The sequence below is a fragment of the Clavelina lepadiformis genome, chromosome 5 (assembly GCF_947623445.1).
Source record: "Clavelina lepadiformis chromosome 5, kaClaLepa1.1, whole genome shotgun sequence".
Lineage (NCBI taxonomy): Eukaryota > Metazoa > Chordata > Ascidiacea > Aplousobranchia > Clavelinidae > Clavelina > Clavelina lepadiformis.
The window spans coordinates 5,972,616-6,246,940 of record NC_135244.1 but is presented as its reverse complement, the minus strand read 5'-3'; the positions used below and the strand labels follow the sequence as shown (position 1 = coordinate 6,246,940).

The 274,325-nt window shown below is 35.7% G+C and overlaps 40 protein-coding genes and 1 long non-coding RNA gene across 66 annotated transcripts in view; 24 read left to right on the top strand and 17 right to left on the bottom strand.

Annotated features, from left to right (window-relative positions):
* The window catches only part of LOC143460553 (putative exonuclease GOR), a 4,572-nt gene extending 3,922 nt beyond the window's left edge, over positions 1 to 650 (top strand). Inside the window, exon 9 of the mRNA XM_076958119.1 lies at positions 1 to 650. This exon is cut by the window's left edge and continues 214 nt beyond it. The gene's annotated coding sequence lies outside the window, so the exon portion shown is untranslated.
* A 3,581-nt stretch (positions 651 to 4,231) lies between these two features.
* On the top strand, positions 4,232 to 10,568 carry LOC143460554 (putative exonuclease GOR). The gene is made up of 8 exons (XM_076958120.1): positions 4,232 to 7,352; positions 7,445 to 7,583; positions 7,765 to 7,870; positions 7,989 to 8,090; positions 8,775 to 8,890; positions 9,018 to 9,156; positions 9,241 to 9,361; positions 9,679 to 10,568. The coding sequence occupies exons 1-8, from the start codon at positions 7,232 to 7,234 to the stop codon at positions 9,753 to 9,755; spliced, it is 921 nt and encodes a 306-aa protein (XP_076814235.1). The 5' UTR covers positions 4,232 to 7,231; the 3' UTR covers positions 9,756 to 10,568.
* A 3,494-nt stretch (positions 10,569 to 14,062) lies between these two features.
* LOC143460688 (cytochrome P450 4F4-like) lies at positions 14,063 to 18,525 on the bottom strand. Its single transcript, XM_076958294.1, has 10 exons — positions 18,329 to 18,525; positions 17,931 to 18,075; positions 17,439 to 17,571; positions 17,133 to 17,294; positions 16,747 to 16,906; positions 16,122 to 16,465; positions 15,477 to 15,630; positions 15,199 to 15,294; positions 14,957 to 15,039; positions 14,063 to 14,837 (listed from the first exon to the last, which is right to left on the bottom strand). The coding sequence occupies exons 1-10, from the start codon at positions 18,485 to 18,487 to the stop codon at positions 14,669 to 14,671; spliced, it is 1,605 nt and encodes a 534-aa protein (XP_076814409.1). The 5' UTR covers positions 18,488 to 18,525; the 3' UTR covers positions 14,063 to 14,668.
* Positions 18,526 to 22,142: 3,617 nt separating this feature from the next.
* On the top strand, positions 22,143 to 35,514 carry LOC143460869 (ras-related protein Rab-3C-like). 3 transcript variants are annotated; one of them, XM_076958530.1, is made up of 6 exons: positions 22,143 to 24,010; positions 29,962 to 30,189; positions 31,268 to 31,386; positions 32,667 to 32,794; positions 33,566 to 33,626; positions 34,297 to 35,514. In XM_076958530.1, exons 2-6 carry the CDS (start codon positions 29,962 to 29,964, stop codon positions 34,424 to 34,426), a joined length of 666 nt encoding a protein of 221 aa, XP_076814645.1. In that variant the 5' UTR covers positions 22,143 to 24,010; the 3' UTR covers positions 34,427 to 35,514. The 3 variants fall into 3 exon arrangements, with proteins under 3 accessions (XP_076814645.1, XP_076814643.1, XP_076814644.1); XM_076958528.1 differs by lacking the exon at positions 22,143 to 24,010 and adding an exon at positions 26,838 to 27,000; XM_076958529.1 differs by lacking the exon at positions 22,143 to 24,010 and adding an exon at positions 27,787 to 27,970.
* Positions 35,515 to 35,939: 425 nt separating this feature from the next.
* Positions 35,940 to 48,684, bottom strand: LOC143460867 (transportin-1-like). Of its 2 annotated transcripts, XM_076958526.1 has the most exons (26): positions 48,495 to 48,684; positions 46,962 to 47,037; positions 46,616 to 46,713; positions 46,344 to 46,502; positions 45,872 to 46,005; positions 45,629 to 45,710; positions 45,291 to 45,413; positions 44,986 to 45,107; positions 44,156 to 44,216; positions 43,838 to 43,942; positions 43,303 to 43,410; positions 42,943 to 43,015; positions 42,707 to 42,859; positions 42,296 to 42,407; positions 41,956 to 42,081; positions 41,638 to 41,768; positions 41,345 to 41,472; positions 40,881 to 40,988; positions 40,357 to 40,515; positions 39,766 to 39,952; positions 38,788 to 38,883; positions 38,577 to 38,652; positions 38,353 to 38,452; positions 38,110 to 38,184; positions 37,764 to 37,903; positions 35,940 to 37,572 (listed from the first exon to the last, which is right to left on the bottom strand). In XM_076958526.1, the coding sequence occupies exons 1-25, from the start codon at positions 48,681 to 48,683 to the stop codon at positions 37,796 to 37,798; spliced, it is 2,889 nt and encodes a 962-aa protein (XP_076814641.1). In that variant the 5' UTR covers position 48,684; the 3' UTR covers positions 35,940 to 37,572; positions 37,764 to 37,795. The 2 variants fall into 2 exon arrangements, with proteins under 2 accessions (XP_076814641.1, XP_076814642.1); XM_076958527.1 differs by lacking the exon at positions 43,303 to 43,410.
* Positions 48,685 to 53,373: 4,689 nt separating this feature from the next.
* LOC143460003 (aprataxin and PNK-like factor) lies at positions 53,374 to 58,707 on the top strand. Of its 2 annotated transcripts, XM_076957352.1 has the most exons (3): positions 53,374 to 53,388; positions 56,433 to 56,490; positions 56,585 to 58,706. In XM_076957352.1, exons 2-3 carry the CDS (start codon positions 56,442 to 56,444, stop codon positions 58,129 to 58,131), a joined length of 1,596 nt encoding a protein of 531 aa, XP_076813467.1. In that variant the 5' UTR covers positions 53,374 to 53,388; positions 56,433 to 56,441; the 3' UTR covers positions 58,132 to 58,706. The 2 variants fall into 2 exon arrangements, with proteins under 2 accessions (XP_076813467.1, XP_076813466.1); XM_076957351.1 differs by lacking the exon at positions 53,374 to 53,388 and having other exon boundaries at positions 55,547 to 56,490; positions 56,585 to 58,707.
* A 5,536-nt stretch (positions 58,708 to 64,243) lies between these two features.
* On the top strand, positions 64,244 to 72,788 carry LOC143461145 (cytochrome P450 4B1-like). Its single transcript, XM_076958955.1, has 11 exons — positions 64,244 to 64,472; positions 67,133 to 67,280; positions 67,470 to 67,602; positions 67,835 to 67,996; positions 69,873 to 70,032; positions 70,271 to 70,420; positions 70,491 to 70,681; positions 71,474 to 71,627; positions 71,743 to 71,838; positions 72,223 to 72,305; positions 72,490 to 72,788. Exons 1-11 carry the CDS (start codon positions 64,308 to 64,310, stop codon positions 72,656 to 72,658), a joined length of 1,611 nt encoding a protein of 536 aa, XP_076815070.1. The 5' UTR covers positions 64,244 to 64,307; the 3' UTR covers positions 72,659 to 72,788.
* Positions 72,789 to 76,878: 4,090 nt separating this feature from the next.
* On the top strand, positions 76,879 to 85,516 carry LOC143461144 (cytochrome P450 4F6-like). Of its 4 annotated transcripts, none has more exons than XM_076958951.1 (12): positions 76,879 to 77,086; positions 77,506 to 77,650; positions 79,849 to 79,981; positions 80,292 to 80,453; positions 80,700 to 80,792; positions 81,760 to 81,919; positions 82,365 to 82,508; positions 82,670 to 82,860; positions 83,551 to 83,704; positions 83,817 to 83,915; positions 83,992 to 84,074; positions 84,454 to 85,516. In XM_076958951.1, exons 1-12 carry the CDS (start codon positions 76,925 to 76,927, stop codon positions 84,626 to 84,628), a joined length of 1,701 nt encoding a protein of 566 aa, XP_076815066.1. In that variant the 5' UTR covers positions 76,879 to 76,924; the 3' UTR covers positions 84,629 to 85,516. The 4 variants fall into 4 exon arrangements, with proteins under 4 accessions (XP_076815066.1, XP_076815067.1, XP_076815069.1 ...); XM_076958953.1 differs by lacking the exon at positions 76,879 to 77,086 and adding an exon at positions 78,080 to 78,163 and having other exon boundaries at positions 77,602 to 77,650; XM_076958952.1 differs by lacking the exon at positions 80,700 to 80,792.
* Positions 85,517 to 86,100: 584 nt separating this feature from the next.
* On the top strand, positions 86,101 to 95,379 carry LOC143461146 (cytochrome P450 4X1-like). The gene is made up of 11 exons (XM_076958956.1): positions 86,101 to 86,800; positions 88,052 to 88,196; positions 90,503 to 90,635; positions 91,031 to 91,192; positions 91,384 to 91,543; positions 91,649 to 91,792; positions 92,177 to 92,367; positions 93,109 to 93,262; positions 93,375 to 93,473; positions 93,550 to 93,632; positions 94,078 to 95,379. The coding sequence occupies exons 1-11, from the start codon at positions 86,639 to 86,641 to the stop codon at positions 94,250 to 94,252; spliced, it is 1,608 nt and encodes a 535-aa protein (XP_076815071.1). The 5' UTR covers positions 86,101 to 86,638; the 3' UTR covers positions 94,253 to 95,379.
* Positions 95,380 to 96,276: 897 nt separating this feature from the next.
* LOC143461143 (uncharacterized) lies at positions 96,277 to 96,744 on the top strand. The gene is made up of 2 exons (XR_013118003.1): positions 96,277 to 96,412; positions 96,500 to 96,744. It is a non-coding gene; the product is annotated as an uncharacterized LOC143461143 (long non-coding RNA).
* A 2,044-nt stretch (positions 96,745 to 98,788) lies between these two features.
* On the top strand, positions 98,789 to 102,365 carry LOC143461142 (cytochrome P450 4F1-like). The gene is made up of 11 exons (XM_076958950.1): positions 98,789 to 99,032; positions 99,118 to 99,262; positions 99,477 to 99,609; positions 99,822 to 99,983; positions 100,196 to 100,355; positions 100,446 to 100,604; positions 100,786 to 100,976; positions 101,085 to 101,238; positions 101,362 to 101,463; positions 101,673 to 101,755; positions 101,964 to 102,365. The coding sequence occupies exons 1-11, from the start codon at positions 98,841 to 98,843 to the stop codon at positions 102,130 to 102,132; spliced, it is 1,650 nt and encodes a 549-aa protein (XP_076815065.1). The 5' UTR covers positions 98,789 to 98,840; the 3' UTR covers positions 102,133 to 102,365.
* Positions 102,366 to 104,696: 2,331 nt separating this feature from the next.
* On the bottom strand, positions 104,697 to 106,487 carry LOC143461141 (uncharacterized). Of its 4 annotated transcripts, XM_076958946.1 has the most exons (3): positions 106,300 to 106,487; positions 106,085 to 106,166; positions 104,697 to 105,955 (listed from the first exon to the last, which is right to left on the bottom strand). In XM_076958946.1, the coding sequence occupies exon 3, from the start codon at positions 105,671 to 105,673 to the stop codon at positions 105,245 to 105,247; it is 429 nt and encodes a 142-aa protein (XP_076815061.1). In that variant the 5' UTR covers positions 105,674 to 105,955; positions 106,085 to 106,166; positions 106,300 to 106,487; the 3' UTR covers positions 104,697 to 105,244. The 4 variants fall into 4 exon arrangements, with proteins under 4 accessions (XP_076815061.1, XP_076815060.1, XP_076815062.1 ...); XM_076958945.1 differs by having other exon boundaries at positions 104,697 to 106,166; XM_076958947.1 differs by lacking the exon at positions 106,085 to 106,166.
* Positions 106,488 to 106,958: 471 nt separating this feature from the next.
* LOC143461135 (uncharacterized) lies at positions 106,959 to 117,719 on the top strand. Of its 5 annotated transcripts, none has more exons than XM_076958936.1 (17): positions 106,959 to 106,995; positions 111,883 to 112,006; positions 112,384 to 112,448; positions 112,522 to 112,634; positions 112,755 to 112,892; positions 113,099 to 113,297; positions 113,384 to 113,501; positions 113,719 to 113,853; positions 113,920 to 114,063; positions 114,228 to 114,468; positions 114,729 to 114,893; positions 115,079 to 115,253; positions 115,767 to 116,032; positions 116,173 to 116,254; positions 116,361 to 116,443; positions 116,736 to 116,814; positions 116,968 to 117,719. In XM_076958936.1, exons 1-17 carry the CDS (start codon positions 106,974 to 106,976, stop codon positions 117,174 to 117,176), a joined length of 2,358 nt encoding a protein of 785 aa, XP_076815051.1. In that variant the 5' UTR covers positions 106,959 to 106,973; the 3' UTR covers positions 117,177 to 117,719. The 5 variants fall into 5 exon arrangements, with proteins under 5 accessions (XP_076815051.1, XP_076815050.1, XP_076815049.1 ...); XM_076958935.1 differs by lacking the exon at positions 106,959 to 106,995 and adding an exon at positions 111,273 to 111,342; XM_076958934.1 differs by lacking the exon at positions 106,959 to 106,995 and adding an exon at positions 111,374 to 111,586 and having other exon boundaries at positions 112,525 to 112,634.
* A 1,418-nt stretch (positions 117,720 to 119,137) lies between these two features.
* Positions 119,138 to 121,714, top strand: LOC143458905 (uncharacterized). The gene is made up of 6 exons (XM_076955811.1): positions 119,138 to 119,244; positions 119,346 to 119,489; positions 119,697 to 119,910; positions 120,048 to 120,118; positions 120,224 to 120,759; positions 120,867 to 121,714. Exons 1-5 carry the CDS (start codon positions 119,138 to 119,140, stop codon positions 120,228 to 120,230), a joined length of 543 nt encoding a protein of 180 aa, XP_076811926.1. The 3' UTR covers positions 120,231 to 120,759; positions 120,867 to 121,714.
* A 377-nt stretch (positions 121,715 to 122,091) lies between these two features.
* LOC143461140 (transmembrane protein 243-like) lies at positions 122,092 to 134,197 on the bottom strand. 2 transcript variants are annotated; one of them, XM_076958944.1, is made up of 4 exons: positions 134,187 to 134,197; positions 124,314 to 124,426; positions 123,874 to 124,032; positions 122,092 to 123,098 (listed from the first exon to the last, which is right to left on the bottom strand). In XM_076958944.1, exons 2-4 carry the CDS (start codon positions 124,374 to 124,376, stop codon positions 122,940 to 122,942), a joined length of 381 nt encoding a protein of 126 aa, XP_076815059.1. In that variant the 5' UTR covers positions 124,377 to 124,426; positions 134,187 to 134,197; the 3' UTR covers positions 122,092 to 122,939. The 2 variants fall into 2 exon arrangements, with proteins under 2 accessions (XP_076815059.1, XP_076815058.1); XM_076958943.1 differs by lacking the exon at positions 134,187 to 134,197 and having other exon boundaries at positions 124,314 to 124,454.
* Positions 124,457 to 129,120, bottom strand: LOC143461133 (DNA polymerase subunit gamma-1-like). The gene has a single exon (XM_076958931.1). The coding sequence runs from the start codon at positions 128,567 to 128,569 to the stop codon at positions 125,114 to 125,116; it is 3,456 nt and encodes a 1,151-aa protein (XP_076815046.1). The 5' UTR covers positions 128,570 to 129,120; the 3' UTR covers positions 124,457 to 125,113.
* Positions 131,774 to 134,020, top strand: LOC143461138 (TELO2-interacting protein 2-like). 2 transcript variants are annotated; one of them, XM_076958941.1, is made up of 6 exons: positions 131,774 to 132,481; positions 132,677 to 132,880; positions 132,998 to 133,222; positions 133,346 to 133,516; positions 133,623 to 133,770; positions 133,867 to 134,020. In XM_076958941.1, the coding sequence occupies exons 1-6, from the start codon at positions 131,898 to 131,900 to the stop codon at positions 134,002 to 134,004; spliced, it is 1,470 nt and encodes a 489-aa protein (XP_076815056.1). In that variant the 5' UTR covers positions 131,774 to 131,897; the 3' UTR covers positions 134,005 to 134,020. The 2 variants fall into 2 exon arrangements, with proteins under 2 accessions (XP_076815056.1, XP_076815054.1); XM_076958939.1 differs by having other exon boundaries at positions 133,623 to 134,020.
* Positions 134,130 to 138,927, bottom strand: LOC143461137 (translation factor Guf1, mitochondrial-like). The gene is made up of 13 exons (XM_076958938.1): positions 138,714 to 138,927; positions 137,221 to 137,375; positions 136,956 to 137,081; positions 136,675 to 136,833; positions 136,211 to 136,484; positions 135,767 to 136,009; positions 135,523 to 135,639; positions 135,158 to 135,330; positions 134,940 to 135,073; positions 134,687 to 134,778; positions 134,485 to 134,614; positions 134,383 to 134,419; positions 134,130 to 134,301 (listed from the first exon to the last, which is right to left on the bottom strand). Exons 1-13 carry the CDS (start codon positions 138,925 to 138,927, stop codon positions 134,173 to 134,175), a joined length of 1,983 nt encoding a protein of 660 aa, XP_076815053.1. The 3' UTR covers positions 134,130 to 134,172.
* A 45-nt stretch (positions 138,928 to 138,972) lies between these two features.
* Positions 138,973 to 149,301, bottom strand: LOC143461134 (two pore channel protein 2-like). Its single transcript, XM_076958932.1, has 15 exons — positions 149,163 to 149,301; positions 148,911 to 149,021; positions 147,482 to 148,763; positions 145,342 to 145,557; positions 145,059 to 145,230; positions 144,715 to 144,872; positions 144,201 to 144,315; positions 144,012 to 144,118; positions 143,628 to 143,818; positions 142,651 to 142,839; positions 141,991 to 142,132; positions 141,467 to 141,723; positions 141,186 to 141,292; positions 140,360 to 140,538; positions 138,973 to 140,267 (listed from the first exon to the last, which is right to left on the bottom strand). Exons 3-15 carry the CDS (start codon positions 147,940 to 147,942, stop codon positions 140,129 to 140,131), a joined length of 2,433 nt encoding a protein of 810 aa, XP_076815047.1. The 5' UTR covers positions 147,943 to 148,763; positions 148,911 to 149,021; positions 149,163 to 149,301; the 3' UTR covers positions 138,973 to 140,128.
* A 142-nt stretch (positions 149,302 to 149,443) lies between these two features.
* Positions 149,444 to 152,841, bottom strand: LOC143461139 (DDB1- and CUL4-associated factor 11-like). The gene is made up of 2 exons (XM_076958942.1): positions 152,350 to 152,841; positions 149,444 to 152,004 (listed from the first exon to the last, which is right to left on the bottom strand). Exon 2 carries the CDS (start codon positions 151,927 to 151,929, stop codon positions 150,373 to 150,375), a length of 1,557 nt encoding a protein of 518 aa, XP_076815057.1. The 5' UTR covers positions 151,930 to 152,004; positions 152,350 to 152,841; the 3' UTR covers positions 149,444 to 150,372.
* Positions 152,842 to 157,735: 4,894 nt separating this feature from the next.
* On the top strand, positions 157,736 to 158,348 carry LOC143458902 (uncharacterized). The gene is made up of 2 exons (XM_076955807.1): positions 157,736 to 157,868; positions 158,001 to 158,348. The coding sequence occupies exons 1-2, from the start codon at positions 157,857 to 157,859 to the stop codon at positions 158,346 to 158,348; spliced, it is 360 nt and encodes a 119-aa protein (XP_076811922.1). The 5' UTR covers positions 157,736 to 157,856.
* Positions 158,349 to 160,885: 2,537 nt separating this feature from the next.
* On the top strand, positions 160,886 to 171,826 carry LOC143460750 (uncharacterized). 3 transcript variants are annotated; one of them, XM_076958363.1, is made up of 13 exons: positions 160,886 to 161,098; positions 162,431 to 162,511; positions 162,785 to 162,937; positions 163,895 to 163,986; positions 164,139 to 164,167; positions 164,675 to 164,716; positions 165,249 to 165,299; positions 166,380 to 166,511; positions 166,666 to 166,782; positions 166,961 to 167,075; positions 167,216 to 167,481; positions 168,124 to 168,347; positions 168,547 to 171,826. In XM_076958363.1, the coding sequence occupies exons 1-13, from the start codon at positions 161,018 to 161,020 to the stop codon at positions 170,362 to 170,364; spliced, it is 3,201 nt and encodes a 1,066-aa protein (XP_076814478.1). In that variant the 5' UTR covers positions 160,886 to 161,017; the 3' UTR covers positions 170,365 to 171,826. The 3 variants fall into 3 exon arrangements, with proteins under 3 accessions (XP_076814478.1, XP_076814479.1, XP_076814480.1); XM_076958364.1 differs by lacking the exon at positions 165,249 to 165,299; XM_076958365.1 differs by lacking the exons at positions 164,675 to 164,716; positions 165,249 to 165,299.
* Positions 171,827 to 172,349: 523 nt separating this feature from the next.
* LOC143460749 (soma ferritin-like) lies at positions 172,350 to 173,928 on the bottom strand. The gene is made up of 5 exons (XM_076958361.1): positions 173,722 to 173,928; positions 173,480 to 173,575; positions 173,096 to 173,242; positions 172,856 to 172,981; positions 172,350 to 172,760 (listed from the first exon to the last, which is right to left on the bottom strand). Exons 1-5 carry the CDS (start codon positions 173,746 to 173,748, stop codon positions 172,617 to 172,619), a joined length of 540 nt encoding a protein of 179 aa, XP_076814476.1. The 5' UTR covers positions 173,749 to 173,928; the 3' UTR covers positions 172,350 to 172,616.
* Positions 173,929 to 180,075: 6,147 nt separating this feature from the next.
* LOC143460747 (soma ferritin-like) lies at positions 180,076 to 181,642 on the bottom strand. The gene is made up of 5 exons (XM_076958359.1): positions 181,438 to 181,642; positions 181,198 to 181,293; positions 180,820 to 180,966; positions 180,587 to 180,712; positions 180,076 to 180,489 (listed from the first exon to the last, which is right to left on the bottom strand). The coding sequence occupies exons 1-5, from the start codon at positions 181,462 to 181,464 to the stop codon at positions 180,346 to 180,348; spliced, it is 540 nt and encodes a 179-aa protein (XP_076814474.1). The 5' UTR covers positions 181,465 to 181,642; the 3' UTR covers positions 180,076 to 180,345.
* A 1,490-nt stretch (positions 181,643 to 183,132) lies between these two features.
* LOC143460748 (ferritin heavy chain B-like) lies at positions 183,133 to 184,577 on the bottom strand. Its single transcript, XM_076958360.1, has 5 exons — positions 184,372 to 184,577; positions 184,051 to 184,143; positions 183,757 to 183,903; positions 183,494 to 183,619; positions 183,133 to 183,309 (listed from the first exon to the last, which is right to left on the bottom strand). The coding sequence occupies exons 1-5, from the start codon at positions 184,393 to 184,395 to the stop codon at positions 183,169 to 183,171; spliced, it is 531 nt and encodes a 176-aa protein (XP_076814475.1). The 5' UTR covers positions 184,396 to 184,577; the 3' UTR covers positions 183,133 to 183,168.
* Positions 184,578 to 185,678: 1,101 nt separating this feature from the next.
* On the top strand, positions 185,679 to 187,287 carry LOC143459232 (soma ferritin-like). 2 transcript variants are annotated; one of them, XM_076956280.1, is made up of 4 exons: positions 185,679 to 186,284; positions 186,371 to 186,517; positions 186,637 to 186,767; positions 187,116 to 187,287. In XM_076956280.1, the coding sequence occupies exons 1-4, from the start codon at positions 186,204 to 186,206 to the stop codon at positions 187,165 to 187,167; spliced, it is 411 nt and encodes a 136-aa protein (XP_076812395.1). In that variant the 5' UTR covers positions 185,679 to 186,203; the 3' UTR covers positions 187,168 to 187,287. The 2 variants fall into 2 exon arrangements, with proteins under 2 accessions (XP_076812395.1, XP_076812394.1); XM_076956279.1 differs by having other exon boundaries at positions 185,688 to 186,284; positions 186,637 to 186,762.
* Positions 187,275 to 195,034, bottom strand: LOC143459230 (solute carrier family 35 member G1-like). Of its 2 annotated transcripts, XM_076956277.1 has the most exons (5): positions 194,955 to 195,034; positions 194,152 to 194,330; positions 193,846 to 193,918; positions 192,688 to 193,592; positions 187,275 to 188,445 (listed from the first exon to the last, which is right to left on the bottom strand). In XM_076956277.1, exons 4-5 carry the CDS (start codon positions 193,588 to 193,590, stop codon positions 188,314 to 188,316), a joined length of 1,035 nt encoding a protein of 344 aa, XP_076812392.1. In that variant the 5' UTR covers positions 193,591 to 193,592; positions 193,846 to 193,918; positions 194,152 to 194,330; positions 194,955 to 195,034; the 3' UTR covers positions 187,275 to 188,313. The 2 variants fall into 2 exon arrangements, with proteins under 2 accessions (XP_076812392.1, XP_076812391.1); XM_076956276.1 differs by lacking the exons at positions 194,152 to 194,330; positions 194,955 to 195,034 and having other exon boundaries at positions 193,846 to 194,084.
* A 91-nt stretch (positions 195,035 to 195,125) lies between these two features.
* Positions 195,126 to 197,996, top strand: LOC143459231 (solute carrier family 35 member G1-like). The gene is made up of 2 exons (XM_076956278.1): positions 195,126 to 196,465; positions 196,662 to 197,996. The coding sequence occupies exons 1-2, from the start codon at positions 195,575 to 195,577 to the stop codon at positions 196,791 to 196,793; spliced, it is 1,023 nt and encodes a 340-aa protein (XP_076812393.1). The 5' UTR covers positions 195,126 to 195,574; the 3' UTR covers positions 196,794 to 197,996.
* A 2,682-nt stretch (positions 197,997 to 200,678) lies between these two features.
* Positions 200,679 to 202,322, top strand: LOC143460814 (3'(2'),5'-bisphosphate nucleotidase 1-like). Its single transcript, XM_076958448.1, has one exon. It carries the CDS (start codon positions 200,745 to 200,747, stop codon positions 201,648 to 201,650), a length of 906 nt encoding a protein of 301 aa, XP_076814563.1. The 5' UTR covers positions 200,679 to 200,744; the 3' UTR covers positions 201,651 to 202,322.
* A 1,920-nt stretch (positions 202,323 to 204,242) lies between these two features.
* LOC143460684 (fatty acid-binding protein, liver-like) lies at positions 204,243 to 206,689 on the top strand. The gene is made up of 4 exons (XM_076958293.1): positions 204,243 to 204,417; positions 205,630 to 205,802; positions 205,927 to 206,031; positions 206,221 to 206,689. The coding sequence occupies exons 1-4, from the start codon at positions 204,345 to 204,347 to the stop codon at positions 206,269 to 206,271; spliced, it is 402 nt and encodes a 133-aa protein (XP_076814408.1). The 5' UTR covers positions 204,243 to 204,344; the 3' UTR covers positions 206,272 to 206,689.
* A 1,515-nt stretch (positions 206,690 to 208,204) lies between these two features.
* On the top strand, positions 208,205 to 209,127 carry LOC143458901 (uncharacterized). The gene is made up of 3 exons (XM_076955806.1): positions 208,205 to 208,321; positions 208,417 to 208,914; positions 209,074 to 209,127. The coding sequence occupies exons 1-3, from the start codon at positions 208,205 to 208,207 to the stop codon at positions 209,125 to 209,127; spliced, it is 669 nt and encodes a 222-aa protein (XP_076811921.1).
* Positions 209,128 to 210,179: 1,052 nt separating this feature from the next.
* LOC143460682 (fatty acid-binding protein, liver-like) lies at positions 210,180 to 212,200 on the top strand. Its single transcript, XM_076958291.1, has 4 exons — positions 210,180 to 210,344; positions 211,405 to 211,577; positions 211,694 to 211,798; positions 211,988 to 212,200. The coding sequence occupies exons 1-4, from the start codon at positions 210,272 to 210,274 to the stop codon at positions 212,042 to 212,044; spliced, it is 408 nt and encodes a 135-aa protein (XP_076814406.1). The 5' UTR covers positions 210,180 to 210,271; the 3' UTR covers positions 212,045 to 212,200.
* A 319-nt stretch (positions 212,201 to 212,519) lies between these two features.
* Positions 212,520 to 214,428, top strand: LOC143460681 (myelin P2 protein-like). Its single transcript, XM_076958290.1, has 4 exons — positions 212,520 to 212,716; positions 213,527 to 213,702; positions 213,844 to 213,948; positions 214,182 to 214,428. The coding sequence occupies exons 1-4, from the start codon at positions 212,644 to 212,646 to the stop codon at positions 214,272 to 214,274; spliced, it is 447 nt and encodes a 148-aa protein (XP_076814405.1). The 5' UTR covers positions 212,520 to 212,643; the 3' UTR covers positions 214,275 to 214,428.
* A 247-nt stretch (positions 214,429 to 214,675) lies between these two features.
* LOC143460683 (fatty acid-binding protein, adipocyte-like) lies at positions 214,676 to 215,764 on the top strand. Its single transcript, XM_076958292.1, has 4 exons — positions 214,676 to 214,883; positions 215,010 to 215,182; positions 215,261 to 215,371; positions 215,573 to 215,764. Exons 1-4 carry the CDS (start codon positions 214,811 to 214,813, stop codon positions 215,621 to 215,623), a joined length of 408 nt encoding a protein of 135 aa, XP_076814407.1. The 5' UTR covers positions 214,676 to 214,810; the 3' UTR covers positions 215,624 to 215,764.
* A 2,087-nt stretch (positions 215,765 to 217,851) lies between these two features.
* Positions 217,852 to 227,811, top strand: LOC143460163 (double-stranded RNA-specific adenosine deaminase-like). 5 transcript variants are annotated; one of them, XM_076957577.1, is made up of 21 exons: positions 217,852 to 217,989; positions 219,259 to 219,320; positions 219,689 to 219,772; positions 220,222 to 220,352; positions 220,619 to 220,737; positions 220,863 to 221,265; positions 221,335 to 221,403; positions 221,670 to 222,050; positions 222,190 to 222,276; positions 222,498 to 222,630; positions 222,726 to 222,879; positions 223,074 to 223,219; positions 223,466 to 223,604; positions 223,814 to 224,012; positions 224,185 to 224,290; positions 224,407 to 224,475; positions 225,271 to 225,452; positions 225,617 to 225,744; positions 226,074 to 226,244; positions 226,386 to 226,583; positions 226,873 to 227,811. In XM_076957577.1, exons 2-21 carry the CDS (start codon positions 219,274 to 219,276, stop codon positions 227,017 to 227,019), a joined length of 3,093 nt encoding a protein of 1,030 aa, XP_076813692.1. In that variant the 5' UTR covers positions 217,852 to 217,989; positions 219,259 to 219,273; the 3' UTR covers positions 227,020 to 227,811. The 5 variants fall into 5 exon arrangements, with proteins under 5 accessions (XP_076813692.1, XP_076813691.1, XP_076813689.1 ...); XM_076957576.1 differs by having other exon boundaries at positions 220,863 to 221,403; positions 222,501 to 222,630; XM_076957574.1 differs by having other exon boundaries at positions 220,863 to 221,403.
* Positions 227,812 to 229,131: 1,320 nt separating this feature from the next.
* LOC143461081 (ATP synthase F(0) complex subunit e, mitochondrial-like) lies at positions 229,132 to 230,835 on the bottom strand. The gene is made up of 4 exons (XM_076958845.1): positions 230,699 to 230,835; positions 230,335 to 230,389; positions 229,580 to 229,672; positions 229,132 to 229,357 (listed from the first exon to the last, which is right to left on the bottom strand). The coding sequence occupies exons 1-4, from the start codon at positions 230,732 to 230,734 to the stop codon at positions 229,299 to 229,301; spliced, it is 243 nt and encodes an 80-aa protein (XP_076814960.1). The 5' UTR covers positions 230,735 to 230,835; the 3' UTR covers positions 229,132 to 229,298.
* A 6,382-nt stretch (positions 230,836 to 237,217) lies between these two features.
* Positions 237,218 to 240,364, top strand: LOC143461261 (aquaporin-like). The gene is made up of 7 exons (XM_076959111.1): positions 237,218 to 237,637; positions 237,968 to 238,250; positions 238,380 to 238,490; positions 238,902 to 239,028; positions 239,318 to 239,511; positions 239,634 to 239,774; positions 240,079 to 240,364. The coding sequence occupies exons 2-7, from the start codon at positions 238,039 to 238,041 to the stop codon at positions 240,200 to 240,202; spliced, it is 909 nt and encodes a 302-aa protein (XP_076815226.1). The 5' UTR covers positions 237,218 to 237,637; positions 237,968 to 238,038; the 3' UTR covers positions 240,203 to 240,364.
* Positions 240,365 to 240,576: 212 nt separating this feature from the next.
* LOC143461259 (reelin-like) lies at positions 240,577 to 266,485 on the bottom strand. Of its 2 annotated transcripts, none has more exons than XM_076959108.1 (67): positions 266,110 to 266,485; positions 265,912 to 265,977; positions 265,571 to 265,685; positions 265,337 to 265,425; positions 265,198 to 265,264; positions 264,914 to 265,065; positions 264,761 to 264,854; positions 264,358 to 264,604; positions 264,068 to 264,198; positions 263,773 to 263,918; positions 263,063 to 263,172; positions 262,786 to 262,988; positions 262,381 to 262,512; positions 262,101 to 262,283; positions 261,302 to 261,413; positions 260,985 to 261,103; positions 260,656 to 260,817; positions 260,199 to 260,408; positions 259,803 to 260,034; positions 259,527 to 259,642; positions 259,286 to 259,426; positions 258,833 to 259,034; positions 258,624 to 258,738; positions 258,334 to 258,494; positions 258,043 to 258,183; positions 257,626 to 257,778; positions 256,313 to 256,590; positions 255,922 to 256,109; positions 255,584 to 255,791; positions 255,230 to 255,362; positions 254,938 to 255,055; positions 254,405 to 254,653; positions 253,910 to 254,083; positions 253,651 to 253,756; positions 252,690 to 252,842; positions 252,505 to 252,602; positions 252,150 to 252,344; positions 251,735 to 251,923; positions 251,333 to 251,513; positions 250,880 to 251,018; positions 250,184 to 250,658; positions 249,875 to 250,043; positions 249,672 to 249,721; positions 249,461 to 249,558; positions 249,222 to 249,382; positions 248,843 to 249,081; positions 248,502 to 248,660; positions 248,104 to 248,251; positions 247,732 to 247,906; positions 247,351 to 247,547; positions 247,037 to 247,171; positions 246,807 to 246,868; positions 246,406 to 246,569; positions 246,001 to 246,215; positions 245,536 to 245,725; positions 245,092 to 245,264; positions 244,865 to 244,971; positions 244,598 to 244,741; positions 244,046 to 244,174; positions 243,380 to 243,558; positions 243,039 to 243,118; positions 242,699 to 242,848; positions 242,467 to 242,624; positions 241,940 to 242,201; positions 241,512 to 241,713; positions 241,030 to 241,124; positions 240,577 to 240,833 (listed from the first exon to the last, which is right to left on the bottom strand). In XM_076959108.1, the coding sequence occupies exons 1-67, from the start codon at positions 266,342 to 266,344 to the stop codon at positions 240,716 to 240,718; spliced, it is 10,677 nt and encodes a 3,558-aa protein (XP_076815223.1). In that variant the 5' UTR covers positions 266,345 to 266,485; the 3' UTR covers positions 240,577 to 240,715. The 2 variants fall into 2 exon arrangements, with proteins under 2 accessions (XP_076815223.1, XP_076815224.1); XM_076959109.1 differs by having other exon boundaries at positions 252,150 to 252,332.
* A 1,319-nt stretch (positions 266,486 to 267,804) lies between these two features.
* Positions 267,805 to 270,687, bottom strand: LOC143461260 (origin recognition complex subunit 5-like). The gene is made up of 10 exons (XM_076959110.1): positions 270,471 to 270,687; positions 270,135 to 270,308; positions 269,941 to 270,015; positions 269,666 to 269,777; positions 269,417 to 269,547; positions 269,144 to 269,283; positions 268,577 to 268,733; positions 268,273 to 268,434; positions 268,088 to 268,200; positions 267,805 to 267,996 (listed from the first exon to the last, which is right to left on the bottom strand). Exons 1-10 carry the CDS (start codon positions 270,633 to 270,635, stop codon positions 267,951 to 267,953), a joined length of 1,275 nt encoding a protein of 424 aa, XP_076815225.1. The 5' UTR covers positions 270,636 to 270,687; the 3' UTR covers positions 267,805 to 267,950.
* Positions 270,688 to 270,690: 3 nt separating this feature from the next.
* LOC143461263 (SNARE-associated protein Snapin-like) lies at positions 270,691 to 272,462 on the bottom strand. Its single transcript, XM_076959114.1, has 3 exons — positions 272,335 to 272,462; positions 272,148 to 272,258; positions 270,691 to 271,933 (listed from the first exon to the last, which is right to left on the bottom strand). The coding sequence occupies exons 2-3, from the start codon at positions 272,256 to 272,258 to the stop codon at positions 271,658 to 271,660; spliced, it is 387 nt and encodes a 128-aa protein (XP_076815229.1). The 5' UTR covers positions 272,335 to 272,462; the 3' UTR covers positions 270,691 to 271,657.
* On the bottom strand, positions 272,258 to 273,717 carry LOC143461262 (3-hydroxyacyl-CoA dehydrogenase type-2-like). The gene has a single exon (XM_076959112.1). It carries the CDS (start codon positions 273,307 to 273,309, stop codon positions 272,533 to 272,535), a length of 777 nt encoding a protein of 258 aa, XP_076815227.1. The 5' UTR covers positions 273,310 to 273,717; the 3' UTR covers positions 272,258 to 272,532.
* Between the last annotated feature and the right edge of the window lie 608 nt (positions 273,718 to 274,325).

The window sequence follows — 274,325 nt, the reverse complement described above, 5'->3', positions numbered from 1 at the left end:
AAGCACTCACACACAAACTGATCATTGTGATTCCACATAAAGTATGAGTAGTAATCTACCGGTATTATATAATATTTCTAGAGGTTGCGTGCTGAATTAGACGGATTTTTCCAGCTGCAAGATAATTTGGCATACTCTATCTTTTTAAAATGTGAATAATAGAAATGATTTAGTGGTGTTTCTTTCATTCCTTTTCACAAAGACGTGCCCATGTATTGCCATGTATGCACATGTATTGCCCTTCTCTTGGGCAATACATCCATCACGTTATAAAAAAATCTAGGCCCAAACCCATTTGAAGATATTTCTATCTTCTTAATGTGTTCGAAACTATTTCGTACTTTATAATGTCGCCTATATGTCACGTACATTTTTTTGTATTTCTGACTAATGTAGTATATTCAAAGATATTAAACTAGTGTATTTTTTTCTGTAGACTGTCGTTTTAAAACTTATCTTCCGTTTACACTACAGCCCTATTTTAAGATTCGTTATAGCCTATCACTCTACGAGATCAGTATTACTGTACTATCTTGTTGTTTTTTTGGTGTGTTATGTGTTGTATATTATTCTGCATGCGCTTTAGGCAAGGACGCCACCTTTTGTATAGCTTATTATGAGGCATATTTTCACAACATTAAAGTTCGATTCATTAATAGTGTATATAGTTGATCTGTCCAGTCTGCCAGTCAAAATATAGAGCGTTTGCTGTAACAACTGCTCCAGTAATCAATTTGAAACACTGTCTAGCTTAATACAGACCACAATAACAGAAAAAATAACTAAAACAAAAATTAGATCGGTGCTTCAGAGTAAAGGCCGGGCTGCCAGAGACCCGAATTGTACACTTAACGCAGAAGTATAAAAACGTTTTATATTCATAAATTAAACGGTTAAAAACAAAACAAATCAGGATTCACTGCTCATCGATGGCACCGATATGTAGAATGATTTTAAAACGACCGTACGGCGCAGTAAAACCGCATGTCGAGGCGCTCGCAATTTTTGTAACAACCTTCCCTGGCAACGAATTCCCGAACTCCAACTCGACGTTTTTACAGTTCGGAAGCCTGGCGAGACGAGAAAACGCATATACTTGTCCTACAGTAGTATACGGCAGTACTACAGTGTACCGAATTACTGTACCGCAGTACTTTTTCAGTATTGATACCGGTAACCTCAGTACATTTGGAAAAAAAGTACCGAATCCCTGTAATGAATTTGTACATTTTTCAAGAAATTTTAGTCGGTTCCAGTATACTCGATACTTCTAAAATGAGTATTTCAAGTTTTTGAGCAATATGTTTTCAAAAGTTTATTTTTTATTAAATCTTAATGTTTTTAGTGTTTGTTGTTCTCTTTTAATCTACAAATATCTATCATAGCTGCAAAAAGTGAGGTTACATAGCCTATGTTTTGATCCAGAGTAAGCTTTAGGCCTATACCTGGGCCCGAATTGGGGCAAAAATCGCACTTGGAGCAGCCAGCAGCATATTTTACACAAAAGGTACGGGTACTGAGTAAGAGAATTGAAAAAGTCCCGAAATACTTTCTTGAAACAGTACCAAATGCAAGCATGAGTTTGAGCCCTTCTCGGGATAGGGCAATCAAAACTAAAAGTGGGTTACAGATTTACGGCAAACAGTAACAACCCATACATTAACAAAAACAAGACTGTTATAAAATCTAAACTCATATAAATTCACGTAAAATAAAATAAATTCAAAAACATAAAAATCGTATTACTTTCAAAAAATTTCTTTAAAAACTATAAATGAAAGTTTAGTATTGAAAGTAGTAGGCTACAATGCTACAGAACAAAACTGAAAAGATATTTTTCTTATAAAATGATTATAAAGTTATGATAACAGTAGGCTGTACAGTGTACCAATATGTTGGATTTTCAATGAATTTATTAAACTTCTAATGAGTTTATTTCAAGCAATTAATCGACCCCTCCCAAAAAATAGGCAAAATATCCGATAACGTCAATTATCGATAACCGATTGCCTGCCGATTAACACACTTCAATTTCAATTAACTGGTTACACAATTGTAATGCCAATAAACATTTTGCTGACTCAACGTCATGAGGACAATAACCGATTTTATGACACATAAAATCGATGCAACCCTATTTTTATACAAAACTTTTCAAATTTAAATGAACTTCCTACGGATTTGTTTGAATTTTTATGAGCTAATATAAATTTTTTCTAGTTTCTTTTTTTAAGTGCTGTTATAAAGCTTTCATGAATTACTTTTTTTTAAAAACGTTATTTGGCTTTATATCAATTAATTAGAAGTTATTCACGTCGGTGATCGGCAAAGCGTACAGCGCAGCATTAAAAAAATCAAGTCCTTTCCAAGTGAAGACAAGAAAACAAAAGTTGCTGCAAAAATCTACTAAGGATTATTATAGATGTAACTTTTAAAATTTGGTTTTATTTCAACAATTTTGAAATTATTGCGCCTTGAAAACTGAAAGTTCTGTATTAAAAGTGTCATTTCAATAGGAATGAATTTGTATTTGATGAAATATTTTGGATTAAACGGAAATATTTTAATAATATATGCTTAATATGGGTTTCTGGTTCAGTGACGGTACTGTATAACAACCATTCGTTTCTGTAACGTTTTATCCATGATCTTGCACATGAACATCAGCCATCAGTGGATGGAAATGTTTCCCTCGTGCTGAGACTTGTTGCACGACTTATATGCTAATGTTACACTTGTTTTTCCCCTGTATCTGTTGCGTTTCTCCCTTGCGGCCGATTGCGCGTTTTCGTAGTTAATTAAATTAAACTAATGTGTCTTTTATCGAGGTGTGTCCGACAAGTAGTTGCACGGACAGTTTGGTATTGGAGCTCCTGAAATGAGCTGTGTGAACGGAAACTTGACTTAACTGCTTTTAAATAAAAGATGTGCCTGTAGTTCTAAGAGTGAGGACAACAAAACGTAACACTACTTTTACCGTATATTGTTATCAGGCAATACGATTTAAAAATCAAAAAACAATAAAACCTATACAAAATGTGAGACCAACGCCGAGAAATTCGTGCAAAGACTTTATCATACCATCATACCATAAAAAAAATTATCATACTATGACAAATAAAATTTCGTTTGTGTAAGTTACTACTTGTGTGAAGTATTACACAACAAACTCATCTGTCATAAAGACCGCGTATGCTGGCGGTAATTGTTTGAATATGAGCGAGGACGATTGAACGTTGATAACTTGTTTTACTTCTGCTTCGATGATATGAGTTCTCATTTCTCAAATTGCGTGACTATGCTGTTAATTGCTTAATTCTGTCTATGTATATTACTAAATGATAAAGTTCCATTTTATTTATTATCGGACACGAAGGCTTTCACCTTCGGGCAAAGCTTACTGAATGTTACATTGCGCTCAGTAACAAGTGAGAACGGTAAAAAGGGAAGATTGCAAACATCACATCGGTATTTATATGTGACACGCCAGTTCAATTGAGGAAATTATCTGACGTCATTAAGAAGAATTTAAGTCTGGTCAACAACTGAATTGCAAGATCTCAAATTAAATTTCAAACATCTCGAAAACAACTCGTGACTCGTGACGTAATCGTCACAATACCAACAGCACCACACCTGGATGATTCGTTACAAGCTCGAACCCAGCTTGTCGAGCATCTTTATGTGAAATCTTAGACTGTTTTTAGTTTACCGATAGAGTATAATAGCTATAGAGTTTCAATTCCGCCCTCCTTATGAAATGGTGAAAATAAATAACACCCTCAGACATCATACTAGGTGAAGAAATCGATTGTTTTTTAGGGAAACTACCGCCTAAGAAACATCAGTTTCAACTCTGCTACGTTCCATGTAAGCTTTGATTGGGAACTAATGCTGATTTTCAGTCGAAGTGATTCGTTACTAGCGCTGTTAAAAATGTTAACAGCTCTATAGATTTTAGATTAATTACAATTTAAAATTAACTTGTTCAACCTAAGCTAATAAACAAAGTGCCAGAGTTAAGAGTAATGTTTTAGGCGGAAAGAACGAACGAGCCAAAGCGATTGTTTTGCATTTTAGGTGTTTAGTTACTCACCCTCTAATACTTGCTCGTATATTTGTCAGGCAACAAACTTAAAAGTAGCCCTCACACTATCTTCAGTGAGTTAACTAGCAATTAAAAATGTTTAAAAAAACTTTAAATTTGGCGCTTTTGATGTGAAAATCTATTGATAATTCACTGCCCAACAAAAAAAAATTTTTTTTGAGGTGCCAGCGATGTTTCAACGGATTTAGGGTCATTTGAGGTCGCTGATTCCGAATTTGGCATTGGTTTTGCTGAATTGGTTCTAGTTTTCGAGATATAGTTATTTTCTTTATTTCAGCATTTTTCACTATTTCTGGCATTAGTGACAGTGTTTTAGCTATCACGTCATTGTTTGCGTTTGGTATGAAACCTCAGAATAGACTCAATTATGATTCTTATTAAATAAACCTGCCTTATTTGTTGATGTACTGATAAAAATGCGCTAATTTCTCCTGATTTCTTGAAATTTTTAATGCACTGAAGGCAAGAATCGCTGACCTTGAACGAGTTTGCTTCTTTCGAGTTGCAGGTGTATAAAGCGTTACTCTTCTTAAAACTAGTTAGTAAGGCGACCGGTTGAGCACTGCAAAAGCATTCCCGTACCTGCGTTTACATCAGTACCAGATTTTCAAGAAACAGATATTGAGGAAAAGCATGAATGGAAACATAGTGAAGCAAATGGTGACAGTTTTATTGATTACGAAGAAAGCTCTTCCACTCCCGAACAGTTCACACAAAAGGAATTTATCAGAGACCTTAACTTATCAAAAGAAGCATCTGAGGTTTCAGCTTCCAGACTGAAGGAGAAGAACTGTCTAAAGGCGGATGCAAAGATAACAGCTTACCGGACTAGAGAAGAGGAACTCTACAAAACTACATCTCTACAAAACTGAAAGAAGAGTATGAAAACATCAAATTAGTTGTACGGAAGATCTGCTATGCTGAGCACCAGTGGTCGATTTGTGTTGACTTAAAGATGGTGAAATTTTTTGCTTGGGCAGCAAAGTGGATAAACTAAGTATCCCCCTGCTTTATGTGCTTGTGGGACAGCAGGGCAAAAATCCAGCACTGGGTAAAAAAGGCATGGTTCACAAGAGAAGACCTGAAAGTAGGTAAAGCAAATGTGATTAAAGAACCTTTGTTTCAAAGAAAGAAGATCATTTTACCACCTCTCCATGTCAGGCAAATGTGATTGTTGTAAAAGTTTTTGTAGACGTTTTCCAAAACTGACAATCGAAAAATTGAAAGCAGGCATTTTTGATGGGCCTCAAATTCGCAAATTAATCAATCATTCAAATTTGGAACAAGCATGAACAATGTGGAATTCAAAGCTTGGTCTTGTTTTGTGTCTGTGGCGAAGAACTTTTTGGAAACCACAAGGCAGAAAACTATCCAGAGCTGGTGGAAAATATGCTCGAGGCCTACCAACAGGTAGGGGCAAATATGAGCATTTAAGTGCACTATCTCCACAGCCATTTGGATAAATTTCCTGACAATTTGGGAGATTTTTCTGAAGAACAAGGGGAGAGATTTCATCAGGACATAAAGGTGCTGGAAGAAAGATACCAGAGCAGATGGGAGAAAAACATGATGGCAGACTAATGTTGGTGTTTTCAGCATTATTGTACTGACGTCCGCCATAAAAGAATGTCATACAAAAAGCGATTCACCAGCAACTATATATAAAAATAGACTTATTACGCACTGATTGATTTAGTATTGTGATATTTATGCATTTGACTATATTACTGGCTTTTGTCCAAGTGTATTACAGTTGGCTGAGACCTGAAACCTAGTATTGCGTTATATGTGATATGAGTGGAATTTCCGAAAGTGAAAAATCTAAATATCTCAAAAACTAGAGCCAATTAAGAAAAATGATTGCCATTTTTGAAATCAGCGACCCCAAATTAGCCTAAAATCGTTGTCAAATCTTTGGCATAAAAAATCGTGTTGACCAGTGATAATAGCTTGCCAGACAAACTACCGTAAGGTAGTTGGAGTTGACACGAGTTTTGTTTACCCAATGCTTCAATTTGGAAATTTTTCTTGACTGCAATATACTGTACAACGACTCACAAATGCGCTTGACGTAGTGGAAATGATAAATGCGGAATCATCAGCAATGATGTCATGATTATTGGAAGCACTGAAAGTTATAAAGTCATCAACAAGCTCTTATGAGAAGATATATTTAATCCATTAAAAGGCTTTTTATTTGGCCTCCCAAATTTAAGGCATTTATTAAATTCTAGTGTGCAGAAATTTATTTAAAATGTATCTTATAGATGAGCAGCTGCCACAAATAGAGACCGGGGTTTTTAGGATAGGAAGTTTCATAAACCACTAATTTCTTTGTATAATGTCGGCTAAGCTCATCACGGTATGCAGTTGTTGAAAGGGATGGGTGGACTGGGACAGGCAAGTAAAGGGGTAAAAGGCAATTTGCAGTGGGAAACTAGTGAAACGTTTAGTGCCACCCAGTCACGCTACATGGCATTATTCCTTTAACGTTTCGGACTTCTCGGTGCATTGCTCACATATAGTTATCATTGGGCGGCCTATATAAATGCTTGTGCTGTACTGTACGACAGAATGTCTTATGTTTCACGAGTTCGTATAAACGTTTTAGTTTGAATTTTATCTCATTGTATGTCTGCTATTAGTGCTGGCAGAGAAGGACACGTCGTCTTCATTAAAGTCAAGTCAGGCGGAGTTTATCGACGCGGACAAGTGATTCATTAACCAGACATCGCTGCCGAAGAAACAAAGGAGTCTAAACGGTTGTTTTACATTTGCGGTGTGCAGTTTGTGTATTATGGTATTGAATTGTACCTATTGCACATCAGCTTATCAATGATTACGAGTTTAATTTGCCAGAATTATATTAGATAATTAACAGAATTAAATAGCATTGGTTGTATAAATATGTTTACCAATGCCTATACATTTTCTCCTGTGCTTACTCGCCCTCAAATATTTGCCGGTTCATATTTGTCAGACAACAAATTTTATAGCAACTTACACAGTATGTTTACAGAGTTAAGTGGGCAACTAAAAAATTTGCAATCACGGTGATAAGTTTTAGTTGCCTTTGTTGTGAAGACATGTGGTAGTATAGTTTGCTGGACAGACTACGAAACAATGGCAAGTGTTTCAGTTAAAAGGAAAAGCAATGACATTGCCGTCGACCAGACAGCGGCACAGGCAACAGATGATGAACCAAACAAAAGTATTAAACTCGAAAAGCCTGAAAACGAAAAAGGTCCGATAAAGTTTGCCTTGTGGAAGAAGTCATATTTAATTATATTTGAAACAAACGTCATGATCTGCGATATACTACTTTTTGTTTTACAGACAGATTGTTTTACGAAAAAGCACAGCGGTTAATGCTCACAGACTTGCAACTGCACTTGAACAATTTTCCAAGATCTTCTGACCAGGATGAATTTTGTGAATTGAGAGGTCAAAGCCATCAGATTAATAACAAATCAAGGTATAATACGTTGATAAACTACAACAAATAAACCTTGCTTAACAAAACGGGAAACTTCAGGCAATCAACGTGTCTAGTCTATGTTTCGTACGAATTATAATATAGGCTAAATCAATAGAGATTTGAAATAGAACTGATACTGTATGTATTATTCATCACAACAATTTTCTTTCTGTTGCAGTAAAACTTGCTATAGATGCAAAAGAAATTTTGTGATGACAAACGGCCAATTCGAACGCTTGAATGATTGTTGCCCCAACGCTGGAAGAAACAGCAATGCTGGAAAGGTGCGGTGCAATGTTTAATAAATTGATGTAATTATCGGATGGTATTTTCAACTCTATAAAAAGCAAGTGTTTTTATGCATAAACATGTCACATTTGCTCAATATCTTACTCTGTATAGAATCACGTTCACCGTGACAATTTTGCTGACTGCAGTGGTTATATCAGACTCACTGAGAAAAACGATTCGTTACCGGTAGTGTACGCCGTGGACTGTGAAATGGTAATTTTTTCTAGCTCTTATTTTCTTCTTTTCAACCATGACAACGTGGTATAGTTTCATAGGGTCGAATTTATGGTGTATAGGCTATTGGTTGGATGCCAACACAAGCAAGCAACCAACATGGGTTTGAAACCGCTTGTAATAGGTTTAGGTGGCGCTGTCCATGATTGGCAATGCCATATCTTTCCCGAAATAATTGCAACATGGCTTAAGTAATTCCATCAAAGATGTAAGTTATCGTTTTCTTATCCACCATTTATGGTATGGTCCTACACCATTTCGTAATGGTTTTATTCTAATAGTTTTTCCCATTGTTATTCTTATTCCTAAGATAAAATATAAACGGGCGTTCTTCATAAGACTCTTCTCGATAAACATGACGACACCATCTCTTCCTGTCACACGGCCATCCTCTGATTTTTTGCGTCACCAATTTCTCCTACTTATAAACTGAACTTAAGCAATATAAAAGATTAATAGTAATTATAATAGTATAGTATAGGGTTGGTTGGAGTTTGGAAATGGCGTAATTAACAAAGTTAAACCATGTAGTCTACTCATTCACTCCTGTATTACGTTAATTATGATGCACAATATCCTTCGTCTTTCGTTTATAAGTGGGCTGCGTGAATTTATACATTAAAGATTACTGTTTATTATATATACATGTTCTGTCCCACACAGGGCTATACTGTTAATGGTTTGGAACTAACGCGTGTAAGTGTCGTCGATCGTGACTGCAGTCTCGTTTACGATTCATTCGTTCAGCCTAACGGAAGAATTGTCGATTATAACACAAAGTACGTATAAAGGTTTATACACTTCGTAGATGTCAACTAATTTTCGACTTTTCAAATTTTTTTCTCCTATTTTTCCTGGTTTGTCATGTTTAGGCTAACTAACCTATTGTTGTTACTTCAAACGCAGATGGAGTGGAATTGAGGAATGGCATCTTCGAGGTGTCACTACCACACTTAAGGACGTGCAAGCTGAATTTAAGAAACGCTTCTCTTCTAAAACAATATTTTTGGGTCACAGCTTGGACAGCGATTTCAAAGCTTTGCGAGTAACATTTTTTACAGTTTTAATGTGATTTTATTTCCGATTAAATTTAATTTCTTCCTTAATCAACCATTATTATAACGACCAGATCATCCATGACAACGTGATTGACACGTCGGTGTTATATCCTCATCGTCGCGGGCCTCCCTACAAACGAGCACTACGTAACCTGGCTTCGGACCACCTTGGCATAGTGATACAGGACGGGGGTATGAGTATTTTCTTACAAAATTATACGACATCATATTCATATTTTACAGCAACTTAGTAAATATTCGTATCAAGACGAGCTACGTTAATTCGTGGTAATTTCCGATGGTACAGCCCAGTGCAAGTACAGAGGAATATAGCTCAACCCTTGCCAAATATCGATTAGAATGTACTGCACATTAGAGTAATTTTATTGCCGTATTGTGTTGTACCACCGATGCAACAAGTCTATACACACTATATATACAGCGGACACTTGTTATCAGGCAGTGTTAAAGTTCATGTCAACATTTCATCACAATCGACTTGCTTTCAGGAGCCAGGGGTCACGACAGTCATGAAGATGCCTCGGCTTGTGTGAAGTTGTTGAAGCGGAAGTTGAATATGAAATAACACGTTAAATCTGTTAGAAAATCCTTAATTAATGTAGTTTTTTCATTACAATATAGTTATCAATATTGATTGCCATATTCCATAATTTTTATTACGATTATTACGTATATTACGATATTTTATTATTAATTTTTTTACGATATAGATACGGTCCTCACCCTATATAATTAATACGTATAAAGCACTCACACACAAACTGGTCATTGTGATTCCACATAAAGTATGAGTAGTAATCTACCGGTATTATATAATATTTCTAGAGGTTGCGTGCTGAATTAGACGGATTTCTCCAGCTTTGAGATAATTTGGAATACTCTTTATCTTTTTAAAGTGTGAATAATTGAAATGATTTAGTGGCGTTTCTTTCATTTCTTTTCACAAAGACGTTACCCTTCTCTTGGGCAATACATCCATCACGTTATAAAAAATCTAGGCCCAAACCCATTTGAAGATATTTCTATCTTCTTAATGTGTTCGAAACTATTTCGTACTTTATAATGTCGCCTATATGGCACTTACGATTTTTGTATTTAAGGCCAATCCAGTATATTCAAAGATATTTAACTAGTGTATTTCTTTCTGTAGACTGTCGTTTTAAAACTTATCTTCCGTTTAGGCTACACTACTTCCCTATTTTAAGATTTTTTATAACCTATCACTCTACGAGATCAGTATTACTGTATTATCCTGTTTTTTTTTATGGTATGTTAGAGTGTTGTATATTATTCTGCATGTACTTTAAGCAAGGACGCTACCTTTTGTATAGCTAATTATGAGGCATATTTTCACAACATTAAAGTTCAATTCATTAAGTGTGTACAGAGTTCATCTGTCCATACCACACACACAAGATGAACTAGTGACACAACTAAAGACTAAGAAAGTCTTCATTTTGACCTGTAAAATCGGCTTTAGTCAGCGCAAGATCTGTGAGTATTACAGCAACTACTTTTAAAGCTGCTGTAGCTAATGATTAGCCGCAAGTTATGGCAAGAAATTGCCGCAGACGCTTTGAACAATTCCGTTCCGTCTTGAAAAGAAGGAACTCGATGTGAGAAGAAATTACATATTTACCAAAAAGATAAACTTTCTGAGTATGTAGAGTGGAGATATTTTTTTCCTTGAATTTATCTTGGATTCAAGGTGGATTTTTAACGAGTTTTGAGGAGGGTGGTTTAAAGAAACTTTATGATTTATTAAAGAAAATAAATTTATTTTGTAGACACAAAGAAAGTTGTAAGTGAGGAATATGTTACACTTGTTTTTGCCCTGTATCTGTTACGTTTCTCCCTTGCGGCCGATTGCGCGTTTCCGTGGTTAATTAAGGACATGTGTCTTTTTATCGACGTGTGTCCGACAAGTAGTGGCGCTGACAGTTTGGTATTGGAGCTCCTGAAATGAGCTGTGTGAACGAAAACTTGACTTAACTGCTTTTAAATAAAACATGTGCCTGTAATTCTAAGAGTGAGAACAGCAAAACGTAACAAATATGATACAAGTTGAAGTTATGAGATTTGTTAGATTACGTTAAGTTTAATTTTTTTAAAGACTTAATTATATAGGGAAGACCGGGGATGAAAACCACACGCGGCGTATTGGTTGTCACAGAGGTTATACCTTAAATATCAATTGTCTGGTCAAACAGCTTTTCATGTCTGCTGTGTCATTGCTATGTCTTTTTAAATATATCCTGTAGTTTGGGGCTTGTTGTTAGTTAAGTGATAAAAATATTCAAATATCTTAATTTAGATTATTAACTTCTTGTTTACTTTGCCACTGCACTGCTTGCAAAAACTCGTTGAAACTTTCAACTTTTTCCAGTCAAAATATAGAGCGTTTGCTGTAACAACTGCTCCAGTAATCAATTTGAAACGCTGTCTAGCTTAATACAGACCACAATAACAGAAAAAATAACTAAAACAAAAATTAGATCGGTGCTTCTGAGTAAATACCAGGCTGCAAGAGACCCGAATCGTACACTTAACGCAGAAGTATAAAAACGTTTTATATTCATAAATTAAACGGTTAAAAACAAAACAAATCAGGATTCACTGCTCATTGATGGCACCGATATGTAGAATGATTTTAAAACGACCGTACGGCGTAGTAGAACCGCATGAGGCGCTCGCAATTTTTGTAACAACCTTCCCTGGCAACGAATTCCCGAACACCAACTCGACGTTTATACAGTTCGGAAGCCTGGCGAGACGAGAAAATCTATATACTTGTCCTACAGAGGTATACGGCAGTACCGCAGTACTATAGCGTACCGAATTACTGTACCGCAGCACTTTTTCAGTATTGATACCGGTACTCTCGGTACTTTTGGAAAAAAGTTCCGATTCCCTGTAATGAATTTTTTACATTTTTCAAGAAATTTTAGTCGGTCTCAGTATACTCGAAACTTTTAAAATGAATATTTCAAGTTTTTGAGAAATAGGCTCTATGTTTTCAAAAGTTTATTTTTTATTAAATCTTAATGTTTTTAGTGTTTGTTGTTCTTTTACAAATACAAATATCTAGCAAAGCTGCAAAAGGTGAGGTCACATATGTTTTGTCACACTGCGTAATTCTAAATCTATTAATTAATGAATAAGTTTAATAATAAGTTTATTAAATAGCGTTGGTCGTATATACCATCCGACGCCCTCATATTTTCCCCTGTTTTTACTCGCCCTCAATTATTTACCTGTATTCTGCATATTTACAAAAAACTTAAAAGTAGCCTACACATTATCTTCAGTGAGTTAACTAGAAGCAGAAGATTCTAGAAACACAGACATGCTGAAGTGGTGTTGGTAGCAACGGTAGTGACGACAAAAGTCTCTGGAAAAACTAGAGGGGTGAAGGTTGTTCAAGCAAACTGCATCTCCTAATGAGATGAGTTGAAACAGTGAAAATGATAAACATAAGAGAGAAGAAAGAAATTTACCAAAAATGAAGGTGACGAAAGACAGAGGAAAACAACAAGATGGTACATGCACATGAAATTAACGGTACATAAAAGCAAATTGATACAAATAATGAAACTTAAATTGTTTGGGTTTCTGCGAAATCATTGCGAGAAGATGAAGCGGGTGGCGCGTCATCAAAAAGTCCAGAAAAAGACGGTTGGTCACGAAAACGTCGAGGCAAAGGCGACATTAAAGTTTATTGTGAATGTGCAACTGGTGCTTGATGTTGGTGTTGTCAAACGCGAATACGGGAGACACTGCAAATGGTGCGGAGATGATCGGATAAACCCGATGGTGTGGAAGATGGTGTACTAAATGATGCCGTTATTCTTAGCTTTATTTAACGTAAATCATTCATCTGCAATAATAGAATAAGTTTAATAGTAAAACAACAATAGTAGAAAAGCAACACAACCTCACAGCTCAAAAGATGTTCGTTTGTGACAATACGAACCGTGAAGTAATCTTAGTCTACGACTAAGGAATGCCCGAAGCAGAAACAAAACACAAGAAGTAATCAAGATAAAACGAGGCAGGTTAACAAAGGAATTTTCATTACAAGAACCCACATCATTGCATGGAGTTGCAGCATGAATATAAGGGCTAAGGGGAATGGATTCACAATCTGCGACAGTGCAAGGAGTAACGATTGTTTCGCGGCATGTGCGAATGTGTCTGCGACGTAGTGACCATTGACCATAGTTTCATTGGTCGTAATAAGGCTTGTTAAGAAATGTCGTATTTTCTCCTTAAGAAGGTTGGCTTCAGACATAGAGCTGAGCATCGATTGAAGATCAGTAAAAGACTGTTGAGAATTTTCTCGTAGACAGGTGCATTGTAGTTGATGTGTATAGGCGACAAAGTTAAGTTGATGCACCTGCGATAAAGTATAGTTGTGTCCCAGAATTCGGAAAGCAAAACTTCTTGCTGGTCGATACGAATCCAGCAGATGTACTTCCGGTAAGACAATGTTGTCTGAAATGAGCTGGCCGTAATGACTGCGGCCGTTTTGATCGCGATACTTGATGAGAGGACGTTGGCTAAATGCGTTTTTGTACGCAAGTGACCGTCACTTTGATAGAATGGCATGCTGCTCTGAACATAAAATCTCCAAGGCTGGAACCCATGGTTTGATGTCCAAGAGTGGTGGTAAGCCTCTCGGTAGGGAAGATCTTCAAAACTGCTTTGTAGAGTGTGCCGATCAGCTTCGCGACCTGGCAATGTAAGAGCTTGTTCTCTTCGTTGAAAGCAGTGAGAACTTCGAAAATAAGATCGTCCTGTTGTGTGTCAAAGGTTACAAGAAGTCGCGAGAATTGAGTGTGGCGTTTCGTTTTTTACAGTGGTCGCTATTATATAATGCAGGCAAATATTTTAAAGCAGCACAACCGTTTATTGCCATGCATTAAGTAGTTCATTGCAAAAACTATCAAAACAAACCATATCCAACCAACAGCAGAAGTTCATGGATATGACAACTGATGTTTTACTGTAATCTCAAATAAATCATAAATATATTTTGCCTACAAATGGCTTCTTCAGTATCTATGAGAAGCAACAGACAAAACAAACAGAGTTGATTAAAAACATAATACAGTTTAAAGCTAAAACCGGTAAATTGTAAAACAGCAAATAGAGGAAGTTTGAACAGAGCAAACACCGTTTCAATCTGACAAAACGACAAGTAACCTTAGTAACAAAGGCGGTGGTATAGTATGAGTAAAGCGAACTGCATACTTTAACAATGAAAATAATAGGTATCTCAACAGTAAACACGATAACTTATTGATTATGTTTTTGATTGGAAATCTAACATGTATAAGTCAAGTAATGCAGCCATAAAATATGTTGGGTTGGTTCATTGGCAAAAAGAAAAGGTACAAACATGGCATTAGTTGCTAAGCAAGTGCAGACTAATTGTAACAAAAAAAAACTTTCAGCACCAATAAGTTAGTAAAGAGCTCATAGTGGGTCCATTTTCACAAAAATTCCATGCCTGGCTTTCAGTACCACAGTAGGGTGGATTTCAGGCTTAGGACATTCGCGATCAATGTAAAATCTAAAACGCTGCAGGGCTTTGCACAAAGTCACCTTCATTTCTGTTATGGCAAAATTCTTTCCAATACAATTCCTATTGGGAAAAACAATATTTTTATAACTGACTGCCATTAAAAAACAAAACTAATTTATCAATGAAGTAATTTCACTTTTGGTCATAAATAGAAAGCTGCACTTGGCTCACTATCTCACCTTGGGCCGGCTGAAAATGGCAAATAAGCATGGGCAGAGCGATCTTTGCTGTTCTCTGCTGAAAATCTCAATGGTTTGAAAACCTGTTTCATTAAAAAAAAGTTTCTAAAAAAGGACATGAATATTTTATCATACTTGGTGGCTGGTGAGATCCTCAATTTTGATCAGTTACGGTACACGTGTTACTTTAATTTCCACTAATTAGTAGTATTACTTACTTGTAATCAAGTTGCATTGCTTACCTTAGGATTTTCCCAAACAGTTGGATTTCTATGCAACATGTATATGGGAATGTTGAGAGCTGTTCCTACATTAAATGTTTGGCTGCTTCCAGTTGGCTAAACCATAAGAATCAATTACACTTTTACAAATGCCACTGCATTTCATACTATCAAACATATTATACCCGAGTTCTGTATTTGTTGAAACACATGTTTCATAACAAAATTCTGAAAATCAAAATCTCACTAATTACTATGTTAATATATTCAAATGACATTGTTAGTCCTTTGTTGCTTACAGCTTGTTTGTCAAAACAAGTTTGATCCTTGCCAAACCCACGTGGAAATGTCAGTGGCCGAGACAACTTTCTCGCAATCGTAAATACTGGAGGATGAAGTCGTAATACCTCTTTTATAAACATAGTCAGATATGAAAGTTTAGCCACATCATCCCTGCAATAAACACATCTAATAAACTTCTGAATTCCTTTTGATTTAGTCCATAATATCTTTTTCATTAATAGTGGAATATTATAGACTTTGATAAATGAAAGGCTTTGAAGTTAAAACATAACCTGTCTGCATTAAACCAGTGTTTCTCAACTTTTTTAATAGGGGACCCTGGGACCATATTAAGCAGATTATCATATGGATTCAAACCATTTGATGACATCATTTCTACATTCTCTATACATGGCATGCCAATATGCAAACAATTTTATTCCCAAACACTGCAATTTTTTGTTATTAAAAAAATTACAATGTGGTATTGTATTAAGAGTTAAGTATCAAGATTAACTGCATTAGGAGTAAAGTTTGATAATGGGAACTGTTATTTGCTCAGTTAAATTTTTTTGTATGTAGATAACATCTTGGTTAATCCCGAAATAAAAGTTCATGAGACAAAGGTTGGAAACCATTGCAGTGAACTAAGCCAAACAAACCATGATATAAATTCTTTGTCACCCAAAACTCTTCTCACTTCTTCCCTGCATTTTTCCTGGTAGTCAGGATAAGTTGCAAGGCAGTAAAAAGCCCAGGATATTCCACTTGCAGTAGTGTCATGCCCTTCAAAGAGGAAGGTGTCTACTTCATCTCGAATTTCTCTATCACTCAAGCCTTTTCCATCTTCATCTTTGGTTAATAACAGAATATCGAGAAAGTCAAGATTTTTCCCAGTAGCTTTTTTGTACAGTTCAACATTTCCACTATCTTCACCATGCATTTTACTATCATTGGTCAGAGATTCTAAACTTGATTTGATAAGAACCTTCCTTTCTTGGATTATCTATTTAAACAAAATAGAATTTGGTTTTAAACTTTGAAGTAGAGGGCACAATAAGAATCGGAAGATGACTTATATGCATCCACGTACACCTAAAAATCTTAGTGTAACTTTTCTAAGCATATAGCAAAGGCAATAATTATGCAAGTATTTCAAAAAAATTTATCAAACTTAACTAATCCCAAAACCACTAATTCCCTCAAAAGTTATTTTAAAATTTCTGGCTGTACTAAACTTAAATCATGCATTTATGTGTATATTTAGGGTAAAAAAGCATAACAAACCTTTTCATCAAATGCATGTACATATTCACAATGTCCTTTAAATCGGCGGCCCATTGGTGTCAAGTAGAAAACAAAATCATTATGAATTAAAGGGTTGAACATTCGATTCATGACAATCTCTCCCAGGTCAAATACTGCTTTTATGTATCTATTCTCCTTGCTGAAATACATTTATGAACCACACAGTTAAACAATGCTGTAAATTGTAGCAAACATATAACCCTAAGGAATACATAATTGCATACATTTTGATATACATTGAATGAAATTTTAATCACGCTTTATTAAAATTTCAAAAATCGGTAACTATTGCTTCTGCATACTAAAATATCGGTATATACATGTAATCTTCAGTTCATATAATTTATGAACACTACAGTTCATACCTGTCAGTTTGACAGTTGGTGGTACATGACATAGTGCACAGTAGCATATTGTCAAGTGTCATTAAACTAACATGCTTAAACATTTCCACTGGAGCTGACTGAGGCATTGTTACCCATTTGTCCAACATCGTTGTTGCACATGAATTAAAGATTTCTGTGTACCTAAAAAGCATATAAATATAATATCAACACAGTTTATGAAAAAGTTTTAATTTTCATGAGAACGAAGTTACAATTTGCAGCAATTATCACATTTATATGGTGCAAAATCTAAATAAAAACTTATTACAGGCTACAACAACATACCCACGAAGAATATCAAAGTGGAAAGCTCTGGTAAGTAAATGCCTGTTTCGATGCCATTTCTTTCCTTTACTAACTAACAACCCATCTCCTATCCATGGCCTTAAAAATCCATATCCCAACTCATCCTTGGGCTCTAAGAACATAATAAAAGACACATATAAGGCTTACAAATAACCAAAAAAAAACAAATTGCACTCGCAGGTATGATGCATCCTTAGAGGTATATTTTTGCTTTCTTACATTTGCCAGCCATTCGTTCTCTAAAAAGAACATGTGGCCAGTTATGTGTCGATGATCATTATTAATTTTGATAGCAGACAAAAGTCTTCACTATTTACTTCACGTATAAGTTCATTTTTCACAAGTTCACGTACAAGTTAGAACATCGCACAATCACATACCATAATTTTGTAAGTTAACGTACAGCTCAATTACATAAAATTAATTATCTAAAAAAAGGTCAGTGAAAAAAGAATGAAATGCGTATCATACCAGCTGTTGCTAAAATTGGTTTTAGTACATGTGGGTGAGTGAGAGTAAGATACCATACAAATGGTCCCATCCACAACTGTCCAATCTTTGGATACAATGGCAACAAACTTTCCATAAAATTAAAGGATTCCTCGGTTACCTGTACCTATACAATACAATGTACATACACCAATTAAACATTCTAAATGCTACATAATGTACACAACATTTATTCATGCAAGGAATCAAAAGCAACGTCAAACAATGGAAATCTGATTGTGGCCAGCCAAGCACGAAGTTTACAGAACCAGAAGTACAACATATAAATAGAAAAATTCCCGTATATACTGTACCAGTATATTACACATATAATATTGTCTTTAACCTACATGAAAAGGTGTAGCAGACTTGTGACTTACTAAATGTAGGGATCCAAGTAACCAGTGAGGTTCTAGTCCTATACCTTTCATTTTGATCTTTCCTTCCTTTCGCCAACGAAGTGTGGTAAGAAGGGGTCTGACAAGATATGTCATCAAAACAACACCAACGGTAAGCAACAAAGCAATTAACAATATCATTGCTATATTTGACCTAATAAAAGCGGTTCATTTAATGCCAAGGTATTTTTGTTCCTCTATTTCAAGACTTTATAGAGGCAATATTAATTAAATTAATAGAGGCAATATTATTCCTTCGTACGAATGGTTTTTAAACACTTCTTAGTGCATAAATAAATGTTTTGTGTTCATTGATTGTGTTGTTTTGTTTGTGTTTATTTTGAAACGCTTCCTTAAACTTCAATTTATGACGTAATGGAGCCGGAGCTGGAACCGAAGCAGTGGTATCAATGAGCTCCGGAGCTAATTTATGATAAAAGAGAGCTCCGAAGCTGGAGCTGGAGCAATTTAACATTTACGCCTGCTCCAAAGCCCTGCTTTTTAGACACATTTTTTGCACCAGATAGCTATGTTGTGCACTGGACACGCTTTCTTTCCATACGGGGGAGCAAGTGTTGTTAATACCTTGCCCAAAGGCATTACAACGGTATGGCGCAGCTGATGGTTATCAAACACAGAACCTGAGGCACATTTATTGTGAGGTCAGCGTTTGAACTTCGAACCACTCGGCTACCAAGCTGACGATATAACATTACTACTGTAAAGCACTATAAGTATAACTTTGCATAAACAAACGCTCTGTTAACGCGACGATAAGAATTGCCGCTATTTTACTGGAAAAAAATAACATGGTAACTTAAACCTAACCTGGACATACCTTTTAATGTAAATCTACCTCTGGAGTTAAATTTAAAGATTTATTGGACATTAAAACTTTAAATAGCTGAAATCAACTTTCGCATAACCATTTTCCTAATCTAAACGCCTTTATAAACAGGCTGCTTGACTTGTACATGGTGAAACATTCACTTTGAATGCAAATGTTTTGCAGAAGGTTGCCTTGTGCAGATTTGTTTTCTTGCAGCCAACGGCAGCATTTGTCATCCGGTCCGCTAGGGAACGGCAGGGCACCGCTGGAGGCACACGCCACCTACTTCAGAGACGTGTATCATCCACGTCAAGGGTTCCACGACATATGGCCGCGGGAAAGTGGCCGCGAACAAACTCACCGGGGTCAACTGAACGTGACGTAAATTGACCGCAGACAAACTGACTGTGACATAAACTGGCCGGCGATCAAATTAACCGTCGATAAATTGGCCGGCGATCAAATTAACCGACGACAAATTGGCCGTCAAAAGGTCAAAATTCTAATTCACTATCTAGTCACTATCCAGTATTTGTATTGCAGTCAAGGTTGCCACTCGTAGAGTTTTTTGGCCCCTTGTACGGTGACCCATATTCATAGATTTCTTATTGTTACATACATTTTCCCAGTCTAGACGAGTTGTTTGATGAGATTATGAAAACAAGATTGAGGCGCTCTGTGCCCAAGGGCCTCCTGCCAAAAGGAGAAAATACAAGGATCTGGATGCGCGACTTCAAACCATCGTTGAAGATTTTGCAAACCGTGACATATTAGATTTTCTCAGAGGCATCGCCCACAACCTACAATTTGCGCAATAAACTTCCTTGTTTGTCAAATAACAGCTTGTGTAAATTTTAGTGCCCATATTATGTAGTGTCATATGTGTTTTGCAGTGAACGTCTTTTAATGTTGTTACTCGTATTTCTCGTATTTCCGGAAATATTTCTGTTTATTTCAATAAACGTTTCAATGTGTATTGAAATAAAAAACAATTTTGTTAAAAACAAAGGAAATAGTTACAAACAAATATTTACTTTACATATCATATACTACCGAGTTTAAAATTTTGACCTTTTGACGGCCAATTTGTCGCCGGTTAATTTGATCGCCGGCCAATTTATCGACGGTTAATTTGATCGCCGGCCAGTTTATGTCACAGTCAGTTTGTCTGCGGTCAATTTACGTCACGTTCAGTTGACCCCGGTGAGTTTGTTCGCGGCCACTTTCCCGCGGCCATATGTCGTGCTCCCCACGTCAAGTTATGTGTGTGCTTCGGCGCATGTTTGTTTGTCAATAAAAAAAGTTTAAGATAGCCTCAATAGAAGTAGGCTACTGTAGGTTGTTATTATATGATAACAAAGTTTATTAGGAAGATTTTGGATTGAAATAGTTCCCGTTAATACTAGTGTATTATTTCCTTCTTTTATTTTACATCTTTGATTAACATGGTTTTAGTAGACGCCATTAAGTACAATGGGCTACGCCAGCACACATCAGAAAAGTTAGGCTAGGTACCCAGTACCGCACTACTTGGGTTACTTGTAAACGCAAGCTGGCTTTCCAAGTGTTCGTCAAGGGTTATATTGTTTGTTTTTACTCTTCAAGGATTGAGCATTATACCATTTTATTGTGAACATTATAAGGCATCACATGCATGAAGGTGCTATTTGCTACGTAGCCATTAACATTTGTAAAATTAATACAAAACATTTTCAGTGTGTTAGCCAAACTGCAAAACTAAGTTTTAAGATTTAGGTCCTTAAAATTTTGGAATTTTTGCCACCAGAGAGAGCCCCTTTTCCTTTTACGTTTTTAACATGCATGGTTTCCATAAAAAGTGCTAAACATTGGCAAGTTGGCAAGCTAAACATTGGTTAGTTATTGGTCTTTGTCTTCATATTAACGTAAAATCTAATTTTGGAAGAAAAGCGTTTCACTTGAAAATTCATGATTTACTGTAATGCTTCTTCTTCTTCGTTTGGAGTAGATGGTTTCTTGAGAGAGTGAGCAAAAAACCTCATATTGTAGGGCAAGTGTTTGTTAGCCAGCTGACCACACTGTAAAAAATCTTTTCTAATTATAAGTCAGTGAGACAATTGAGACTAATAGTTAGTCTTCCAACAAAAAGTATGGCTTATAGTTAGTCTCAATTGTCTCACTGACTTATAATTAGAAAAGATTTTTTACAGTGCAGGTTTTCATCCATTGTTATCAGACCACGGTTCCCATAAGGATGGCGGTATGTCGGACAAGATGTTATGACGTGGTCTGCAGTCTGCTCTTCTGCACCACACTCACATGCCGCAGATGGAGCCATGCCCCATTTGTGCATGATTGAGCGGAAGAGGCCAACGCCAGTTCGAAGGCGATTGAGTTTGGTCCAAGCACACCTGGGAAAATGCATTCCCGGTGGTGATGTACTGGCCTCCGGAATAAAACCATGGAGTCTGGAGGAATTTTCTTGCCACTCCATACTCCATTTGTAATCCGCCCAGCTTGCCACATTGGTGCTTGACTGGTTGAAGTCATCCAGTAAATCTAAAGCAGCAGGGACAAATGGGTGCCTCGACTTAAGCTGCCGATGTCCTCTAAGTGGAGGAGACAGGAGCCGGTCATGCAGAAGATGCCCAGGCTCCAGTGCTCGGCGTGCTAGAGACAGTGTGGCTCTCTTGCGGCGGAGCTCAGATGGGTGGATACCTGCTAGGACAAACAGGTTGTCTGTTGGTGTGGGGCGCAGACATCCAGTCACTAAGCGCAGAGCGTCATTAATCGGCTTGTCTATGATACGAGTGTGAACACTACGACACCAAGCTGGTGTGCAGTACTCGGCGGAAGAGTGGACCAAAGCCAGGGTGGCTGTGCGAAGTGTTGAACATCCAGCACCCCAGCTAGATCCTGCCAGTCGTCTCAAAAGCCCAACGCGTGTTGTTAGTTTTTGGGCGAAGTGACTCCAGGTGTCGACGGAACGTGAGTGCCCTGTCCAACTTTATGCCAAGGTATGTTGGTTCGGCAGTGAAAGGGAGAAGACGTCCATCAACAGTGATGTTGACCTCACGTTTTGCCTCCTTGTTGTAAAGGTGGAAGGCAGCCGTCACCGTTTTGGTTACACTGAGCTTCAGCTTCCATTTCTGAAGATAAGTGGATATAGTTGCCATATCCTGGGTTAGGGACCCCTCCAACTCCTGCCAGTTTTCTGCTCTATGCATAATTGCCAAATCATCAGCGTAAGCAAACTTTTTATATCAGCGTAAGCAAACTGTAATGCTGAATGTGAATGAATGCCCGAATTTTATTACTGGAAACTGTAATCATTTTTTTCTGATTTTGATGTTTTACTAACTGTAGATATCATACATTTTATTTCAGCTCTAATGTCTCACTTCTAATGAACTCTTAATCTTAAACTAAGACATGACGTAAATTTTTTTATCATAATATGTAAATTTTCTTAAACCATTCAGAAACACTGTGGTTCTTTGTGTCTCTTAAGGCTGCTTATGTCAAGCTAAGTAGAGTAAATAACTATTTATAGCATTAATTGTGAGCTGTTATATATTGGTATACCATAGAGCCAAATTTGTAAATTTGACTTCTCCAGATGCTAATATTTTACCAACAAAAATGGGGTCTAATATACAAATGCACAACCAGATGATGTCACAATTTCAGTAGCTGGGGTCTAGTATACAAAAGCACCCTGTGGTTGTGCACTTGTATACTAGACTGCTCTTGTATTGTCCTTGTCTACTTGTCCTTTATAATGCATTTTATAAATTGGATTTTATTTTATTTTTTGTTGATGTACATACAGTATATAAATAACTAATCGAAGTATTGTCGCTCCCACAAAAATGTTTACAACCCCCCTGGAGAAGACAGGAAAGCATTCTCTCATTAAAACTAACTTAGTGAATTGTATTGTAACAGACATTGCCAACGTATTTCTAGATGTTTACTGTCCATTTTTCACAAATCATATGTGTTCTTTTCAGTATTTTAAGTATTATATGTGTAGACTAAAGTTTCCACAGTGTTGTCAGCATAGGCGGGCAGTACCATAGTACTATAGTACCAAATTACTGTACCGCGGTACTTTTTCAGTACCGTTACTTGTTTCAAAAGAACCGAATCTTAATACTGAATTACTTTTTTCAAGAAACTTCAGTCGGCCCCGGTACTCAGTACTTTTCACATGATAATTCAAAATTTTAAACAGCTGTATGTTTTCAAAAATACATGTTTGATACTAATTTTAGCATCTGTTCATCTTTTTTAATCTAGAAATGTCAAGTAAAATTGCAAGCAATGTCGCATATGTTTTGACTGGGAGTAACCTTTACTTGGGGAATAATAACGGAAAGCATTTTGCAGCAGCACCTTGTACACAAAAAGTACAGGTACCAAGTACCGAAAAAGTACTGAAAGACTTTTTTAAAATAATACCGAATACCGGAACTGTCGGTACATTTTTTACCAAGTATTGGTACTGTTAACTACGGTACTTTCAAAGTAATGACTCTCTACCTCTGGTTGTCAGAAAGATTAGCTGAAGCAGTGACACACTGGAAGCGGTATTATTATGGTCACTGGGGTAATGGAAATACTGACTGTTTGCAAACACTTCGTTTGGTAATATTGTTGACTGTCAGTTATTAATTTTCATACGCATTGTATTATCGGTATATATCTACGTTTACTGACTTTTAAATAACCAACTGCATTTGCAGGAAGGTTTAAATTTCATGAATAATATATTTTGTAATTTGTATGTAAAAACTAATTTCTTTAATTCATTCTGATACTTGAAGCACCACATCAAAGTTTGTTGAAGAAATGTAAGTATTGGATGTTTTTGTATTCTGGTCAACTAAATATCAGTAATACTTAGTAACTTATCATAATTATTTAATGGTGTATTGAGAAACTATTACTTCTAGAAATGAGGTGCACGTCGTAAAATAAGTAGGAATGTGCCACAAGGAAGATTATTTGGGTTTGCACAAACCCGAATATCATGAAGGTCAACATGAACGAATCTATTCGTGATTCGAACATGAACCAAACATGAAAATTTAATCCAAAAGTTGTCAAGTCTTATTTGTAACATGACGTAATCGATAAACAAGTCACTTTCTTTCAAAAAAAACTGTGTTAAAAAACGAATGAAAAAGCAAAATCGTTAGGAAAACGACCTTCATTGTAAGTATTGCTGACTCTATTTTAGCTTCGTCGTGAAACTAGATCATCATTTTTTAACAAAGTTAGCAAATTTATAAGTAATGTTGTATTCGGGTTTGGCATTGTTGGTATTCGTGTTCTCCCGAATCTTCTACAAAGACGATATTCGGTGAATCTATTCGGGTTTGGCTTCGTATCGCCCCATCCCTAAAAATAAGTATTACAGTCAACTTGTTTTTGCTCTATACTCTCACTTTAAATTGTAAATTATGCATAAATTTGTTTTAATTATGTTTTTTTTGTTTGTGTTTTAAATATGTAAAATACAGTCGAATCCGCTTAATTCGGACACCGGATAACCCGGACAACCGCTTTATTCGGCCAAAATGCTCAGGAACGGAACAAAAGCAAAAATTGAACATAAAAAAAACTCCTGTTAATTCGGACAATTCTCCGCTTAATTCGGACACAGGTTCGCAATTCCTATCGTTAGGTTATGACACAATAAACAGTACTTTGTTCGTTTTACCACGCAATTGCATTATGAGTGATTATGGTGAAACAATGACGATCGATGCTGTAACAATTGACAATGAACTCATATTACGCCGTGCAGGCTTCATATTCGCATAGTCATAGTGTTACACAGTAATATACAGTATTTGTTGAATCGTTTGGTATCGAAATACTGTAAGCAATACAACTAACCTGAAGGTATAACTCTTGTGCGTTTTATGCGATCAGTGCCAATTACTGCAGTATAGCGCAGCTGCAATTCATTTATTACGCAACATTGCAGTATTTTAAATGCGTTGTTTGCCTTTACGCATGACCATGAAACGAACAATTGATTTTCCGCTTAATTCGGACAAAGCCGTTTCTCCGCTTAATTCGGCCAAAAGTGAGCGGAACCAAAGTGTCCGAATTAAGCGGAGTCGACTGTATCTGATTTCTGGTTTAACTGCTCAAGGTTTTGCAGTTACAAAACTGAAAGTACTTATTGGTTTGATTGATTTCAGAAAATGTCTTAATTACTTGACAATTTTCACTGTGCATTGGTTCTTTACTATAATGTAATGTTACCTGAAATACAAAATACATTCCTTAATACTGTAATGAATTTAATGTGTGTAAATGTAAAATAAGACTTATTGTTGATGTTTATATGGTATGAAAGAAGCTGTATGCTGACATGGTGATTAAAAATGGAGCTGTTTATTAGCATAGGGCGTTTGATATGAAATGACTGTGGTGCATATGCGCTGTCTTTGTCTTCCCTGAATCCCCGTGTTATCTGTAATTCAATACTTTTATTAAGTTTAAAAATTTTGCCACCACTACCATGATTGTACTTTATTAAGTTGATGTAACAGAGATATACATATTTTATGTTGTGCTTTGTAAGTTTATTCACCAGCAGTAGAGCTGTATTGGTTATGAGTTGCGTTTTACAGCATATACATCACAATTAACTTTTTGTTTAGGCTTCAGGATCGAAGCATAGATTAAGTAATATGACAGGTTTTTGTAATGATGCCGTTTAAGTAATTGTTGAAACCAGATAGCAGTTATGCAAACCAGACTACATGATTTACTTTATTTTGTACACTAACCACAGTACTGACAGTGATATACCATACAGCTGGTAATTTGAAAAGAAGGACTTCATGAAATATTAAAACCGACCTTGTTTTGTTCCATTGTATCAGCTTGAATTGGGCAGCTTTCCTTGTTTGATGCCACCGCTGCCATACCCATGAATGGTCTTACTGCTTAGTAGCATGTGGTTTCATTACCGTGATCAGTTTGGTGTGAGGAAAATGGTAATTTGAGAAAGTACTTTAAGCTTCCCGCCTTATTAAGGACGCATTTACGTATGCAAGCAACTTTATTATTTATCAAGTGTTATTTTGTGTTGGCAAGCAAAGCTAACCATACATTAAGATTAACAGCGCTGTGCATCAAGATAACTCTGTTATCTAAAACCTAACCGTTATGGATCATGACCAAGTCCGAAGTATAGTTGCAACAAGTTCGAAAGCAATATCAGAAGTACCCGTTACTTAGCCCTTCGAGATACTACTAGATAATGCACAGTGTCCAGAAAAATGTTCTTATTGATTGACACGCGTTGCCCAATGGTAGATCGTTATATTTAACATAAATACGAACATGCTGTAGATGTTTGGTAGCCTTATGGAGAATCTCACGCGATCTAAGCACAACAGTATTGAATCGTTTCAGGCCGTAAATCTTTTTTCATCGGCTTAAAACGCTCGGTTTGAAATATTGATTGAAGAAATCGATGAGATAATCAGAGCTTGAGTTTTAGACCCACAATGCGCTTCAGAAGCAATTGTTTTCAGGTTTGGATGCAACGTTTTAATTTTCAAAAATTCTACTTTTCACGCTGCTACAGTTAATAACTTCCGTGTTGCACTGATATAGGCCTATTACGTTTATCAACGGAAAACCGAAGCATTTTTCGTTAATGCTTTTGCAGGTTGCTGGAGTTTTTATAAATATTAAGGTATTAGAGCTGTTGTTGTAAACTCAATAAATGGGACAGCGTTGTTGCTTATAAAGTTTTTGACAAATAAGAATTCATATCCTAAACATAGCAATGAAGCATGAAGCTGGTGTCGAGGTATGTGTTGAGCTGAAAAAGATGTTGCGTGCTTGCGTTTGTCCATTCATGCTGTTTGCCAGCATTATCTTGTATTATGGCTGCGCTTTTCTTTGTGGTGAAGCTTTGGGCTGAGTTTCGCTTTTGTTTCCCAGATTCTTTAGCGCAGCGTTTGCACTAGAAAAAGTTCTGACGGTTACAAACACCAGTCTTTTTCCCATGCCCACGCGTTTCTTTATTGGCCAGGCTTGAAACTATTTAGCCAGGTGATTTGATTAAGGCTGGCATATGGCAAACCAACCTTTAGTAACAAAGAGACGCAGTCGGCCTAATCCAAAAAAATTCGTTGCCGTTGCTCAAGTTAAACTACATCCATGAATTTACGCGTGGGATTTCAATTATCACAGACTCATAGAGTATAGAACTAATGAAACTCGTAGGGAAAAGGCTTGCGTGTTATAATGTGATTGCACGGCAAGTGGTATAGTTTTTGTGTTTTAATCAGATCACCATCACAGGTTGTTTATAACTGTGAAAAGAATCATAAAACTAATATTTTCTGTTCAAACTGCGTTACCAAAACAAGATTTTGTAAAATCTGTTAAAATGCAGTTGTTTGTGTGCCAGAGTTTGCAAACCACTTTTGAAAATAGAGGTTTCTTGATTTAAATGGATAACTCTTTTTTTAATCTATTTAAAAGTTCCGATTTTCGTTGGCCACTGTTTAACTAATTCGGCAACGTTCCAACTAATAAGGCAGCAATTTCCCCGAGGTTATTAAAGTAAAAAGGCTCGGCCAAGAGGAAAAAGGAAAGAATGGTCTTTGGCTTGGAGAATCGATCGCTTTTTCGTTACGAAGTTCTCTCGTTTCTTTTCGACCATATCGATAGACCGTTTCACTGTGCCAGTTTATTTGAAGTACTGGACTTATTTGCGGTTAAGTAGTCTTGAGAGATTAGAGTTTCTAGAATCAACCATGGAAAACGGAAACGTAAGTTTTGCAATATCGCTCAACTGACTACTTAAAAAGGATGAATGTCCAGTTCAATTTTGCATTTAAATATATAATCTGTTTGAGGCGGCAAGCACGGTATGTTTGTTTGTCATTTCCTTAGCTTCTGGTTAAAGCTTACAGAACAATATGAATTTTTGTCTTAGCATGTAATGCAGTCGCGTTACTAGTATACAGTATTTCAATATCTGGGTACGAAGTTTAATCAGACAGAACTTCACATTGGTTCAACCAATATTTCATGAATGGCCAAGAGTGCTGTTTTGAAGGCGCGTTCTTAAACCTCTGTTCGTCTTAACGGCCTTCAAACTTAAGGCTTATTGCTAGGGTAACCGGCAGTTAGTGTTTAACGTTTTTGAATCGGTACATATTGGACTATGGCAAGTGCAACGCATAAGTTTGTCATTATAAAGGATTCTTGGATTTGAAACCATCGTTTGTTGGTTTGGCGTATCTTAGATCCGGTATCGGCGCGATGTTAGCGTGGCTTAGATTAGACGAATAATATGAAATATTATTAATACTGTTACAGGAAGTATCATCCATGCTTTTTTGTGATATCATCGAATTAATGAACCAAATAGTTACTTAAATTTACCCTTTTTTACGAGCAGAGCGCTCAGAGTTAAGAGCGAATATAAAAACCTGTTGGAGCCGTTGCTCGAATTCCTTTAAGGATAGCATAGCATCGTATTGTTGTTTTATGTTTGAATAGTTGGAAGATTTTTATGCGGCCGCTTTTGTTAGCATAAGGCGTTACTAAACTGATGTTTTGTTTGAATATCTTACTACGGTTTTGGCTTAAAAGTAAAAGCTTGGTATTCGGTGCCATACTGTGTAATCTGATTAAGACGAGTGTTAATATAATTTGTCAAAACTTTCAAAACCGTTATGCTTTCATCGACTCCGCATTCTTCATTGAATTATTTGCTTTCCGTGTTATGCTTTTTTTTCGATTTTAGTGTTGCGTCAGTGACAAGGAATTTCAATGAGTTTGTTGCAGTTTTGATCCTTAATTTTTAACATTCAAAGTACATTCATTTTTTATGAGAAACTTCGGGATGAAGCTTCTAATAACGTGGCATTAAGTTTCCAGCAAATCGTCACACCAAACTTGTTTTTAGTACGTTCTGCAAATTTTCGCTAAAGGAGCTAAAACTGTGTCCAAACGAGGCGGTTGTGATTACAACTGTTCACGTTCTGTGCGCAAACTTCTAGGATTGGTTTGATGGGAAAAGGGCAAAAAATTTTGATTCGGCTCAAAATTTTCGACGAACATTCCAGCGAGATAGACGAACTACAAAAGCAATTGCCTGACTTACACTGCATTGTATTAGAGGCTGGATGCTATTCAGTGTAGTTTACCATTGTCAAGACAACAATTATGCGTTCTAGCCAGATCACAGCTTATTTTAGAAATGTTGGGACCTCTTTCGAGCGTATTGAAAACCAGTTGGGTGTGACCAAAAGGCACACGTTCTAATTTTAAACTTTTGAAAACTTTACTGCACGAATTGACTACCGGTTCGGTGCCACGTGGCCATAAGTATGGGCACAACTTTTGTAGTGAAAAATCTGCTCTTGTTTAGGACCAAAGTTCACTGAACAAAGGCCGAATTAGCCATTTTGCTTCATAAAAAAAAACAAAATTGGAGTTTATTGCAATATATTTAAACATGATATGATATGATATAAAACATCGCATTTAAAATCAACACAATTAACAACCAGATAAGAAATGAAAGAACTTTCTTAATTTTGCGTTGGCCTGATACGAGAGAGTCTTACAGGTTATAATTTATTTTGTTTTGGATAAAAGTTCCGCAATTCCTTTTTTAAGGCTTCTTTTAAAAAATGAGTGTTTTGTTTCCCGGCCACCTTTTGTGATTGGGAAATGTTTAGATTTTAGTCGTGCGATTGATCATTGCGCGCCTTGACCAAGCTGACGGCAATTTCATATTATATTGCAGATGGCCAACTCAAGTTCTGTACAGCAACAACAAAAGGATGCAGCAGACCAAAACTTTGACTTTATGTTTAAGTTGCTCATAATTGGAAACAGCAGCGTGGGAAAAACTTCTTTCCTCTTCCGGTATGCGGACGATTCTTTCACAAGCGCATTCGTATCAACTGTCGGCATCGATTTCAAAGTTAAGACAGTCTGTAGACAAGATAAGCGACTCAAGCTTCAAATATGGGTCAGTATTGGCTAATTTTTAACATACTTTACTATCAGTCATTGTAAATGTGCAAGTAGTTTAGGGCGTTGCTTTGTTGCTGTAAAAATCTGGTTGCTTCGAACAAGCAAAGAAAATAAATAAACTAATCCAGCCAAAAAATATTTCGTGGTTTCATGTTGTTGGCAAACCGCATTTATGCTCGCAATGAACATCAAAAATATACGATTTTTAACCTAACGTCACGGATCGGGATGTCAAATTTCATGGGTAGAATTTCCGCCTTACGCCTAAACACAGCCTGAGCGCCTGATCTGCACGTTAGTAATTGGATCGATAAACCTTCGAAATTATTTTAATTAACCTTTTTTATTCTCCTGTAAAAGAACAGCTGCCCATGAAAATGACGCAGTGTATGCATTAAAATTTAATATATCTGTTCCTCGCGACATTAAAACGTTAAAAGAAACCAATACGCGCCAATGGATTGCGTCAGGCACTCCACTCTTACCAAAGTATCTCCTCAACGTTATAGATGATACTATCATCGGTTATGCTTTTCACAGAGGAGGTATGTAACCTTTTAATGTCAACAATAGAAAAGAAATCTATTCTTGCGCTGGTATTTGTCTGTGCGATTAACGTCACCGCGGTCACTTCCTTTGCGGCGTAAACATAAAGTATGATGAATTGGAAATTGGCGTATATCTACAGTAGTGTGAGTTGCTTGCTTTGCGTCGCACTGTTCTCAGCTAACAAGCAAGCCATTTATATCATGGCCCGTTAACTACTGTATATCATACCCACACTCTACACACCGTGTCTCAAACTTTTGGTATATGGGAATATTATGGTAGACACCGCCCTTTTTATTTAAAGTTATGTCAAAAATGTCTGTCTTTGCTTGGTGATTTGAAAGTAATCACTTACGTAAATCCTACTTTCCGATTACCTTCTTCAGTTTCGGGATGACGTTGAACATTTTGCGAAAGGTCATAGCTCTTGGCCCGATTAACAAACACTTTCGCGCCTTTTACCGCTGCTAAATACATCTGCTGTGAACAACGCAACATGATCATCAATATTTCTACATCGACAGGATACAGCCGGACAAGAACGTTACAGAACAATCACCACAGCCTATTATAGAGGAGCCATGGGCTTTATACTCATGTACGACATAACAAACCAAGATTCCTTCAACAGTGTACATGATTGGTAAGCAGCGTAAATTCGTTGTATTGATTTCGTGCACATGGGATGTTACTCATTGGTATCGTAAATTTAAAGAGTATTACTGTGCAAATCTATGGCATGTTCGTTTTGATTATAGAAAATAGATAACTTGACACGAAGTGTAAAAACTGTAGTAGAGTAAATGGCGTATTAAAAAAACCGACCGGTAGGTCTGGAAAAAATAATGACCCAGCTTAATCAGTAGATACTAGATACCGCTTTTGCCTTAAGGAAAATGGTAGACCTCTGTTGGTTGAATGGCCATTTTTTCTACCTATGAACACTGTTTCTTCTTACTGCGTTTTCTTGCAGTAATGATTATGCGCACAGTACGTTCCTCATGATGTACAATAAAATTAGAATGCTGTTCAGGGGAAGTGCAATGAACCCGAGATAATGACGTTTCACAAACCGGCTTGTCACAGGGCACGACAAAGTCGACATAAACGTTAATGAATGTCCTTTTCCCAGCATCCTGTGCTCAGTATTGTGTTGCTATAGTGGTAAACAAGATATTGGGCACCTATTTAGACTTTGGTTGGTTATAATTACTCCAGTTTTGTGCTTGGTTGTGTATACTTCTGTTGAAATTCTACAGTAATTTCATCAAAGGAATAACAATGGCACCGAAACAAAATCGAAAGTATTGAAACGTGACCATTACCGGATAGAACAAGAGCAACAACGTAATTAATGTGTGAGAAAAGCATGGAAAAACTTGGGTGGAATTATTCAGGCTAATTTGAACTTGCTCCCATGACGATATTATTTTGTTATTTATGTAAAAACGCGTCCTCGCTGCTTTCCCAGCCTTAATTACAGGATCACGTATCAGTGCATCACCGTTTCGCTTGTGAAACTTTTACCAAAGCTAGCCGTTGCTCGCTGTGAATAAATGTCCTTACCCATTCTTCTGTTTCAGCGTCAGTTGAATTTATTGCTCAGTATCTTCTACTTGCGTCCGCCGTTTGCTGAGAAACTGTCCGCGTTGGTATGTCGCAAAAATCGATTGATTTTATTGGCCAATCGCGGCATATGGCGTGTCACCAATCGAGCCACTTATACCAGCTGGGAAATTGGCTCCACCTTAGCGGCAAATGCTTCACTGAGAATACATCACGTTTTATTGTCACTGATCATAAACAACGCATAGCGCAAAAAAATCAAATCCAGCGCAAATTGAAAAAATATTTGTTCTCGGTTGACAGCATGCACCAGTTGTCCATCCGCACGCTTATTTTACAATCTGTTTCCTTCTCCAGGTCGACTCAGATCAAAACGTACTCTTGGGACAACGCACAGGTAATCATGGTGGGTAACAAGTGTGATATGAACGACGAAGATCGCACTGTAGAAACGGAACAAGGTCAGAAACTCGCCGACCAGTTAGGTAAGTGAACAGCCTGATAACTGCATTATCACCACTGACATAGGTTGCAGGTTGTGTTAACGTATGGCCTGACAGCATTGTCATTTCCTGGTAGGTCTAACAATAGATCATTATCGTACTTCAGCGCTTAAGAGATAATCGATGATTGTAAATAACTCTTTCCCATGTTGTTGTGCGAGATTTTCTTATCACGCACGATGATGTAATGCAGTTCCATATTGATCAAACGCATTTAGTCCTGCCCTTAGCTTGTGTGTTTTGATTCCCACAAACTCATCTTTTATTAACTGCTAAACATTGAAACACAACGTTATTTATGCTACTCCACACCAACTACGTTTTTAAGTTGCCATGCTGATTGTTTGGTTCCGATAAACTATAGACTTTTGCAATGTAATGTGAATATTGCAAGCAGCTGTGCACACTGCTCTGCACTTGCCTAGCTTATTTTATTTTTACCTTGCTTTGGTGAGCACTTCTAAGCTTTCCGGTCGAGTTGTTCATACGAGATTTTCCCCGTTTCGCTATAGTAGATGACTGTTTATTGTAAGTTGTAAACTTTGAGATACTGTAGTAATCAATGCCACAAAGAAGGATTTCCATGAATTACTTACTACTCGGCATTTCTTTCTGCCGTGAACAGATTGAAAGACCATTTTTCGCCTTAGTTTGTAAAACTTTGTAGCATAAACCAGTATACGTCCTATGACCTTGATGATAGGTCAGTTTCAGAATCAATCACTTTTTACCTTATGACTATATCTTTTGCAGGTTTCGAGTTTTTTGAAGCAAGCGCGAAAGATAACATCAACGTGACAGAAGTTTTCGAGAAGTAAGAGTCTTTTACATGTGGCGATTCACATATTTCTAAGTTATCATGAAAATCAATGAAGGAACATAGTCTAATTATGATTAAAATATATATTTTGTATATATTGTTGGAATTGGTTCAAATCTGTATCGATTTGATTCTAATATTAATCGATGTGATTTCATTTCTACAGCATTCGGTCTAGTTTCTGCTTTGAATTCATTGCTATCTTGCTTGTCCCACGTTTACCCATTTCTAAGATTTTACGCTTCGCAAAATTTGTGTAACTAGTTAATATCACATAAATATCGGATTAGACTTACTTTCTTGTAGCTAATTTCATTCGCAATAGTCACTGATAAATGTTTAATACCTGAAACGGCGTTTTCATTAGTGTAGGACATTTTTTCTCAATTGCTCATATATTACAGAGACAAACAATTGTTTTGACCCCATTGTGGTCTTGTCCACTGTTAAGCTATTTCCTATTCTGCAAACATTTCCTTCCACCCAATGTTAATTACGTTTGAACCTTCTTATATAAGTCTTAAGGAATAGTACGAAATAGTTTAGTTATTAGAATATTATCTCTTGCAAATTTTCAACTTATAAAAAAGTTAAAAGTTGAAATAGTGGGTAAAATGTTAACAACTGATAATTTTCCAGCATTCTTTACTTTTTCTGTGTCCAGGCTCGTCGACTTAATTTGCGATAAAATGTCAGAAAGCCAAGATTTTGACCCGAACATCGGCAATGCCAGTAAAGGAACGAGGTTGACGGACGGCAACGCAGACGGGGGCAGTGGAGGTTGTGCCTGTTGAGAGCAAGTCGGGAGCTTATCGTCGTCGACTGTTTAGAAGCTCCTTTCCCTGTCGACGAAAACGACTGTTTTTGAGACTTGTAATTTTATCAGGAGGGATATGTGTACATCTTCAAAAATATTTTTTACTTCGTCACTTTTCTTTCAACAAATTCTTATTGTTTCATTAGATGTCTATTTGTTGTACCAGCGAACTCCGTGTTATTACGTTAGAGAACATACAATGCACCGATTAGGAAGCGTGTGCAATAGCATATAAAGCATCTTTCCGCCCATGCCGCTACTATTCCGAATAGTTTGTCCGTGTTTTATTGTTTAATCATGACTGTCGTCTGTCTTCACTATCGCCCTCGTAGTTGTGACGTCTTTACCTGGCGTGAACCAAACTAACCGTAACCTATGTCGCGCTAAGTAACTCTTACTATGTACATGTATCCTATTGGAAATGTTTGCTTAAGCAATAGCTCATGGAAAACGTGGTACGAGCTGTTACGTTTAGCCTGGTCGTGTCTGGACTCAACATACCCAAAATTGATTGATGTTTGCTCTCCTTCAAGCCAGCGGCTTTTTTGCAATGTTTAGTTTTTACATTTTTTGCACATGCCTGTTTTGTTTCAAATTTAATTTCAATTAAATCGTGTGCTTGTTACAATTTTCCGTGCAATAGAACTTTCAATTCATATGGTATTGGTTGCGTTAAACATAGCTGGTTTTTGCATCGGTCACAAAACGTTTACAGCATGCATTTGCTTCAGGATAATTGGAAACCACCTTAATTTTATCATTGTTTAATGCGAATTTTACCGGTTCTGCTTCTATTTTTTACAGTACTGCCATTGCATTTTTGGTGTTTCGTACCGTAAACATGTGTAGTTGTATTCACGGTTATATTTTTACCCGCATCGGTAGACGTGTGCGTTGATATTTCTGTATTATCTATACATATACTGAAGGCTCTTATCACATGTCTGTTGTAATGTGCCCTGATACTACGTTACTTAAAATGATCTTATTAGATGTTTAGTTTATAGATTGGTTATTGCTACGGTGTGCTCCATTCGTCAATAAAATAGTTTGCCAGGTTGCAAATTGCCGAGAAAGATTTTTAGTTTCAAAAATAAAGGTAAGAGTTGTGGTCAAAAACGTACTTTCAGAGAGGAGATTGTCGACGAAACTCGTCATTTTGCGAAAGGAACAGCTTTGACAACATCAACATATGACATCGCTCTGTTTTCTCAATGTACATGGAATTCCACAATCATTAAAACCAATTTTTATAAAAATCCAGGTTGCTACAGTGCTTTTTTGCTGTTGTTGCTCTTTCTATGCTGTTAAGAATTGTATGCTCGGTATACTAATTTCAAAATTTTCCTTTAAGCTTCACTTAAACTGGAACCATTCCAATATTCTTGATCGAGATACGAGTTAATACACTACCTTGCAAAGTTTTCTGGAGACCCTGAATTGAACCGGAAAGCACAAACCTTTTGCTGCAAGAACTCAAGCTTGGAAGATTGCAGCAACACGTTTTTATTTCTTTCAAAACATTACTTTCATTAGAAATAAAATTAAAATAGGCTCATAGAATGAATAATGAGATTGGGTTTAGTAAGATACAGAGGACTGGGATAGTGGGAATAGGAGGTATGTGGAAAATTAACCTAAATGCAAACCTTTACTACACGAGTACAATAAACAAAGCACGTATGACAGATGCTGGTACAGTTTCCTTAGACATTTTGCACATCGCACTGCGCAACTTGAAAAATTAAAATGTTTACAAGTTATACAGAAATATAACGCATGCAGTCTGACATTTATCAACGGACATATTGTTTACAGGTAACACGATTTGAACAAACGCAACACAGTTAACTGTATTACCAGGGTAAAATAAAAACAGGGCTACCGCGAGCCATTTTACTAGCGAATTTACCAGTCACAGTGAAAAAGCAGAGGGCACACCTCATATCACTCCCTACGATGGGCTAACAAGTTCTTTCAAAACGGTACCTTGCAGTGGCATTCGGGAAATTTTTGCAGTGATAGCAGAAGGGAAGATGCTAACTTAATATAAATGACCGTCCGTTACGCTGAAAACATTTCAAAAGGGCTTGTATGTCAGTTTTTGTCAATGGAAACTGGATATACACAATGTATAGTTAAGCAATTACGTGGCATTTCTCGTTAGCAACGCGTATTCCGCCTTTCTCCATATGCCTGCTGGCAAATTTTACCAAACCAACGTTCAATGCTGCAGGAAAATTGATAATAGAAAGGGACAAAAGAGAGAAAGTTCCGTTTTGTGCAAGAGTCTACGCACAAATTTAATTTCATACAAAATTGATTCCCACGGCTGGTTGAATTAAGGGGATATAATCGGAATTCAAGAGAAGGCAAAAAGACCAGATAGCACTGTACAGAATAACAAAATATAGCGCTTGGTACAAAGAAGGCTTGTACTACAAAATAACAGCAAGAGTTTTACCGGACTGGTACTAAACAGGCATTTCAAGCAAGGTTAGCGGGAGCTTTATCGGTAAACACAAGTGGCAGTTATTAATACACAAACATCTAATGATATAGAACCCAACTAAGATATAGCCAATGTGTTGCACACGAACTGCTATATTAACTGCTTTTAATGCGAAAGCATGTCATCAAGTTGTAGTGCATAATTCGAAGTCACGACATACACAGTAAGAACCCACGAATGTTTAAAACTAACACATAATTGTTTGGGCTGACGTGGAGTTCAGCTTACGTAACAACACGCCATAAATAGACGTACATACAACGACAGACTATATAAAACAATTTATACACAAACATTATTATCTATAAAAAGGAACTCAAAGGTATTGCAGTTTAGACGCCAAGCCCTAGCGTTCAACTTGACCTTGAGAAATTCTACCTAAAATGGCTTGAACTCCCACCTAATAAACTCGCAAATGAGTAATCTCTTCCTAGCAGGTGTGGTCGTCGCGCAAATTGCTGTTCCTAAATCAGCTAACTTGATTAAAATTGTTCGCTTAAAGCTGATCCCTATGATGATGCAGCAGCCCTAGCCTAGATGTCCCTATCCGCCCTAACAGTTTGGGGAGAGTTGCCAACCCTACAGCCCATGATATCAGATAGTTGGCTGGCCTGAAAAAGAAAAAAGAACGACATTTTTGATAACTCTTAGGATCTTGAACACTTAGTTTACATTAGATTCACTAACAATGTCGTTATGCTGATTTCGAAACAATTACTTTAACCATCATTAACCAACTTCTATGGTAATTGGCAAGGTGACATCATCACAGTGGAGTAGTGTCAGGGGAAAATTAACGCACCTATAGCGACCCTTTGAAACCCCAGCAAGATCTTAAACCCCGTAGTTAGCACTAAGACGTTCTTTCAAAGGTTGGGGAAATTGATCGGAAAAGCGGGTCCAAGTTTCATCACCAACCTGGTCCTTGAAACCGTGAAGAATCTGACAAGATTTACAAATTGTAAAAACGGGGGTAGAACTTATAATAATAATGTAACTAATACTTTATCACTCTTGTTAATAATCCTGAGACTACACTTGTTACTAAATTATTACTAAGTTATAACAAGTAGAATGTGGAGACGTATTATTAAAAATTCAACGTTGATGCCAGTGTTTACAGGAAGAAAACGTTGAAATTAATTCACCTTGTAAAACATCTCCTTCAAATCTGGTTTTGGGTGCATCCAAGATGCCACTGCATCACAAAAAAATATGAAGTCCTGGAAAAATATCATAGCCTTATTGTGATGCAAGTCATGTATTAACATTTCTATTTTCAATAGAAAGAACATTTTCAAATTAACCAATAAATTTTTTTCACTGCAGTTACATTAATTAGTGCAGTGGAGTTAGTTTACAATCTTACAACAATTTTTTCTCTTCTTTACCTGAATTACTCCACCAGGATTGACACTTATCATGGCACAAATGCCACGAAATGCTGAATCTTTTTCTTCATTGTCACGAATATTACGAAGGGATGTGCACCTGTTGTAGGAAAAAGGTCAAACAGCAAAGTCACATACGATAAAGGTTTCAACAAAAATCAGCACATAACTGCAGGAGGTAGCTGGGTGCAATCAACTGGCTGGGTAGTACCGTATTTACTTACCAGGGTCTGGTGAACTGGGGCAGCATTGGTGCTACATCATTGGGACACACGTAACCAAGGCGACCAATTGTGATTGCTGTTTAGATAACAGATAAATAGATTTTATATGTAAGCTTAATAGACAGAAGGAAAAATTAATTATAAAATGAGGGCAATGTTTTGTAAAATATCAGGAAAAATAATTTTAATAATATTCCCCACAAATAGTCACCAGTATTTTCTAGCAAGGTCTTTGGCGTGGTTGGCTGGTTTATGATCCTCACCAGCGGAAGTATCATAAGTGAGATAAATGGTTGCATTTCGGAACCTAAGACGAAAACAACCAATTTATAAGCAGCCAACCAATATTACTTATAAAATTAACGATGCATTATCCAGTAAAATTGTTTAGTTTTATACATAAAACAGAACATTGTAATAGGTGCTGTAAATGTTTATCACAGCATTACAGGCTTGTTTACCTGACACTTTGACTAACAATCCAGAAATTTAAAGATATTATTGTCATGTAGTTGGGCTAAATTATCTGTTTGTCAGTGATCTGGTGAGATGCTAATAGTTATAGGGTGCCATGGTAAAGTCTAATTTAATGAAGTGGAGTTATTGTTAACTTGTACAACTATATTAAAAACTGCTCCGATTCTGGGAGTCACGATCCCCAGAGGGACCGAAAAAGTTTTTTGAGGTCACCAAAAAGTTATCAACATACAAGAAATTTTCATTAGCAAACAAAATGACAAAAAAGGTGAAAATGGTGAATACCATCAGAAAAACTTCAAGCTACTTGAAGAATGCAGCGGGTGGCACTCAGTAGATTTGGGAACAAAACCCTCCTGTTTGTATGCCATATAATGATTAATTAAATTGCACAAAGGGCAATTGCTCAATGTGCAGAGTCCATGAAAAAAGAGTAACTACTGATTAACTAAGTGAGAAATTCTGTGCTAATTTAATTGAAACTAACTGCCCAAAAAGGTATTTATCATACCAACTAATTAATACAATATTAAAATTATACCATGTACAACTATAAACTTGAAATAAAAGAGCGGACTATATAGTAGCACTCCAGGGGTTAACTTTTATTTACTCAACACAAGCTTTTGCAAGTATCATTTTGCTTCATCAAGAGTACTGTGAGGTGCATTTGAAGTATTAGTAATTAGGTACTATGCACACTTTTCCTTACCAAGTTGGATAGAAATTTCACCAATTGCCCAAGTTGCGTTGTTACAAACTGAGATGAGTTCAGGGTTGAGATTACGAGCAAGGACCGGCATAAATTCACCGATGCAAGGTTTGACATGCTGAAAGCAAGCCTTTGTAAGATCACCCAACAATGCAAAGGAACTCTGGCGGACTTCAGCCATTTGATCCTGCACAATAGGATAGACAATGCACAGTGTTACAAAACAATACATTGTCATATCTTTGGATGAAAGCTACGGTTTTCAAGATTTCCTAGTTTTCCGCAAGTAATTGTTTAATCAAAAGATGTGAATAAAGTATGACAAACTACAACAGATACAGTTGAAATTGAGTAACCGTAACATTTGTGTTAAGCATAGCAAACAGACGTATTCATTATCTTGCTTTGTATTGTTGTTTAGTGTAAATCATGTATTGATAAAAACAATTAGGGCAAGGAAACAAGTGTCATGATGCGCTTGTACGTTTTACACAAATACACTCTGTTCGCTTACCAGCCGCTCCAAACTTAAGATTTTAGAAAAACTCTACATGTTACTGTTGTTTATTTTCACCTGGATTAGGAATTTACCTGCATGCATTGATACATGAGAGGAAGCAAGCTACTGCTCTGGACCAGTTGCTCAATTCCCGAGCCAAGACCTTCCGCCAATCCGCTCAAGAGGTCAAGAGCAACAATCATGAAATCTTTGTCGGGTGGTTCATATTGCTCTTGGTTTTGCATATAATTCTGAAACACCAAGGTTAGATTTGCAAATAGCATATATTTTGTAGTTTAACATATTTAACAGGAAGATTCTGGCAAAAGTTATTAAACCTGCAAAGAGCAAAACAATGAAAAATGGCTTTGAAGAGAAGTAGGCAAAATTAAAGTGATCCAGATTAACAAAATTTTCTGAAAATCATTTTTTAAAAGCTACAGCATATGTACAAATTTTTTTTTTACATGCTCATTGTTACCCAAAAATATAAATTCAAGCCATTTTAAGCCTTGTTGAAATATTATTTGTTCAAAAAATCCTATCAATAGCAGCAGTTTTCTCAGTATTGCACACATTGTTATAAAGTCTGATGCTTACAAACTTAAGGGCTTACCATGCTTTGGGTAAGTGTGTTTTGGACAAGGTTGACACATCGATGAAAGACTGGTTCACAATAAGGAAGAAAACCACTTTGTAAAGCGGTGGCCACTGACGACAGACACTGCGTAAGAAAAACTTAAATAAGCAAATACAGTGGACGCTCATTAACTCAAAGTTGAAAAAATCGATTAAATTTCTTTAAGTTAACTAAAGCATTGAGCTACTCGAAGATAGTTAAATTGGTTGCAAATAATCATGACAGTGTGACTGGAGGATAATAGATGCACAATCAATCAATCAATTAACGCACATTTTTGTAGATTGTTTTACATAAAGAGTTAAATGTCTAACTGTTATGGTCGTTTAGGCTTAGTGCGACTGTCCTTACAGGGTCGTGTAACTGTAATTGTTGCAAGTAATGTTGTACATGATATTAAGTTGTTTCCAAATAAAAACTAAACCAAGAGGAAAGCTTACTTCCAGCAAAGGGAAAAGATCTTTGTCTTCATCCCTCAGGCTGTTCCACTTTTCAATGAGAGGAGGCATAAGCATGTGGATGAACTCGGCCTTGTTCAAATGGTTCCCAACTGAATCAGCAAGAGTACCTAAAAATTATGATCCAATGTCAATCAAATTATACATCACTTATAAAAATGGTTCATAGTTCAACGTTTATGATTCATAGGTTCATTTTATAAAAACCTATTTGGACAGATTAGCAATTTTGACAGTTTAATTTCAGATAGTTTCTTAAAACGTTTTGCTCTTACCAATTGCATCGTACAGGATGAGCAGATTTTTGTGCTGATACTTGTTGAAGGCATAGACCAATGTTTGAAGAATAAAGTGCAGGTAAGGAACAAGTTCCGTGCAGGCTTCTTCTTCCAAAGTGGCAAAAGCGCTGAAAATTAGAAAGTAAATACCACAGCTTTAATTTACACCCATTTTATGACGTCACAAATTGAATGCTAACAACCTGACACGGTGCTAAAGCACAAATTAACATGCAATGCAACCTATACAACTTGATGGGAGAAATATAATGTTATGTACCATAAAATCTGTAAAAAAATTAATGACAAAGTTACCTGCATGCTGCTTCTTGCACCCTTTTGTTTGAATCTAGAATCCTTTTTAAGAGCTCGTTCATCAATGGTTTCAAATACAAATCATGACCGTTTTGTTGGGATTGGGTGACAATCCAATGAGCATACCTACCAAAAATCAAAGTTCATGCAAATGTGATTTCATTTTCCCAAAGATCATTTTACCTTCCATTTTCTATTTAAAGTTTGCTATGTAAATTAATAACAAATGAGTAATTAAATGTAAGCTTTTGTATGCATTTCGATCAACTTCAATCAAAGAAAATATGTAAAATAACACAAGGCAACAGCAACAAGTCTTCTTGGCTTCCTGGCACACTACCTTGACAAGGTCCAGCATGTTATTGATCTAACCAGTGCCTTTTTGTCATTGAGCGTTTCAGTGAGAAAAGGCACAAGCTTTGGAAGGTGTGGAAGCATGCCATTCATGCAACCTGTTTTAAAAAAATGGATCTATTTGTCACATACAGTTCGAACACAACTTCACATTCATTACGTTCGGATAGGATCAACCCGCCATTGTAGAGGTAAAATTTAAACGATTGAAAACCATATCTACACTTCTATTTTAGAATACGAAGTTCTACAAAGTACATACTACATAGACTATTAAACTTATCCATTTGCTTACAGGTATTTGAAACTCGCCCCAAAACAAACAGCATCCTATTTGCCAAATGACGATTGAGAAATAGAGCATGCAAATCAAACAGAAACACTTGCGAAAAGTTACCTTCTGCAATGGCTCCTAGCACAAGTATGCCGGACTCCCGCAAAACCCATTCTTGGTGAAAAAGAAGGTCGTTGAGCTTTTCGAGGACAAATGGGAGTAGTTCCTCGTGGAAGACATTAGCCAACACGTCCAACCCAGCAGCAGAGCACTTTCCTGTGAAAATATCACAAGTTTTGGTGAAAATTATGGTTATACAATACCTAATAACTTCTGATGAAATAGTTCAACGTCCTCACGTAGATTCCAGTCGGACAAAGCATCATCATCATCTATACCACCATCCTCATCATCTTCATCATGATGGCCATCCTATGGTTTCCAAACAGCAGCAAAATACAATTAAATGGCAAAGAGATTGTTATCATTCAGAAAAACCAATATAATGTGCAAAAGAATCTACTTTGAATTACATATTCGCAATTGAAATATATTTAGAAAAACACCACACAAAAAGCATATAAAATGACAATCCAATCCTCAACCATAAACCACTAAGTAAATAAAAGTCTGATGGATAATAACAGAGATTATCCTGCACTCAGTCAAAAAATGCGTGTCTCAAACTATTGCTCCATATTTGCCTGAAGGTAACTCACTCCTGCTGCCATAATATCACGACCTTTCACCTTACACGGTCTGTGTACTGGGAGGCCTTGCCCTACAACATCACCAGAACTGAAGTCGACCCCATTGTGCACATGACCCTGAAATGCAATACTTCAACCGTAAGACCTTTACTGTCACTTTAAGTCACTTTATACTGTTGTCTAATCTGCCTTGAAATCTCATTACTATGAGAAGTTATACTGACAAAAACGTATGCTAATACAGCCTATACAGAGTTGCAGTTGACTTGCTGGTCATGGGTGGGAGTGCAGTACTATAAATCAAATTTGTCACGTACAGTTTAAAATATGCAAATGGCAAGATACTGCTTAGTTCTGTTTGGTATTGCATCAACCATAGACCATGCAATAAAACATTTTGTGCTGTAAGCGGTATGGCCTTGCTGGCTGTCTTGCAACACTTGATAGCTTTGTTGCCTTAACAATTGATAACGTTAACAACCAGACAGCCTGAAAAATGATTTTGAGTCACAAATTTTGCAGATTGACATAGTGATAAATTTACCTGGTTTGACACGTCGTTGTGCATGCTGTGGACTTTGGATTTGTGAAATCTTGGTTTTATGTCTTCATCTTTGTCAGGTATCATTTCATCCTCTTCTACATCGCCCTTTGGGATAGAAAAATTGAAATCATTACACATCAGTTGAAAATTACCAAAGGTTTATAAAAAGTAGTTGGAAAAGTTCAAACAACATACAAGTTATTGCTTATTTGTGGCAGATTCAAGCTAGAGGTAAATTCTTAAAATCCATTAAAAACACCGACATATATTAAACTGGTAATTACCAGCTGACTCAAAATTAACATATTGATTGCTTACCTTCAGTAAAATGACGTCAATTTCAGAATATTTCATCCCATTTATCAAAACAGGAATTAACCTGAAAAATTTTGCAGTTTAATACAAGCAATAAAATATAGTTTATAGTTATAAATCAAAGGTCAATTGACAAAGATTGCTGCAGATCTCAACTTTTACTTGTGAATTTGGAGAAAAATATATTGCATTATGTTCTAGCCTCTAAAATACGTTTTCAATTTTCAGTCTTGTTCTTAGTTGTGAGTTGGCCTTTTCGTTTCCATTTTAAGTGCGAGTTATTAACATGTTGTTTCACAAATCAAATCTACCGCAAAGTAAAACTAAGAGAGCATCTGCTTTAATTTAAGCACTCCTTAAAGTACATTGGAAAGGGTATACTGTATATTTTATGTTTTTGTACCACTTTATACGAAAAGGTTGTTGTACGACAACAATATAAACGGTGGCATTAGTTAAATGGTTGTAATGTAGATAAAATATCTCAACAAATCTTGATGAAAGTTTTTTGAAATATTTTATTTTATCAAAAACATTATGATAGAATAAGCACAAACAAACAGAGATGGGATACACAATAACATGGTAATCACATAACTCGTAGTTGATTTTATACTATAAACATCCAAGCAACAATACAATTTTGAAAGTCATACACTGGCGTATTTGACGGTCAACATAATGTGTGCAATCATGGCCAACATCGAAAGCTAAAAGGTTATTAAATTTAAGGCATATTTGTATATTATAATAGCGTATTATTTATGGTTACTCTATGAATTACCGCCAACTACTACAATGTTGATTATGACACCTGAAAGTTTAGTTCGTACCTTGGCAGAAAAGGACGAAGAAACTCTGTACAATCTGAGGTTTGTTCGGCGAGGCTCAACCAGAACTCACAAGCTTCAAGCGCAACAGTTTCATCATCATCTTGGGTTCGAACAAGCATATACTGCCAGAAAAAACAAAATTGTGTGAAGCTTGAACATTGTCACACAAATGGAAGAAGTAGCCAAAAAGTAATGTGCAACAACGATGTTAAGTTGAGTTAATGATACCACTTCGCAAAAAACTCAGGCAAAAATTCTTTTGAATATACAATTAATATCACAAGGCCTGTTTGTCGTTTGCTTACTTCAATTATGTTTCCCATTTGCGGGCGTAATTTGTCCATTCTGACTTCCTGCAGCATGACCAACGCTCTACACACGTTTTTCCTCACCTCAACATTTTCATCACTTGCAAGTGAGAAGAGACCCTGAAAACACGTATACAGAATTTAATTCAAAATTATTGAAAATGTTATTGTATACATGCAATGTTTGCAGCCCATAGATTTGCCTATTGCCCATATTAAGGTTTTTGCAAACAAAAATTACAATACGCTAAGTCGCTTATGCAAGAGAAAAGAACATACTAGCGTTACAACATAAAGGCTAGTTTTTTTTAAATTAGCTTTAAAGTGATGCGTACCTGAATAAAGTCATCGATATGGTTCATTAAAGCCTGAGTTCTGCCAATAATGAACTGATTGACACACGATATGGCATGAGATCTAGGTATATAATTTGTAGGATATCTTCATTTGGACAATTATAAAAACTAGTTAAGCATACTCTAGTTATCATGAGTCAAGAAATTTTCCAAATGATGAGGCGACTACCATAATGTTTGCATATTTTTTTGCCAATGAACTACACAAAAAAAGACCAAAACCTTATTTTGGGACTAGAGTGCTTGAAAAACTGGAGAAATTTTGGTATCATAACGTCAAGAGATTGTTGTAACTGTGGAGAGTCCAGCTGGTCAGCACAGTCCTCACAGACCTTTTGCAATGCTCCAAATGCACCCTAAATACAATATTTTTACACATTTTCACATTACAATGACTACTAAGATGATCAATATTTTAAGTAAACATTACATAACACCAGTCAGGGAAAAACCCCCTGTCCTCCCAAGTATGTTTACATTTACCAAGTAAAAGTAGGTAGTAACTGTGGTAGAGTCAACGTCTACAAAGCTTCGAAAATGATAATTTATAATTAATAATTAAACAATCATCGAAAATACAAAACTATCAACATTTTTGCATGAGTATGAGCTGAGTCAAACTTTAGCAAAAAAGTTAAACTGAGCAGTGATTACATTTAAACTGTTTGTATAATATTTTAGCAGCAAAAGGTACCTCACAGGTGTTGTAATCTTCAGAATCGAGTAACTGACAAAGTGCTGGCAACAAGTCCTGCCAGTTGACAAGATCACCTTCTGCAGCAATTGTAGTAATCAAAATACCAACCGTCGCACGGATCAATGCCGATGGGTCACCAACAGCCTTCAAACACTCCTACAACAGAATCGAATGTATGCAAATGAAAACTTTTGTACATAAATATAATTATATATATATGTATACGTATATATTTTGTTCTTATGTTTATTTTTCATTAGACAAGTCACCTGTTTTATAAATTCAGCAACATTCGGTGGTAAGTTGGTGAAATGTGCTCTAACATTGTTCTTCAGTATGAGACCAGACAGGGATCTTGTTGGTTCATCTTTACAACAAAAGAATGATACATACGTGTTTATGTCGTTTACACAACAGTTAAATGTTAGCAATGTTTCTTATTGTTTTGAGATTACGTAACAGATTTACCTGATTACACTGTGTGGGTAATGAATGAATGAAAGAGAGTAGGTAATGAATAATATAATAAACATTACATGTTATTGTACACTGAACTGTGTAATTCTTTTTGCTTTAGATAATGTTGCAAAATTTACCAGACTGTAACATGCTTACCTTCTGTTGTAAGTTTAGTCAAGACATATATCAAATAATTGTTGAAATCAGGATAACCATTTAGTGCTTCCAGTTTCTAAAAAACAGTAAGAATATAACTGAAACACATTCCAACTAAAACACATTACCACACAAAATATTAAGCAATATGTAGATCTCACCTGATCATAATCAAAAAATATTTAAACAAAAAAACACTTGTAAGCATTATACCTTGAGTCTACATTTATTGACTTATACATATCAACATAAAGAAATGTTGCAGTTAAACTACCATAATAAACTGATGTAAATTTATAAAAAAAATGACTACATTGTTGGCAATTGGATTTTCACCTATCAAAATACTAAGGATGAGAATGCAGAGGATTAGATTAGCAAATCCCCATTTAAGCTCACTTACTTTATTGTAATTAAGTCACATGAGCTGATGGTGTCTAGTCTGAGCCCTGAGCAGCAGTAAGGTACCGGTAAGTAACCTACTAGGTAGGCTACTTATGCCCTTAGGTAGGTAGGTTTACTATTGACTTGCCAAAGAATGAAATTTATTCTTACCAACATATCTTGCTAGTAGAAAAAAATGAATACAACACACCGTGTGGGCAGGGAAAGACCTTAATATAGTATTTAGTGTTATTTGACCCAAGGTTAGGTACTTGTCTTGTTTAGGGCTACAAGCAACCTACATTGACTTAGATATCACCAGTCTAAAATTGTTTGGAAGGCAATAGTCAACCAATCTTGTAAGGTACTGCATTGCCCCTTAAGACCTAGTCCTAGACTATAAATGCTAATACTTCATGCGATGTAGTTAAGCCAAGTACTGTATAATCTGTGATTAGCTTCCCTAAGCTTATTCAGACTTTCTTCTATTAACTTCAAACAAACAAAAAAATCAGAAAAAGATAAACAAATCAAAAGACTTGTAAAAGATGTATCTATGTCACAGTAACAGAATTTCGTCAGTCCCTTCTGCCAGGTTCTGGCAGATTAACGGCTTGTCGCTTCAGCCGAACAAAATACACTACAGTTTTCTGTCAACGACTTATGGTAGTCATACAATCACAAAGACAGTAATACAATTCATTCATTCAAATTCACAAACAGCCCAGCTCAGCAAGTGACTGTCCTTCGTGCGGTTCTACTGTCTTTTCAAATGCTCTGTCCTTTGCACAAACATACAACAGCCATCCTTAACTGCTAGCAATCAGCACAAGTCAGGCTCTTGGGTGGAATTAGTGTTTTGGGGTATACAAATAAATACATGCAAAACACACACGCAGTTAAAATATTTCTACCGCCAAACAACAAACTGCCATTTTACCTTTTAATCCACCGTCACTGTCAGCAAAATATTACAAAATCAAACAGTTTTACTTTGATTTCATAACTGAACAATCACTTTACAAGTTTTCTAAATTTGCTGTCATTAAGTCATCATAACTACATAGAATCTTTAGTGGGCTATTAACAACTCTATCAAGGGGTGATTTGTAAGTTAAAATAAACACTCATTTAATAAAACTGAGATACCTGTTGCACTTGTCTTTGAATTTCTGTGTCTGGAGATTGTGATTCTTTCAGAAGCTGGATAATCTGTGCCAGCCCAGATGCATCTGGTTGCCAAGTCATATTATGCAGTCCAGTAAATTCACAGAACCAATTGAATACCAGTACTATTGGTTTAATTGTCTTTAAGTGTGACTTATACCTGCACAACATTAATCAAATAATATACCAATTACCAATAGCATGGTACACAAATATTATGTAAGTAAACTTTAAAATAAACTCACTGCACTATCAAATAAACATTACCATAAACTAAAGGATGGACAAGAAGTCAAAAATGAAAGAATATCTGAAAAGGTTTGTCTCTATAAAATTGACATAGCAACCACATCAAGTGGCTATCATATAAATGGTATGTATTAAAAGATGGGAGTCGCAAGCAAGAGCAACAACAACAGATAATGATCAGGGACATCTCTGTTTTAAAAAAAATTACATTGTGAAGATTAGTTGAACCAAAACACTGATAGAAAAACTTTTTTAACCCCACATGTTATCATTTACAAACTGACGTCATTTATCAAAAGCAGCAACTAGGCCGTATAACATATGTGACTTAATGTAACCTTACTACCAAAAATAAATTTTTGTTAAAAGTTGGAGCATGACAACACTGATGTGCCTGGAAGACGTATTATACCATATTAACGTATGGGAGTATTAAACCTTTTAACCATAACGATACAGTTTTGCTCATACAATGAAACAATTTATTTTGGGTGAACTGATACTAAAACCTATTTTGTGTTGTGTCTGATTGCTCCACATGTAGGTGCAGGTACAATCAGTTCTATCATAATGTCGTGTGTCAGTATAGAAATATTTCAATAATAATACAATATATGCCAAGAATTTTGTATGTTTACCAATTTTTTGAATGAAAAAGCACATTGTTGTGCTGATATGGACCGAAATCACTGAATGCATTATGTGAGCTGTGAACCACCGTGCATGTGGCAGGGATTAACCTAATAACCCATTCAGATCCAGTCAATCGAACACTAGTTTTGTTAATGCCCCTAAATTTATTTCCTTTATTGAATGATATGAATGGAGTGTGTGCTACTTTAGTATAATTATCTATAATAATTAATCAATGCCAGTTTAAGTTCAGGTTGTTCGAATGAATTAGGTGCTCAGTCAGAAGTTAGTGTTATGGTCAATTTGGTCATGTTGAATAGCACAATTCTTCAGTTGCAACACTTGCTAGGTTAGGTACTTTATTGTCCAAGGTCAACCCAAAATGTGCAATTTATCACAACAAATACAGAGTTTTCCGAAGGATATGATTCAGTAAGAAATAAACAAATATGTAGGGATGGGCTGAGTCGAATCCAAGTCCAATTACTCGATCGAGAATTGGCACATTTTCAATCCTCAGGCTTGACAATGTCACCCATAATGGTTTTCGCGTGTAGGTAGACTTCAAGGTGCAAGGCCCTGTCTCGTTGCACGAAAAATAGACTCTATTGTGCAGAGGCACATAATTACAGTTTTTACTAGTATTAGTAGCACGAACATAATTTGTAAGACTATATAGTGGAACTAGTAGCATGAATTCGTAATCCTATTAGATTCAAACTAGAAGTCAATCTATCAGCTTTTGCTGAAATGTGTCAGTTCGGTCCAGACCGGTGTAGAAGTTGAGCTATGCCAATAAATGCGTTTATTTAGTTAGCTTAAATGCATAGTAATCATATTACCAGCACAAGGAAGTAGAACCTATAAGGCATCTTACAGGCAGGTTGAAGTAAATTTTCCAGGTTCTTATCCAGCAGCGCAACGAGCAAAAATCAAAGGGGGTAGGAAACAAGAAAAAGCGAAAACAAAACAAACCAAAGTTTTCAAAAAAAGCAGTAGGTGGCCTAATTTGTAGAAAGCTACTGATTAATGTTGGACTCTTTTTAACCATTGACAGAGCTGGGCAAGAGCAGATGCTTCTTTTTTGTGTCAGCTGTTTTTCTTATTTTCTTGGCACAAAAGAAAGCCGTGAAGGCAAAGAAACTGCTTAAAACTCTTGACTGCTTCGTGGATACTATGAGTATGATTTTAACTATTATTCTTGACCTGGCAAAGTTAGTTGACTTGTTACCTAGCTAGTTCAAAATTAGGCAAATAAAGCTAAACTTGATTTTTTGAGCTTAGTTCTTGTTCAGAATCAATAAATTAATACCAGGTGTTAGTCCTTAACCAGCCTATATTTTACATTACTAACAAAAGTTAGGCTGCTGGTGAAAAAACTTTCATCTTGCGAAAGTTATTTTGTGGTAGTCGTTTATCATTATTTGCATCAGACAATAACTAATTGTTTACTGGTAAAGCTTTGTATAGTTTAATTTCACCAGCCAGTTCAAAAGGTACCATTAGGCGTGACAATCGTGAAATTAGAAAACAGTAAATCATGGTGAAATTTACGTAGGTATCAGTCGACTAGCATTGACTTGAAATCTTAAATAATGGCCACTTGGTTTTGGCCACCATTGAATATACTGAGGCGCATTATACTTTAATTAAAGCCTCATCAAACTTTGGCCCATTGTCACTACCTTCACGGTGCAAAGATGCTTCACAAACGTTGTTGACACTAACAGCGATAGTGATCCAATACTTAACTGTACTATAATACGCGAATGAAATCTTCAAGTATAGTGGAGATCAAATAATAAATCCGTCTATTAAATCCAATTTTCTTTGGGATGGATTTATTCTATTTAAAATACTTCATAAAATTTCAGGCCAACAAATCTAGACCCTGTCTATCTTACCAGTATACAAAGGTCTTTATGTCCACTATTTCCCAATACCCATAGAACACAGTGTAGACAGACGCTGTGACGCACAGTAATTATTATATAAGTATCAGTTTATTTATAGTAACTCGCAGTTTTGCTACGCTAGTTACATCTCGCATGTCTTATAAGTTAATTACGTAAGTTTAGCTGCAATAGCCCTAGTATGCACGTAATGGACAAAACTTTGATAAAAACATAACAGAGCTGCAGTTACAAAAGTTTGGTATAAATTATTAACCTACTTCATGTGTGTATTTTACGCACATAAACCATCACTAATTAGCTTCTTTGCTCACAAGGCAAAGGCAATTAAAAATTTGTGCGATACCTGAGCTCGGCTTTTGGTCCAAACCGTTTTCAAAACAACGATATTGCTCGATCAAAAGTAGAATTGAGTTTTTATTTGCGGTGTGGCTTAATGGACTTGTATTTGGTCACTTCATTAAGTAAAATTTTACGACCATAACCCGAGTATGGAAAGTATGGCAGTGACACTGCTAAACTGTGAAAGTGACATCATATTTCCTGAAGCCTTGGAGGAATATTGTTTGCTTTGCGCAAAAGTAGGTCACGCACTACGTCAATTAATATACGATACATTAATAAAATAATTAGCTAATTAAGTTTGAGGAAAGTTTGTCAGAAAATAAATCCGATTAACAACAATTATAGCAAACAAATTTTATTTACATTTTAACTTTGTTTGTAAGATCAAACTAGAACAAAAGAAATAATGTTTTGTTAAAAAAGACTTTTGGGACACATCTATTGACTGCATTGGAAAAAAACCGCAAATTTGGCAATATTGAAACTCAATACTGCACTAAATAATAACTTGTGATATTAATCTGCATTGCCAGTAAACAACAATGATACCATGGTATTACCATAAAACAAAGCGTGCGGTAGTAGGAAAAATTATGGAATTACTGATGGCCATGTGGAACGCAAATTACGTAATTAAATTTTGAGTTACATTGAACACAAGTCCCGTGCTTCTACTTATAGCCACAGGTCTTGAAGGGACCTGGCATGCCGATCAAACGGATCTTCATCGTTTGCACTGCACAGAATGTTCCGTGGCCTACAGGGGCCTAGCTTAGTAATTTAATCGTGATAAATGAGAGTTTGAGCTAAAAAGGATTAGTTTTAGGTTTATTTACCTTTTGGAAAAATTAGTCTGTCATTTTAAGTAGAAAATTAGCATACATTTCAATTCACAAACTGTAGCCTAACAGACCCTTTCGGAGTTACAGCCACTATTTTGGTTCGACAAGATTTTCAATCACCAGTAGTTAACCATTGAAATCATTGACCCACTTTTATTCTTTTTAAAATTACAAACGTTCTGTGTATTGGATTGCAAAGATTTCGCTTAGGTGAGTTCCTACATATGAATTCCTTTACGCGATAAAAAAAAACGTGGTCAGCAAAGAATGCAACGTAAAATGCGTAAAAGTTTGCAAGTAATTTGCGGCGCGTTACACAGGCTAATTTTGTTTGGCATGTCAAGCTAAGTTCAACTCGACTTCAAAATAATCAACTAGAAGAAAATACAAACCGAATTATTATATTCAAATGTGCCACAAATTACATGCAAACTCTTACACATTTTACGCCGCTTGCTACACTGACCTTGTAATGTGACTTTGTATCGAACTATTCCAGTGCGTTGGACTCAAACCACTGTGAAATAAGAACTAGGCAACATATTTTCAAAACGTATTTTTATTGCATAAAAGAATTCATATGTAACTCACCTGAACGAAAACTTTACAATCCGATGGCCAGAACGCTTGTAATTTAAAAAAAATGAAAGTGGGTCGACATTTTCTATTGTTACGTATATAGGCGATCGAAAAAATCTTGCCACACAGACAGTAAACCGGAAAGGGTCTATCGCCGTTTATAGTATTCGTATTTTCCTACTTTGGTAAACAGTGGCCGGAAAAGTAAGTGTCTATACTTAACCGGCCGGCGATTACCGAAGTAGCAAAGTACCAATTGCGCAACCGACTATAGCCGTTCACTGAAGTTGCTTTTTCCAAACTCGCTAACCGGCAGTCAGTAAAATAGGCTTATGTACGCTTCCAATATCATTCATCACGTGCTTATAGGCCTAAGTTTACGGTATAGACTTAGGCCTAGTCATAGTTTGACAGCCTAATAAACCACAACAAAGATTTAAGCATTTTTTGCACATAGCATTAATTAGGACTTCGCATGGTATCAGCTTTTTAAAACATGCTTTCGATACCTTGAACCGGGGCAGTTCCGCTTGCGCGCTTTCGCCATTACCGAAGGCGATAGCAGCATCTTTTGTCTACACATGGCCCAATGGTCTTTACTTTTGCGACGTGAAGTGATGCGTGAAATGATAATCTTTTTTGGCGCAGGTAGCATTTTGACTTTTGATACCTGCATGGCGTTAACGAGAATTACACCTAACGATTTTCTATGTAAAACGTAGTTTCGGCAATGAAAAAAAAGAGTTTGTTCAGATTTCTTCCTTTCTTACATTTCCCAATCCGATTTGACACAAAATAAGTGAAACCATGAAAAATTTTATCGCGATTTAAACAAGACATCTGCCACAGGAAGATGGCGCGGTTAAAATACTTTTACATGTCCGGTTAAGTTTGCTAAAATAAAAGGATTTTACCTAAAAATCAATTACTTAGAGCAGTGGTTCTCAAACTGTGGTACGCGTACCACTAGTGGTACGCGAGAGCTTTTTAAGTGGTACCGCGTACCGCTGAACATGATTTTCGATGTGCTGTGAGTAATGTGTTGCCCCGGATCAAGGCTGCCACTCGTAGGGATTTTACCCTACGGTAGGGTTTTTTGGCCCCTTGTAGGGTGTAGGGTGACCCTACGGGTTTTTCACCTTTATTCATAGATTTCCTTTTGTTTAAAGTAAAATAAAAATAAATTCAAATAATAAATTTACTGAATAATGACAAAAACATAGTCTAAGCCAGGGGTGGCCAAACTGCGGCTCTTTAATGAATTAGCATTGTTGAATTAGACATGCATTTTCCCGGTCTAGACGAGTTGTTTGATCAGATTATGAAACAATGCGTTCTATCTCATGTAGTAACAATGGACACTTTAGTTAAGTAAATTGTCAGATTGAAGCTGTACGTCAGGGATGACCTAGTTTTAAGTCTTGGTTATGGTTATACTTATAATTGTAAATTGCAAAAAGAGTTGGAGAAGCCCAGCAGGTGGAGACTGGAGAGTGAGACTGTGAGACAGCAGATGAGCAGAATCAGCAGATTGAACAGACAGGATTACAGGAATCAAGTGATCTTGTTTTGATCAAGTCAAGTGATCTTGAATACGATACTTTTATCATTAAATTACAATAATTCTGGTTGTTGACAAGTTGACAACGGTAATGCCCAAAGAGGTGAGATCCAAAAATTCTAGGTTTCGATCGCAAAGCTACAGAAAAGAATGGGAAAAGGAAAACTGGGCACAAGGATGGTTAAAAGTTTCGTCTCAGGGAGCATCAAAAGCATTTTGTCAATTTTGTGACAAGAACATTCTTGCTGGGAAATCAGAACTAATGAGGCATGCAAAAACTGCTCAACATTGTCAAAATGCTGCACAAGTTCTTGGAAGCACATCGATGGAGCAATATGTCACAAGTAGTCAAGGCTGCATCAAAGCTGAATTAAATACTGTGGCCTTAATTGCAAGACGCAATATTTCTTTCAATTTCATGTCATACATGGTACCAACCCTGAAGCATATTGCTAGTGATTCCAAAGCAATAAAAGATATGACCTCTGGTCGGACAAAAACAACATATCTACTAACAGAATGTCTAGCTGTTGATGCTCATGAAAGGTTAATTCAAGAGCTACAAGAAGCTAAAGGCTTTTCAATTCTCTGTGATAAAGCATCAGATATATCAATGAATAAAATCTTTTGTATAAACGTCCGCTACTTATACAATGGATCACCAAGAACACAGTTATACCAACTCATTAGGCTAAAAAGGGAAACACAATTAGTGGAAACACAAACGTCAGTAAATGTTGAACTACTTTAGTTCCGGTGCTTTTGAACTGAAACTAAAGTAGTTATAAAGTGCCATAAAACTGTCAAAATTTCTTTTTTTTTTTGTTCAAACTGCGTAGGGAGATGTAGGGTTTTTTTAGGTGTGCTGGTAGGGTTAATTTCTTTTTTTGAGTGGCAACACTGCCCCGGATAGACAAGCTTGTGCAGAAGAAACAGTTGCTTCTATCAAATTAAATTGTGTTTTCTTGCTATTCATTGGTGTTATGGTATAGTAATAACGGTAATAACTAATAAATACCGGTACATTTGAGTAAAATAAGTCATTCAGGAGCCAGGTGGTACGCAGTGTAGCAAAAAAAACGAATGAGTGGTACGCGATCGCAAAAAGTTTGAGAAACACTGTGTCTTAGAGTGACTAAGGGCTTTGCTCTTTGGCATTCCGCAATAAACGCTTGGAAACGTATTTATAAATTTGGTTGTAAAATTGTGAAAATTGAGCCATACGTGGTTAACTGGTCGTATGCACTAAATAAAAGTTGCTGGGTAGATCGGTTTTCGGACAACAGACAAGTACAGCGCACCACTGGAAAAGTTGTATGATGTGCTAAAATTCCTTCGTCGCAGAAAGTTGGCAATTGCGCCGATTTACAAGCGCGGCATTGCCATTTTGCCACATATTCTATTATATACAATGGACATCAGTGCTGTAACCAAATTATTTTTTTAAGACTCAAGTCATTTGGGAAGTTGACCTAAGTCAAGTCAAGTCAAATTACTAATTAATTCAAGTCAAGTTAAAATATAATGCAAGTCATATCATTGGCTATACCTTTGACTGATCGTTTGCAATGAAATCCCATACGTCTGTAATTCAGTTCGTCAATAAATTAACAGCTAAAATTTAATGAGTTGGTCAAGTTACTTTCCGAGACTCTATAGTCAAGTCATTTCAAGCATTGACTTGAGTCAAGTCAAGTTATTTAAAAACATGACCCGAGTCATTACAACATTGATGGACATTACATTGTTGTGGTGCATTTTATGTTTGGATTTATTGAACTTTTGTTTTTTTTATCAGGTGCTTTCAATGCAAACTTTCCGACAAGGATACGGTGTTGCCTGCTATGGCTGGATGGGTGAGTTGAGCATTTTTTTGCTGAACCATGAAGGCAACTTATGTTGCTCTTGAACAAGAGCAGGACGGTATCAAAAGAGAGATTGAAATTACAGATCAAACCACTTTGCTTGGTCGCGGAAAACTTCTAGAAATCAATAACAAGAAGGTATCTCGGAATCATGCGATTTTAGTACTGGATTCTGATCGCTTATCTCTAAAGTCCACTCATCTAAATCCGTGCTTTGTGAATTTAACTGGTCGCAGTAAAACACTTCTTTTGAAGAAGGGAGGTTCTGTAACACTGCACGATGGAGATAAATTTTCGTTGTTACAAGATTGCTTCTCATTTAAAGTTATTATAAGACCTGCATGTGATGAAAAAATTATTTCCCATCAAAATAAAAACAACCATTCTCAGAGTAATGGTCACCAAGACAGCGTTAAAAATGTGAATGACTTTGCTAAAGCTGAGGATGAAAATATTACTCCTGTCAACAAAAATTTCAATGTTATGTGTGCCAATACTTTGGAAGAAACTTCAACAAAAGAAACAAATTCCCCAAAAAAGCTTGTGAAAATACAACCTGTAAGACAGAAGAGATCAACAGCATCTTCTAGCGAAGAATGTGGAGACTCACCAAAGAAACGACGCATTTTACCCAGTTGGATGTCAGCTACAGGAACTCTACCATCAAAAAAGCTGCTGGAAAAACAGAAATCGCATGCTAGTGGCAATAACGCTGCTGTTCACAAAACACAAAGTACATGTCATTCCAAAAGTGAAAGGACAAAAATCATAAACCAGCAGTCAGATGATGACACTAAAAATAGCGATAACGATCAAAGTGAAAGCAAAGTATCTTCTACTTCGAAAATTAAAGAAGATATTGTTAAATGTGATGGATTGTTAAGTGTTGATAGTCATGTGGATGAATGGTTTTACCCATCATTAGGAGGCAATGTGGTGAATAATTCTGATAATGAAGACAAGGTGTTGATGAAAGATGCAAGCATATCTGTGGCTCAAAAAAACACAAATTTGCCAGAATTGAATTCAGATGGGAGTAACACCAAATCTGATTCTTCACTCACACCTCCCCAAAATGAAGAAGAAGAAAAAGTATCTGAACTTTTGTCACCCATAAAAGAAATTTATTCTCAACATAGTACGTGGAGTTCTGATCCTGCAAGTTCAAAAAGAGAAATATGTGTTTATGGAAAATCGTGCTATCGAAAAAATCCTGTGCATCTTCAGGAGTTTAGTCACCCTGGTGATTCAGATTATATGTCTCCTCCATCTTCTGATGATGAAAACAAGCCGGAGTGTGAATATGGACTTCAATGCTACCGAAAAAACCCATTGCACAGGAAGCAGTTCAAACACACTCGTAGAGTTACACCAAAACGAGCTAATGTTAAAAAGCTTAAAAGGGATGGTGAAAGTAGTGAAGATGACTACGACCTTGAAGACAGTTTTATGGATGATGATGACGAAAGCGAAGAAGATATTGAGAGTGAAGAAAGTGACTGGGAGCCTTCACAAGAAAAAGAAAAAAAAAGTCGAAATCACAATGATGATGATGAAGATGATGACGACATTGATGAATTGTTATCAAATGCCAAAAAATTTACAAAAAATAAAAAACTATGGAAAAATTAAGTTTTTGTTTTCAAGATGCACGGATCACTTGCGACTTTGTATAAGAAAAATGAGGTAAGACTTGTATACAGTATTTACAAATATTTTTTAACCGGCATCATTAACTCCTACCAAGTACCAACCTAGATTTTTAAAGAATGTAGATTTTGTTGTTCATTTGAATTTTTATTTGTTGGTGTTTTATTGCTGTCTTGATTATTTCGTTTGTGAGTGAATTTTGCAACATTTATTGTATTTTTTAACAGTTGTCTTTGTTTGCATTTTCTAAGGTTTTTGTATAGTTAAGTAGCATAATAAATGAATGAAGGATGATTTCATCACAGATTGAAACCTCAAAAGTGCAAAACTGTTCGTCAATGTTTTTTGTGTCAATTTTTTGTCAAACCACTTTTTGTGAATTTTTTCACATTGTGTCTTCAATGAATTTTTCTTTTCATCAACCTGAGTTAGTCAAAGATACTAAGGCTTGTTTACAGTGAACACGATGTAAGAGATTTTACCAAGTTCCTTAAAAATACTTGAAAAATGAAGTTCATTCATTTGTACAACTTGTTTCTAAAAATTACATTATCCAATTTCAAGTAGCTTTCCTAATTTTCTTAGTTTGTGTAAACGAAGCTTAAGTAAAGTATGACTAACAGGCAATAGAAAAATGTTATTACCCTTAGCGGTTGTTGTCAGAGATAGCAAGAAAAAAACATCCAAAGAATAATGAAAAAGTATTGCTGGAATAGATTCGAATCTACTGAATCCACTCAAATATCAACAATGTAGTGCTAGTCTTAGGGAATTGTCGACATTTTGTTGGAATAGTCACAGTATTACTGATAAGAATTTACGTAGTTTGTTAACTTCTTAGTTAAAGAAAGTAAAAGTTAACAAACATAACGTTAACAAATTTTTTTTACCAGTAATAGTTATCCCTAGAAAATGGTTGACAACGCTGTTCAATCTATCTTATTATTGAACTCTAAAGCCAGAAGTGAAAAAATAACACTGAAACAAATGTGACAACGGTGAAATATGGCAAAACATATATAAGGCATAAAAAAGTTAATTTCGAAATAAAATGCTAAACGTATGTATATTCTTCGTTCAAGGTTCTGAGCTATTTCAATAATATAGCCAGTGTGCTCCGAGATCTTCTGTCAAGCGTAGTGCGCGTGTGGTGTTACCAGCGCTGGGCAACGCTCTTTTAAAAAGAGCGTCGTTCACGCTCTTGCTTAAATTAATTATATCAATGAAAAAAAGGCGTCGCTCTTTTTAGCGATTAAAAAATATTTTCACTTCGGTACATTTTCGAAAACCAATCGCATAAATATGTTGTAAATTTGTATACTGTAAAACGTGTGTCTAACTGCAATTGCTTATAATTATTTGTTGTGAATATTATAGGGAATTTGATGGAATTTCAGCATGCTGAAAAATTTGGTTTCAGTTAGACCTGCCACAAATGTTTAATAGACGAGTAGAGTATTACGAATCTTCTACAATTGTATATGCCGACAGTTAACAATTTATTAATCTTTACTTACAAATGACAATTATTATGAAAATCACGTAAAGGAGCTGCTTTTACGAAGGTTAGGTACAAATTACGTTATTACCCAACCTACTTTTTGATATTATTTTATGCATACAAAACATCGATAACTAGCTTTTTATCCGTATACATTCACTGTGTAAACGCAATTGAAATGCCTGCGATATCTGCACTCGGCTCTTGGCCCGCATTGCCATTTTCCGAAGCCGGGCAATAGCAGAAAACAATGTCTGTCATGTGACTTAATAATAGGGATGGGCCGATACGGACCCAAACCCGAATAGATTCGCCAAATATCGCCTTAATGGAAGATTCGGGCGAACACGAACACCAACAATGGCGAACCCGAATACAATATTACTTATAAATTTACTGACTTTCGTAAAAAATGATGATCTAGTTTCCCGACAATGCTAAACTAGAGTCAGCAGTACTTACAATGAAGGTCGTTTTCCTAACGATTTTGCTTTTTCGATCGTTTTTTAAACACTATTTTTTTAAAGAAAGCGATTTGCTTATCGATTACGTCATTTTAGAAGCAAGACTTGACAACTTCTGGAGGACATTTTATTGTTTGGTTCTAATACGAATAGATTCGGGATTCGTTCGTGTCGACCTTCATGATATTCGGGTTCGCACGAACCCGAATAATGTTCCTCGCGGCACATCCCTACTTAATAACCAACCTTTGATAACTATAACTATTATAATATTTGATAACTATTTTATAAATCGAGTATGGAAAGTATGGCAGTGATACCGCAAACTGTTAAAGTGATATCAGACTGCACAAAGCCCACCAGAAATAATGCTTTCGCGTGTCGTGGAAAAGTAGACCACCACACACGACGTCGATAAAGTTACGATAAGCAATTAAGTTTAGGAAAACTTTTGTCGGAAATCAAGTTCGATTAATAATAATTAATAAGCAATTACTTGTCATATAAACCTGCTTTGCCAATGAACAATGATGATATCACAATACTGTATTACCATAAAACAACGCGCGCAGAAGCAGGGAAAGTTACGTAATTACTTACAGCCATGTAAATAACGTAATCAAAATTCTAGTTACGTGTAACACTACTTTCAAAGCACATATCGGTCAAGTTGTTTGGATAACCGCAACGTGAAGCAAATTACGACACCATGATGACAAGTTGACAATTGGGGTCATAGTTGTTAGCTTAAAAAACAAAGCGTTTATATCGAACCGCCATAACAAGGTTCTCACGTGCTGTGCTTAGTATTGCGTGTGATGAGTATTTTTCATCATTAACTTTGCGAAGCAAAAATTACGCTTAAAATTATTCTCAAAGCAGCCATGTTTTTATTCACTGCATAAAATCATAGTCTTACGGCAGTCGGAAAAACTTAAACTTTTTTCAATCCAACCATTTGTGTCCATTTTGTGGGTACAGAGCGTTGTTTGTGCAAAAAAGAGCGACGAGCAAATAAAACTTAAAAAGTAGCGCGCTCATGGTTCCGTTCTCATGTTGAAAAAGCGTCGTTCCTGAAAAAATGGAGCACCACCAAAAACAAGTTATACATACGCTACTATGTACTTACGTTGGTAAAACTGCACGCCACTTTTACACAAGAATCGTGGAACACACGCGCAAGAACCATGGGGTAAACTTGTTGTCAAAAATCATGTCATGTTATGAATTGCCAACATGCATAGACAAGCTCAATAAAAACTTGCGAAAATGTAAAAAATGGTGAATGCGAAATTCGGGAAGCTCTTTGAATCCGACCCTTAACATACAGGCCTACGAAAGTAGCTCATCGTTTTTTTAAATGTTTACAATTGGACTTGCATGTAGCCAGCGCTCTGTGTTATCTGGTAATTATCATTTCCGCCATTACATTCAATACCGAGCTACGTATATGTTACCTTTACACCTCGTTTTATTTTTAATAACGCCAATGCCTTAGCAGCTACTAATATTACTAATTCTATGGTCATGTCGGAGGTTTAAGTTTCGCGTCTTTTTGTATAATTACTCCTCTATGGAGTACGTATAAATACTTACTCACTCTATAATTTATTTTACCACTTTATTGTTCGTATATACTCTGAAGAGAGTCAAATGTTTATGCTCGAAACCTAATGTTAGTTTTATTTCGTTAATGAATATGATTCCTGTGTTTGTTGCAACCTTATGATTTTAAAAATCGACTTCGACTCTTCCGAAATTGAATTCTTTTCGTCTGATAATTTAATTAATTCTAAACTTTTGTAAATTTTGCGAGTTTTTCAGTTAAAACAACTGAGCACGTCAATTGACGAACATACAGTATATACATTCTTTACATTCAATGTACAAAGAGTATGTTTGCAACAGGTATGCAGAATCTCTACGTCAGAGAATAGAGCAATGTTGTTAAGTGAACTTTGTTTGAGTCCAAATCGAACACTGCGCTGTCACATCCATACTGAGATATTGTTCTCCATCATCATTTCAACTTAATTTTAAACGGCCACAGATTAGGAGTAATAAACTAGTGAACTACGGCATGGTATCCTATTCCCACCGCTGCCAGGGTCCGGATGTAACGACTAACGATACTGCACCAAAATTTCATGAACCAATACAACCGAACAGACTTGTGTTTTTGTTTTTATACTAGGGGAATTCCCCAGGTAACAAACCGACCGGTGGTTAGATCACCATTTTTTTATTTCAAGGTCGAACTTAACAACAAGTTGATTGTTAAGTAAAAGATGCACAGGCGGTTAGATTTTAGAGTATAGAATTAGAGTGGTATTAAGATCTGGCTATGTTAATCTTAGTTTATTTGGCAACCACTCCGCTTATTATTTTTTCCTAGGCACCCACTAATGGAATCGTTGTTACATATTTCTTTTTAATTTTTTTATTGTCAATGCTATTAAAATACAGCAGTCCTTACCACCATCGCATTTGACTGTGCACCAAAGAGGTGCGGTATCGTGCTCTTCCCGTGCTACACAAACAATATTTTGGTTCTTAGCTGCTATTCACACATGCGCATTTATAACAGTCAACCAATGTATTATAGTCTGCCAGTAAATTTGATGAAACCTTATTTGGTACCTTTAAGCATGTCCTCAATGTTTTCTTGTTTGCATTTTAGGTTTAGTGGCTTTGCTAACCTCCATTGTTGTAGCACCACTGTAATTTATGCCTTACACGTATTAAGCCCTCAAGGCTTTGCCACCTTTTCTCATTCATTGATTGTTTGTGAGCGTGCTTGTTTGACCAGTGTACAACAAGGTTAGCACCATACTTTTCGTTCCCCAAACTCAATGGTGAAAAATAAATTATACGAAATAATTTTATTCTTTAAAGATTGATTAATCAATGTGTTATTGCTTGTGGACTACTTCTTTGTTGTTACACTTTTCCATTTATTTGTTGTTTATTTACAACATAGTATGAAACCAAAATTCGTGAAGTTTTAATAATGAGACCAACCAACCCACTTAGCAAACAGTTTGTTTTGGGAATAGCACATTGCCATATTGAAAAGGTTGCTTTTCCTGCACCGAATAAGTACACCAACAATTTGTCCACCAACATTTGGAAAACACAAACATAATACCCGTAATATATTGTAGAATATGGAAAAAACGTTAATGTTGTGCTGGTAAATTGGTGCGTGCACCAATGGTGTAAAATTTGCAAAAAGTAACTTTCAGTGTTGCTACAACAGTTGAAGGTTAGCATGGCTACTAAACCCAAACAAGATAAGTTAAAACAACAAAATAAATAAAGAGAAAACAGATGCCAACATTAATACTTACATCAGTATCCATACAAGTAAACGTTAAGTTCATGCTGCAATATGTGTGCGTGAATCTCCAACAGAATATGCAACTTATATCGCAATATATTGGAGTAAAATGCAATACTTGTACTGGGTAGCTTCAACATTTTATCTGATGTTCAATAATAATTGAATTAGAAAGTATAACGATTGAAGTCAGGAAAACAAGAAGGACTATTTGAATATGTGCATGTGCTTTTCACTATAGGCTGTTGTTTTAAAGTTTTCATATCCAGAATTGTCCAAGGTTTAGATATTAGATCTAAACTTTTAAATTTGTAACCAAATCTAGCAAAAGTGACAGTTGATGATATTGTCAAAGTAATAGGCAAAAGATAGCAGTTTCAGGCCACATATTATTTATCAGATATTCTATGATCATTAAACTTGGTATTGATATGTCTCATTAAACATAAAATACTTAAAATTTTTATTGATTCTTTTTATGAAGTTGACCAAAACCTAAAATAATTTAACTTTATTGCATTTTTATTGTTTTCCAAGCAGATAACGTTTTTTGGGCCCAATAATGGTACGAATAGGTTTAATTAATTATTTTATAGCCAAATCCGTGGCTTTTTGGTCCAAAAAAGTGATAAGTGTCAGTTTGGTTAACAAACCTGGAAAAAGTTGAAAGTGTTTGATATTGTTGCTAAACTTTTTTACAGCATTTCTTCATTGATGTTGGCTTGTTAGGGGAATGAATCTTCACTTTTATTTTTCTGTGATTACCTTGGATTCTTTTATTTCAGCAGGAATAGTTCAGTGGCTTATCCAGATATTACGGGTAGGCTTACCCACAGTTGCGTAGGTATCAATCATGATACAGATGAATCCTGCTCTGTATTTATCAGTAGCCCTTGTCAGCATAGTGCTGCTAGTGAAATATTTGACCCCATGGTATCGTTTGAGGAAGCAGGGACAAAAAGCAATGGAAGGAATAATCGGACAAGAGCCTCATTGGCTGTTTGGAACTTTGACACAGGTACTATTGACATTCACAGTATTAAGACTCTATCAATGCTCTGGTCACCAAAATTAACCTTGTTTTTTATTTAAATTAACTCTTTACATTCCTTACATCTATTCTATGCTATTTATTTTCTTCTTGATTTTTATGTTAGTTATTAGCCATTAAAGTGAGGGTCAAGTCCAAAAACAAGTTGACCTTAAATCAAAGAGTAGTTATCGGTAAATGTACTGGAGCAAGGATATGTACTAATATGTAGTGGTTAAGAAGTTATTGCCATAAATAAACGGCAAAAAACGCAAATTTATCACTTAATTATGATGAGGTCACAATAACAGAAACAATAGGGATGACTCAAGTTTTTAGATCAAGTATGAATAGAATGTTTTGTGTGGCCAACAAGTAAGCAGTATTAGGTATAATAAAAGCGTACTTAAGTGTATAACAAGAACATTTTGTGTGAAATAAGCCTAAACTAGCTTACCGTTGGTGTATTTGTACTGGTTAATGTAGTTGCTAACCTACTGTACAGTTCAGTCTTGGCTGTTGGCTTCAGCCTAATCCGGCACTAGTAACTACGGCAAAAAAGAATGCTTTACCAGTTCATGTGCTAGCATTTGTGACATTCCTGTGCTGAAAACAAACATTACCTGCCGCTAATCACCTACCTATGGAGGCGTATTCCATCTAAAACGCTATAGCTAGCCTACCACTCCTATCATATCTAATACATACCCCAGTCATTAAGCATATTGCTTTTACATTGTGACCTCATAATGGCCGCCCTTTTCGTCATAATAGGAGGCTAAATTTACGATATAATTTTGGCAATAACTACATAACCACTGCATATTATTAAAAATTCTTCCATCACTATGTTTACTGGAATCTAATCTTTGATTTAAGGCCAACTTATATTTAGACTTGCCCCTTACTTTAACTATTTGCTATATTCACAAAAATAGTGCTCAGTAATGGCTAAGAGTGAGACGATATGAGCCCAAGCCCAAATATACTTGTCAAATAATGGTCTAAGGTTTTCTGTGAGATACAAGTGAATACTTATCGTATACCAATATAGCATTCCCAATGTAATGTTACTAAAATACTACCAATTTATTGAGTTTTGGTAAAAAATTAAATAGAAATGAAATATCATAAAGAGCTAATAAAACAGGAAGATTGTTGAATTCGTGATATAATATTGTGCTAGGCTTTAAAACTTACAGCGGAAATGTTGAAACGGTGTTGGACTACAACATATATATCTTATTTGTCAGTGCTTGAGATAGGGTAAATGATTTTCCATGCTTTACACTCAATACAGACTAATTGAGCTTGTGCACCACCATCTACCAAAATATAACATCTACCTAATATCTACAAAATACGTTTATATTGTACTAAAATGATACTCAAAGAATTTTAAGAGGCGTCTGTAACACTGAGAGCAAATGTTCCATAGAAGTAGAGTGTCTATGGTGCTAACTATCTTAATCATTCTTAACTGTTTTTTTTTTATAAATTTATTCTAAGTCAATGGTTTAAGTGTGGAAGCAATGATATTTTTAGGATTGTGTTTGGACAAGTTACGTTTTCTCATATAATGCACACTGGGCACATCAATCGTGCAAAAAAATTTTGCGTTAACTTGCAAGAAATGGCGATGAATAAACTATAACCCCTGTTGTTGCTTTCATTTTATTGTTTCATATGAAGTTATTTTTCAATTATAGCATTTACATTTTATTGAGATTATTTTTTTGTAAGAGCTTGCTAACCGCTCTTTTAAAAAGAGCGTCACTCACGCTCTAGCTCATCAATGAAAAATAGAGTATCGCTTGTGCTTTCGTTCTTCTATAAAGAAAAGAGCGTGCTCGTTTTGCCTCCCATACTCCTGCTGTTTTTAGCAATTTTTCACTATGGCTCGTTTTCAAACACCAATCACATTGGTGTGTCTAACTGCAACTGTAATTGCTTAACATTATTTACTGTAAATGTTATCGGAAATTTCATGGAAGTCTATGCTGAAGAGCTTTGTTTTGGTCACACCTTTAACAAACGATTGATAGATGAGTAGAGTATTCGAACTTTCTGGAATTGTCGATGCCGGCATTCAACAAATTAATATTCTTCACTTTCAAAGCACACATTGGTTAAATTATAAAAATAACGGCAACAAGAAGCAAACTATGATAACAACCTGGCTCATTTTTGTCTGATTAAAAAACAGTGTTTATATCTATATAAGTGTTTATATCGAACCATCTTGACATGGTCTAATGTGCTTAGTGTTGCGTTTTGTTTAGTTTTCACCATTAATTTTGCAGAGTGAAAATCGTGTGTGAATTCAGTCTCAAATGCTCAGTCAATTTTTTATTCACTATATAAAATTATAGTTTTACAATAGCCCAAAAACCTAAATTTTTTTTTAATCCACTCATTTGTATCCATTTTGTGCGTTCACAACATTATTTGTGCAAAAAAAGCAACGAGCAAACCTTTAAAACCTTTAAACATTAAAACATTAAAACTTTAAACCAACCTTTAAAAAAAGCGTCGCTCTTAAAAAAAGAGAGTGCTATTGTGCCCACCTCTGTTTTTTCCCATGCTCTATCTTTGGTGTAGTATAGATTTGTATTGAATTTAGTTTAATTTATGCATTTTATCTTTAGCTTCAACTTTCTGAAGCATCTTTTCTTGATGCCTTAAAGCAACTTAATGAGACAGGTCCCAAAATTGTCCCGCTTTGGATGGGACCTTTTCTGTGGTATCTTGTGTTAGTTCATCCCCATGTTGTGAAACCACTTTTGGAAACAGCTGGTGAATAAAGTAATTTAATTAAGTCAATAGAGTTGTTGAAGGTTTTTATGTGCAGTTATGCAATTTTGTTGTACATCCAATTTTTGGACCTAAAGTTTTCATCCACTAAGATTTTCTGTGATTGCTTCCAGTCATTCTTGTTTTGTATGATCCCTGAAGCTAATGTTATGTATTTTTTTCCTTGCAAAGAACCCAAGGATGAAATAGGATATGGGTTTTTACGACCATGGATTGGAGATGGGTTGTTAGTTAGCAAAGGGAAGAAATGGCATCGAAATCGACACCTGCTTACCAGAGCTTTTCATTTCGACATCCTGAAAGGGTAAGTTTGATCATAATGGGAATGGATAAGGTAATATATAAAAGTGAGTGGTCAGTTTCATATCTCCCATCATATGCTATTATATACAAACATTTTTGATATTAGAAAAAATTGTTTTCTTGTATTTAAATTTTAAAGGACTAGATTCAGTTTGAAAGTATCATAATGTTACTTTCAAAATAGCATTTTACTCATATGTGTGCATGATGTGTGAAGTTTATTTGAATCTTAGATACATGCAATCATTTAATTCTTGTGCAACAACTATGCTGGATATATGGGATTCCAAACCTAGGGGACGCACCATTGAAATGTTTAAGCCTGTAAGCCTAATGGCGCTTGACAACATGCTGCAATGTACAATGTCGTTTCAAACAGGTTGCCAAACAGACAGGTAATTGAGCTATTTCAGAAAAAAGATAAAGTAGAAATAGTTTTTTTGCTATAGTTGTGAAAATGCTTCTTTAACTAAAACAACAATATTTCAGACAGCAAAGCAATAGCAACCATAAAGAGTTTTGAATGTTATTATCCCTAAAGGAGTTAATGCACTGTTTATAAATTTATAGTCAGGCTCATAAAATCTGTGAGCTTGTTTGCTGAAGGTTAAATTTTGCTTGTTCAAGCAGTTACATTCAGCCCCATCAAAGCTGTTTTCATAGAATGGCGTTGCCAAGCGGTGATTTCTGCAAATATTTGGTTGCCCACAAAATAATTGGACTTTATTAAGAAAATCAAACAGATTTTTATTTTTCACCTGTATAATCCCCTGAAACTGCTAGCTCAACTAAGACAAGAGTGCCGTGTCGCTTGATGTAGATGAAGCTTTTGACAGTGTTTGACATTATGATAAAATTGTACAAAACTTTTCATTTTGCTATTTTTTTGTCCAACTAATGAAGCAAGTTTTTGAGTTGGTGATTTTTCATCAAAACTAGGCAAAGCATGTCTTAGCTTGTCTTAATTGTATTTCAGTTACATTGGCCACATAAAATTAAACAAAAAATATAGTTAATTTAAATTCCACAACTATTGGCTCAAGTGACTAAGAAGGGGCGCAACCATTTGAATTATTTTTTTTTGCAAAAAGCCTTACATATAAGGTTTGACTGAAGAATTTATATTTAGTTATTTTACCGCTTTTAACCTATTTCACCATTCAGTAATGATGAAACAAAAACTAAAGTAGCACAGAACATTCAACAACTTGTTTTTAACCTCATCGATATTAACTTTTACAATTAGAAACCTCAATTTTGTTACGTCACAAAAATGTAAGTAAATTTACAAAAATTCCTGGTTGTTAGTTTCTACTTTTATGAATAGGTCAACGGCCTTAGAAAAGAAGCTTAGTTTATTTATTTAAGCTGAAAGCTATTTATCAGAGATTCTTGAACCGGGTACACGAAATCAACTTTTAAGCTATGTTTGCAAATTCATCACCCTCTTGTTTTGCAGTTGAATTTAGATATAATTTACATACACTCTTACTTTCTTTGGTACATTTGATCATGTTAGATTAAGCATAATATTAGCCTCACAGTTGCAGACTACTAAGCATGCCTAGCTTCTACTTTAGCTCCAAAATTTGATATGTACGTTTAATTGCGTATAGAGAAAGACATCTAATACAAAAACTTAACATCCACGATGGAGATAATAACTGCCACATTTTATTGATTGCAAGCACAAGTTTTATGCTACATTTTTAAAAGGAGTAAGCTACATACTCAGTTAATGAAATATACTGGGTATAAACAAAATCGTTAATCAAGCTAGCCCAAATTGGCGATTGGGAAATATTCTTTTTACCAACTACAACACATACTGCACTTGTATTTCTACATTTACAGTAATGAAACCAAAGTTCTCACACATTATTTTACAAGTTTATATACTGTAACTATACTGCAGTCCCAATTTTTTCTAAAAAAGTTCAATTTAATATGACAAGACATTAGTTTGCATCTCATGGATCATTGTCATCATCATTTATTAAATCCAACATGATGGACCACGAGATTCACACTGACAAATTTAGTGAGTTAGAAGCTTGAAAGGTTAGCAACCGTGGCAATAGAACAATTGTTCTTTCCGTTTAGAAATACCGTACCCTATTTTTGAGCTGTAGAATTATAGAGAAATGTAATGCTATGATTTAGTTTATTGTTTGTCTATCGTTTTAGTTTACTATACTTGCCTATGACTTTAAACAACATGCATATTTTAAACCACTTATATACTTTTCTGTTTTTATATTTCCTTTTTAGCGGTGAAAACAAATACATCAAAGCAGTATTTGAGATGGGTGAAACTGTCATGAAGCGGGTATTCAATCCTTTGGTGCATCCAGACTTTTTATTTTATCTGACACCTCGTGGCAGACGATTCAAAGCTCACTGCGATTATGTGCATGAATTTGATGAAAAGGTCTGCTGCTGTTATGATATGATTGGTGTGAACAGTAAATTTCAACTTTATATTTGGAACATTCCCCTTTAACAAAGTAACACATCCTTAAATTTTTGAATAAAAAACAAAATTTTTTATAAAGGAGAGAGTGTGAGCTTGCATGTGCATGTTTGATAAATCATTTGTCTGAAAGTGGCAGATACTTATACTCAACATTGTCATTTCATTATTGCATACTAATATGCGTTTTTTACAGATTATTGCAGAAAGAAAGGCATACATTCAGAAAATCACATCAAATTCAGAAAGAATGAAAAATGATGCTGATGAAAATCAAAACCTATCACTTTATATGAAAATGTCCAAAAAGAATCTTGATTTTCTTGATATTCTGTTGTTAACAAAGGTGTAGTGACCAGCATGTGTTTTATTGACAAGCTTCGCAAAGTCAGTAACCTCACAAAACTGTTACTTAGGATGAAGATGGCAAGGGTTTATCTGACAGAGAAATCCGAGATGAGGTTGACACTTTCTTGTTTGAAGGCCACGACACCACAGCAAGTGCACTTTCTTGGGCATTTTACTGCTTTGCAACTTATCCGGAGTGTCAGGAAAAATGCAGAACTGAGGTTCAGAAGGTTCTGGGAAACAAAAAATATATTGAATGGTGAATAAATGATAAAAACATTTGTTTTATTTTGAGTGTATAGACCAGGGGTGGGCAACATACGGCCCGCGGGCCGGATCCGGCCCGCGACGGGATTTTGAGCGGCCCGCAGACAGTTTCCGGTCTTACATGATAATGTGGTCTGCGGTCACATTCTGCCGCAATCCCTGTATTGCGTCACTGAATAAGTCCAAGTTTGCCAACCTGAGAAAGATGGCCATAAATCTACTTGTTCTGTTCGGGTCTACATACATTTATGAGCAAACATTTTCGACCATGAACATTAATAAGACAAAGCTGCGTTCCAATCTATTCAGGAATCCGGCCCGCCAAGTACTTCATTTTCTCATATCAGGCCCGCCGACCGAAGAAGTTGCCCGCCCCTGGTATAGACTTAAAATGAAGTTAATTTAACATTTATAGGGTGTAGTGCTTTCAACCTATATGATGATGTTATACACTAGCGCGCACAGGAAAATCTTTAGTGCAAATGACAAACACAGTGCGGATGAAAATTGCATTTCATTTAATCTCGATTTTTCACGGTAATAATGCTGTAGTTAAAGTTTGTTTTTTTGTTAATAAGACAAATTTTTTTATTGCATTTTTTCGTTTATTTTCATATCACTGTTGTTATTTGGCAACATCGGTTGATCGTAATCATGGTTAATCATGCGGCGTTTTGTGAACCAAAAAAGTGCGAACCAATCTCCTAAAGATTAAAAAGTACTGATACAGTCATGCAGTATAACTGATCATTTAAAGTTCTACTTGTGTTATATTGCTTTTTAGGAATGATCTTGCCAAGCTTTCATACTTGACAATGTTTATCAAAGAGGTTCTCAGGCTTTACCCACCTGTATTTACAATGGCTCGAAAACTTTCAAATCCTCTAACAATCAATCGTGGTTTTGGTGAAGATCAATTTTGTCAAGCTGAATTTCCCGTGAGTACCTGTGCTTATTTGATTTTCTGATTAGTAATCACCAGAAAATAGCATTTAGAGATTTAATAATAGATTACCTAATAGGATTTTAATTTTATCCATTTCATACGCCCAGCCTCCTGCTGCTGGGCGCACTTTAGGTCCGGGATCAAGTTTTAATACACCAATGTTTATGTTGCATCGCAATGCTGCAGTATGGCCGGATCCAGAGGTAATCATTTTTCTTTCATGTTAGGACTGTTAGGTATTGTCATCCTGTTTGTAATGAATGGTACAGCAATACTGTTTATTCAAGGCCCAGGCTTCACTATAAACATTTACACAAACACTTGGTCTGTACTTCAACAGCGGCCGGTAAGATACAGACGACCACTGGTTCGGTAATCCTGCTGCAGCTACTATAAAAAATAAATTGTGCAAGCATCGTACAAATCTACCATAGTTTCATTTTTTTTACAAATTTTTGTAACATTTTTTACAAATACAGTAAGTATCTATCTTGAGGTTGCTTAAATGTCAACAAACATTTAGCATTTTAGGATGCTTTTATGAACTCATTAAAATTGCCTTATTGTTTTCCTTTTTGCTTCATAAGGTATTTGATCCCTTAAGATTTACCCCAGACAACAGCAAAGGACGATCACCATATGCCCACTTGCCCTTTTCAGCTGGACCAAGGTAAACCTGCAACTCTCTTTTTGCGTAGCTTGTTCAGTTTTGCAGAGCGTAGCTTTCAAATTGTATCCTATGGTATGTCAACAGCTATGTTTAGTCGTAAGATCGCTGAGGTGTTTTTAAACTGGCTGCTGGCAGTGGTATCCTGGACATACAGCCGTATCAAACCGAGCCTTGCATGTTTTAGAAATTGTATTGGACAAAAATTCGCCATGGCTGAAATGAAAGTGACTCTGAGCAAAGCCTTGCAGAGATTTCGGTTCTACATTGATGAGGAATGTCCCAAACCCGAAATTCAGTTTAGCATCGTACTAAAAGCTAAGAAGGGCATACACATCAAAGTTGATGCACTCTGAAACCTATAATCTGCCAGTAACGTGCAAGATGCTATCAAGTTTTCGTACAACATCAGTGTCATTGTTATTTTTGTAATAATTGAAATATATAATTTTTCAAATACAATTCTCAACAAACTTCGTAAACTCAGGACGTCGGGTTATATATAGGGCTGTTGTTAGTTGCGTTAGAGTGAGAGCTTACACTGAGTAAACTTGAATGAACCGTGCGTTGCTGCGTGAAGTGTTTGCATTGTAAAAATGATGCAAACAAAAATATTCATTCAAATGGTCTTTCTTGGAGTTGGATCAAACCACCTTATAAGGTTTAATATTTCCACAAGGAATTTTCACTATTACGTTACCTAGTTCTCTGTATTCATTTCTCATTCCGACAGAGTTAACTACATGGTGGTGGGTACCGGTAGTACTGCCGTACTAATTCCATGGTCTCTATATACAATTTCCATAATATATAAAGACACGCTATTTCGGTACCGGTACCGTCGTTACATTTGGAAAAAAGTACAGAATACCTGAACCGAATTAGTTTGTTCAACAAATTGTAGTCGGTCCCAGTACTTTTAAGGTGATTACAGTACTTTAAGTTTTTGAGAAGTAGGCCTATAATTTTCAAAAGTTTATTTTAATTAATAATGCCAACTTTAAACGTGCACTGTTCTTTTTTAATCTATAAACGTCTGATAAAGTCGCAATGAGTGAAGTCACATATGTTTTGACCAAGAGTAACTTGTAGCTGTGCCATAATAAGAGCATAAATTGTTCTTGCAGCAGGAGAAAGTAAACTAAATAACAAAAGTGAAATCAACCAGGGTCGATTTGCACGGTTGAAACAAATATATTTCACCTATGTGTTTCTATAGGCACCATCAGTCTGTCGGAATAAATAAAATAACATAAAAATACGATCATAACCGAAGATCGTGGTCAGTGGTCGTTTGTCTCTATACTGACCGCTGTTTGAAGTGTCAATCCAGATTTGCTATAAATCTTTATCTTAAAAAGTAAAACTCGAATCACGTTAGGGGATATTCCCCATATAGAACATAGGTTACTTTCGAAAATATAAACATAAAGGGTCGTTTGTTTATAACGGTCCGGGTTTACCAGAGATAGATAAAAACTCGCCTAGCTTTTACCTAAGTTGAAATTCAGTTAGGGCAATGCACTGAGGGATGTTAGCAATAAGAATTTTCGTAACCACGGTAAAAGCACGGTTGTTTGCCAGTTCTGGGTAAAATTAACCAATCAATCATTTATTTTTCGTCAAAAGCGCGGTGGGGACAAACAATCAAGCCAGTTGTTACTAGCACGCGCCAATGAACGGGAAAAAGTGACGAAGCCGAAAAGGCCTAAACGTGCTCAAGAGAAATAACGTTAATATTTGCTGGTAACAACTAGCACGGCCACTAAACCTATAATTAGTTAAATCCATAAAACATAAGTTTAAAAAGCAAAAATTAAGCAGACGAGCAGGTGGTGCGTTCAAACAACTGATGAATGAACATTGCTTCAATGCTGTACATCAGTAGATGGGTAAAGAAACCCCATCCTGGGCAAGAGCCCGATTTCTGTTGGCTATTGCACTAAAGAAGGGTGTTGTTGATTAGCCCGAGTTTGTACAGCAAGAATACACACCAATGATGATCTTCGGAATTCTCTAGTACATCGACAATGATGTATGGAAAAGATGCCAATGCTGTCCAATAGATGGTAGTTCTGAAAGGTGACCCCTCTTGGTCCAAAGCTAAAGACTTGAGTGGCGCTGTTGGTGACGTTTCGATCCAGTAAATGGTTCCAGTGTTTTCTCTTGAAAATATGAAAAAGCGATCTGCAGTAAATATCCAAAACAGTTGTGTAATGAGTGTTGAAAATTTACGAGTTAATAACTAAACAGACTGACGTATAAATTTCAAAACCGATTCAAAATTTCGAATACCATCATCTTTTCAAAATGCTTTATCAAAAGGTACTTGTTATGCGCATGCTGGATGCTTACTGTCTATGTCTAGAGCAGCGGTTCCCAAACTTTTCTAAAAATTTTGCCCGGCGGACCCTTTGTATTTATTTCGCGGCCCTATAAAAATCAAAGAATGCTATAGGAAATATGCAAACACCACACCAATGAAAGTAAAAGAAAAAAACTATCAAATACGGTAAGCGTTTAATGGGATGGGTGCACTTGTTTTGCTGCAATTAACTCATCAATGTTTGGCTTGGTTTTGGACAGCGCAACTCTCATGTCACGTACTACATCCAGTCGGTTTCGGTATTTGTTTTTCATATTGAGTAGAGTGGAAAAGGCTGCCTCACACTCATAGGTGGTTACAAAAGGAACAAGGACTTTCAGAGCATCTTGGAAAGATTTGGATATGACTGTCCCATTTCTATCCAAAATAGCAGCTAGTACAGCATAATAGATGCTTTATGATGTCACAAAAGACTAATAATGATGACAGATAGCAAATTATCGGATCACAATCATTGCTGTGCATTGCGGACTCTCTGAAACTGCTTTAAAGCCTTAAAAATTAATTCTCATTGCGGACCTTCTGAAACTGCTGTACGGACCCCAGTTGGTCCGCGGACCCCAGTTTGGGAACCGCTGGTCTAGAGTTTGGCAACCACAAATTTGGTGGCATTGGGTTGAGGAAAGCTTTAACTATTTTGAAGTTAAATGAAAGATACAGCAAGTGAATGTGTTTTAAGAATTCAGTGAAGTCTTGTCCATATGATTACAGTTCCAGTTTTACTAAATGTTGCCTACACTCAATAACAGAACGTGATTTAAAGCCAGTAAACATTCATTAGTGAGAAACAAGTGAAAATATATACATAATAGAGAAGAACAAGCGTATAGTGCAATAAAATATATGAAAGTGCTTGGTGCATGATTCCTTTACACAGTGTATAATTACAATTGTCACATAGTGTCATGCAAGTGTGATGATGAAACAAAATAACGTTTTAATTTTTTATAAATGTCTTATTTTCCAAAAGTTTCAAACAATTAGGCAGAGAATTCCAAATTTTTAGTTCCATATATTGAATAGTTTGTTGAGTTAAGGATTTACTGTAGAAGGGAAGGCAAAAATTGTTTTGATTTCTTAGCGAATTCGCATGCTTCGATGAATTTATTCGGAAAAAATCTGAAAATAATGGAAGAAGCAATTGATGCTTAGCTTTGAACATGGTGGTGCATATTTCAATTTCAAATAAGATATTTATTGATAGAAAATTGCAGTCCTTCAAGGGATTTGAAGAAACTTTGGTTTTATAACCACATATTAGCTTGGCATACTTGTTGCATATTTTCTGAATATGTTTCAAAACCGATTGGTGAAGAAAAATTATTAAACTTTCAAAATCCGCGTGTCCAATGATGAAGTTCAATTACACCAAACCCGTAACTGAATCCAACAAACACAAATAAGCCTAGTGAGTCTTCAGGTCACCTTTTATCATTTTTTTGTAGCCTACTCAATTGTCTTGTGTTCCGCTGTTAAATGAACATAACCTAAGCATGCTCAGTTAAAACATGTTTTATTCTACCATATATCTAACCTCATCTCCAGAAGATCCGGACGTATAGCTTTTATTAACTATCTTATTGTTGGAGTATATAGGTGTTATAAAGTTTCCCTTGTGTTCTTTGTTGTTAAATCACTTTAAAATGGTCGCTTTTAGGTTTACTGTTTCAATTGCAGTTTAGCAAATGTAGACGGTTTATTGTCAATACCAGATCATGCTTTGGTAAGTCCTCAGAAAATGATATGCCATGACAATTATTTGGCTCGGTAGGCTAGCTGAGGGGTTAGAGCACTGGGCTTGTAATCATGCAACCCGCGTTTCATAGACTGTGGCACAACCATTGTAATAGTCTAGTATACAAGTGAGCAACCAGATGATTCACAATTGATGCAATCACAATTTGAGTAGCTGGGTTCTAGTATACAAAGACACTGTGTGGTTGTGCACTTGTATGCTAGACTCCATTGTAATACCCTTTTCCGATTAATTAATCCGGCCTGCCCTAATATTCAGCCTGCCAAAAATGCACCTCTCATATTTTGTCTTGTTATATAGTTAGCGCATACTAACATTTGAGAAACTAACTTACTCAACTTAACTAAAGAACCTAATTAGTCGAAGAGTTTCAAACATATAACAAGAATACAATTTTATATTATAGACCTATCTACGTTTTTATTTACAGACTTGTCAAGTATTTATTTAAGTTTAGAAAATATATGAGCACTTTTTATCATGGATGTGGTTGTGAGAATAATAGTGGCATTGTGCATAATTGCTTTCTTTTATTTGATCAAGTTATTTATGCCTTTATTTGCCATGAGGCGTAAAGGACAAGCTATGCTAAAGGGAATAGACAGTACTAAGCCTCATTGGTTACTTGGACATTTGTTGGAAGTAAGTCAGATTATTTTTCCAAGTTTTATACATACATCATATACATGTAAATTTTTTGTCAAAAGTTTATTTTGCTCTTACAGCAATTTAAATAGAAAGCCATTGTGGAATGTCCAGTCCATGCTTACAATATACATTCATATGTGCATGCTTCATTTTCCTTACACACGCCCACACAACAATTTGCAATAGACATGTAAATAAGAATTTGCTAACTGGATGCAAATTCAAAATAAAGAAAGAAAATGTGTAAAAGGTTGCTTGCATTACAGAATGTTGTATTTTAGCCTGTGCCTGCACCGTTTCTCATGGAAACTGTAGTAATTAAGAAATATAATTGTCGCACTCGGTTTAAGGTAAATAACATGCAATATAACATATAAGATATATAATAAGAGGTGATAATTATACCTTATCAGCGTGCTCTTACTCAAGAAAAATTTTTGGAACTTGCCAAACGTACTCGTCAATATCCAAAACTGAAGCCTTTCTGGTTGGGCCCATTCAAATGGTTCCTTACCTGTATTCATCCAGATGTTATTAAACCAATACTAGAGAGTGCAGGTATTGATTTTTTGTATAATACTATGCATTGGTTATGCACATTACAGTACATGGTCATTGAAAGAACTTTGTTGTGTAAGTGTTAGACTATCGGGTCTTTAAGAACTGAATCTAAAATTTTCTGGTTTTCATTTTCGAAACCAATATTATTTTGATTAGGGGGCCTGCCACCCTCTAGGTTGCAATTTTTTTCTGATAAATAAAATTCGTGTCCTCTTCATGAGTTGACTTTTCAGATTCGTTTAATGTTATTTACCTCCATTTACAATTACTTTACAAATGTTGAATCTTCATCTTTTGGGCTGCGAAGCGTTTTTGCTACGTCCCATTGATCAAATTAATATACAGTATCGCCATAATGTTTTCATGTGATCGCATTGCCTTTTCTTTATTAAAAACAATTAGTGTGTTATATTTTACTTTCATTAGTTCGGCTGTTTGCAATTACTCCACATACTTTGCATCTTCACCCGCTGAGCTGCAAAGTGTCTTTGTTACTTCCCTACGATTAAGGTAATATCACTATTATGTCGTCTCATAATAAACTAAATTGTCCCATTTCATCTTACCATTAAAACATCCTGTTACATGCTAACACTCCATTACATGTTTACTTTTTGACTCTATAAATAAAAGTTTTTCTTTTTATAAGCATGATGCTTACAAGCATACCCAGCCTGATTTGAACATGTTACATTATTTTAATTCTTTTCACCTGGTGTATCTGGTAGCAATTCATTTATTTAAAAGATATATGTATGATTTAATCATGCAAAATTCTTAATGGGGGCCATACGTTTGTGGTAAAACTTTTCGACCAAGTTGTGGGTTTGCTACCCTACTTGTCAATTATAGGTTATTCCAGTTCAAGCCCACAAATAATATCTTAGACAGTTTTTAAAAATACTGATTGTAGAAGAAGCAGTAAGTATTGGGGTTTGTAACCAGCAACATAAATTGCAAATAAGTAACTAGTTTAAAATATTTTAAATTCAGAATTTCAAATTTTATTTTAGAATAGTTCCAATGTAAATGTGTAAAACATGTCCACTGTAGAGGTCGTCTGAGGGCACATCTATTATAAGAGATTAAGTTGAAATTGCAGTTTTCATGTCAAACATCGCTATAGTAGTCACTGACTAAAACAGTTTACATATTAAAGATAACACACCGACATGATATTCAACATGCTCTGATAGCAACAGCAATAAGAAAATATGAAATATTACTTGTATGTTCAGGCTTCCGATCGCGAACTTGTGTTCAGACGAAAATACTGACACAAATAAATGACTCAAGTAATTAAAGTCGTCATAGCCATTTAATTCAAGGTTTCTATGATTCAGTAAAAACAAAAGTTGGATTCAAATCTTTTGAGGTTTGATTTTTGCTGGATTTAGTATTCTGTGATGTACAATGCTACTTGTAACTTTGCAGACATCTTCAGAAACAAATTCGTTAATGAACTAAAGATTTTTTTTTCATGCAACAATCACAGCTGTAGTGTTCGTCCATTATTTTTTATAACTTAACCATAAAATATTATTAAAAAAACTCTTTGCCTGGTATGCTTTTCCTTTTTTAACTGTATATTTTATTTTTATGATTATTTTTTTAGTTTAAGGTTAACACAAATCCAATTTGTTTTAGCTCTCGCTTCTCACTTTTCTATGAACCTGTAGTTTTGAAGCCTGCACGATTATATTTTTCTGATCATACCTACAAAACTTTTTGCAGACCCCTAGGCCAGAACTTTTTCCCAATTATGCAGCTTCATGCTTTTTATTTTGTAAACATTGGCATGAAAGTAATGCATTGGGTTCATTGATATAATTTATGAATGAATAAATGAAATATATTTGTTGATATAAATAATATCTATTGTAAATTGTAAGTCAACTCAAAAGCTAAGTGGTTCAAACACTGGCCTCACACTAATGGACCTTGTGTTCAGTTCTAATTTCGGGCATTATGTTATAAAAAAATACATAAAAAATAAGTGACAATCGGAACTTGCACAAAGGTTAGTTCGGTAACTTGTGTTCACGTAATGAGGACTCTTTACCCTGTTTAGTCTTGCAAAGACTTTCCTCAGCTTATAAGATTATCATGTTATACCAATCAGTGGAAATCTGACAAAGATTGATTTTCTTTGGCCACTACATAGGTTTAAAAAATGTATGGTAAATTTTTGTTAGAGCCAAAGGAAAACATGTCATATGGTTGCTTAAAGGCATGGATTGGTGATGGTCTTTTGGTAAGCAGTGGAAAGAAATGGCACCGGAATCGACACCTTTTGACCAAAGCTTTTCATTTTGACATACTAAAAGGGTTTGTATTTGTATGCATTATCTGTGGGGTATTTGAATCTCATAAACATGCCTACAGTCCACACACATGTACAATTGTACATACACAGTGTTGTTTTTATTCATTGCTCGATTTGGTATCATGGTTTATTAACATTACTATGTCAGCTAGTTTTGACTTTGGTGAAATACACTGTGGTGTTGATACTGTGAATAAATGTGTAGACTGATATAATTTAGCTACTTTGCTTTTGCTTTTAGGCACAGCCATATGTACACATGCTGCTGTATTTACAACACGCGTTTGTTTGAAGTTTATTTCTATGTTGTAGGTATACAAAATTGTTTAATCATTGTGCTGCAACAATGCTTGAAAAATGGAATCAAAAACTGTCAGAAAATCCAACTGAAATAGAAAACGATATAAGTTTGATGACAATGGACAGCATGTTGCAATGTATTATGTCACATAAGACTAATTGTCAAGTGGATAGGTGTGTATGCAAGCAACTTGCTTTTGATACCTGTTTATTATTAATTCCTTGCTATTAGCTTATTACTTTTAGTTTACATAGTATACAAAGCATACATTTTGTATCTAGGATAGGGTTGCCATACGTCAGGATTTTCCCTAACATGTCTGGGAATTTAATGTTGAAATCTGCGTCAGGGAGAAATGCTAAAATGTGCTTAAAAGTCCAGGATTTTTTAAAATTGTATTTTAGTCTAAGTTTTTCTAGGTTGCCACCTTTTATCCAACTTTTTCTTGGTTGCGAACATTCTCACCTCCTCAAAACTGTCTGCTTTAAATCTGTCGGCAACTCGTTTATGACGTAAGTTGTTTACTACCTTTTAAGATAAGATTTAAGATTTTTAAGAAAGAAATAAGATGACCATTGAGACAATGCCAGAAATTTTAACACTTTAGTACAACTTCAAAAGCATGTCTTGTGGGGAATTTTATGTGTTTTTGAAGTCCAACAAGAGCTTGTTCAAAAAAAAATCAGATCTTCGGAAATGTACGATTGGTATGAGGGAGAGTAGAGTATTGTTTATAAACTGCTATACCAGGGGTGGGCAAATGTATTCAATGGAAAAGCTATATGCAGAAAATACAAGTACCAGAGAGCCTCAAAATTAGTTTTAGTTTTAGTTAGTAATAGTTTTCTTCCCACTCTAGATTAAAACCTCTGTTTTCATCTTCACATTTTCGTTTTTTGCTAGCATTAGATGTCATCGTTTTCATTTTGCAGTGTATTTAAGTAGACTAAACTGAGCTAAACCTTACTGTCTTAGCAAAGAAATTGCGTTGACTTGCTGTTAACTAACTCCTCAGATTCTATGTCTAGTGTTACGTCATAAACGAAATGCCGGCGAGGCGCAGTTTGCCCACCACTGTGCTATACGTTCATTACTTATAATTACCTTGGAGCGTATTTTGTAAAAATTCTGTGCTAATTTTCGTTTTCATAAATGTTACTGTTTAGAAGAAAACTTGCATTTGTGTATTGTAATGCAACATTTCTTTGCTGTTTTTGTATTGTTTTTTGTATATCCTTCTGTCACAAAAAAGCAATGGCGGCAATGTACTTTGGTAATATTCTTAAGTTGGTCAATGCAGCTGAGGTAAATTTGTCAGGAATTGCACTTTATCAAATATGGTAACCCTAATCTAGGATATGTTACTAAGGATTCTATAATAACAAGAAATATACAAAATGTTACCAATGAAACTGAATAGCCTACGTTCTATGTCTATTTTTTATTTAAAGTTATTGCTACTTTATATTTTCTATGAAGCAATCGCAATGAGTATGTTGCTGCATTACGTTCTTTGGCGGAACTCTTTGTCAGTCGGATGTACAATCTACTTCTCCACAGTGACTTCATGTATTTTAACTCACCAAGTGGTAAAAAGTTTGCGAAGCTCTGCAAATATGTTCATGATGTTGATGAAAGGGTATAAAACATTAATTCAGATATAAACAGCTTAGAACAAAGGTCTTAAACTTAAGTTGCTCTGAGGGCCAAATAAATACTGCTAATTTAACTTGAGGGCCACAATACACACCAAAAATTGAAAAGATAACGCAATAAGAACACAATGTTGACAAAGGTTTAATACAATCTTGTATTGAATTTAAAAAAAAAGTTAATATGATTTTGTACTGTAGACATTTTAAAACTATAAACAAATATGTGGTGCTTAAAGAGTTATCTGCTGTTTATTGTTTGAAAATTCCAAAATACATGGTGGGCCACATTCGATACTCTTGCCTTAAACAAAATACAACAAACTTGCATACCGTGTTACTACTTATTTTGCAGTATTTTTTACTAGTGCAAGACACAAGCTTTCATTCTTTACATTTCTATTAATACAAGGCATTTCTCTGTACATTAAGATAATAGAGGAAAGAAGAGCTTCAATAAATGCTGCAATTCAACAAGCAGAATGTGACCAACTTACTGATGATGAAAGTGTTGATGTATACAAAAAAATTACTGGAAAGCGACTTGATTTTCTAGACATTCTTTTGCTAACTAAAGTAGGTTTCCCACAACTGCTTTTTTGGGTTATTTTAACTATGTTGTGTTACATTTTAGAGAAAAAATACATTAACTTATAAGAATACGTTTATTTGTAATGTAGAATAATACACTAATTTGCATTGTAAAGATAGCACTTAAATCATAATTTTCAATTTAGGACGAAAATGGCAATGGATTAAGTCAATTGGAAATCCGCAATGAAGTTGACACGTTTTCATTCGCCGGTAGCGATACCACGGCCAGTTCATTGTCTTGGGCTCTTTACTGCCTTGCTCTTCATCCTGATTACCAAGAAAAATGCAGGGAAGATGTAAAACATGTCATTGCCAACAAGAAGACAGTTGATTGGTATGAGAATGACATTTATTAATATTCAGTATAAGCTACTGAGTAACTTAAGCATAAATTTAATTCCTTGTAAATCAAAAAATTGAAGTTTGTAGTTTTAATATATAATATGTGATTCCTGTGTAAAATGTAATTCAAAATTTTAAATTTTGCAATAGAAAATACTGTAGTTTATGAATCTAAACTTTATTTTAAACTTCACGTATGTTTCTGTGAAATACCCCACTTTCTAATTTGAGGAAAACTACCTCTGGTGAAGAGACAAACATGTCCATCTTATTGCTGGTTTCAAATTATTTTGCATCGTAAACAAATAATAAGCATACTTGGTAATAACAGTCTGAATATTGCACCTGTCAAGATCATTTTATGTCTTCACTACAGTCTACTTGATTCCAAGAAAAAATTGTATGTCAGATAAGACATGATTAATAAACACAATTTCTGCAAAATAAATAAATTCAATCTGTATCGTTTATTTTACATTCAGTTGTATTTTTGGTATGCTGATTTATAATTTCACCATTCATTAAACACCATAACAGCTGGGACCAAGTTGATTTTATTTAGCAGAATTTACTGTATTTTCAGCAGCTATTAATTAAACATCTTCCAAAAAGGTTAACAATTTGTTTGTGAATTTGCTTTATGACAGGAATTGCAACAATAAGGATTTTGTGTTTTTTTCAGGGAAGATTTGGGGAATTTTAATTATCTGGTAAAATTTATAAAGGAGGTCATGCGACTGTATCCTCCTGCTTATGGCATGGCTCGTACGTTATCGCAGCCCATGAATTTTCCTCGAGGCTTTGGAAAAGACCAGAAAGATTTGGAAGGGATTGTTGTAAGAATAACTTAAACTTCAATAGAAAGCTTAAAGTTGATGTTTAGTGATAGAGTTGATCATTTTTTATTAGCATTTTGCTCAATGCTAAGCTCTGCATTTATACACGTAGCCAGACGACAGCTGCAGCCGAACCTTGGAGGCAGGTTCATCTTGCGACATAAATATTTTTGCTGTCCATCGGAACCGATCAATCTGGAAAAATCCAGATGTGTGTTTGTACAAATTGTTGTTTTAAAATGTGCACAATTAACTATGGTAGCAAATAACTGAAAATATTTTTAAAGGTGTTTGATCCTGAAAGGTTTACCCAAGAAAACATTAAAACACGTTCACCCTATGCTTATATTCCATTTTCAGCTGGACCCAGGTAAATTGTTCAAATCACTTTTGCTTTTGCTTTCTTGTACTGTGACACATATCTTTGCAGTAGGCAGGTACTTAGCAAAAGTCTCGTTAAATTGGTTGCATAATCATCAATTCAGTATTAATTGTTGGTAACCAGCAAAGCAAAAATGAGTGAGCACAAACAAACCTAGACCAGCTAGGTGACAGGGCATAAGTTGTCAGTAGTTAAAAATTTAAAAGCAGGTATTCAGCCAGATGACTTCCAGCTTTTCAAATATTTACCAAGTTACTGAGCAAATTTTGTTGTTAATTTAGGTTCATGGTAGATTGACTGTCCTTCAGTAGTATTGATCACAAGCGTAAGCTGGGTCAAAAAAGCATTAAAATCTTTCTAAACACAGGAACTGCATTGGTAAAAATTTTGCCATGGCCGAGATCAAAGTTGTTCTGGCAAAAGCTTTGCAGCAGTTTCGCTTTTCGACTGACAGTGAATGCCCTAAGCCTGAGTTTCAGCCGTTGATGACTTTGAAACCAAAGAATGGAATCTTCATCAAGATTGAAAAACTTAATGAATGATATGCACTGTAATTGTAATATATGACCATTAATCTGTAAATTCCTGCACTAATTATTTTGCAAATATGTTTCAAGAAACTTTATATGTTTGTTTTAAATATTACGGTGCTTAATAGTTATTCGACTGTATTTAACAGTTTCATATATAAATTTTCAAATAAGTTCAATTTTTTACTTAATTTACTAATGAATGATATGCACTGTAAATGTAATATGTGACCATTAATCTGTTAATTCCTGCTCTAATTATTTTGCTAATATGTTTTAAGAAGTTTTAGTTGTTATTGTAATCATTATGCTTTCATAACTGATTATTTCATAGCATAGGGCTGTAGCCTATAACATATGGATTTTCAAATAAACTCGTTTTTAGCTTAATTTAGTAATTTTAGTTAACTAACGCCGTTAATTAATTATTTATATCATCCTCTTTCAACTTTCGAAAGTGATAAACGGATAAAGACGCAGCAAGTGACTCCAGTCATGTCGCCATGGAATTGGCGTTTTATTCAATAAGGGTCGGAAGCGGATTCCCGCAAACCGACAATCCTATCAGAATCTGAGTAGCCTATGGTTGAATTTGCTGTGACCAAGCAAATTTTGTAACTTTTATGTTTAAGAGGAGAGTATAGCTTGTTTTGGGTGAAAATATCGCTTGTGCTAAAGAGAAATTGATCTTGTTTCTGCAGATTACGTGCTATATTTGTTTAATATCGTCACGTATATCGAATCGGGTTCGGAGGTTTTCATATACTTTTGTCATTAACCACTGTTTGTTATTTCAATGAAATTTTAATTTTGCTTGTATAAGCTTGGGGTGGTTTGAGCAATGCAAAATTGTATTTGAAAACGCATTGTGAATTGTGAATAAACTGCTTTAAATTTGAACCTGTTTTAGATTACATTTAGTACATCAATGCAATTTGACAAATGTTATTCATCTGATGCAATACCATCTTTATAACGAATCAGTCCTGTTCAATAGGCCAAGTTTTAGATGTAACACAGGCCAAGTCGTCATTAACGATTAACCTTACGGTATTTTAGATATACATAATTATAAGCATTTAATTTATTTATTCACCTGTTCATGGCGGTTTTGAACATCCATTACAATATGTTGCTGTGTGATTATTGAAGAAAGTAGTTCACAAATAACAAACCGATGTTACGACGACTTGGGCTAATTTAGATTGTGGCTCTTATGTCAAATAAATAAGATTTCTTCGTAAGCACATGACAAGTCCTGCAATTAAAAAACATCGGTCAAGTCATTACAAAAAACAATTTTTGGCTAGGGTAAGTCCCGATGAGAATCTACGCCGGCTATTTTCATTGGATTGGTAACTTTGTAAGGTTGCATTTAGGCCGCTGTCGGCTGTTTACCGATTTTGAAAAGCGAGGTTTGGTATACAAGTGTACAACCAAATAATGTCACAGTTTGAGTAGCTGGTGTCTAGTATACTAAGGCAACCTGTGGTAGTGCACATCTGCCTTAGACCCGATAAGTGTAACCTGCGTAAAAAGTTAGCAGGTTACGCAGTTGGTACTGCATTTTCTTAGTTAGGTTACTGGCAAAGGGTAAAATGTGTCTACATGTTGGACAATTACCTTGTAAAGTATGTGAACCTGGACCCTGGTGGATAATTCTAAATTCGGGCAATACTATATAAAAAAAATCACAAAAAAAAATAGAAAATGTATGACTATTGTAATATGCAAAAAGGCTGGCTAGGTAACCAGAGCTTGAGTGATGAAGAATAATCGCCTGGTTTAAGTCCTGTAAAGATTTTACTCACTTTGAGAATAAAGGTTATCATACCATATGTTCTTCACTGACTGGCAGCTGGTATGCCATAGAACGCAGGTACAAAGCGCTAGTTGTCGGTAGTGGTACTGCTAGCTCCACTTATGTACCAAATCCATATGGTTGGTCATTAATTTATTTATATTTTTTGCAGACTAGGAACTCTTTGTTCAAAGTTACATAATTTATATGCACTTCTTATCATGGATGTGGTTGTAAGGATTTTAATAGCAATATGTGTAATTGCTCTCTTTTATTTCATTAAACTAATAATATCCCTATTTTCCATGAGGCGAAAAGGGAAAGTTATGCTTGAAGGAGTAGATGGTACCGAGTCTCATTGGTTACTTGGGCATTTGTTGGAAGTAAGTCAAATTTAGGCAACATCTTACTAGCTAACGTATTTAGCAAATATATTTTTGTGGAAATATTGTTAACAACTTATACAGGCGAAATCGGTTAATCGAATACTGCTTAAACGCATATATTATTTTATTGCATACAGATCTGAAGTTCTGAACCAAATCCTATCTAACATTAGTTAAAAAACAATTAGTTAACCACATACCGCTTAAAGGAATAAGTCGGATTATTGCTGATTATATGTTTTTGTCTCAGTTGCTGCTTTTGTTTGATTAATTGCATATTTTCATGAGCAAAGTCTTCCAAGCAAACATTTGCAGATCATTTGTTGCAATAACTTGGTTCTTTCACATTCGTAGCTGATTTTCTTCCTGCTTAATAAGAGACAGAATAATTGCAATGCTCATTAAGTCGTCATAAACATCAATATCATCATCTTTTATATCGCATCCGGCTTTGTTTCTGCAGATTTACGTCGCTTTTAATGGCATGATAACTTGGCACTGTTGCAAATCTTTATGCTGCACAGTCTTGCATTATATTCAAATTTGTGTTTGATTCGACAAATCCCCACAAACATCTGCCAATTCAGCTGAACACTCCCATGTGGCGCTTGTCCAACTACAGTATTTTTTCACTGCAATGTATTATTTTGTGCGGTTTATACAAGGGTGGTTTGCAATGGTTTGCTTTGTTTTTTCCTGTATAGTTGAAACAAAAACAGCTTACAGTGGCGGCAATGAGCTAGATTGGGCTTTTTTGTTGTGTTAAGTTTTCTGAATACGGCAAAGATTGGTACATGTTTCATCTTTTCACTTAATATTGCATTAGTTTGCATAAATATGAATATATTGTTAATCGGTGTTGTTAACCAAAACTGCCTTGAGCAAACATAAAATGTTTAACAAAGCTTTGAAAATTTTTTTATTTTCTCTCTTTGCTGCCTGTGCTTTTTCGTCCATTTTCTTGTCATAAGTGATCACAAATAGTTTAACACACTTTAAGCCACCTTTTTATTGCTCTTGCATTGAAGGGTTACAAGTGGAAATGACCTGAAGCTGATGTTGAATCTGTAATGAGTATTATATAAATCTGATTAAGCTAAGGTATTCTCAAAATTTGACAAGAATCAGATGGCCAGTTTTTGAGTTATGTAGTTTAAAGACTATATAAGTTATCCATTCATCCTCAAATAAATTTAATGTTAATGAGACATGTCGGTCAAAGTGTAATGGAAATTTTTTTCTTTTCAGCGTGCTCTCACTGAAGAAAATTTCCTTCAATTTGCCAAAAGTACCAGCCGTTATCCAAAACTGAGACCTTTCTGGATGGGCCCGTTTAAATGGTTCCTTACCTGTATTCATCCGGATGTTATTAGGCCAATACTAGAGAGTGCTGGTATTAATATATGATGTTATACATGTATTGACTTCTATACCACTACATATGGGCTACTACCTATTATATCACTACATATACATGTACGTTACCTATTATTCCATACATGTATACTTTTTGAAATGGCCTATTTACCTAAGTATGTTGGGTCATGTAGTGGTCAGTGAAAGTTGGTAGCCAATTCCAATTTATTTACCCAATCACCTAGTAGTACGCAGGTTATACAGGTTGAATTCCAAGTAGCATTACATTGATATTTCATGTTAGGAACAAAGTGTCTCACAACTAAAGTTAAAACATGATCCACACCTTGGCCATTTGCTGCTGCTTTGTATGGTAATTATTCCATCCGCCTTTGACCAATATTACCCATGCAGTTTTGCAGGCACGTTCATAGTGAAAATAATATATGCTCTCTGTTACATATATGAAGTGATTAAGTAATCCTTCATAAGAGATTTCAAGTATTCAGAAATGTTTAATTTAAGTTGTGTGTTGTTTCCAGTTTCAAAGCCTGAAAGTTTCCTAAACATGGAAATGTTGTCTTGATGTTTTTTCCAGGGGTGTACCAAATCGTGTACCAAATTTCTTGGATTTGGTCCGAAACCGAATTATTTGGCCGAAAACCAAACTTGGGCATCTTTACCCGATTCAGCCGAAGTAATTCAGCCTGCCAGAATTTTGGTTCTCGAGTTTTTCCGGCTGCAATTTTGTATCTTATCAATTATGCTACATAGTATATTTTTAAATTGCAGAACAACTGACTAACCAAACTAAACCTAACCAAACAAACTAACCAAAGTTTCAACCAAACTCTCAAAAAAATAAGGAAGGTTTCTTTTTCTTGTAATTCCAAAAGCATCACTGGTGCTTCATTTGTTCATATCCACATCACATAGCTTTTCTTGCTGCAAAAATTCCGTTTCAGTACATGTTTATATACAATTTATTACATCTTAACTTTAGTTTTAAACAGGGTAGAAGACAGATTCTTCTATGACGTATCGGTCAAAAACTAGACATTGTGAGCTCTGATGCATCATTTGTTGACTCGTTGGTTTGAAGGGCAAGCATTGGTGAAACTTTCATTTCATTCACATTCTCTTGTTTTATGTTTCATTCATAAAATTCACCTATTTATCATATCCTTAGACTAAAACTAGCTTCACCCAAAATAAGTTATACCGTTTTTAATGCGCAAGGTATTACAATCAGTTCTCTGAGGTTTTATGTGAGGTTTTTTCTGTTTGGCAATCTGTAACGACACTTCGGAGGAAGCTTCCAAAGCTAGACGATTTTTCTTTAGTAAGTCTCCACTGGCATCAAGTTTTGGTCATTTCAAAGACAATTCTCACCCTTGGAAGAAAGATGAGTGTTTCTCTTTGTGCTCTGGTTTCTTCTGTTGTGGACGTTGCTTGAGCTTTGTCGACTCTATCACTTCATTGCTGGAGACATTGTAGCATATATCACGTTGTTTTTTTTTCGCTGTCACTTTCTGACAATGCTGTTCAAGATAGCTCTCTAAATACTTCCATTATTGGGAATTTTCAACTATATAAGTAGGTTACAGTTATCCTAAAATATGCAAACAAAAAACAGTACCGTAACTGAACGCTTTTGTTAATTACATACTGTGTTACTTTTTAAATCCAGCTAAATCTAAGCCTAGTAGTGTTAAAACAACTCTATAGCTGCTCCATTATTCTAAATGTCACATTCCTAATATGCACATAGAATAAATTGGCACTTTCATTAAAATAGACATTTCCAAGCCTAATTACTTTTCTCAGGTTGAAACTGAAGGCAACATTTTATAGGTAGCTTATTAACCCATTATTGTTACTTAATATTCAAATATTGTAAATGCAATGCCTGGTTGTCAGTGACTGTTAAATATTTATAAACAAAACCGATATAATATGCAAAAAGATCTTGTGACAAAAGGTTTCTACGTAACCCCAAGAATCAAGTCAAGGACATCCGATTGAGAATCACTGATCTAAGACCATAGACCACACTAAATTAATGTAACTAATATTAAATATTAGAAATATTAGATTAAACTTTTGAAATATAATGCACTTTAGTTGTCTGATCAGGCCTGCTTAATTTCATACAGACTCTGCAAAATCCAGAACTTCTTTCTAATCAGCCCAAACCTATGCTTTTCATAGACTTCTTGTTGATTGCATGACAATAATTTGAAATATATTAATTTATGCTGCTTGTTGTAAGATAGTGGAAAGTTGTCAAGGATTTTACTTGGGTCACTATACATAGCATTGCTAAAATTTATTTTTTGTCAGAGCCAAAAGAAGACATGTCCTATGGTTGCTTAAAGCCATGGATTGGTGATGGTCTTTTGGTAAGCAGTGGAAAGAAATGGCACCGGAATCGACACCTTTTGACTAAAGCCTTTCATTTTGACATACTAAAAGGGTTTGTAATTGTATGCATTACATATTTGAACAATACAAACACACATTTTAGCAGTGTTAGTTTTAATCATTGTATCAACATCAGCTGATTTGAACGGCTGAAATGAAATGTGAAATCATGTTTAAATCATCCAACATTGCTGAATTGTCATGTTGCTATATTTTATTTACCTAACATTGATAAACAGCTAAGTGTGCTCAATGTTTATAACGTTTAAGCCAGTTTTGACATGATGAAACACCAGTAGAAATGTTGTTACTGTGGATACACAAATGAAAGATCCAAATATTTTAGTTGTTTTGTTTTATATAAAGACACTCTGATGTTTACACAAGTGGCTGTATCAAAAACATATGTTAAAAAATCGTTTTATTTTATATATTTCTATGTTATAGGTATACAAAATTGTTTAATCATTGTGCTGCAACAATGCTTGAAAAATGGAATAAGAAACTGTCAGAAAATCCAACTGAAATAGAAAACGATATAAATTTGATGACAATGGACAGCATGTTGCAATGTATTATGTCACATAAGACTAATTGTCAAGTGGATAGGTGTGTATGCAAGCAACTTGCTTATGGTACCTATTTATTATTTATCCGTATATTGCTTTTATTTGTATCATGATGATATTTGTTGATTCTGTAAATAAAAAATGCAGTAGCTCTTGAACAAAATTGATATTCTGGAACTAAGTATGTTTTACTTTTTCATAAATTATTGCCACATAATATTTTCGACGAAGTAATCGCAATGAGTACGTTGCTGCATTACGTTCTTTGGCGGAGCTTGCTGTTCGTCGGATGCACAATCCAATATTTCATAATGACTTCATGTATTTCCACTCACCAAGTGGTAAAAAGTTTGCGAAGCTCTGCAAATATGTTCATGATGTTGATGAAAGGGTATAAAACATTAATTCAGAATTATGCATGTATTTCTGGTGGAAGAGTTATATTTCCAGTTATCGCAAAATAAAGCAGTAATAAGGGATTGCTCTTAATATTAAGATAATTGATGAAAGAAGAGCTTCAATAAATGCTGCAATTCAACAAGCAGAAACTGACCAATTCGCTGATGATGAAAGTGTTGATGGATACAAAAAAATTACTGGAAAGCGACTTGATTTTCTAGACATTCTTTTGCTAACTAAAGTAACCCTTCTCCTTATGCATTTCTTTAAATTAGTTTAATAATATTGTGTTGCTTTAGACCAGGGGGGTCAGTCCATGCTGTTTGATAAATAACGAATTTCTTTATTTTATATCTTTAACGTATTTGATAAAAAATACTTATTGAATAGTAAAAATCACATGTTATTTTGGACAAAGATGAAATTGGTAGCTGCATACAGTGATATGCGTTGTAGTCGGTATGTACTTTGTTGTAATTAGAAAGAACTGGCTAGCTGGTACCTATATTTTAAATTCAAACAACAACGCCAAGCACATTGACAGCATCGATAATAATTTTCTTCCTCTTTTCATCCGCCATATTTTTCGTTGATATTTGTCGTAAACATGCTATTTACCATATAGGATGAAAATGGCAATGGATTAAGTCAATTGGAAATCCGCAATGAAGTTGACTCGTTTTCACTCGCCGGTAGTGACACCACCGCTACTTCATTGTCTTGGGCTTTTTACTGCCTTGCTCTTCATCCTGATTACCAAGAAAAATGCAGAGAAGATGTAAAACATGTCATTGGCAACAAGAAGACAGTTGATTGGTATGAGAATGATGTTTATTAATATTCAGTGTAAGCTACTAAGTAACTTATGCAAAAATTTAATTCTAGATGAAATATGAATAAAGTAGAGTCCACTTGATGAATCCACTGAAACAAAACTTTTACATATTGTAGAAAATACCCAAGTTAATAAATTGAAGTACTTTCTTCGAAAATTCCATGTGCATTTCAAATTAGAAAAATATGATCTCGTATTAGGTATTAAGTAAAAATAATCTAAAGTTAAGGAATTTGTTCATGATGATTTTTAATAAATTGTATATTTTGAGCAATCAATATAAATAAGTTATTCATTGTAAACAATGAATACATTTGATACCAACATATTCATTATTGCACCTGTTATTTTCATATAAGTCTGCTTTGGCTTAAGAAGATCTCACCGGTCAGTATATCAGTAACTAACAAAGAGTGTCAACTAACAAACTTGTTAAGTGCATTATGTTCTTTGTTGCAAGATATAAAAATTGAACTGCACTGATTTATTGTAATTCCTCGGTTTAACTGTGCTGGTTTATAAATTCATCGTTCATTTAACCCCAAATTGGCTTGGACTAAGTTGGATATATTAAACAGAATCTACAGTATCTGCAGTGGTTGTTGTTAAAAAAATTCTTAAACGTAAACGAATTTTAAGCGCATGAGACCCTAACATGCATATTGCATATATGTAAGTTTTGTTTTATGACAGGAGTTGCAACAATAAGGATTTTTTTTCAGGGAAGATTTGGGGAATTTTAAATATCTGGTAAAATTTATAAAGGAGGTCATGCGACTATATCCTCCTGCTTATGGCATGGCTCGTACGTTATCGCAGCCCATGAATTTTCCTCGAGGCTTTGGAAAAGACCAGAAAGATTTGGAAGGGATTGTTGTAAGAATAACTTAAACTTCAATGGAAAGCTTAAAGTTGATGTTTAGTGATAGAGTTGATCATTTGTTATTAGCATTTTGCTCAATGCTAAGCTCTGCATTTATACACGTAGCCAGATGACAGCTGCACCCGAACCTTGGAGGCAGGTTCATCTTGCGACATAAATATTTTTGCTGTCCATCGGAACCGATCAATCTGGAAAAATCCAGATGTGTGTTTGTACAAATTGTTGTTTTAAAATGTGCACAATTAACTATGGTAGCAAATAACTGAAAATATTTTTAAAGGTGTTTGATCCTGAGAGATTTACTCAAGAAAACATTAAAACACGTTCACCCTATGCTTATATTCCATTTTCAGCTGGACCCAGGTAAATTAACCATATAACTTTGTCTTTTGCTTACTTGTACTGTGACACATATCTTTGCAGTTGGCAGGTACCTACTAATAACCTTGTTTAACAGGTTTCATGGTTCTAAAACCTTTATTTGTCATTAATTGTTGGTAACAAATAGGATCAGAAAAGATAACCCATTGCCTAGGTTCACAGCTATTGTTATTTGTTACCAGCTAGTCGAAAAGGCATTAGTTATCGCAAGTTAAAAATTTAAAAGCAGAGGTTCAGCTAGATGATTTTCTTGCTTTATCATTGACTCAAATATTTACCAAGTTACTGAACAAATATTGTTGTTGATCTAGATTCTAGGTTGACTGTCCTTCAGTAGTATTCAGTACTCTGCACGTTTACTATGTTCAGTAGTATTGATCACGATCGTATACTGGTTCAAAAAACCTTTAAATCTTTCTAAACACAGGAACTGCATTGGTAAAAATTTTGCCATGGCCGAGATCAAAGTTGTTCTGGCAAAAGCTTTGCAGCAGTTTCGCTTTTCGACTGACAGTGAATGCCCTAAGCCTGAGTTTCAGCCGTTGATGACTTTGAAACCAAAGAATGGAATCTTCATCAAGATTGAAAAACTTAATGAATGATATGCACTGTAATTGTAATATATGACCATTAATCTGTAAATTCCTGCACAAATTATTTTGCTAATATGTTTCAAGAAACTTTATATGTTTGTTTTAAATATTACGGTGCTTAATAGTTATTCGACTGTATTTAACAGTTTCATATATAAATTTTCAAATAAGTTCAATTTTTTACTTAATTTACTAATTATTATTTTACCAATTCTGTTTAAAAGATCGTTTTTCCCGATTCGAGTAGTTTTTTTTGCTGTAGTCTTCTTTCAAATTTTGAAAATGAGAAACCGATTAAAACACGTTCCGCGGGTTCAGTCAAATCGGTTTGTACTGTAGTAGGCGGAATATCTAATGGGGATCGGATTTAACGCAATATCAGTATTTTCATAAGTGTGCTTAAATTTGGTGCTTTCGGCGATATTATCTCAAGTCTTAAACAAAAACTGGCCACAAATATAGTTTTTAAACCTTTTCGCATTGCCTATATGTATATCCTTTTTTTCACACGCTACACATGCAAATCAAATAGGCCGAAGTCTACATTTTCTTTGACAAGCCGCATCACAAACAACAATATTTTGGGGGAAATCTTCACGTCTTACGAATTGTTGGTTTCAGCGGATCGGTTGTTATCTCAGTTTGATGTTATTACTAATACAGCTGGTCAAATTGATTTTGTAGTTTTTCGCTTGGACAATTATTGTGTGCTGTTTGATTTAAGGCTGTCACTATTTCACTGGAAAAAAAGTTTGCTTGAAGCTATTGTTCAGTTTGCTATTAACCTAATATAAAAGGGTCTAACTTTAGTTAAACCCTGAGTAGCTAAAATCAACTTTTTGCATATCTGTTCTCTTAACCAAACCGACTATATATCTTTAACAGTGGGCTGCTTGACCTGCTTACGGTGACATAATTATTTTCTAAATTTAAGTACGGTTAATTTTTTTCTTTTAGTTACTGTTTATTACTTCAATGCAATTTTAAGCTTGTGTTTATTAGTTTGAGCAATGCAAATGTGTGATTTAGAGCATGTCATGCATGTAACATTTTAGTGTAAAGCTGTATCTTTTTACTATTAGCCTAATTATAATAAATCAATGCAATTGAACAATTGCTACTCGTATAAAGGCGAAGCTACTGTCTTCATAGCCAGTTTTAGTCTGCGCAATCTATGTTATAGTTTTGCAAGGTTTTTCCGAATAATTGGTCGTTTTTCCACAAAATTGAATACGATACTAGTGTCAAGTACTTTTCTTGAGAAAAGCAGCTTTGCAAAGAGACTTTTCCGAATCGCGTCTTCTTAGCTTAGCCGTTTGTTTACAGTATGCTAATTGTATGCCAATCAGCATAACAGGTTTATGAAGCGACTTCTTATTTCTGGTACCAATCAAGGTTGTGGTTGCAAGTGGAACGCTGCACTATTTCCACCTTGCTAAGAGAAGGCGTCACTAAGATCATCGATTCTTGATGGGGTGCATCAACTTCGTGTGAGTGTCGTGGAGTTCCATTAACATGGTTTACGGAGTGATAAACTTCCGAGCGCCACAATTTTACAAAATGGGCCAAAAACAAGTGCTTTTGTGGACAAGCATCATCAATTTTGGATGACCAATGCAGCAAAAATTGATTTTCAGTAGCTGGGTATCAACCAGAGAAGTCAAGATGTAGGCTAAAGAGCTGCTCGTTTATTACGTGGCTTATCGTTTGTGGTACATTTCAATAGTTGTGGCGGCAAACGGGACGCTAAACTCTAATTTGTCGGCACCATAGTATTTCCATTTCAGCGCCACTTCTGCCTTGAAGTTTGGAAAAAAGAATTCATTAACAAGTTTCCTGTTGCTACGCAAATATTTTTTTAAATTTTGCATAAGTACAATTTATGTTCTCCCAATGCCACTTGTTGTCTTTATTCAACAACGCCGTAGTATGCGGAACTTCCTTGTACTGTAAGTGATACAAACACTCAAGCTTCACACGACTGCATCATTCATTTATTATCCCACATTATAAACTTAGTTTTATCACAAAGGCTGCTACTGACAATCATATGTGCATGAAGTCTATAGACGTGTAGACTATAGTAGTATAGTAGACTAAGCTACTTGCAAAATAAAGCGTAGCTTTTTGCTACTTTCGAGATCCAAGATCCGCAAACCTATAATTAAGGTAACTATAATAAGATATCTTCAACTTTGATAAAAAACTGTGCGCTAAATTAAAAATAGCTGATCACTTTGTTTATTGCATGTTTAGGCTCTGCGCCCCTCTCCCCCATAGTAAAAATGGGCGGCTCTAGAATATTTTGGAGGGACTATCCGAAGGGCTAGTTGGAAACAAGGAGAGGCTAGTCTACTGTCAGTAAACTGGCCTAAACATGGGCCTAATGCAGAGAGTAAATTAGATTTTTGTCGGCGGTTTGTTAATTAATTTATTAAATGTGCGAAACACAAGGAAAAAGGTGGACATGGAGCTCCTTTACCCCCTTGGTGTCATCATTGCTTGTACATCTTTGTCAGTTTTTTATGCATTAATCAGCGATCAGGGAAATGAAGCTGAAAGTTATGTAATTTTACATACTTTTGTTTATAATAAATGGTAGTTAACCGGTAACAAGATCGAGAAAAACTATATAAAATAATCAAACAAAAAAAAACATCCGATAATTTATCGGAATTTACACAAAGGCTAGCTCGGTAACCGGGGCTTGAGCGATCCGAAATCATCGCCAGGTTTAAGTCGTGCAAAGACTTTCCTTAGTCCGAGGATAAAGATTATTATCATACCATATGGAACTAGTCTTCAATCATGTCATATTATTTTTAAGATTGGATCTTCGGTACCGGACTAAAACCAATCAATAAATCATTATATTTTTTCGCCAAAAGCGCGGTGGGGACGAAAAATTAAGCCAGTTGTTACTAACACGCTCCAATGAACAGGAAAAAGTGACAAAGCCGAGAAGGCATAAAACGTGCTCAAAAGAAATAACGTTGATATTTGCTGGTAACAACTAGCACGGCCACTAAACCTATTAAGTAGTTAAATCCATAAAATATAAGTTGCAAAAGCGAGAATTTAGCAGACGAGCAGGTGATGTGTTCAAGTAACTGATAAATGAAAATTGCTTCAATGCTGTACATCAGAGGATGAGAAAATAAAACCACCGTAAAAGAAACCCCACCCTGGGTAAGAGCCCGGTTTCTGGTAGCCATAGCTCTACGGAAGGGCGTTGTGTAGGCTGTAGGCTTATATTGTTATAACGATTGGGCTCGCCTGCCAGTTTATAATATCCAAAGAAATACGACCGACTCACACCTCAGTAGTTATTGTCAATGGTCGAGTATATACACTAATAAACTGCTTAGACTTTGCTTTTTAGGTGCCTTCTTAAAGTGGCAGAGGCAAGCAATACTTTACATTATATTGCTTCTCACTTGCCGTAGCTACAAGCTACATTGAGGCAAATGTGGCATTAACGCTACTTGTCTCGGTAAATCTGAAATTCTGGCACAAAAGTTCTAAATTACAAGTAGTGCAATTTTCTAGCGGTTCATACACATTGGTTTTGTGCAGCATTCTCTTCTTGGGGCAATTCCCTAGTACATTCTACACAGCTGATAATTTTTGTTGGAAGCGCCCAGTAAACGCAGCAAAACCGTTATTGGCTTGAGGAATGGAAGGGTGCAACCATTTTTTGAGTAACACCTGTGAAGTATTTTCGTTGCCACCAGTAAAACAGTAGAACATGTTTTTGATGTGTTTTAATCCAAAGTTTCTCGTTGTATGCACAAAACAAAATCGATAACAGTGTTGCAGTTCACTTCCTTAGTAATACAGTAGTAATAATTAATTAATGAAAAATTAATTTGTTAGGTCATTTTTTATCTTTTTCCAGTAATGCAAGTGTATTGCAACAGATTACAAATGTAATAACTTTTGTAAAATAAAAATTGTAATTAAGCCAGTTGAAAAAGGTTACTGTAAATCCCTACTGGAAAGTTTAATTTTGGTGCGCGGGATAAATGCGCCAAAAAATGTAATGCCAAAATTTGGACCATACCAACGTAATAAGCTAGGTACTTATAATACATAATATAGAGCAAAACAGCAATTCTACGCCAGAGAATTGGCTGGTGCATTGCTCAAACTTTTAAGTAGGGCCGTAAATCATGCCAATAGGTGCAATTGTGCACTACCATTATCACCCTGATTACTTTAATCTGGAAAGGTATCAAAATCTTTCAGTAAAATCATAAACTAAATATGTATCACTAACAGATTAACCACCTCAAGTTTGTAAGCTTCACCTAATAACCCTATCCATTTGGACTTTTGTAAATGAAAAAGTGTTCACTGAAGTTGCAACAAGCAAACATTTCCTCTTAGTTGGGTTTGTTTACAATTGTCAATTTACGCAATTTAAATGAACATCTACACATTATTGAATCAGAACTGTTTCATTGCAACCTAAATAGAATTTAGTTTTCCTACACAATTGCATAGTTGTACATTTGATGTCAAATTTTTCTCTAAAAAATTGGTACTGAAAAAAGTTATATTTATTAGGAAAAACCTTTTACAATACAACACTAGAATGGTATTTACACTAGAAGATTTGTGTAATACTAAAATTGTCCTCGGTATAGTTACTATTGGTGCTCTGTATGCTGCTTATAATGTTTATAAGTTTATTTCACCACTTATTGAAGAAAGGAAAAAAGGATTAGAAATCCTGAAACGTGTCGCTGGTCCCAGACCACATTGGCTTCTTGGACATTTAGATAAGGTATATAAATGCATATGTCTACTTAACTTGTCTTTGCAATCAACATGCTGATGTAATTTCTTTGTTTAAACACTGATAAATGCAGTTGGAACCTACCCAAGATGTCATTTTGAAAGTAACGCAAGAATGTGCAACTTATCCAAAGATGGGACAACTTTGGTTTGGACCGATTGTGTCTTACCTAATGCTCTATCACCCTCATGTTGTGAAGCCTCTTTTAAAACTGACCGGTATTGACCTTTGTAAAAAATAACACCTATGATAATAATTAATGTTTGCTCTGGTAGTTACAAAAAGTTACGTATTTTTAACTACTACTGTAATTACAAAAAGTATGCTGAATTGAACAGCTAGAATAGTCATATGTTGTGTTCAATCAAGTTGATATACATTGCTTTCTGTTTTTAAATTTGTTTTACCAAATTTATAACTATCTTTATTTAGAACCAAAAGACAATATGGCATATAGGTTTATTCGCCCTTGGATTGGAGATGGGCTTTTGGTTAGTTCTGGAAAGAAATGGCATCGCAACCGTCATTTGCTGACGAGAGCCTTCCATTTTGATATTTTAAAACAGTAAGAAAATAGGAGCTGTTTTGCATAACAGAAGATTATTAATTGTTATGAAGTTGATTTGAAGTTATTAGAGTAATATTGCCATTTCAATGCTCAAGATTTCTTTAAATAACGAATTTGTCGCATAAAAATGCTTTTGTACTTATGTTTACTGGAATCAATGTATCTTGCATAGTTTTTATGAAAAATTGTCATCTTTTTCTCTGTTGTAGATATGCAAAAGTCTTTAATTCATGTATAGAAACCATGCTAAAAAAATGGAGCGCAATCAAAGATGGAACTCCTGTGGAGATGTTTGAACACGTCAGTTTAATGACGCTTGATAACATGTTACAATGTGCTATTTCATGCAAAACCAACTGCCAAAATGTTGGGTAAATATGTTAACCTGGTGTAATAAAAAATAGTTCCAACATTCTTTTTATGCAAGGAAAATGATCATCGTTTTATGTCTTTAATAGGTTTACTGTGTTTACGTTAATATTTGTGATTGGTTGATCTACCTCTGGCTCAATCATGAATATGCTGCATGAATACATAAAATAGTAATGTACACATTTACTGATGTGCACATTTATTTTAATAGTTCAGACCACACATATATCTCCGCTGTATACACCTTGACAACCATTGCAATGAAAAGAGTTTTCAATCCTCTATGTCACAATGACTTTATATTTTCTTTGACACCAAATGGACGAAAATTTAAAAAAGCGTGTGATTACATTCATGAATATGATGAACAAGTATGTAAGTTTCAACATCAAATGTATCTTGAGACAAACGTTGATGCCTTTGGAAGCTTTTCACTCGATTTTATCTTTATTTTCTTTAAGGTTATCAATGAAAGAAAGTCATCTTTGAAGGCATTGCTGAAAGGAAGAAACAACAAGAACGAGAACTGCTTGGAACTTGACGAAGTGCAGTTGATAACTTCATTGTATCAGAAAAATGGAAAATCCTTAGATTTTCTGGATATTCTTCTTCTGACAAGGGTAAAGGGTTAAATTTTGTTCTTTCGGTATTGATGTCTTACGAAAATCTTTAACTTAAGACCTATTAAGGTCTCTCTCAGATAGTTAATTAGATAAAATTGACAGTGCACAGATTTACATAAAAATGCATGCATCTAACGTGCTTTCAATGTACCAAAAAGTAAGATGCTCTGTAAACTAGGATAAAGATGGAAAAGGCTTGAGTGACAGAGAAATTCGAGATGAAGTAGACACCTTCCTCTTTGAAGGGCATGACACTACTGCAAGTGGAATATCCTGGGCTTTTTACTGCCTTGCAACATATCCCAAGTACCAGGAAAAATGTCGAGAAGAAGTCCGAAAAATACTGGAAGATAAAGACCACATTGAATGGTAACTTTTAACAATGGTAACTTGAGGTTGGTGTTTAGAGTGTCTTTGTTTCATCTTTTATCCGTAATATTTGCTTTTTGACTTTTTTGTGTCTTTTTGATTTCAAAGGGATGACTTATCAAAAATGACCTACCTGACTATGTTCATCAAAGAAGTGCTGAGACTTTATCCACCGGTTTTTGCAATTGCTCGACGCACTGAAAACCCAGTTACTTTTCCGCGAGGGTTTGCCGAAGACCAGTTTCACGTTGGAGACAAACCGGTATTAATACGACTAACTTTGACTTTGTGATATCTTCCGCAAAATATCCGAAATCGCGTATTAACGATTACTATGCATTGCTTTATTACGTTTCATCGGTTCATTAATGCTTTTCACATTAAGGTCGACGTTAAACACTGTTCTTACACCGTACAATCACCGTACAATATATCAGTGCCTATCGTGGTACTCCATCGTAATGAGACTGTTTGGAACGACCCGCAGGTAAGCAATAAATTTTTTTAAGTTTGATTGTGTTTGTCTAACGTCGTTGACTGCAGGGTAGCTGGATTTGTCCACAATCAGGTTTTTAATCAATATTTGCCCGTGTAAGTATGACGTGTGGTAAACACAGCGTCCAATGCCTGTATTTGTTCCCGTATCATTAAGGTATATGACCAAAGAAACGATCTAAAATGACGTTTTAATTGAAGGTATTCGATCCATCCCGATTTTCGGTCGAAAATTCTGCTTCACGCTCTCCATACGCTTACCTACCATTCTCAGCTGGTCCGAGGTAAGCTAAATTGACCATAGTATGTTATGTCTGTTGCTTCAAAGTCACGCAATGACATTCAAGTGACTTCACACTCCTGCGTTGCACTTTTACCGAATTTTCGATCATTTGTGGGGAAAAAATTCCGGCACCGATAGGTTTTTGAAAATTGGCAACAGCTTAGTCATATTAGTGCAAGTTTTTAGTATTTTTTTCTTTCCTAATGCAGGAATTGCATTGGTCAAAATTTTGCCATGGGTGAAATGAAAATCGCCATTGCAAAGGTTCTACAAAGTTACAGACTTTACACCGACAAAGAATGTCCCGCTCCAGTCATGATGCCTATGATTGTGCTGAAATCAACTAATGGCATTTTTATCAAGATGGCAAAGCTCTAAAATTTTCTTCAAATTGTGCATTTTCAACATTTGCTTTAATTTATCTAAGCACGATCTACAATTTTCAAATGTTTTGTTTATTGTTGCGATTATTTATTTTGGCTTTGAAATCACTATAAGCCTGCTTGATATAATCGATATTGTTTGTTTGGGTTTGAAAGTTCTTATTCAATGTTTAACTTAACGCATTAACGCTTTGATTACTTTTTGATAAAGTCTTATAATATGTTGAATGTACAGCGTTACGGTAAGCATAAAAAAGTTGTGACCGGTAAAGAGCTTTCAAAGTGAAAAAGCGTTAGAACCATCCCAAATATTTCAGGTCTGTAAAGTCATAACGAATTATAACATATATCCGTTTTCTGTAAGTATTAATCTTGTTTAAAACATCTAAAAAGCAACAAATAACATAATGAGTATCAAACAAAACTTGCGCAAAAGACAAGCTCAGTGATTTTTTCTCAGTCCGGGGTTAAAGTTTGTAGCACCAGACCAACTGTAGAATGGTCTGAGACGACTTTCTTGACAAACGAAAATGCCGAAGTGTACAATACTGCTCGTAAAAAGGAACCGGTCATTTTTAACTTGGACCTTATGGTATCTTTAGCAAAATGTCTTTGATGGCTCGTTGAACGTACAAAGCTACAATAACTTGCATTGCTGGTTGCAACAACGGCTAGTAGCCTATTTGTTTTTTCATGTGGGTCGACTTCAAGAATTGCTTAAAGGAAACAGTATTTAGCTTTGCGCTAAAACTCAGTCGCAACCACGACCGGTCGTTGGTACTTACAACGGTTAATATGCCAACGTAAGCGTCCGGATTGCATGTTAATGATTGATCCCAGCCCAAACAAAAGATCACGAGACATCGTCTCAACAAACTTAGTACGATTTAGTATTGTTTTGCCTTGACGAATGTTTAGTTCACCTCGCTAAGGAACGTACACGGTGTAGGTAACGACGATCCTATATAAACCGATTTTTGTGCATAACTACATATTTGTCTTATCTCTACAAACTTTTTTGCGAATTTTATTTGAAAAATGAAGAAAAAGTCTAAAAAGAAACCGCAAGACAAACAACCAACTGCGATTTTTCTGGCCGTAAGAGTTACCGTATGAATCATATAAATTTGTACTTGGTCACGTAATAGCAAGTTGTATGCTGATGTCTTTTTACAGCTGGGTTTTGTGTTAGTCTGCTTAAAATAAATTTAATATCTCCATAGAAAAAGTGGGCAGTGAAAAGAAGTTTATCCTAAGCCCTAACACTCGAATTTACATTCACATAAGTTTTTAAGACTTTCCTTTTCTTAATCTTCGAATTAGTCTGTTCAAAACCACGAGTTATTAATAAAAATAAATTGTTGCAAATTGCAGTAGGCTATGCCTGATTTCTATGTTAAAAGATGTGTTTAAGTTGCGGTTTTCACTCAACAACTTTTTGCATGCGGTTGTAGTAAAACAACTATGCAGTATATCAAATTACACGGAAGCGACGTACGACGTACACAGAAACTGACTTGAATAGAGAACAAACAATTATTTGTTGGCAAATGCACATAAAACCTCTTTTTTAGAAAAAGTGTTGCTGGCGTCTCAAGGATAAACTGTCTATATAAACTGCGATGTAATTAGCAACTTAGAATGATGCTGCCAAACATTTTTTGTTGCGTTGTAGAATGTAGACAATCCTTATTTAATCGATTTTTCTACATTCTATAGCATGATTTCTGAAATATGATAAGCGCTTGAGGCTTTTCGGATGGAGAAATTGTTCATGTAATATCTCCCATAACAGACAGAACTTTGTGTTTGTTCTATGTAATCCTACAGGCGCTTTGTATTTTTTTGTGATATCATAATAAATTTTGCCAAGTTTGTATTAAACCTGTTACAAATACAAAATTGTTGATCCGTAAACTAAGTCACAAATTATAAAAATATTGAGACATAACGCTAGTTTCCCAAGTCTGGACAATGTGTACCATCTTAACGTAACCGTTACATTGTCATTAAAACATTCCTGAACAACAAACAGCTAAGTCTGCCAATTTTTAAGTTACCACATATTAACTCATGTCTTTTGATTGGTAGGGTAAAAAAGGAAAATCAACTGAAAATCAAAACTAAAACCTAGTTATGAAGCAGCCAAAGCTTAGCAGAATTTAAAATTTTTGGTCCTTTTTTTGGATTAAAATAACTCAATACAGTAAGTACACAAAGTATTTTAGTCAATTGTTAATATGTCAAAAGAAAGATCGCAATGTAAGGGACTTAATAACAAAGTCAGTTTTGTGTCACCTTGTGGCCTAAAGAAGTTATCGCACTGTCCCATCTTGGGCAACGTCCCGTCATGGGTAACTTTCCCTTACACCACAATAATTTGAAACTAAATAAAACGTATGCAGTTCAGGTATGAATAATTATATCAATAGTTCCAATATTTGTGGCATACTGTAATTGTCTAAAATTTAGGTTAGTTTGAGTAATCTAGGATATAGAGTATTGCATCAAATTGAAAGAATAGACAAAATTGAATAACTAAAAATTTTATTACCGGTATACAATTAGAGTTTGTTTCAGTTTATATCAACAAAGAAAATTTGTTGTCAAAGAAAATGTGCAATGATAGAGTTAGCGTAAAAGCTCATTTACACTGAGGCATATCGTGGCGTAGGTGTTTGCTTGTTTTATTGAAGCCGGGTATTTAGCTTATGAACTGAACAGACAATTGTAAATAATTGTATTCTGTAATTATTCAGCTTTAATAAACAAGAACTAAACTAAGCTGCAACACAACAAGTAAATTTAGACAAAAGCATAAAAGGAAACTGGTATTCTTAGAATGGTAAGTCGTAATCACGCAACTGAAAAGAACTGAGGAGCTGAACGGAGAGCATCATTGGCGTGATTGCAAGGTATGCGATAAAGCTGCGAGGGGCGTTGATTAGGGACAGCGAGGAGCGTTGCATTTAATCATTACAGCTTACATCCGGCTAACTTTTGCGCCAGTATACAGAACATCAATTCAATTGTGTCAAACGCTGTGGACAGATCCAAAAACACTCCTATTGTTGTATTCCAGTTTCCAAAAGTAACTTTGATTCTTTTTAATTAGTATAAAAAACTTCTTGACAAGTGGTGGAGCATTTCCAAATCTTTCCATACATTGAAATGCGGGAACGAGAAGCCATGACTTCAAACGCGTTTTCTATCACTTGACGAGACCTGGACAATCTACAAAGAAAAAATATTTTATTGTGACTTAAGTTGCTGCAAGGATAAGATCTCAGTAAATTGCGTCGCGATGGAAATGCCTCGTTCCCGGCAAATACAAAAGTTATTCTGCAAGATGAAACTCCGGGTAATGGCTCTTCTATACAGTGACAGATCAAGATGGACATATTTAAGCATTTGGCAGAGTTTTCCATAACTTTACTCTCATCTTGTCTACCATAGCTCATATAGGAACCGATGTCAACTATAACAAAGTAATACTTAGAGTCAGCAACCGCATTTAGAACGATGCCGTAAACCATTTTGTAGGTAAAATGAAACGACCCTGAATGAACAAGAGCCTGGGTTAAAACCGTGTTTTCCCTCTATACTGCCCAGTGCTCATACAAATAAAGAACAGCCAAAATAAGTTAAAGGCATCCGCAATTTTTTCCATAATTTGTTTGACACTGGCATCACTTCGAGCTGTAGAATTTCTCAAAGCGTTTGGCAAGTTTTTGGAACTATTTTGGAAACTATATATAGACCAACTCAGCCGACACACTGCTGCAATCGAAAAATGAGAGTCACCAATATCCAAGAATCTGCAGATTGTTAAGTAAAGATAAATAATTAATTAATGTATCTTTTTGCTAAGTAGACCTAAGGAAAGCAATAGATAGATAATAATTTAAATTCATCTTGTCAAAAAACGAAAGTATACGTAGACTAACATGTAAAAATTTCTTGTTTGCTAATACACTTAGACTTTACGTGAGCATGACGAATAATCTTTCAGTAGCTGATATAGGTAATCTGAAACGTATATTTCTTTTATGAATTTTTTAATTTTTTTCTTTCGTCGTATGACCTCATATCCGTACTAATTTATGAAAGTCACCTATAAATACTAAAACTTGTTGCTAATGTTAAATTAATTAGCACTCACTTTCTCGATCTTCCTCTTTTTCTACAACATAGAATGAACCCAATGCTGGCGAGGTTTTCGTAACAGGTAAAGATGCGGTAAAATTGCGCTAACTTTACCAGTAGCATAAAGTGAGTGTACTTTTGACGCTTCTTTTTACTGTTTGTTTTTAAAAAACATGTTCAGTGTTTTTGATTAAAACTTACAGTACAACCTAAATTGGCATAGACAGGAATTGTTATCAGTGGAATTTATTTCAAGCTTACACTCTGCGCACGCAGTGGACAGGTTGCGCAAAGCCCGGCAACGCCTCAAAGTAAACACAGCCTTTTGCCCTTCTCAATTGTTCTAGTTGGGTGTTTGCTATCGTGACGTATGCGGTTCTTGTACTGCGTATTGTACAAAAACTACAAATTTTTGTTATGTTTAGAACGTAGTTTTAATTATTCTGCACTTGAAGTCAAAACAGAAACCTATTCACGACAATCGTCTTCTAATGATGATTAATGCATCGCCGAATACCGTAAGTCACCGCTTTCAGAATCGCGTTCTAAAGCAATGGTGTTATAATGATTAACTAGCAGCACGCCTATGTCAAACCTCCAAACAACCCACTGTTAATAAGTAACCCAATAAAGAGCACAAATCGCCGGTATCATCACGCACAGCGCAGCTGAAACAGACGGTGGTGGAAAATGGCGGAAATCGAAAATGGCTGTAACCAATGGTTTAATTTCTGTTATAACTTTTAGAGTTAGTGTTATAGTTTGGGAATTTTTACTGTATTGAATAAAATTAAAGAACTTATCAAAATAAATTAGTTAGGATACTTATTGGTTAGACTATGAAAGTTGGATAATTTCGGGGTAAGGATTATAAGATCAGAATCCATATTGAAAACAGTTGTTTTAATAACAAAAACGGAAACACTGGTTATATAAAGAGCGGGATTTAGATCGTGACGGGCCTAGGACTAAAAGATACCCAGGATCCTACGCGTTATTTTGGTCTTTACCATTTAAAATAAACCAAAATGAATAAAGAATATTCACAAAGAGTATTTCCCTAAACATGTAATAAACATTTCCTGTTTTTTAAATATTTAATCAAAAAAATCCCTATAAATCACTTTAAAAATTTTGATCGTTTAACAGAGCAAATTAGACTATATCGCTATTGTTGGTTTAGGAATTTGAACTGCGACTGCACATGAGAGGAATTACCTGCCAAAGCAATATGTTTTCATTGTTTCTTTGTTAATTGAAATCATCTAATTACATTACTCGACGACATAGACCTAACATAAACTTTTTATAAACCAAAGTGTTTGTTTGCTATGTTGCTCAACAGTCTATATTTTGGAATGAGCGTTTATGCACGAATTCTTTCTACAGTTTAATTCTTGTATTAGCTGTTCTTGTATGGTACAACGTAGCCTAACTTCATCGCGCAGCGCGCGCTACAGATGAAAGCGACGAACTATGTTTGATTCGGTAGTTGATCAACTGAGTGACAGTTCATTTGAGTGACACATTGGTAAGTATTGTTCAAACTACAGTAATGGGTTAGGGTTAGGGTTAGGATGAGGGTTAGGGTTAGGGTTAGGGTTAGGGTTAGGGTTAGGGTGAGGGTTAGGGTTAATTATGTCACTCGAATGAATAATTTATGTCATAATTATGTCACTCAAATACTGTCACTCAAATGAACTGTCACTCAGATGATATACAACCGTTTGATTCAACAGAAAACAGTGATATTAAAAAATTAAGAGCCAAACAAAGTTAATTTTGCAAAACAAACATGTCGTTAGTAAATGCAAGTCAAACGAAGCCTAAACATGATATTTTTTAGTTTATCAACTTCATCGCTATTTATGAGGTTAAACGTGATGTAATACGATATGGGTCCGCCATAGGTTGGTGTTTGTGTCTTTCGTCATTTCAAAGAAATCAACAGAAAGGAAACAGATATAACAAATCGATCAGAATATAAACGCTCTCTAGCAAGGACACGAAAACGTGAGACGGTTCGCTCCCTAGCCTTCAGTGAATTATCGTCGAATTAAGTCTTGCAAAAATTGTTTTCAGCTCAAAAATGACAAAGGTGTAGTCAGGCAGGAATAAATAAATCACAGACATTCCAACACCAGTACAAAGTTTACCACTGTAAAGTTTAAAAAGTCTTCTTTAATTACTGCCACCTTTACTTAGGCTACAAAATTTGTAACTATAAGCTTTAAAAATTGTGGTTTCTTTTTTGCTCAAAGCATTTGCTGTTTTCTGTTTTTTTAAGTTTTGTTGCTGTAAAACTTCATAGCGCTACGTGCAGTAAGTATAAACGCAGCCTTCAACAATCACCACCATAATGGAAGGCTACTGTACACCCACCGCTACACAGATGATACCATTTATCAGATAACTGTCTGAAAAAATTGGCTATTGCAGACCATTAATAAGCTTTTTAGGTTTTCTTTGTTTATGCATTTTAGAAATCTAAAAACTCTTTAGTTTTTACGTATTTTAGTACAGAAATATGTATAAAAAATTAATAAATAATTTGGTAGTCACAAAATAATTTTGGTAGTCACAGTTGCTGGCTCGTAGGCTGCTAACAGTAGTCAGATGTTAACAAAATCAGCCTATAGCTTTTATTGAGTAAACTGAACTCGGGTATGTCCAGAGTCTAGACCAGGGGTGGGCAAACTTGTTCAATGAAAGAGTCACTTGCGGAAAACTATAAACACCAGCGAGCCGCGAAATCAGTAATGATTGTCAATTTGGTTATTATATTTTTAGTAGCTATTTTGGGATATTACTTTTCAGCTAGAAGACCCATAAAAAACATGTCGGCGAGGCGCACTTTGACCACCTTCGCCATAGAGTATAGACTATAGAGCAGAGGCGAGCAACTTCTTCGGTCGGCGGGCCTGATATGAGAAAATGAAGTACTTGGCGGGCCGGATTCCTGAATCGATACATTAATCGTGTATCGTGGCCGACCGACATTAATCGTGTATCGTGGAATCGTATCCTGAATCGATACATTAATTGTGTATCGTGGCCGCAGGCCACGTTATCATGTAAGACCGGAAACTGTCTGCGGGCCGCTCAAAATCCCGTCGCGGGCCGGACCCGGCCCGCGGGCCGTATGTTGCCCACCCCTGCTATAGAGTCTAGAGTCTAGACTCTACTAGACCGTAGAGATAAAAAACGTCGCATACTTATTTACAATTCCCGTAATCAAGTGATGAACGTAAATAAAATCGGCGTAGAGTGTTTTAAGCACAAGTGCACAAATAACACCACATACTTAGCCTAAGGTGTTTCTAATGGTATCTTAAAGTTGAAAAACACTGTCATTTATCGAAAAACTTAAAAAATGCCACAAGTTTATATATATATATCTACGTATTTAAATTTTTCTGGAAGTACAGCACATGCAACAAAAGTTAAGTGATTAAAAGGAAACCAATAAACATCTTGTACAAACGGAAGAATTAAAAAAGAGCAAGTTACCCAGCATCACCACTATCTCACTTTTAGAAATTGTTTGATATTTTTGTATCATTCACGCAACAGCTAACGTTCTGCTTTCAGAATCGCGCCCCTCAGCATTGTGTAGATAGTGACGAACAAGCACCAACAAAACGCCTTTGTCAAGCCTCCAAACAGCCCACTGTTAATAAGTAATCCAATAAAGAGCACAAACTGTCGGCATTATCACGCACAGTGCAGCTGAAATAAATGAACTGCTTATTTTTGACGTAAACCTTGTTGACCTAATCTAGATATTTTCCTGAAAACGTTGCAGACCAGGTTTTTTTCTGCGTAACTTGTTAACTGATCGTTAGCAACGATTGTTGTTTATTGTTGCAATAAAGCTTTGCTGTGTAGGATTGAATTAGTATTCTTTTTAATGTCGTGAATTACTTCTAAACCTTTTTAAAACAATCCATTGGCTTAACTCTAAATAACACGTAAAACGATCAAGCCATCATTAATCCGACTCAGATTAGTGATACGTTTCAGATTCCTTTTCATATACAGTGAGAGTGCAAAAAAGTTTTCTTTTAGTTTTTAAATTCGTATTTCTTTGGGAGAAAGAAGTTTATTTTAAACTCTGTCTATAAGCACCAAATGAATAAATAACTGACTCACAAGTATGACGAAAATATGTTTTAATATCCATTTTATTTACGCAGTGTAAATCGTATTCAAACCCAAGTTGCTTTAGATTCCTACAAAACAACCAAGTATTTGAGCTCCTGCTGTTTAGATCGAGCTTTAAAAATTTTATTCCGTATATCACAGGTAACTCACGTCATGGAAATTTACCAAAAATGAGAGAATAATGTTGGTTGTTCTACATTACAACAACAGGAGAGAATCATACCGCATAAAGAACGTTGTTCGTTTGCTCAAAGATTTCTTCAGAATTTAAACTTACTTGGGAAATTTCCATGACAGAGAGGGACCATATAAAATAAATAAAGATTTTCAAAGAAATTTTTGCAAAGAAAAAATTGATTATATTACAAAAGAATAGAGCACAAGTAAGATGAAACACGGACCGATGTTTGCTGACTTTCAATGCTCGCTTTTTATATTCGTCAACAGTCCAGTTGCATCACGTGACTTTTGTGTTACACAACTTTGCGCTTTTTAGATTTCAATTTAAATTGCGACGTGTAACATTTATTATGTTGGTTTATCGCGAAACGGTTTGTTAATGATGTTTGTTGAGTCTTACGGATACTTAAATTTAATCAAAACGTTTGGTGGTGATAAGTATTTCACAATTTATACACAACTATCTTAAGTTTGACAAACCTTCTATAACGATTGAGTTACTTCTAATCGCGATTCTGTCCACTGTAGTAATCCGATTTTTTGGTTTCAGACTTTGCGCGGTAGATATTAAAGACGCAAGTAAAACCAAGACCGGCCGCTGCGGTTTTCAGCAGCAATAAGATATGCTAAAAGAGAAAAAAAGCACTAAACACTCTTCTAATGTGTTGCGGCATTTATAACACCCTGCTGGAGAGCAATTGGTCACGTTGTCAAAGTAAGCTGTTAATAGTATAGTGCAGCTCCAACTATAGTTGAAGTAAACAGTAAATTCATCTAAGTTCCGTGAAACTCTTGTAGATACATGGTTATTAAATGAACAGTATTCTAGTTATTGATTTCAAGGTTACGTTAACCCAAACGACACTTGTTTATAAAGCAATTGGCATTGAACAAAACCATGTCTAAGTCTGGAGATATTGTGAACATAAAAGACTCGTTTAGGTTTTCTGTAGCGATTTGTAAGTTTTAGTAATATAGTCAAACTAGACATTATATTTAATGCCGTTTGGTTCTTGTACAATAACCTTTGTATACCGTAACTACTAATTTTTTATTGTACATTTGTTTCGGGTTGTGCAAAGACTCTGAACAATAGTGTATGGCAGCTACAGTACATATAGCTAGCACACAAGCCGTACGTATAAAAAGGTAAAAAAGGAAAATTAAGTTGCCGTTGTGCAAATAGCTTTAAAGTCGACAGCTCACCATTTTGTCATATTTTTAACCTGAAGTCGCCTTGTATTCGTTTGTTAAGCATTTTGGTGTTCTTCTGCTTCGTGCCAGTATAAAGGTGCAAGAATGACGAAGCAAGAAGTTTTAACAGGACCTCTAGAGACGTCATCAAAAAAGCCATGTTGTCTTCATACTTGTACAAAAGAGTAGGTTTGTGTTTAGGCTATCTGACGTATTAGGTTTCCGCTTAGCTATTAATCGTGATAGGTGCTAGATATGTTTTGCATTTAACTATAACAAGTGTTGCATAACCCTCAAGTGTTGCATAACAAGTGTTGCATAACATAACCTAAATAATCAGTTTTGATGGTTATCAATAGTTAAACGTTTTTTCGGTACCAAATCTTATAGCATAAAAAGTTGGTATGTCACGTCACGCAATATTACGAATTTCTTCTGCAGAACGCACTTCATAGTGCGAAGGTCATAACCTATAAGTTTGCTTATTACATAATGATTTTACATATGCAACATTAACTTCTGCTTGACAAAAAAAAACATTTATATTGGTTGTAATCTTTAGACAACTTTTGGAGTATTTTGAAAATACTTACACTTTGGACGAATGGCTGTTTTCCTCATTAAAAGGTCTGTATTTTTGTGATAAACCACATAAAAAAGTTTTTAGACCTTTTACAAATATAAAATTATTTTTTTCTAGAAGAAGGTTACTTCTACAAATGCCCGGATCGTTTGCGATTGCCGCTCATATTCTACTACTGCCATCCTGCAGTAGTTTATGTAAACAAGCTGATTTTGGCCGACTTGATTCAGGTAAACATTACGTCAATAATGCCTAGTAAGGCCCGTTAATAGGGCTTATAACTACCGGCTAATAAGTTACACAATACGAGTTTCACTTTATTCCCGTAAAATCCAAGATTGTGGTTCTAGGAAAGAGTGAATGAAAACTTTGAAGCGATGTTTGAGACAGGAGTTGACGAAATGTCTTGGGATGACACAGAAAATTACAGAATGGGCGGATCTTACAAATGGCCCACTGTTGCTGAAGTGGTCGAATACAGACAGAAAGTAATAACCTTGTTGTAACTTCAACTTGGACCTTAATTAAGTTCCTAACTTATCACATATTCAATGGAATGAAAGCATCGCCTGGAAGTGTTTGACTAAGATAAGACACGTTTACTTGAAGTACACAATAGCTTAAACAATTCTACAATGTTAACAAAAGTATTGACAAAACCCCTTTTGTGATGATTAAGCGTTTTTTTCAAAAGGTGCGAGATATCGTTCGATCTGTCATTCAAGAACGGGAACTTACACTTCCGGTCACTCAGGATAGCCCATGGTGGGCTGTCTGGATGGGGATCGAACATGAACGCATCCATCTTGAAACGTCATCTGTCCTAATACGTCAGCTGCCTGTTTCCATGGTGACCAAGCCTGTAGGGTGGAAATACGGACCTTTGAGCACAGGTTGCCTAAACTTACAGTAAATTAAATTAAAACAGAAAAATTTAGCCTGGACTGTTTTTAAAATGATCTATTTTTTGGGTTGTTAGGAGAACCAGTGCTTCGAAATCCCATGTTAAAGCAGCCCCCGACAGAAGTCAGGCTCGGAATGGACGATGACTGGCCTGTTTGGGGCTGGGACAACGAGTATGGCTGTGACGTCGTTAGGTATAAGATTAGTTTTTTTACAAAAACTTCATGAATCTATTTATCGTTAGCCTAAATTACCATTTATTTTCGTGATCATCAATGCATGAATAGAATACGAATCTATTTGTTACAGACCTCCATTTCATTTTTAGCATTTTACAATCAGGTATTTAAAACATTAAATACCACAACACATATCGATCATGCAACTCAACTTAACTCTTTGTACATCCAGTGTCCCAAAATTTGAAGCGTCCAAATACATGGTCACAAACAGGGAGATGTTGGCCTTTATCCGAGCTAATGGTTACCAGCAAAGGAACTATTGGACAGACGAGGGTTGGAAATGGAAGGAATTCAGACAAGCCAAGTACGAAAAAAGTTTATATGAAGTATTGGGGAGCATATTCACATACAATGCATTCCTGTTTTACAGGCACCCAGCCTTTTGGGTATGTAACGAAGAGTGCAAGTCAAATTGTGGGGCAGATCTAGCTTTGTACAGCCATTGCAATACTCAAAATACAAAGAGTGAAAACATGCTAAATGAGGATGATGGTGATAACAATGAAAAATACTGGTAACATTGGAAAAATCAATTCATACGTACCACAAAATCATCTTTTATTTTGAATTATTTACGTTAAATACACGCTTCTTTCATCACTTCAAAAATAAAGGGTTACATTCACTGTGGCGTTGTCTGCCTTTAACGCTTTTCATTAATCGTTTTGTTGGACCCAGGCTTCGCCTCATGTTTGACATCACAACTCTTCCACTCGACTGGCCTGTGGAGGTGAACTTTCACGAAGCGAAAGCCTTTTGTGCTTGGAAAGGAGATGACTATAGGCTTCCGACTGAGGCAGAAGAACATGTTTTGCGAGGTTTACCGGATTTTGACCCAGAAAATGTCAAAACCGATCCAATTTATGCAAAAGAGTTAGCAAAGCTATATAACATCAATTTGGTGTACGGTTCGTCTACGGTAAGCTAAGAAAACTGTTAAGTTATAAAGCTTCAAATTTTACATTCAAATATTCCAGCGATTTACATTGCTTTACAACTATGCTTTTATTGCCCTCGACTTGTGATGTGTGTAATCTTTGTTGCAGTTTGCATATGCAATTTACGAAACCTCTAGATTTACAGCTTTTACATACAAACGAAGGCTACAAACATACAATGTGTAACAAATATACTTTAAGTATATAAACTAACATAAAGTTTGTTTTCCTCTGTCATTAGCCCGTCAATTTTTATCCCAAATCAACCAGTGGATGCTACGATACTTTCGGTAACGTTTGGGAGTGGATTGAAGATCATTTTAATGGTATTCCAGGATTTCATACAAATCAATACTACCACGACTTTTCAACACCATGTTTTGATGGAAAACACAACATGATATTGGTTAGTCTTGAATGTGGCGTTTGTCAACGATATTTTGTGGTAAATCGCGTTAAAATATCGTGATGAATATGTCACACTAATACCTTGACCCGACCAATCACTCTTGCTGACCGAAAACCAGGCTAAAGTAGCTCACAAAAATATTTTCTCTATTGGGTAATTTACTATATAACTTATATACACAGGGTGGTAGTTGGATTTCGACCGGTATCGAAGCATCTCGCTTTGCACGCTTCTCATTTCGAAGGCACTTCATACAACATGCAGGCTTTCGGATTGCAAGGAGCATATCAGACAAAACCATGTCTCCGGCAAATGTCGTCGACACACCGGTGTACATTTTGGATACAAAATCTTTAGGTAATACGTCAAAACTTTACTCGACTGACTTACATTTGCCGACTCGGTAGCCGAGTGATTCGAGCGCTGGCCTCGCTATAATACGACTTGTTTTGCGTGTTCAATACCCAGTGGTGTTACCGTAACGCAAAGCGCAAAACTTGATGACAGTTGCTCTTGTTTAGCGGTCCTGGTGGATTGTTCGAAATTCAGGCAATACCATATAATAAAAAATAAACGGCCATATAACAATTGTGTGACAATAGGAACTTGCTCGAAGTCTGGGTCAGTAACCGGGACTTGAGCAATAAGGAATCATCGCCAGTCTTAAGCTGTGCAAAAACTTTCCTCAGTCCGACGACAAAGATTATTATCATAGCTGACATACTTTGCGTGACTTACGAAGTTACTATGTCACACTAGCATCAAATTAACCAACTACAAAATAAGGGCGTAATTATAATCTTGTCATTTCAATATCATGAAATTTTCAGGTACTGTGTGCGTTATTAAAATTTCATGCATATTTTTAAGATAAACCCGACACTCTATCGCCAACTGGTGTTGTTTTGGTACGCCGGCAGAGCACTAACTCTCACTACGTTAGCGACACAGCAGACAATGTTGCTACGTTCATTGACCAACAGTATGGCAAGCAATGGAACAAAACCCTGGCCATTTTTAAAAGAATTCGCTCACTCACGTGGGAGGCGGCTCAGAGTGGTCACGCCAGCCGTGTGCTTTTGGTTGGCTGTGGACCTGGACGACTTGGGTTTGAGTTGTCGGCATTTTGCGACAAGGTAGATTTGTAAACACTTTTTTTAGAATTTTCTATAGAACATCATCAGACCATCTATAATAAGTTAAATAACTATTTTATGTTTTTTGTGGTGAATTTTGGCGGACTATTTTTTCTAAGTACCACTTTCCATCACTGCAGGTTATTGCTTGCGACACTTCTTCACGTTGCATCTACGTTGCAAACGAGTTAAAAGCAAACGGACGGTATCACTGTAACGCAGGTGAGGTTGACGAGAAGGATCTTTTCTGGTTGCTTGCATGTTCCTTCTCTATACAAAGAAGACTTGAAATTTCGAAACAATTTTACGTTTAATGTTTTTCATTTAGAGGATGGCGTCGTTACTAAAAATGAAATTGATGTCATCACCATTCCGGACGACGCAAAATCAGAACGTATAGAATTCAAACTGGTAAGTTGTCAAAAAATATTGCGTCACACAAAATTAGCAACTCGCTAGCGTGATCATTCAATGGAGCAGCCATTCCATTGGATTGCACTGTTTGTGATAGACAAATGGGCAAGAAGAAATGACGCGCAAAGATTAAATTTAGCTAGTACTCTTATATAAGGTTTCATTTAGTTTAGTTCGTTGATAAGGGACATTTCTATTAATCGTGAATCACATCGTTTTTGCCAACCGTGGTAAATCACGTGTTACTAATATCATCTACAAATTTTTACTAACTTATGCACGAATTTAGCTAACATGGATTCCATTCGAACTCAAAGATTTCAATGTTGTGATCAACACTATGCTCGACAGAGCTCAGAACCCAAGAGGTAAGTTATCGCATGACAACAGCTTTACATTTTATTAAATCCTGTGTGAAATGTACTTGGATAAAATTTTGGAAGTGTTATAAAAAGTTAAGTTCTGGAACTATTTTCTGTTACTATTTGAACTATTTTGTTATTTGTTGAACTATTTGTTAGCCTGGTTACTTCGAATGAAAGAACTGGTAACCAGCGGTAGAAATGGTCGCGCGATTGTTGTCAGCAAACAGTGGAAACCTGAGCATCTGAGAAAAGATTTTGAACCAAGCTTACAACTGCTGATGGATGAAGAACATGAAGCAGACGATGGCATTACATGTTCCTTGTCTGTGTGGGGGAAAGCACCTGTTGATGAAGCTGAAGTTTAGTCGCTAAGGCCAAAGCATTGTTTGGTTGTTTTAGAACTTGTAAATAAACATTTAAGTAGCCTAAGTAGATTGTAATAGCTTCAACTCCTGATATCACTTAAAGTTTAGATTTGCAAATTAACATTGCCTGATTTTTTGTAGATAATGGTTTAAACGGCACGTTCGCAGTGCCAATTGTAATCGTTTGTATACAAGTGAAATTATTTTGCAGAACAAAATGCTGTTACCTGTTTATTTACATCAATTACTTTTGTAATTTTTTCCTTATAGGAAGTAGCAGTTTTTCTGCAATTGCAGATATAGCTTGTGGACATTCTAAACTAAACTATAGGTTATATATATTTGAATTTTTTTTCGGCAAATGTTTCATTAACTGGAAGTTGTGCGCCGGTACTATACTGAAAAACCATTTATTCTATGGTCATTTAAATTTTCAAGAAAAGAAAAATATAATGGTGTAAACACAAACCTTGAGACACTTTATAAAAGTAATTGTATATTGCTTATATATATGTCTTGCTTATATAAATAACTAATTACATACTTGTTAAGTGATAACATGATGAGCTTTGATTTTTAAATTAATAGGCACTTAAAACCAAATATTAATGAGCAAACCGGGTACAATTGAACACACATTATACTTAGAAAATAACATAATGCGCATAAGGGAACCGTAATTGATTTGAAATTTTGTGTTGAACTTTGATAAATTAAATCTAGTCCTACTGCAAGTCTAGTTAAAAATAAGCTTCAGCAGAGCCATTATTTTTCATAGGGACAGGTGCTATCTGGCGAGTAATAAAAAAGCAGGAGCAAGGAGTCTACCAATATCCTGACCAGGAGCAGAGTAAGACTGGGTGGGGCCCAAGACAAAGTTGAGTCAGTGGCCCTTTGGTAAAATCAATCGTTATTTTAGTACATTACTAAGTAACTTGATATTGCCGTATACATACTTAAATTTTACTCAACAATCTCTCGTGATATACTTAATGATACCATGGTAAAGTAAAGCAGAAGTTTCGAAAAACTTTTCGTGGGAAATTGTCACAAAGACACTTAATTCATATCAAAAGCATTTCGTTCTACATCAATTTAATCAATCGATCATATGCAGACAGTGGAATGGTTGCAAATATTTTCAATGATTTTGTCTAGACAAGCAAAAAATAGATTTCTTTAATTTACTAACAACGTGACAAATTACAAGTATGGACGGAAAATTATGTGTCATTTTTGTCGCACCGCTTTAAGAAGTTTTTAAAATCCCTTCGGACTGAGCTTTTATGATCCAGAAAAATGTCTCTTCCGCTTACCCTTTTGGCTTTAAGAGCAAGAGTGAGGAACAGGCTAAAAATAGGTCTTTCAGAATCTAAAAGCTGAGATAACATTTGGCTTCCAACCCTCCCTTCCGGAAGACTTTGAACATCCCTGGGGTAGGTGCCATTTTATAAGTGTTCAGGTCGTACCTCACAAGACTTACAAACATTTTTCGAAGCTCTACAAACACATAAGCCAACCACTCATGATATTGGTTAGTCTTGAATGTGGCGTTTGTCGACGATATTTTGTGGATACTTCTATAACAATTGTTCCAAATCTTTACATCTTGCTTCCTTTAAGCCAGGGGTGGGCAACATACGGCCCGCGACGGGATTTTGAGCGGCCCGCAGACAGTTTCCGGTCTTACATGATAATGTGGCCTGCGGCCACATTCTGCCGCAATCCCTGTATTGCGTCACTGAATAAGTCCAAGTTTGCCAACCTGAGAAAGATGGCCATAAATCTACTTGTTCTGTTCGGGTCTACATACATTTATGAGCAAACATTTTCGACCATGAACATTAATAAGACCAAGCTGCGTTCCAATCTATTCAGGAATCCGGCCCGCCAAGTACTTCATTTTCTCATATCAGGCCCGCCGACCGAAGAAGTTGCCCGCCCCTGCTTTAAGCCAAACAATGGACACAAATTTTACTATTGTAGCTAAAAAGTGCCCAGCCATAGTGATTCAACGTTATATGATAATTGCGTTAAAATATCGTAACAAATCACTCTTGTCTGACCTGTAACCAGGCTAAAATTGTTCACGAACAATACTTTCTCTATTGGGTGATCAACTAACTTAGCATACGTAGGGTGGTAGTTGGATCTCCACCGGTGCTGAAGCATCTCGTTTTGCTCGCTTTTGGTTTCGAAGACATTTTATACAACATGCAGGCTTTCGCCTGGCAAGGAGCATATCAGAGGAAACAATGTCTCCGGCAATTGTCGTCGACACACCGGTGTACAATTTGGATACAAAATCTTTAGGTAATACGTCGTAGATATACCCGACTGTCTTACAGTAATGCAAAGTTACAATAAAACAAGGTCGATTTGCCTTTAGTTCAATGCTGATGGCGCAGTAACAGTTAAACCCAACTTTGCGTGACCCACAACATAACAGCACAAAATTAAGCAACTACAAAATTAGGGCGTAACAATAATCTTGTCGGTTCAATATCATGGAATTTTCAGGTACTGTGTGCGTAACTCTCTTTACGTGAGCGACACAGAAGACAATGTTGCAACGTTTATTAACGAACAGTGTGGCAAGCAATCGAACAAAACCCTAGCGATTTTCAAAAGGATTTGCGCACTCGCGAACCAGAGTTGTTACAAGAGCGGAGTGCTTTTGGTTGGCTGTGGACCTAGACGACTTTGGTTTGAGTTGTCGGCAGTTTGCGACAAGGTAGATTAGTAGAATTTTCCATCGACTATTATCCGACCATCTAATGACCATTTTATGTTTTGTGGTGAATACTTTCGGAATGGGTTTTCTAAGCTCCTTGCTGCATCTATCGACCTTACTCCTATCTATCACTGCAGGTTATCGCTTGTGACACTTCTTCACGTTGCAAACGAGTTAAAAGCAAACGGACTGTATCACGGCAATGCAGGTGAGGCCGACGAGAAGAATCTTTGCTGGTTGTTTTGCATATTCCTACTGTATAAAGAAAACTAGAGTACCAGCCGTTTGAAACACCTTCACGTTTAACGTTTAGGAAATGACGTCGTTACTAAGAATGGAATTCATGTGATTGCAATTCCGGAGGACGCAAACCCATAGCGTGTGGAATTCAAATTGGTAAGCTGTCAAACAATACTATGTCGCTTAAAAGTAACAACTTATTAGCGCAGTGGTTTCCAATTTTTTTCTACCTACTTTAGTTTCGGCGTTAAGATAAAACCAACACAAATAGGCCTGCAGCCCTGTACATTAAAGTGTGACAAAATGATTTTGTTTGTCCTCAAAACATGCACGGTGCAATTTTTGTAAAATTACTAAACTATTTCTGTTGACAGAAATGATATTTTGCTTTCAGATATTGATTGACTTGAGTTTCCAAGTGTAATAAGTTGACTTGGCTTGGTTCGAATTAAATAATCGATCACTCCGTTTTTGCTTATCGAGATACTAATATCATCTACAAATTTTCACTAACTTATGCACGAATTTAGCTAACATGGATTCCGTTCGAACTCAAAGACTTCAATGTTGTGATCAACACTATACTCGACAGGGCTCAGAACCCAAGAGGTAACGCACAGTTTTTACATTTTATTAAATCCTAGTAATGTACTTGGATAAAATTTTAGAAGTGGTATAAAAAGTTGAATTCTTGAACTATTTTCTGTATTTGTTAGCCTGGTTACTTCGAATGAAAGAACTGGTAACCAGCGGTAGAAATGGTCGCGCGATTGTTGTCAGCAAACAGTGGAAACCTGAGCATCTGAGAAAAGATTTTGAACCAAGCTTACAACTGCTGATGGAAGAAGAACATGAAGCAGACGATGGCATTACATGTTTCTTGTCTGTGTGGGGGAAAGCACCTGTTGATGAAGCTGAAGTTTAGTCGCTAAGGCTAAAGCATTTCTTTGGTTGTTTTAAAACTTGTAATTAAGCATTGAAATAGATTATAATAGCTTCACTTCTTGACATTACTGTAAGCTTAGATACGCAAATTAACATTGCATGATGCTTTGCAGACAATGTTATGCGGCATGGTTGCAGTGCCAGAGGTGGGCAGTCGGTGCACGTGCTGTTTCGAAAAAGTAGTTTGATACTTTTTGAATACAGAACGCTGTTGCAAATGTAATTTTTTCCCCAATTCGGGCCCAGCTACAGGTTATTCTTGGTCAAAACATATGTGGCCTCACTTCTTGCAGCTTCGATAGACATTTGTTCATTAAAAAAGCTCATCGAATGGTAATAGTTGGCATTTAACCCTATCCATACCGGGCTCGCGACTTTGCCATTTTCACTAGGTGTGGCCGACCCCGCACACACATTTTTAATAGTTAATTACTCGAAAACTATACATCATAATTGTAAAGCAAAAGAAAGTGAATTTAGTGTAAATTAAGTATTTCCACAAATGATACATTTCTAGAAATTTTTCTTGTTACGCCGCGCCCCCGCTGTGCGGAAAACCAGCTGACCGCGAGAAGAGAATAGTTAGTCGAGTTAGTGGTGCGTAAATGAGTAAACGATTCGCTTCAATGCGGAGAGAGAGCAAAATTATGAAAATATCTCAAAAATTACAAACTCCAATTTTATAAAACAAACATGGACAGATAGCTGAACATTTTTTAGGAAAAGTCACCAAATTTCAAGTTTCTACAGCAAACAATGCGACTGTATGCCACGTTTTGCTGTGACTGTGTGCGGGAGAAGCCACACCTAGTGAAAATAGGGTTAAGTGTCATGAAAATAAACTTTTGAAAAACATACTTCTTATAAACTTGAAATACTCACTTGAAAAATATCGAGATCGACTAAAACTTCTTAAAAAATAATTTGATACAAGGATTCGGTACTTTTCTCCAAAAGTATTGGTATAGGCACTGAAAAAGTAATTCACCACTATAGTGCCATGGTACTGCCCACCTATGTACAGTACAAATTGTAATCGTTTGTAAACACATGAAATTATTTTGCAGAACAAAATGCTGTTACCTGTTTATTTACAGCAATTACTTGTGTAAATTCTTCCTTATAGGAAGTAGTATTTTTTCTGCAGTTGCAGATATAGCTAAACTATATGAAGCTTTTCGAATTTGTACTTGAAGTTTCATCAACTAAACGCTGTACTACATATCCATAGGCTTAAGAAATAATGGTGTCGTACCAATACAAAGCTTGCGACATTTAACGGAAAATATAAAACAATTGTTTATCCAGTTACGAAGTTGTTATGTAAAAACTGATCGATCAGTTCTGCTAAGGCATGGGTTGAGCTTCAATGTTTGTGTTAAACAGCACTGCGAGATAATTGCAAAGTGGAAAATAAATCAACATGTAGCACGCTCAGAACAAACAAAATGAACACAAGGAAACTTGTAATTGATAATCTTAACTTCTTACATGGTACTTTGATTTAATTTACTCAAGGTAAGCTTTAGATGAGTGATTGTCATGAAGGCAGGTGCTTTCAGTGTCGAATTACTACTGTATTGGCAAAATTACTTAATAACTACTGCAATAAATATCTTTTAGGGTCAGATCAATAACCCACAAAAATATGTTCATATCCTGGTAAAGTATTCCTTGAAAAAAATGCATAATATTCACAGTGACAATAATGAGGCACAAAATGGGCAATAGATCATAGTATTTGCAGACACGGCAAAAATTAAAATCACAATTACAACTACAGTATTAGAAAAGTATGACAAAAAGCATTGCACTTGCAAGTGAAGATAACTTTGAACTAGCTCTTAAACTCTGTCAGAAGTTTGATTGCAAGTATTCAAGCCAAGTTCGTCACCGTGATAATATAAGTTTGCACAGACACAAAGAAGCACAATTACAATAGAATTGTAATATATCATTTTCCGAAATTTGGGATCAACATCTCCTTGTCGGTACCAGTAAATCTGCAATTAATTAATTACTTTGTAAATAAATTTTTAAAAGTTGAGCGTCAACTATTTAAGGAACAAAACCAAATCACATTTTTTACTGGACTTGGGCAGCAAAACTTGTACAAAACTGCAGTTTTCATAATGTTTTCCCATAATACACATAAAAGTGATAGGTGCATTTAATGTAAAAAAAAAACGTTTCAATTTGTCATTTTAAACGATTTTGTTAGCTCTCTGGTGCTACTTTCCCATGTACCTGGAAATTGCTTATTAAGTCATTAGCAACTGGTTGCATAGTACTATTCTGGATATAATACAACTCTTACTAAATACTTTAACAAAAAGAATATATGGAATATTGGCAAACATAAAAATGGTTTCCTGGGTTCTCGACTTGCGACTTCCTGTGATATTCCACCCACAGCAATGTTATTGCATCACAAAAGTGGGAGACTGTATAATTTCGCAAGATGCTAGTAATTAACGTTGGTATGACAACCAGTTGACACTTTGCTTTGGCATCATTGCATTTTGAGATAGTGCAAGCAGCTACCCAACAAGCACTTCACCGGAATTCTCGATTATGTAAAATGCATTTTAATAAGCATTTTGCCGCGACTATTTAACTACCTTTGAGTTATATGAAAGTTAAGCGAAGTTATGTTATCAAACCTCAACCGCGTATTGTTTACAGTGCCATACACTGCTTTCTATAAAGGTTAAACTTAGCAGCCGGTTAATTGTGTATTAAACACTTTCATATCAAATGAATAAAAACTCATCATACCAGTGTTAACAGAGATGCACAGACAAGAGCAATGCAGACTGCAAAGAAGATGCTGAGAGGATTGATGTGATGTGGGTCAGGAAAAACGAAAGCACTGATCAGAGTAGCTGTTACAAGCAGGGAGGTAATTAGTCCAACTACAAGATTCAAAAGCCTTTCCTGAATAAACAGCTTTCGTTAATCTTTTGGCAAACAGCAGCCGAAAGCCAGCTAGAAGTTCATACTTGGTAAAAGTAAAGAGTCAATTAAAATATATAATATGTATCTACGCATAATAACACAAATAATATTTACCATTCTAAGCTACACGGTACATTTGATCTGGTGCATATATATATCTGCAATCTGCATATTTCAGGTACTTTACATTTTGATATTATGAAAACTATTTGATATGTTCAAAGGCAATTACATACTTATCGTACATTAAATGAACTTACCCTTCGAGTGCTAACACCAAACAAAGGACGATCCATGTCATCTTGTACTGTGTATGCAATCATATTTGCTTTCAACTATAACATCACAAGTTTTAACACCAGAATTATCAACAAAGTTTCATAGGTCTAATTCAAAAAATATATCTGAAAATAATGTAGAATTATTTGATAAAAAGTCATTGTTTAGTAGATATTTTGGCACTGAAAATTGTATCGATGTTTGACTGAAGGCTTTTTGTGGCAGTTCCATACTTAATAGCAAAAGAATAAAAGTATACAGAAAGAAAAAGGCAAAATCATGCTAAAACACTGAACAAGTTTGCAACAATAGTAATGAAATACAACAATAAATTTAACTGAAATGAACAAAGGGAGTATATCCAAAATGTAATCAAAGCAAGAACTGGATAACTTTCAATCAACAGAACAAGAAATAAAAACAATTCAAGCAAAGGAGATTATAAAACTGACACTGATTAAGAAATCGTATGAGTGAATAATCACAAAATACAATTATGAAAAAACTACACGGTTACATTCCCTGTAAGTTCAACTACAAGTAATGGCAGTGGGATTTACAAAAGCAAAAACAAATTGGATACAATGTAAACTAATGTATCCATGCAGCTGGAATGTTCTCCAAATAAAAAAAACGAACTGGTAGAAATGAAAAACAGCAACATGATATCAAGAAAACAACAGTACAAATGTTTAATTACAGGTAATATAACAACCTGTTAAGCAGGAACAATCAAAATTAAGCAACTCAAAAATGATACTGCATTTTCCTCCCTGAAAAACTATTCACATCTCTCACGACTTGTAACCAGCAATCCCTGATCAGTCTTTTTGAGAATATCAACAATATCCAGTGATTCTCCAAGTGGTATTCCATATTTATTTTGCAATCCACTGGGGTTTGATGGTGTGAAACAATCATCAGATGACTCTTTTCTTATCACTTGATCGATTTCAACAGAACTGAAAAAAGCAACACTAAACGGAAGGTCATGCATACCCAACTTGTGAGCAAACATGCTACGAGTGAGCAGGTTTGATATGTTTAAAGCTAGTGCAATTTTATAGCTGTCCTTTGATGAAACCATGTAACGAACCTCATCATGAATGCTGATTAGGAATCGTGCATTTAGTTCGTATTCATTTATCAACCAACGCATGGCTACTAGAAGCAAGTGCAGGTAGTCTACTGCCGAGCTCTGCACAACCCAATTCATTCTTCCAGGCAGGAAGTTACTTTGTACCTTACTAGGCAAAAGCGAACGAGTAATTTTGCATTTAAGCACAGGAGTTTCCGGTGATTTACTGGTTGCTACCTGTTCAAGTTTATTAAACATGTGCGACTCTATTCCATCGTCCCACTTTCTTCCACAGATTAGATCATTGTTATTTACAGACTTGAATTGTCCGAATTTCTCAGATGCTGCTGCCTTTATTCGTGCTACATCTTCATATGACGCCCAGCCTGTCCGTTTAGCTGTAGGACAAATTGAAACATTCGTCTTTTTCACAAACCATAAAGCATCATAACTTAATTTATACTTAAGCTGGCCTTTTGTCATTTTGTAGAGATCGTTAATTTTCTTGGCTGCAACATCTTTAGGTACGTTTTTGTTGTTTTGCATGTAAGCTCTCAATAAAGACTGCTTTCCAGCGCCATACATACGAGCATAGTTGAAAACCTTTGCAGCATTACGACTTGTACCAATAGTTTTGGCGGTTTTACTGTGAAGGTCAGTACCGTCACGCTTGTTACCACGCAACGTCATCCAAGAAAGAGCTGTGCACCCATGTTCACCAATAAATGAAGCATCCCCAAACAAAGATGCAATCCACAATTCCTCGGAGTCAACATCAGCTCCAACGAACTTGAATCCAGGGGGTGCCTGGACCATACACTTTAACTCACTGCCAATTCGATCTGGCTGTATGTTGCTTGCTGTCAGCCAAGTTCTTTCGACAGCTCTCCTCGATACAGTTCCACACACTGCAGCCTGAGGGACAATTGCACCGCAGTCAAGTTCTTTGTTGTAGCTAGCATCCTGTGTAATGCTTGATGGTAAAACACTTTCAGTAAGATTAATCCTCATCTGAGATAAAATCCTGTTTTGGCTAGAGCGCCAGTAGGAACACATTTTATTTATTTCAAGACATCTCATGGCACTGGCTGAATCAGCTGAACTAAGAAATCCTGTTTCTATGTGGCCAATGAAGTCATGTGAAAGTGGGCTTCCAACATTATTTTCTATTCCATTTTTGTGGGGTAGTTTATGAAAAAAATCATTGTTGGGCAAGCCTTGGACGTTTTCAGCAGGGGTATGGATAAAACCTGTTTCAGAAAATCCATTGCCATTTTGATTAATTTCTTGTAACGTGTTTTCTGCTTCATCTGAATCTATGAGCTTGGAGAGAAGAGCTTTTTCTTCAGCCTGAGGCACCAAGTAACCCCATCCGAGTTTTTCCTGATAATGCAATGGATAACCAAGCCAAGTCATGCGCAAAAGTTTTGGTGTCATTCGTGTCAGTGTGGATAATTTTGACGCATCGAGGCTCCATTCAGCATCATTTTCCTTGAAGCATAACTCGCTATACCACTTTGGACATCCAGGCATATGTGTTCTCACTTTCGGGAGGCGGTTGGCAGTTATTCTTAACTTGTTTACAATTGAATTTGGATTGTTGTGCTTATAACAATCATTAGGTTCACAGGACTTTCCTAACTGACTGAGCTCGTCCAGAGCATAAGTAGTCGAATTGGAAAGAAAAGTCTTAAGCTTTCTTATATGCTTTTCAGGCTCCAATTGAAAATTCTTTCGAGGTGATTTTAAAAGCTTTATGTTTTGTGTATTCCAGTTGACATCCCATAACCACTTGTCATTTTCATAATTTTTGTTTTGAATTAAATGACAAGCATCATTCATTAATCCCTGCAAATGCCGTTTAAGCTCCAATGTTAATCCCTCATATTCATCTTCACATGACCTGATGTATCTATTCCAGTTACCATTTACTGGTAAATACATAGAACCCATTTCTAACATACCAGCAAAAGTGACCACATGAGGAAAATGCTCGAAGAAAAGTGGTGTTAAAACACGAAGCACATTGTAAGTTGCATAAACATCAGATGCACAGTACGCCATTAACTCATTGAACTGAATTTGAACATCAGACAAATTTCCTTTAACAAACGTGTCTCTTATAGACTTCTCAAGGCTATTCCCACAATAAAATTTATGAACGTCACTCAAATTGTTAAGTGAACCTGCTTGCACCCAACTTTGACTTAATGTCGTTTTCTTGTTCTCATCTTGATCCGTTGCTGACTTCCCTGAAAGTGACATAGATCGCTGTTGGCTGTTGAAACCACTGATGGCTATGTGCATGCTCATGGTATCAAGAAATCTCACATTCGTTGCTTGGGGATAATACTGTTCCTTTATTCGGGCACGATCATAACTGACATTATGTCCTATAATAAGCTTTTTTGGTGTGTTTTTGGGATCGGAAATTGCTAGTTCTCTTGGTTCCATAGGAACTAAAGAATCTAGATTATTGCCAAGATCATTTTTATCATCAAATAAATGTTGACTAGTCCAAGAAAACCAAGCATCTTCAGATACTGCAGTTGCAATAATTGGAACATCTGAAATGCTACTTAAAACTTCACAGTCAAACACTAACACTGAACTATCAGGAAAATCAACTGAAAAGATTTCAAATTCTCCATTTTCTTTAGAAACATACTTCGTCCAACCCCGCTTTTTAACCCATGTATCCTTTTTGGGCATTTTTGGCAAGTTACAAGATAAGAAGCTATGCAGAGCTAATGCATAAGGACTTGCTTGCTCCTTTGCAATGTTTTCAAAGTGTTCATTGATGTTTTTTCCTTTAATTTCTGGAAGTTTAAAGTTTAGATCGGGCAGTTTTTCAGGCTCCTGTCCCCACAGTTCAAACTTTGAAAGATGTTTAATGCACTCTTCCAGCATATCATTTTGACATAGACTTAAATGTCCATCCACATAGCTTTGTTTAAATATTTGTCTGTGAAGACCTTCTGGTAGCATTTGTATCCCCACTGGATTATATCTTGGCTCATTTTTATTGTTGGTATTACCAACAAAAGTGTTTTTCTTTTTTCCGCAAGATGCAGAGTAAAACCTAACTGCACATTTATTCCAGGCTTGTTTTGATATATATCTACAACAATGGCTTTGTCTAAAACATATCCCAGTCATACCTATTTGCTACAGACACAGTTCTTAAATGTATCAGTTATCATGTAACACAAACCCATATTTGCAAAATCAATTCCCACAAGAACAAGTTCCAGATCTACTATCCTCTGTCTTAAATACTATGGTAGTGTTTCTGGCGCTCTATCTTTCTGTTTCAGCCATCGCCTGGCAGAATGTTAATTAAATTATTTTCGTTAATCGCTGAAAAAAGCAATAGCAATTATTAAATATTTTATATATCAATCATGAATGTCTTAAAACAATGATACCAGTAACACACCACAGGTCATTTGATTTTAAAAGAAACAAAAATTTCAACTTTTGGAACCACCCTATTTTTTACTTGCTTGAATGATTCTATTTTCTAAGGTGAATGGTGAAAATCAGATTAGCGGTTTTCGAGTTATGGGCAAAAACTTTTTTGACGACTAAGTGGCTTTAAATCAAGGAGCAACAAATCAAATCAAGAAGCCTGGAATACTCTTGTGTTTTGTAAGTTGTTGTATTGATGCTCCAATGCTAACAGTTCTGATGACTAGTGATACTTATGTTACGCTTGCCATAGACACTTCCAAAGTCAAAAGGAATGTTTGTTTATGAAGTCACTTTGTACGATAATGAATCACAGTGAAAGTAACAACTGGAATACTACAACTACAAGTTTGTGGCAATATGACGCAATAATATTTAATTGCGGTACTAATCAATGTAGCAGTCAAAAGCAGGTATTTTTTGTTTTACGACACACAAATTCTAAGGGCGTCTTTGCATGCACGATTTCTCATGGAAAACTGCCTTACTTTGCAGTCAAGGTAGCTGGCTTGGTAGCGGAGCGATAAGAGCGCTGGGCTTGCGATCAGCAATAATGCGGCCTGTGTTCGTCTGTTCGATACCCAGTGGTGCTACCGTTGTGATGCCTTTGGGTAAGTAATTAATGATGCTTGCGATATATTAATGAATCAGACTTTGCACGATGACTATAGCTTGGTAAGTCGTGCAAAAACCAAGCACTATAAGTCCGAGCATAAAGATTAAATTAATTATTTTTAATAGTATTAAGAGACCCTTTTGACTTATGTTTTAACTTAATTTACCTGTTGAGTTATCTAACTCTATTGTTGCGTGCGGTTAGAATACTCTAATCTTTTGTCGGCCGAAAGGTTTTAATATTACAACAGAAACAGTTTACAAGAAAAGGTTTTTATTATAGGTGCTAGGCACTTTCTCAATATTACGAATAACCAAGAACATAAGTACTGTAATACTATTGCTTTTAAGATGTCTATTGAGTGGCAATCATCATGGCTAGCTTAGACAACTCATCTGTTGATTTCGATGATTCACTTGGCTAACTCTCTGCTCGTCTTTTCTGGTCACTGATAAAAATGCAAGCTTTGTAGTGTGTAGATGGGTAGTTGACATGTGCGATGTGGTAAACAACAGGTGTCAGGTGCATGGGGAGTTAAAATAAGCTTCTTACAAAAAATCATATATTTGTAAATGTCAATCAGTTGGAAAACGCATTGCAAGAAATGGTTCAATGTTATTAGAAAAAGCCACCCAAGCCGCTGCAAGTATACCATGATGTTACCTCAGAGTCGAGCAAGCGAACGTCATTTACGTCCCATTGGCTTATAAGGATGTAGAGATCGCTGTAGACCAGGGGTGTCAAACTCAATCGCACCAAGGGCCAAAACTGAAAACTTATTTAACACCGCGGGCCGAAAGGACAAAACTTGATTAAACGTTTCGTGACACGAGTACAAGAATTGGAACAGGCAGCGAAACAACACCAAATTTTTGATGTTTTTGACTATTTTTGACTGGGCTATTTTTGATTAGGCTATTCTTCTCTTACATCATTATGTTTCTTTCATCTCCTTGCAAAAGCATTAAAAAATTAACAAACAATAATGAAAAAAGCAGCCCAGATTACTAGTGTTAGAATAAATCGATTTATTCTATCGTATGATGGGGCAACTGCTGTGATGCTGTATTGTGAGATTTGTTAAAATCTTGTTTCTTGCTTGAATAAATTAACTTATACTGTAAAATAATCTCGCGGGCCGGAAATAGTTCAATGTATAAAATAACATTGCGGGCCAAATTTTATTGTAAAGTGGGCCGGATGTGGCCCGCGGGCCGGGAGTTTGACACCTATGCTGTAGACGCACTTACAACAATGCTCCACATACCGTTGTAGCGTGATGTCATAAACATGTAGCGCGTATGTCGCTTTGGCGCGTGACGTCATAAGACAATGCGGCGCGTCAGGAAATTTACGCAATGCTAATGTACTATCCCAGTGGTGGGCAAACTGCGGCTCGCCGGCATGTTTTTTGTGGCTCTTCTAGTCGAATCGTAAAATTCCAAAAAAATTGTAAAGGCTACGAAGAGTACTGTTTATGAACGTTTCTCTCTTTTTCTTTTCTTTATTTAGGCCAGCATTTCCTTAATGACGTAACAGTAGAGATAGAATCCGAAGATTTAGTTAACAGCAAGTCAACGCAATTTCATTGCTAAGACATTAAGCTTTACCTCAGTTTAGCCTACTTAAATACACTGCAAAACGATGACATCTAATGCTAATACATTTACCGTTTTTGTATTGAAGTAATTTTGAGGCTCTTTGGTACCTATATTTTTTGCAAATGGCTCTTCTATTGAATACATTTGCCTACCTCTGTACTATCCGTTTGACAACTCATCGGCAGCTATTTGTTATTATTGTTTATTCAAAAAAAATTTTAATGCAAAAGCTATGTTTTTTGTTATACGTATTTAATGGGTTAAAAGTTGTTATAGTTATTTGTGACAACAGCATACATTATGCAGTTCAATATATGCATTAAAAATATAGGGTAGGAAGAAAATACAAAATTTTATTGAGTTACTTTTTTTGCCTAAATGGTGGGGGACGAAAAAATTGTGTTGACGCTGGTGATCGCAACGTAAACCATAAATCTATAGCAAATAAGATATAGAAGCTCTGTTTTTTTAACAATTTTTTCTTTTTAGTACAAGATACCATCTATTAAAAATGATATATATACATTTTTAACAATTAATTATAACTTTTTGTGTATTTTTCTAACACATTTGTTTTCTCCAACTTTTGATGCAACAACATGATAAAAAAAAACTTTCTTAGGGTAATCCCCATAAATGTTACCATTGTCCTCCTTTCTTGTGGAGTTTGTGAAATTGGTGAGATATTATGTGTTCAGCAAACTGGTTTTGTTGAATCGTTTTTACAAAGTTAATGCTGCATAAATACGCTAAAAGTATTAAAAAGAAATCGGTTAGGATTTTCTGATCATTGTAGAATATGATCGCCAAGAGGTTGGAAGAAATATGCACAAAACTTTCCAGAGCTTCTTTGTCCAAAATCGATGAAGAAAATGAAATCCTATCTTTTTGTGATGAAGTTTTGAATGATAAAATTGTTGCCTCGCCTGTGATTGACAATCATGATGATTTAATTTTGTTCGTGGATCACGTTGGAAACTTACTCACAAAGTCATTGTATCTTGTGGAACTTGAACCCTTAACCATAGGGGATGCAGAAAGTGGAGAATATACCTTTGCAAGATTACCACTTATTCATTATAGACTGGAAAAACTCTGTGCTATGACAAGTAAAGTTTTAAGTGGCTTACCTGAATCAAGTAAAAGTTACACATCACTTGTACTTAAAAAATGTGGTTCAACCATAGCAAAGACATATTATATATATGGAGATGAAAAAGTGAAATGGTCAACCAAAAAATGCTCAGAATCCGTCCAAAAGTTGCTCCATAGTTTTTTGTGTATTGCCGATTATAAATCGCTCAAAGAATGTTTAAATGATATACCGGTAAGCTGCAGTTTACATCAGCAACTCTTGAAGCAATTTCTGCCATATATGACCAGGTATTGAACAGAAGTATACCATAAAACACTTTTTATGTGTACTCCTTGGTTTTTATGCCATGTATTATATTTATTTACAAACTAAGTTTTCATTTCAAGCAAGCTCTATTGGTTTAAAAAAAAATTTTTTGGGAGTAGGCTGGTTACTAAAGCTAATAAATTTTATTAAAAAACTTGGAACTTTCTGTTCAACAGGGAAAGGTGGAAACTCTATCCAGCCATATGCCATGCATTTAAAAAATTTTTGTTGTGCATTGATGGGGATGCACTTTGTGAAATTTTGCCAATGATTCTTCCAACAATTTTATTATTTACAGATGATTATCAACCCTTTAATGCTCTAAATGGGCTTAACTTATTACATTTGGTACTATCAAATGTACCTGCTGCTGAAATCAGGTACATACTATGATAATAATTATCACAAAATCACATTGTAAGGAATGCATGTAAAGGATTTTTCAACTGCTCAAGTCATAGATAGAAATTTAAAGTTTTATTTTAAATTTTCTCAAGGATGTGTGGGTGGGCTGAAGTTATACATGATGCCATTAGCAAAAAGCTGTATATGAGAGAGCCAGAGATTGTTGATCACACCTTGCTGTGTTTACTCTTGTCCCTGAAAGTTCTGGAGAGGAATCCTGCGAAACCTGATCAGTGCCATAAAATTACACAATATGACAAGATTTTTCAGACAATAATATCATGCATAAACACCTGCACAGACCCAAAACTTCAAAGGTACCTTACACATTTTTAATGAAGACTAATACTATATTCTGTGTCACAAAAACTGTCAAGGAATAAACTGTTTTGCCGTGCTTTTGTTAAGGTTTAATTCATAACACAAATTGTGTTCCACAGGGTTTTCTGGAAGCACATGAGTTCATATAGTAATGTACTTGGCATAACAGTTGCCAGACATTTTAGAGATCTAATACCAGCCATTGAATATCAGCTAGATACACAAGATGAAAAACTTCTCGTTCTCATCTTTCAAACAATACAGACATTGGTGCAGGTTGCTTGGATGAGGTAAGTTTTTTTTTATACACTATGTTACTAAAACTTACATTTGTATGTGTAATGTTAACTGCTACTGATATGTATTTAACTATTGACACTTTTGCTGGTTTTCTAGAATGGGACGTCATTCTCCACTACTCTTAAAACAACTGATCAAATCAATGATACGGCTTAACAACACTAAACAAAATACAAGGTCATGTTTACAAGAACTAAGTAAAACCATTGTGCTTTTATCGACTTGTGATAATGGTGTGTGTCTGGTAAGTATAAAAGCACAGATGAGTTATTTTAATAAAAAATATAACATTTTCTGTTTTAACTCGGAAAAGTATCTATCTACAACGCATTTTTTGCAGGAAACACTTTCGCAACTTAAAGCATCTCCAGAGTTGGAGAAACATTATACTTTAATAACTGATCTTCTGGATGCTGCATCAGTTTCACAGAAAGCAAATTTCAAGGCTAATAAATGGACTGCAAATATTGAAAAATAAAATATCATATAAGCTGTCTATTGGTGCAACTTTTTCTGAACCATAGGCCAAGGAACCCAAAAAAGAATGTAATTGCCATAATCAGGCCCACAGCTGATCCAAGATAGAAATCACCACAGTAGAAAAACATATTAATTATAAATTTAATAGAATTAGCTTAAAGTGCTTTCAGTCATTTTTAATAAGTTTCATAAAAATGTCTTTTGGAAATCTAACGGTGCTAATTTCTTTCAACTTCTTCTGATCAGCTGCATGTTTTCTCAGAAGCTTCAGCTTTCTAGAATAATCGCCGCCATACTGTAGATTACAAAAATAACTTGTAAATAATTCATGTACTTAGAAAATGACACTAAAAACCCTTAAAAATTATTTGCTTACGCATTTAGCTGTAACATCTTTTTTTAAGGCGGGTATTCTGGAAAAAAAATCACAAAAATTAAAATTATGTTGTCGGGAATTATAGCACAATGTGGTACTCACGTTTCACGAGCAAGAATTGTTTTTCCTATGGTTGCTTGGATTGCAACTGGAAAGGGTTCTTTTGGGATGAACTCTTTTAATTTGGCACACATCTTACACCCAATTGTTCTTGCTTTCGATGATGGACAAACTAAAATATATGTGTTTAAGCTAATAACTAAATGATTAAATTAGTCATGGTTCTATGAATCAGACCACTCACCATTGGATAATTCACTAACAACGTCTCCATTCAGACGAAAATCAACTCTCACCAAATTGACAACCTCATACTTGTCTTCTTCATAATCAAAACTATCATAAAATTAAAAAAGCCTGTAAGTCAATTTATGATGATAAAATTAAGGTACATCCCACAATTTGCATTGACTAGTTGGATTGTTGTTTTACGAATTAAATCCTAATGCATAGCAACATAGTAGTAATGTAAGAGATTTTCTGACTGTGTGTCACACCTGGCGTATCCCGATGTCAGTGATTTTAATCTGTCATAAAAATCGATGATAACCTCACTCATGGGCATTCGAAACTGAAGCAGTACTCGTGTGTCACTGATATTTGTGTTGGAAATGGTAGTACCACCTCTTTCCTAAAGCAAAGAATTCATATTTTGCTGTTTCAAAATTAATTTTTAGTACTTGATTAATATTTTTTCATGAAATGTTGGCCATACCAAGCAAAGATTCACTACATCAGCATCAAATTGCAATGGTGTGATTATGGTAGCAATTATCATAGGCTGGGAGTAGTAAAGTACATCAACTTTATCAGGTAACTCTGATGGAGTTTTTACTATAATTTCAGTGGGTTCCTTGATTGATTTCTTCTTGCTGGGCTTTAGCATTGCTGAAATCAAAAAGCATCTAACATTAAATTTACAAAACCAGTAAAGCAAGGCAAGGTGAACTATTTGGTAGCAATTTATTCAAAGAAATGAAATCTATAGCCTTATTCACATGAATTTATATTCATTTTGAAAACGTTTTCTCTTGTACCAAGAAAACAGAGAAGAGACGTTTTTTTCTTGTACTAACATACCTTTGTAGGGAACAGTAGGACAAGTCATGACCGTACTAGCATTAAATTCTTGTTCCAAACGTTGTCGAAAGACATCCATGTGTAGAAGACCTAGGAACCCAATGCGAAATCCAGCACCTTTTGAATTTGAAAGCAGCAGTTGACTTAATAAGCAATTCATTATGTGAACTTTAATTGTCAAACAAAGCAATTTTGTCAGTAAACACTTCACACAACAAAAGACCATACATTAAAAATAACTCACCTAATGCTTGACTACGTGCAGTTTCAATTAAAACGCTCCTGTCATTCAGACTTAGTCGATTCAAGGCTGCTTCAAGCTCTCGATAATCAGTTTGATCAATCGGAAACATGCAACCAAAAACAACAGGTTTCGGCTTTACAAAACCAGGAACAGGTTCTACAGGATGCTTGGGATGATAGAGGGTATCACCAATTTGTGCTTCTGATGTGCTTCTCATTCCACATACAATATAACCCACTTGACCTAAGCAGGTATAAAATACTATTAAAATGTGTGTATGTAAACGCAGATTACCAAAACATATAGTTTCGCATAAGTACTGTCTGTAATGGGCAAACACCGCAAACCCAATGTTGTAAAGTCAACATGGTAATTGAGCCAAGCGAATTTGGAGTAAAATCCAATAACATACAATAGGAAGTGAACTAAAAAATCATTACCAACCTGCATACAAAACTCCAGTGTTTTCACTTTCTGGTCTTAAGACTCCAACATCTTTAACTTCATAGCTCTTTTTAGCTTTGTTGTCTTTGCTTTCCAACCAAGCTGATGTGATGTGGTCCCCTTTCCTAAGTTGTCCTTCCATTACTAAAACATTTGCTATAACACCTCTGTACTTTTCAAAAGTGGAATCAAATAGCAGAGCTTTCAACAGACCACTACTGTCATATGAAGCCTTATCAATGTGATTTGGGGACGGAAGTCTTTCCACGACTGCCTAAGTGAAGATTTAACAGAAATCAATTGTTGTTATCAAACCGATTTGAAACTAGCACATGATCTGTGCGAAAAACTGATCAAGAACAAACTTTTAAATATACTTAATGCATTACAACGGCATCCCAAATGTACTCTACTGTAGGCTACGTAAAAAACCTTAATCAACAAATGAGTAAACCTATTTCAACCTGAAGCACTGATGTCACATTAGTTCCTTTTTTTGCTGACACGGGTATTATGTCATCAGGGTTTATGCCCATCACTTTGTGCATTTCTTGTGAAACTTTTTCGACATTAGCTGTTTTCAAATCAATTTTATTTATTACTGGAATAACTTCCAGTTCATGCTGCAAAAAGAAATTGCTTACTCAGCATTTTGTTTATTTAATGTTAACAAAAAACCCATATGTCATTATCATACCAAGGCAGATCACAAATTTCCAAATAAGCAAACCAAAGCATTGCATACCTCCATTGTGAGATAAAAATTGGCCAAGGTTTGTGCCTGTATTCCCTGTGAAGCATCGACAATCAGCAAGACACCTTGGCAAGCACTTAATGACCTGGATACTTCATATGAAAAATCGACATGACCCTGTTAAGAACAAAGACAAAACTGGGTGACTTCTTGTATATCTATGACTCTATGAATATACAAATTTTCAACAATCAAACATTTTGTTAACAGGATTTCCTGGAAAAACGCTTCATGATGCATAGTAATTCGCTGATACCGGAGTGTCAATCAGATTGAGAAGGTAATCTTCATTGTTATGCCTGTAAATGATCGATGCAGTTTGCGCCTTCACTGTAATGCCTCTCTCTCGTTCAACTTGTAAACTGTCCAAGACTTGTTTGTTTTTATCAGAAGCGGATATAGCTCCAGTCACTAAGACATAAAATTCACACCATGAAGTTTGGTCTAATTCATATATGTTTAAGGTTTCACGTGTGGTAGATTCAAGGAATATAAATATGGTTTCATACTGACATATGATTCATTCTTTTGCTTTTATTATACAGTGAAAGCTTGTTAAAAAGACATCCCTTAATTTGAAATTTTGATCAACTCAAATTTTCATGTCGAAATTAACCAAAAATTGTGATAATGATGTACCAAGATTGACTTGCCATCGTATCAAGGCTAATTTCTGGCGTCCTGTAATTGTTCTCTCATTAATGTGAAATGATAATAATGAATTGATGATGTTAAACGTCTTCTTGATAACTTATTTAAGCCCTATCAAATTTTAACAGATATACATGGCAAAATGATAGAAATGCAGCTTTTAATTTGAAGCTGAGCATAAATTAACTTCTGTCTTTGACATAATGCCAAAAAGCTACCTTGTTGGTGCATGTTTTATGGGATCACGTCAATTGACCGTGAACAAATTCACCGGCCACAATTGGTCGTGGTCAACTGACCGGCAACAAATTGGCCGGCGACACAAATCAACCGCTACGCATTTTATTTTTATTTTTTACGCAAATTAGCATTGTTGTTTATTCAAATTATATGATTTAAGTGATAATATGATTTAAGGTCAGTTGGTTCTAGGTAAATTTACGTCACGGTCAGTTGTCCCCGGTGAGTTTGTTCGCGGTCAATTTCCCACGGTTAATTGTCGTGGAACCATGTTTTATTACACATTGAGAACGTCTTTAGCTTATCACTTTTTACAGCAAAGTAACGTCATAGAACTCGCAACATGATTGACACTTGCATAAGATTGCATGAAGAAACTCACACACAATAAGGTTTTCAAGTTTACATGATGGTAAAAATATGTCAAATCTGAAATGTTGATTTTTACAATGCATTTTTTGTTAACTAGTATTAACATTATTTGCCACCAATTTCATCAACTCAGGATACCTCAAATTTCGAATAACTAGAAGTGATTTTATCAGTCCGTTCAACTTACAGTTAACAAGCTTCCGCTATATTTTAAATGCAGAAGACTTAATACATTGGGGGGTTTGGTAGATAATATTTTTATACACCCGAGGAAGGTACAAAATAGCTGAAGTATTTCATTGCTACTCAGCACTATTAGTAGTCAATTAATTATTCACTAATTTCATCATTTATTGTGTTCCTGTGAGAAAAGTGTATCAATGAGGTATAATATAACTAAACTAATTTTCCATAGGTTAGATAACAGATTATGCTTTTACCTTGCTATTTTTGACAATGTGAAAAACATTATTAACTTAAACCTACCTTCTAGCAAGCGATCAGCCAGTGTGCTTTTTCCGTGATCTACATGAGCAATTATACCAAAATTCCTAACTTGTTCTGGAGGAAATTCAGTTAGATCTATTGGATCCTTTTTCGCATTACTTGTTGTGCTAAGTAACCTACAATGTCTCCTTGCAATGCTTATGTTTGTTTTTAATAAACGTTTGCAAGCAGCGCAAACAGTTACACCTCGCATGACAGTATCCAGGCGATAATATCTTATTATATGCTACCATTAGCATCTGAAAACAAACAATTTTTTTAATAGATTTTCAAAACACATACAGCAGGTGAAACAAACAGATCACCAAAAACTTAAAATCATTGGCCAAAGTCAAATAATTGCAAATATGGTATAAAGCTGAACATAATAAAAACTTCAGAAACTTTGACATACATGAGCAATTGAATAGAAATTAAAGAAGGTTCTTAAAACTATTGTAGGAAAAGTTAAAGCAGACCGTTTACTTAACCATTTGGTTGCTGTAGCATTCATTGAGGTAAGGTACTGCTAAATGTCTACAGGCAGTGAACAAATATTTACACAAATAGTATCCATCTTGAAACAAATTGCTGACAAAAAAGCGTTTTAAGTTATGGCTTACATTAATTAAATCTCGGCTCAAATAAAGAATCCTTCTGTTTTTCTAAACTTTTTTACCATTTCAATAAATTTTAGCTAATGATGATACCTCAAGGCACAATGATATCGTTGATCAATTGATCACTTTTTCACATTTATGCCACAATAAAACAACCATCTGCATTATTCACATATGTTTGGGTGATGCAAAAGCTTAACTTATTTTAGTTACATTCAATTATCGATCTCCGACAATAAAGAAAAATAACCTGATTTGTATTATCTATGGGACACTATTATATATGGTTTGCAATCAGGTTGAAGTAAGAAAATGAAACAAACATTTTACTTAAATTGAAATGCAGCATTCTTAAACCAGTGGTTAGTTTTCATTTTTATCATATACAGTAGCTACTTTGGGTTACATCAGCTCATATTTATGACGTCAAATAAGCGAAAAGTATATTACTAATGGAGATGGACAGAGACTAAAAATGAACTTTAGTGAAGCAGCACACACATAGTGTTATACTGTAATTTAAACACACTAAACACGGAGTATTTATATATGGGTGGACATTGTAGATAATCATCATAGCAATGAAACAAACAGTGAGGACAAGTGCGTTGGTTAAAAACTTTTCTCATTTATTTCAATGTATTTGGAGTAAGATGACAACTTCACAGACAAGTTACAGTCACAGTGGATATGCAGTAGACACACAACCTTTTCAAAGTTTACAATTATATTGCAAAACAGCGTTATCGATGCTAAACATGGCAGGAATAATGTCTGGAAAACGCAATGAAACTTTCAACACGTAACATCAGATTGTAAACAGGGATGCTTTCTTAATTCTTTCTGAATCCTTTCCTGCGAAGGTTGGTGTAAATGATTCTGAAAAAGGGACTGAATAGTGCCACGGTGGTTTTCAGTTCGCTCGCGTGAATCCCTGTTGTAAAAATCGACTTGGTACACAAAACTGTATTTTTATTGCCACATCAAATCTTATTTGCAATATTGCTGTTTTTTCCATCGTCTTACCCTTCCCACTTTGCAATGAAATGATCCAGGATAAGTGCAACAAAAAGGTTAACGCAGACAACAGAGGAAATGAGCCACCAAATCACAAAAAAGAGTTGTGACCATGAATTTACTTCTGCTTTATAAGCTTGCAGGAATACACCCCAGTTGTTGACCACCATGACATCCCATAATACGACCTGCAAATTTATACGAAACACCTGGTAAAGTTATTAAGCTCTTATCTGACAAATTTACATTCAGTGGTATATCACTGAAATAGGCACCAGGATTGAAAAAAATTCAATCCTGCCTTAACTCCCTAAATTAAAGGTGGATATTGCATAATTGCTTTCCTTAATTTTATTATCACACAATGCTTTGCAAATTTTGGTTGAACCTTAAAAACTTCAAAACTAAATATGTTGTTAAATATTGTGTTTATGTAGGCTAAGTTTTTTAAGGTTAAACGCATTCAAGAACCCAAAATTAAAAAAATTATCACATAATTATTAAAAATAAATATGAAATAATTAAATTATTAAAAACATCAGCATATATTAACCTTGATAAATATCAAAAGTATGCGACAAAAAACGGTCTGCGGCAGACCGATACCTGGCGCTTATGTCCGTAGATTTCATTACCCATAAACCTACAGAACAATTTTTCGATTGTTCAAAAACCTTGTATTCTTCATAAAATCCTTCTTGTACTTATGAATAGTTTTATACAAAATATGTATACAAAAACTAAAATGTTTGTTGAAGCGATGCAAAAAAATATAACATACACACAACACAAGTGAGCCGTAAAGATCACCACAATAATCCACTATATGATTTACCACTGATGAAGCAAAGTCATTGAAGTTATTTGCCCAATACTGAAGCTGTTGGTAAGTTCCACATTCATATTCAGGTGGCGGGGGCATGGTGGTTAATGCTGAGTTGGCTGCAGATGTTGAATACAAAAACAAATAAATAGTTAAATCAGCAATGCTATTTTGTTACATTGGTGATCATCTAATCACGTTCCACAAAAACAATATTCAAACATAAGATGCATTAGGCCGCAATAGAAAGTAACAGGAATTCTTTTTAAATTGCTTTTTATAAACTCAATTACCTTTGGGGAAAGGTAGACCTGGCGGTGGGGAAATGGCATTTTCAAACACAATCATCCCCATGATGGCAAAAGTATAATAAATTATGATGATGATGCCTGCAAATGATTTCAAGCTACGAATGATGTCCAATAAAACGCCAGTAACAAGTGCCATAGGGCGAAAGTGGGGAATAATTCGCAAGAGACGCAAGAGAACCAGGATGTTTACAATGCGTGCGCAATCCCAAAGCGACAGGCCTCTCACAGAAGCAGGAGAACTGTAACGGTAACAATATTTTTAAAATTAAAAGCAACTTTGCCAAAATAAATTTAGTATAATGCTGCAAAGCCTAGTTTAGTGGTTTTCAACCGTTTCCAGCTTCTAGCTGCAATAATTCCTTTCTCATGGACCCCAAGCTTCAAAATTGTTACGTAATAGGCTATTTATGGGCAATTAACGTATCACTTGCAGACTCCTTGCGCTAACTTTGCGGACCCCAGGTTGGGAACCACTGGCCTAATTGGACAATGACAAAGCTTTTTACCTGTGTCCATATTTGGATAACTGCACAAGCTCAATGACAACAAGGGCAACTGTGATTGCTCCATCATAAAGACAGTTGATATTTACAAAGTACTTCTTTCCCAGGGAAAGCATTTTCAGTGTTTGTTCAATGAAATAGTAGCCTAATATTCAAAAACTGTGTTTACACAAGTTGTTATTTTGTTATTGAGAAAGTATTTAACTATGCTCTTACTGCAAATTAGCATTCTGTATGAAACAGGAATAGGGATGCACATTCTAGAATAACGAATCCTTGAGAACCAAATTTCAAAAGATTTAAATCCAACTTTTGTATTTTTTCAGATTTTCAGTAAATGGTTTTTATTCTGTAACTAAATGTTTTCATTTGCGCACACAGTAGATTTTGTTGTCGCTTTTTACATCACATTGCAAAACCAAGTGCTGGATGCATTAATCGTTGTGAATTAAACCGCATCATGTCAATTTGACAATAGTCATCTATACTTGAACCATAAGAACTTTGTAAACCTATTGTAAAGACAAAAGGAAAGCACCGCTGGGGTCTAAATTTTAGAATACTTAAGTATTCTGTATTGTACATCCCTAAGCTTGACCAACGTATGCAAATGGATAATTAAATACAGTTAAGTTATTTGGTAACACAAGCTGAAAAACTCACCAACAAATACATAATTCATTATGTTTAATCGGCTAAATACTCCCTTGAAAGCCTCCTCATAATGGATGGCAATTTCTACTGTCATTAGTATTGCATTTAACAATACGACAAAATTGCCAGCAACATCAAAGTAGCGATTTTGGACCAACTTTTGTATAAATTTCATGACTTTAGAAGTCCACACGGGAACTGCAAAATTTTATTAAAATGTGAATAATTTGACGGTTATTACTGCTTAATCAAATAAGGCCATGCAGATCTATGTTGCTTACAAATTATTGTCAGTACATGTACTTAAGTTTGGGCAAACAGCAATAAAAATCTAATAACTAATAAGGTTGTAACTCAAATTACACAAGCCTCTGTCCTAGTTGGACTTTAAAATTGGAAAACGTTTCATCGTAAATTTTGCAATAGAGCTCCAGCAAAAAAACTTGTTTGTTTAAACATACAGTATTTCAATTATTCGCAAGTGACAAGGCACGTGCAACATGTGATGCAGTGTAATTTATATAGCTTTTACAATAAACCTTTCAGTTGTTATTTGATTTTCTGAGAAAACAGGAACACAGGTATTATATTATAACACTGAAACTTTTTCTACATGGCAACTTCTTTCACCTATCAAACCATTAGAAAGTTTGTGGAACATTCATACGACATAGTGCAATGATACGTGACCAATATCATTTACCAACATGATTTAACTTGTAGTGAAAAATAAAATGTTCTTTGTTTGGCAGCAAGTTGTTAATTCCACTATTGACATGCAAACTTAATTTTATTTATTTTTCAAGGGTTGACTTTTGTTGTTTTATCATTTGTGATGTTTTTTTGATATAACAGCTAGGTGCGATGTATGTTCCATGCAAGCTTTTGTAAGTTTTTTAGAACCATACTGCTAAATGTACATAATAGAAATATATGATAATAATTAAGACACAACAACTACAAACAATGCAAGCAAATTTGATTACCTTGTGCCTTAGGTAAAATTGACAGATGAAAGCTGGAATCAATATTTCTAAAAAGGTTATTGAAGAGATCTAGATTTAATTCTGTGAGACCATTATCACAAGCTTCCTTTAAAGCGGTGTAAACATGTCTACGTTGCTCGGGTGATAAGGAGGCTTTGCGTAGAACTTCCTGTATAATGCAGACTGAAGCACTGCAAACGATATATAAATGGGAAAACATTGTTAGACATTGTAAACATTTTTTATTTACATCTTTTTCTGTAATGTCTACACGTATTATTTTATGTAAGCAATATAAAACACATTAATAAGTAACAAAGGCTAGCAGAGCATTTAAATTACTAAATTTCCAAACACATTAACTAATAAACTTATTGTAATTACAGTGGCTGGTCTAATTCCATATAATTTTGTCCCTTTACAACGGCGGTTGCCTTACAGAGAGAATGATGGGCCGCTGACAAAGCAACACAACGACGAAAATAGCTCGTCTGAAAGGAAAGATTTTATATTTTTAGATAAGTTTTTAACACATTCTTTTATGGTAAACTAACATCACAACTTAGTGCGTACCTGCATTGAACACTTGAAATAACCACGGAACTGATTGTAAATAATGGCGGTCAGCAAGTTAAACACCAGAAAAGTGCCAATCAATGAAAAAAGAATGAAATAAATGGCATAGAGTCTAAAACAGCACAAAACAAACAACTTTGGCTACAACGAAAGCATCTAAAACAGGGGCGGGCAATATATGGCCCGCCGGCCGGACCCGGCCCGCAACGGGATTCTGGGCGGGCCCCAGACATTTTTTAGTCTTACATGATAATGTGGCCCGCAGCCACAGTCTGCCGCAATCAGCGTTATAACGTTAATAAATTCATTAAATACTGCTTTTGGTCTCTATGCTTTTAAACTTAAAGTTTAATTAAATATGATTTATTCCTTGTATAAGTGGATAAGTGGCCCACCAAGCCCTTTATTTTCCTATATCAGGCCCGCCCCTGATCTAAAAGTATGTGTCATACTACCGGCAATAATCATAACAATTTTATTTACACAGTATTACACTTGAAATCACTAGTACCTATTTTCAGAGTATGCAGGCATCATCACATCCGGATTGTTAGCAGTTGTTAAAAGAACAAGCAGTGACATTATAGCATTATCAATGGTTCGGAAATATAACTTCCATTCTGTATTGTTGAACTCGTCACCATTTATTGCTGTACTATTTGCTGTTCTCTATAAAGGTAAATGCAGTACGTAAAAAAGTTATATATAAAAATTGCAAAGATGTATATCTATACAACATATCATACTTACATCTTACTAGCCAAACTGTGTTTTAGAGACATCATATTGATATGAACTTGACTAATTTCTAAATGTTCTCGAATTTATGGATTGTTTTGAGTGGTTTTGACTTACGTGTGGAAATACAAGCATTCCTAACATTGTAAAAAAGTAGAGATGTAGAGAGAGAAGAGTGAGTACAGATGCTATTTCAGGAAGTGTGTTCCACATTGCTTTCAAAGTCTTCTTCAACATTGTTGTGTTTTGTACAAGAAAGTAGGGTCGAAAAAGGCGACGTATTCGTATCCTACAAAACAAATCTAATTTCATTTAGAAAAACTTCAAGAAAAAATTTTATACTAAACATCGCAAAAATCTACGAACAGGACAAACTGAAAAGATTACTGAAGCCTGTAACCTGTAACTGTCATTTCCGAGTACAAGTGATACTATGACATCTGCAAACGATAACAGCAAAACAATAAAGCCTCCAGTCAGCCATGGATTGCGTTTTAAAAAAGGGACTTGGCTTTCTTTGTGTGTTGACAAGTAGCCTTGTATTATATTGGACACTGTTAAAATGACAAGACAGAGTATTTCAATTCCCTCAGTGATTCCATGAGGTAACTCAAACCTGTGAATGTATGTGGAAAAATGAGATTTTATAACTAAGGGAATGCTAGAGACAGTATAAAAAATATTAAACATATCAAATAAATTGGAAACATGCACTTTAACATTAAAACAAGCCCAAACTGCGTCTGGATGCAAAGGAATCTTTCAACAATTCAAGTAAATCAGTTTCGTTAAACAAATAAGCTTTAATAAAATTAAAGTACAACATATATAGGCCTGAGGGTCATTTCATACAAAATCAACCAACCTTAAAAATCTTTACCTCTCAGATTTTTTATACGTGTTTGTATGTTATAGGGTAGAAAAATTGAAACAAAACACAAAATTCCAGCGTTCTAGCTTAACTGGGTTTTAAGATGTAGGCCTTTGAAATTTTGGCATTTTCGCCACTTGAGGGAGCCCTTTTCTTTTTATGCTTCTGGCGTCCACAGCTTTCTCGGTAAAATGCTAGAAAATGGCAGGATTCGATTCTTGATTATGTTCTTTATATTAAAATAAAACTTAATTCAACAATAACAGTGTTTCCCTTTGAAAATTCATGATTTAATGCTAAAGGTACTGAGGCCTGGATTTCAGCTAGAGCAAGGTAATAAAATTTTAATAAATAATAAATTAATAAATTTAGGTAATAAATTTTTTTGATTTTATTGTTTTACATACATATCATACATTCTATTTCAGCTTTAACTTCTCACGATCAATCCCAAACTGAGCTACAATTTTAAATTTTCTTAGCTTTTCTTTTTCTTAAAATATGTAAATTTTGAAAACCTTAATGAAACACTGTGTTTTTCAGAAAGCTGCATATGACAAGTTACGTAAAATAAAGACTTTTTAGTATGTTTGTATTTGTTTAAATTAATTGCTTTCTATTTAGAGCCAATATTGTTAGTTTGGATTTTCTTGACAGCAGCAATTGCACCTTGGAAAAGAGTATAGTAATATGTATTATGCAGTATGCTACCACAGTGAGTTGATTACTTACACCTAATCTTCAAAATCTGGCACTGTGTTACCATATTGTACAATGTATTTTTCTATAACCAAAGTGCTAATTACTGATGTCAAGAAAACTTGGCTCTATGTAAAAGGTCATAAATATGTTAACATATATAAAAAGCACAATAATCCTTTATTTTACTCTACTTGTTATACGCTGCTTTTCGAAGAAACACAATTCTTCCCAATGGTTTACAAAAATTTACGTATGTTACGTTAAGAAAATTTAACTTCATGTCGGAGTTTGAGATTGACCGTGTTAAGTTAAAGCTGAAATAGAAAGTATGATACCTACGTAAAACATTAAAATTAAAAAGAAATGTTACAGTGCCCTCGCTGAGATCGGGGCCAGGCAATATTCCACATTCAATCATAAATTTTCAAGAGAAAACACTGTTTTATCAAATTTTACCAGTTTTACCATTTATTCTTTTTAGCATTTTACAGTGCAGGCTGAGGATGCTAGAAGCAAAAACAGAAAAAAGAGCTTTGTTAGGTTGCAAAAATGTCAAAATTTCAAGGTTCTATATCTTGAAAGCTAATTGAGCTAGAACGCTGAATTGTTTTGGTTTTGTTCCTATTCTGACACTCTTAATCATATAATAAAATAATCTGAAAGATAAGGGTGTTCATTTTCATTATTTTGGTTGATTTTGTATGGAATGACCAATACAGTATATTATATACAATATGCTTATATGCAACAGTAAAGTTTTTTAATTGAGCAACTGATGCGGACGTACGGACGGTAGTCAATAAAAAGAGCAGATGCAGCCTAGTTTTGTAAATTAATAACATATAATACACCAATACAGTTTGGCGATGTGAAAAAATGAGTGCACAGGTGTGCAATTTTTGCCGAAGTATGTGAAATATAGTGTATATAGAATTTATGCACTACTGTAAACTATATAAAATATTACCTTTTGCAATTTCGGCGAGGGTCAGACGACCAACTTAAGGATGATGGTTCTTCAATAAAAGCCAACATCAAAATGATAAAGGTGGCAAGCTTTATTACATACTGAATGGATGCGGAACGGTACCAACGATAAAGGGTCAACGAAAATTTACTTGCTTTGTGGTGAATACTTCTGTACTGAACAGCGTCTTCAATAAACACAACACTCTGCATTTTCACATCTTTTAAGTAAGCTTTTTCGGCATCTGTCGGAGTCGAAAGCAATAATTCCTCATCGCTGTTGATGTTGTTATGACATCTAACGGCATTTATCGATGCTGCATGATCCTGAACTTGCTGTTCAGTGCTTTGTGTAGAGTCTGTCAATTGTGTGTCATCACGATTGAGAACAGAATTTTTGTACTTGCTACTTTCCACATCCATTGCTTGTTGTGTACCACAATACCGAAGGTTTACACTCATTCCATTCCAGTTAAAATAGGGCACAAACAAACAGTGCTTAGTCAAGTATTAACAAACACAAACAATAAAAACTTCTATAACCTATAGGCTATATGCTGGTCTAATTTATTTAATGAACAATGAATAAAGTATAAAGTATTTTGTTTTGCACAATAATCAAGGTACATAGTTTGGTGTCAAAATTTGGTCCATGTCTCGGTGCCATGGCAATCAAATTTTGAATTGGCATTCAACACTGAGCTGAATGGATGCACACAGGAAACCCATTGTTCTTTTTAATGATTGGTGTCTACTGCACAATGAGGTTGCCCATGTGACTGGTGTCTGGATGATGCCATTTTTTAAGGTGTCATCTGTGCCAGACTATGCTATGAGCACAGCATGAAGAGATTGTATTAAGGGATGTATTTGCAGATAATAATTCTAGCAATTGTGACCAGACCATTGGGTAGAAAAAATAGAGCTTTTATGAAATTTTAGACCTAAAAAATGCATGGTCCTCTTATATAATTAGAATTTAGAAAATCTTTTAAGTTGTTTCTAGCCTAATAGTCAAGAGCCTTCTACCTTTAACGCGTTTCATTAAGTTTAGCGTGCTGCAGTTACACTAATGCCTATACGAGCTAAGCTTAAGCTACAGATTAAACTATCCAGAACAGAGCTTGTCTGTCTTGTACACCAGCTTAACTCACGACTCTACCACAACATTCAATAATGTCCATGCATCCAACCAACCTGCTACCTGCCTACCCAGCTGGGACAACACGCCACATTCTTCTACGCCAATTCCTCGTGAGACGTGACGCCAAATAACAACTGATCTATACAAAAAAAACGTTTAGTCGGATCATTCCCGTCTATTAATTGTTTATAGTTTGTAAGCATATCGATTTTATTTTGTTGCAATTAAATTAGCACTATAATTTAGCTCTCGTAATTAATGACAAAACAATACAATTATACCATACATTTGTAGCATTGCTGACTGTTGGTTTACGTCAGCTGCGATAATGCCACAGGTCTCTCTTGCATCAATTTCAGCGTGACGTTTTTCTAACTTGAGTCAAGTAAACGTTAACCTAAAAACTCTTTTGAGATCACACTATTCATTACATTAAACTGATTAGTATAACATTATGGCTGCCTACAAATTAATGTGGTTGACAGTTACAGAGTTGTAGTTGTTTACGAATACAGTACAGTATATCCGATTTTGTTACCTAAAGTTGTATGTCTTTCCGTCACAATTGTTGTAATGTGATTCGAGTAATTCTGGACCAACTCAAGTCAAGTTAGTTAGGACCTTGGCTCCAAAAACGTGACTCAAGTCATTAAAACACTGATTTAAATATCGACTTTGCCAATCATCAGCAGAATTACTCTTTTCTTTGTTTCTGCTTGTGTAATTTCAAGTCGGCAGGACCAGTTTTTGTTTCATTTTACAAATTCCGTATGCATATTTTTGCTATTACAAAAATTGTGATAAAAACAGTCAAGCCAACATGGAACACGGAATTATTTTATACGGTTTTTAACACAATCAGAAAGTGGCACAAAAAATTACACTGTTGAACAAAATAAAAGAAATTTTAGCTTTAAGGGTCACCAATGTGCTTCTGAAAAGGTTTTTAACGATTATAAGTGCATCAGCATTTAAAAAAATTAAGTAGCGAGGTCGTCGCATGAGAAATTTGCAATAATGAAGTGGAGTGGTGGTGCTAAATAAGAATTTCAGATTCACAATTATGCATCAAAACACACAGTTTGAAATTAATACCATCAACTGACAAACTAACACCTAAATGTGATTAACAATCAGTCACCAATATGATAAGAATTAAATTATTTAGGAGCTAAAATCTGGTAATACCACTGCATTGCAGTTGTTTCAAAATAAGTTGCAAAAACATACTTTCCAAAATGCAAATCACGTGTAGCGTGTTGAGAGGTTTGTAATGGGCACTAGTAATAGCAGATAGTATTATTATGATAGTGTACAGAAATCATTTTAGTATTAACAGATATAATGTGGGTATGTAACCAAATTTTTACCAATAAAAACATGACAGGTGCATTCATTTGAAGACAGAGTCTTGTTAAAAATTTGCCTGAAAAAAAACATGAAGATGTACCAGTGCAGTTTTAGTTTACCAATGCAGATAAGCTGAAATGGAAGAATGCTCCGCTAATAAAACAAAAAACTGATAATTATCCCTTCTATATGCATGGATTAAATAAAAGTATATTATTAACATTGCTGGCACTACTGGGCGTTGACTAATGAGTGCTTTCCTCTACTTCATTCAGTACTGAATACTGAGCTTAAATAAGCAATGAAGTAATTAACAAATTCTACATTTGGTGAAAGAGTTCAAAGGAAATTCCACAATTGCTAAGCTATTACAAGTATCAGTACGAAACTGTACCAAATCATGCCATATCAACGTTTTCATTCTTCCACATCCATAATCCAAAGCTCTTGTCCCATGAACTTGTAATGAATTCATTTTCATACGGGTGCCAGGACACATCGCGGACACATCCCTCATGCTTCTTTAACTTGGATACAACTTCTCCAGTCAGAAGATCGTACACAAAGACACGTCCAGATGAGCAACCCGAGTAAATGTACTTGTTTCCGGTGGTATGCATGGGTGAAAAACGTGCGCGAATCAAGGTGCTACGAACATGATGGCCCAGATATGTCATCACTGAACTATCTCCCGGTATGGGCTTTTTCCTGGTCAAACAAAGCGGAGCGCTCTCCCATCTGTAATCCCACCTCTGCTCTGCCACCGTTTGGCGTACTTTGTCGATTGTACTTCTTGACGAAAACTGACGAATGTCCCAAAGTTTTGCAGACTGATCTTTGCTGTTAGAAAGCAAATATCTAGAATCACCACGAGTGTCAATGTACGTGATACCATCTTGATGGCCAGCTAGGGTACCTACTGAGGCATTAGTTGTATCTGAAAGAATTCTACGATCCCAAACTTTAACCAGCCCATCGTCTCCACCAGAGTATATTATATGTGACCTGTTATCGGCATAACATATTGCATTGACATCATCTTCATGTGCATCCAGCTTTAGTGTCCTTTCGCCACGTTCGAGATTATACACATACAAATAACCATCATTTGCAGCACAAATGATCTCACTTGCATCATTAGAAAATTGCAATGAAAACACTGCAAAATTGTAGTGATTTGGTTCCAGGTCATGAGCACTGTGAACTGATAAACTGGGATCGTCACCATCATACACTGAACAAACATGGATGTAGTTGGACCAGCTTGAATAAGCAACAAACCTTGAGTCACTGCTAAAAGCTGTGTCAAGAACACTCCAACCAATATCCCTAGCCTGAATCCTTTTGAACATCGATTTATTTGATAATTTTCTAGTATTGTAAATTCTTAAAGTTCGATCTTGACAAGCAGATAAGAAAGTATTTCCGTCATCAGAATATGTTCCGCAAAATAATTTTTCATGAAAACTTACTCTTTTAATCACATCATTTGGCACATGCCTTGAAAATACAGAGGCACACGTTCCATGGGTGAAATTCTTTTTCCTATTAAGCCCACAGCAGTTAGCTTCACGTTGCCTTAGAACATGAGATATGTTGTATTGTCTGTCACTGATGCTTTTACATTGGGGGTTTATACTTCCAGTGGATAGCTGCATCTCCTGGTACAAGTCATTGTCTCTTATGGTATTAGGTTGCAATTGATTGCTCCGATGTGATAGCTCTGCATGGGCATCGTTATCATCATCAGAATCCCTTGATCTCATACTTCTGGATGACATAAGGTCCAAGTGTCCATTACGAAGTATAAAAGCAAGAACCATGGCTAAGGCGGGATCCTCATCATCATCCGAAGATGCAATATTTGTCCCATCAGCTCGACCAGACTCCTCTTCTGACATCTGATTATTTTCACTTCGTTGTCTGCTCCAAAAACGTGATGCTCTTGATCCCATGAACTTCTTGTATCATGTCAACAGGTCTCGACCATTTATCATTGTACACCACATAAATCACAGGATGAACCTGTGCTGCAAAGCAGATTATTATTTTCAATTAGTATGATAGTTAGACAATAATTATACAAACAACGAACAATGGAACCAAAAATTTAAAATATGATACATTAAAATACTACTGGAAATGGCCTACACATGTTGATTGACTACACTATCATGAGACAGACATTTGAAAAAATAAGTGACTCTACTCCTGTGAGCAACAGGAGACCTTTTAACTATAAGGAGTTCTTATTGTTGCTTGCTGTATCCCAATGATGGCTCTTCAATTTTTTAAAACACATTTGAGTGTCAAAGTACTTTTACAGAGGCATATCTGTGTTCCTAAGTTCATACACAACAACCTGTTAAAGTTACCTCATCTCCAGGGCAACATTGATGAATTGACAATTTTTAAAAACTTGAATAGCTTCACCAATGCATTGTTTTCAGGATAGACTGCGATTTACTTTACAGATACACCAGAGATCGAAATAAAGTCAAAATGTTACAAGATTGTTACATTATGAAAAAAAATATATTTAAAATTGTAAAGATGTGCCAGTGTTAACCCCTTCTACCATGCACAATCTACAAATCGTAAAAACTGAGGATGTATTGAATCATGTTTTTTGGATTCGATCCAAATTTTTTGAAAAAGGAAATAAATTATTTCGGCCAATTCATGTAATCTAGTAATTGAAAGTATTTGTATGATAAATGTGAAAGAAATTGTGTTTATGCACCGCAGCTTATACAATAAAGGAAATACGAAAGTTGAACATACATATACTGTATATACTTAGTTGTAACTTGCAAACAAAAGAATACTGAAATGGAATTAAACAACAATCATATCCACTGTTGTTACAGTTTTCCTGCAATGAAGGAATTTTCAAGCAGGTTTTCAGAAGTATCTTAAATATTCGGTTTTCAGCCAAATCTGGAAACAAATTTTGCCGAAAACCAAATTTGGGCATTTTACATGATTTGGACGAATTAATTCGATCTGCAGAAGTTTCATTGCACCTCTAGTAAAAACTTTATTATTGTGTGGTTGAAAAGTTTTTAGAATTTCTTACCCTTAAGGGCCTGTAGTACCATTTTGAGCAGTTTTGAAACGGCAACTCGGCGATTGTGACGAAGGTCGCATGCAAGACGTCATTATAGAAAAAGTATAAATGGTTCCGGTCCAGTGCGCATGTGACCTTAATTTGTGATGGTTTGTTGTTGTTATGGCGTTTGCTGAGTGTAGGTTCAGGCTAAAGTTGACGTTTTGTGTTGGTTCAAAATTAAGGCTTTTTGGCTGATTTTTTGGAAAAATGTAAGGAAAAAAGTTGTTTAAAAGTTGAAGCATTTGGTGTGAAAATTCCAGATATGAGAATTTGCTCAAAATTCTGCATTAAGTTGTTTTATCCTACATCTCGGCGGATACAAAAATTCAGCGAGGTGACCGGGCTTGTTTCTAAAGAAGCAAATTCGAATTGAAAAATGTTACTTTGCATTGTTTAAGATAGGACTTTGGATGGGCCTACAGCCCCTTAAATGCCTATTTAATGTGATGTTTGGCATTTTATGTCTTTAAATTATCTTCAAACAAATGTCAATAATAATTCTAATAGTAATATTATAACCTAAACTGTAATGACATAAACAACTACAGAGTATAATCCACACAAAAGTCTATCATAGTTTATAGAAAATAAACGAGGCAATAAAGACTTTTGCCAGGACGTTTTTTTGGATTGTTTTGCCTACATATTATAAATTATTACTTAGCCAGTATGAAACTGTTGCACTGGCTATATGTTGCAAACCTCGATGTTAAACAAGTGGAGCCAGATTTTGCAACTTAAGTGGATATTGGCTTATGGCAGTATGTCAAGATTTGAAAACTTTGATCAATAATAATTTTTGTTTATCCCTGCATGGGATATTTTATTATTTTCTTCTGTAACCAAGTAAATAAACAATACCAAAACACTGTTACTTTTGAGGGTACAGCAAATATGTTTTCTTTATTCAAATTTCATTTTTCATGTTTCATTGCACTCATCCCATGACCTAATCATTTACAGCCTATTAACCTTTAAGAGTGGCTATTTCACCATACGCAGGTCATGCAGCGCGCTGTCTAGGTTAGGCTAGGCGGTTAGGTTAGTGAGGAGAATGGGTACATGTAAAACTTTGATAATTATATTTATAACTATTTAGAGTTTAATTGTTGGATTTAGGTTAGTAGGAAGATTTGAGTTAGGTTGCTATGTTATAAGATTTAAGTCTAACAAGAAACTGTGACAAATAGCTTGGATTTTATGATTTTTCGGGTGAAATAGTGACAGCTTTAATTTTTTTGCGGTTGTCATAGTCTACCTATCACTGAAATCTAGGAAAGCGGTTATTAAAAGTTACTGCAAAAACCATAGGCTAGCCTACATTCAAACATTTCTTTTGTTAGCATAAGCTGGCAAATTGCTGAGACTAGCGGCAGATTTGAGCTGCAAAACCGCGCTATTTCAGCACAGGTTGCACATTACTTTATAACCTGGAGTGATCTGAATTGAAATAAATCTATAATTTCAATATTTTTATGTAAATTTTACGCAACTCTCTTCAATAAAAGGCAGTAGGAATTTTTTTTCTTTCACCGCGGTAAGCGTCATCAGTCATCAGTGTCAACGTTAGGCTACCAGGCGTTGAAGGCTCAGACAGATTCTGCTCCTTGCGTCAACTCAGTTCAATGTTTATATAATTGTATACGGCGTTTCAAAATTTGTACCGCTATGTTTTGCCATTGACAGTAGGAAGGGTTGCCTTCAAAATATACAGGTTCAATTGGAGCGCTTGACTGTAAAATTGAATTGAAAGTTTTTCGAAACCGTGCATTTAGTTAGGTGATTCTACAGTATTTTGAACATATTTTTTAAAACTATTTGCAAATAGAGCACAAATTTTTAGATTAATTTTTAACAGGCAAATATTTTTGTTTTACTTCGTTGTGGACGGTGTCACAGCTTTCTGAAATTTTTTGAACGGCAAAGTGAGCAAAAATTATACAAAGGTAGCCTGCAAACGTTTTTGTATGAAACGTTTTACACCATAGTCTATAGTTGAGGGGGACAATTGATTGTATATTAATCAAGTCAAAAACTCAGCTCATTAATCCATTGGATGGCGATTTAATCGATCAACTCTATAATCATCAATCAATAACATTGACTCAATAATCCAATTCCTCGTTCTGGCACTTTTGTTAAATAAGAGATTATTATGACGCCACAAACATATGTAACTGGTGATACAACGGAAGTTTATATCAAATAATACGATCAATGGTTTATAAGGAATATAAAAGTACATTACAACACGGCTAGCTCCAAGCAAGTATAAAGGTCTATATATAATACTCACCGATCTATTAATTGATGCCCCGGCGGGTTAGCGATGCACTAAATTAACCCACTTCGGTAACGTCTACACATATTAGCTATGAACACGTGGTACAAGTTCTATTTCATGCCATTTCATATTAAAATTATGACGTATGCAGTAGATAGCAGGACAAACGATCGATCAAAAGAATGGTGTTCGAATAAAAAAAAGGATATTCGCGTCTTGCCGACCGCTACGACAAAATTCCGGCAATTCGATTTAAATCAGGTCAAAAATTTAAGAAAGCTATTTTGACACTAGTAGTTTTTTTACATTATTTTATTATTCTGTAATGCACGTTTTTGCCCTCGAGACCTTGCTATATTCGCTCGTCTAATTTCTGGAAATTATTGTCGTAACTGCTAATATGTTTGCGACCACCTGCGACAGCACAATTTTTCGTTAATGTTGCCACATTGAAGGCGAAAAATAAAATGAATGAATGAATGAATGAATGAATGAATGAATGAATGAATGAATGAATGAATGAATGAATGAATGAATGAATGAATGAATGAATGAATGAATGAATGAATGAATGAATGAATGACAAAAAGTTTCAAACATTGAAAGGGGAATGTTGTGACAAAATAATCTTTATTACATTACAATGGTGTGAATAAAAAAGTATAGATTTTAGAAAGAAGCAGCGAGACACACGAGAAAAATTATTTATAGAATTAAGTTACTGGTTAAAACTGCAAAGCGTAACGTAGGCTACAACAAAGTTTTTACAAATCGTGAAACCATATACATAAAAATGAAATTGTGCACTCAGTCGATGGAAGCCGATGTGTTTTATGTGAGTAAAAAGGTTTTATAAACAGTTTACTAGTTTCGTTGGCCGCATATGAAAGGCGCCGCGCAAAATGGATCAGCAGAAAGGATGGTGAAAAATTTAATGGCGAAATTCGAAGAAAAATCTTGATTAGCCTAGAGTGGGAACAAGAATATGCGGTAGTTGATGAGATTCGCCCAGCTCCTTGTTTGTGCCAAAGAAGTGTAACGGTTGGCTCGGCAGCTAATTTTTTCTGGAAAAACACTCATTTAGCTTTGCATTTTTCATTGAAGAATTTCTGAATTTGGAAGATATCGTTTTTAATTGAATTTTTAACTGCTTTCAGAGGTACTGAATAATTTAAGAAATTTTCATTGCTCAGTACAAGAATAAGACGTGGAGAAATTCAGAGAGTGTTATTGCTTTCTGGATTACATTGAGTAGTTTTTCTGGTTTCTTTTTTATAAAATTTTCTTTGCGTGATTGGTGCCGTATTAACTATAGGGTAATAACGTTGTTCCACTCGCATAGCTTGAATGCCCACGAAAAGTATGTTAACGCAAGCCGAAATGCTGCTTTCATTTTTAAAACTATGAATATGTTTATACAATTCTCACTTGAAAACAATATCTGACAAATTTTTCTAGGAGGGGCGGGACCCCCCTAGTTACGGCCCTGATGACAAATGGGATTCGTACTAATCGTACATATATGGTGAAGCACAACTTAATTGGGAGTTAATGAACGAACTTGCATTGACCCTGTCAAATCAACTATGGTGCAACATTCGTAAACAGCTTGACAAGCAGGCGCTATGGTGTCAACATATTCAACGTTTAGGAAATAATCTTAATTTTAAATAATATTTTAATTTAAGATATTGAAATGCAAAATATTTTAATGTACTTTTGCACTGCGACTTAATAGGCACAAATGGGAAGAAGTTATGAGATAATACTGTACAAAAAAGTTAATAACGTAGTAATGTGTCAATACAGTACTCGATCCTGATATGGGAATACAAATGTAATGGAGACCGATCTTAAGTACCTATCTAAAGGTTTACTATTAGCTTAAGTTTAAAAATACGAATTATTAAACCTAGCCCTTCCCAAAAACTATCCGTTGTCAAACATTGGGGAAGGCGAAAGGTGACTTCGCCCCCATGGCTACGTTCCTGCTTACAGTCCGAAACTCGGGGTATTTTTCTTCTCAAAAAGGAACTAGTTATTCATTATGTCTTTGCTGAGCTACGCTGAACGTTTTACCGAAATTGATTACCGTATTAAATGCTTTTTCACTAAAATGTGTCCGTATAGTAATTCAAGATGAAAACATCAGCATGCAATTACTGCAACAAAATGCTTTTTTGCCTGTAGCCTACGTTTGAAGTCAAGAAACGAACATTATTCTTAAACGGTGACACGCAATATACTGTAGTACATATTGCTTGTCTCCGCTTATGATTTATGTTCTTTTGGTGATTTCATATTTTATTTTATTTATGCTATCGTATTTTATTCATTCTTATTTTCTTCTATCCAGTAAGAGTATCGTGTTTAATCTTTTATGTGGGAAACCTTTACGGCCCGGCTGAAAAACGTCCACGAATCGGTTTGGGATCGCTGGTTTAAAATACAAAGAGTGCAATCTTCGACAACCATGCTAAACCAAGATGGAACAACACGTAGGCCTATTAAACATTAATGTAAAAATTTGTGCTTTATTTGCAGCAAGTTTAAAAAAAATATGTTTAAAATACTGTAAAATCACTTCACTAAACGCACGGTTTCGAAAAACTTTCAATTCAATTTTACAGTCAAACGCTCCAAGTCAGGGTCGGGCAACATACGGCCCGCGACGGGATTTTAAGCGGCCCGCAGACAGTTTCCGGTCTTACATGATAATGTGGCCTAAGGCCACATTCTGCCGCAATCCCTGTATTGCGTCACTGAATAAGTCCAAGTTTGCCAACCTGAGAAAGATGGCCATGAATCTACTTGTTCTGTTCGGGTCTACATACATTTGTGAGCAAACATTTTCGACCATGAACATTAATAAGACAAAGCTGCGCTCCAATCTATTCAGGAATCCGGCCCGCCAAGTACTTCATTTTCTCATATCAGGCCCGCCGACCGAAGAAGTTGCCCGCCCCTGCTCCAAGTGAACCTGTAGGCTATATTTTGAAAGCACCCGTGGGAAGCGGAAAGGTGGAATGGTGCTAACCTTGTAATGGTGTAGCATAATACAGATGAATTTGGTTAACTCTTTAATTGCATACCGCTTAAACGCATATTTAGGACTTGCAAAATATGGTACGATTTTCAATTTTGTTCATTTTAGTCTGTTGTTGGCAGTTTAAGGTTCCAGAAGTTATTGGTTACGTTTTAACAATGTCGATGTTTCAGAATCAGATGGCTAGGTTGTTCCCCACAAAGTTAATAGCAGTTTTAACTAAGCACATGTCAAAATTTTCTGAAGACGTCACCAATTGCAGCCTGCTGTTCTTGAGTCGCACCCTGTATTTATTGACGTCACGTGGTTGCTGATTAGTGATTTAGAGAGCCAGGTATGTATTGTATTGTTTATTTTTCACCATTGTCTTTGGGGGAACGAAAAAAAAAATGCGAACCATTACAGTATAATGAGATAAAATAACATTTAACAGTTCCACCAGCAAACAATGAGCGGGAAAAAAGCAGCAAAGCCCGAAAGGCTTAAAACGTGTGAGAATAACGCAACCAAATGATAAGATGCATAATGGATAACACGGTCAGTAAACACAACATGTAATAAATAAGTTACAAAAAAAATGCAACACATTGGCCGTACGGCAAAACAGTGCTTACAAACACAAACATATGTAATAAGTTATATGTTGGATACAGAGACAATGTGGTAGCTAGGCTACATTTAAGCTGATCAACAGATTTGTAAAGATACGCTTAGTGACGTGGTAATCAGAAGAACGACTGGTATTGTTGTACAGCAGCTTGCTGTTTTCATATAGCACCTTCTTATTGTTAATTGACAAGCTGCTGTTGTTGTAACGCTAGGGATAAGCCAGTGCTTCTCAACCCCCGGGTCACCATTTGGTTGGTTTGGGTCGCCGTCGCCAATTAAACTAGTCCACAAAGCCGTTCCATAACTGAGTACCTTACTCTATTCATTGCATATTGACTGACGTCATATTCCATTGTTGCGAAACAGAAGTGAAGAAGCATGGTGATGATTATTTGCTGTGAGATGTTTAATTGGCTAGCTTCGAGTCAAGGCTAAATATTTGTAAATACTCAATTTTTGGGTGAAAAAATTGGGTCGCCTCAGCATCGCTATTAATTTATGTTTAATATTTGGATCGCCGTAAAAAAAGGTTGAGAAGCACTGGGATAGGCCGCTGTTTGTGACGTAATTAACAGCAGACTGTCAATGCTCGAGTAGCACCCTGCCTTTGGCTGTCGCTCTGTAATTGACTGGCTGCTGTTGGTGAAGGAGCATCAGGCTGCTTTAACTGAACAGCTCACAGTTTGTTTATAACAAAGGTGTTCAAGGTGTAAATATAACTTATACTATCCTCGCCCACACAACCAAGCTTTAAATATGTTCTTTCCAAAAAAGTCATAAACACTCTTCTTGGAAAAATTCACATCAGCTGCTCACTTTGCTGAAAACCTTAACTGTTATTGATTACGTCACAAATAGTAGCCAGGTGTTATGTCTCCAACAGTAGCCTGAGTACTGAGCAGCAACCAATAGCAGGGCGCTATTAGAAAATAGCAGACTATAGCACCACCTGTTTTGGTTACGACCCCACCTCTCTCCACACGGTGTCTGCTGTTTATGCTCTGATTAAATAAACAAAAAAAGAAACGATGTCTTCGGGTATGACGACGTTCTTATTTTTTGCTTTTCAATCACTGTCTACCAGCAGCTTATCGAGACTGACAAGCAAGGTTCTTGCGGGACGTTGAAAATGGGGGTAATAACAAACAGTCAATGGTAGGCCAGCAGAAAATCACTGTGTTGAAAATGTTGGGAAGTTGTGTTTCCGATAAATGTCCTAAGAGAGTAGCCTAACTGTCACATTACCAAATTCAGGCGTCTAGGCAAAGGGGCAAGCTAACAACAAACTTTTAAATTTAAAGGCAACACAGGTTATCCCCATCAATGTCTACTGCCAAGTCAGCTTGGCCTAGTACCGTCATTATTTATTACTCCATTATCATCAATATTATTAGTTACTATACCCATGCATACTGCAGTAGCTTGCTGTTGTTTTTAGCGCAGGTTTTGTCTGGCTCACATTGGTTAATAGCCAGGTGGTTATATGCCTGCTATGCAGTACAGTTGCCGAGATGCCCTAGACAGCTGTAGAAGACATATCGGTAATGAGCACAAACACGTAATAAATACAAGACTACAAAATAAGAATAGATTCTAAAGCTATAAAAACTGAAAAAAGTTGATAACCACTAACCAGCATGTTCAAATATGTTAACATTATTTGTGGTCGACTTAAACGGAAGTTGTTTAAGTAGGAAACAATAGGCTGATAATTATAACTGATATAAATTGTAAATGCAGCCAGGTTAAAATTTTATTTGAATTAGAATCATTATTTTTATTCCCTTTAAGTTTTTTGAGTGTTGTAGGTATACACTGATACTTCCACAAATCACGTTGTAAGTAGCTAACATACTACTGTACTGGTATCGTTATCTTTTTTTTAGCGTAATTGTAAGCGACTGCTTGTGTGCTATTTATAAGCTGGTAAGACAGTAAATTTTAAAATTGAGATTCACGCTGAACAATTTTTGCTGTAAATGTGCATTTAATATGGCCTCAGCCAAAAAAAGATACCTTGTCGAGGCCAAAGTGACAGATGCTGAGAAAAGAAGATATCCTTCAAAGCATTACGTAAGGCAACCTACATTTTTATGCAGGTTTTTATTTATGCATAATTAAGTTAGCCTAAGTAGTAGCTTAAACATAATTAATTAATGTTTTAGTTGAAATGTACCAAATTGAACAAGATTCAGAATATTTTGCAAAAGTACTTAATCAGTTTTGTTTTTCTCAATCATACTAATCCTGCAGACAGATTTGTGAATTCTTTTGTTTTGCATGAAGTAAGAAAACAATTCCAAAACTGTCAATTATTTGTCTGGTTGACCACAAGACTGGAATATTGGCAAAAATTCTTTATATTTTGTTTAAGCAAAATCAGATTGATTTCTATCATCATTCAGTAACAATGGATAAGTTCCAACATGATTGTGAAATACTTCAATTATAAAAAAAATGTTTAGTAGAGTAGGTGCTAGGCCCACAATGATGGGAGCCATGTTTGATACCCAGCGATTCTACCAATGGCATTTTTATTGAGCAAGGCATTAACGACACGAACTCTTGTTTAGGGTCCTGGTGTGAACAGTTTTAAGTTCAGAGAACATTGCGTAAAAAGCTAAAAAAATGCATCTAAGCTTGGGCATGAGTGGGGAGGAATCATTGCCGAATTTTAATTTGTGCAAGGAATTTTCTCAGTCTGAGGATCAATATTTCGTTAGCAACAGGTCGGAGTGTACATTGCCAAAAACTTGGCTGTTGTAGAACAGTTTTTCTTCTGAACTTAGAACTTCAACTCTTATTTTAAAATATATGGTTTTAAAGGAGAAAATTTCAAGCCCAGCCGTTTCTTTTCTCCCTTTACAAAGTTATTAATTGTTCTATTAAGATGAAACTGATTAGATTGAAATGATGCCGTATAACTCATAAAATTCCATTATTTGTATATTCACAAATCTAAAACTTTCTCTTTTTGGCTCATCCTTAGCTTCTAGCAACAATTTAATTTAGCAGTATGTTTAAACTAAGTTTATAAATTCTAAACCTAGCCTACATAATAATAAATGTTCAAAATATTTCTCCATAAGGTTATTTTCTGAATTCTTGTCAATACATCTCTATCCTACCTTCCAATCAATGATAAAATCAGTTTTTACCAAGAAAGTTTCTAGATTAAACAGTAAATTTTTGAGCACTCAAATTTTCTTTCATGAGTGGTCAAATAAGAATCAAAAGCCAATTTTGTTTAATTAAAAAGCGATTTCATGAGCAGATTTATAGATTGCTGCTCTGAGTAGTATGAAAGAATATAGTAGGGTTAATGTATCATGCTTGGATACGGTATTGAACGTGTTTAAATATCATACCAACTTTTAGGTAATGCAGATGTTTGAATATATGCAGGTATATGTCATTCAAGTGTCATGGGACGATGGAAGTGATACTGTTATATTTCGTCGCTACAGCAAATTTTTTGACTTTCAAGTATGAAATGAAATAATGGCAGCAACAAATCTGTAAACAAGATCTTGATTGAACAATCATTGTCTCATTTACTTATTCATTGTGTCTTCCTGAAATATCATGTTTCAAATTTTGCTTAGGCATAGAAGAATTCGTTATTAAATTTTACTGTTTTAATATGCTGCTTTATTATGATACTCATATTGTGTTAATCGACGTGCAGAGTTAATGGAAAAATGTAGATATTAGTAGCGCCAATGAAGCTTGCATTGTATAATGTGTACATTTGAACAGATCACCCTGTTAGAATCATTTCCAACTGAAGGTGGAATAAAAGACCCTTCAACACGTACTATCCCATTTCTTCCAGGAAAAATTTTATTTAGAAGGAGTCATATAAGAGATGTAGCAATGAAAAGACTAAAGCCAATTGACGAATACTGTCAGGTTAGTATCGGTACCGTAGTAATTTGTAACATTTGCTATAATATACGGTGTTTGTACGGTATATATATCTTCGTTGCAATGGTTTTCTTTTTTATTTCGTTTTTGATGATTGCTTAAAATGGTTTTTGAAGAATTTTCTTTAGTGGTTTTGATTTGTGTTTAATTTGAGACTTATGTGTAATTGTCAAAATTGGTAGGTTATGAAATATATCTTGGATAGCTCAAAGGTAGTGCTTAGTACCATAGTAGTCTCTCCAGTCTGTCTATTTTAAAATATTTTTCTTACTCCATTAGTCCATTATAGTTTTATATGTCATGTATGGAAATAATGGAATTTCAGTACTTGCTGTGTTCAGGCAAACTTTCTCGATAGTTTGTATAGTAAGCTATGTGATAAACTTCATGACATAAACATGGAGGAAGACGGAAGTACAGTGTTGCATGTGGAATTTCCTGTAAACAGTCATATGCGTATTTTATGCCAAACAATTCCGTTGCTGCATCATATGCGCGACATCGTGCGTAATACAAATCACCCGGATGGAAATGACATAGTTTAGCAGTTCAATTGCCAATGGCAAGTCCCTCATTAACCTATTCTCACAAGTAAATGAATCATTTATAGTGAGCTGGAGAAAGACAATTCAAGTGCCTTTTCTCAATACTTTGCTCCATGCTGACTTAGTTTATGACAAAACTTTGTTTGGCACATGTTATGTTTCATATAGAAATTCATAGGAACATTTAAGTTTGGACTTGTGGTAGTATTATTATTATCACTTTCTGTGTGAAGTTTGTTTTGTTATTCCCCAGTAATTTTACAACATTTTCTTACAGTTGATTGCAACTGACCCAGGCTGTCCTTCCTTTGAATTTTTTTAAGTGTAATTTACATGCTTGCTAATTGTCACGATATTAAAAACGTGTTGTTACGGTGTTTTTATTTTTCGTATTTAGGCCCTTCTGCTACTTCCTGATCATATTTCAAAAAGCGACCACGTTTTGGATTTTTTTGAAAGCAAACCAGAAGACCTCCACCCTCCAAAAGAGTAATCAACTGTTTGTAATTTTTTTCTATTTGTTTTATGATCTCAACATTGAAATACTCTTTTGCACTTAAGTTAAAAGTATATTTATTGAGCTTGAAGGCTTTTGAAACTTTTTCCAGGTTAACCTATAATCTTTTTGTAACTTATTTCAGAGAGATGAAACGGAGAAAAAAAGAAGAAGGTAAGTTGTCCCTTATTACATCACTTTTAAGTCATTAACCTCATTTTATCCAGCCTTTCAGTAACTCAATCTGTTAAAGGCCTTAAAATTATTGGCTGTAAACACCCACTGGTTTTGAGTGATTGACTTTCTTATGTCCTGCTCTTTTAAGTTTATGACTAAAGCAAAACCAACAGTAAGTTTTTCTCTGTGTTTGATGATTCATCACTTATCTTTATATTGATCAAATAAAAGCTGTCTCCTGGACTTTCCTTTTTTATTGAAAAGGGAGTTTGGGTTATAATAAATTAAACATGTTTTAAGCTCAGCACGCACAAACCAGTCATCACCAACTATTTAATTCATTTTTGTGAGACAATGCTCTTGTCACCAGTCACCCACATCCTCATGCTTGTATTTCCTCTTTGCTACATAAGTTTTATAACTGGTATTTTATATGATTCTATGGAAAAGATACTTGTTGTGGTTTACTTAGGTGAATATACAATAAATATATGTATTTGTTAGCCATAGCTAAACACAAGCCTGTTAGGCGAACCAAATCCCTTGGTAAGTAACTTGCATGCAGGTTTGCTTGAGAGTGTTTGTGATTAAATTCAAAGCAGAGTTTGCCAAGATTTACTTCTGCCTGACTAGCTTGTTTCACGGTTGTGGTGTCAATACCATTGTCATTGCAACAGTATATTAGTGATTTCATGGTCCACTGTTTATTATGAACGATGATAAATAACAGTATAAAGAATGCTTCCTTTAATATGAAATCTTATAATATGGACTTAATAACCATGCAACACATAAAAGATCGGTGGTGAAATATTTTATGTTCGTTTCTGTGGTAAAAAATGTTGATATAATACGGTTTTTATAGAAGTAACATTATTTTTGCTATAGTTGCCAAGCAAAGCATTTTAACAGAAGGTGACGAAATATGGTTAGAAGTGGTTAAATACGTCTTTGCATTTTCAACTCTTCACTGTGCTGATATTATAAATTTGGCAGTAAATTGGAGGTCAACAAGCAATTACTTGTTATTAAGCACTGCATAAGGTTAAGTTGTTATTTGTGCGTTTGGAACATTCAGGTTTTGATAGGAAAAGGAAACCGACAAGATCCGTTTCATTTAATGCTGCTGGTATGTGCTGTTTGTTTTATTAGCTCAGCTCTTGTTAAGTGGCTGTTGGATGTCGTCCATGTTTTTATGGTTGTTCGATTTACACATATGCTGCACAGATCACATTGGTATGCATTTGCCTGTTGTCATAACACACACTATGCCATGTGATCGTTGTGGTAATTGCAAATGATTACGTGATATGGTACTTACATCATGTGGTGTAAAAGCATCTTCATAATTATGTCTGTGACAATATCCGTCCATGATCAACCTTTATTAGTGCTGTTATAATAGGGCTGATATACATTTGTTACTAAAATGAATTATCATTAATCAGTATCACCATATGCTTGCTGGATTTATGAGTGTATTACTAACTGTATATACCATTACCTTTTATACAGCTCAGCTGAAACTCCTATCTATACCATAACTTTCCTTACATAGCTTAACTTGGTACTGTGCTTGACAGATTTGAAAATACTTTGTTATGTGCATGGGCTCTGTTGTTGGTAAATGTCAACTAAACAGTCTTAGATGTCAACAGTTGTATAAAACCCATTGCATTGTAGTTGTAGTCCAAGTTTACTTGAAACTGACTGTAGTAAGCTGCTGTCAATCAAATTTCAACCTACGATCAAACCTAATCTAATAAATATAAACCTAAAATTTCAGCTTCACCTGTACTGTCTGTAATTTTTTAATGTTATCTCAATGCTGACTATTGTCCACCATTTACAAAAGTGACAATTTTTCAGAAAAATCTGCACATTGACGGCAAATAGTGATATACGTAAGACTCACATGTTTTGGCAATTATTAATGCACTCCATTTGTGCATGCTCAAGTAACAACTGAGTGAAACCTAACTGCACTGAATGTTATGATTAATTATCTAATTATTTATATTGCTTATTAAGTTTTAAAAATGTGTGTGATGGTTGTATTCTTTTATTCAGACAAGGCTTTTTTTTCAAGGAAATTATGATATCTCGTCCAAAAAGGTTTTTATGGATGACTCCCAAACTATCATAATAAAAAACAAGCACACAGCAGAAAGCAATATTGGTTTTGAAGTTGCATTTCTTTTATTTACAGATATTGGAGAGATATCTGGGCCAATATTGCTTGAGCAATATCGTGCAATTGCTGACTACACAAGAAATCAACCCAAAGAACTATCAGTTGTCTCTGGCCAAGTTGTTGAAGTCATTGAGAAACACGAAAATGGTGTGTAAAAATAACCAAGAAAAGTCAAAGACTACAATGAAAGCTTTCGAAGTCATATCAATATCAGTTGTTTGAACTATTAACTTTACTTATTATCATTATTATATCTACAACCTCATAATCATGTAATGTATTTATCGACTCTATTTTGAAGGTTGGTGGTTTGTGAATGATGAAGAAGGTGAAAGAGGTTGGGTTCCCGGAGTTTATTTAGAAAAGAAAGACGGAAGTAGTGAAGATCTTGTTACAAAACAATGCCAACCCGGAGAAGGTGGAGTTTTTATGCATAGGTCCTAGCAATTTGGAGTGTTTGCTGTGTTGCAGTTTTTTCTCAACTACCGTTAAATGAAAGCTTTATTTTGTCTTTCTCTATTCTTATGGCTGTTGTTGTATGTAGTATTGTGTGAAAGTCGTTTGATTTTGTATATTTCATTGATTAATCATGGCAGGTGAGAAGTATATCACAACTGCCAAGTTTACTGGTAGCCAAGATGAAATAAGCTTTGGAGTGGGGGTCTTAGTTGAAGTTTTGCAAAAGAATTTGGAAGGATGGTGGCTCGTAAGGTATAAAATGATAAAGCCAATGAGTGTTTTTTGTGGCCGAATTTCACAAAAATAGAAAAATATTCAGTTGCAAGAGCAAAGTCAACTATAGGATAATTACTTAGCATGTTTTCCAACAACAATGCGCTCCTTATATTCAGCTACAAAGGAAAACAAGGCTGGGCCCCTGCCTCCTATCTTGAAAAACCAGCCGAAGCTGTACTCAGACAAACCAACAAAGTGGAGGTGATATCTTCGGTGCGTGACCTGCGTGGTCATCGCAGAAGTCTGCCAGCTGAAACTATGCGTGCTATCGCCCCCCCATCCACAGTTACTTGTGCAGCCGTTTCGTCTGCAAGATCAAGCCCGAGACACTTGCAGCTTGGTAAAACAAACAGTGATGCTCATAACAGTCGAATAAAGACTGGTAGGTATTCATTATATATGTTTTTTCTTACTTATGTCATACACTAAGATCTAGTCAATTATATTCGCTCAGTCCCAGCCGATTTTGCATTAACTATTAATCCGTTTATTAAACAGTATGACAAATTCACAACCAAATCCAAAAGTACCAAATATATGGCTAGAATTAAAAATAAATCAATATGTTTTCCTTCATTTATCATGCACTAAAGGAGTAAACCTTAGCAACGTGTTTTGTTTGTAATCTCATTGATCATACTGACGAGCAAGTTTGAATCCATCATGTAGAAAAAATTTAAGATTGACATGTGTTACTTTTAATAGTTAGTGAAGACATCGTTTTATGGTTTGTTCAAAATCCAAAAAGTCATAAAATCGTCCATTAGAGTAGGATTAGTTTTCTTTTCACAAGAGCCAATTTTTTTCAAGTTCACTTTCTTTAAATTGAAATGTAAATGGGTTTTTAAAGCAAAGTTTGCATTAATTAACTGGAAAATATAAAAAGAATTTGTGAAAATGGTAATAGAAGGCACTTGGCAGCTGGGTTATCTGCAAATTCCACAGTAATAAAAAAGAGACAAACTTAATTAAGATTTTATTAAATTGAATTTTTTGTGATTAATATTTAATAAAATGTATGCAGTTGCTGCAACGTTCAGCAAATCGTCACGAAAACCACAGACCCCACCTCCCAAGAAGTCATCCGTAAAACGGAAAGGATCATTTGCCCAGAAGCCGCAAGTCCCTCCTCCACTTCCACCTGCACCAGACTTAATTGCCGAACCTGTCTATGAATATGTCACAACATCTTCATTTAGCGCAACTATTCCTCATGGAATTAGCTTTAAAGAAGAGAAGAAAGTTAAGGTAATATTATGCATTTTAATTTATAGATCAACACCATAAATAATAATTAATAAATGAAGATGTTTATTTTTCCTAAATTAATGCTATAAACTAGTTTGCTTCTAAAGAAAGTTTTAGATACTTTATCATTTATGCTAAAGTGTTGGTGCTTTGTCAAAAGACAGTTTTGCAAACAACAACGTGTTCCATTTGTTTATAGGTCATTGAAAAGTCACCTGGCGATTGGTGGTACATTGAACTGGATGGTGAAGAAGGCTGGGCACCCGCCTCTTACATAAAGAAAGAATTCAAATGCAAACCCCTTCAGAACAAACCCACCCTTCCACCGGGTCGACCCAAACCGCCCAAAGTTCCAGAGAATAAATCCCAAGACCAAAGTCTAAAAGTTCTAGAAAACAAAGTTGTTAAGCCTGTGGAGAAAAAAGATTCGTTTGTTGCAACCAGTCAAGTTAAGTCTAATGTGGTCAAGAATACCCTTTCTCAGAAGCCACTGCCACCAGTTCCTGCCCCACCTTCAACTGCTTCTTCTTTGAATAAAACAGCAAAGTTTGAGAGCAAGGCCACCACTTCCGAAAACATTCCTTTCCCAAATAAAAACATTCAAGCCAGACCTAAACCACCTATTCTGAAAATTGCTACCAACAAACAAGCAGAGAATGAATCTGAAAATACTGCAAAATTTGACTTTAAAAATGCTTTAAAATCTGCAGTTGCTGATAAAGTAAAAGAACCACCAAAACCCACTCCACCTCGACCGGTATCTAAACCAGCCGTAGTATCAAATAAACCTTTGCAAAATGGCGATGCTAAAAACTTAAAACCAGTCACTGTTGCAAATGCTTTGCCTAAGAAACCACCACCACCATCAGCAGGCAAGAAGCCACTTGTTCTGAAGAAAACTATGCCAATGGATACTACGACTAGCAGTGATTCAAAAGAACCTGGTCAAGTGGATTTCAGAAGTATTTTAAGGTCAACTGCACCAAAACCCAATGCTATCAGTAATGGTATAAACAAAAGGTCTGAAGCCATGCTTAAAAAGCCACCAAGTTTACCTGGAAAACCAGCCCTGAAGCCATCTACTAACCTAACCCCAAAAAACAGCTTCAACAAATCTGATAATCTGCCTGCTTTCAAAAGTTCTGACTTGAACAGAACTGCATCTACTGGTATGAAAAGACCAGAATTGCCAAAGGCAAAACCAACAAAGCCAGAATCAAAACCAGTTTTGAAAAGATTTCAAACAAATGGCAATAATAGTAACAACATAAAACCACAAGAAGAATCCAATATTGTAGTAGTGGGCAGAGTGCAATCAAACCAAATTGTGCCAAATACTGCTTTACCTTTTATGCTTCGTGGCTGTCCAGACGGCCAGGTTGACGATCCTAAAACTGAGGAAGGTCTTCTCTCTGACAACAAGCAAAACCCCACTTTTAAAACAGTCTCTGATGATGTACAAAAGATGTATCTAGCTGTGGCTGATTTTAAACCAGAAGATGAAAGTGAAATTGGCTTTGCAAAAGGTGCAGAGGCGTTGTTAATCAAGAAATCTGAAACTGATTGGTGGTATATGCAAATCAAGGATGAGTTCGGCTGGGCGCCCTGTAATTTCTTCAAATTAACATCTGAAGTAACAGAGAATAATACCAACAAAAATATTTCAACCACTTCACAAGTGCAAAAACCTGGTGGAACTAACACAAAAGAAGATTTAGCTGCCGTAACTTCACGTGTTGCAAATTTAAACTACGAAGAGGCTGAGATGGAACCTATTTATAGTGAAATTGATGAGGAAAATGTTACAAGTCAACCGATATCAGAACTAAACATGTATGTAACAGGTGCAGCATTTGAAGCCACTGATGATACAATGATCAGCCTGGGGAGTGGTGATATAGTGGAAGCTTTAGATAAAAGTGGAACAGGTTGGTGGTATGTTAAAGTATTATTCTCATCTATGAGCCATAAAGATAATGAAGGATGGGTCCCATCTGATTATTTGGACAAAATTTAAACTTTCAAAAGGCTGTTTTACTGCCAATTTTAACAACAACTTATTGTACTATTTGATCGTTTGCCTGACCATTATTTTTCGTATAGTTCGGTTTCATGTTTTCTTGTATTTACTGTTCATTTTCAATATTGGTGCTTTTTTGTGAAGAGAACATGCTTGGTGCGCCATCCCCATATTTGCATCGTTTTCATTTTATGCGTTTTTTCATTTCAACAGCATTCGTATTTTTATGCACATGTTCCATACGTGTTGTGCTTTATTTCAATTTTTTTGTACTATTTTCTTCGTGCATTCGTGTTCTTTACAGATGATCGTATAGCCTTATGTCTTTTACTTTATCTTCATTATTGCAACAACATTATTGCAAGAATACTGTAGGTTGTTTATGCCTGGTTGAACTCAGCTTATTGCCATTATAGCGATCATGACATTTTTGATTTGTATGTGCAAAGATAACTGCTATTGCATTTTGTATTGATACGTTAATTTGTAAATCAAGTATCTCTTGCCATTGTTGAAAGTACTGCCATCAGCTTATTTTTGTTAGCATTTTCTCACAATTGGTAAGGTTTATTTCAAGAATTTATCTGTTTTAAAACGTCTGTCTCTTACCAATAAGGTACCTATTTGTCTCTTCTGAAGTGACATGCTTAATCTTTGACATTAGCTTGTATCATACCTTGTTGCACATCCTCGAAAGATTCCCCATATCTTTTGCGTTATAATATTTATGACACAATTTTAAATTTGCATTTTTAAACATGAGAATATATTGGAAAAGTTAGCATTTTATTTTTGTTACTTTACATTCTTTGACTTCAATGTTAAATTTTGTAGTGTGATGGCTGAACATTGTGTTTTCTCTGTAGAAGTGTCAAATCTATATGGTCTTCAACAATATTCTTTTTCTTCAAATAATGTTGTGATATTTTGTTAAAGGGCTTACCGAAAAAAAATCTATTGAAAGGAGTGTTACATATGATTTATTATTACATATGTTTAGAAATTTTTGTTATAGACCACTCTTTTAACAACCAGAATGATACTTGCATTGTACTTGCCCACTGCAGTATCTTTATTTGTTTTCACCATAACAGTATTATACGTTTTATTGACTTTAGCTTTCAGTAAACTGCCTAAAATAATATCATGTTAGTGTTTTCTTTGTGCTTTTCGCCTTGATTATTATAAGCAATACTTTGCTTCCAATGTGTTATTCTTTATGAATAATATGGACTTACGAAAAGCAATGCGGATATCTTTTTCTTTACTGCGCTGTTGTTTTCAGGTGTCTTGCTCAAGCAAAATGCAAATGATGTAGTTTGACTTTTCCTGGTATTTAAGGTCTACTTGAAAGTGTTATATTTTATCATAGCAAACATTTCATAAAAAAACTCCTTTTGATATGAAATGCTGGAAAATTGAAATAACTTTTATCATGAAAATATAAAACTTTCGGTGATTTGGTTTTCTCAAAACTAGGAGGGTGTTTCATGTTTCAACCAGGCAATCCCCGGCGTCTAAATGGCACTTCACAATAAAGACGACCTTACCCTGAATGTAAAGTGAAGTCAAACATCTCATATATATCTGCCTGGTCCAAGTTACTATTACCCAGATATATGTAGATCACGATAATTTACTAGATTGCAACTCATTTTTCACGATTTAAGTCATAACTGATTGCTACACAAACTATTTATTTCAAAGGCAACAGTATATTTTTGCCATCTACAATATTATTTTGGTTAAAATGAAGGGTGCAAACACTTTATTGATGTTGGTCCATCATAATATAACTTAAGGAACCACAGCTTTCATGCTTAATCAAATATTATGAGGATTTCCTGCATTTTACATCACAGTGTTGACGATCAAACAAAAACCATTATTTAATGTCATTTCCTCCATAGACATTTTGATGACTACCAATGCCTCATGATCATAAATAACTTAAAACAAGCATACTTGATCTTACCACGGTGCACGAACATTTCCTTTTTATTGATTTTATCTAACAAAGAATGGAATAACAACAAAATACTTGATGAAAGCATCAAGATGTTGAACAAGCCAAATAACACACAATCACAACATAAGTGTCAAGCACAACGAACACAATGAAATTACAAGCAGAAAAACTTACAGAAGACTACATTTGAACTGTAATTTACAAATATGAAGGATAAAATTGCCACTGATATTACTGATGAATCATATTTTAAGATGAAATAACATTGCCAATGTTTAGTTTAGGAGCTGCTTTTAAAATGCTTGTCGAACATGTATTCTCCCAGGCCTGGACCGGCTAGTTTCAGCTGAGTGATGTAATCCTTCAGTTGCTTGATTGCTTCAACTTGCTCATGCAAGAAATTTGCTTCAATGAAGTCTTGAAACTGCAAAAAATTATATTTCTATTGAAATAATTAATTCTGAAAACCCAAACCTTAACAAATATTAGCAAAAAGCTAGAAAATGATTTCAAAAGTACCTCTGGATCTTCATTTCCAACTTCATGCAATGCAAGCAAACTTTTGTTCACATTGACCTCCAGTGCAAGAGCACATTGCATTGCCTTCATTGTGTTGAAGGTCTTTGGGTCAAATTGATTCGGGGGCTGCAAAATAATTAACCTGGTTAATACAGCATTTATTTCAAAAACTTTGCCTCAATATGCTTGATGTAGGTTGCACAATCGAATTGATATCTTATATCTTAAACAAAAACCAACCTGAATTGGGAAGTATGATGTGGTTCCTCCACGGCGATTTTGGTAGCTGATAATTTTTTCTGCATGTTCACGTTCTTCCTCTGAGTTTTCCTTGAAGAACTTGGAAACATTCTTCAATGCAACGTCATCACGATCGAAAAAGTGTCCCTGAAACATGCAACCACAAACAGTTTAAGGGGAGTCACACAAACAACAAAATTATTTATTACTTAAACAATAGTTAGCCACTGGTAAAAATGAAGATCTGTGCAAAAATGCACAAACAGATGACGTTACAATTTCAGTAGCTGCGGTCTCATGTACAAATGCATTCTAAGGTTGTGTAGTTTTGCAATAAACCCAAAAAAGATATACCGGTATCAGATATTTGACACTGAAACATACCATGGCCATATACACATATGATGCGTACAGTTCCAAATTAATTTGCTTGTTCAGTTCTTCCTCACATTTCTTTGACCAGAGTCCAGCTCTGTCACCCTAAAAACATACAAAACGAATTAAAATCGGCACGAAACACTTTTAATCATAACTTACAAGGTATTATATTTTCAAGCAACAACAAAGCTTTAGCTAAAAATTTGTCTTTAACCATTAAAATCATATGTTTTCTAACCAAAACTTACCGAAGTAGATTGTTGTTGTTCTGCCATCTTCTTAGGCTTACTGCTTATGTAATCTCCGGAGAAAATCAAAAGAAAATTGCACAAATTTGAAAATGAAGTCTAATTTTGTTAAAGCAAGACGCGGCCGAAATTCCGTTCGTTCACTGACGACGCAAGAATACCAACCACAATACACGATGCAAGTCAACGCAAATGACACGGAAGCCTAAGGAACTGGTTTGTACCCGCGCGAAGGCCTTGTTTACCGATTTAGTGTAGCTCTTCCTTTTACTTATGTGCACATTGCTATTTATCGTTTTACTTCAATGCTAACTAGAGGGAGTGAAGTTAGCTATAAGTAATACTGTTGTGTCATGCTCGAACTCGTGACTAAGCTATTTAAAATTGCTGATGCAACGTTTTCTGTCAATACTTTCGTTTTGAAATACTCCCTTACGAATAGTTGCTGCTTTGAGATCAGGCCACTAACACATAATTTCATACTAATAAATACTACCAGTCATAACAAAACATAGGTTAATTTCTCCACAAAATTCAGCCACACATCAATTATACACCAATCCATATTAAACTAAATCATTTATCATTGTGAGGTTTTTATTAATGCTTGTGATGTTGAGTCATTTCAACAATATAATTAGATTGAGGCGAAATTATTTATAAAAGAAACACTTTTCTTTTAACTTTGGAGAAGGTAGGATCTTTATTATGTGTATAAATTTTTTACTTTTGTGGCTGTGCTAACCATTATTCATTTTATTATTTGGTTATACTATTCTTGCACTTCTTAAACCCTTGGGCTTTGCTTCTTTTCGCCGTTCATGGATTACTGGTGGAGCTATTATTTTATCACGGTACAGTAGCTAGCTAGCGTTTTGTTTTTTGTTTCCCCACAGACAATGACGAGAAATACACAATATAATACAATGCAATGCAAGTTTACATACCATAAGCAGTTAGCACAAAACACAGTATAGATATTCATATTCACTATGTGGAAATAATCTTGGGCTTTGTATTGTGTCTGCAAAGTAAAAAGATAAACTAAAGTTATACAAAAATGCAATGACCAGTTGGGGACCCGAGATTGATTGTCAAAAACAAACCAAGTTTTTTCAGGGAGTGAAAAGCAGCAGATTTATTGGATTGATACGGTGCCAATACATGACGCAGTACTTCCACATGGCCTATAAGAATAACGGTATTAGGTCTCACCATTCTTCATGCTGTTGCTTTGTATTGACTCGAAATGTGTAGGTAATAATTAACACGTAGTCTTCCATATGCACCCGATCACGTGAATTTCACCTTACTAGGCGTAATCTACCGTAGTTAGAACTAAGAAGAAAATAAATTTTCTTTTTTGATTAAATCAGAAGCGTATATGTTTTCTGAAATTTCAGCCTTATAGCTATGGAAAAGTTGTTTTTTCAGTTAAAAGTGTGCACGTTAATAAAATTGTAAATGTTTCTTCGTTTATAATGGGGTTTAGAGAAACTGTATATACTACAATGTATTAGGACTAGATGATGGTGCCCAGAAATGTTTATGTAAAGATATATTTCGTTCTATGAAAATTCATAATGAAATCATACGGATAATACGATAGTCCAATCATGCGTCAACTTTCTGACAAAATAGATTTTACAAGATGATTTGTGCGTATTTCTGGCTTACTTCCACGTCACTGTGAGTCGAGAAACTGTATGTCACAAATGTCATACTGTGTTCTTTAGAAATGACCGTATAACCTTTATGTGTGTGATTTTATCTTCATTATTACAAGAATACTGTAGGTTGTTTATGCCTGGTTGAACTCAGCTTATTGCCATTATAGCGATCATGACATTTTTGTTTTGTATGTGCAAAGGTAACTGCTCTTGCATTTTGTATTGATACGTTAATTTGTAAATCAAGTATCTCTTGCCATTGTTGAAAGTACCGCCATCAGCTTATTTTTGTGAGCATTTTCTCACAATTGGTAAGGTTTATTTGAAGTATTTATCTGTTTTAAAACGTCTGTCTCTTACCAATAAGGTACATATTTCTCTCTTCTGAAGTGACATGCTTAATCTTTGACATTAGCATGTATGATACCTTATTGCACATACTCGAAAGATTCCCCATATCTTTTGCGTTATAATTTTTATGACACAATTTTAAATTTGCATTTTTAAACATGAGAATATATTGGAAAAGTTAGCATTTTATTTTCGTTACTTTACATTCTTTGACTTCAATGTTAAATTTTGTAGTGTGATGGCTGAACATTGTGTTTTCTCTGTAGAAGTGTCAAATCTATATGGTCTTCAACGGTATTTTTTTTCTTCAAATAATGTTGTGATATTTTGCTAAAGGACTTCCAAAAACAAAATCTATTGAAAGGAGTGTTACATATATTTTATTATTACATATGTTTAAAAGTTTTTATTATAGACCACTCTTTTAACAACCAGAATGATACTTGCATTTTAGCCTACTTGCCCACTGCAGTATCTTTATTTGTTTTCACCATAACAGTATTATACGTTTTATTGACTTTAGCTTTCAGTTAACTTCCTAAAATAATATCATGTTAGTGTTTTCTTTGTGCTTTTCGCCTTGATTATTATAAGCAATACTTTGCTTCCAATGTGTTATTATTTATGAATAATATGGACTTACGAAAAGCAATGCGGATATCTTTTTCTTTACTGCGCTGTTGTTTTCAGGTGTCTTGCTCAAGCAAAATGCAAATGATGCAGTTTGACTTTTCCTGGTATTTAAGGTCTACTTGAAATTGTTATATTTTATCACGGCAAACATTTCATTAAAAAACTCCTTTTGATATGAAATGCTGGAAAATGGAGATATCTTTTATCATGAAAATACAAAACTTTCGGTAAATTGGTTTTCTTAAAACTAGGAGGGTATTTTATAGGGATGTGCCACGAGGAAGATTATTCAGGTTCGGGCGAACCCGAATATCATGAAGGTCGACACGAACGAATCCCGAATCTATTCGTATTAGAACCAAACAATAAAATTTCATCCAAAAGTTGTGAAGTCTTGCTTGTAACATGATGTAATCGATAAACAAATCGCTTTCTTTCGAAAAATAGTGTTTAAAAAAACGATTAAAAAAGCAAAATCGTTAGTAAAACGACCTTCATTGTAAGTACTGCTGACTCTAGTTTAGCTTTGTGGAGAAACTAGATGATAATTTTTAACAAAAGTCAGTAAATTTATAAGTAGTATTGTATTCGCGTTCGCCATTGTTGGTATTCGGGTTCGCCCGAATCTTCCATCAACGTGATATTCGGCGAATCTATTCGGGTTTGGGTTCGTATCGGCCCATCCCTAGTGTTTCATGACCCTAAACCAGGCAATCCCACAGCGCCTAAATACCAATCCTCAATAAAGACGACCTTAACCTGAATGTAAAATCAAGTCTGGGTAACCCAAGTTACTATTCCCCAGTTTTTAGTAGATCAATAATATACTAGATGACAACTCATTTTTCACGATTTAAGTCAGTGTTTCCCAAACTTTTTTCCGATAACGCCCCCCTGGACATATTACTGACTATCAAACGCCCATTCAACAAAAAAGTAACAACGAATTTACTATTCATTCGGGAAGCGATTAACCATGCACCTGCACGCTTGCAAAATCAGCTCTAAAATGAGCCTGAAATGTTTTACAATTACTCGATGTACGATGGGTCAATTTTGACAACTAAAACATTTCTGACACAGCAGGACATTCCTCTTTCAAACCGTGTAATCGCTTTTTTTTTAATTACTTCGATAAGCAACTAAATTGAACGTTTACAAACCTGGCTCCTGTCATCAAAACTAGATAGCAGGGATTATTACATCATCCAGCATTCAAGTCAAACAAAGCTTTTGTTACATCATAAACATGTTGTTACATAACACTTGTAAATCTCCCCGTCTCACTATATCCAGGCGGTTTCTTTTGTTGTCCAGAAGCATTGTGACGACACTGAATGCACGCTCTACTAAGTATGAGCTGGGAAATGCAATGAAAAATTTTTTACCCGATTCCACACGTGAGGATATTTCACTTTAATATCGCGTTGCAGCCAAAATGATTGATACAAGATATGGAATTTTGGTTTGCGTTGAAAATAATTTTGCAAGAATGCCTTGCTCGGAAATATCAATGAATGGGTCGATTATCCAGTCAGGAATCTCCAATTGTATTACATCCTGAAACCGAACTTCCATGTCTTCATGCAATTCCTTAATATGCTTGCTGTATGTCTCAACATCAACATAAGAAATACCTTTGTTGCTGATAGCAAGTTGTTGCAGGCTGGAAAACCGGGAGAATTGCGTCTAGCTAAATTTCGCCCATACAACGCAAACTTATTTTTGAGTCCACACGGTAGGCCTACTGATTTTACCTTGATTCGATTTACCTCGTTGCCCTGAAGGGATAGGTTCAATTCGTTAAATTTGGAAAATATATCTGACAATTATGAGATATCATTTTATAGCAATAATTTCTTTGGCAAGGCGAGGGTCACAGCTTCCAAGAATTCCACAACAGTATCTATCAGTGTTTAAAATCGTACAAGGCCGTTTCCCTTGGAGAGCCATCTTACTTCGGTGTGTAGAAGTAAGCGCTCAAAGGCCTCGTCGTTCTCTTTACACAATTGCTTAAACAAGCGTGTGTTAAGCGCATGAGCTTTAGTCTTATTTACTGCCTTGATGACAGTCTTCAATGAGAGGTTAAGACGACCACTGATATTCTTGGCCACCAAATGCTGCGGATGAATCACACAATGAATTGTAAGCACGTTTGGATTCGCTGCTTTTAGGAATGCCATGAAACCACGGTAACGGCACATCATAGATGGGGCGCCGTCAGTTGCACACGCTGTGACATTGGTAAGTGGAATTTGTTTTTTTCGAAATATGTTTTATCTTCTTGGAATACTGTCTCACCCCGGGGATCTGAATCCAGTGTTAAAGCGATTGCCAACTCTTCATGTAAAACTTCATCATTCACAAAACGAACATACCCAAGTAATAGAGACTCATTTCCTGGCAAAGTTGACTCATCCAGTTGTAAACTGAGTTCTGTATTTCTGATGATGCTGCATAAACTATCTTCTATATCGGTGGCCTTCTCATCCACCCGTCTCTGTACAGTATTGTTACTCAGAGGAATAGATTTAATAACTGTAGAAGAGGCCTTGTGATGCAAAACGGTGTCCAAAACTTCCTTCACTGATGGCAAGATCAATGCTTCACCGATCGTATGCGGCTTGCCTTTTCTTGCAAGCATCAAAGACAAATTGTAAGACGCACGTAATCCATCATTACTTGTATGGGAAAGGTTTGAATACATCGTACCAACAGTTTTGCGTTTTTTGAAATTGTCCCAGAGCGTTTCAAAAAAATGATGCACTCTTGCCTACTTTATCTGGGTGAATTTTCGTTAAATGCTCGGAAAGTCTGGACAGCTTCATCGATTCAGTAGAAAACACTTTAAAGCACAGCAAACACATCGGCTGTGATTCGGAATTTGGGGCTGGAATAAATCCATACTGGAAATAACTTGAACTGTATTGCCTGCATTTTCATTTGGCTGAAGTCGTTATTTAGCACTCTAATGACTGAATAACATAACTATAACTAGGTACCAACTCACTAACTAAAATCTAACAATATTGCTATTCACAATCACACTAACTTCCTCGTGGCTTAAATACCTTTTGGGATATGCTACATGTGAGAAAAAATGCAAGATTATTATGACACAATACTGTTGAAATTCGTCTATTAACGTAAAAATAAGAATAGTGAGCCTAATAAATGTATTTCATTTTAGGATTAACCGAAAAATCTCATACTATGCAACCAAATACAGGAAAGTAAAACAAGTACATCGAAGCATAAAACTATTATACAAATAGCACAAATGTTTACTTTGGCACTATTCTTGTTACTGCCCACTTTATTATCAGCGCCCCCCAATCGCCCATTTAGTAGCCAGCGCCCCCTTGAGAGGCGCCAACGCCCACAAGGGGGCGCTGGCGCCCACTTTGGGAACCACTGATTTAAGTCGTAACTGATTGCTACACAAACTATTGATTCCAAAGGCAACAGTGTATTTTTTCTATCTACAATATTATTTTGGTTAAAGTGAAGGGTGCAAACACCTTATTCATGTTGGTACATCATAATACAACCTAAGCATTTGACGTTGCAGTGCTGACGATCACACAAAAATGATCGACAACAGCTGAAACCATTATTATGATGTCATTTCCTCTGTCGACATTTTGATGACTGCCAATGCCATATGATCATAAATATCTGAAAACAAGCATGCTTGATCTTATCACGGTGCACGAACATTTCCTTTTTATTGATTTTATCTAACAAAGAATGGATATCGGAATAAGAACAACAAAATACTTGATGAAAGCAGCAAGACATTGAACAAGCTAAATGACAAACAATCACAACAAACAATGAAATTACAAGCACGAAAAGCTTACAGAAGACTATATTTCAACTGTGATTTACACATATGAAGGTTAAAGTTGCTACTGATATTACTGATGAATCATATTACAAGATGAAATAACATTGCCAATGAATCAGTTTAGGAGCTGCTTTTAAAATGCTTGTCGAACATATATTCTCCCAAGCCTGGACCGGCTAGTTTCAGCTGAGTGATGTAATCCTTCAGTTGCTTGATTGCTTCAACTTGCTCATGCAAGAAATTTGCTTCAATGAAGTCTTGAAACTGTGAAAAATTACAGATTTCTATTGAAATAATTAATTCTAAAAACCCACACCTTAACAAATATTAACAAAAAGCTAGAAAATGATTTTAGAAGTACCTCTGGATCTTCATTTCCAACTTCATGTAATGCAAGCAAACTCTTGTTCACATTGACCTCCAGTGCAAGAGCACATTGCATTGCCTTCATTGTGTTGAAGGTCTTTGGGTCAAATTGATTCGGTGGCTACAAAATATTTAACCTAGTTAATAAAGCATTTATAAAAACTTTGCCTCAATGTGCTAGATGTAGGTTGCACAAGTAAATTGATGATATGTTAAACAAAAACAAACCTGAATTGGGAAGTATGATGTGGTTCCTCCACGGCGATTATGGTAGCTGATAATTTTTTCTGCATGTTCACGCTCTTCCTCTGAATTTTCCCTGAAGAACTTGGAAATATTCTTCAATGCAACGTCATCACGATCGAAAAAGTGTCCCTGAAACATGCAAACACAAAAGTTTAAGGGAAGTCCAACAAAATTATGCACTGCTTAAACAAAATGTTAGCCACTGGTAAAAATGAGGGTCTAGTGCAGAAGTGCACAAACAGATGACGTCACAATTTCAGTAGCTGTGGTTTCATGTACAAATGCATCCTAAGGTTGTGTAGTTTTGCAATAGACCCAAATAAAGATATACCGGTATCAGCTTTTGACACTGAAACATACCATGGCCATATACACATATGATGCGTACAGTTCCAAATTAATTTGCTTGTTCAGTTCTTCCTCACATTTCTTTGACCAGAGTCCAGCTCTGTCACCCTAAAAACATACAAAACGAATTAAAAACGGCACGAAACGCTTTTAATCATAACTTACAAGGTATTATATTTTCAAACAACAACAAAGCTTTAGCTAAAAATTTGTCTTTAACCATTAAAATCATGTTTTCTATACAAAACTTACCAAAGTAGATTGTTGTTGTTCTGCCATCTTCTTAGGCTTACTGCTTATGTAATCTCAGGACAAAATCAAAAGAAAATTGCACAAATTTGAAAATGAAGTCTAATTTTGTTAAAGCAAGACGCGGCCGAAATTCCGTTCGTTCACTGACGACGCAAGAATACCAACCACAATACACGATGCAAGTCAACGCAAATGACACGGAAGCCTAAGGCACTGGCTTAAACACGCGCGAAGGCCTTGTTTACCGATTTAGTGTAGCTCTTCCTTTTACTTATGTGCACATTGCTATTTATCGTTTTACTTGAATGCTAACTAAAGGGAGTGAAGTTAGCTATAAGTAATACTGTTGTGTCATGCTCAAACTCGTGACTAAGCTATTTAAAATTGCTGATGCAACGTTTTCTGTCAATACTTTTGTTTAGAAATACTCCCTTACGAATAGTTGCTGCTTTGAGATCAGGCCACTAACACATGGTTTTATAATCGTAAATACAATTACTCATATCAAAACATACGTTTTTGTGTATAACTTTTGAGTTTTGCGTCTGTGCTAACCATTATTCATTTTTATTATTTGGTTATATTATTCTTGCACTTCTTAAGCCTTTGGGCTTTGCTTCTTTTCGCCGTTCATGGATTACTGGTGGAGCTATTATTTTATCACGCCACAATAATAATAACCTAGCGTTTTGTTTTTGTTTCCCCACAGACAATGACGAAAAATAAACAATACAATACAATGCAAGCTTACCATAAGCAGTAAGCACAAAATACAGTATAGATATTCATTTGTACTATGTGGAAATAATCTTGGGCTTTGTATTGTTTCTGCAAAGTAAAAAGATAAACTAAAGTTATACAAAAATGCAATGACCAGTTGGGGACCCAGGATTGATTGTCAGAAACAAGCCAAGCTTTTTTCAGGGAGTAAAAAGCAACACATTTATTGGATTGCTACAGCGCCAATACATGACGCAGTACTTCCACATGGCCTATAATGGTATTAGGTCTCACCATTCTTCATGCTGTTGCTTTGTATTGACTCGAAATGTGTAGGGTAATAATTAACACGTAGTCATCCGTATGCACACGATCACGTGAGTTTCACCTTACTAGGCGTAATCTACCGTAGTTAGAACTAAGAAGAAAATAAATTTTGTTTTTTGATTAATTCAGAAGCGTATATGTTTTCTGAAATGTCGTTCCAAACAAAATCGCCTACTGCGCAACAGATATCATTCTGGAGATGAAAGTGTCGTTCTATTAAAAATCATAATGAAATCATGATTTGTCTATATGTATCGAATAATGCGATAGTCCTACCATGTGTCAACTTTAAAAAAAATAGATTTTACAAAATGATTTGTCTATATTTCTGGCTTACACCTTCGTTATTACAGGTCGAGAAACTATATGTCACAACTGTCAAATTTAAAATGTCATTCAGTAATTGGTAATTGCGTGTAAAAGCAGTCACCGGAAGTCCGTCGCTTGCTGCTATTTGCCTACATATAAGTAAAAACATGAGTTACAGCAAACTTATTGTCGAAGAATTTGCGAAAAATTTCTGCAAGCTAAAATAAAGTAGGTTGGGTAACCACGTTGGTGTATAGATTGTACAACATGTGTTATTGTAGGATAGTCTATGTTATTTGCTTTTATGCAAAGGCTATTCGCTGCAATCAACAACACGCATTTTTCTTTGGTCCTTCCCGAAACCAATTGAATTTATTAATCGCTGCTTCTGAAATGCTTGTCGAACATGTACTCTCCAAGACCAGGACCACAAAGTTTCAGCTGCGTGATGAAGTCTTTTAATTGTTTTATGGCTATGACTTGTTCATGAAGAAATTCTTCAAGGAAATCTTGAAACTTTGTAGAAAAAAGCACATATTCACATAACCGCACCACTTTCATTAGGTAATGCATAGAAAACGTGTACCAGAATTTCATTAAGTTGTTGTAAAGTTCTATATTCAATAAATGGGGCACCGATTAAACAGTAATGAAGAAAAACTCTAGTTATATGTTTCTAGTAGTAACAAAAACCTTTTACCTCTGGATCTCCATTTCCAACTTCATGCAATACAAGCAAACTGTTGTTCACATTAACCTCCAGTGCAAGAGCACATTGCATTGCCTTCATTGTGTTGAAGGTCTTTGGGTCAAAATGATTCGACGGCTACAAACGGCAAAAAGTTTTTTTTCCAATATCAAAATGATACGTTCCAAAATAATAAATATAGAACACATGTTGTTTCATGAACAGATCTGCAGATTGCAGTTAGCTTAATAATCCAATCCTAAAATAAGTTCAACCTGAATCGAAAAGTAGGTGGTGTTTCCGCCGCGACGGTTATGATATTCAATCAACTTATTTGCATGTTCGTGTTCTTCCACAGCATTTTCTTTAAAGAATTTGGAAACATTCTCCAGTGCAACGTCATCACGATTGAAGAAGTGTCCCTAAAGTGCCAGGAAATTGGTTAAAGGACACCGACAAAATTTATGGGTAATTTGCTACGCCAACTCTTTTAACCTGCTTATTATAGACAGGAAGACCCGAAGCAAAGAAAAATAATTAGGCTACCCTGATCATACCGACATACTTACCATGCCTGTGTAGACATACGCTGCGTACAATTCAAGGTTGATATGTTTGCTTAGTTCTTCTTCGCACTTCTTTGCCCATAGTCCAGCTTCAGTCTGTAAACATACACATACCAGGCTAAAATTATGGACAGCTGAAAACAGCATGTATAATTAACACGCATCTTTATATTTTCACCATAGCTGATGCAAGCAACTTTAACAACTTGTTTGAAGCTTTAAGTTGTTAACAAACGCTTCTTGCTTTCTACACGTACCTATATCATTTAGCTTAAGTTCAAGTAAATAACAGTTTATACAACCATAAACCAAAGCAGAAGGTACCTTCACTATTTGCTGTTCAGCCATTTTTAAGAATTCGACTTCTGTTTTTAGAAAACCTTCCTTCAGAAAAAAGTAGCTAAAACTGGGTTTCAACTTAGTTTATTAAAGCGCTGTAACAAAGTCAAACCGTTAGCAACCCTTTCACAAGATAATCTATTATAATGTTTCATTGAGTTGCTGACATATTCTCTTGAGGTAAGCAATAACATACGTTCCTTTTACGTAGGCTACATGAAATATACGCAGTCAATAAACGTTTTTTTTTTTAATACGTCCGTGCACAGTTTGGCCTACACTGGTTACATCATGCGACGATAGCATTGTGTCACTGCAACAATGGGTAGTAGGCCAGTAAAGGTATAGTAGCACTATAGTACAAAATGGATAATTATGGAACCCCTGTGCTGGTAGCGGACCGACATATTTGTTATGGTGACGTCAAAACCTGTCAGCATATGACGGTGACCAAAATTATGCTTAGTCACGCGAAATCATATGACGTTACGATCTCGACAAGCAAGGTCTCTCAATTCATCATAGAGATGTTATATCTCTGTGCTATCAACTTAGATATTTTTACGATCTTTATCCACAGGAGGTAAAAGAACGTGTAAGCATTACTTTTTATTGCACACACCTCTTGAACAGAAGTTCAAAGACAAGAGATGCTCAACCAGTGATTGTATTCTTTAATAAACCAACGTTTTGCAAACTCATGTGGGTGAGCTTTCTCAGGGTATATTACAATAATAGAGAAAAGTTCTTTATTACTGCAACCTGTCCCGGCGAAGATCACTGATCATGGGTTTGGGAAACGTTAGTTCATTAAAGAATTCAATCAACAGTCGAGCATCATTTGTTGTTGAAATTATGTCTGGTGGAAAACATAGCACAAGTTCAAAATATTAAACCAAAACCCAACATTTTCTCCTAACCGTTTGATCGACTAACTGGACAGACAAAGTTAATTTGCGTACTTAAATGCCTTGAAATTCCACTGTCTACATATCTCCAACGTTTTCGCAAATCCAAAAACAATCAGCTACAGCTAACTTAAATATTTCACATTTTCTGCAAAACTGGCAACACTTTATTGCAAGTAAACTAATCATAAAGGCATCGTGTCAAATGTTTAATGAAGACTTTGTCAATGAAGTAAAAGCCGTGTAGATTACAGTGGTTCTCAACCAGGGAGCCATTTACGTTTCGCAAGGGTGCCGCAAGTTATTGCGCACTAATCACTAGTCCAGGAAAACGGTTGCGAAATTTATTTTTATTTAATGCAGAAACCTATTGGTTTGACTGTGGGTGCCGCCAAATCTTTTGGTTGTTTGCAGGGTGCCGTAAGCCAAAAAAGGTTGAGAACCACTGACTGTAGAAGAATTACTACAACACAATGAGCTCAAACATTTTGTAGAAAATTTACCCGAGGGTTACCAGTGCTTTGCAGTTTGTCGGCGCCTGAGGTCTACCTCGTTGATTTATCTGTTGTTTTACCATTGTCGGTTGTTTTAGAGTTTTAGACAGTTGGATGTTGTACAGTTGCGTTGCTTGTAAAATGCTATATTGAAACTGATTCCCGAGCTGTACTTTATAACTGAAGTGACATTCTTTTAGTTGGTATTTGTTAGTAGAACCAACGCTTAAAATGGTTAGCATGACTGTACTTCAATCATTTCCGCCGTGATGTTATACTGTAATCTAAGAACACTAGAACGTTTTGCAGAACTGTATTGCATGCATGCAGACACATACAAACAACTTCAATACTTGCGGATTTATTTTCAGCTTTGATTGACGTTTTTGTCGAAGATTTTGTACTTTAGGCTACTATGGCTTTGTTTGTTTTCGAAGACGAGTTGAATCGAATGATAAACTTGAAATTATATGGAAGTTACGCTTACAAAGAGTTGGTAAATATTAAGTCGTAATGTATGATTAGAACAACCTGAACTAAAGATTAAAGAACGTTATGTAGTACATTGCTTTGCATTTGCAGAGCTACATCTTCGACGGAGATCATGTGGCGATGAAATCAGTCGCTGCTAAGCTGCGTAAACGTGCTGATGAACTGCAAGAAAAAGCTGAACATATGATGTCGTACCTGAACACCAGAGGCGGAATGTTTGTTGCAACTAAAATTACGGTAGCCTATACTTGCAAAATATTAGTCACAGATTTTAGCCACATGAGTTGGCCTAAATTATTTTATTGGCAGATAACACGTAATTACGTTTATTGTAAGTTAAATTTCAAATTTTTTAGAAACCTCCTAGTTTGGATTCAACTCAGCTCAGTATAGAGAACACTATTACATACGTTTCAACGTTAGAAGAAGTCACAAACAAAAGCGTTTTGAAGTTGTATAACAGCGCAGTTAATGACCCAGAGGTATTGTAAGTATGTTTATCAAAATAGGTTAGTCGGTATGATTTCATTGCCCAGAGGTAGTGTAGTGGACAGGGGAAGCTCGTTAACTCAAAGCTGAAGAAAAACAGGGCCCAACCTAAATTGGTGCCGCCAATTTTATGCAATTTGCCGGGGTCCATAAATCAGTTTTTGAAATAAGTTAAGTGAACGAGCTTTCAACGTTGTTACACTAAACTAAACAACCACGATGCCTAATAATTTGTATTGTGTAGGTATAGGTAGGTATGGACGCTATAAACACCATTAACGACGCACATTTACGCGGAGTATTCTAGTCAAGTATACTATATATAGGCTATGCATATTTTTTGCAGTTGCAAGGTTTTCTTCAAGATAATTGTTTGCACAATCACGTCGCTCATATGAAGGAGCTACGAGATCTGATGACCAACGTCAAAAGAGTGGGGGAAGGGCTTGGACAATTCTTAATCGATAAGAAATATTTCTCACTATGACTAAACCCACTACATTGATAAATTGCATATATGCGTCGTTTCTTCTTTACGAATTAAAGCGCATATATGGCACAATACAATACACGCAGTCGTACCAAGAATTGCTCACAGCAATTTGCAGCCAGCAAGCAAAAATGACGGTGATGGAAACTTTAAATATTGTGTACGCAAAAGAATGGAACTTGGCCTACGTCAGCCAAAGCAAAATCATAGACCAAACTACATTCCCTGTAGTGTTAGATACAAATCTGAGTACTGTATAGGTAAAACAGTATAGGGTAGTTTTAAATTTCGAATATAAGCCGTACCAGAATAGACGAATTGGCGTACATGTGTAATACGCACAGCATCAATTAACCGAATAAACAAAAGACTGAAGACAAGTTTATGCAATTTACAATAAGGTGAAGAACAAAATTTAAAGTATTGTTAAATCATAGACATTTTCCACTTCAAATATGGCAGTTTCAAAGTTGCACAGTATATGACACGGACAGCAATATTTTCCCTACAATCTACAGCACTAAACAAAGTCTATTGCGTTGTGTACAATAAGTTATATTATAGCCTAAAAAGCAACCAAAACTGCGCTTATTAAATTTCATTGATGCAAATGCACTAGTTAGTGACAGAAGTTGAACTAACTTTTCTTTGAACAGACGGTATCAAATACAGAGCGTCAACCGTTTGGCAAAACACTAAAATAGTATTTTCTAAAATATGAAAATGGGAACTGTACAAAACTCAGGATGAAAAAGGACTAAAAGTATACTTTTAAAAATCATAAATCTGCGCCTGTAAATCTATGTAGTAAGCGGATAGCGCACAAGCTTATTTTCGCAGCTAGCTCATATGAGAAACAGTCTTTTTACATCAAGCAGGAAAACACGAGCGTGTGGCTAATCAACGCAATATAATGGTCAATTGCTTGTGTGATAAGAAACAGATAATAAACAAGTAGGTTACTTCGTGTTTCGGGAATAAACACATATGACAAAACGGGCTTCAAATATTTCGGACGAAGCTTTTGTTGTATTCTGAAACCATCCAGATGGCTCTAATTCCGCTTTTGCTGGCGCCGATTCAGAAGGTTGTAAAACTTTCGTAGTGCGATCACAAAGATACTGACAAAAATCAGACTTGCTCCGATCAGACTCAGTGTTGAAGGAGCATCGTTTAGGATGGTAATCTATATTTATAAAATAGGAAGCAATGACAAGTATTACAGGAAGAGGCAAAGATAGATTAATTATTGGTATCAACAAGGGAGAACAACACACTACGAAGAGCAGTAGAAAAGCAATTTAAACTTTACAATCTTCTGCAAGAGTGTAAGCGACGGTTTTTATTTATGCAAGCAGTTTTTGGTGTTCGTAATAGCAGCAATATTAAAAAAAGCTGTTTGCTTGAGCACCTTCTCTGCTGCTATTATTTTATGTCAAGTGGACCATTCTACAAACAAAAACATTGGAAGTGATTCAATAACCCTCTGATGACGTACTCATATGCACTTTCGCTCATCAGCAAAATAATGAGGTGAAATGGTAGCTTTACAATGGAACCAAAAGCAAATCTGTGAAATCAACTAAATATCTCATCAACATAATGTGTGTGGAAGTTAACCAGGAACTGTCGTTACCAGAGATGAGTGATAGCATGCACCTATTGTGTTGTTATACCATTCAGGAAAGAGGCTGTTTTTGATTAATATCAGAGTCATTCCATGTATAATCAACCAATTTTTTTAAAATTTGTAACCACTACTCTTGGATTTTGATAATTTCAATATATGTTATAGACCTTAGAAAAAGCCGAAGATTAAAAAAAAAATTTTGAAAATATCTCCAGGCGTTTTCGAGTTATTCAAGTTTGAAATTTTCGCCACACGATGGCCTTTGGCTAGTGAGCACTGGTCACGCTTTATGATTTTCTTTAATATCTTTATTTCTGAAGGTAGAATAATGAAACAAATGTTGAATTAACCATTTTTGGGGTCAAGGAATTCATTTAAGCACATAAAAAAACCTATATCACACCTCCTTCATGGAGTAAATTAAGTTTTTTCATTGATGTCAAAGTTCAAGTTTACGATGCAATTACAAAAATAGCAATCGCATTGGAAACATAATTTTTGCACTTTTGTGTAGCATGGTTCATGTATTTTCATGTATCCAAAAATTGGAAACTTGTTTTTTGTTCTTTAGGAATAAAGTTGGTTTTAACAGCAAGCACGATTTTTAAGATTCTTATAAGATATAAAATGCAGATTTGAGCAATATCGTATAACTGGTCATGCATATATGCAAGGTTGCAATTCCAAGGCACCAACTGCTAGTGTTTAAAGATTATTCACCAAAAACATCAATTACTGCCTGCTAAAGGTGCACTCTGAGAGAGGTTACAGTAAATTTGACTTCCTTTTTGAACTTTAATTTTGCCTACTCCTATTTTGATTCTTATTATTTTATTATTATTATTGTTATTATTATTTTGATTTCATCTATGTATGAAAATGATGAATTTACCCGTTTAATCCCTGGAATTAAAGATTATGTAAGTGTTTTCAAAAATGTTCATAAGCAAAAGAGGCTCATTTTGTGTAATTTGAAGGAATTATATGCCACATTTTGTGAAAAATATCCCGAGCTGAAGATTGGATTCTCAAAGTTTTGTTCCCTCCGTCCCAAATGGTGTGTCCCCGTATCGTCCAAAGGCAGTCATTCTGTCTGTGTGTGCATCCAACATCAAAATTCAATCCTTCTGGTTAATGCTACCAACAACAATGAAACATACAAAACATTGATTGACAAAATAGTGTGCAGCACGGAGAACAAAATGTGCGTGTTGCATCGTTGTGAACAATGTCCTGGGTTTCAAGCACTAGAAGGCTTTTTGCTTGCACAGTATGATGAGGAACTTGATGATGAAGTCCAATGCCAACAATGGAAGTCTACAGACACGATGGATCTTATCACGGTGTTAATGATGAGATATGAATGGATTCAAGAAATTGTAAGAGTTTTGGATGATCTTACGAAGCATTCATTCATAACTAAATGCCAATCTAGATACTTAAACTCCAGAAAGAGTTCTTTAACAGATGATACTTGTGTGATTTTGCTGGATTTCGCTGAGAATTACACTTTAACAATTCAAGATGAAGTACAAAGTGGAACCAGCAGCAATGTACAATCCACCCCGCTGTTGTGCAGCAGTCATTTTGCTTTGTTTCAGATGACTTAACACATGACACAGCTTTTGTGCATGGGCTTTTGTACAAACTCACTGCATTGATTCCAAGCTTGTCCAGCACCATTACTAAAGTTGAATATTTCTCGGACGGTTGCGCTGGACAGTATAAAAATATGCTGAATTTGTGCCATCACAAGTGTGATTTCAACCTGGAAGCGTGTTGGTCCTTTTTTCCGAGCAGTCACGGGAAATCTCCATGTGATGGTGTTGGAAGTACTGTTAAATGACTGGTTAAGACAGCTAGCTTACAAAGACCTACATCTGACCAGATGTGATCATGCATGTAATACACAACAGCGGGGTGGATTGTACATTGCTGCTGGTTCCAGTGATAGCTTTTTACTTCATCTTGGATTGTAAAAGTGTAATTCTCAGCGAAATCCAGCAAAATCACACAATTATCATCTGTTAAAGAACTCTTTCTGGAGTTTAAGTATCTAGATTGGCATTTAGTTATGAATGAATGCTTCGTAAGATCATCCAAAACTCTTACAATTTCTTGAATCCATTCATATCTCATCATTAACACCGTGATAAGATCCATCGTGTCTGTAGACTTCCATTGTTGGCATTGGACTTCATCATCAAGTTCCTCATCATACTGTGCAAGCAAAAAGCCTTCTAGTGCTTGAGACCCAGGACATTGTTCACAACGATGCAACACGCACATTTTGTTCTCCGTGCTGCACACTATTTTGTCAATCAATGTTTTGTATGTTTCATTGTTGTTGGTAGCATTAACCAGAAGGATTGAATTTTGATGTTGGATGCACACACAGACAGAATGACTGCCTTTGGACGATACGGGGACACACCATTTGGGACGGAGGGAACAAAACTTTGAGAATCCAATCTTCAGCTCGGGATATTTTTCACAAAATGTGGCATATAATTCCTTCAAATTACACAAAATGAGCCTCTTTTGCTTATGAACATTTTTGAAAACACTTACATAATCTTTAATTCCAGGGATTAAACGGGTAAATTCATCATTTTCATACATAGATGAAATCAAAATAATAATAACAATAATAATAATAAAATAATAAGAATCAAAATAGGAGTAGGCAAAATTAAAGTTCAAAAAGGAAGTCAAATTTACTGTAACCTCTCTCAGAGTGCACCTTTAGCAGGCAGTAATTGATGTTTTTGGTGAATAATCTTTAAACACTAGCAGTTGGTGCCTTGGAATTTCAACCTTGCATATATGCATGACCAGTTATACGATATTGCTCAAATCTGCATTTTATATCTTATAAGAATCTTAAAAATCGTGCTTGCTGTTAAAACCAACTTTATTCCTAAAGAACAAAAAACAAGTTTCCAATTTTTGGATACATGAAAATACATGAACCATGCTACACAAAAGTGCAAAAATTATGTTTCCAATGCGATTGCTATTTTTGTAATTGCATCGTAAACTTGAACTTTGACATCAATGAAAAAACTTAATTTACTCCATGAAGGAGGTGTGATATAGGTTTTTTTATGTGCTTAAATGAATTCCTTGACCCCAAAAATGGTTAATTCAACATTTGTTTCATTATTCTACCTTCAGAAATAAAGATATTAAAGAAAATCATAAAGCGTGACCAGTGCTCACTAGCCAAAGGCCATCGTGTGGCGAAAATTTCAAATTTGAATAACTCGAAAACGCCTGGAGATATTTTCAAAAATTTTTTTTTAATCTTCGGCTTTTTCTAAGGTCTATAACATATATTGAAATTATCAAAATCCAAGAGTAGTGGTTACAGGGCCTGGTTGATTATACATGGAATGACTCATCATTCATCTAGGATTCTAGGTTGTAACACACTTTAGGTACAGTCATCAAACTCATCAAGTTTAAAATGGTTTTAAAAATTTGGAAATTGACCTTTGCTAAACCAATTGTGACTGTTCAAAGATTAGCTTCATAGTGTCTTCCTAAACATTTTGTTTTGGTTTCTTTGTTTCTTACATGTCTTACATGGCCAGTTTTAAAGAACATATTTATGTGCTGGACAGTGGCAACAAATTCATTGCGCAAAGATTTTAGGCTTGTCATCAAAAAAAACACAAACGTTGCACAATATCTTTCAAATACTGTATCCTCAAAAACATCATATGCATCGTATATTTCATATATTTTTAAATAGGTCAAGTTATGTAATACATATGGATATGCTTGGTAATTTACCTGTAGAATAAAAACGAAAACTATCTGGAACGCCCTCAGTACTGAACACGTGGCTGCTCTCTCATACTGAAGCCCAATAACGATGAGTATCTGAGCACCCAAACCACTTATTCCAAGCAGTAAAAGATATGACAATTCATGGAAACAAGGAAGTGCAAAAGATCTTCGAATGATGATGATACATGTTGTGGAAACTGCTCCCATGACCGAATAATAAAACACATTCAGTGAAGCAGGTGTTTCTTTTCCCAGTTTCCTCACAATTAAAAAGGTAAAACCGGCAAACACACCACATAAAAGAGCAAAAGTAACTCCCAAAAAATTTTCTGCTGTGTTTTCACTAGCCAAACCACCAAATATAAAGGCAGGCTGCGCAATGAAAACAATTCCGGTCATTGCAATAATCGACATTACTCCATCAAGAATAGTTAGCGACTCTCCCAAAAGCACGTAGGCAAGGCAACCAGCAAAGATAACATTTGAGAATGTTAAAGTGACAGAATCACCCAATGGGATGCGTTCTAATGATAAATAGAGAAAGACTGCAGCGCTCGACCCAGTTAAACCTCTCAAAAGAAGAAATTTTAGGTTTCCAGGAGCACCACAAACATCGATGGATTTTACCTTCCAGTTGTAGAACACATAAGGAAGAAGGATAATAAACTGCATGTAACATCTACTAGCTGATAGCTGCACGGCATCAATTGAATGTATCAACTTGACCAGCATCGCATTGAATGCAAAAATTAGGCCGGATAGGATACAGCATAATATTCCAAAACCAGCGAAAGGTGCTTTCACTGGAGAAACGACCTCCTCCATTTGACTGCTTGCATTACTGCTGTCTAAACCTTCATCGTATATTTTAAGCGATGATGTATCTGTAGGTGTATTTTCTGACATGCCTATAAAATTTAAAACATAATATATACATCATGTCATAAACATATTATTCCAAACAGCTAAAATTCCGCATATCAAAAACAATTTTGTGTCGTAATTACACTCAAAGTATTATTGAATAACTTAAATGTACATTCATAAGTACTACACAAGGCAAATATAATCTATTGCAAAGTAGAGTTAAGATTTCTTTCTTTTGAAACACACTTATAACTTATATTGCTTCAAATGTTTCAACAATTAATTATACTATACCGTTTTTAAATGAGTTGTTCTTAGTAAAGATGTTCTTCTAATTGATTTCATTCCAGCTATGTGGAAGGCTACACTTTTCATAAATTTTAATTACTATTTGATTTATACCAATACTTGGTATATATTTTATATTAGCCTATATATATATATATTTATATGTTAAACAATAATAATAATGCCTAACAGACTGTCAACAAAATTTGTGTATTGAACAACCTCTTTCAAAGATCATACTTATGCTGCTCCTTAAATTATAAATAGTTAATCAAAGCAAATATTATGTCTCGAAATTTGATATCCACTTACAGCCTTAAACGACATTGAGATTTCCAATCCTAAAAGCACAGGTGCTTACGACAAGCAAAATATGAACTGTACCACTGAATAACAATCGTAGTACATCATGTTTGCGTCATACAAACAACATATTGCGAAATCGACAATTAATCGGGCCAATTGCAAAATCGTTTCCCCTCAGGAATCATCTGAAAAAATTCAAACACTGTTTCAGCTAACCGGTCATAGATGAAAGATAATATCACACATGGCCCAGTTTCAGTAAACCCAATGAGATTAAAATAAATAACAGATAATATCTCAATCCGTATTTCCATGGCCTGTGTTGGATAAAACCAAGGATATGAAATGGACGTTTTAAAACCGTAAAGCGTTGCCCACGATTCACAACTTGAAATGCTTTAATACGCTGAGCTTATTGAAAAAAAACATAGCACGTACAGGAATAAAAAATTAATGCAAGTAATATAATTTTATTCAACCTATTGTACTATAAATATGTGTTTACTCAAGGTGCCCTACACTTTCGCATTAACCGCGAAAGATCATTTAAGCAGAACGAAATTTCATAGTCATCACAAATATTGCGTAAGATTTTTTTTGTTCACGAAGCAGGTGACCTCTTAAAACATCAACCACTTCGTAACCATGACGCAATCATACGTAACTGATTACAGAGTACGAAAGTGGCACACGCATCATGTCATAACTATCGACAATGGTTTCGTTTCTCCCATATGCTCTCGGCGTTTGTGTTGAAGAGGAAAAACTAAAAAACTATTTTAAAGCGACTATTGCATTTCTTCAATTACCGTCTTATCTCGTCATAAGCAAGGTATCCATCGCCGAGCTTTCAATGTTTCTTCTGTGCTGGTAGCCTGCTGTCTTCCCAACACTCAAAAACCAGATAAAAGATTCAGTGCTTGCTGATGCGTGAAAGACGATCAGCTGAATCGTGACGTCAGACAACAAACAAACCCACGATTGCTATCTTTCAGATGTTCACTGTTAAATGCGCCGCTTAGCGAAGTGAAAACAGGTTTTGACTAAGAAGTTTGATATAGATAGCCTACCCTATGTGTGTAGTTGCATGCTTACAAAGGAAGTAGCATGTAAGTAATCTACGGGCAGTTTTGCTGCTGGTTTTACCAAAATGCTGCAATGTTGTAATTTGCAAGACAGTAATCGGTGATCGCAAGTGTTGGTAATCGCTGAGCGGGATACAATTGCAAAAAAGAACATTATATGTATAACCGCTGTGTTCTCTAAATAGCCACATCAAGAGATGATTTTAAAACGAAGATATATTAAATGTTTCACAAGTCAAGTTGTCAAGTGAATTGCACAGTATTTTATACAAGCGATGGTGTGTAATTTTTCGTAATATTATCTTATTTGCAGCTTGGAAAAGAATTACTTAGTTGCTTTCGTTATGTCGGATACATCAAATGAAGTGGCAGAGTATTTACAAAACAAAGATAGTGATAGTGAAGCAACAACCAAGAACGAAAATGACATCAAACTTAAACCACCATTTTATGGTTTTGGTGTACTCTGCTGTGTTATGTCTGCAGTGGTGTATTCATTCAACTCTATGCTTGTCAAGCTAATTGAATCAGTTGAAGGAGTAGAACTTTCTTGCTTTCGCTGTGCACAGACAATTCTCATGCTTATGCCATACATAACGTACAATTGGAAGTACAACTCCATTGATATTTTTGGCCCTCCTGGGATGTTTAAATTTCTTCTCTTGAGGGGGTTCACTGGGTCATGTGGTATGATATGTCTATACCAAGCTGTTCAGCGAATATCTGTGGGGGACGCAGTTACACTTCAGTTTTCATACCTCATATTTACAGGCATAGCTGGACATTTTGTACTTGGGGATTCATTGACTGTGTTTGATGGGATTATGTCCACAGTTGCCATGATTGGAATAGTATTTATTTCCAGGCCTGCTTTTCTTTTTAGCGGTCTGGGTGTCACTTACAGCGCAGAAAATTATGTTGGAGTAGCTTTTGGACTTTGCTCAGCATTATTTGCTGGAACTACTATAATCGTTTTAAGAAAACTTGGTTCCCCTACCCATGCATCACTTAACATTCTTTACTACAGTTTAACTGGAGCATTTACGACTACAGTTATCATGCTAATAACAGGTAGTTTTAAATCACCCTGTCTATATGAGGTCCCGTACATAATTCTTCTTGCAGTTACTGGAGTGGGTGGGCAGGTTTTTATGACAATTGGACTCCGGTATGAGAGGGCAGGAACATATTCTATTCTACGTTCATTTCAGATATGCTTGATCTTCATATTACAGGTTACTTTTCATCCAGTTTCATTATCATATATATCAAAAAAAAATTACTAATAAGGCATTTATGAAAAACTTTATTATCATATTACAAAAAAATGCTTCAGGGACATCAAAATTAGGCAAATTGTTAAAAATTATTTTTCAACAATACTTTGGAACTACTGTATCAGGTTCAAATTTTATTATTTTCTGTTGGTAGGTCACCGTTCTTCATGACACTCCTTCATACCTGAGCCTGATAGGGGCTGGTCTTATGTTTACTAGTTTATTTGCTGTTGCATCAAGAAAACTATATCATACTCTCCAAAAGCAAAAGCGAAATGAAGATTGATAGTTTTCAGTGGACAAAACTTATGTTTCTTTTTATCATATGCAAAAATTGTAAAGTTACAATGTAATTTCCTAAGGATTTCTTTCGTAATTCTAATGGTAGAATAATCGAAATCGTGTAATAAGAATCTTAATTACGAAGTTTTGCAATTTGTTGAAATTTATTTGATGTAATTGCTCAAACTTTCATATTTCTTCCACTGCTCAGATTTACTTATTGCATTGCTATCTCTTGTGTGGTGGGAGTATTCTGGTATAGTTTTTTTTTAAATCTTTTGTATAACATAATTTTAATTGCTAATGTACTTTTTCGCATCTATTTATTATTACAAACAGCCTTTAAACAGGTGTTGCACAAGCATTACATATCTACTAAATGTCAATTGCTGTGATTTAAGCTATAACTAATGGGAAATCATATTTAATATCGAGCATTATGTTATTTATTCTAATAGTAATCATTCTTTTGTCACCCTACTTTGACTTCAATTTTTTAAATTCAATACTTTTCCAAACTTTGTATGTTTGCTGATCAAGCTTATGGTTTTTATGCTAATAATGTGATCGATTTTTAGGGAATACTCTGGAGCACCATTTTCTTTTCTTGTTTCTTCATGTGTAACTGAATATTTTGAAATATTTCATCTGTTTTGTATTTTTATCTTGAAGCAAAAAATGATATTTTGATAGCTGCTGTTAACTTGACTTTGAAAGATTAAGATGGGGAAATATTGAGCCCTATTTAATTTGAGATTTTACCAATATGGGTAGTATTGTAAAAGTTTAGTATTTCCATAAATTTTGTTGTATTGCCGTGGTTTTTGTATCTTACCATTCTTTAACTGAACTCAAAACTTTTTAAGTATTTTATTCTTATATGAATTGTCTTCAAACTTTCTTCAGAATTTTATAACGTCCCTCGCACAAACAAATCAAATTGTTTTATGCTGTTAACGAAATATATTGCAATAATAGTCACTTTGTTGTGATATATAAAATATGTATAAAGTTCCCTGTTCTCTTGCAATTTTTTTGTCCTTCCATGCCTCTTTTCCATGAGTATATTTTGCGTTATATTTTTGCGACATTCTTAAGTAATTATAATTACAGTATATGAATTGTTTGCATGATTTATTACTCTGATTGTTATTAATGTTTTTGATAATATTTGCAATATTTGTAAGTAAATAATTATGAATTTGTATGTTTTTGTATATGTTTGCAGGTCATTGGGATCGAGTCCCATGACTGAGAGAGAATTAAGTTATCCAGTCACAAGCTACCATAAGTTCCAACAACTTAGTTATAACAACTAAGTTAGCAGGACTTGACAAACATTGTGTCTGCAACATAACATAATCAATGGTAGTTTAGGTCAAGATTTTGTGCAGAGTTGTAACTAAATCATTTTTTTCAGACTCCAGTGGGTTTTGGGTTCAATTCATACCAATGTCGTTAACTTCGTATAGCTAATAATTTTGTAATGTCGTAGGCTACTAACTAAACCATCTGTAAATTTTTTTAAATGTTCTTCACGGCCGTATCAAATATAGACTGGTTTAATATTTTCTTTTAGAATATTGTATTATGCTAAAATAATATCCGCTTCATTACCTTTTTGTTTTAAGTAATTGTTGTTACATCAATTATATTATTAATGGCTGTCATTATTTCACCGGAAAAAATCGTAGGTTCAAAGCTATTTTCAGGGTTTCTTGTTAACCTAACTTAAATGTTATAACGTAGTAACCTAAACGTACTTACTCATCTAACATTAACCTCAATTAAACCCTAAACAGCTTAAATCGACTTTTTGCATATCAATTCTCCTAACCCCCTATCTTTAAGGAGCTGAAATTTTGCGATTTCCATGGCTTTGTGGACGTTCTACGTACTGGTTAAAAAAAAGTGTATTAAATCAAAGATTACCAAGAAGATCATTCAGAGGCCAATGTTGTTTTTCGGTGTGGGGATTACACTAGCAAATGACACGATAAAAACTTCCAGGCCGCATGTTTAGGTTAACCTAAATTGTAGGCGAAATTTGATAAAATTTGAATTTTTTGGCCCAAAATTGAAGTCTTGGTATTAATATTCTATTGCAAGAATTAGGAATACGTGATCAAGAATTTCGTAGGAATAAGGGCTAAATATGATAACTAGCAAAGCCTCATGTGGGATATTTCGATATTTTTTGTAATTACACGTTATTATAAAATAAACAAAAAAACTAAGCCTTTTTACGAATATATGCGGAGCCTTAACTATGGGCTGCTTGACCTACTTACCGTGAAATAGTCATTCTGATTATATTAACATGTGACTTATTAAATACCTATATTAATACGGAATAAGACAAACTGCTTACGTTTTCAACTATGGAAAATATACAACAACTTTTTACTTTGACGAAGTCATTCCGGCCACTTTGCACTAATTTCGATGATGACGTTATTATTCTGTTTTTGATATAAAAACGCGTCTATGTTGAAGGCGGGTAAAGTTGAGTTAATAGAGTGTTTGAGTCGGTAACATTTATATGTTTTAACTACGTAGCCTAGCTTATACAAATTTCATCTTAAATCTAGTATTTTTTAAATATTTTTTGTCATATTGAGATATTTAATCTCATTTTTAAAGTGTTTTATTTAATGGTATAGAGATACTGTATTTATTTTTATTTTTGCTTACGCTCTTACAGGTTTGAAAAAAAAGGGAAACACACAGCTTTATGACCTTTCACCTAACAGCACATGAATGTTGAGTCATTAATTTTAACCGCCTTATGTTGTGTGAATCGTGTCATGGAATCTTGGATGCGACTTTCCGGAAGAGGGTAACAGGATATAGCCTAATCAAGCTGGTGTCGGTATAAACACTGGAAGCATTATTTACTTCCCCATTGCACAGTAATTCGTGCCATATTTTGCTATGAAGTTTACATACGGTACGATTTCTGTCTAGGCAGCTAGGTTAACCTCCTGATTCAAAAAATATGTTGTTTCTGTGTTTTGAGAAAAAATTCCCTTTCGCAACATAGGACAGAAGTTACAGAACTCAGCAGAAATATGTAAAACAAAGTAGTGAGCAGATTACAAATCCCCCGTGCACGTTGCAAACTTTACAGTGTGGTTGTGTGTGTTTCCTGCTGGTTAATTGTTTGTGAACATGTGTTTTATTGTGCTAGCCTATAATAACTAACGGTTAGCGTCCTAACTTTAGCTCCGCACAGCCAATGGCGAAAAGTAATCAATATAATACACCTGCACTGCGGTCCTACATTGATCCATCAACATGCTTCACAGATATTTTACTCATCACGCCAATTTATAATAAATAAACAAAAAAAACTAGTTGTTTGAACAACAATTTATAATAAAAAAACAAATAATTGAGGCGTCAAGATTTGTGTGTTTGCACGCACGATTTATCAAAAAATCTCGACTGGAAAGTACAGCAGTTTTTGACGAAAACTTGTGTGTGCAAACACGCAAATTTTGGTGTGATGGCATACACTGAAGCCTTAATTCTTAGTTTATTTATTTGGTATTCTTAGTAATTGGCGTTCAAATAATCAGTTCCTCTCTGTTTATTTATTATAAATCTGTGTGCAAATAAAAAAGTTCCATGTGCACGTTAATGAACCTCGTACGTGAACATGCCACACTTTCCACTATGATGTAAAGTGCCATACTCTCCAGCCTGGGGAAGTGTATGACACTACTAAGCATTGCAGAATTTAAGCTCAATTGAATAATTAATTAATGAATGTGTACCTATACGCCTAGTTCTAAAACATATCTTAGACAAAGAAATTACCAGTCTATTGTATTCCCCTGTAAGACTGTAGGCCCAGTACTGCACTAAAACATGATCCAAGTAATCTTTTTTTTCTAAAAGTATAGCATTTCTTTCTGTGCACCCTAGGTTATAGAGTAAAATATATAACAACATGGCATCAACAATGCTTCGTTTGCTTGCATCATCAGTTCGAATTGCTGAGAGAGCTGCTGAAGTTGTGCGTGACATTATGCATTCTGGTGACCTGGGTATCATCGATAAAGGTGGACAAAGAAACCTTCAGACAAAAGCAGACCGAGCTGTGGAGAAATTAATTAGAGCATCGATAGTATCCCAGTTTCCAAAACTTACTGTAATTGGTGAAGAAGATGAAAAGCTTGATGCATCTGCTGATGTTAAAGCAGGAGTAGACCCTAGTGTGTTGGAAAAAGAGTGTGCGCTTTATAATGATGTTCCAGAGGAAAAGATTGTGGTTTGGGTTGATCCACTAGATGGCACAGCTGAGTTCACTGAAGGCCTTTTGGATCATGTCACTATACTTATAGGAATTGCGGTCGATGGTAAAGCAGTTGGTGGCGTTATTAACCAACCCTTTTTCAATTACCAGAATGGGAAAAGCAACCTTGGGCGAACCATCTGGGGTTTAGTTGGGCTGGGAGCATTTGGTTGGAACAGGACGGAGCCCCCACCAGGGAGAAAAATCCTTATCACGACTCGCTCCCATTCAAATGAACTTGTCAATCTTTGTCTTGAAAGCATGTCGCCTGACAAGGTTTTGCGTCAAGGAGGTGCCGGAAACAAAGCCCTCCGTGTTCTAGAAGGAGAAGCAGATGCATATGTGTTTGCATCACCTGGATGCAAGAAGTGGGACACATGTGCCCCGGAAGCAATCCTCCTTGCCATTGGTGGTGATCTTACTGATGTCCACGGCAACAAAATTTGCTATGATTACAATGTTAAGTTCCCCAATACTGGTGGAGTCATTGCAACATACAGAAACCACCAAGAAATTCTTGACAAAATACCACAAGTGGTGCGCGATAAGCTGATTGCCTAAGTTTCCATTTGTACTTCGAGTATGCATGTAAAGTTATGTCAAGCATGTTAATTTAGATTTAATTATGTTGCATTAAATACATCACAGAATTGCAATACAATATGCTTTATTTATGTCTAATTTTTGTTGCCCAACACACCAACCGTATGTTGAAATACTATATTAATTGTTAAAAGAATTGTCAACAATATGCAATTTATACATGAGATATTGTGGTTTTTGCAATTTTAATGAGCTTTGAATTTAATTAGTTGGTCAATTCATTAGCTGTTTTTAAAACTTGTCAGTGGTTATGGGTAGAATCGTTAAGACCAGCCGCATTTTTGTTAAATTGTTTATGCGTGATGCTAATTCTTGTAAATATGTGAGTATGTGCATTGTATGAAAAATATGCTGCTATAAGAGTAGTATGTTAAAAATTACGTGACTTAGTATAAAGAAAACCAAAATTTTGTTGTGTAATTCTGCTTCATTTAACTGTGCATTAATTATTTATAGACATAAACATGGTCATAGCAACAAGCCTATTTAATTTAAGTTGTGTTTGCATTGATATAATTATTTATTTAATAAAAATGTTAGCTTTTGTTATTATGCAAATTATCGTGTTATGAATATATGCAGTAAAAGACTAAAAATCTTGTTGGAATAAATCCTCTCAAACATGTAGAATTCATTGTATCCTTTTGGTTAGAATATTAGTTATTAATATGCAAAGTACAAGTAGGTGCGTTGTCGTTTCGTCATTTTATGTTATACAGTACTGCCGATTGATGACGTTTGAAATGACAGTGCAGGATCCACAAAACAGATAATTCCATATGGGAAAACAGTCGAATTACCCATTTTAGAAAAAAAATCCTATTTGAAATTTTTCTACTGCAATATACCGAGCAGATTGATACCAGGTGAAAACGAAGGAAAATTTTTCAAACAGAATTTAAGGAGTTTGGTAAATTGCCTTGTTTTAAATTGTTCGGATCATTACACTCTTTGATTAATTATTATTACATCCTTTTTGGATTTGTTATAAAACTTTTATACATTTTACATATTTTTTTTTCAGAACTTACAGTTTATTCTTTTTTTGCTTTAAATTTGTATGTAAAAATATGATAAATAAAGGTTTTCAGTTTGTTTGGTTGCATATTTTTTCGCGTCCTGAACACAGTCTACTAAGATTAGCATGTGTGACTTTGCAATTGGAAGATAACCATCATAGTTAAACATACCGTCAATTTTCCCGCTTTTACAGAGACCACAGAATCCAGACACATGTTGATTTAATTTTTTTTTTGTTCAGAGCTGAAAGGTTATTGTTCAATTCTTACAGCGCAAACATCGCTTGTTAGTCATGGACGAAACAAAGCCTAAAAACGATTGATTGGCAAACAAACGCTCAGCCACAGCAAACATGACATGTCTGCCAAAGAAAAGCACAGCATTGCTTGAATCTGTGTTTTAAAGCAATGCTGTGCTTTTCTTTAAACCTAAATCAGGGTTAATTGATATTTCAGCTAAAAACTCCCAATAAAATTTGTAAACCTTCGGAGATTTTCAGAAGTTGTAGGCCTATTACAAATGGAGAAAAATATGCAGTTGTGGTGACACAACTTTCATAAAGTCTAAATTGTTATATTGTCCGAAATATAATATCGTTGTCACATTAAAAACAATTTCATCACCATTCACATCGAATAAGGCTATCACTTGAATTCAATACTGAATAATCCAAAAAGGTAAACTGCCAAGAAGAGAAGAGAAGAGAGACTAGCCAGTCCTGAAGAGACAAGCCCCGGCGAGACTAGCCAGTCCTGATTTTAACCAAGCCTAAGCTTTTATACCACTGTATCCAGCCAATCAGCAACAGACATGTCATTTTCCATCGTGCTACGTACAGATCGCATCGTTTAACATATTCTACATCACCAAAGGTTTTCATCACAAGTACCATCAACTTTACGCCGTGAACACAATTGCTACTTGAAACACTCTTAACTCTAGGTCAGTACATCGGTTTAGAATTCATTGTTTGAATAAGAGATTAACCAAGTATAACACAGCTGTCAACATCTACATTTTATCCAACTGGAGAACACACAAAAGCTTATTTAAAATGCCAATTATAGCGAAAGCAAAGCTGTTTTCTACAGCGATTGTGATGTTAATCTTATCAACCCTTTTAACCCAAAACTTTGGTGCTCGGCAACGATGGCGTGAAGGTTAACCGGCCACGTGTTTAGCAACGTTGCACTGCTTGGTTGGCTTGATTTATTTGTCTTGGCGGTAACCATTCGCTGTGTGGGTTGTACATTAACATGTAGTCGAGGTCCGATCGGCGACTGGTTTCCTGTAAATCAAGGAGCGTGTAAAATAACTGAGATTTTTCTAAAACGAGACAGCTTAAAGAAAATTTTGCGCACGGTTGCAATATTTAATCTTTTCGTCTACAACTTGCGACCCCAATGTTTGAATTGCAGTGCAAGCAATACTTTTCACGTGATTTGTGCAGATTAAGGTGCAGTTAAGTAATTTATAGATCAACTTCGGTCAGGGTCGAGCTCAATGCAATTTTTCCATTTGCACAGAACGGTGTGCCAACTAACTTTGTTTTAGGTTTTGAAATATTCAAGTTAGACTAAATTATTGCTGTTTTTAGGTATTGTTATCATACTGTAATTTTATAAATAAAATATGGCTACTAAATTGAATGGAACATGGAATATCAAAAACTCCGAAAATTTTGACGAATACATGAAAGCTATAGGTAAGTGAACTTAGTAACTATTTGCTTCATTTTACTTTTACAAAAAGTGACATGATGTTAACTTATCCAGTTATTCTTATATATATAAATTCAACCGTAAATTGTGGAAATTGAATTGTTTCAATGTCATTACAAAGCATATAGCCATATAGCATAAAGCATTGTAGGTATCAAATTGCGCAGCCTATATTGAATATAGTTAAGTGATGTTTGACACAGTACAGCATGGCTTATGATGGTATGGTTTTCTGGGACAAATTCATAGCTACTAAGGCAAAAAATTGCATAGTTACAAAAAATTCAAAACATTAATACAAAAATTTTTTATTTTTTTGTATTAAACTAAATTAAAAATAAATAATATTGTATATGTTAAATCAAAAATTACTACAAAAAATGCATAGCTACGAAAACTGCGAAATGCTTACTTTCAATATGGACTGTCTGAAAACTCAGAAATAACTATTTTTTCGATGGTAGTATTCAGTTGATTTGTTTTGTTCTTAAAAGTGATGTCCATAGTGCAATTAATTGTTGAGAGTGGCATGCTCGTGACTCGAGCTGTATAACTTATAGTCTACCTAACAAACACACAAAACACGGCACCCGTAAAACTGTCAAACAAGGGAACTGATTAGTTACTTAGACAAGGCACGTGACAGAAAACGTTACTGGAGAAAAGGTTACGATGATTCTGCAGTAAATTTGTTTACTCATTGTAAAATCAACCACTGAAGCTCATATAATGTCGGTGATTTGCAAAACTGCACAAGCGCACAACCTAGTGTGTAAACTAATAAATACCGGCTACCTGACAAAATACAAGTTTAGTTTAACAGTAATATAGCGTTTATTTCATCAAAAAGGTTCCAACATTTTTGGAAGTTATTAATCTAGCTGAATACTTTGAAAGGTATTGCTTACTCATCGGCACCATATTCAGTATAAATTTCTGCCATGCCTTTTCTTTTTATATTTAGCGTGATGTTTCCTTCTTAAAGCTCTTTTCCCTTGTAGTCTATGGCATATTTATATCTTTTGCATCACCTCGCCATTAGCTGGTAAACGCGACATGCGGTCGGCGAATTCTTTCCACATGATTTTTGCTTCTATCAGCTTTAAAGCTTAAACTAATTTGATCCCAGCTGGAGTACGTTGACTGACTTGATTGAGAATCTGTAACCATTATGCAAGTATATTTCTTTATCACAGGCGTTGGGGCCGCCTTGAGGAAAATGGGAAACATTGCGAAACCCGTACTCACAATTGAAATCAACGGATCAGCTATAAAAATGAAGAGCGAAAGCACCGCTAGGACAATGACTACTGAATGTACAATGGACCAAGAATGGGACGAAGAAACCGCAGACGGTCGCAAGTGCAAGGTGAGCACAATAAGTCTTGCCTTAGGCGCAATTTTCAAAATTAAATTTAAAGTACATACTTAACCTCTTTTTTCAATAAAAACGGTTTTTATTTGTACGTTTCGTGAAATGTTTTGTGGTACAGAGCATTATGGTAATGGAAGGTGACAAGCTTGTTCAACGCCAAAAGTGGGAAGGCAAAGAATCTATCCTCACCAGATATGTAGACGGCGATGATCTTCTTCAAATTGTAAATATCTATAATACCATAAGTTATGTAATTTTACTGCATAACTATAATATATGTGCATGGATAAATCGTACAAAACAATGAACTGCCATTTGTTTACGAAAGGGTTCAACTTTAAACGGTATTTTTACCAGGATCTAACTGAGCACGGTTGAGTGAACATTGATTTTTGTTTCTTCTATTCAACAGGAATGTGTTTTGGGAAACATCGTGAGCAAGCGTACGTACGAAAGAGCATAGAAGTGAACTTTCTAAAATATTACCCAAGTTCATTTCGTAAATCGTTCATTCTGTTATTGTTGGAGAAATTTTTTAGGCTCAAAACAAAACAGATAATTCCATATTGGAAAACAGTCGAGTTACCCATTTTAGAAAAAAAATCCTATTTGAAATTTTTCAACTGCAATATACCGAGCAGATTGATACCAGGTGAAAACGAAGGAAAATTTTTCAAACAGAATTTAAGGAGTTTGGTAAATTGCCTTGTTTTAAATTGTTCGGATCATTACACTCTTTGATTAATTATTATTACATCCTTTTTGGATTTGTTATAAAACTTTTATACATTTTACATATTTTTTTTTCAGAACTTACAGTTTATTCTTTTTTTGCTTTAAATTTGTATGTAAAAATATGATAAATAAAGGTTTTCAGTTTGTTTGGTTGCATATTTTTTCGCGTCCTGAGAAAAAACAGTCTACTAAGATTAGCATGTGTGACTTTGCAATTGGAAGATAACCATCATAGTTAAACATACCGTCAATTTTCCCGCTTTTACAGAGACCACAGAATCCAGACACATGTTGATTTAATTTTTTTTTTGTTCAGAGCTGAAAGGTTATTGTTCAATTCTTACAGCGCAAACATCGCTTGTTAGTCATGGACGAAACAAAGCCTAAAAACGATTGATTGGCAAACAAACGCTCAGCCACAGCAAACATGACATGTCTGCCGAAACTCGTTGCTTGAATCTGTGATTTAAAGCAATGCTGTGCTTTCCTATCAGGGTTAACACTAGAACGGCCGATGCGGTCATTTTGACCGTTTTGGAATTTGAACGTGCGATAAATTTTTTTATAGAAATCGAATGACTGTGAAATTTCTTGACTTTTCCTAAGTTATAAGCAGTAGTGCTCATGCCAAGTATCAAGCGGAAGACTGCTTTCAGAAATTTTTTAGAGGGTGTTTTACCTCCAACGGCCGTTAACGGTCAAAATGACCGCTAAACAAAAACATCGTTTCTAAGCATTTTGTTGTACTCAAACTTTGTATTTCTATTTTCTGATGAATTAATGTTATTTATGAGGTCATAGATTCACTTATGAAAAAGAAATTCAAAATTCAGAAAAAAGTTGTAATAAATTTTCCCAGTTATTATTTAGTACTGGAAAGAGATTGACTTCAGATTATGGAAGGCTTTGTGAAACACACATGCAGTTATTTTACAATGTCTCGGAGATATTTTTTGCAACACTTTAGCATAAGTTAGTTATAATCTAAAATACAACTGGAGTACCATTGCAGATTTACTCAAGTATATTTTTGACAACTGTGAGTTTTAGTGGGCATACAGCCCGCTCTCTCAGGCAGAAAACGCAGCGGAACACATAGGCAATTTGCCTTTATCATAAGTTAGTCGTACATTACTTTTTGTAGTAAAAGAATTGTGAACATACCAGTTAGTGCTGACCTATTTTAGTTCCACAGTTGAAGAAAGCTTCTTGAGTAAAAAACAAAACATAGTCAAACTTGTTACATCATGTCTGAAAGACGAAAGCGCTTCAATGCCCAACAAGCTTCCGCTATTCTCAGATCCATAGCTGAGGATGATTCTGGAGTGAAAAGTGAAATTGAAGACGACGTGTTAGATTGGGAACTCTGCTCCTCAGATGAGATGGACGACGATGAAGAAACTGAGCAACTTAGTGATACACAACAACCCACTGTTCATGTTGGTGATTCACAATCTGCTGATACTACCGTTGAAACCCATTCCACTACAGGTTGTGATGGTGATTCTTGTTCGGGTGTTGCTGAAAGTTCGATCAAACACGAGACAGCAAGAGATGGCACACAATGGGAATTTATGGAATTCGGCGTAGAAGCACGAGGAAAGCGTGCAGCTCAGAATGTTCTAACGGAGCAATAAGGTCTATCACGCTTTTCTGTTAGAATGGCAGACTCCCCCGTTGGTGCTTTTCAAGCTCTATTTGATAACCATATGTTGAAACACATTCAACAGTGTACCAATGTGGAAGCTCGAAGGGTCCTAGGAAATGAAGACTGGGAGGTACTGGTTACAAACCTCAGAAAATATTACGATTGATAAATAGCTGTTTCCATCTAAAGCTCATTGTAGATTCACCCAGTATATGTAACATAAAGTTCTGGCTGGCGGTTGATGTGGAATCGAAGTACATCCTAAATGCTATTCCATATCTGGGCAAAGATAAGTCACGTCCACCCACCCAAAGGCTTAGTGATAACGTTGTCATGAATCTCATGCAACCATTTATGGGTAAAGGTAGAAATGTTACAACCGAAAACTTTTTCACGTCGTTTTTACTTGCCAAAGAGCTGAAAAAGAAGAAAACCAGTCGTGTTGGAACTATGAACAAGGTTAGACGTGAGCTGCCTGCATCTGCAAAATGCTTGCAGCAACGCTATTTTAGTAAGCTCATGAAGGCAGGCGATGTGGCAACTCTGACTGCATATCAGTGTAAGCCCAAGAAAAGCGTTTGTATTCTTAGTTCTCTGCACCAGTCTGTTGAACTTGGCACATCTGACAAAAAGAAACCGGAGACAGTAGAATTTGATAACAAGACCAAATGTGGTGTTATGACGTGGCTGATCAAATGGCCAGGCAGTATTCAGTCAAAGCAGGTACACGACGCTGGCCCGTTGCTGTTTTCTATAACATGTTGGATTTAGCAGGCATCAATGCTTATGTGCTGTATAAAAAACGAACAGGTGACAATGTTTCAAGACGAGATTTCATCTTAGGCTTACTACAGAACTACGAGAAGACTACATTGTTAGCAGATCAAGCAGCAACGCTACGATTGCAAGACCTCACACAGTGCCGAGTGCTCGTGAAAACAGAATAGCCAAGAAGCGTAAACAGTGTGAAATAGCTGCAAACTGCACACAAAACAAAACCAAGAAACGTTGTTTAAAATATAACAAAACCGTATGTGGTAAGTGTAGCGCAACGGAACTTTTTGAATGTATTAGATGTGCGACAACGCAAATGTGAAACATTTTCCAATTTCGTGTCCAGATTTTTGCCCATTCCTTGAAATAAAAATATTTTTGGTGGGTAGATTGATGGAGTTTTGTGACTTAAATATTCTTTCAATAATTTGGCTGCAAACACACAAAGAAATTCCTAGAAAAAACGAATTTTCGGAGGAGCGGTCAAAATGACCGCTAGTGGCCGTTGAGGGCTTATCGCAACTGCGGCCGTTCTAGTGTTTGATATTTCACCTAAAAACTCCCAATAAAATTTGAAAATCTTTGGAAGTTTTCAGAAGTTGTAGACCTATTACAAATGGAGAAAAACATGCAATTATGAATATATTTATTAATAAGATAAATAACATGAAATAGATTTTTGAAGTAAAAGTTGCGAAATAGCGTCTAACATAAATGAAAAAATTAGGATTAGGCTTGATTGTCGAAACCAAAGCTGTTTCTACAGCGATTGTGACGCTAATCTTATCAACCCTTTTAACCAAAACTTTGGTGCTCGGCAACGATGGCGTGGAGGTTAACCGGCCACGTGGTTAGCAACGTTGCACTGCTTGGTTGGCTTGATTTATTTGTCTTGGCGGTAACCATCCGCTGTGTGGGTTGTACATTAACATGTAGTCGAGGTCCGATCGACGATTGGCTTCCCATAAATCAAGGAGCGTGTATAATAACTGAGATTTTTATAAAACGAGACAGCTTAACAAAAATTTTGCGCACGGTTGCAATATTTAATCTTTTCGTCTACAATTTCCGACCCCAATGTTTAAATTGCAGTGCAAGCAATACTTTACACGTGATTTGTGCAAATTAAGGTGCAGTTAAGTAGTTTATAGATCAACTTCGGTCAGGGTCGAGCTCAATGCAATTTTACCCTTTGCAGAGAACGGTGTGACAACTAACTTTGTTTTAGGTTTTGAAATATTCAAGTTAGACTAAATTATTGCTGTTTTTAGGTATTGTTATCATACTGTAATTTTATAAACAAAATATGGCGGCTAAATTGAATGGAAAATGGAAGATGAAAAACTCTGAAAATTTTGACGAATACATGAAAGCTTTAGGTAAGTGAACTTAGTAGTAGCTTTTCGCTTTATTTTACTTTTACAAAAAGTGACAAGATGTTAACTTATTCAGTAATTCTTAGATATATAAATTCAACCGTAAATTGTGGAAACAAAAATTGTTTCAATGTCATTACAAAGCATATAGCATAAAGCTTGTAGGCATGAAATTGCGCAGCCCATATTAAATATAATTAAATGATGTTTGACACAGTACACCATGGCTTATGATGGATAAATCGTACTGAGCTAAGAAAACTGCGAAATGCTTACTTTCAATATGTGCTATCTGAAAACTCAGAAATAACTATTTTTTCGATGGTAATATTCAGTTGATTTGTTTTTTTATAAAAAGTGGTGTCCATAGTGCAATTAATCGTTGAGAGTGGCATTTTCGTGACTCGAGTTGTATGTAGTCTACCTAACAAACATACAAAACACGGCACCCGTAAAACTGTCAAACAAGAGAACTGATTGGTTGCTTAGACAAAGCACGTGACAGAAAACGTTACTGGGATAAAGGTTGCGATGATTCTGCAGAAATTTGTTTACTCATCTTAAAATCAACCACTGAAGCTCATATTATATCGGTGATTTGCAAAATTGCACAAGCGCACAACCTAGTGTGCAAACTAATAAATACCGGCTACCTGACAAAATACAAGTTTAGGTTAACACTAATATAGCATTTATTTCATTAACAAAGTTCCAACATTTTTGGAAGTTATTAATCTAGCCTGGATACTTTGAAAGGTATTGTTTACTCATTGGAACCATATGCAGTATAAATTTCTGCCATGCCTTTTCTTTTTATATTTAGCGTGATGTTTCCTTCTTAAAGCTCTTTTCCCTTGTAGTCTATGGCATATTTATAGGTATTTTGCATCACATCGCCTTTAGCTGGTAAACGCGACATGCGTGATGCGGTCGGCGAATTCTTTCCACATGATTTTGCTTCTATCAGCTTTAAAGCTGAAACTAATTTGATACCAGCTGGAGTACGTTGACTGACTGGATTGAGAATCTGTAACCATTATGCAAGTATATTTCTTTATCACAGGCGTTGGGCTCGCCTTGAGGAAATTGGGAAACATTGCGAAACCCGTACTCACAATTGAAATCAAAGGATCAGCTATAAAAATGAAGAGCGTGAGCACTGCTAAGACAGTGAATAGTGAATGTACATTGGACCAAGAATGGGACGAAGAAACCGCAGACGGTCGCAAGTGCAAGGTGAGCACAATAAGTCTTAATTGCCTTAGGCGCAATTTTCAAAATTAAATTTAACCTCTTTTTTAAAATAAAAACGGTTTTTATTTGTACCTTTTGTGAATTTTTTTGTGGTACAGAGCATTATGACGATGGAAGGTGACAAGCTTGTTCAACGCCAAAAGTGGGAAGGCAAAGAATCTATCCTCACCAGATATGTAGACGGCGATGATCTTCTTCAAATTGTAAATATCGAGTTTACCATAAGTTATATAATTCTACTGCATGACTATAATATATGCGCATGGATAAATCGTACGAAACAATGAACTGCCATTTGTCTACGAAAGGGTTCAACTTTAAACGGTATTTTTACCAGGATCTAACTGAGCACGGTTGAGTGAACATAGATTTTTGTTTTTTCTGTTCAACAGGAATGTGTTTTGGGAAACATCGTGAGCAAGCGTACGTACGAAAGAGCAGAGAAGTGAACTTTCTAAAGTTTTACCAAAGTTGATTTCGTGAATTGTTCATTCTGTTATTGTTGGAGAAATTCTGTAGGCTCCATAATCGCTTCAAATATAGCGGATGCGTCTTCGTAATTTATTTTGAAAATGAATTGTTGAATAAATGACTCACACAGTATACATGTAAGTTTCAGATCATGGTTTTACTAAAATAAACAGGCTAGAGCTGTAAAGGTATTATATGTCTCTTAAAAACATACGGATGCAAATTGCAACAAGACAAAAAAAGCAGTTTGTATCAATGAATAGAATAAAATACCTCAAATGGGTGGTTATAGTTCGTATGACATTAAAAAACCACGTAGCAGAAAAACAATTGCCATCTTTAAATAACGTCCCGAATCGTTTCGAAAACGTGCAAAAATATTTGCCTATTTCGGAAACCATGTAGCATTTAGCATCAACATAAATCTTTTTCTGTAGTAGAGTATCATGAACTGGTTGTTCTATTCAGCTTCACTTATTACTAGCAACCACTGCTGCAGTTAATTTCATATAGCATTCGAGTAATCACGCAAGGTTTTTTACGTATCTTGCTTGAGTTGCACCGAGGCCAGGTTATAATGACCGGCAAGTTTAACGGTCTTTGGAAGTTGAAGTCAAATGAAAATGCTGATGAGCTTATGGCACGCCTAGGTAAGACTCTAAATCAGTGGTTCTCAACCTTCTGATCTTGGCGGACCCCTTTTGGTGCTGTCAAAGCAGTTGGCGGACCCCTGAAGTTTAAGCAAACTAAGAGTTCTGAGACTGCACTTAAATGTTTCTTTGCTTAGTTTTACTTAATAGTCTTGGTGCACAACTGCGCTATTCAATCAAAATAACATCAAACTATGCGGATATTTTTATTTATTTCAAAGCGAATACACTTAATGGGAGTTTTGCTGTTGCATATTAGAAACAAGTCTTGAAATACGGGGTTGTGTTTTCGAAATCGATAGTCGCAAGTCGTCTTCAACATTTAGTTGGTTACGTGCCTTCGATTTTATACGAACGAGAGCAGAAACTGAGAAAGCGATTATGTGCAATCTCCAGCAACTTAAAATCACTGTATCCAGCTGTCTTCTCGTATAATCCGCAATCTATTGCATCACAATAGGCCTTCCCTGCGGGTGATAAATCTCAATAAGCTTTTGTATTGTCCCATCACAATAGACAATTAAGCAAATGTTCAAGCCTATTTCAAACAGCAACGATAAACAGCAAAAACTTTTTAAAAACTCGTACTTTATGTTGCAAATTTCGAAGTTCTCACGGACCCCCTGAAAACGTTTCGCGGACCCTTGGGGGTCCGCGGACCCCCGGTTGAGAACCACTGCTCTAAATGATAGTTATTTCATAACATTATGTTGTGCATGAACAGTAAAGAAAGTGGGTAATGCACAGGCTGCCGACGAAAAATATGCATTATCTAATAAGTGATGTTAACAAATCATGATGTGGTGGCAGGTACGAATGCCTGGCTGCGAAAAATAGCTAATCTGATGGATTTCAAAGTAAAACTATCTATCCAAGACAACGGTTTTTACACATGCAAAAGCATCACACGTGTGCGCAACTTCAAAACCTGTTGCAGAATGGGAATCTGGTTTGATGAGGAATGCCTAGATGGTAGAAGAACTAAGGTCCATTGTGTTGTAAAGTTCTCATCTAACCAATCAGTATACAGTTTCACTAATAAATACATATCAAAATTAAGTTACTGTAATTGTAAATTTACATGCATGCAAACAGCAACTTAACCTTTTTTAACATGTTCAATTTAGTCTATTATAAAATATGAAGACGGTATGCTTATCCAAATTCAAAAGTGGAAAGGCAAACAAACCTACACCACAGCTATTATCAACGATAATGATGAAATGGTGGCAGTAAGTAAACACAGGAATTTTTGCTTTTACGGAAATTAGCCTTACTACGATTGGGTATATGAAAATACCGTATACAGAACATAAACTCTATAAAGACGTTATTTTAGTATTGCCTGTATCGTCATATATATCACAAAAAAATGTCATATCCGCAGATACTATAGTAGTTTAGCTAAAAAATTTAAATAAAAATAGCGCGCGACCCTATAATGCTAAAACGTGGGTGTATATAGGTTATCAAATATGAAGACATTGTCTGCCGAAGGACTTTTAAACGACTTCGTGATAAGATTGCAATCGAAGACAACCCTGGCAGCGCTGTATGAAGATTTGAACATAGATCTGCAAAAAAGCTGGCTCTTTTGATTAACTCACAACAGTCGATAGCGTATGCGTTTCTTTCGTAAAAGTGATTTTACATCAACTTTTCATCGTTTCACGTCTCTTGTTTACATGTAAATAAATCATTATGTTGAGGTTTATGCCAACAGGATCTGTCGTTGCTGGCTATGATTAATAAAAAAGCAACATTTAGAATAGTATAGGAGTGTATGTAGGATATATCCTACATCGCCCCTGATTCACCAAAACATTTGAATTTCACAGCACATCGGGTGCAGCTGCACAATTTCTGCAGCGCCTTCAGCAATCATTTACTTGTATATTGCCGTGCCTTGCACATTAGCTTCGGCAAACAAATCTTATGTAAGTGTACGATTGAGTTAAAGTCAAAGCATATACTGTACATTCATTTTCTTTATGTATTCACTCAGTTATTTGCTAAAGCAGTAAATCGTAGCATTATCAAAAGAGACAACGTAGACCTACAGATTTTGCAAGGATTCCACGCGAGTATTGCAAAATGACGCAAGCAATGAACGGAACTTGGAAGATGATATCGTCAGAAAATTTTGATGCTTACATGAAAGCTTTAGGTATGAACGAACGAACATTTATATGTAATTTGCTAAAATAGTCATTTAGTCTAAGTTATTTTTGATTAATTACATTAAAAACCGACGTATTATACTTAATCTTATTAATCTTGATGTTGTACGTAGGAGTCAACGCATTTGTTCGGAAGATGATATCACTAGCCAAACCCAAAGTAGTGATCAATATCAACCACAATGACTTTCTGTACCAAAGCGTCAGCAGCTTAAGAAAAATTGAAACAAAGTGCAAATTAGGCGAAGAATTCCAAGAGGATATCCCGGATGGAAATAAATGCAAGGTGTGCAAGATATTCAAGTACGCTATATGACATGGTTCCGCGTAAAAATTAAGAAAAACTAACATGTAAGACGTTTAGTCTCTTATAGTCATGGATGGCAATAAAATAATTCATACACAAAAATGGGACAACGACACCAAACAAACAACCATTGAAAGATTCGTTGACAATGAAGGCCATTTAATTATGGTAAGTTATATCAAAATTGTTTATCATTTAAAAACTCTTCGTGATGTATGCATTGCTTGCTCGACCAAAATCAACAGTCGAAAAGTCTTGTTTGACTTAACCTCAGCCTATTTGGCTTATCTTTGTAAGAAACAAGTAAAGTCTTAAAACCTAATACTTTACTGTTGTGACAAGTTTTATAGCCTATATGTTGATATACAGGAATTTACCTATCAAGATGTCACATGCAAAAGAATGTATGAAAGAGCTTAAAGATTTTATCCATTAGCTACACAATGATTTTGTCCTTTTATGCTACATGCTTCCGTTTGGTATAAAAACTCCAGGTTTTTTAGTCTTTAAATAATTTACTGATCTACAATTATTTCTATGTTGATTTAATAAACTTTACGAACTTTTTTCGTCGTTGCTGTGGTATCAGAAGCTTCCATATATGCGGCGTTTGCGTACGTGTAGGCTATCTTATGGTTTCTGAACCAGAACTCTACACCAACACCGATATGGGTATTGATTGCAATCTCTCATTGACAAGGGCCGTCTCTGCTTCTGCACGTTTCTGTCGTTGCACTTGAATTACACGTAAAGCTGTAGAACCTTGATCATTCTGCTAACCGGGAAACAGAAATGACAGAAAGAATGAAAGAAGAGTGGCCGACAAAAATTTCAACCTAAATCCACTATTGATTTACATAATGAAACCAAACCATTATTTTTGTAAGGCTTTTAGTAGAAGTAGACAAAATAAAATTAAAATTGTCAAAAAGTTGCGCTAAATGCCTCAAGTCGAGTTAACCAGGTAAGCTTATAGTTATAGGCTAGTAGTAGCCTATATGTTATGTCCACTAGAGATAAGTAAAAAAACCTAATTGGTATAAGAAATCTTATAACGCCAAAAACATGCTAAAACAATATTTCGGTCATTGATCTGTAGATCGTTATTTAAAGCTTTCAACACAAAAATGTTAATCATAGAATATCTATTAGAGCCAAGAAACTATAGCAATCATTTTAAACCTGCAAACGGTTTGAGTTATGCCCAACAAACTAATTATGAATACAACTTATTTTAATCAAGGCAACGTGTTAACTAGACGTTCGATCTATTACATTCCGCCTATAAGAACGTAAATAAATGAAGTTTTAGCAAAACCGTACACTATTATAATGTAGCAAATTGTAGTCATAGGTGAGCATGGCCGGTACTTTAAAAGTACCGTCGGTAACGAAACCGATATTTGGTATTCGGTACTGTTTCAAAAAAGTAGTTTGGTAAATTATACCGGTAATTTTGTATCGAAAATCCTGCTGCAATGTACAATTTTTGCCTAAATTCTGGCGGCGCTAAAGGGTACCCTAGGTCAAAACATATTTGACTAGGAGTAACTTTTAAATATCTTTACCTTTAAACCTCGAAAAAAATCTCGGGAAAAGTACAGAGTAGAGGGGACGGACCAAATTTTCTTGAAAGAAGTAATTCGGAACAGAGATTCGTATTTATTTGTTTTAGTACAGATTTTAAAAGTACCAACGATACCGGTATCGGTAATGAAAAAGTAGGCCTACAGTAATTGGACAAGTCAGTATTATATATGGTACCGTAATTTGAGTAATATACAATACGCGGTGTTATGTACTGTTCCGTAATTCGGTACTGCAGTATAACCGTACTGCCCACCTTTGATTGTAACTAAATGAGTAAGATTAGTTGAAAAAATCATCTAAATTATAAAATTTAGCTTATCGTACAAGTTTGAGCTGAAGATTTAGGTATGTCATGGTTTATTTAAATATGCAAATTGTATTAAATCGTATATAGACAGGGTTACCATTCCGTGCTTATTTTCACTTGCGTCCTTATTTTTGTTCTATTTTTAGGGCAGAAGTTCCTACTTTGGGCATTTCGACCCCTTTAGTCCTGACCGATGGCAACCTTGTAAATAGATATAGATAAAACGTGTTCCAAATTACTCTGGATGTCGCACCATAGTTGCTCACATTTTTGCTGTAGCCCATCATCTTTTTACTATAGCCTACCGCAACGTCGTCCAATGGCTTGTAATATTTTTTGCTTTGTGTTTTAGTTTTTCTTTAGCTAAGTTGTATTCAGGCATGTTTCAAAAGATTGAACGAAAAGCATAACAGCGTATTTGAGTCGCTTCAGTTAAAAAGGTTTCAATGTTAGGGTGATGTCCTTTTTAGATAATTTTCAGCTTTCCGCAGTCCCACAGTAGACAATGTTTTCAAGAAATAGGGGAAATACTTTATAATTACTGCTTGATATAAAACTTCTATTTTAAGAGCGTATAGTGAATGAATGAAAACTTGGATAGTAATTGCAAAATAGGAGAGTGCAAATATTGTACGAATACGAAATATCAAAATTTAAAATTACGCGGTAACCAAAACTGTTGCAGGAATTTTAGATTCGGGGATTTCCCGTAGTAAAAATCAAACTTTCGACTTTCGTCCTTCCTCTTTCTAATGCTAGCCTATATTGTACTGTAAGTCTGAGTTTGATTGGTTTGAAACGCAATTTTTGTTTCTTTCACTGGATATGTTGATGTTGCGCCACAGCAACGTACTATGGAAAGGTTACGATACGCAACTAGATAAAAAAGGTGAGTCTTTTGTCATATTTCACCGCATTTCATATTGTTTTTTAAACTGACCCCTATCACGGTTACAGCGTTGACGCCTATCACGCGTTGATGCCAGTATGTCAGCAGGGAAAAGACGTTCTGTATTTGTTAGCCTAATTGCGGTTGCCTTCCAAATTTAGCGAAACATTTAAAAAATGAGCTTTTAAAGCAATAGCTCGTTACATGACCAGAGTCAAATATTATGTTGTGTACAACTATTCTGTTAACATTTTATGTTTTGAAATTCATTGCAAAGTTGACTGAGGTAAGTTAAATAATTTTTTTTGTATTAACAAAGTTTCATTTAAAATTTATTTTTAAGTGGGTGATATAATTGATATATAATGATATAATAGACCCTTTCCGAGTTACTGCTTGGGTGGCAAGATTTTTTCAATCACCTATACTTAACAGTGGAAATTGTCGACCCACTTTGATTATTTTTTGAATTGCAAACGTTCTGGAAATTGGATTGAAAAAATTTTACTCAGATGAGTTGCACATGAATTCCTTTACGGGATAAAAAATTTTTTCAAAAATATGTTGCCTAGTTCTTATTTTACAGTGGTCTGAATGTTATGCACTGGACTTATCCGATATGAAGTCTAGATACGTGGTTAGCGAACAATGCAATGTAAAATGCATACGAGTTTGCGTGTAATCTGTGGTGCGTTACTCAGGCTAATGTTTTTTGGCATGTCAAGCAAAGTTTAAAATAATCAATTAGAAGTAAATTATTACATTCAAATTATTAAATCAAATTATTACATACAATTGCGTCGCAGATACTACGCAAACTCTTACACATTTTGCGTCGCATGCTACACAGACAACGTGACGTGACTTCGTATTGAACCAGTCCAGTGCGTAGGATTCAAACCACTGCAATAACATATTTTCAAAACTTTTTTTATTGCGTAGAGGAATTCATATGTAACGTACCTGAACGAAATCTTTACAATCCAATACCCAAAACGCTTGTAATTTAAAAAAGAGTCAAAGTGGGTCTACATTTTCCATTTTTAAGTATTGGCGATCGAACAAATCTTGCCACCCAGACAGTAACTCGGAAAGGGTCTATCTTCCACTCCGACTAGAAGGCATGAAAGGGAAAAAGTTATGAGGTAATAGAAAAGAAATTATGGTGTAATAATTCCTCTGTACTCAATCCTTTTATGGGAGTCTAAAAGTAAAAAAGAGACCCTTTTTAACTTACGTCTAAACTTTAATTTGTTAATTATCATATAGAATCGTCAAATACAAATGGATTCAGAAGACTGGGAAAGTAGACTAGAAACACTTTTATCCTGGTGAGATATCTAAGCTATGCTATCTTTTATTGCACTGCTGTTGTCTGAGGATGTGTTACAGTCATGAAACAGACCATGTTTTTATCAATATGCATACTTATGTGATTTTAGTTCATTGTATCATCGTATATCGGCTAATTTAAGTGCAAAATTATTTCAGTGTTTAGAAATTGCAATTGTTTGTTTTCACTCCTTGTTAAGCTTACTGGATTTGTTACACTGTAAATTTTGTTACTGTATTGTTGTTAAACTGTAATTTAATGTTTTTTAAAGTTTACATGTACAATATTGAATTAAGAAATGCCCCTATGTTCATACTTATTTTGTGCAAGGTTTAAAAATATGTTGGCATGTCATTTGTTTTTTAGTGAAAAACGACCTCTTACAGTTAATGAAATACTACACAAGCTCAAAACTGGCAAAAATTATAATGTATTATATGCATTAAACAGGTGAGAGTAAATTTGCAAAAAATTCTTTATGTCTAGATAAATGATATTACTTGAAATTAACTGCTTTTAACAATCATGGCGTATGTATATATATTACATTATGTATTTAGATACATTTTGTTGATTACCCTTTGCTATTGTAGCTTGCATGTAGTACATGCAGGATGGGTTAGTTCCAAAATTTATGTGGACATACGTTATGTGTAGGAACCCCGTTCTATGCCTACACCAGAATAATGCAACCACAAAAGAGATAGTCGGTTTAAAATTGATACTGGCCCATCTATAGTTCCCAAGTTTTTCTATAATTTTGAAACTATGGGTTAGTTTGGTTATTAGCATTGAATGAATGTCAACAATTTGTCAAAATGTTTTAGTAAGGGTTCTTAGTAGGGAGTTTGGATTATTCTGGAATGAAGATTAAGGTAGGGACCTTTATTTATGTTAAGGATGAATCGTCGAGGACGTGTTTATCAAACATCTGGTCGACCTGTTGCTTGGGGTATGTCCAGACCTAGAAGCCATCAGCATGCACGTTCATCAAGAGGCATGGGACCTGGTCGACCAACACTGCAGCACGGTATTTTTATGCTCTTTGTGTGGCATTACTTTGATGTGTTGAATAAGACCAGTATGATTTACAGTATTTAATCTCTGTCAGAACTATGATTGAACTTAACTTCATCTTTTTTAATATATTTCAACTCAAAAGTAACATATATATATCCTTGCTTTTATTGTCAAAGTTTATTAGAAAGTACAATATATGGGTATTGGCTTTTGTTAGCTTTATTACAATTTAGCTTTATTATATTTATTTTATGCAATCATTTTTACATGAAATAGAAAGTGCCCTGGAAGATAATCTTCTTAAAATTTTGTTTGATGCACATCCTGGTGAAATGTTGTTCGGTCAGATCCAGAAAAACATTACGATTTCTTACGCAAAAAAGCAAATTAATCATGTAAGTTATGTTGCTCTTTTCACTTTCACAATGTTTGGTTAATCTCTTGCATTAGTTATTTTGGGTGTTAAAGCCCCAGGTTTGTTCACTTTTTAATCACATTAGACGTTCCATGATTTTGATAGGTTTTATATGGCATGATGAACAATGGATTGGTGGTAAGGTGTAAGGAAGATCCCCCGCGATGGTCAATCCTTGAAAAAGGGAGAAGTATTATGCAGAATAAAACGGCAGCACAACAAAGTAATCAAAGAACTTATGTGCAAAATGTAGGACCTTCTGCATCACACCAAAACCCACCAGTTTTTTTACCCCCAAGAAATATAACAATACTGCAGAGACCACAAACGCCTCCATATACCTATAATTCTGTTGCAAAAAACACTTGTCAACCTACCACAAACGTTGGTGAAGGTTGCCAGCCGAATTATCAGGGAGTATCACTTGGCACTGTTGAGTTTGCATTATCCAATGAGCGATTGCTGAAACCAGCAGATTTCTCTTTTAAGCAAGAACCATCAGCATTAAGTGAGTATTCCAGTAACGTAGATGCCCCAGAATTTCACAGCATTCCTACGCTTTCTGCACAAATTGCAGAAGCAGCTATGGAGCGAGCCATAATTGAATGCAGAAATGAAAGAAAGAACTTGCAAAAAGCTTGTACTGGTGAGTGTTTTATCCAGTGATCACGAAGAATTTGTCTGGTATGTACTGTATATATATCTGTTATCGTAGTATTTTATCGAATATAAAGGTAAGAATGAAACCCATACAATGGTGGACCTTGATCACAACACGCAAAATCTTCCTGATACATTACATTTAATAAACTTAAAGCAACTTGGTTTGCAACTCATGCAGCTGATAAACTAAAATTGCCAGTAGATATTGCAGTAGCCTTCAGTAACCTGTTTTATTTTACTTCTTTTTAGAACACAAATCAAGAGAGGTAGTTGAGGTTGAGGGGAGTGGTGATTTATTGCCCAAGGTGGTTAAAATTGAACATATTCCAATCCACACATTTGAAGAAGCCACTGGCGTTTTCCCATACGATAGAAACTGTGGTTTGGAACCAGGCTCAGAAATTCCCAACGAAAATGTCATAGAGTCACCCAAGAATCAAGAAAGTTCATCTCAACTTTCAAAACTGTACTTAGACCGAATGGAAAACATGGACATTTCAAGCGATAAACAAGGTGTGAGTGCGAGTTTATGGCCACAGCCTGAAACTTTGATGCCTGCTCTAAAAGAGCTGTTTGTGAAACCTGAATCTGGGAGAGTTTCAAACCAATTAGCAAATGAGTTTTCCAGTGGTAAGTAAAAGTGTAGAAGTAAAAGTGAAAGTAAAAAGTGAAAGTAAAAGTGTAACACAAACTGTAGAAGTTTGTATGACCGTAACTGTATTTTGAGATTGTGTTAATTGATTTTGGTAACAATTAGGTAAATGTTTAGATGCCTTAGCACAGACCTCTACAACAACTTATTTTAACAATGAAGCTGCTGAAAGTTTTCCTTGTGATGCAAGTGAAAGTTCATATGGTAAGTTCGGTTCCACAAATAAAAATAGTCTTATATTTGAGAACATGGCACAATCAAAATAAAGTATTTCAGTACATTGAAAACACCTTTTTGTATATCTGCTTATGTTTTTTTATTGAATTATTACTTACACTGAAAAACATCTTTTTTTGTAAATGTAATATTTTTTGACATAATTTGTACAGTTTGTTGGAAACATAGGTATTAAGATATTTTTCCAGCAGTTTCCGATGCTCCTACAGGGAGTATCTCCTCATCCAAAAATCCAGTTTCTGCTCTTAATGAATATGCACAAGCAAATCGACTGCCTATTGAGTTTAAATACTTTGAGAGTGGCCCAGACCATAAGAAAAGGTTGGCCAAAAAAGTTAAATGGCTTATTCAAATTTCTTTCAACTCTTTAAGTGTTAATTTTCAGCTTTATCAGTTATAAATCATTATCTTGTTAGGTTTTCAGTTGTCATTATACTGGATAGAAAGACACTTCCTTCAGTTGAAGGTTCCTCAAAGAAAGACGCTAAAACAAAAGCTTCTGAAGCTGCTTTGCAAATTTTAATGCAGTCAGGTCGAATGGGTAGGAATTATGAAGCTATTCAACGTGAGGTTAGCATTCCAAGTTTTTGCTCAGTTAAATGGCTGCTGAAGACATGTTAATGTTTTTGTAAAAATGAATTTACTTCATCGTATGAAAGTGTATTACAAATTACTGTATATGAACAGTGTTTCTTCTAAGAGATGTTTGAATTTAGAAGTGTAAGAGCATTCATCAAACTGGCATTTTTATTTGTTTTCATCAGACGAAAATTGGAAATAAAATGGTGCTGCCAACGTTTTCTGGGGGTTCTACCAAGAATGCAATTTCACTCATACATGAATATGCTCAAGCAAATAACTTTAAAATTGAATTTTTTTGTGACACTTTTGGACCAGATCACAAACGCAGGTATCCCAAATAGGTTTGTAAAAGTGATGCAATTAGTAGTTCAACTGTCTCCATGAAGTTAGTTTAGTTAGAAGTCCAAAGCATCACACACTTGAGGAACAGACAATGCTATTAATTTTCCATGTTTGTCTATCCAAGAAAAATCAGTGTAACTAAAGATGTTGACAAAATTGATACAAAAGCACTCAGAGAATTGTTTGCAAGCTGTGCTTCGAACATAACCTCACTACCTTCTTTTTGTTTCAGCTTTGGAACCACTCTTGTCATCGGTACTCAAACCTTTCCCTCTGTGGTTGCATCTTCAAAGAAAGACTCAAAATTAAAGGCAGCAGAATCTGCCCTTAATACGTTGAAGATATCGATTCCATCAGCAGATACTGCAGAGGTAATTTATGTATGGTTTTTTGTGTGTTGAGTTTTGGTGATGAAGTTGTTAGTGATAGTTGTTATGGATGTATGTAAGAACTGAAACTGAAAACAACCTTTTTTAAAACAATGTCGTTTTAAAAACACACGATATCTTTTTCAAAACGGTTTTTACTCATTTAGACAAACTAAAATGAAGGTTTCTTTATATACATTTTTCATCTCTAGGCGAATTACCACCACTCGCAGGTGAAGACATACCATGATAGAGTGGCTATTCTCGTTAACCAAAAGTTTCAAGAACTCTGCAGTGATTTACCTGATGTTATTGTGGGTCGAAAAATTCTCGCAGGTTTTGTAATGGAACGGAGTGTTCATACAGAAGCTGGGGAAGAAAGACAGTGGTCTGTAGTTAGCATTGGTTCAGGCAAGTAAATGCATTTAAATAGAAAGTAAAATAAGTAAATATCAGCAAAGTCGATAAAAACAAAATTATGACTGCCCATTGACAAATATGTGAGGGATCATAAAAGATTCATAAAATTCATTATCAATAATTGCCAGTTGGTCGTGAATTGTCATTCTGTATGGCATTACAGGAAACAGATGTGTTGCTGGGGATATGCTGAGTATGCAAGGAGACACTGTGAATGACAGTCATGCTGAAGTTATTGCTAGAAGGGGCCTCGTTCGATTCTTATACAAGTATAGTGTTATATGCAAATTACCAGCTTGTCATAATAGTAATAAAGTTTAGGTTTTAAATATTACAATGCTAAATGGCAAGTATCTGGTGATTAATATGTCAATGCTTCTTTTAGACATCTCATGGAATACAAAACTAATCCTCAAAATGAGGAACTGATACTAGAGCGTGGAACAAGAAATCGGTATGTGAATATGACTATGATATCTAATCATTAAAAGAGTTGAAACCTTGTTACAATTAACGCTTTTTTAACGTTGAAATGTTAGATGCTTTTCCGAATACAGAGCAACCTGGTTAATGTGAAGGAAAATATTACTTTAAGTAATTTGAAGTTGATAAAGTAGGCACCATATTTGTGTGAAAATAAGACTGAGTTATAACAAATGCTTATTTGGAGTTTACATTTCGGCTTTTGTATTGCGCTAACACTATTTTTTTCAATTAAACATCAAAGTCTTAAATATGTGACAATTTTTGTTGCAATTTCTTACAAATGTCAATCTCATTCAGTTTCATGATAAATTCTTTCTTACAGTTACTCACAAAATAGGTAACAAGGCAACAATTGACGTTTTGAAAACATTATGTTTCATGAAATTTGCTTTAACTTAAACTGCAGCTGAATGAAATGTTCTATGTTGAAGATAATAAATTTAACACTTAGCCATTACTTGATAAGTGATATTTATGAATAATTTTGAGATAATAGATGCTGCTCACACCCTGTTGCTGACAAAACACTTTAAATTGATGAAATTTCCAATGATAAACTCAGAATTAGCTTTAGTTGTATGTTTACGTGCACTTTTTTCAGAAAATTTTGTGGGATTAGTTAAGTAATCCACAATTTTTACTTCTAAAAGTAGAGCTGAGCAAATAGTTAAGTTTATAGCATATCAACACTACAAGCTTTGTAAAAGTGTAAAGCAATTTGTTAACTCATGCATATTTATCAGTGTTCGCTTTCTTGTTTCAGGCTTCAGTTAAAGTCTGGTGTCGAGTTTCACCTCTATATAAGCACTGCACCGTGCGGAGACAGTGCACTTTTCACTAAAAGCGACCTCCGGCCAGCTGAACCACAGGGTCTCAATCATGGAGAGCATCAGCCATTGTTTGATAATAAAAAGCAAGGAATTCTGAGGACAAAAGTTGAAAATGGTCAGTGTTGAATTTATTTGAAGCGGCAGTGAATATAAATTGAGTTTTCAATTTGTAACTCACCAAGATGCAGCGTTAATGTTGAGTTTATAGAAAGCCGAAGAAGAATAAAAAGTTTAAAAGAGCTAACTGCTTATAATGTATAATCTTTATACACTTTATAGGTGAAGGTTGCATTCCAATCGAGGATGACGCAAATGTACCCACCTGGGATGGAATCCTTCGGGGGGAGAGACTACGTACAATGTCATGCAGTGACAAAATAGCAAAGTGGAATTTTTTGGGCCTCCAGGTTATATATTCTCTTCTTGTTGAAAATATTGCCCACTGCATTCAACAAAGCATTTATCATGATACTAGAGTGCAATAGTTTTGTGGCTTATGTGCATTGCTCGTTTATTAAAAGCTACCAAGTAGAACTGAATTATTTTTTGATGAAATGTATTAATTTATGTACACATCATGCCACTTAATACCTGTTTTTCGTTATTTTAAACAATTTCACTGTCTTTACATTTCAACATATTATACATACAAAGTAAAGTTATCATTTGTGCATTTTAGTAGCTGGTCTTTTCTTATTTTTGTGAATGTGGTCTTTTAAACAATGGTTTCATTTAGGGTGCTCTGTTGAGTCACTTTATTGAACCGATATACATGTCCTCGCTCACACTTGGAATGCTTTATCATCATGGCCACCTGACCAGAGCTATATGCTGTCGTTTGGATTCGTACTTGCAAAATTATGACTTCAACCAGGAAACTTCATTGTATAGAGTTCATCATCCAGAGGTGGGTTACATGCCATGCCAGCTGTGCAGAACACAACTAATTAAGAAACAATGACATACAGTGAACAATATATTGAAATATTTGACAAACAGCTGCATTATGTACGTAAGAAAATATTTTGTTTTTTTCATCTGGCAATAGGTTGCTAAAGTTAGTGGTGAAGATCCGGGGAGAGACACTGGAAAAATCAAAACGAGAGAGTTTAGCATGAACTGGTGTTTGTATGATGAGCAACCAGAGGTACTGGATGGTACCAAAGGAAGGTGTGAACCTCGATATGGATGCGTCAACCCTGTTTCTCGAGTCAGCAAATCAGCTTTCTACTCTCAATTTAAAAAGGTTTGCATCTATATGTATCAAATTTCATAATATCAATTTTATTTCATAAAGATCAATTTTAACAAATGAAAAATTATATTAACAAAAACAATAGGGTAATAAGGTTTATCTCAAAATTAGATTAAAAACAACTGGTATCTTGAAAAGACCATGTTATCACCAATGAGAATCGATTCAATGTAATTGTGTGGATGTGTAGTGGCTCAGATTTGCATTAATTGTTACGTTGCTATCTCAGTTAGCCTGTGTCAATCATCAAATAGCAACTACATTTGATCCTCCACTGCAGATATGCAAAGAAGAATATGAATCTTATGCAAAAGCGAAGCAAGATGCAAGTGATTATCGGGACACTTGCAATGTCATGAAGAAAGCATTTGAAAGTGCTGGATGTGGAAAGTGGATGGGTAAGCCAAGTGAGGAAGAAGAATTCTGACAACAAAATTCTTTCACGATAGGGCCTGTTTTTTAGCTTATTTTAGCTTTTTCTTATGATTATGTTCAAACATTTTCTACTTTCATATTCATGTAGTTCCTTGCTTTTATTTCATTTTTGACATGTGTTCTGCATTTTGCAACTTCATACCCAATAGCATGTAAAATGTGCTTTTTCCATGGAATGATATGGCTACGACTAACTGATTAATCTGGCCAGATGTGAGATAGAGTTTTTTGGTTTATCTCCAAAAGAAGTTTTTACCTTGTAAACAGTAGTCGGTTACTTGTTTAAGTAATACTGTGACTTACATAGGAAATGGTGCACGTTGCTGATCAGTAGACTACACCCAAATATTTCCTGAATGATATTGTTATATTATAAAATCAGGGGCTTTGCGGAAGTCATTTTTAAGTTTATTGGTTTTGTAGAAAACACTTACATTTATGATTACCAGCAATTAATCAGAATAAATTTAATTGTTGACAAGTACCACATTGGGTGGTTTTTGCTTTAGTGATTTGCTAACATTTTGCTATTTTGGTGGTAAAATATTGTTAATGCTATTTCACGTACTATGCTATTCTTCTTGGTGGCTTCCATTTCTTGAAGCTCAGGAGATAAAGATGCAAATCAAACTGGGTTTATGTAGCTTTAGAAAACCAGTGAGCTGATCTCTTCCGGTACACTTGCAGGCTTATTGAAACAGTCGTATGCAAATATTAAGCAATAAAAGTGTGGTCATTTGTATCTCTATCACTTTGCGCAATACAGTACATGTTTTGCTTGGAATTACTATTCGTTTCGTATAATTCGTTTCTTTAAAGCCAAGCTGGGTCATGCACTGCACTGCAAGTTGAGAGAAATAACAATATCAAATTACTTGAGCCAACTGGTGGAATGTTATCGCTCTGAAACTTTGTATACTTGCACTCATTAGGTCGTGCGTTTTTATTCACTCTTCAATTTGTCTTGTTTTCATACACCCCGTCATTGAGGTAGACATATTTCAAAGTTATATGTTGTTCTTCAACATTATTTAGACTGTATGCCTATAGCCTATGATTTTCTGATTTATGGCTCAAATTAGTGCAGATAAAACGTAAAACACAAATTTTATGGAAGGCAGAAGGCATTAGGTTATTTCAACGAATTGACTATTTCCGTGTCAGGCTAGGGGCCTACTTCTGGTGAAATAGTCACTTCCAAAAAAAACTAATACGAATGGACGTAGGACGTTAATGGATTGCATGGGCCCATGGATATATACCATTCTGGTTTTCTGCCAAAACCAGTCATTTGGACCTAACTCCATTTCTCATGCCTCTCATCATCAAAACCTTGCTACTTGCCAAGGCCTGTGGAAACTAATGACGCAAAAAAGCTGTGCCAAAAGTTTAACAAACAAAGAAATGGAAGTTGGAACTGCTGGACATAAAGCTGTTTGGACTGACATCGATGATATTGGGAAATGTAAGTATGTTTTGAAAACTGCATGAACATAAATGATTGCAAACTCATACAAGTAAAACCTGAAATGCCAGTTTATAGAACAATGATTTATCAGTCTTAATGTATGTCTTTCTAAAAGGATGTGTACGAAGTAAGTTGATTTATTCTTGGCTGTTTCAGTTCAGTTTTTACATTACTTCGCTTAGTATGAGTAACGTTACCGCATGGTTTGATATTTTTTCTTAACAGAAGTATACACTCGGTTACGATAACATGTGTGAGGAGACATTTAGTTCTTGGTAGGGGTCTAGTACTTGCACAACCACAAGATGCTTTTGTATGCTAGGCCACAGCTACTTAAATTCCGACGTCATCTGGTTGTGTGCTTCTATACTAGCACCCTTGCAGATAAAGTGCAAACAAAGCTTCTAGTCAAATCCAGAGATTTTATAAACAAATTGGTTCAGATTTGCTACCTTAATAACTGTGTCTGATCAAATTTCATAATTAGGTCAGTATTTGCAATTTCACACATTAATACCATAAATTTGGCAAGCGCAGTGTGTGTTGTATAGTGCACAGGTATATTCTAATATTGTATTTATTCAGTCCTACTATGGCATTATAGCAAGTTTTAATTTTTAAATAGCACTCACAACATGCATGTGGTAATTTATTGTTATCATTTCAATTTCATGTTTTTACTACAACTCTACACCATTGTATTTTAGTAATTCAAATGCCAGACATCAAACGACGAAGAAAACATTAAAGAAAACAGAATGTCATAAACATTTACAGTTAAATAACGTAAATCATAATTTGAACTATTCTTTGGGTGGTGTCTTCTGAAATAAAATTGAATCTCTTTCAAATTCAATTCGGGCTGTAGAGAAAAAATAAGACAACTTTCTTTATATGATTATCAAACAAATAGCATGTACATTGCACATATGGTACCATATGATATGTATAATAAATGACTAAGAACAAGCATATGTTGGAATAGGATGTATCGCTAGACTGCAATTCTGTGAGTGAGATAAAAACAAACAATGCAGTGTCTACAAACATTGACCTAAGAAACGGCGATGACCTATACAAATACCTTTATCGTCAGCTTCCTTTTTCTGGCGAAGGTACTCGTCCTTTGCTTCTATTTCAATCACTCTTTCCTTTGCACGTCTCACTTTAAGGGTTTCTTTAAATAATACAAAATATTCATATAACCATTCATTTTTTGCGACTCAGAAATGAATTCATTTTTGTAAAGTTTAGGATGTCTTGAATCATTCTTGTTGTCTGTGGTAACATCTGGATTCGTTCAGTCCAACTCATTCCGTACAAGTCTCAACCACCAGCTCAAAAATTCATTTTTAGCGCAACATGGACATTTACTTTACCGATTTGCCACTTGGAAAATATGCGGTTTTGTGTAAAATAGGAAAATCACATAGATCAACTTATGTCAGTACCAAGCAATAAAATGTTATCAAAGTGTTACTCTACTTGACTTACAACATTACACAATTTTCCTTCTTTCAAAAATGATTAAAAGGGTAATTGATAACTTGAATTCGTTTGGTAAACAACCTTATTTAAAAAAAGCCATAAAACCAGATCATCCTTTCTCACCAAGAAGTTAAATTTACAGCAAATTTTGTATTCAGGTAAGCCAGTATTGTTATTCGAATTTATTTGTGTTTGAGTTGTTGTTGGCTAAATCCTAATTTATACTCATTTTGGAATTAGTTGTTACAAATACGCCGGAGACAGATTTTGCACCCACATGAACCTAAACTCGACACAAGCAATGTTTGATGCAAAATTTGTGGCGTCAAACAGATGTACAATTATACTAACCATTGTGCTTGTATCCATACATTATTCCAAGTCCAAGAAGAGCATACCTTGCGGTCTGTATAACACACATTGATTTTTTAACTTTGAATACTGTATTCAACGATTACAGTTTTAAATGCATAAGCAATACTATACACACTGCTGTAATGCCAGACTGGAAAGTTAGCACAACAAACAGTTAAAGTGTATTTTTGCAATGTTCCAAAATGTGTGTCATGCAATGTGTGGATAATCTGGTATACTGCAGATTTAATAAAATTCAGGGGCTAATAGTAATCAGCTACACACAGAAAACTTTCCATTTTGACTGTAGTGTATCAAGGGATAGTTAAAATACCATTGCATTATAAAAATATTAACTTACCTTAATCAGAGGTGATACCTTTACCGGGGTGGCCATGACAGTTTAATGCTACAATCTAACAAATCCTGAAAGTAACAGTGTATTTTAAGTTAAATACTTTTAAATAAAGCACACCACCTAGATACCACAGTGTTTAACTATATATACAGTAGGCTCCACTTTCTATGACCACCTTAAAACCTTAGGACTGTAGTCATAATATCTGAATGGTCACGAAAACCAAAGCTGCTACAGTACAGTATAACCCCAGGAGGATCAAAACAGTTAAACACAAAATTTGGTTTGACCTTGAGGTGGCATCAAGCAAATACATCTTGGTGCAATCTTATTGAAACCATGGGAGCCGCAAAATCAGTATGTTCTTCTGTTTTTCTCTTGTTTCTACAACAAAAACTTATTTACACAGCAGTGTCTCCTCTTTGTGGAGATTGAAATTAGCATAGCGTCTTTGGCAAACTCATAATGCGTAATCAGCAGAGAAGACTAAACAAAAACTGCAAAAACTTCATTTTGAGGCAGTAATTTCCCAAAAAGAAGCTTTTTGCTAAAATTTTAACTTAAAACAAAACAAAAAAATTGCGAAAATCATTCTTCCTGAAAAGTTACACTCTTTTTCACTCCAAAATATGGTGCAATGGATTCCACACCAGAAAACAAAATTTTTCACCCCGTCAAGTAAAAATCGTTTGAGGCAATCAAAAGATATTCATTAATGTTCAATCTATGGGCAAAATGTTGTACTCCATCATATCTATTTAAAAATTTTTATTTTGTCTAAAACAACACATGGCAGGTGAAAACAAAGGCAAGAATTTTGCTTTAAAAAAAAAAACTCAGTCAAAGCTACTAAACTGTATTTATGCATTAAAAGTCTATCCTCAATATTTGCATGATTATAATTAGTAGCCAATTAACCATTGCTACGAGCATCCTTCAAACTCCGGTGTACTGGTATGAACTATGTCATGTAGAAATTAACCAGCCCTCTTTTAATATTTCACAACTTGTTTCGCTTATTTTTTTGTTTATTAGCCTGTTAACTCCTTTCCATTCGGGCCTTGATGTGAAAGAGTAAAAGTAGAAGAGATTCTAAAGTGACCTTAGTAGGCTTAGTTTAAAAACGTTCTAAATCATAAAAAGTTTGCCCGGTCAGCTGGTACGGTCAATCATTGTTATGAATTACGTAATTAGAAAGTGACTATAGGTAGGCCTACGGTACCGGTAACAAAAAAACAGTGAAAAATAGGCCTAGCTTGGAACATGCGATTTTTGCGTTGAAATATATGTACTATATTCTCAGTTGTTATTAGGCTATAATGACCGCCGAATAATAATGGTGTCCGGTGCAAGGAAATGCCACATATTATCCAACCTGGTGGAATAACCTTCTCTGCACTAGGCTATACAGCAAATTCACTAAACTTGACAAAGTGTCCAGAGTCAAAATTTGTGCTCAGAAAGGTCACCCTTACTCATAGACATCCTATTACTTTGTGGAATGTTTATTGGAGGTGATCTGACCAATGCTTCTATATACACATGCTTGTATATAGAAAGCGAGAAGTATTAATCAGACGCAGAGTGACAAACCGGAACTGAACCTAAACCTTTAAACCGGTTTGAGCGGATGTCTTTTGAAAACCAGAACAAGAATTCAATATATTAAATTTGTCTGAACCCAAACCGAATCTGAACCATTGAAGACTAAGAGTAAAAAATCTGAACTGGAGTAGAACCTTTCACAATTGTAACCACTTTTTCAATAAACTGCAACTAATAAACCTAGTTATTGACGAAAGCCCTTTCAGTTATTGTAATTTGAATACGCCTGGGGTTAGTGTGTATGGTTGTTGTAATTTAATTCAATAATTTACAGTGACAACGCCGAAGTACTTTACACAAAAACATCAGTTCATCACATCGTCAGAAGTCATTCTAATTTTTCCATGTGAAGGTGCATACCTAAGTTATATTAACATTTTTTATGTATACAATGTTAAATAACTTCATTAAATTGTATACAAACCTATTGTTGTGTTTGTGAAAACTATCAAAATTAAAATAAATAGATTTAGGTTGGAAATCTGAGAACGTGTGCAAAAGGATTTGTCTATGTGCGTTCTATAGCAGTAGTGCCATTGGATGTCGATGACGAGCCGCAATATTGCGAGCAAAGCGCTTGAAACACTCTGCTACCTATAGCCGAAAATGGTTTGGTTCTGCCGATTTGTTCTGTACATTATAATCATATCAGCAAAAAGCAAAAATTTGACTCGCATAGTAATCTGAATAATTATGGGCAAATTACTTGCACGTTGTCCAATTCCGAAACGTAAACAAATTGCTATAACTTATAGTAGCCTATATATTGTACAGGTAGGATAATTGCCTATAACCAGTGGTGGGATTCAGCCAGTTAGCACCTGTTCGTGCGAACAGGTTCTTGGAATTTTACTGATCTTCGTGAACCGGTTGTTAACAAGCGTATGTGTAGGCCTATGTTTCACTTCAAGCACTGTATTCCCGCGGCTAATAACATGTTATTGATAGCCCTAATAATTATAATAACGTTAGAACTTACAAGCGCTTGTTTACAACGCATTGTGCAGTGTCAATACAGTATAGAATTCGCATATAACCTTGTATAAATTCATTTATCAATGTGAAGAAATCGATTGTTGTCAGTACAATTGCTATTGACACAGAAGAAAACGTGCGTTATTCTTCACAATCGATTCGATCTTTCACTTGTGATATACAGGTACTGTATTGCGTGCACTGTACTGTACTAATAATACATATAGGGACCTAGCGACTAGCGAGCCTGCGCGGTGTGCCGAGGGTCAATTTCGCGTATAACGGATGAATATCGCTGGTCCCAGCTTGTCTGTTATATGCGATTTCTACTGTATTGTCTATCTGGAAACTTTTAAAGTGAAAGATCATGAATGTCAATATAAAGGCCTCGGGTAACTGTGACACGCTGCTAATGAGAGAACCAGATGTTAAATTATTTTAATCTCACCGCTGCCTACATTTTACTTAAGTGCAAACAAGAAATAGCTTATAAACAAATGTGAACCTATACGACTATCCAAGTAACGATGAACATTTTCAAATTGCTAATGTTTGAACAAGGTTCAACTTTTATATAAGACAGCAAATAACTACTGATCAACCTAGACAGCAGGTATGCAACTGTGAATTGATGTGCGTGCGAGATGTGACGACATGTGTGAGCTAATTTATCATCACATTCATGGCATTCTTTTCGGTCAGCAGAAATCTTTTTTGCGTATAACAAAATTAAATTCTTATGTCTAATAACAATTAAACGTATATTTACAGGTGAGAGTGTATCCAGGATGATATGCATTTTACTCTTTACCTATACAGCACTGTTTAGACGAGAAAGTAGGTAGCAGGTAGTAACCAATAATAATCAGAAAGGAAAGGTGCCGACAGTTCTTGCGACAGAGAGCTCATCGCCAAAATATCTTGTTTTTCATTACCAGTAAAAACTCTCGAATGAGCTAACGTCGAAAACAAAACATACTGTCGGTAACTGTTTTTTTATCGAGGCAAAAACAAACACCGGTTTGTAAAGTATTTACCCAAAAGTGAGCCAAAACGTTCACATTAAATGTCTGAATGATCATGTCGTCTGTAAAACCCCCAAAAAGTCTGTACAAAAGGCAACACCGGTGTTGTTGACCAAAATCGTGACATCGTCAACATCAATATTTTATTTGTATGTGCAAGACTGTCAACCTAAAACTCTGTTAAAAGTAAAGGAAAAACTTCGAAAATAATTTGTCAAATACAATTTTTTCTAGCCAAAAAGCTATTCGACACACTGCATTACAGTATGATACGTTTACATAAAACGCATGATTATAACATACAGCTTTAATGCCATCGTCATATAAACATAATACATTAGGCCTACTTTTGTACTTGGCTGAACTGGCTAATATCACATGTAAAAGTGTGGACGTCTTTTACTTCGAAATCTTTAATGATTTCGGCTTTGTGAAAGTTGCCAGATTCATTGTTATCTACAAGCTTTATTTCACAACTCTCTTATAAAAATTTGTCTCTATTTTTTTGATGAAACCTTTAAAAAATAGAATAATGAAACTCACAATAACTACCATTTGCTACCATTTTTGCAAACTTGATTGCAATTAGTTGACCCAATCCTTGACCAACCCGGTCACCAAGGCAGTCTCATACTTTATAGATTTGGAGGATGTTGGTCTGACTTTTCTGTAATACACGTGGTAGAGCACACACTTGCGGACAGTTAGTTACTCATTCGAAACGTGATATTTTTACCGATTCCCCAGTCATTTATTTAGTTACTTATTTGTAGTTCAAGTGCATGGTTCACCCGTTAAATTCGTTGCTATTTGTTGTAAAAGTCATTATTTCGAAATAATTTCATTAGTATATCGGTGTATAGATTCGATTAGGTTTAGACAATTTTTTTTAAATCTTGTTAATTTAAAAATGTAATTAAAAATTAAGTAAATCTATAAAAACGTAAGTAAGTTTTAATAAATTGAAACAAATTCGAATAAAGTCAAATAAGTTTAAATAGTTTAAGTTAATTTAAATAAATTTATAAAAAAAATGATTTTAAACACCTTTCAATAAATTGATGTGAACTAAAATAAATTCTATACTTTATCTATATAAACCCAAGGAGCCAAAGCAAAAAACGTCATACGAATTTAGAAATTTGAATAAGTTGTAAAATTTTGTAAATTTGTAAAAAAGAAATCACGTTGCTAAAAATTCAAACAATTTCGTAGGAAACCATTTAAATTTTATTAAACGTACATAAATTAGGATTATATCAATCAATGATCAGATAATTGGTAAATGAATTTTTTTCTCAACTGATTGATCGGTTTTGATTATGCTGCATTGCTAAAATTGCCATAAAATATGGATTTTGAGCATTTTCATAACAAACTGGCTTAATTAATCAGCAATCGATTAGTCGGTTTCAACCGAATTTTTTATGGCCAATTGATTAGTATTTGGCCAATTTCTTATCAGTTTATTCCTGATATAAATTCGTATTATAAATTGATGTTAACTTAAATGGATTTATGCAAATTGCAATTAATTTGAACACATTTAAATAAATTTATTAAAGATCAAATACTTTAACGTGTACTGTATAATGGTACTGCTGGTACGTGTACTATAATGGTAATGGTACTACGTATAACTTAATACTAAAACTATTTTAAATATATTAAAGAATATTTTGGAATATTGCTATTTATAGAAGATTTTATATTTTTTGATTTTTTTCATGTCTCGTGAAATATGTGTTTTTATTTAGATGTGTATAAAATGTTTGAATTTGCATAATACTTTTTTGTTTTTATATATATACATCTTAATTTTTAATATGTTTTTGTTTGTTTTTTGTCATTTAATCTGAATTTAATTTACTGTGTATTTTATTTAAAAAAATGGGTTTTAAAGAGCTTTTAATATACGGAAAATATTTTTTTACTGGTAAAAAGATTTGTTATCTGTCACTCAGAATCAGTCACAGAATCTGTCACTTAGAATCAGTTTATTGTTAGTAATATTTTGGACTGGTATATTCGATTCCTACAGTGCTACTTGTTAACGGTATTTTGTTATTTCCAAACCGACGCTGTTTTCAAGATTTCACCCAATCTATACCGTATTGTAAGAACAATTGGTTCTAATTTAACTGTGAAATGTTTTGACAGAATTTATAAAGTAAACTCGGCAATGAACCTACGCGCTTTCTGGGCCTCGGGGCACCCCACAAAATTTGGCGCAGTGGCCATTTACAATGCAATAGATAGGTTTTATGTAACTGATATAACTGATAAAATCTCCATCGTACTTCCAATATACCGATAGTTTATGTAAGCACAACTTTTGATTGAATCATATCCTTAATGATGCAAACCGTAAACTGGGCATAAATGAGGTCATCACGTCTGCATGGTTAAATACAACCAAATTTATCCTGTTTACAAGCTGATGTGGAAAATAGAATGACGATGTTTATTAATGTCGATAAACTTTTAAATATAAATTTTACTGAAATTGCATTGAAAAGTCTAAACTGTTGTATTACACTCCATAGCAAGCATTTCCATGCCCGTCGAATGACGTTTTTAGTACTTACAAAATGTTTATGATTAACAATATATTTACGCGCTATCGTATCGTTTGCATGTCTAATTCGGTCAACGTAGTGACTATTTCACCGTATGCAACCTGTTGTTAAAGGTAAGTGGTTAGGTTAGAAGAATGAGCATACAAACAGTGGATTTTAGCTATTTAAGGTTTTATTGGAGTTAGATTTAGATTAGAAGGTAGATTTAGGTTATTATGTAATAACATTTAAGTTAGGTTGACAAGGAACTGTGGAAAATAGCTTGGAACGCACGAAAATGTTGGGAAGTTGGCTTATAGCAACTAATATTTGTTCATTCAACTCGCCATTGTCAAAGAGTGACGAGTGCATCGCAATGTTCCCTCTAAGCTGCGCGCGTGCGCAAATGCGCACTGCTGACACGGTCTCCGCGCACAGAAAATCTGTGCTGCGCACAAGAAAAAAATCCAACCTGAATTGAAAATAAAATAAACGCATAATAATGGCCACAGTGCGCACGTGGCTCGTTTAATGTTGCTCACAGTGGTCCAAGGGACCGCTCAGGGAGTTAGTGTGTTTGCTCAGACTCGTGAAAAATTAGAGGGAACATTGAGTGCATGCGTGCTTTGTTATCACAAAAGCATATTCGGAATAGCAAACATGTCAATGGCGACCAGCACCACATAAAAAAGCTTGGCAGCATGCTGGTGACGAGTTGAACGAAGCTTCCATGGCTGTTTCCAGGATAATATCTCTTATGTATGGCTTTGGCAAAAAAGGCAAGCTGCTCAAAAAAATAATCGTGGCTACTTATAGGGTGATCATGCTGCAATACAATACGCAGTGATTGACTAAACTTTTGTGGTCGTATTGATTATAATTGATAATAATTATCAGATTAGTTGAGATGCGAAGGAAAAGCGTACATCTTCATTTTACTTGAATATACACTTGATATATGCTGGCAATGGATTTTCGTATTTTTGTTGTGTAGATATAATTAGTAGACCTTACGTTATCAAGTCCTTGCCATAGGACATAGGTCTAGGATAGTGGTTGTATACGCGATTGCGCTATTTCTGCTAACAATTGCTTTTTTTACGTGTTAGATTTATAGATAAAGTAGCAGTGCTGCGAATGCATCAAATTTTCGACATTGCTAAACGTAAGAGAAATCAGGATGTCTTCGGAAGATATCACGAAAACCAGCTCCTCGTCCATCGAACGCAGCAAGTCGCTCATCCAGCGCTACAAAAAAGCGAGTAGAAAAGATATTCTTCTCTTTGTCGTTCAACCTTTGCTGGCAGAATTTTTCACCATGGTCCTGCACACTTTTTGGGGCTCAATGGTCACCCCGCCCACATCAACTTTAACCTATTCGGCGATTAATCGGTAAAAAATTCAAATGTATATCGCCATCAGCTACCAGTAATATTTGATTACTAGATCAGGTTACGTTTATGTAAAATAAGTATAATTTGCGCCATGCACCCTTTCGTAGCATACTTTTTGCCTCTTTAGAACAATTCATCCTCAGGAATGGGCAGCAGATTACGTTGTGTCAGCGCTTATGCCAGCGTTTCAAGCCGGGTTCGCTGTTTGGATGTTCATAGTTTTGTTTTGGAAAATCTGGTGAGTATTGATTCTATAGGAATATATATATAAGATCTATCGGTCTTTAACGTCAGTGTTTGGGTGCAAAATTTTAGAAAGTGGCTATTTCACCTAAGTATATCACGTAACTTGTCATTGAAAAATATAGGTGGTTGAATTAGGAAAATGGGCTTGTGAAAACTTGATTTACAGTGTAACTATGTAAAGTTTGAAGGTAGTTAGGGTAATTTGTTATAAAAGTTTAGTTATAGATTAACAAAACAACTGTGCAAAGTATCCTCGAACGTTCGACGTCTTTCCTGCAAAATATTTGCAACCTGAGAATTTTTTGCATACCTGTAAATCTTCAACGCAAAGTGGTTGGCAAAGAACCGTGAAACTTTAGACCTTTAGCAGTTGATATTCTGAATGTTTCTTCGATTTTTGCAGCATCATCAACTTTAACCCTGCCATTTCCACCGGGCTGCTAATCACAGGCGTTTTGTCGCCTTGGCTCTACATACCATACATAATCATGCAATGTCTGGGGTCGGTTTTGGGCGCAGTTATTGCTCAGGTGATTGATTTGCTGCAAGCTACTGACTAAAACCAAGTAGTTAATATACGTTTCTTCAGTGATATGTTTTGCAAAATATTATTCAATGAACTTATAGCCTGTATTGAACGTGTTAAACTGTAGTATTATGTTTGTATATGTTAAACTGTATTTAAAAATAGAATTTTTTTATTACGTAATTTGCTAAATCGTATTTTATATTGAAAATTTTAATGAATAGTAAATAAATGGTATTACAATCGTACAACCGCATCAATATTGATTTCAATCATCATTGTCTTCCATTCAGGCAATCAAAGGTGACGAACCTGGTCCTTTTCTCATAGCTGATGACGCAAATATTGCCGCCATATTTTGCTGCGAGGTCATGATCACAGGCACGATGGTTTTCTTCACAAACGTTATGGTCGTTGACAAAACCTACGACCAGGCAACCGGTCCATTAGCCATCGGTATCACAGTTTTTCAAGGCATTATCGCGGGGTGAGTTTCGTTGGCAAATGCGGAACGCTTCATCTGTCTGAGATTAAATGTTAAAGCTGAAAAAAGCTAAAAATTATTACTTTTAAAATTCTTATTAAGTTATTACTATTGATCACATGAAGGAAGTGGATTGGATCAGGAGGACTGAATCCTGCGAGAGCTTTTGGTCCGGCCGTCGTTCTTGGAGGACGAGCCTGGAATCATCACTGGGTGTGGTGGGTTGGAGACTTGGGCGGTGCCATCTTATTTTCTGTCATTTACATGTGAGTTGAATACAAGGTGTGGTAGTACTACTAATGCAGTAATGAGATTTGCGTTGGTACGAGTTTGCGGTTATCGCTTGCATTTTATAACATGCTTACGATAATTAGCAACAATGTAACAACATCATGTTATTCTACAAGATTGCACTTAAGTTCGGTTTCACTTTGTTGCAAATAAGTTATGTCATTATAGATCGAAGTTCATAAAGATTATATTTTGCTGAAATTATAATTCCATTGTTTCAATCGTTAATATGACTGTTTTAGCTGAGAAAATTAATCCTTGCAAATTATATCTTCAAAGGTGTTTCTTCGCACCAGCTGATAAGGTATGGATGGTGAAAGTCAACGCCTTTTTTAGTTCCACGCCGCCTCAAAATACAAACGACAGAACTTCCCGGAGAACGGATGTAAATCTGGAAATGTGAGATATTCTTCGGCGTGTTTTTGTTCGTTTTTGTTTTTAGCGTTATGAAATACCTGCCACTAAATTTTAGCAAAACTTTGATATGAAGTTTTTTTTCGTGCTTCTGTTTTACTTATAGCAATACATTGGGTGCTGTATTGGGAATAAAACGTTTGCAAAATTATTATTCAATATTACTTGTATATTCCACAGGATCGCTGTAGAATGATTGCATAAAACTCGATTTGTTTTAATTTTATCCATCGGTTGCAAGAAACGAAATAATGCTTTCCCGTTGTAGCAGTCTTTTAAACATTTTTAAAATTTCGATATGGTCTTTGCTTAATTTCATTCGTGTAACTAACCTTTCATTAAAGCCTGAAGGCTACTGCAAAATACCGCGGCATATTTAATATACACACACATTCGCTGATTATTATTAAAGTATTGCTATACGCAAAGATATATGAACGACTTAAAAAATTCCACATTTTCCAAATTTTCTACAAACAAAATGCAACAAAACAAAATGCGCTCAAGGCGCCAGGAGAAGAGAATCATCCAACGGCGCTCCAGGCAACTCTATACGTTCCCGAAAGGGTAGCAGAGGCGGTGGAGCATTAAGATTATGCATGTGACGGTCAACCCGCGACCTGGATGATGAAAAGCGCGTATTTAGGATAAAACTATAACAAATGCTGTAACGAAGCGGAACGACGTGACGTGACCAGTTGGGCCAGTAATGTAATTACAAAGGTAATTGTTGAGCAGTGATTGTTTCTCTGTAATTGTCCAGCTTTAGTACAGAACAAAAAACGTTATCACCACAAGTGTATGTTAATTACTTACATTATGATCTCTATGTTGTCCAAAGCCCATTGATCGTGACCGTTGCCATTGTGACGGGGTTGCCACCACCGCAGAACTGTGTGGCTTGTCTTCATCTGTTAGTTAAAGAAAAATATTAAAAATTCTCCAGTGAAGGAAAGAAAATACTTTAATAGTAAAAGTTGTACAAACTAAGAAATGATAAAAACTAGTACTTGCAGCAGTAAAATGAAATATAAATACTAGAAAATATAGATGTAACGGGATCTCGTACACGTAACTACACCGGAATAACCGTAGGCCTACCATATCACAAAAGTTAGCAACGCTTAAATTAGAATGTGTCAATAATTTCGAAAGTTTGGAATAAATTTTAGGGTTTGGGTTAATCTTGAAAGTACTGTAGTATTAAACAAAATTTAAGAAGTCGCCAAAATTGTGTGGTTTGGGTTATTCCCGCGTTAGAATAAAGTTTCCGACGTAATGTATTCGTATGTGGTCACCTCATGGACAAGGCTGATGGCTACTCGCTTTGGCTTTGAGAAATGTTCGGGTCTGTGTTCTTGAAGCAAGTGCCATGTCACGCCATTGTTGGTTGTGTACTCAAGCAGAACGCTTGCAGCACGTGACATGTTTGATGGAAAGCTCACGTGACAGGAGAGACGGGGCGGTGACATCCCGATCTGAAGAACGTACTGGATGTGGCTGCGGTGGAAAATAAACTCTCATTAAAAAAATGCCCTCACCTTATTAGGACACTTGCTCACAGCACAGAGAAGTAAAGAAATTAAATACTGTAACGGTTACATTGTAACCTACTTCTGTCTATGTTGCTGATCTTTGTATTGATATTGGGAAGTGAAACTGTCACATGCTTAATAAAACCAGAATATTAAACAAAATTTCGAGAATTTTCTGTGAAAAGTTTTACCTCCCTTTGTGCATGTCCATCTCCACTGTCTGAAGAAGTCGACTTCCACATCTGCTGAAGTAGACTGTGCGCCCGAATCCGTACGGTCTAAGGGAACCGCACCCACCAAAACCCATCTCGCCCCCTTCGATGAGCTCCCAATTCTTGGGCAGAGTAGCCCCAAGAGCTCTCGCCGCTCTCACCTCGATCGGAGTAGGAAGTTCAAAATGATCCTTGAAGTCTCGGATCATGGTCGGATGATGTGGATGGGAGCAAGATGAACCTAAGGAAAAAGATGTCAGTTAGCATTAAGATATCAAGATACATAACACAAGCATCACCACACAGAACAGCTGCATAGCAAAGTGCAATGCATGAAATTTATCACCTAGAAACAAACCCGAAAACTTTACAAAATTGTTTGCAGTCGTGGCATGAAAATTAATATTTGTGTCAATCCACCGATATTTATTACACAGTATAATAGCAAAATTAAAAAATGTGCAGGCTTTAAAATGCTGCATAACAGGTCTTGAAACACAAGGTACCTTTAAAACCAGGATCACATATACAAGTAGGTCCGGTTACACATCTCCCATGACCATTGCAATAACCAGGACAAGCTTCGCCGACGTAAATCTCATCCAATGCCCAAGAATATTCAGCTGGTGCGCCGCCTTCTTGATACCAGCGGAGCTGAGTGGTTCTGATTTAACAAAGAATTACAGAAATTATAACATAAAATTTTGGTGTCGCGCAAGTAAACTTTATTTGACTTACTCGGATTCGACGTTATCTAGGGGTATGGTGACACGTGACCATGTTCGTTGAGGCGTGTAAATTGACGCTTTATGATGCATGAATGGAGTGCACGAAGAAGAAATTGGCGAATCAGGGAAGCATTCATCTCTCACCAGCCTCCACGCATCGCTGTTGTATCGAAGTCACATTTCGATTGAAACAAAAGTAATAACTTAATTGAAACGGCAACATAATATGTAAAATTGAACAAAAAAAAGAAATCTGCTAAATCAACCGACATTTACATGCATGTGTTCTAACAGAAAAAACGCTATTCAATAAAAATAAAAATATTCCACATTTTTTGTTCAAAACTTACAAGGGATTTTTTCTATATTCCAAACGAACACTGAAATTTTGAGAACATTCGTTGATAACGTCAGCACAGCCAACTTTAATCTAAGTACAGCGATTTATGAGGTGAAAAACAATATTTTCCAAAACAACACTTCCCGGAACTTTTTGCGCCAAACAAGCACTCAAGTTGAGAAAAATAACTAAGCGTGCAAATAATCAGTAAACGGAACAGAGACAATTAAGTCTTTGATGTTTCCAGTATAAAACCACTCGACATTTCATGGGAAGACGTCAAGAAATAGGCAATGAAAATATTTAACTCTTAGCCAGAAGTCAAGTTGTTTTGCTAATTGGGTCACCTACTTTAAACTGTATCATGCAACCACTTGACACAATCAGCTGCCTGGTCGTGAGGCTTTGTTCCACCGAGTGTCGGTCACCATCTGGCCATGTGATCTGCCGTGACCCATTTTGACCCCCACACATTCCAAAGTCGACGAGACCATTTGGATAGAAATCAAATAACTCGTCGTGAAGGACGCCTGGAAGGTATTAAACAAAACAGTCTATTTTCATATAAAGTGTTTCAAATATATCAGTGTTTCTCAAACTTTTTGCGATCGCGTACCACTCGTTCGTTTTTTTTGCTACACTGCGTACCACCTGGCTCCTGAATGACTTATTTTACTCAAATGTACCGGTATTTATTAGTTATTACCGTTATTACTATACCATAACACCAATGAATAGCAAGAAAACACAATTTAATTTGATAGAAGCAACTGTTTCTTCTGCACAAGCTTGTCTATCCGGGGCAACACATTACTCACAGCACATCGAAAATCATGTTCAGCGGTACGCGGTACCACTTAAAAAGCTCTCGCGTACCACTAGTGGTACGCGTACCACAGTTTGAGAACCACTGAAATATATGGTGTATTTTGTATGTAACTTTAACGCAAATCTTAATTTGTTACCTGATAAGTTAATATAATCTACAAAACCGACTCGAACGATAAGAAAGTTCACCAATATTTTGTTCCGGTAAATCTTCTTCTTTCAAATCGTTCTCAAGGGAAGGAGCGTTAACCTCGTGACCTCCGATGTATACGTCATCGATCGCCCAACCTCCTCTGCTTTCGCCCATCAAAGTTAAACCTGAAAGAAATACTAACGTCGTCATATGTGACCGGGGCGGCGAGCTCCAGCGTGGTCAGAAGGAATTAATATGATTTGGTTCAACTTTGGTTCCATGTTAATCCTTCTTATACAAGTGGTTTTGGTTATCGTGAAATTTTACAAACAACGTCAGTAAAACGGAATAACAAGGTAGTTTCCTGCCGTATTAGAGTAACAAGAAAACCCAGAGGCGATCAAAACAACTCGATCGTTTTCATTTGAAGCATCTTCTACAGTATATGCATGTCACAATAAACAACAAGCGCTACAAAGTCGTAAAAATCATCATGATTTTCCGGTAAGTTATAACTGGTGCAAACAAACAGTTTGATGAAATAAACACAATTTCTGAAAATTTCACCAGAACCTGAGAGATATGATATAATAGATAATCTCCCAAACCTGTGTCAGGGTCAGTAACAAAAGGTTGCCACCATCTTATTCGCGTTGAATTGGTTCTTGAGTGCAAAGGTAAATTAACGTAATCTTGCTTCGGGCTGCGATAAGACTGGTAATCAAGGTCGTGAAGCATATGCCAGGTAATGCCTAACATAAAAATTACAAGTAGCTATAACAACGTGTCATTTCGAAATTTCTCAATATTTTTCAGTATAAAAGACGTAGCCCGGATAGTTTTACATAGTTTGCTTTCAGTTTGATTCAACCAACCTCCGTCTGTGGAATATTGCACAAGAAGTCCTTCCAGTCTATTGGTCGCTGGCAAACATGTGTCTGGCAGTGATGCGTGACCAATGACAGCTCGGAATTGGACAAACCTTTGTTACAAAGCAGAATAAATCGTGTATTTGTTGGTGCTCGTGTATCATAGTTTGTCAAAACAAAAAAGATTCAAAGATTCAAAAATCTGTTTTAGCTAAAAACTTCAATCGACTGACCTAGCGTCTTCTAGATCCAAATCTACGGTTTCAGCCTGTCTTGGTCCAACGCCATCAAATTTCAAAGAAAGGCCGTCGATAAGCTGTCCACAGCTGTTGTTGTTTTTTTCGGCTTCTAGAAGATTCCACTGTGAGTTCACGGGACCACCGTTAAAGGTATCTTTGACGTAAGTCTAAGATTAACAAAAAGAATGTATCAGACGGATCATCTTTCAAAGAGCATGTTTTTTTAGTAAATGGCAGCGTATGCAAGCAAGCGTGAAGTGATAATTGAACTCTTTCATTGCTGCAAGTCGGCGATTGACAAATTAAATTACCAAAAGAGGTGCTACATAATCCGTTGCTAACTTCCTTTCAGGTGGTACGCATCAGAACCGGCCTACACAAGTCTGAAAACACTCATGCACAAACCACAGTTTGACTAGAAAGTCTTTTTCTACTTACCCGTTGACGGAAATTGACATAACAGTTAGGTCCTGCATAACCATCGTCACACATGCAATGGTTTTCAGTGGCTCCAGCTACACAATCTCCGTGCCCGGAACAAGCGCCAGGGCAAGCCGGGCCAATGTAAATATGGTCCAGCGCCCAAACCACGTCGGATTCGAATTGGTGAAGTCGGAATCTGACAGGTCTGCGGACACAACGTTTAATGTTCTGTTCTGTTTGATTTTTATGTCTAGTATAAGTGCTCTTGTGCCAAAATCATTAAAAAAGTTGTAAGATTTTTCACTGGGATATTGGCAGAAACAGAAATATTGGTTATACAATAGAACCGGAGTAAGCGATTCCATATTACTACAGAATATGGAACTTGGTGCTTCAACATGTTTTCTTATAGAGGTAATGATTTAAGATAATTTACCACAGCTCACAGGCACGATTAAAAAAATGGTAGCCTAATCATACCTTCCCACTAGCTCATCGGACAGCCAAATTGTTTTTCTTCTCCAATATCGACTGATGAAATGAACGCTTGGTTGCGTCATCTCGTGACCAAAACAATCGCGATCAGAAATACCGCACTGCGGCGTAACGTAGCTCCAACTATCACCAAAATCAGTGGAATACTGAACATGGACAGGCTGGTGAGATTTTTGCACGTCTTGGCAAAGAACAACGATCTGATAAATGAGAAGCAGGTTGAGCAGACTACATTGACGCTCAGCAAAGATTTTTATAGAAAAAATGCAAAAAAGTCTTCAAGTACCCAGCACCTATTACCAAACTATGACAAACGTAAAAATCAACTTAAGATGCATGACTTATGATATAGGAAACAAAGAAAATGCAAAAGTCTATGATTGCGTTTACTGTATACTGCAAAATGTATCCGCTTTTCGGTACAAAATCTTTTGTTCGTATTGACACTTCCAGACCAGATTGCTCGTCTGCCACTATCAAATTGTCACGTCCGCAAAAACGGCCAGGTGCGGTGTTGTCGTAGAACTGCCACATGCCCACGCTTTCTCTGTCCACTGCAATAGAGGAGGCTTATTCTGAGTCACTGGGTAAAGTTAAGTATATCAAGGGCAGGGTAAGTTGGAAACACATAAATATAGGTTATATATATACATACCTGCACCGGAATAATCTCATCGTACAAAAGGTTGAAGTTACAATTGTCGATAAATTTAAAATATTTCGTAAAAATTTGATTTGATATAGTATAGGGACCCGATGAGGCAATGGAACAATTAAAGTCATATGCTTACAGTAAAATCCATCCGGTGGTATCTCATTAGTGGACAAAAGAAAAGAGTCGCTCAAAAGCTTACTGAAATGTAAAATAAATTAAAAAGTTGGGTTTAAAATAAGTTTTTCAGTCAAAAGTTAAAAGTTAACTATACTGTAAGATAAAAATAGTGGCTGCTTGCAAAATCAAAAAACAAACGCACTGCTGAGATTCAATAGTTTTGTATTTTACTTTAAACAATGAACATACTTGTTTTGTTTTCCCCCAATAGCAAGGTTATCAATCGCCCAGTCATTTTGACCTTTTCCGTTATGAGCAGGTTGCCACCAGCGGAACTGAATTCCGGTAGATCTAGCCAGATCTGGCAAAAGCACGTTCACAAACCTAAGCATCAGTATGAAAGTTACTGTTTTCAAAACGTATTTTTTAGATGCTATTTTGCATTTTTATAAGAGCACACGTATATTTACTTTATTTAACTCTAAAATAAGGTCAATCAAGTTATTATTGAGTAGCATTATATTGATTGCATCGAATATTGTAACACAGCGAAATTGTTTAACCTTGCGTCGTCGTAGTCTTTGTAATATAATTCCATTAAATTAATCCAAGAGATGCCACCGTTGAAAGAGTAATCAAGCATGACACCTTGATCACGATTGGTCGGTCTTGAGCCACCGCAACCGAAGCGGAACATAAACTGAACGAAGTCGGTCTTTTCAGTGTTCATTGGTTTTGTAATTAATATGCGGGAACAATCCTGAAAATAAAAAATAGACAAGCGAAATATAAGAACTCGTTTTAACTACACTTAAAGCGTATCACAGACAATATACAGTATACATATAAGCAGTACAAGAATTTTTAGTGAAAGAAATTTAAAATCGTTTAGCATTTTTACATAATTTTAATACTTAATATTTTTCAATATTCAATCCTTATACTTGGTTGAAGCGAAGAGCGTTTCCGTAGCCCATATCCCCACATTCGCCGTCCCTGACTGCTCCAACTACCGCTTCGTAGAACTCGATTCTGTCGTTTTCAAACACGTCTCTGATTTCAGTGGCAAGTTGGTAAGTTGGCACCTGGCACCAAGAGTCTGTCCAACCCTCGTCACAACTGCGTCATAAGGTTAAAAAGCAAGTTAGTTAAACAAAGGAATTAACTATCATCAACTTAAACTGGACAGCAAAAAAAAACGTGAAATCGACTGGCCGCATTTCACAAAATTTCTCCAGCGCAAAAATATCGAGAAGTATTATTGCAAAATCTTAAGACCACCGGTATCTTTAGCGATTTATTGACAACTGACTTACTCGCAGACTCCCCTTCGACATCTTCCCCTCCCATTACATGCTGCCGGGCACGAGCTTCCGATATAAACGTCATCGATCGACCACGTCATTGGGTTAATTCCCTCTGAAACATACCACCGGAATCGCGTCGACGGAGACCAAGTACGCTCTGCGATAGGATACAATCAAGTATAGAATCTTTGCGGAAGCAAAACTGAAAGGTTCTATTGTTGCTTTTTCTGGATATTTTTGGGTCAGATCAAACTGTGGCCAAACTCATATTCCATGCAAACTCAAACCACAGATTTATCATCCTGGATTTAATAACTGAAAATTCACACAACTTGTACAAAAAAAATCAAACTTTTACTCATATATGAGTAGATGACTGATACTGATAGCTCTCATTGTCACATTACCTGGTAACGGTATAATTACTCTTTTTCCTGTACGGAATTGATCCGATGCGAACGCAGAACCAGCTTGAGTCTTGGTACATTGAGGGTTGCTGGGGTAGCACGGTGGTTCTACTAGGGACCAAGTGTGACCGAGATCAGTAGAAAACTCCAGAAGTATTTCTGTTAGCAGTTTAGACGGGAATAAAGATATCAACAAACTAATACAACCTATCAGGATTTGTGGCGAGAAGTACAGGATAATAACCTAAGTCATTTCCTTGCTTGCTGGTGTAGTACTATATAAGTATATGCCAAAAAACACCTTAGCATCGCATTCGTTCAAAATAAAGTTTACTACGTACGATGACATTCACTCGTAGTGCGCTCACAGTCCGCTACCAAGTTGAATTGAACATAAGAGCCGGGAGGAACACGGACACCAGATGTCGCCGCCCATCGGCGTCCACAATCTCGCAAACTCAAAGCCTCGCCTCCGATGTGAAGAAAATGACACCCTTGTGTGTCAGGAGCGCAACATCCGAACTCGGACCGCGTTGTGATCTCGGATGAAGAGAGCTCGAGCCAGGTTTCTTTCTGAAAACTGCAAAAGACACAAACGCTCTTTGAATATGATGACAAAGATATCATCAGCAAAGGCCATGAATTTTCGTACTATTGTAGATAAATGGCCAACTAAATAGTGAAAATGGAAAACAGAAATGAGAAGGAGTTTTCCCTTACCTACTAAAGTTATCTTCAACACCATCTAAGTCAGGTCCTATAATCACGTGATCCAATGCCCACTGATGCGTGAAGGTTCCAGTTTCAGATGGTTCCCACCACCGAAATCTGGTCGCATTACTTCGAGCTCCTTCCGGTATTGGAAGTGCGACATACAGTGTCTAAATGCGGTCAGATATTTTGTACAATTTTTAGTCTAATTCTGTTATCAATCAGAGACTAATCCAATCTCAAAGCACCTCTCCCATGTGTGATGACGTCATTGTTTCCAACAATGACCAGAAGAGGCCTCCGTCGGTTGTATATTGTAGGTAGATGGGTTTGTGGCCACCGAAAACTAGGATTGGTGTAATTACGAGTAATTCAATCGATAACAAAAGCTCGGTAACTATAGTTAAACTGACAAGCGCTATTTTAGCAATGAATAGGTCGCACGCTGAGGTAACTTACCAGCCTCGTTGTCCCATTTGCTTCCTTTATTAAAATAAAACTGAATAAATCTGGAAAAAATCGATATACTGTATGCCACAAAAGCAAATTCCCAATTTCCCGTTATTGAATGGCTGCCTTTAACATCAGCATTATATAGAACTAAAACTATAACTTCATGCAATAGATGTAAGTATTTTTCAGAGACTTATAGAAACGCTTACCGGGTTTCTCTCGTGTCCAAATCCCTTGTTGCGAGCATTTGAAGCCCTGGTTTGGTGACTGTGTAACTTTGACGTGAAAAAACCCGCTTATCGTCACATTTTGACGGGGTAATGCTACCCCCTGATGCGTGACTCCATTTTCCCTCTACTGATGGGTGAATTGAGGATTCTATAAAAATTGACAATAAGGAAAAAAGTGTTGAAAGTCTGAAAATATATGGAGGTATACTTACAACGACAGCAACTGAACCAGAAATAACTCAAAATGAAAAGGTTTTTAAATTTTGTAACTTTTTGCAAAACAATTACCATCTTCAAATGTTTCTTTGAAAAACATTGGATTGGTTCCATCGATGACGTCACAGCAGGTATCTCCTGCATAGCCTTGGTCACAAATACATGTAACACCGTCGTCATCACAAACACCGTGCCCATTACACATTTGGTCACATTGTGGACCGATGTAGACGTCATCGATTGCCCAGGGAATCGCATCTCGGAGGGGGGCTGTATAGTGCCCTTGGTACCAGCGGAACCGTACCGAATTCGAGGCACAGATATGATCCTTCCCCCTAAGAGGAATCACAACCCTTTTCCATCCTTCAAACGACCCTGGATAGTAAATGGAAGGGGGGTGCAGTTCGTCGCTACACCCGGCCCCAGCAATTGACCCACCATGACAATGGGGCACAACTAAATCCCAAGTTACCCCATCGTCGACGGAATATTGAAATTTGACAGCGTTCTCAGCGGACGCTTCTGCGCCTTCGCAACCAATGGATATCTAAGTTTCAAAACATTTTTATAACAAAAAATATTTTACTGTATCATAGGCCATATACTTTATACGTTTTACCTTAAGTAACGATCCCTAAGTTCTCTAAATATTGATAAAGCTCAGTATATTAGCCATGAATGAAACGTTGTTGTTGTTGGACTTATTGTTTACTTGTTTACTGAAAATAAGACGTAAGCGTTTTCACGTAAATCTCTAATATACTTAACCTGAAATTGGATGACGTAGTTCACGTTAGTGACGCACAAATCACGTGTCATAACCGCATGCTGACCAACTTGATCGTTGAAAGAAAGAACGAAATTTTGTCGTAGTCGAGCCACGTCGGGTGGAATTGGTTCAGCCGCCCTGTACAAAATGCTTACGAATATTTACATATCTTTGAATAATCATAATTAATACTTAAGTTATATGATTTTAATGAACCATACATAGGGCTATACTGTAGTTTAACCTGTTTTATTGCATGAAGTTTTATTAAGTTTGGTACTATTTGTTTATCCTAATTTTTCAATCTACAAACTATCATTGTTGTTATTATACCAACCTTCATTACCAACCGCTATAACCAACTAATATTTGATCAAAGCTCGTTTTCTAACCCCATTTCATATTATCAAGCGGTTGCTGTACCGACGGTTGAGATACGATTAGCAGCATACCTTGCAAGGACTTCTTCTGGAGCTTCTTCCTGGCAGTACTTTCCAACAGTTCCTCCTGGATAAAAGAACCAGTTGTACGGATTTATGTCTGAGAAATCTTCCACAAGGACATGAGGCTCGCATTGGGAGACGTGTCCTCCTATGAGCAAATTATCCAGTGCCCAGACAGCCTCGTTTTCAACTGCATACAAACAAGGTGAAAAACTTAATAAAAACTATAAAATATATGCAAAGTATTTTTATGAAAGCCAAACACGTCACAGTGCAACAAAACGTCTTAAAATAGAAGAGCTATAACAAGTTTGGTTTGGATTTTAAGAAAAAGAGCACTTTGTACTTTCAATTCCACTTATTTGTTTGTATTTTGTAAGTACTGTACTTGAACAACTTCCTCGTTCATACCTGAATTCAAATCCGCCATCCACCAGCGGAAAATAACAGCATCGTATCTCAGATTCCTGGGCAATTTAACGTTGATCAGCTGTGAGTCTTCGTTAAAACTTGCCCTGACCAAGTTCAGGGTTTGCCAAGCTATACCGTTGTTGGGGCTTGCTTGGATAACTATACTACTCGGATCCTCAAATCCTAACTCTGAGAAAACGGGAAAAGTTTTATTTGATGCAATCGCGATAGAAAAAAAAACAAAAGAAAGAAAGAGGAAGAGGGCGAAAGATAAGTAGTATACAGTTAAAAAAGTTAAACTAACTAAGGCGGTAAAATTCAAACTCTTTGTTATCAAACCATTTTCTAACGCATCAACCACAGGTTTCTTTACGGTTGTTGGTTAGATCATATTAAGAGAAAATTTCCAAATCACCTTCGCCGGAATATTTCACATAAAACTGCAAGTATCTAACGTCTGTTGTGTTTAAGGGACGTGTCTGCAACATCCTCACACCATTTCGGAAGAACTGTAAGTTATAATGATCAACGACCACACCAACCGACGTCAGTTCTTCGGAAGATATAACTCTCCCACCGATAACAAGGCTGTACTTGTCTGAAATGTTAACTATAAATGGTACGAGTTTTATTTATTAAAAGCTTCATTTAAAGGCTTGTTAAGTAAGATTACTTTAATTCCTAGTTAAATGTATTTGATATATTGATGGCTTATTTTGTAAAATAATGCAGCTACTTTGGGATATCGGTTTGAAATGAATTAAAAATACCTTGCGGAAACCACGGATCGTTGAAGTCATCTTTTAGTGACGACGGAAGACTTACACTCGGCTGGCAGTGACGGGAAGCGTTAAAACCCTGGTCGCACCTTGAATTTTGAAATCAAACAACTTTTATACAGTTCACTTTTTTGCAATAATAGCTTTATGATGGTATACTCGTGATCGTTACTTACAAACAAGAGAAATTATCTTCGTAGCTAGAAGGGGCACAATATCCAAACCCACCACACATCCACTCGCATTCGTTTCCTATGTATATGTTGTCTATAGCCCAACGTGAACCGGAGTGATAATGCTGGATCCATCGAAATCTTACGCGTGGCTTCCTGTTTCGAGATCAAAACTGCTCAACAGCGGTTTTAGTTTATGGGCCACGAATTTGGGCCAATGGTGCAAAAAAAAATTAAGCCACGCTGGTAGCTCAAATGTGTCACTTGTGTATCGTGGCGCAAAAAAATTTCAGCCAAACACGTGGATCAAATGCGTCACGTTAATGGTTCGCATTTGTTATTAACTTTTTACCAAGGCAATCAATTTTGCACACTTTTATCTAGAACACAAAATTGTATTTATGTGAGAATAAGCAGTTCAAATATGGAACTGTATCGGCTACATACAGAGCAAAGATCGCAAGATCAGATTGTCATTCACGAAATGGTTTAAAGTAGTATAGTTGACAAATATTAGTCCGCGTGAACTTTCGACTACCACAAAAATGATACTCGAACAAAGCAGCACTGCTCCCGAGAGGTTGACACAAGATAATTAAAAGGAATACAATGAACATTGACAACAAAACTGGGACACATTGAAACATAATTGCACTGAACAATGGAGTTCAGGCTACTTTATAAAGGAAAATACTGAAGTCCACTAAACACAATTGATCATTAAATCGCTTGCGTAAAAGACGAGGTCCATTGATCACTATCAGCCATAAGTTGAGAAATAATTATCTCAGATTTTGGCGGTGAGCAAGATGCGTAACATACACATTTCAGATGCGCCAAACGTGTGTCTCAGATGCGCCATAACCGTGGCTCAAAATTTATAACCCCGTCTCATACTGCTAGGGAAAACACTTATTGATTCCATGTTAAAATAAATAGTTAAAATCATATCATTCCAGCATACCTGATCGCCTCTGATAGCTTGACGGTGTGTCTAGTCCAACCAAGGTTTAGGTCTCGGTAGTAAAACGTTCCCAAAGTATGGGTACAACCGATGTCCATACCTGCAACTGAATTAAACAAATGATTTATCAAATTATCCAAATCAAACGTGGCAAACGTAAACATAAATGTAACAAACGTGGCAAACGTAAACGGCGCAAACATTTAGGTAAATTTGGCATAATCATTTTCTAAAGTCGTGTTCTTTTTAAAAGAATTACTCGGAAAGCATTGCGAGGTAACTGGAAGCCAGTTTCGACCCAAATCGCTGGAGTACTCAAGCAAGATGACACCACTTTCAGTTTCATCTCCCTGGCATCCCATGACCAGATCAAACTGCAGGAATGATCCAGAAAGGAGAAAAAAGTCCCAGGTTTCAGTGTAACGCTCTTGACCTATATATGGAGAAAAATTGATTACTCGGTGTGACTGCTCAATCGCACGAACCTCTTTTTATCCAACCAACCAACATTGAGAACATAAGATGCCAACGTTTTTATAAAAATTTGATTGTAGTCCAAGCAACTAAAGCAAGTTTTTGTTTCGTTTTTAGTCCAAGCTAAGAGCATTGTGTCAGACAACTAACTGACCACCTTCAAAGTTCAAAATGAATTTAGAAAATTAAAAAAATAAAACAACGACTTCTGCAAAAATTGTACCTAGAAAGGTAAAAACGTTTTCAATGTTACAAAGAAAAAATTGTGAAACGTTTATACCTTCGCCATTGAAAACTAAAGAGTAACCACGTGATTGTGAGGAAATAACGCCCGGACATTGTTCGTACTCTTCCACATGACCACCTTTGGCCATGAACCAATGATGATCTGACAATAATTGACTCCTATCCAGTCCGGTCCTTCTCCTCCTTCGACTGGACGATTCAAAATCGTCATAAAATCCATTGCCCAATAAATCCGTTCGTCCGATCATGACGTCATCAATAGCCCACTGAGCTCTGATTTGGTCTAAATCAAAAATAAGAAATTCAAAAAATATTGCTGCTTTACAGTTACTAAGTTACTTCACTTCAGTCCCACAGACCGAGAGTGTGTAAATCGGGCTGATTTACTGTATAGTTACATAGAATATATTCAGCTAATTGAGCTAAAGCTTAGTGTTCCCCTGGTTTTCAGCTACAAAGCCATGTTTCAAATAATTTACATAGCTAAAGAAGTTCGAAATGCTTTTTTGAAACATAAGTTTGCGAGTGTGTATTGCTCCCGGTACCAGAAATCAGCTCTATACCCACTTTTTTTCTGCAGTGGCTGCCACCATCTGAACGTGGTCGAAGAAGTTTTCGCACGATATGGCATATTGAGTGTGACCAGGGGAAAGGGCTGATCTTGAAAGGTTTCAAAGTTAAATTCCTGCAAAATAAATTACCAACAGGTGACGCAACATTACCTATAAACCTGCAATCACGACTATAGCTAACTATGGCTGAAAACCAAATTACTGATCCAGCTGTTGCTAATAACAGATTGACTACTGCTCACTTGGTCTAATACCCATCGTGTCCACCTTGGAAATGAGGCTCATACCTTTATTAAAACCCAGGTTACTCCATTATTACGGGAATACTGGAAAATAACGTTCTCATCTCTGCCCCTAGCTGTTGAACAACTTTCGGAATCATTTGTAGAACTTCCGATTCTCAAGTAAAACTGGATCATTCTGATGAAAGATGTGGAATTTTGTAAAAACGACTTGAAGGATAATTTCTTTAAGTCTTTTGTACTCGGTTAACTTTATCTCAGAGCTTTTGCGCTGAAACCCATTAATACTTTAATCTGGCCTGAGTTTGTTGGCAATAAACATTTTCACGTTCAGCACTCGACTCAAACAGCAGCCTTCAAGATGTAAACTTGATTAAACCTAATGAAAACTTCTTTTACCTCACATTTGAGGTATCTAGGCCAACGGTTTGAGTTCTTCTTGTCCCGATGTTGCCAAAGTACAGGGAATCCCCTTCACCCAGCGAGCCACATCCTGTCCCTATTCCGCCACCAAGAGGCCTCTTCCACCAAGATTCTAGCTCATCAAATCGATCCCAGAATCCTGGAGGATTTGGCTTAATTGGTGAACAAGATCCAACGTCATTTTCTGCGAAGACAAGGAGATACTCACAAACACAAGTAGTTGAGGAAACACAATACAGTAAGAACAAAAAAAGAAAACGCTATTACTGTATTGCCTGTAAAGACGACGTTTTATGTATTTTCTGGAAACTAACCGTAGTATCCGTCGTCGCAGATGCATCGTTGAAGCTCGTATGATAAAGATGAAAATTTGCATATGCCGTGACCAGAACAAAAATCTGGGCAACTGGGGCCAATATAAAGGTTGGCGATCGCCCATTCTGCCGGTGCATCTTCGTTGTCACCTTTCGGGACGTGTTGAAACCATCGAAAGCGTACAGGACTGAGAAATAAAATCCATGAAGGGCGGAAACAACAATGTTAAAAATTTCAAAGTAAAACTACAAAGATTTAATCCTTAACGCATTGCGCTTAACCTCAGGTAAAAATACCAATTCAAAAAATAAGCGAGATTTTACGACAATACAGTAGATATTAAAGACGTTTTTAGTCGACATATCATCAAAAATGTAAATCGCGTCTCACTCTGAGGCAACATGGGCTGGGACAGGAATTATCACAGTCCTCCACACGTCATAATCTCCTTTGTGATATCGACTCGCTTCGTGAAGTTCCCTTCCCGTACCGGTACACTTATGTGACCTCACGTCCTGTGATGTATGTATCGTGACGTCACGGGTCAACGCCCGACCACGCGGATAGCAAGCGTGTCGTACATAGTCCCATGAGTAGCCGCCGTCGTGGCTGTACTGCAACGTCACCGGTGACTTGTAGGAGAAAGACTGAGAGCAGCCAATGTTGATCTGAAGATATTTGCGGAATGTTGACGTGTTTTTATGACTTTTCACAGAAAATATCATTCGAATTCAGCCAAATAATGTGGTCGAAAATACGATATAATCCGTGATACGTGATGCTTAACACTCCGTACCATAAACAATATAGCATGTGTAATAAATGTGACGACACTTTACAAACTATTTTGTTTGTTATTCTGTTTGAACATCTAGTCTGAGTTTTTAGACCTCTTGATTTATAGTTAAGTTGTTAATATAATCCTGCTGATCAACAAACCGGGCTCGCGACATTACTTTTTTAACTAGGTGCGGCCGACACTGCACACAAATTTTCAATCGTTAATTACTCGAAAATTTTACGTCGTAAACTGATTGGATTTTTACAGGTTAGTAGCAAAAACATCTGGCTTCCTGTAAACATCATAATTGTAAAATTAAAGAAAGTGTATTTAGTGTAAATTAAGTATAAATTAAGTATTTCTACAAGTAATACATTTCTAGAAGTTTTTCTTGTTACGCCGCACTGTGCAGAAAACCAGCTGACCGGGAGAACACAAGAGAATAGTTAGTCGAGTTAGTGGTGCGTAAATGAGTAAACGAAAACGATACGCTTCAATGCGGAGAGAGAGCAAAATCATGAAACTATGACAATATCTCAAAAATTACAAAATCCAACTTTATAAAACAAACATGGACAGATAGCTGAACATTTTTTAGGAAAAGTCACCAAATTTCAAGTTTCTACAGCAAACAATGCAACTGTACGCCACGTTTTGCTGTGACTGTGTGCAGGAGAAGCCACACCTAGTGTAGATAGGGTTAACGAAGCTCGACAGGGAATTAGATTCCCTAATTTCCGTTTAAGTATTGCACAAGCAACACAGACATAAATACAGTAAACAGGAACCATTTACTTTAAACTTTAATTGTTTATCTTACCAAAAACAGTAGGATTATTTCCTACAAATGTTTATTTGACCAGTTTTAAAAATAAACCTATTAAAATGCTAAAAGTAGCTCGAACTATCAGCTAAACAGTACCTGGAACTGTATGGTGTCTCCATCATCCAAAATCATATCATCGGTGATGACGAATCTGTCCCCGTTCAATTTGTTAAAAACGTAAGATCCCAACAATGGCGAACAAAACTCTTGAACCTCCCCGCGGTTCGAAAACGTAATAAAAGCAAAATCCTGCAACGATAATACCGCGTTATAGCGCAAATATTACATCGAATAAGAAGCAGTCTACTTTTAAACTATTCAAAACAAACTCATGGTAGTTTAAAGTAGACTAGTATTAACAAAAATTATTTGAAAAAGTTACTGATACTGCCTATACACGAAGCTTTCACCAGCCTCAGAGCAGTATATAGGCAGCTGCAATTATAATCTTGAGATCGAATGTATAGATATAATGCTATATACGTGGATGACAAAAGCCCAAATTACTTTTACCTTGCCAACTTGACTCTGCTGCTCCCTTATCACCAGACCCACAGAGCGTGGTAGAGCCACCGCCTCGACATCTGGTTGGTCATTCAAGATTGGTTGTCCAATGATGACGTCATCAATAGACCACCGATCTTCATTTCGACCCTAAAATGGGACAACGTAATCAACTGTTTGCAGATATTTCAACAGTTAAAAATGTATACATGCAAGCAACGTCTACAAGTTATGCCCAAGTGTTCATTTTCTTTACAAAATTTAAACAACTTGGATGAAAGATCATGAATCGTTTTTTACTTCGTTTTCCGGTTGCCACCAGCGAAGCTTGGTGTGGCTTGAGCGAGCCTCATTTGGTATACCCAAGTGTATATAGGTCGGATTTGGATAATCACTGTAATAAAATTCTTGTAGCAAAATCCAGACCGTGCCCCCGTCTAATGCGTACTGCAGTAAAACACCTGGGACCATAAAACGCTTTCATTTATACAAGAATGTGCTGTGCGTAGGCTATGACCTACTGTAAGACGTTTGGTTGGACGGGACTAATGATTTTTCATACAAAATACTGTAAAGTACAAAGAACTTGCCGTTTCCTCTCGTATGAGATGCTTTGCAAGCTCCTCCTCCTATTTGGATGTAAAACTGAATTTGACCTCCTTCAGTCAGGTCAAGGTTGGGCGATTCCAGCTTACGTACTCCTGACTGCATGGGAAGCATGAAAGTGATTTTTATTTAGAACATTAAGGATTTCTAGAAGTTAAACATATCATTTCTTCGGCGATTCCCTGCTGGTCACCTTATCAAAATGCAAGTAGTTTGATGATGTCATAGGACCACATCCGGTTCCCGTTGCCTCTTCGGACGGCCCAACCACGTGACCGCCAATAACGCGCCAGCCGGACTCCCATAGTGTCTCGGCGGAATCCAGCGTGTCGTCAACACCAACCGGAAGATTGTTTTCAGGCATGCAGGTTTCGCCGTAGTGTCCCGGTTCACACCTGACGAATGGAAAGTAACCGTTATTTAGGCAAGACTTTGTTCTAACGTTTGTTGTAGTAAGTACGATATACTGTATCGTAAACAGGCTTATGCAATATAGGCTTGGGAATTTTTGGAACGATCACAGATTGAGGTTTTACTGTTTTTGAGATACGCTACAAACTTTGTATTGCTTTTTCTTGAGCCTTAGCAAGTACTTTTTAATGTAACTTTGTCAACAAAAGTGTTTCATCACAATTTTACAACTCACATGCAAATGCCATTACGGCAGGTACCATGACCCCTGCAATGCATGGGGCAAGCAGGACCCATATAAACGTTATCAACCGCCCAACTATCTATTCTGTCGTCAAAAGAAAACTGAGCAATGCGAAACCTTGTGGCATCAGACCTGCAAAGAAAATTTCGTAATAAGTTAATGGAAATTATGGTCAAACTAAAGTGAAATCTGTGATAACCAACGTTGGTTTTACCGGAAGATGCGAACTTACCATGTACCTTCGGGTAAGGGCAAGGTAACACGGATCCAATTATGAAACTCACTCGCATGGAACTTTGTAGCGGCGTGATAAAACGGCTCCTCTGAAGTAGAGCCAGGAATACTGAGCTAAACGATGTTTTTAAAATTTTTATGGCAAGTTGTACAGTTACAGTGAGCAACACGACTGACGACGAAAATTTTATTTCCATTTCAAATTAAAAATACGTGAAGTACAACTAGAAAAGTCTAAATGTAAACCACAAACTAACAGTTTCTGTGGACTAACTTCTGAAACAAGTTGCCAGGTTCTGCCATGGTTGATAGAGTACTGGAGTTCAAGTGTCGTGTTCAGTGCCGAGTTCCTGACATTAGCAAGTGCGTTTGGGTCCTCGCTGTCACCGGGATCTTCACAGCCGATCACAATCTCGGCCTGAAGAACGTATCCTTGCGTGATTTGGAACGACTGAGTCTCGGCGTAACGCACCTGATTATCGTGGCGTGGACCGTGTGTTGTGAAGCTAGAAATAAAAACATACTGCAAGCAAATCTACTAGAAACTCCAAGAATTAAACAAAAGATAAAAGAATTTAAGCAGCACAATTACGTACACAGATGAATGAGGAAAATTCAATCATGGAGGCTGGTGACGCAATGTATGTTACTTGTTTACGCTATTACTTACGCTAATACTAAAGCTCGGTTGCAATATGGTTGAATTGCTCCCAAGTGAAAGTTGACAGAAGGACTGTACGCCGTTTTGAAAAGTTCTGACGTTACAAGCACGTCATCAAGCGCCCAGACACCGGTATTCGCTCCGTGATTGGTCGGTTGATACCACCTGATCTGAAGACCGGGTACCTTGGCCTCAGACGGAAGATGCAAAGATATGATCCTAAAATAAAAACATGTTAGATCCGTTAAACGTGCAAATAATCGCGAAAGATCTTTCTGAATAACCGAAAGCTGCAGGCCAGCGCCATAGAAGCTAAACGTTATTACTGCAGTTATTGAAGTCACCTTATCGTACACACTTAGAAATATTGAGATTGGAAATTTTAAATGAGCAAGATTCCAAAGAGAGTCTGATCATTTAAAAAAAATGCACCCACAATGGACGATATAGACAACAAAGACAGTACCTTGGTTCGTGCACTGTATGGAATGGAATATGTTCGAGCAGTTTCCACATCATTCCCATGTCGACTGAGTATTGAACCAGGACGCCCTCGCCCGGTGCTGTGGCAGGTTTGCATGAACCCATGTGAGAATTACGCCCAATCAATGCGGTGAATTGAAGAAACCTTTTGCATGCAAACAGTGGACCGAAATGAATAAAATGTGTTTGCTTGGTAACCTGCTGCTCATAGCTATGGCACGGTACTGAATATAGTCGCCGTACGCAAAGATAAACTTAAATAAAAAATACGTTATTTTATCTTACACATAAATTCGTAAATTTAAAATTCACCTTAGGTTGGTGGCATTTAGCGGCTGTGTGACCAGCATGCGTTTATCTGGCCCGTTGAAAACCAACGATTTACCAGAGCTGACTATTCCACACGCAAAACCGATGTTAGAACCAGAAGACTATAACAACGGCAGTCAACATTAAATTTCACTTGTACGAGTAGGCTATAAACTTGGTATATAATTATATAGGAGACATTGAAACAGCTGTAAATATATTAGTAAAGACCTAAAGAATTTTTTAGATAAATTTAAAATTGTCTACGTCTGCTGCAATAAAGCGAGCTCAAACGGATGAATTAAAAATTACAATCTCACCTTCTCAAATATTCTGCTATCTATTTCCCACCGATTGAAATTTTCCGACAGAAAATCCGGAAGCGAATCGGAAATGATGTCACAAGCTGTTCCGGAGTATCCGGCGTCGCATCTTATACAGCGCAAGGATAAGTTGGCGAAATGAACATAGAACTTATAGTTATACACATAAGTGGGCAGTATATCGTGGTACTATAGTAGCCTACCGAATTACTGTACCGCGGTACTCCTTTACTACCGATATTGGTATCGATATACTTTTGAAAAAAAGTACCGATTACTTTTTTCAAGAAATTTCAGTCGGTCCCGGTACTTGGTACTTTCACGTGATTATTTCAAAATTTTAAAAAGTATGTTTTCAAAAATACATGTTAAGTAATACTTAGTACTAATTTTAGCATCTGTTGATCTTTTTTAATCTAGAAATGCCAAGTAAAACTGCAAGCGATTAACGTCACATATGTTTTCACCTGAAGTAACCTTTACCGGGGGCATAATAGCGGCGAACATTGCATTTGCAGCAGCATTTTTATACAAAAAATACCGGTACCGAGTACAGACAAAGTAACGAACTACTTTTTTAAAATAATACCAAATAATGGAACCGTCGGTACATTTTTTGCTAAATACCGGTACCGTTACTGACGATACTTTCAAAGTACCGACTGTCCACCTCTGGTTATACAGTATACGGCAGCAACACAAAACAGTCAAAACTATAATTAACTAACTTTCTCCTGAAATTATAAAATAAAACAACATTTAGCAGACTTGTTCAGACATCGGTAAACTTTTTTACCTGCAGCCTCCGAATGAACAGTGTCCCCTTCCGCTGCACATATTTGGGCATGACGCATCCGAACCAATGTATACGTCATCCAACGCCCATTTTGACGTCATTTCCGAACGTTTCTGTAACCAACGAAAGCGAGTTTTTCTGGTCAAAGCTGCTACAGGTAAAGCAAGCGTCTCTCTATGCCACCTGATAAAAGACAAAAAAATTTTCAAAGAAAACTTGAACTTTAACACAACAGATCATCAAAAGTAATGGATAAAATAGGCCAACAGCCCATATTTACCCCTTTCCGGTTTCGGTGTATTCGTACACTGAATTTTGGGACCAATGTTTTCCTCTGCAAGTTTCCGGCAAGCACTCGCTTTGCAGAAGATTCCAGCTTCGACCCAGGTCGGTGGAATATTGAACCTTTATTCTGTAATAAGCAAGTTTAATTTTAGGTTTTCCGTTGTTAATCATTATAGCTGTAATAAGGTCAATAAACTGAGAGTCAATGAAGTAACCTTTACTAAAAGAGAATTACTCGTCACAATTGGGGAAATTGAAAAAAGAACAAAAACAATGCTTCGCTGGTTTTTGAAAGTAAATTTCAATCGCAAAAGTTGTCAGTTCTAAACGCAATCACATTCAATAAGGTTTTTAATGTCTTGGACGTAAACTGCCATAATCAGTCGTTTAAAAGCAATACCTTGTATTTGAGGCTTCCTGTCCACAGCCCAGATTTATAGTGAACTGTGCAAAATAGTGCATCTCTGGTACGTTCTCGACAAGTTGGAATGAGTCAATGGCCCAAACATGGGGCGTACCTGTCTGACTCTTCTGACGTAGGCATATAACCGCGTCGCTAGTCTGCGCGTCCATCGGAATTGGAACTATGACGAGTTTTGGGTTCTGTTGGAATTAAAACAAATCAGTAGAATGCGTCACAGTGATTTGATAATGACGTAACATCGCTTCACGCGTACTCCGTAATCGTCGTAGTGAAAAATCTTGGCAACGTTTTGAACGCCGTTGACGTCGTAGTAGAACTGAATGTCGCCGCTGTGTGACTTACCGCGTCGACAACGTCCAGCACCTTCGCAAGAATTAGAAGAACATTTATCAAATTTATGAAAGTGCAATATGCTACGCACTTAATAACTGGCGCACAGGACCGTTTTTAAATGCATATTGCAAATGGATAATCAAACAACTACAAGTAAAAGTCGTAGCAAAAAATCACATGGAAAATGTATCATAAGATAAAACATTATAGAAGAAACCAAGTCACATTCAAATCCTATACACAACCAGGGTCCGAACATTTTTGTACTGCTGAGGTATTTGGTTATCTGAATCAGAAGATTATCTAAAAATTTTTATCAATGTTACAATGTCAGAACGAAATAATGAAACTAAATAAACAGTTTACTAATGGTTTAATTCGATTACTACGAAATACTTCACACCTAGACGAAAAACGTCATGTCCGTCTCTTTCATCACTTTATTATCAGTTATCAATCAAAAAAACTTATGTAACAAAACTTTTTGTAATCAGTTGTTTGCCTAAAAGCTCTTGGCAATCAGTAAAATGGTCAAGAAGCGATAGTCAAGTGGCGTCTGTCAAGAAAAGAAAGCTCGAACGTACGAAATGCACCAGCCCCAAAAATTCAAACTTCGAAAACTGTTCTTGCCTATGCTTAGAACAAAGCTGGCCGCCACAATGTTAGACAGGTCCACTTCATCCGAAGTGCAGAACAACCGAAGACCCTGTCCGTCAAAGATGAGGGTTTGTTGATCAATTTGGTGTCCACACGCTCCTGCTTCCATCCTCCCTCCCCTGAAAGCGATAATGCTGGGTCATAAGTTCATTGTAAGTTGTACAGCACCCTTTGCTCGTGTGCTCGGGCCTTATCAATTTTTCTTTAGAACCTAGGCCATCAAATAAGTTATGAATTGTTAGCACGCAATAGTGTAACAACTATTTACTCTTGAATGAAGGTTCCCACGGAGGACCCGCCTGGATAGCCGGCAGATAAATCGATATCACGTGTTGTGACATATGTCGGTTCCACTTCATTGCTTAGAATGAAAGCATTTCCGCTCGAAGAACATTCGGACTAAAAACGAAAGAAGAAATAACGCTAACATTATCATAAACCAACGGAAAAAACATTAGACGGAAAAAATAAGATGTAAAATAAACTAGGACAACATGGCAACATGCTCACACTTGTTGAAATTGTAACAGTATTCGTATATTAATAGAATCAACTCACATCCACTGTTGCTCCCGGAGTGAAGAGCCAATTGCTGGTTTCAACCGGATCCAAATGCTCTTCAATGTGATTCGGCCTGTTAAGCTCGCTCGTGATGAGGACATTATCAATCGCCCAGCATCCGGAAAAAGATCCCGAGTTGGGAAGCTCCTCCGAAAACTTTACTTTTACCTGAACCCTCTTGGCACTTTTCGGGATGCTAACGACGTGGATTCTGCTCTTTTCGCTTTGCTCTCCGGCTTGAACCCTGCCAAAAACGAAGAGAATTGTTTTCGGGACTGGTAATCTTGAATCTTTTACAGTCAGTCGTAATTACTGTTACAATCAGCTATAATTATACTCGTTAAAGAGGGAAAATAGTAGCCTTATATCAACATAGGAAGAAGAACAATGGCATCCTTACTTTACGGATTTCAGCACTGTCCATGAGTAAGATTCCGAAGGAACTTGATACGATACATGGATCCTGTTATTGTTTGACTCACACTCCCCTGAACCTGCACATAGACATCATAAATGTACACTTTAATCTGAAACTATTATTGCAACTATTTACCTAAAGCGAATTGCAAGGATGAAGAGTTTCTCAAGTCAAGCGTCTTTGTTGTAAGAAATCGGTGTGATGACGTGTTGTCGCAGAAGGCCGCCGCGTTGCCATGCATGACTTGACATACGTCATCATGTTCAACTCCCACCCATTCGTTATCCCTGCAAGTACAACATTAACGAGTCAACGAAAGTAAATTATGATATCAGCATGACAAATTATAAATACGAACTCGTTTTACGAGTTTAGGTATTTTAAGTCTAAAATCATATCAGTTGAGCAAAACATCTAACCATCTATCACTGAGATCACCAGAATCGAAATCATCACGAAATATGATCCCGCTCAAATGAACATCAGCTGAAATTTAAAGTGGATTTAATGAAAAAAATTAATTACTGAATTGGAGTGCAAAACAGAGGACTAACTCACGTCCAATTTCTCTTTCATTTCCTTCCTCGCAAATTCTCATACCTACTACGTCATCAAATACAAGATGCCGGTTGGAGGAAGCGCGTACGCTACAAACATATTCATAAGTTCATCCTTGCACAAAAATCAAAGATTTATGTTCTTAAGGGCAAACTACTCATCTTACAACGGTAACAAAATCATTAGGCAATTATCTGATAAATTAATGCCAAAAATCTTTCCCGAACTCCTTACATCATTGATACGCATCCACTTCCAGCAGGAGGAGCAAACCAGTAGAAAGCAAGCTCTTCCACTAAGTTAGGGGTCATGTGGGTGTGGATCGGAAAACACTGGGGTCCCCCATTACCTAAAGATCAAATTGATCGGTAAAATGCCCAGATACGCTGCGTCGTAAACAACATCACACCGCTTTCGTATTGGTGGTAAAAGCCAAGTGTTTTGAAGTGAGTCATCGACGCAACAATTGCTGTTGGTCAGTCGAATGTTATAAATAGTATCAAAGCATCTTCCATCTTTATAGTTTAAGTCTTCAAAGCGCGCGGGATAAACAAGAGATAAAATAAACTTCTCACCTGGGTGGGTGTTTATCATCCCTGTTACGATGAGAAAATTGAACGTGTTTTCACTGTTGAGGTTAACTGCAAAAAACAAAAACCATGCGTAAGTAAATATACGATAGAAGTCTTGGGGTAACTTGACAAACGTGTAAAATTATCTGCAAGTGACAATCGATTAATTATCCACTATACAGTAGTTCGATTATTTCTTACCTTGATAAAGGGATTCCGGCTGATAAGTGTCTGGGTCACCATCGATCGAGATTGAAATACGTTCCTCAACTATGTCCGGATCTGGCTGGTAGTTACAGGGATAGAAAGCCGGTCCAAATCCAGCCAAGCCGGACGCCTCTGTATGCCGAAATATTAATGAGATGGCTAATTGTACAAGCCAATAAGTCCGACAAAAAACTTTCCACAATTTTTGGTTACTGTCAGAAGATGCCATTGCTTTTTTCTGGGATTTCCTTTCGAAAATCTATGTTCTCAACTTCTCCCAGAAATCAATGGGATATTATCCCCTTGATACACGAAGAAACGTAGACACAATGCTTACGCCTGCAAACGACCTGTTAAAGAATTAAAATTCAGCCACAAAAAAACTCGCAATTCCCAAAAAAATCTCAAGATTTTTCTTTCGCCTTCCGGCACAGCCGATAAGTTCCATTTAACGTTCAATAACCAGCTGGTAAGGCCTCTCATTTGAACTCACTAAAAGTAGTGTTTTTCCCACCTGTGCGGGATACAATTTCAAAGGCAGCTTGGCATTACGTTTGACAAGTCTTTATTGTTGTAGCTGCTCTGTGCAACCTTGCGTAAATTCCACGTCAGCTTTAGCACGTAGAACACTGAGGTGAACGGCATGACCTAAATCGCCTGTTTTGAGGTATTACCACCCATGCGGGTCTGTGACGTAATATTGGGGCTTTTGTGAAAGTTTGCATGAAAACATCGTTGAAAGTTAATTGGCAAATAATTGATGGCATAAAGGTTTAATGATCAGAAATCTGCTGACTTTGCTATTAAAAGCGACGTCACAATTGACCTACTTTCGTCCTTTAATCTCCTGCCTTGTAAAATTTGGTAAAGGAAATTACGGTACGCCTTTTTGATTTCCAATACTACCCTGAAGTAATAGGCTACTGCAGCCGAAAATTTTGTAAAAAGACTAGATTTGGCAACAGCGCTATTTAGCACAAATTTTAACCTGAAGGCCCAAAAACCTGTCCTGCGTGACCATAAGCATACGCACAAGTCGCTGCCTCTTCGAGAACAAGAGTTAAGCCAATACGGGCTGCTAAAAGTTTTCCAGTTCCGATGTAACACTTCTGAAGGCGGAACTTCATGTCGATAGGTTCGGTTTGGTTCGCTTCCGGATGAACTTTTAATTGCTTCAATTCCGGCATAAATGCAACGATTGTCCTTGTTGGAACGATTGTGATTACCAAGCGCGTGCCACAAATTGAGTTGTTTACTGAAGTAGTGAATAGATTAAACAAATTTAATTTGGCTGAATTATTGGGACTTAAACCATTCTAGTAAGTTTCGGAGTTAATCTGGCGACTTTAGGTTCCGGGTGGTAACGCAACTTCCGCCAACACTTTGCAAAAGTCCAAAAAAGGCATTTCCATTAGACACACTGGTTTGGTACGATAAAGTTCCGGAGAAATATCATAACTTAAGCACTAAAAATAACTCTATAATTCGGGTGCTATGCCGCGTCTTCAGTGTGGCCTATCTTTTGTAAGCCCAGTCATTTCACCAAGCCTCCACACGATTCAATCAAATTTACCTTAACTCACCCCCTAGACTGCCTGCTTGCTTCAACTTTGCCTTTTACTAGCCAAGCTTTTTGGGAATGCGAACCTTTGCATTTGAATAGTTCTTCCAGCGGGAAAATATGGCACGAGTTTTTCAAAAAAAAAAAAGTTTATTTTAGGCAATGTAATGCAAGTTTAATTGTTACTGCACAGTGCTTATAGAGAGCGTAGGTGTTTTTCATTTTCGACATACTTTGAAACATTCATTTGGTCGTTACGAGATCGTCTTCATTTTCATACGAAGTCAAACAAATAACGGATAATTTCAAAGTTGACCGTTCTAAATGCAAAATTTGAAAAATAAATGAAACAACATAAATAAATTGACTCGAAAATTTATTTTTACAAACAAATCTACAACTGATACATACTTCGCAATACTCGTGATAAATTCCAAAGAAACGATGCATTTATATCTGGGGCTGTCTATCTGGTCTTCGTGACCAATTTGGCTCAAAAATCGCAACGAAACAAGGGACGAAATCTGCAATATATAATAGAATCTCTGTTTAACTTGGTTATATAAATACTTAACCTAAAATTTACCCTCGCAAACCTGAGCGAAGATATTGGCGGTTGGTGGAACCCTTCCGTCGACAATGGAATAAAATATTGCCATCATGCGGTCAAGAGGAAAAGCATGAGGTCCACGCAAATGAGCGCTTTTCTTTTCATCCTTCTTCATGGAATGAGCTGTCCTTTTCATCTTGCCCGCATTCTGTTAGCAAATTACAACCAAATCGAAACAAAAAGTGGATGTTAATTGTTACTGCGTTTAAAGTTAAAGCAATTCATAAAAATAACCAGAAATAAAATTTACCAGACTTAGGATATAACATGAGATCTATGTAGGTTTTCACCTTCACAAAGAACCTTCGATCTGTTTTCGCCGGATTGTAGGAAGCTAAATAAGCTGATATTAGTATAAACTTGGAATAGAATGGGAGTTCAACAATATTTTGCCGTTTAACTAAGGCAGTTTCCGATGATTTGCTTTGTAGTTTTTCCCACTCATCACTGTTTGAAAACAAACGATTTGTTTAAAACGTATAGGATTTGCAATTCATATAACTGCACTGAATATAACAAATACTGAATACAGCATATTTTATACATGATTTCCAAAGGAAATTAGCACTGCTGTTCAGTTCAGTGGAAAAACTACAACCTGAATCCCAATATTGCAATTTGAAAGCAACAATTAACTATCACAATCAACTACTGTACATATTAGTATTTAAGGTTAATACTCATTACTGACTAACAACATAATAACAGTAAAAAACATGTTCATTGCCTAGAAGTAAATACTATTAGTAAGTAATAAGCAAAAGAAATTAAAATAACTACACTAAAATAAAGCGGTAGCTTACAATAAGTCGTTCTAATCTACAGTATTACAGCAGTAATACTAAAACATACTTTACCTTGAAACTTCTCTCATGTAAAGCTTTTGTAAGGCACTGCGCAGATGTGGCTCAAGGTTCTTCCATAGTTTATGCTTATCATTTACTGTCGCAACACCCTTTTCAATTGGCTCTTTATAAATTGAAAAATTCATCTCAGCCTGTTCAATAATCATTACATTTGTTACTGCAAATCGTCGATCATCGCATAAAAAATAATTATCTTTGTAACATTTAGGTAATGTTGAAGTTATTTCAACGTCTGTAAATTATATATCGTAACATTAACCACACCAAATGCCTCAGTTCCCGTAGATCACGACATGCCAGAAAAAATACAGCCAGCACCATCGTAACGTAATGTCGGTAGAAATCCAAGTCCGTGTCCGGAGATCGCAAATGGCACAAGACTTCCACAAGCTCTTCTAGACAAACAAGAAAGTCATTCAAGATTGATATTCTGCACACCTGGGCACTGTGAGAGATCACGAAACAGACAAAATATTTCTTTATTTGCAAAGTATTTATGATTTCACCTCTGACCTTTTGTGTAATCAGGAAAGAATATAATAAATGGATCACGAAGTCCTATTCCATTGTAAAATTTCTCCCATGGCAATTCACTGACAAGTATGACGCAAAGATTGCACGATGTCTGAATACACACAATAACAAAAATAATTCAGAAAATACTTTCTATTACAAAAAACTTAAAATGTTGAAAAATGAAATGAGAAACCAAAGGCTGACAGGATCTGACTCCAAAAACATTTCAAAAGCTTTTGTTATAACTTCCACACTTTTAACAATAAACTTACCAATTCTTGTAGATTCATAATTGCTGGCAAAATGTTAACATTTCTATCACGTAATGACTCTGCTTTATCAAAGACCTATTAAAAACAGACCAAATAGACTTCAGTTGTAATTCATTCAAAATGAACATGCAGCATTTGCAAAATTTGTTTTAAAAGGGAGACTTTCCAGACTTAAATACTTAAAACCCACTTACAATGTATACAGCTTCTTCTGACTTGGAAAGGATTTTTCTAAGATTTCTCACAAAGTCATTCATGTTATCACACTTCCATATCGATTCTTCATTGGAAGAAAAAGATCGCAAAACTTCTAGGAAGAGTAGTGATGTTGTGTAACATTCAACGCAGTTAACAATAACATGTGTTAGCTGGAAAATGAAATGAGTGAGGTTAAAACTGATAAGTGAATATAAAGTAATTGTTATTTCTATTAAATCACAGATATGCCGCGGCATGTTTTTCAGTTATTTTTAAATGACGCGCCTATTCATCAGAAATCCAACAAAATGTTATTAGCACTCAATAGTTACCTTTCTGGTCTTTAGGACATGTGACAACGTCACACTTTTTCCTGTAGATGAGTGACCATAAATAAAAATACTTGGCACTGCCGAGTGTGAAGGGTGGTGGAATAAAGTGGTCAGCTGTTGGACTTGTTTCTGGCGAGCCGGTAGACCAACTTCTTCAACGCTCATTTTAATTTGCAGGGTTGTTTACTAAAGTACTTAAATCTACTACATGAATCTTAACCTGACAATAACAATTGCCACAGTGAAAACATGTTATTACAAATCTCATCAATGGCTTGAAATTAATAATATTAAATTAACAATCAAGGTTGGCACGAGCAATTTTTGTTTAAAAGAATTTAAGCTTATGTACGATAATACATAAAATAATATAGCGTGTATGATTCGATGCTTGCGTACTTATAAAAACCGACAAGCTTAATGACATCATTTGAACCTTGGAGCACAGAATTCCATCCTTTTGCCAAATACAGTTTGTAGAAATACTGAAGAACATGCCAAACAAAAGACTCGAAATTCTGTTAAAATTTGGAATTGTTACAGTTTGTTAATAATATAACTGAAAAATGCTTACATCAGAGCATTAACATTCAATATTGTCGGCATATAAACAAAAGCAAAGTTTATACTTTTAAAAAGCAATAGTCATTTCATATTTCACTTAAAAACATTTTTGAATCAAGAAGATTTTACATTGGCAAATGTTAATTTACTTTTAATCACTGTTTGTAGAATCTGATAGCTTTATAGCTTGTAAAAACACATTACTGCGTCCATGACATGGATGCTAAACACAAACATTTTACATGAAAATTAGTAGTCCATACTAACTGAAATCTTAAAAATGCAAAGCTAAAAGAATTTAGTCTCAAAAGACATTATGCAATAAGTTGTTACACATATCCAGGCATATACTACACATAACGGATATATATTAACAATGTTTTACGCATGTTTGCATTACTCTTGCAATTTAAAATAATGAGCTTCACAGATCATTCACTAAAAAACGAGATCAAATGAAATTTGAGTATTTGAAGCCAAGGAAAGACAAGACTGTAACCAACAATTTATCATGTTCAAGCCAAATCTTCTTCATGTGTAATTTTTCAAACAAACATCGTTTAGCACATTTTAATACAAGAAAGCAAAAAATGCAATTATTGCAAAACATATCAAATGAAATATCATTCCTTTTTAACGTTTAAAGACTGAGTGACTCCAATTAACGCATTCTGAGCCTGAACGTGCGCTTGTTTGCGAAGAGTCTCAGCTTCTGCTGATTTTTGCAGTCTTGTTAATCTGTCTTGCACATTTTGAACAATGTTGCTTATAAGAACAACTCTTCGTTTGGTGCTGATCAGCTTCTTAATATATGGTTCAAGATTGACTGTTGCTGGTTGTTTCTCACCTATACGTTGTAATTCTGCTGACACAGCATCAATCTTTTCCTGCAGCTCCCTCTGCAAATAAACTGAATTGTACAACTTCGATAAATTACAAAACTACAAGTTCAAAGCTTTGATAAATTACAATTGAAGTTGATCACAAACTTAAGTTTTGCAAAAATTTAAACAACCAAAAAATGAAAAGATATATATGTTATTTATTGCTAAATTCTGACCAACAACATACATGATCATAAAGAAAAACACCTTTATCTAAATAAAAAATGACCTGTGACTGCTGAACTGATCGCACATTGTCATCTATTTTCTCAACTGCAGGTTTCAGGATTTCAAACAAACCAGAATTAATATTGCAACTTATGTCATCCTTCTTAGCCATCTAAAATGTATACGGTATATCACACATTCATAAACGTGATTAAAAATATCATCGAAATAGTTTTGTTAAGGCTTACCTTAAACAATCAAGGTATTCTAATTGAACACAAAATCTAAATGTTATTTAAAAAGTTTGATTACTAAACACAGGCAAAAAGGTTTGGTAGATTACGTGTCATCTAAACAACAAAAAATGAACTGACATGAAAGCGTGATTTTATTACAATAGCATTACACTACAAAAGTTGCTACATAAAATCAATTAAATGAAATGCTTAAGGTTGCATCCTTATAGCTGCATCAAGCCTGATGACAGAACCATTCAACATCTGATTTTCAACGATAGTCTGGACAAGGTGAGCATATTCTGCTGGGTCCCCAAGTCGAGTTGGAAAAGGAGCTTGTTTTCCCAAATACGTTCTCACCTTCTCTGGCAGTGAGCCCAACAATGGAGTTTCGAACAATCCAGGAGCAATGGTCATGACTCGTATTCCACATGACGCTAGATCACGAGCAATTGGCAAAGTCATGCTGACTATTGCCCCCTTGCTTGCGCCATATGCAGCCTGACCAATCTGCCCTTCATAAGCTGCAATACTCGCTGTATTAATGATTACACCACGCTCGTCGCTTGGACCAGGTTCATTTTTTGCCATTTCTCTAGCAGCAAAGCGAATTACGTTGAAGGTACCACAAACGTTGACATCAATTACTCTTTGAAATTCATCTAGCGGGTGAATTCTATCCTTATGATTGTTATAAGTTTTTACAGCAATTCCTATTCCAGCACAATTGACGGTCACTCTGAGATTGCCAAGATTTTTGGCAGCATCAATTGCAGATGTAACATCTTCTGGAGATGTAACATCACCAGGATGGAAAACACAATCACCTCCTACTTCTGAAGCAACCTTTTGACCTTCAGAGGAAGGCAAATCAAACATAACCACTTTGCAGCCATTTCGTACCAATCTCTGCACTGTTGCTTTCCCCAAACCAGAGGCACCACCAGTAACAAGACCAACCATACCTTTAAGTATTATTCCAGCCATAGCATGAGAATTAAGCTGAGGCAGCCTAGCTAGATTATGCAAAGTTCTACATTAAGCAACATATGTATATTGTTAGATTAGCCAGGGGCTTTCAACATTTTTTTGGTGCACAGTACACAAAATGGGTTTTGCCAAAATGCCACAGCCCACATTTTGTTTATTGAAGACAATCAGGTATACCAGTATGTTTTGTTTTATTATTGCAATTAAATCTGCAACGTTGGTTTATTACCAGTTATTACGTCAGTTTATTTCCAGAATCATTATTCAACCTGTATATTAGTTAAAATTTGGACAAGATTAGACTTCATAAAATATCTTGTTAGTCAGCTTTTCAAAATGCTTACGCAGGCATGTGAAGGTAAAGAAAAGGTCAAGTTCTCCAACTGGAATAGATTCTTTTCGAGTTACCGTCGCCATTTTTTTGGGTGGTAATATTTTTTTGATTGCTTATAATTAGGGCGATTATTTTTTGACTTGTCAAAAAATTGTCAAATTTACATTGTTAGGTCAAAATTGTTTAAAAAGTCAAAATTGTTTACAAACTGCATTGTCATGGTGTCATAGAGGTTGCACTGTAGGTGAACTTGTCATTTTACATTGTACACCTTGTAACCTACTTTATACTGTAGCAAATGGCCCATTTTCTACTTATTGTGAATCAGCTTTTGCTTCAGTTTTGCTTTAGATACTTCATGTATCTTTAGTTTAGACAAATGTATTGAACAGTTTTTGTTGTGTCTTAGTTGCAGTTTTTTTTGGCAGTGATTTGTAATTAGCTAATTTCCCTTTTCAGAATAGGCTAGGTCTGTGTTCAGATTTTTGCCCTTCTTCACTACAATAAATTTTAACTTTTTGTACAATAATGCGTAATTTAACTACATGAGTTCTTTATACGTCAAAATTTGTCAAAAAAAAGTTTTTTAAAGTCAAAATTTTCAAATTTTAGGTCAAAAACTTTCGTTTTTTTGGTCAAAAAATAATCGCCCTAGTTATAATTAACAATGGAAATTATC

What these genes read in the sequence shown, in the direction of transcription:
- LOC143461140 (XM_076958944.1), bottom strand. Translation starts at nt 124,376, where the DNA reads ATGATTGCATACACAGTACAAGATGACATGGATCGTCCTTTGTTTGGT. An exon ending in TTGGTGTTAGCACTCGAAGG is followed by an intron (nt 124,033 to 124,313) that starts GTAAGTTCATTT and finishes CTGTTTATTCAG; the next exon opens with GAAAGGCTTTTGAATCTTGT. An exon ending in GTGCATCTCTGTTAACACTG is followed by an intron (nt 123,099 to 123,873) that starts GTATGATGAGTT and finishes AATTAATTGCAG; the next exon opens with ATTTACTGGTACCGACAAGG.
- LOC143461261 (XM_076959111.1), top strand. Translation starts at nt 238,039, where the DNA reads ATGTCTTCGGAAGATATCACGAAAACCAGCTCCTCGTCCATCGAACGC. An exon ending in TGGGCGCAGTTATTGCTCAG is followed by an intron (nt 239,029 to 239,317) that starts GTGATTGATTTG and finishes TCTTCCATTCAG; the next exon opens with GCAATCAAAGGTGACGAACC. An exon ending in TTATTTTCTGTCATTTACAT is followed by an intron (nt 239,775 to 240,078) that starts GTGAGTTGAATA and finishes ATATCTTCAAAG; the next exon opens with GTGTTTCTTCGCACCAGCTG.
- LOC143460683 (XM_076958292.1), top strand. Translation starts at nt 214,811, where the DNA reads ATGACGCAAGCAATGAACGGAACTTGGAAGATGATATCGTCAGAAAAT. An exon ending in CGGATGGAAATAAATGCAAG is followed by an intron (nt 215,183 to 215,260) that starts GTGTGCAAGATA and finishes TAAGACGTTTAG; the next exon opens with TCTCTTATAGTCATGGATGG. An exon ending in ATGAAGGCCATTTAATTATG is followed by an intron (nt 215,372 to 215,572) that starts GTAAGTTATATC and finishes GTTGATATACAG; the next exon opens with GAATTTACCTATCAAGATGT.
- LOC143460688 (XM_076958294.1), bottom strand. Translation starts at nt 18,487, where the DNA reads ATGATATTGTTAATTGCTTTGTTGCTTACCGTTGGTGTTGTTTTGATG. An exon ending in CACTTTGATATTCTTCGTGG is followed by an intron (nt 17,295 to 17,438) that starts GTATGTTGTTGT and finishes TATGCTTTTTAG; the next exon opens with GTACACAGAAATCTTTAATT. An exon ending in TACATGCATTTGATGAAAAG is followed by an intron (nt 16,466 to 16,746) that starts GTTTGTTATGCT and finishes TTGTTTAAATAG; the next exon opens with ATAATCCAAGAAAGGAAGGT.
- LOC143458905 (XM_076955811.1), top strand. Translation starts at nt 119,138, where the DNA reads ATGGACACAAATTTTACTATTGTAGCTAAAAAGTGCCCAGCCATAGTG. An exon ending in AAATCACTCTTGTCTGACCT is followed by an intron (nt 119,245 to 119,345) that starts GTAACCAGGCTA and finishes CCGGTGCTGAAG; the next exon opens with CATCTCGTTTTGCTCGCTTT. An exon ending in TTTGGATACAAAATCTTTAG is followed by an intron (nt 119,490 to 119,696) that starts GTAATACGTCGT and finishes TGGAATTTTCAG; the next exon opens with GTACTGTGTGCGTAACTCTC.
- LOC143460814 (XM_076958448.1), top strand. Translation starts at nt 200,745, where the DNA reads ATGGCATCAACAATGCTTCGTTTGCTTGCATCATCAGTTCGAATTGCT.
- LOC143461133 (XM_076958931.1), bottom strand. Translation starts at nt 128,569, where the DNA reads ATGACTGGGATATGTTTTAGACAAAGCCATTGTTGTAGATATATATCA.
- LOC143458901 (XM_076955806.1), top strand. Translation starts at nt 208,205, where the DNA reads ATGGCAGACTCCCCCGTTGGTGCTTTTCAAGCTCTATTTGATAACCAT. An exon ending in TAGGAAATGAAGACTGGGAG is followed by an intron (nt 208,322 to 208,416) that starts GTACTGGTTACA and finishes TGTAACATAAAG; the next exon opens with TTCTGGCTGGCGGTTGATGT. An exon ending in GCAGTATTCAGTCAAAGCAG is followed by an intron (nt 208,915 to 209,073) that starts GTACACGACGCT and finishes CATTGTTAGCAG; the next exon opens with ATCAAGCAGCAACGCTACGA.
- LOC143461135 (XM_076958933.1), top strand. Translation starts at nt 111,526, where the DNA reads ATGTCTAAGTCTGGAGATATTGTGAACATAAAAGACTCGTTTAGGTTT. An exon ending in TATGGCTGTGACGTCGTTAG is followed by an intron (nt 113,502 to 113,718) that starts GTATAAGATTAG and finishes TTGTACATCCAG; the next exon opens with TGTCCCAAAATTTGAAGCGT. An exon ending in TTTGGATACAAAATCTTTAG is followed by an intron (nt 115,254 to 115,766) that starts GTAATACGTCAA and finishes CATATTTTTAAG; the next exon opens with ATAAACCCGACACTCTATCG.
- LOC143461137 (XM_076958938.1), bottom strand. Translation starts at nt 138,927, where the DNA reads ATGCGAGGTGTAACTGTTTGCGCTGCTTGCAAACGTTTATTAAAAACA. An exon ending in TGCACGTAGTCAAGCATTAG is followed by an intron (nt 135,640 to 135,766) that starts GTGAGTTATTTT and finishes CAAATTCAAAAG; the next exon opens with GTGCTGGATTTCGCATTGGG. An exon ending in CTGACATCGGGATACGCCAG is followed by an intron (nt 134,779 to 134,939) that starts GTGTGACACACA and finishes ATTTTATGATAG; the next exon opens with TTTTGATTATGAAGAAGACA.
- LOC143461259 (XM_076959108.1), bottom strand. Translation starts at nt 266,344, where the DNA reads ATGGCATCTTCTGACAGTAACCAAAAATTGTGGAAAGTTTTTTGTCGG. An exon ending in ATCCTTGCAATTCGCTTTAG is followed by an intron (nt 264,855 to 264,913) that starts GTAAATAGTTGC and finishes GTCTATGTGCAG; the next exon opens with GTTCAGGGGAGTGTGAGTCA. An exon ending in CTAGATACCTCAAATGTGAG is followed by an intron (nt 255,363 to 255,583) that starts GTAAAAGAAGTT and finishes ATCTTTCATCAG; the next exon opens with AATGATCCAGTTTTACTTGA.
- LOC143460684 (XM_076958293.1), top strand. Translation starts at nt 204,345, where the DNA reads ATGGCTACTAAATTGAATGGAACATGGAATATCAAAAACTCCGAAAAT. An exon ending in CGAATACATGAAAGCTATAG is followed by an intron (nt 204,418 to 205,629) that starts GTAAGTGAACTT and finishes TCTTTATCACAG; the next exon opens with GCGTTGGGGCCGCCTTGAGG. An exon ending in CAGACGGTCGCAAGTGCAAG is followed by an intron (nt 205,803 to 205,926) that starts GTGAGCACAATA and finishes TTTGTGGTACAG; the next exon opens with AGCATTATGGTAATGGAAGG.
- LOC143460163 (XM_076957574.1), top strand. Translation starts at nt 219,274, where the DNA reads ATGGATTCAGAAGACTGGGAAAGTAGACTAGAAACACTTTTATCCTG. An exon ending in GGACCAGATCACAAACGCAG is followed by an intron (nt 223,220 to 223,465) that starts GTATCCCAAATA and finishes TTTTTGTTTCAG; the next exon opens with CTTTGGAACCACTCTTGTCA. An exon ending in GAGGACAAAAGTTGAAAATG is followed by an intron (nt 225,453 to 225,616) that starts GTCAGTGTTGAA and finishes TACACTTTATAG; the next exon opens with GTGAAGGTTGCATTCCAATC.
- LOC143460747 (XM_076958359.1), bottom strand. Translation starts at nt 181,464, where the DNA reads ATGGCAGAACAACAACAATCTACTTTG. An exon ending in AACAACAACAATCTACTTTG is followed by an intron (nt 181,294 to 181,437) that starts GTAAGTTTTGTA and finishes GTATGTTTTTAG; the next exon opens with GGTGACAGAGCTGGACTCTG. An exon ending in TTGGAAATGAAGATCCAGAG is followed by an intron (nt 180,490 to 180,586) that starts GTACTTCTAAAA and finishes AATTTTTCACAG; the next exon opens with TTTCAAGACTTCATTGAAGC.
- LOC143461138 (XM_076958939.1), top strand. Translation starts at nt 131,898, where the DNA reads ATGATCGCCAAGAGGTTGGAAGAAATATGCACAAAACTTTCCAGAGCT. An exon ending in GTACCTGCTGCTGAAATCAG is followed by an intron (nt 132,881 to 132,997) that starts GTACATACTATG and finishes AATTTTCTCAAG; the next exon opens with GATGTGTGGGTGGGCTGAAG. An exon ending in ACAGACCCAAAACTTCAAAG is followed by an intron (nt 133,223 to 133,345) that starts GTACCTTACACA and finishes TGTGTTCCACAG; the next exon opens with GGTTTTCTGGAAGCACATGA.
- LOC143461263 (XM_076959114.1), bottom strand. Translation starts at nt 272,258, where the DNA reads ATGGCTAAGAAGGATGACATAAGTTGCAATATTAATTCTGGTTTGTTT. An exon ending in GATCAGTTCAGCAGTCACAG is followed by an intron (nt 271,934 to 272,147) that starts GTCATTTTTTAT and finishes GTTTATTTGCAG; the next exon opens with AGGGAGCTGCAGGAAAAGAT.
- LOC143461145 (XM_076958955.1), top strand. Translation starts at nt 64,308, where the DNA reads ATGATACAGATGAATCCTGCTCTGTATTTATCAGTAGCCCTTGTCAGC. An exon ending in ACCACTTTTGGAAACAGCTG is followed by an intron (nt 67,281 to 67,469) that starts GTGAATAAAGTA and finishes TTCCTTGCAAAG; the next exon opens with AACCCAAGGATGAAATAGGA. An exon ending in TGCATGAATTTGATGAAAAG is followed by an intron (nt 70,033 to 70,270) that starts GTCTGCTGCTGT and finishes CGTTTTTTACAG; the next exon opens with ATTATTGCAGAAAGAAAGGC.
- LOC143461134 (XM_076958932.1), bottom strand. Translation starts at nt 147,942, where the DNA reads ATGAGTGTAAACCTTCGGTATTGTGGTACACAACAAGCAATGGATGTG. An exon ending in ATGGAATTAGACCAGCCACT is followed by an intron (nt 143,819 to 144,011) that starts GTAATTACAATA and finishes TATCGTTTGCAG; the next exon opens with TGCTTCAGTCTGCATTATAC. An exon ending in TTCATTGCAAAGTGGGAAGG is followed by an intron (nt 140,268 to 140,359) that starts GTAAGACGATGG and finishes TTTTTACAACAG; the next exon opens with GGATTCACGCGAGCGAACTG.
- LOC143460869 (XM_076958528.1), top strand. Translation starts at nt 26,977, where the DNA reads ATGAAGCATGAAGCTGGTGTCGAG. An exon ending in GAAACTCGCCGACCAGTTAG is followed by an intron (nt 32,795 to 33,565) that starts GTAAGTGAACAG and finishes TATCTTTTGCAG; the next exon opens with GTTTCGAGTTTTTTGAAGCA. An exon ending in GTGACAGAAGTTTTCGAGAA is followed by an intron (nt 33,627 to 34,296) that starts GTAAGAGTCTTT and finishes TTCTGTGTCCAG; the next exon opens with GCTCGTCGACTTAATTTGCG.
- LOC143460749 (XM_076958361.1), bottom strand. Translation starts at nt 173,748, where the DNA reads ATGGCAGAACAACAACAATCTACTTCG. An exon ending in AACAACAACAATCTACTTCG is followed by an intron (nt 173,576 to 173,721) that starts GTAAGTTTTGGT and finishes GTATGTTTTTAG; the next exon opens with GGTGACAGAGCTGGACTCTG. An exon ending in TTGGAAATGAAGATCCAGAG is followed by an intron (nt 172,761 to 172,855) that starts GTACTTTTGAAA and finishes AATTTTTTGCAG; the next exon opens with TTTCAAGACTTCATTGAAGC.
- LOC143461142 (XM_076958950.1), top strand. Translation starts at nt 98,841, where the DNA reads ATGGTATTTACACTAGAAGATTTGTGTAATACTAAAATTGTCCTCGGT. An exon ending in CATTTTGATATTTTAAAACA is followed by an intron (nt 99,610 to 99,821) that starts GTAAGAAAATAG and finishes TCTCTGTTGTAG; the next exon opens with ATATGCAAAAGTCTTTAATT. An exon ending in ACCAACTGCCAAAATGTTGG is followed by an intron (nt 99,984 to 100,195) that starts GTAAATATGTTA and finishes TTATTTTAATAG; the next exon opens with TTCAGACCACACATATATCT.
- LOC143461141 (XM_076958945.1), bottom strand. Translation starts at nt 105,673, where the DNA reads ATGGTTTACGGCATCGTTCTAAATGCGGTTGCTGACTCTAAGTATTAC.
- LOC143460554 (XM_076958120.1), top strand. Translation starts at nt 7,232, where the DNA reads ATGGCAAGTGTTTCAGTTAAAAGGAAAAGCAATGACATTGCCGTCGAC. An exon ending in ATTGTCGATTATAACACAAA is followed by an intron (nt 8,891 to 9,017) that starts GTACGTATAAAG and finishes CTTCAAACGCAG; the next exon opens with ATGGAGTGGAATTGAGGAAT. An exon ending in GCGATTTCAAAGCTTTGCGA is followed by an intron (nt 9,157 to 9,240) that starts GTAACATTTTTT and finishes TATAACGACCAG; the next exon opens with ATCATCCATGACAACGTGAT.
- LOC143461081 (XM_076958845.1), bottom strand. Translation starts at nt 230,734, where the DNA reads ATGGCCACCCCGGTAAAGGTATCACCTCTGATTAAG. An exon ending in AGGTATCACCTCTGATTAAG is followed by an intron (nt 230,390 to 230,698) that starts GTAAGTTAATAT and finishes TGTGTTATACAG; the next exon opens with ACCGCAAGGTATGCTCTTCT. An exon ending in GTATGGATACAAGCACAATG is followed by an intron (nt 229,673 to 230,334) that starts GTTAGTATAATT and finishes TATTATTTAAAG; the next exon opens with AAACCCTTAAAGTGAGACGT.
- LOC143460682 (XM_076958291.1), top strand. Translation starts at nt 210,272, where the DNA reads ATGGCGGCTAAATTGAATGGAAAATGGAAGATGAAAAACTCTGAAAAT. An exon ending in CGAATACATGAAAGCTTTAG is followed by an intron (nt 210,345 to 211,404) that starts GTAAGTGAACTT and finishes TCTTTATCACAG; the next exon opens with GCGTTGGGCTCGCCTTGAGG. An exon ending in GCGATGATCTTCTTCAAATT is followed by an intron (nt 211,799 to 211,987) that starts GTAAATATCGAG and finishes TCTGTTCAACAG; the next exon opens with GAATGTGTTTTGGGAAACAT.
- LOC143459231 (XM_076956278.1), top strand. Translation starts at nt 195,575, where the DNA reads ATGTCGGATACATCAAATGAAGTGGCAGAGTATTTACAAAACAAAGAT. An exon ending in GCTTGATCTTCATATTACAG is followed by an intron (nt 196,466 to 196,661) that starts GTTACTTTTCAT and finishes TTCTGTTGGTAG; the next exon opens with GTCACCGTTCTTCATGACAC.
- LOC143461144 (XM_076958951.1), top strand. Translation starts at nt 76,925, where the DNA reads ATGGATGTGGTTGTGAGAATAATAGTGGCATTGTGCATAATTGCTTTC. An exon ending in TACTTGGACATTTGTTGGAA is followed by an intron (nt 77,087 to 77,505) that starts GTAAGTCAGATT and finishes ATACCTTATCAG; the next exon opens with CGTGCTCTTACTCAAGAAAA. An exon ending in TTCATGATGTTGATGAAAGG is followed by an intron (nt 81,920 to 82,364) that starts GTATAAAACATT and finishes CTGTACATTAAG; the next exon opens with ATAATAGAGGAAAGAAGAGC.
- LOC143461262 (XM_076959112.1), bottom strand. Translation starts at nt 273,309, where the DNA reads ATGGCTGGAATAATACTTAAAGGTATGGTTGGTCTTGTTACTGGTGGT.
- LOC143461139 (XM_076958942.1), bottom strand. Translation starts at nt 151,929, where the DNA reads ATGGGATCAAGAGCATCACGTTTTTGGAGCAGACAACGAAGTGAAAAT.
- LOC143460748 (XM_076958360.1), bottom strand. Translation starts at nt 184,395, where the DNA reads ATGGCTGAACAGCAAATAGTGAAG. An exon ending in CGTATGTCTACACAGGCATG is followed by an intron (nt 183,904 to 184,050) that starts GTAAGTATGTCG and finishes CTGGCACTTTAG; the next exon opens with GGACACTTCTTCAATCGTGA. An exon ending in CCACCTACTTTTCGATTCAG is followed by an intron (nt 183,620 to 183,756) that starts GTTGAACTTATT and finishes TGCCGTTTGTAG; the next exon opens with CCGTCGAATCATTTTGACCC.
- LOC143460003 (XM_076957351.1), top strand. Translation starts at nt 56,259, where the DNA reads ATGAGTTGGTCAAGTTACTTTCCGAGACTCTATAGTCAAGTCATTTCA. An exon ending in TGCCTGCTATGGCTGGATGG is followed by an intron (nt 56,491 to 56,584) that starts GTGAGTTGAGCA and finishes TTGAAATTACAG; the next exon opens with ATCAAACCACTTTGCTTGGT.
- LOC143460681 (XM_076958290.1), top strand. Translation starts at nt 212,644, where the DNA reads ATGACCGGCAAGTTTAACGGTCTTTGGAAGTTGAAGTCAAATGAAAAT. An exon ending in TGAGCTTATGGCACGCCTAG is followed by an intron (nt 212,717 to 213,526) that starts GTAAGACTCTAA and finishes ATGTGGTGGCAG; the next exon opens with GTACGAATGCCTGGCTGCGA. An exon ending in TAGATGGTAGAAGAACTAAG is followed by an intron (nt 213,703 to 213,843) that starts GTCCATTGTGTT and finishes TGTTCAATTTAG; the next exon opens with TCTATTATAAAATATGAAGA.
- LOC143460867 (XM_076958526.1), bottom strand. Translation starts at nt 48,683, where the DNA reads ATGTTGTGCAGGTATAAGTCACACTTAAAGACAATTAAACCAATAGTA. An exon ending in GACTAAACTTACAACAGAAG is followed by an intron (nt 46,714 to 46,961) that starts GTAAGCATGTTA and finishes TTTGTTGTAAAG; the next exon opens with ATGAACCAACAAGATCCCTG. An exon ending in CACTCTAGTCCCAAAATAAG is followed by an intron (nt 45,711 to 45,871) that starts GTTTTGGTCTTT and finishes TTATATACCTAG; the next exon opens with ATCTCATGCCATATCGTGTG.
- LOC143459230 (XM_076956277.1), bottom strand. Translation starts at nt 193,590, where the DNA reads ATGTCAGAAAATACACCTACAGATACATCATCGCTTAAAATATACGAT. An exon ending in TTTTCGTTTTTATTCTACAG is followed by an intron (nt 188,446 to 192,687) that starts GTAAATTACCAA and finishes TTATAAATATAG; the next exon opens with ATTACCATCCTAAACGATGC.
- LOC143460750 (XM_076958363.1), top strand. Translation starts at nt 161,018, where the DNA reads ATGGCCTCAGCCAAAAAAAGATACCTTGTCGAGGCCAAAGTGACAGAT. An exon ending in CAATTGACGAATACTGTCAG is followed by an intron (nt 162,938 to 163,894) that starts GTTAGTATCGGT and finishes TTTCGTATTTAG; the next exon opens with GCCCTTCTGCTACTTCCTGA. An exon ending in CATTGAGAAACACGAAAATG is followed by an intron (nt 166,512 to 166,665) that starts GTGTGTAAAAAT and finishes TCTATTTTGAAG; the next exon opens with GTTGGTGGTTTGTGAATGAT.
- LOC143459232 (XM_076956279.1), top strand. Translation starts at nt 186,204, where the DNA reads ATGGCTTTGTTTGTTTTCGAAGACGAGTTGAATCGAATGATAAACTTG. An exon ending in TTGTTGCAACTAAAATTACG is followed by an intron (nt 186,518 to 186,636) that starts GTAGCCTATACT and finishes CAAATTTTTTAG; the next exon opens with AAACCTCCTAGTTTGGATTC. An exon ending in GCGCAGTTAATGACCCAGAG is followed by an intron (nt 186,763 to 187,115) that starts GTATTGTAAGTA and finishes TATTTTTTGCAG; the next exon opens with TTGCAAGGTTTTCTTCAAGA.
- LOC143461146 (XM_076958956.1), top strand. Translation starts at nt 86,639, where the DNA reads ATGGATGTGGTTGTAAGGATTTTAATAGCAATATGTGTAATTGCTCTC. An exon ending in GCCAATACTAGAGAGTGCTG is followed by an intron (nt 88,197 to 90,502) that starts GTATTAATATAT and finishes ATTTTTTGTCAG; the next exon opens with AGCCAAAAGAAGACATGTCC. An exon ending in TTCATGATGTTGATGAAAGG is followed by an intron (nt 91,544 to 91,648) that starts GTATAAAACATT and finishes CTTAATATTAAG; the next exon opens with ATAATTGATGAAAGAAGAGC.
- LOC143461260 (XM_076959110.1), bottom strand. Translation starts at nt 270,635, where the DNA reads ATGAGCGTTGAAGAAGTTGGTCTACCGGCTCGCCAGAAACAAGTCCAA. An exon ending in ATGTCCTAAAGACCAGAAAG is followed by an intron (nt 270,309 to 270,470) that starts GTAACTATTGAG and finishes TTCATTTTCCAG; the next exon opens with CTAACACATGTTATTGTTAA. An exon ending in CAGAAGAAGCTGTATACATT is followed by an intron (nt 270,016 to 270,134) that starts GTAAGTGGGTTT and finishes TGTTTTTAATAG; the next exon opens with GTCTTTGATAAAGCAGAGTC.